The sequence below is a fragment of the Tursiops truncatus genome, chromosome 4 (genome assembly GCF_011762595.2).
Source record: "Tursiops truncatus isolate mTurTru1 chromosome 4, mTurTru1.mat.Y, whole genome shotgun sequence".
Lineage (NCBI taxonomy): Eukaryota > Metazoa > Chordata > Mammalia > Artiodactyla > Delphinidae > Tursiops > Tursiops truncatus.
The window spans coordinates 123,048,071-123,336,428 of record NC_047037.1 but is presented as its reverse complement, the minus strand read 5'-3'; positions in this window follow the sequence as shown (position 1 = coordinate 123,336,428).

Here is a 288,358-nt window from a genome sequence, read left to right as displayed (position 1 = left end):
TTGTGGGATCTTCCCAGACTCGGGCACGAACCCATGTCCCCTGCATCGGCAGGAGGACTCTAAACCACTGCGCCATCAGAGAAGCCCTGGATTTTCTATTTTGTTCCAGCTGTCTCTTTATATTTTCTTTTGCCAATACCAACCACACTGTCTTGATTACTACAACTTTATCTTAATACTGGAAGTAGAGTAATGCCAGTCAGACTTTGTTCTTCTTCAATATTGTGTTGGCTATTTTGGGTCTTTGTCTCTTCATATAAATTTTATAATAGGTTTGTTGTTATTTGAAAAATAACTTTTCTTGCAAAACTAAACATACTTTTATCATAAGATCCAGCAATCCCACTCATTGGTATTTACCAAAGGAATTGAAAATTTATGTCTACACAAAACCTGTACATAGATGTTTAGGGCAGCTATATTCAAAACTGTCAAACCTTGGAAGCCACTAAGATGTGCTTCAATAGGTGAATGAATGGATATGTAAACTGTGGTACATCCCAATAATAGAATATTGTTCAGTGCTAAATAAAAATGAGCTATCAAACAATGAAAAGATATGGAGGAAACTTAAATCCATATTACTAAGTGAAAGAAGACAATCTGTAAAGGTTGTATATTCTATGGTTCCAAGCATGTGACATCCAGAGAAAGGTAAAACTGTGGAGACAGTAAAAAGATCAGTGGCTGTCATGTGTTGCTGGGGGTGGAATAAATAGAACACAGGATTTTCAGGATAGTGTAAATAACTTCATATGGTACCATAATGATGGGTACATATCATTATACATTTGTCTAAACAGGTAACATGTACAAAACCAGGAAAAAATCCTAAGATAAAATAGGGATTTCGAGTGATTATAACACATCAATGTACGTTTATCGATTTTAACAATTGTACCACTCTGGCGGCAGAATGTTGACAATGGGGAGGCTATGAATTTGTGGGAACAGGTGATATATGGGAAATATCTGTACCCTTCCTTGAATTTTGCTGTGACACAAAACTGCTCTAAAACTAAAATTATAATAAAAAAATAATAACTTGCTGTGATTTTGATTGGAATTGTGTTGAATCTATATTTTTGTGGTAATGTCTTGGGAGAGGGGGGACGTTCTATAGTTCAATGAATAGGTCTCAGTCTTTTATTGAGCCTCTGCTTTTGGGCTGTTAACTTCATAAATGCTTTTTGGCCTTTTCTTTTTTTATTTCTTTCACCCCCTTAGGTGGTATAGGCTGACTAGAATGATCTAGAGTTGGCTATTTTCCTCCTCCCAGGTCAGTTGGGCTCTGATAAAATTCGAATAAGTTAGGTTCTGGAAAGATAGTTTATCCAAGGGTAGGCCTCATAAGTAGAATAGAACACTGGCATATTTCAAAGTGTTGGTTTCCCCACCCCCTGTCAGAAACACAGAGATGTTTCTCTGATATTCACCATTATGAGGACCTGATAGAGCTGTTGCAGGTACAAATTCCCGATTACTGAGTCCCTCTGAAATTGTTCTTTCTCAGGCTTGTCCACATTGAGCCCCCATCAATTTGTCAATTACTGTTCAAGGTTTTCTACCACATTACCTGTGCCTAAGAGGTTACTGTTTATAAATTTTTGCTCTGGTAAATTGTGATTCTCTGTATAGGTTCATCTGTCTCCAATTTTTGGAGCAGTAGTTTGCCCTAGGTTTCATTTCTCTGATGGTCTAAAAAGATATGTTGATTTTTTAGTTTATTCAGCTTTTTATTTGTTGTTAGGATTAAGTGTCAACTTCTAAGCTACTTACTTCTGGACTGGAAAACAGAAGTCAAAATTATTATTATTTAATACTGAAATACTGATGAATCTCTTCCTCCTGGTGCTACATAAACCTCCCCAAGAACATGTTGAATGTACATGTAATATTTTATTGATTCAGGTTATTTTTGGAGAAAAGGATGAGGTCTAGATTAAGTTATCTGATAGTGTGAATAAAATTTGATCTAATGATTGTACTATCAATTTCTCATTAATTAAAAGCCTTTCATCATTAGTTATATAACTATGTCAAGTGCTGACACATAATATCATTACATAGCATGATGAAATTGCCCCATTATTATGATTCCTGATGATACAAACAATATACCAAGACAAAAATCATCACTTTTTCCCTTCCATGATGTAGAATGGCAACAAGTTGAACTAAAAAGCATGGCTTGTTTCAGTGGAACTGAAAATTAAATGAGTAGCAATGGGACCCAAACTTCATGGGATAAGGTAAGAAAATAAAGTCAAATTATAGACTTGGTCTTAAGTTGTATAATGTACAGCCTATGAACCTATACATGCCAGCCTTGGAAATCATTATCCCTAAGAAATGTTTTCTGGTTTCTTCCCAACATGGATTATACATCCTGATATATTTGGTGCTTTCTCCCTCTTCCTCTTTTTGATAAAATCCTTTTAAACCCTGGTTCATTTAAATTTTTTCATTATTCTTGAGATATGATTGATTAGTCATCCTCATTTATATGCACTTTTATCTGGCCTTGCCCCATGAATATTCCAACAAAAATTATTAATGAAAAACATTGGTTTTAGAAAACCGTGCTTGGAAATGTTACTAAACATACAAATGGAATGCAAACCCGTGAATTAAAAATATGTGCCAACTAAAATATGTGCCAACTATTAATTTTCTTGTTATAATGAACACTTAAATAAAATAATTTATGTCCACATAATATTCAAGTCAATTCTAATGTTGTGGGACCTATTTCTTTCATGAGGATTACATTTCTTTTAATTTGAAAATGTACCCTGAGTTGTAGAGGGAGGATTTTCTTCCCCTGTGCCAGGGATGTTGATATCTATTATGGAAAGTGAAATAGTATGGGAAAAGGAGGACCTTCTGTATCATGAGTCCCTTAGGTGTTTTTGTACTACTAGAAAATTTTAAATTAGTTCATAATGTATGTTTCTATGAACAAAGAATGTTTTGAAACAATTTATGGTTGTATAATGCCAATTTAGAAATAAAGAAGTAGAGGGACTTCCCTGGTGGTGCAGTGGTTAAGAATCTGCCTGCCAATTCAGGGAACACGGGTTCAAGCCCTGGTCCAGGAAGATCCCACATGCTGTGGAGCAACTAAGCCGGTGCACCGCAACTACTGAGCCTGTGCTCTAGAGCCCACAAGCTACAACTACTGAGCCCATGCACCACAACTACTGAAGCCCGCACTCCTAGAGCCCATGCTCCTAAACTAGAGAAGCCACCGCAATGAGAAGCCCATGCACTGCAACGAAGAGTAGCCCCCCGCTAGCCACAACTAGAGAAAGCCCGCATGCAGCAATGAAGACCCAACACAGCCAAAAATAAATAAATAAAATAAATTAATTAAAAAAAAAGAAGTAGATACCTGAGAAAAGTTATCATTTATTCTTGACCAAACAAAATTATAAATAATCTTTATTTTCTTCCTTAAATATTTTAGTTTTTCCAAAATTTCCAGATGGAATGTTTACCACTAGAATTAGGAACAAAAACCATTATGTTTAAATATGCTAGGTAGATCTTCTCTGCCATTTGTTCTTGTAGTTTTATAATTGGCAGGCAGCTAAATGATCATCAGAGTGTGTCTCTATATTTCCTTTTCTTACCAGCTCACTCTACAAGTACACAGATCTCACCATAGTATGCTTCACCTAAAGCATTTAGGATATTATTTGTTTTATATTATATTACATGAAAATAAATTTACAGATGGAGAAATGTATAAAATAATGCTGCAAGAGTGGATACACCTAATCAAGTGCATACTTGATGTATCTTTGAAACATGAGTTTAGCAGCTATTATTTGTTTCTTGGTGTGCTTTAAAATCATGGGTTGCTACATAAGCATTTCCAATAATTTTAATTTGCATAAAAAATTACCATTATAATTGTCAGAGGCAAAATTATGAAATGGATAAAGTAATATCTGGCACCATTTGTGCATTTTATGTTGAATTATGATTCACTAAGTTCCAATTTCTTGTTATTTCTACATATTTTCTGCTCCAACTAAGGTTCTCTGTAAGAGTTTTTTCTCTGGAATTGGTTTTAAATCATTGACACACACATATGCACAAGCACAAAAGCCTATCTCTGAAACAAAATCTTGCTTATATATCAATTTATAAATCACATAAAAGCAGAACTACTGTGGTTGAAGTATTGAAAAGGACCCTGAGCCATATTACCTCAAATTATGTGTTAAGAGGTACCTTGTGGCTGAAAATTACTATATTAAAAAAAAAAAAAAATGCTCCGCTGTACAGCAAAGTAAATCAGCTATGCATATACTGGCATCCCCCTTTTTTTTGGAGTTCCTTCCCATTTAGGTCACCACAGAGCACTGAGTAAAGTTCCCTCTGTTATACAGTAGGTTCTCATTAGTTATCTATTTTATACATAGTAGTGTATATAAGTCAATCCCAATCTTCCAATCCATCCCACCCTGCCCTTCCACTCTTGGTATCCATATGTTTGTTCTCTGTGTCTGTGTCTCCATTTCTGCTTTACAAATAAGTTCATCTGTATCATTTTTCTAGATTAAACATATAAGCAATATTATACGATATTTGTTTTTCCCTTTCTGACTTACTTCACTCTGTATGGCAGTCTCTAGGTCCATCCACATCTCTGCACATGGCACATTTAATTCCTTTTTATGGCTGAGTAATACTCCATTGTAAAGCAACTATACTCCAATAAAAATTAATAACAAAAAATAAGAACTGATGGACACTTCCCAACATGATAAAATAATTCAGGCCCAAAACTAGCATTTTAGTTAATTGGGCAACACAAGAGCCTTTGCTATTAAAGGCAGGAAACAATATAATAATGCTCAGTATTTCTACTGCTATTTAACATTAGGTTGGAGACAGTTGTCAAAGCAATTAACATGACAAAGGCATAAGAACTGAAAGAAGTAGGGGGGTTTCCCTGGTGGCGCAGTGGTTAAGAATCCACCTGCCAATGCAGGACTCATTAGTTTGAGCCCTCATCTGGGAAAATCCCACATGCCATAGAGCAACTAAGCCCGTGCACCACAACTACTGAGCCCACGTGCCACTGTTACAGAAGCCCATGTGCCTAGAGCCCAGGCCCCACAACAGAGAAGCCACCGCAATGAGAAGCTTGCACACTGCAATGAAGAGTAACCCCCGCTCACCGCAACTAGCCAACACAGCCAAAAAAAAATAAATTAAAAAAAAAAAGGAAGAAGTAGGGAAAACTATATTATGATTCAGTTATAATTATATATCTGAAAAATAAAGAAAAAATAAATCTCAACTCAATAACTGTCACTGCCATCCTAAGACACTAAAAGAAGAAGAGCAAACTGAATCTATTTCGAAGGAAAAATAATAAAATTAGCACTGAAATTATGAAACTGATAATATTAAAATTAAAATAGATATTCAACAAAAATACAAATGTTTCTTTGTAAAGATCAACAACATTAGCATATTTGAGCTAGACTGTTCAAGACAAAAAAGGAAAATATTCAAATTACTAAAATAAAAAATTAAAGAGTTAACATGACTACCAACCTTACAGAAATAAAAAGAATTTTAAGGGAATGTTATGAACAATTGTATGCCCACAAATTAGATAATTAGATGAAATGAAATAGACAAGTTCCTAGAAAATCACAAGCAACACAAACAACCAAACCTGACTCAGTAAGAAATAAAAGCCTGAATAGACCTATACCAAGTAAGGAGATTGAGTTGGTAATCAAAAGACTATTCACAAAGAAAAGCCCAGGACCAACTTTGTGTTGCACTGGCATAAGGACAGATAATATAGATCAAGAGAACACAATCAAGAATACAGAAGTAAACCACTATACTTGAAGTTGTTTACAAGGATGCCCAGCTTAAGTTATTTTCAACAAGTATGATACTGAGACAACTGCATACCCACATGTAAAAGAATGATCTCCCTACCTCACACCTTACACAGAAATTAACTGAAAATGCATCATAAACCTAAATTTAAGATCTAAAGCTACAAAACATTAGGAGAATACATAGACAATGATTTCTTAGCTATCACAACAAAGGTACAAGTGACCAAAAAAGAGATAACTTTGGCATCATCACAATTGAAAACTTTTATGTTGCATATAATAACATCAATAAAGTGAAAAGACAACCACTGAATGGATGAAATATTTGCAAATCAAAAATATGATAAGGTACTTGTACCCAGAATATATAATGAATTATTAAAACTCAGTAAAAAAAAGACAAATAAAAACACATAAATGAAACAATGGATAAAGATTATGAATAGACATTTGTCTAAAGGAGATATAAAAATCTCCAATAAACACATAACAAGAGTCTCAACGTTCTTATCCAACCAGGGGAATGAAAATGAAAACCACAAAAACTATGTCCCACCCCCTAAGATGACATAAAAAAAAACAGATTAATAACAGTGAATAAATTGTAATCCTTATACACTGCTGGTGGAAGTATAAAATGATGTAGTTTTTTTTTTTTTTTTGCCTTTATTTGTTTTGGAAAAATAGTGTGTTATTTCCACAGTAGGTTAAAGATTTACCATGTGACCCATCAATTCCACTCCTAGGTATACATACAATGAAATATTATTCAGCAATAAAATTAATCAAGTATTTAACTACGTTACAGCGTGAATGATTTTGAAATGCTATGTTGAATGAAAGAAACCAATCATGAAAAACCACCTATTGCATGATTTCATCAGAATGAAATGTCCAGAATTGCTAAATCTGTAGAAACAGAATGTACATTAATTTTTGCCCAGTTCTTTGGGCCTGGGACATGGAGACTATTATTAATGAGTACAAGGTTTCTTTTTATAATTATGAAAATGTTCTAACATATTCTTCCACTTAGACTGTGGTAATGGTTGCATGATCCAGGGAGGATACTAAAAATAAAATTACATCATACACTTCAATGGATGAATTTTATGATGCTTGAGTTATATCTCAATAAAACTTTAAGAGATCCATGTGAGAAAACATATTTTAAAAATAAAAACAAATTAGTCTCCAGTAATTAAACAAAGTAATATTTTCCTAAACAACAGAGAAATAAAGAAGAAATAGCAAAATTACAATGAGAAATGTAAATATATTAATATAAAACCTTATATGTTATTTTCTCTGATAAAGATCATTAGTTTCATACATTTTCTTGTGTTCATAACAGTTTTAACTATAAATATTTTGCTGCTTATTTTTGAGCATTCTCTACATATCATGCTAACCTGTTGGGTGTTACCTTTTTTAAAAATAATTATTGTCCAGATGTTAATATTTTAATATTAATGCAATTATTAATAAATATTACCTAAATAAGAGAATTAGTGTAAAAGAAAATGCAATCTGAACCTAAATAAATTTTGATGATCTGACCCAGATATTGCTCAATCTTTTAATTAATTACACTGATAATCATCCAACCACCCAGGACGTTCTCTGCCTTTGCTTTCTCTGAAGCTCTATTGGGAAGAATGGGTAATCATGTCAAGTTTCTGTTGCTCTGTTGTTCATGGCAGTTTGTTTTGTCCTTTTTACTTTTTTTTTTTTTTACATTGTGTGACATATCTAGATTCTGACATAGAGATATTTTTCTTATTTCTAATTTACTAATTTATCTCAGCTAGTAAGTATCCTAGATATTAGCATTTGCCATTATTATAAACTCACAGGTGATTTTATTGTTCAGTATTGGAAATCACTATTTTACAGGTTGAGGAATTATAGAGGTGTTTGTAACTCCAAAACGAACTTATTGAGAAAAATTACAGATTGTCAAAATCATAAAGAATCATGATTTTTTCTAATCATGTTATCATATAAATCTCATAAAAGTTACTACGTAAATGGAATTTGTTTTGTTTAATTGTTAGAATGTAGAAATAAAAGGCATCCAATTTGGAAGAGAAGAAGTAAAACTGTCACTATTTGCAGATGACATGATACTATATAGGGAAAACACTAAAGTCTATACTAGAAAACTATTAGAATTAATAAATGAATTTAGTAAATTGGAGGATACGGGGTTAATATTCAGAAACATGTTGCTTTTCTATACACTAATAACAAACTATCAGAAAAAGAAAGCAAGAAAACAATCCAGTTTAAAAATCACATTAAAAAAAGACCTGTGCTCTAAAAACTATAAAACATTGATGAAGGAAATTAAAAATGATATATAGAAATGGAACATACTCCGTGTTCATGGATTTTAAAAATTAATATTGTTAAAATGTTCATGCTACTCAAAGCAATCTACAGATTTAATGCAATTATTTCAATAGAAATTAATATATGACAAAGGAGGCAAGAATATACAATGAAGAAAAGTCTCTTTTAAAAGTGGTGCTGGGAAAATGGACAGTTATGAGTAAAAGAATGAAATTAGAACATTTTTTTCACACCATATACAAAAATAAACTCAAAATGAATTAAAAACCTGAATGTAAGACCTGAAACCATAAAACTCCTAGAACAGAACATAGGTACAAGACTCTTTGATGTAATTTGTAGCAATATTTTTCAGATCTGTCTCTTCAGGCAAAGGAAAAAAATAGGACCTAATTAAACTTAAAAGCTTTTGCACAACAAAGGAAACCATGGACAAAAGGAAAAGACAGCCTACTAAATGCAAGAATTTTTTTTCAAATGATATGTCTCATAAGGGGTTAATATACAAAATATATAAACAGCTCATACAATTCAATATCAAAAAAAATGATTTCAAAATGTGCAGAAGATCTGAATAGACATTTTTCCACAAAAAGACATACAGATGGCCAACTGGTGTATGAAAAGATGCTCAACATCACTAATCATCAGAGAAATACAAAACAATACCACAATGAGATATCACCTCACACGTCATAAAGGCTATCGTAAAAATGACTGCAATTATCAAATGTTGACCAGGATGTGGAGAAAAGGGAAGCCTAGTACACTGGTGATGGAACTATAAATTGGTGCAGCCACTGTGAAAAACAGTATGGAGTTCCTCAAAAAACTAAAAACAGAACTACCATATGAGCCAGCAATTCCACCCTGTGGTATATATCTGAGGAAAACAAAAACACTAATTCAAAAATATATATCCACCCCAATGTTCATAGCAGCATTATTTACAATAGCCAAGATATGGAACAAACTAAGTGCCCATCAACATATAAATTGACGAAGAAGATTTGTACACCACAATGGAATATTACTCTGCTGTTTAAAAAAAGTAGAATTTTGCCATTTGCAACAACATGGATAGACCTGGAATATGTTATGCTTAGTGAAATAAGTCAGACAGAGAAATACAAATAGTATAAATTTTCATAGTTAAAAACAATTAAATAAAAGTTTCTTTAGTTAAAGTTTAAGGTAAACTTAAATCCGTTTTGCTTTCTTTGTACCACTTCTTGCACCATGGAGAAATTTTAGTCACGTGAACCTGGGATCAGCTGAGTAGTTACCTTATTTTACAGGTGTTCCAGGCTTCTGTTCTCTAAACTCCATTACCAGAAATGAAGTCCTACTTTCACTTTCAACTATCACCTAGAGCAGAATTTGGAAGTAATGTCTAGCAAAAAGTGTCTGAACCAAAAATACCAGGAATTACTTTTTCTGGGCCTTCACAATCTATAGCGTACTGACTGAATTGCTCTGTCAACAGGATCTACAACTAGACCTCAACAAATCCTGCTGCAGCCTCTGCTTCCTCCTCAGAGAAGAGTACCATGCACTGGATACTCTGCTGACTGATGAGTAGAAATGGACCTATAATTTGAACAACTCCATAATTTTCTCTAAATGTTGCCCTGATCTTGCTCCTCTATTCCTGGTTTCCCAGATCCTCTTAGTAACACAAATTCTATTATAAGCAGTTAAGGTGTTGTCTTGAAACTGTTTTGAAGTCTTCTTTTAAAATGAGTTTCTCTCTGTTTCTGTCTCCCCATCCTTTTTTCCTTTCTTCTTGTCCTTCTCTATCTCTAGCTCTATTTATTTCTCTATCTTTATCATTCTAATTTTCAATGTCCATTACATATTAATTTATTTAATCCTTACAAGATAACCTTGTGGTTGAATAAGAAACCAAGGATAAAATAGTTAATTAATTTTTGCAAGGTCTCAATAATTGCTTCTAATTTAATTTTAATACTTAGGGGGCTATTATCTTTTAACATAGCCATATATTTGCCTGAATTTCTGTTTTGCCTTTCTTTATATCTTCCAAAAACTGTTATTAGGCTTTCTAAATGTATAAAATTGTCTATAGTGATATCAACAATGAAGCAAGATCCCTTCACTAATCTTTCTTTGTCATTACCTGAGTCAAAAATAAAGGTTTAATCACAAGTGGGAAGACTGCTTATTTGGTGACCCCTAACACTACCTATTTTTCTAAAATATATAAGATGCGGAAATGAGAGGACACAGGCAAAACAGAGCTTACTCTCAGACATACATACATATTTAAGTGACAAATCATGGGTACATTTTATCCAAGATAATCTCCTGATGCTAAATTAGAAACTATAATAGATAAAGCTGATATTTCTATCACAAGAAATTCTTCCACTTCCTATTATATGTTATGATTAAAAATAAATCATTACATAGAAGATGTTAAAACCACTGGATCATCTGCCACTTAGTATTGGTATGTGCCCATCCTATTTTAAATCCTGTATTTTTAAAAATTTTAATTTGGTCACTCTCTCATTAACATAGTGTTCATTTTTATATCTACCAATTATAAATGTCATGTGCATTTTTCAACGTCCTTTTTGAGTGTCTAAAACAAACTTTAAAGCTCAATTAATTTTTCAATTTATAAAATATAAAATTATTAGTATCTTACAAGATCAATTAAAGTCGGATTTCTTTCAATTTATTGATTATCAGAAATGAAGATAATAGAATATCTTGGCAGAGCCTCAAATGTGTTTCTTAGATGATTTTACACTTGCTATTTTTTCCCATCTTGGTGAGGAGCTCCTATTCCTAAAGGGAATTTGTAAATTGGGGAATGGAGGGCAAGTAGAGATAGATGTGAATTCCACCAACAACTTCAGACCAGTAGGAGTCTTTTCCTTTAATTTTCAGTTTTCTGTTTCTGACAGATATTCTATGGAGTTTGTATTCTTGTATACTTGTGTTTATCTCCTTCCATTAACTTAATTCTTGAATTTAATCTTTTGTTTGTTGCTATGTAAATATATTTTTTCTTTTCTAAATGAATGCATAGTAATCAATAGCAAAAGTCCACCACGTAAGAATATTTAGTTCCATGAAGGGCTGCTGCCATAATGTGTTATCATGTCACTGGAGTTAATAGTTGGGAATATTTAATGTCAGAGTGCACTATGGAACAGTGTCTGCCCATCTTTTTTTGAATTCTTCCTTTATTAAAAGAATTACTGCTTTGTTTATAGACAGTATGGGAAAGTTATTAAGAGCAATGACATGTTAATAAACCTTTCACTAATAGTAAAACACTACACCAGTTTTTTTTATAAACTGGGAGTAAATATATGGAGTAAATTCCAAAGAAACAGTGTATGACAAGTTAACATACTTAATAAAATACTTTTAGTTATTTTGCTTTGGGATATATACCTAATACCATATATGGCAGAAAACTGCACTATAGATCCTTTTGATTCACTGTTTTATTCAAGACAAAATGTAACTCAGTATATTTATAAAGTATGTGTGTATATAAATACTTATTATAAAAAATAATTGTAAGCCTGTTATTCCTCTATTGAAATGTAACTTGATAGAAGCCATGCCTTACATTATTAAATTATCAGGTGATTTGCACCACATAGCACTAATACTTTTCCATCAAAGAAATTACTCATTTCTCATTTTGTGAAAGTATCAATTAATAAACCACCTGACAGTTTTAAACAGTAAGAATTAGAAATTCAATATAAACAAATCTTGCCTAATGTAATTATTTTAAATTTGTTGTATCCTTTTCTAGAATAAGGGTTTTATGCACATTTTAAAGGTTAAGGACACTACAAGCTTTAACCATAGTACTAAATCATTAAAGCTCAATTAGGAATTTAAAAGAAAATACTGAAAAATTTTGAAAGATCAGAGAAATGTTTTCTCATGGTTTTCTTTATGCTTGCATTTTAGCTATATAGAAATCAACTATTTTGCTGATTTTTCTAGTAAAGTGAATTGAAAGAATCAGATTGCAGGACTAGTTTACACTGGAACTAACATAAATCAACAGAAAGGGTAATGAATCAACAAACTCAGAAGGTCATCAACTGGTTCAGGTAGAAAAGAAAATCAAACTGGTTGCTGGATTTTAATGGTTGTTTAAATTGGCCAATCAATTTGATCAAACTTTTCAGTAAATTGTTTCTTATATTGAATTCATATTTGTTACATTCTTTTGACATAATGCATGCCCTAAGGTAATTATCACACAATATTTTTTAAGCTCAATGTGTTTAACTGAAATCTCCACTTTTCAAAGGCTTCATAAAAAGATGTTTAAAAGAAAAAGAAATTGGACATTTTTTTACAATTTAAGAATTAAGGATAGAGAGCAGTATGATACCATAATCATAAAAATATGACAAATAAAAAGTATGGCATATGTATAAAGTGTATTTAGAAAAGATTGCAGTCTTAAATGTATTTATTATAAAAGAAGAAAAGCTTATAATTAATTTTTTGATTTCCCATTTCAAGACACCAGGAAAAGAGTAGCAAATTAATCCTAAAGAATAAAGATAGAACATAGTAAAGATAGACACAGAAATCAATATAAAAAATTTTAAATGAACAGCAAAGAAAATTTTAAAATCTTCTTATTTGAGGAAAAGACAAATAAAAAGGATACAAAATTAGACTTCTTAAAAAAACATAGAAACTGCACAATTTTCAAATATCAGGAATGAATAAGATGGTATACTAAAGATCCTATTGATAAGATAAATGTAATAGGATACTATTAATAGCTTTACATACATACATTTATAAATTTAGACAAAATACATAAATTTCCAAAGTAAAACACTGCTTATAAAAACTGATAAAAAATAGAGATTCTTACCTGTATCTATTAAATTTATTGAACATACAAGTAAAATTCCTTCTAGAAAGAGCAAACTGCTTTGTTCACTATATTTAATTAGTGAAATTTTGTAAGTGTATAAGGCAGAAATGACATTATTCATACATCAATTACTGTAAGAAAGGAAATACAATGTTAGCAAATAATTTTCAGAAATTAATGAAAATAAAAGGACGTAATTTTTTTTAATTCAAGGATGGTGTAATATTTAACAACGAATTAAAAGAAATTAACCATCTACTGAATAATGTAGAAAATTATATAATTTCACTCAAAAAGTATTTGAGAAAACAAGAAATCTTTCAATAAGTATTATGTGAACTGGAAGTTTTCTGTAGATTAAATTTGACATAATCTAAAATGTTTTTTTATATCTAGCTTGCTAAGATTTTTAAAAATCATAAATGGGCTGTTGTAGTTTCTCAAATACTCACTAAAATATGAGAAAGTACCCTTGAATCATTTCTATTAAACATTATACACATAAGTAAAGCCATAGTTTATATTATTAATTTATCAGGTAATTTGTACCACAAAGAATCATGAAGAAGCAGCAATATGGAGGACTTTTGTTACCACCTATCAAGGTTTATTGTAAAGTTATAGTAATTAACCCACAGTGTGTTATCAGAACCAGGAGACACAAGTAGACCACTGGAGCATTGCAGAGAGTTAATAAACTGACCCAAACCTATTTCATCACTAGACATTTTACACAAAGGTGATATTTAATATACTGGAAGAGAGGTGTTCTTTTCAATCAATTGAATTAATTCAATTGTTTAAATTATGAAAGAAAACATCTTATCTCATTCTATACACAAAAATTAATTTCACATAGATTATTAAATATATACCTAAACTTGACGCAGTTAAAAAGTACAAATCAAAAATTAAAAGATTTATAAATTGGACTCAAAATTAAGAAGTTATTATAAAAAGATGCCAAGACACCATTAGAGGAATGAAAATAAAACCCACAAAACAGAATAAAATACTTGCAACACATATATCTGAGAAAAGATTAGGATACAGAATATATAAGGTTACTAAATGACATCAATAAGAAGAAGACAGACAATGTAATAAAAACAGGCAAAATGCTTAAGGAGGTTTTTCCAAAAAATCATATACTAATAGCCAATAAATATTTATGAAATAGTGACTTTTATCAAAAAAAAAGGAAAACAGAAAAAGCACATTGGTATACTACTACACATATACTAGGACAACTAAGATTTTAAAAGAACAGCAATATGAAGCTTAATAAGGATGTGGAATATCGTCAACACACATGTATTGCTGAATGAGTGTGTAAATTGGTACAATCACATAGCAAAAATTTCTAGACAAAGTTTATTCTATTTTTATTTGAAATGTTTTATTAACTTCCCTGGTGGCGCAGTGGTTGAGAGTCTGCCTGACGATGCAGGGGACACGGGTTCGTGCCCTGGTCCGGGAAGATCCCACATGCCGCAGAGAGGAGAGCCCCGTGAGCCATGGCCGCTGAGCCTGCGCGTCTGGAGCCTGTGCTCCACAATGGGAGAGGCCACAACAGTGAGAGGCCCGCGTACCGCAAAACAACAACAAAAAAAAAAAAAAAAAAAACAAAAAAAGTTTATAGAATTTATTAATTCAATAACTTTTTAGCTAGTCATTAAAATTACCTATCCACATGGTGCCTTATGTTATATGATTCATTTTGGTATATCATTTTTAATTCCTAACATAAATTCTGTTTTACTAAGATGTAGAGGTATACTTCATTTTACCATGTTTCACTTTATTGCACTTTGAAGATATTGCAATTTTTAAATTAATTTTTACTAGGGTATAGTTGCTTTACAATACTGTGTTAGTTTCTACTGTACAGCGAAGTGAATCAGCTATACATATATATATCTCCCCTCTTTTTTGGATTTCCTTCCCATTTAGGTCACCCCAGAGCACTAAATAGGATTTCCTGTACTATACAGTAAGTTCTCATTAGTTATCTATTTTATACATAGTAGTGTGTATATGTCAGTCGCAATCTCCCAGTTCATCCCACCCCGCTTCCCCCCTTAGTATCCATACATTTGTTCTCTATGTCTGTGTCTCTTTGCTTTGCAAATAAGTTCATCTGTATCATTTTTCTAGATTACACATATAAGCGATATTATACGATATTTGTTTTTCTCTTTCTGACTTACTTCACTCTGTATGACTGTCTCTAGGTCCATCCACGTCTCTGCAAATGGCACAATTTTGTCCCTTTTTATGGCTGAGTAATATTCCATTGTATATATGTACCACAAAAGATAATTGCATTTTTTTGGGCTTCCCTGGTGGTGCAGTAGTTGAGAGTCTGCCTGCTAATGCAGGGGACACGGGTTCGATCCCTGGTCTGGGAGGATCCCACATGCCACGGAGCGACTAGACCTGTGAGCCACAACTGCTGAACCTGCGCGTCTGGAGCCTGTGCTCCGCAACGAGAGAGGCCGTGATAGTGAGTGGCCCGTGCACCGCAAAGAAGAGTGGCCCCTGCTTGCCACAACTGGAGGAAGCCCTCACACAGAAATGACGACCCAACACAGCAAAAATGGATAAATAAATTAATAAACTCCTACCCCCAACATCTAAAAAAAAAAAAAGATAATTGCATTTTTTTTAAATTGAAGTTTGTAGCAACTCTGTGTTGCGCAAGTTTATCAGCGCCATATTTCCAACAGTATTTGCACACTTCCTGTGTCTGCGTCATATTTTGGTAATTCTTTCAATATCTTAAGCTTTATCACTAGTATAATATTTGGTACAGTGATCTGTGATTACTGACCTTTGATGCTACTATTGTAACTGTTTTGAGGTACCACTAACAGGGACCGTATAAGTTGGCAAACTTAATCAATAAAAGGTGCGTGTTCTCTAACTGCTGCAATGACAAGCCCTTCTCAGTCCCTCCCCATCTCCTCAGACCTCCGTATTCCCTAAGACACAACAATATTGAAATGAGGCCAATTAATAACCCTACAATGGTCTCTAAGTGTTCAAGCGACAGGGAGATTCACAGATCTCTCACTTGAAACCAAAAGCTAAAAATGATTTGCTTAGTGAAGAAGGCATGTTGAAAGCTGAGATATGCCAAAAGTTAGGCCTCTTGCACCAAACAGTTACTTCAAGTTGTGAATGGAAATGAAAAGTTCTTGAAGAAAATTAAAAGTGCTACTCCAGAGAACACACAAATGATAAGAATGGGAAACAGCCTTATGGCTGATATGGAGAATGTTTTAATGGTCTGGATAGAAGATCAAACCAACCACACATTCCCATAAGCCAAAGCCTAATCCAGAGCAAGGCTCTAACTCTCTTCAATTCTGTGAAGGTTTTACAGAGGTGAGGAAGCTGCAAAAGAAACATTTGAAGATAGCAGAGGTTGGTTCATGAGGTTTAAGGAAAGAATTTGTCTCCATAACATCAAAATGCAAAGTGAAGCAGCAAGGGCTGATGTAGAAACTACAGCAAGTTATTCAGAAAATCTAAGTAAGACAATTAATGAAGGTTAATTAATGAACCTTAAACAAGAGATTCTCAATGTGGATAAAACAGCCTTATACTGGAAGATGCCATCTAGGACTTTCATAGCTAGAAATGAGAAAGCAATGCCTGGCTTTAAATCTTCAATGGACAGGCTGAGTCTCTTGTTAAGGGCTTACGCATCTGGTGACTTTAAGTTACAACCAGTGCTCATTTCCAATTTTGGAAATCCTAGGGCCCTTAAAAATGATGCTAAATCTATTCTGCCTGTGCTCTATGGAACAACAAAACCTGCTGACCACACCTCTGTTTACACAATGGCTTACTGAATATTTTAAGCCCAGTGTTGAGACCTACTGCTCAGAAAAAAAGATTCCTTTCAAAATAATATTGCCCATTGATTATGCACCTGGTCACCCAAGAGCTCTGATGGAGATGGATACCCATATTAATGTTTTGTCTATGCCTGCTAATAACACAGTATCCATACTATAGTCGACGGATCAAAGAATAACTTTTACTGTCACGTCTTATTTTATATATATATATATATAGTAAGGCTGTAGCTGCCATAGAGAGTGATTCCTCTTACGGATCTGAAGACCTTCTGAAAAGGATTCACCATTCTAGATGCTATTAGAACAATCACGATTCAGAGGAAGAGGTCAAAATACCAAAAGAACATTAACAGGAGTTTGGAAGAAGTTGATTCCAACCCTCATGGATGACTTTGAGGAATATAAGACTTCAATGGATGAAGTAACTGCAAATGTGGTGGAAATAGCAAGAGGACTAAAATAGAAAGTGAAGCCTGATGATATGACTAAACTGCTGCAGTCTCATACAATTTTAACAAACGAGGCGTTACTTCTTATGGATGAGCAAAGAAAGTGGCTTCTGGAGATGGAATCTATTGCTGGTGAAGATGCTTTGTAGATGGTTAAAATCACAACAAAGGATTTAAATATTACATATAGTTAGTTGTTACTCTATGTTAGAGTTTAAGAGAATTGACTCAAATAGTTTGAAATAATTTGTGAAAGGAAGAGTCAGTCAATGCAGCAAATTTCACAGTTGTCTTATTTTAAGAAATCGCCACTGCCACCCCACCCTCCAGCAACCTCCACCCTGATCAGTCAGCAGAATCAACTTTGAGGCAAGACCCTCCACCAGCAGAAAAAAAAAAAAATATATATATATGATTTGCTGAAGGGTCTGATGATGCTCAGTACTTTTAGCAATAAAGTATTTTTAATTGAAGTATGTACACTGATTTTTTAGGCATAATGCTATTGCACACTTAGTACACTACAAAATAATGTAAATATAACTTTTATTTGCACTGGGACACCAAAAAAAATGTGTGACTCACTTCATCGCAACATTCCCTTTATTGTGGCGGTCTGTAACCAAATCTGTATTATCTCCAAGGCATGCCTGTATTATTCTCCCTGTACATTACTTATTTGCATTTATCAATACTATTATTTTATTAAGAATCTTCATGATTGTTGGCATAAGTAAGATTGGTCTACAATTTTGTTGTTGTTTGCTGTCATTCACTTACTTTTTTCCAGCATTCGGAATTGATTTTATGTTTGCCACATAAAATGAATAAGAAATTGTTACTTTTTCTAAATCATTCAGGAATAATAAAAGTTTTCATGTTTCTATGATGATGGCATTATAAAATGTAAGCACTAAAAAGTACCTATAGAGATAATATAGTAGGATCCTGTTAAGAAATAAGCATCATAAAAAACACATCTTTTACTGTCTTGGCTACTTCTTTTCCCCAGATTAACACATGCCTTATTTTCATTTCTGGACTCTAAGTTACTCAAATCAGGTTTGTGTCTTCTTCATCTATGTGCTTTCTGGAGGCTAGTCTACCACTTTTAGAACAGTCACTTTTAGAACAGTGACTTTACATGTATTAAATGGAATTAAAAGGAATTTAAGTGAAAAGCATATTGCTTTCACCTCCATACATACACATATAAAATTTTCCCTAGAGTTACACCACTTCTATAATTTTTAAAAAATATTTATTAAATAAGATAATTTGGGAATATATATTTGTATTTATACCTTCCATATATCTAATCAAAGGCCACTCAATCTCTGCTATACACCATCTTAGGTTTATCACTTTATCCAGTGATATTAATTTGGACTCTTTGGCTATCCATCATGGGAAGATAATAGCAAGCCATCCACTTCACCTACTGATCACTGAGTAGAAACAATCTAAGGAAGCTCTGTGCATAGCCTCATTCAAAATACTGTATAGAAAAGTATTTCTTTGACAGGTGTACTTCATGATTAAAATAAAAAGTGATATATCTAACCATTCAGCTGAAATCAAATATTTGAAAATTAATGATGCCCAATGACCTTGTCATTGTTCTGTAGCCAGCTCTATTTGATGTTAATCATTTTAAGTATATCACATTTTACTATAAATTGACAAATGTCAATCATTTTTAAAGGATTCATAAAATTCATTAAAACTCACTAGAAGTTCCTGGAAATATGAGATTAAAATACTAAATATAGTGATGAAAAAGTATGCTTCTTATAATATTTAAGAAATTTATATACTTCTATAAATTAGTACTGTGTTCATATGTTTTGTTTCAAAGTCCTTCTATCAAAATATTAATTTGTCTTAAACACAAATTTTTATAATAATAATATGAAAAAATACTGTATTCTTATGCTGAATTGGCACTGATATTTTCAGGTTGTATGAAGAATAGAATAATTGTTTTTGCAGTAAAATACTCTACCACTGAGCTATACCCCCAGAATAACAGCTTTTGGTTACTTTAAACTATTGATGAATTTGTTTTTAATTCCATTTTAATAAAACAAAATCAACCTAGTATAAATAAAACAATAGCTTTAAAAATAGCTAAAATATATATCTCTGTACTATAGGGAAAATGACTTAATATAGAGGAATAAATATCTCTATGTAATTTGTGCATTTATATATAATATGTATATATATAATATATATAATGTTCTGAGGTTCTACATGTTACAATGATTTAAAGACATTTAAAAAATGAAGATTAATTTGTGCCATTTAATTTTATTTTCAAAATGATTAGTTTAAATTTTAAAGGATAATCTTTCAAATGTAGTCAATTTGGGGGGTAAATGGTAAAGATATTTCAGTGGAGATCATAGTTTCAAATTAAAGTAATTCTATAATGAGAGGATATAGTGTCAATGAATATATGTAATTGTTAATACTGTACAACTACCAAATAAACAACCAACATTGCAGAACTGATATTTGAAAGCTTTTGAAAGCAGATAACTGATAACTTTATTGTTCAAGACCAACAGTGTTCTTACAAATTACCTGAAGTAATTTGCTTTAAAGCGGTAAAACAGAGCTTCACAATAAATATGTATATGATGCATGCAGTTCTTTCTATAAAAGTAAATTAAAGACAATTTCATCTTTTTTTTCTGACATTTACTTGTAACCATGAAATTATTACCTCTACTTATAAGGAAATGAGTAAAATATACATTTTAATTCAAGGTGGCATTGTCAAAATTTTAAGTAGCCAAAGCAATTCGGATTTAAACTTTAAAAATTTAATTAGAAAAGTGACATCTGCTAAATATTTTTTTGTGTGTTTTAGTGGTTATTAATGATTATTCATAACATTGGTTACTATGTATAACCTAGACCATTGTGCATATTTAAATTTACCCACTACTTTATTGAAATATCATGGAAACACATGTCAGATGGCAATTTCTGTTTTATTTGTAGCTTTTACATCCTTTTACACAAATGTTCTAATATTTATTTCTAATTGGAAGGACATATAACATATTAGGTACCATATGCAAAAGCATAATAAGCATTGTGAAATCACTTAAACTTTTTCTGAAAATATTTTATTTTGTATATATTGTTGCTTAATTTCTGCTAAATCTTATGTGAGAGTTACATCAATGTTTATGCTGCTAAGAAATCCTTTAATCCAGCACAGGATGGACTTTTATACTAATATTTTCTTTGTTTTATGTAAATTTAAGCTACAATATTCTACTTTTTTCAGTTTTGATAATTATCATAAATGAGTATTATTAATCTGTACCTAAATATTTAGTTTTTTAATCATAAAATGTTAAATATCTCCTAATTTTAAGAAAACAGTAATTTCCGGATATTGCCAAACATATTTTTCTTATGCTTTACATAATCTGTCATAAGGATGTTTTACTCTTTGATTTAATGCATATTTTAGTGTTTCAGTTTCTAAATTCAAAGGACAAGAGTTTGTTTTCAAGTTCTAAAATCAAACAAATTATTTATCTCTAATTCAAACTTTGCTTCAAACCTTCATCTTCAATAGTAACTTCAACTGTGATAATTTTGAGTTAGAAGAAAATAGTCAAAGCAAGTCAAAAATTTTCAAAACAAATGAGTGATCTACAGAATTTATAACTGTAGAAAAATAAAGGTATAATAAGAGAAATGTACATATTCATTATATTTCCTGAATATTCATACTGTACAAACATAATTAAAATGAAAACTCACTCTAAATATGGCTTGATGCCCATTACATAGGTTTGATAAGGTTTAACATTGACAAATGAAATCTAATTCTTATGGAAATGGCAAGAAATATAACCATGAAGACGAATGATTACATTTTTTCTTCACTTTTCTTCAAATTTAACCATATTTTGTTTTTTAAGATAAACTTTTCTTATCAAAATATAGGAAAAACACAAACATACATTTTGACAGTTCTTTATGATAGACTGCAAAGGCACTTCTTTACCATGAATTTTAGTTCTCTAAATATTCTATATTAAAAACTAGTTCTAATAATATTTTAGTCTGAGTGTAATATATTAAAAGAAGTTTTGTTTCACAACCATATTCATGTAAACCAAAACATTAGTTGGGATTATTTTTTTATTGTCTACTTTGAGATTGAATTGTTAATACCTATAGACACATAAGCAGTATTCTATGAGGTAGCTAAAAGAAAAGGTACCATTCAACATTATACTGATATTAGCAGATGATACAACCAAAAATTAATCAAAAGTACAAGGCTTCACTTTTATTTATTTATTTGTTTATATGTTTAGTTTATTTTTTACTTGTTTGAAAATGAGTGTAAGAGCAATATGTAAGACGGACAAATTGAGAAGCTTTTAATTTCTTTAATTCCAAAATAAAGAATTATTAATAAGAAATAAAAAGGTTTGGAAACAAATGTTAAGAGTTCTAGAGTGTAACATAATGAAAAAAATAGTAAAATTTCTGTCTTCCTTCTTAAAATCAACTGTGTAGAAACAAAGAGAAAGGGACAGATAACCAACACTTAAAACGAATGATGACAAAATCCAAACAGATTGAAATCCATTTTAAATTGTAGAATGGCTGCAGAAGCCTGAATCTGTGGTAGCAGGTGCAGTGGTGAGAAAAATAGGTGGAAGTGGGGGAACTTCATTGCTTTGTCCTCCTTCATGCCGTGCATTAAGAGAATCAATGCCACATCATTAATCTCAATAGCATGTTGAAATAGGTTTTAACACCACCAGCCTTACAGGAAAATACCTGAACAGCCCCAAAGTCGTATAAAAGTAAAGAGTTGGGACAAAGTGAGAGAGTGGCATGGACACACACTACCAAATGTAAAACAGATAGCTAGTGAGAAACAGCCACATAGCACAGGGAGATCAGCTTGGTGCTTTGTGTCCACCTAGAGGGGTGGGATAGGGAGGGTGGGCGGAAGAAGCAAGAGGGAGGAGATATGGGGATATATGTATAGCTGATTCACTTTGTTATAAAGAAGAAAATAACACATCATTGTAAAGCAGTCATACTCCAATGACGATGTTAAAAAAGGAAAGAAAAGCGAGAAGTTAATGACAACTGACAACCTGTCTACTGATGGATTCTTTCCAGGGCTGTCTCTATCCAGACTGACAATACCAGACTTTAAGGAATACTATAAATCTATAGATACCAAAACAGTGTGGTATTGGTAAAATAATGGACAAAGAAATAAACTGAATGGAAATGAGAGCTCACAAATGGACTCACATAAATATAGTCAACTGACCTTTGACAAAGGAGCAAAGGCAATACAATGGAGCAAAGATATTCTCTTCAACAATTGGTGCTGAAATAACTGGACATCCACATGCAAAACAATGAATGTAACAAAAACCTTACATACTTCACAAATGTAACTAAAAATAGATCATAGATCTAAATATAAAATGCAAAACTATAAAAGTCCTAGAAGATAACATAGGAGAAAATCTAGATGATCTTGAGTATGACAATGTCCTTTTAGATACAGCGCCAAAGGCATGATTTATTAAAGACATAATGGATAACTAGGACTTCATTAAAATTAAAATCTTCTGCTATGCAAAGGACTGGGAGAAAATATTTGCAAAAGGCCCATATGATAAAGGACTATTATCCAAAATATACAAAGAGCTCTTAAAACCCAAAAGTAAGAAAAAACAACAACAACAACAACAAAAAATCTATTTAAAAAATAGGTCAAAGACCTTAACAGTCACTACAACAAAGAAGATATACTGATGGCAAATAAGCACATAAAAAAGATGCTCCACATCCTATGTCATCAGGGAAATACAAATTAAAACAACAGTGAGATGCCACTACACATCTATTAGAAGGTCCAAAATCTGGAACACTGATAACACCAAGTACTGGTGAGGATATGGAACAGAAGCTGTCATTCACTGCTGATCGTAATGCAAAATAGTGCAGCCATTTTGATGCTTTCTTCCAAAACTAAATATACTTCTAACAAAGCAACTGGCACTCACATTCTCTGTTACTTACCAAAGGAGTTGAAAACTTATTCCCATGCAAAAACCTACATGCAGATATTTACAGCAGCTTTATTCATAATTACCCAAACTTAGAAGATGTCCTTTAGTATTGAATGGGTCAATAAACTGTGGTAGACACAGACAATGGAATATTAATCAGTGTTGAAAAGAAATGGGCTAGGGCTTCCCTGGTGGCGCAGTGGTTGGGAGTCCGCCTGCCGATGCAGGGGATGAGGGTTTGTTTTCCGGTCCGGGAAGATCCCACGTGCCGCGGAGCGGCTGGGCCCGTGAGCCATGGCCACTGAGCCTGCGCATCCGGAGCCTGTTCTCTGCAACAGGAGAGGCCACAGTGGTGAGAGACCCACGTACAGCAAAAAAAAAAAAAAAAAAAAAAAAAAAAATAAGAAAAAAAATAAATGGGCTATAAATCCATAAAAAGAAATGGAGGAACCTTAAATACATGTTACTAAGTGAAAAAAGCCTATCCTAGAAAGCTACATACTGTATAATCCAACTAACATTCTATAAAGGCAGAACTGCTGCAACAGTAAAAAGATCAGTGTTTACAGGACAGGGAATGAATAGGTGGGTAACAGAAGATTCTTGGCGCAGTGAAAATACTCAGTATTATCATAATATTGGATACACGTCTCTATACATTTGTTCAAACTCATAGAATGTATAACAACAAGAGGGAATCCTAAGGTAAATTATGCATTTGGGTGATTATGATGTCTCAGTGTAGGTTCATCCTTGATAACAGATGGGCTTTTTTGGCAGGGGAATGTAGATAATGAGGGAGGCTATACAAAAGTCGGGGTAGCTGATACACTGAAAATCTGCACTTCCTCTCAATTTTGTTGTGAACCTAAAACTACTCCAAAAATAATCTTTAAAACACCCACAAATATATATTATGTTACTTTCATAATTAAAACTATGTAAAATTCCCTAAATTTATGAGGTAAGGCACACATTTTCTTACAATAATGTAATTTAATCATACAAGAAAAAATATTTACATTTCTATGAATGTAATAGCTTTGATGGCCATTATTCAGTCTACCACAACAACTTTGGAAGACAGTTGGGCAATTTCTTACAAAGATAAAAATAGTTTTACTGTACTCAGTCATCTCCTAGATATTTAGAAAACTAATTGGAAAAAATGATATCCACACAAAAGTAGACACACAAATATTTACAGCAGCTTTACTCATAATCATCAAAATCTGGAAGCAACAAAAATGCCTTTCAATAGGTAAATGGATAAACAAACTATGTGCATCCATAAGATTGAATAGTATTTAATTATTAATAGAAATAAGTTATCAAGCCACAAAAGACATGGTTGAGTCTTAAATGTATGTTGCTAAGTGAAAGATAGCAGTCTGAAAGAGTTACATATTGTACAATTCCAATTTTATGATATTCTGAAAAAGCCAAAATATACAGATGTTAAACACATCATTGGTTTCCAAGGGTTCAGTGGAATACGGTAAAGATTAGTAGATGAAGCACAGAGGAATTTTTTACTATGGTGAAACTTTTCTGTATGATACTGTAACTGCGGATACATGGCATTATGCCTTTGTCAAAATTCGTTAAACTTTATGGCACAAAGAACGAACTTTAATGCATGAAAATTTTAAATGCATCATTTATGACAGCTAAGGAATTCCAGAATAAAATGCAAAATGTGACAAAACATCCTAACTGTATTACAAATGTATGAAAAATCTCACTGAAGGGTGTCAGGGAAGTCATGTTGACCTGAGAGGGAGGGAGGGAGGGAGGGAGGGAGGGAGGAAGGAAGGAAGGAAAGAAGGAAGGAGTGGGGAAGGAAAAAAGAGAGAAACTCTTATTGATGGGCATATGTTAAAAAGACAGGTCCAGGGCTTCCCTGGTGATGCAAGTGGTTGAGAGTCCTCCTGCCGATGCAGGGGACACGGGTTCGTGCCCCGGTCCGGGAAGATCCCACATGCCACGGAGCAGCTGGGCCCGTGAGCCATGGCCGCTGAGCCTGCATGTCCGGAGCCTGTGCTCCAAAATGGGAGAGGCCACAACAGTGAGAGGCCCGCGTACTGCAAAAGAAACAAAAACAAAAACAAAAACAAACAAAAGACAGGTCCATAGGAGCCAACTTAAAGAGCTCCCAAAAGCTAAAGGTGAAACAATTTGAGCAAGAAGATAAATAAAGTACACTAGATTATAAACTAAAATAAAATATAATTATTTGTATCTCAATGCTGACATAAATAAATGAAAGGGAAAAGACAAATCTCCTATACAAAATTCCAAATAATGTATGTAACTACTATGCCTTAGAGGAAGTGTAGTATGAATTCCCACTTATGTGTGGGCTGTGTGTAGTTACTTCTTTTCAAAGAATATAATCGGAAAATGGGGTAATAAAGAGTAACTTTGCAGTGGAAATACCTCACAAACTCTACCTCAGCCAGGTGATCAATATTAACATCAACAGTGATAAATTACATTGATAATAGTCACCCTTGATATGATGTGATGCAAGATACTGTATCTCTGTGATCTTAGTCTCAAAAACCAATATTACGTTCTAATAATAAGAAAGATATTAGATAAATACCAAAAAAGAGATATTTTACAAAATATCTGACCCATACTTATCAAGCTTCTCAAAGTCATCATTAACAAGGAAAATCTGAGAAATCAACGTAACCCCAAAAAGCCTAAGGAGATATGGCTACTAAATGCAATATGGTATCCTGGATGGGAACCTGGAGCAGGAAAATGACATTAGGTTAAAAACTGAGGATATCTGAATAAGGAATAGGCTTTGGCTAATAATAACATATCAATATGGTTCATTAATTATAACAAATGTACCATAATAATGTATTTATAACAAGGGAAACTGTGAGTATAGGGACATTTTCCATAATATCTTTGCAATTATTCTTGAAATCTAAAAAAATTACTTTAAAAAGTCAAAAAGGTACTAGTTAAATAAGTAAATTAAAATGTGGGCATGAAATATTAGAAATCTGCTACATAGGATTATGAGTAATCTAATTTTGTACACTTGATACTATATGTATATATATACTGATATAGTATATAGCTGTATTGGGCAAATATAAGCACAGAATTATGGCTGAGGTAACACTGCTATAACTCAAAAATTAACATTCACTTCAAAGAAAAACAATCATATGGAACAAAACATGAGTGAATTCAGCTTTCATAATTTTATGCCATAGTAACAAACAACTCAATGTTATCACAATTTAGAAAAACAAAGTTTATGTCTCAAAAAAAATTATATCAGCTGTGTTTGGGCAACAGTGTAGCTTTATGTATTTATATTCTTTTACCTAGACTTTAAGTAGTCATGCCTTTCGAGACAAATAAAATAAATGAAATAAATCACTGGCCACTGATTAGTAATATTGAGCATCTTTTCATATGTCCAGAGAAATCTTTATTCATATTCATAAGGAGGAAGTGTAAAATTATTAATCATAGATTGTGACAACAAAGCATCAGATACAATTTATGCTTCCAACAATGTGAAATTAAATGTGTACAATATGATGAATGCACATTATGGAGTAAGCAGAGCATTGAGTAGCAGTGTGCACACAGTAAAATAGTTTTTTTTTAATCATTGAGTAAAAGGACTAAAGTGCAAAATTACATCTATGGCATAATGCTATTCTTGAAAGTTAAAAATAAATGTATATTTGAATAAAAATAAATAAATGAATGAAGGAATTAAACACGTTAGATTAGTTACCTGTTAAAGGGGAAGGAAATCGGATTGGTGAATTAAATCAAATAAAAGCAATGATGAAAAAGAAAGGAAGGAAGGAAGGAATAAGTGAAAAATAGGTCAAAGCTCTGGATAAAAACATGTTAAAACCTTCATATTCAAAAATCACAAATAATATATTACTATTAAATTGAATTTAATAGTGGGATGAATTGGGATTGACATACATTATTGATACTATGTATAAAATAGATAACTAATGAGAAGCTACTGTATAGCACAGGGAACTCTACTCAATGCTCTGCAATGACCTAAATGGGAAGGAAATCCAAAAAAGAGGAGATATATGTATACGTATAGCTGATTCACTCTGCTGTAGAGTAGAAACTAACACAACATTGTAAAGCAACTATACTCCAATAAAAATTAACAAAAAATAAATCCAAGTTAAAAAGAAAAGGAGCAAAGATGCTGACAACCCAAAAGTCCTTTAATGGAAGAATAAACAAATTTTGGTGTATTGATGCAGTGAATTCTACTCATCAATAAAAATAATTGAAAGTACATGCAACAATACAGATGAAACTCAGATGCAACATAAGTGAAAAAATTTAGATTAAGAGTACATACTATATGATGCCATTTATATAAATAACAAAGACAGCCAAAATGAATTTATGGTAAGAGCTTATTTCAAATTGAGAATTGACTGGAAAGGGACATAAGGTAAATTTTTAGTGTTAAATAACTGCTCTAAGTCTTTTTTTGGGTGATGATAACAGGTTTCTGTAATTGTCAAAACTCATCAAACTGAGGATTTAAGGTCTGTATCTTAAAAATAATTTATTTCATGAGATATACATGTATTTACTCAGTTTAATGTAAAGGACTAGACATTATTTAGACTTTAAAAATTTGTGGGTCACTGATGTTTAATTATAATTAATAACTGTAATTATTTTCACAAACATATTATTTTACCTAACAGTGATAGTAAGAGGTTAGATCTATCTGCAGATAGTGTGTATTTTATACTGGTGCTTCTGTTTTCATACTGAAAATTGTTATGTCTATTGTTAACATTGCAAGATAAATATTTTCACTACTGTGGCTGTTGGCTTAGCCAGGCAGAACCAGTACATTTGCGTGTCTAATTCAAATGACATTTTGAAATATTTCTGGCTCCTGTTTTTCATATAAAATTGACATTTTACTGTAATTATGCAAATACAGTTTTCTAGTGAGAGTTCCTTTTTTGTTTATACTTTAGGGAATTTTATTTTAAAAAAATAACTCATGGTAATCTCTTTAATTGAGAAAGAAACTGGATGTATTATATTAGCTCCTAGAATGTTAAAATATGAATAAAATTAACTTCTGTATTGCAATTTGTTTAGTTTAACCTCTGAGTTTATTTTTTTCCAAAATGTGCTTAATTAAACACTATGTGAATTTTTTATTCTAGTTCTAAATCACATAGACACAAATTTAAATTATCTATTTACTGAAGGGAAAAATATGTTCAGTCATATTATTGTACTTTGCCAGTTCATATAATTGTGAATAATAAAATCTGTTATTACTAGTTTCAACATAGAAAATTCTACCATGCCAAGGTACAATAGGGAATTTATAAAAATACTTTTGAGAATTGCCTGGTATTGCTGTTTTCAGCAACATAAGGCATTTGCTATTCTGGAAAAAAAAATCTCATTTAAAAAAACTGAGATATTCTGGAAACAAGAAAACAAACATAACCTCAAGCATGGGCTGCTCTAGAATGCCTTCTAAAATCCAGTAATAAAATTCTTGTGTTTTAAGCAAACACAATGTTAGGTTTAGGGATAATCAGAACTGAGATTAGCCAACATATGCACAAAAGTTATTTCAAAAACATGGGAAGATTGGTGAAAAGATAAAAACAGCAGAAATAACTGCAGAAAACTTGGACATTCTAATTTTAAATGAAAACCATTTTAAAAGCAAGTAATGATTTTATCAGAGAAAGAAATAAAATGATATCAAAATACTATAATTTAATATTAATATTAAATTTACACTAACACCAAGGTAAGCTGATGCCAAGTTATATGAAGCAAAATAGACATTAAGACAAAATATATCATTATATTTATAGAGGATATACACAATGAATCACAATTTATTCACCACCCCAAAATATAAAGTTATTAAACTTACAGGTACTAATAACATAGCTCCAATTTTCACAAAGCAAATAACTAATAGAAATGAAATATAAGTTGACAGTTCCAAAATGACTCCAGTAGTTTTAAAAAACATCTCTTCTAGCACAATCAGACAAACATATGAGGATATTTAGTGATGCTTTGAATGGCAAAATTAAGCATTTTTATCTAATATATATATATATATATATATATATATATATATATATATATACACACATATATGGTCCTGGTACTGTCAATTCCAGTCTCCTAAAATAAACATAGATCTTTTACTAACACTGATCCAATTTTAGGACAGAAATAAAAGACATGTAGAAGACCTATAGGGAGAAAAACTAAAGGAAAATATACATTTTAAAAAATTAAATAAATAAATATACAAAGATCTACTGACTTTATACAAAGAAAGACCAAGTATAACAGTTCTTCCAGAAGAAAACAAAAATTCAACATAATATCAAGCGCATTTATAATAAGGGTTCTATTGGGTCTGACATAATTGATTATCTTTTTATTTTATTCTGAAAAAAACAATTTCCACAAATAGCAAACTTTTGAAATTAGAGAACAAGAGAGAAAGAGGAGAAGGAAGGGATAGGAAAGAAGAAGAAAATGAAGAAAAGGAGGAGAAAGAGTGGGACAAAGGAGGAGGAAGAGGAGGAGGAGGGTAGAAGGAGAAGCAGGGGAAAGGAGTAAAAGAAAAGGAAAAATGAGAAGAAAATACATGAAAAGATAGTTAACAAAATAGGAAACATTTATAAACATATGAAATGTTGTGAAAATACCACATTTTCAGGAAAATTCAAAATAGAAATACAATTAGATATAATTTCACAAACTTCAAGTGAACTTTTTTTTTTAATCTGGTAATATCAAATAGCAGAAAGGTTGAAAATAAATATCTTTTTTACTTCTGGTATTAATATGCACTGGTATTATTTAACATTACTCACTCAATATGAAGAAGTACCTAAAATAAGATGCAGAAATTCTACTACCAGACATACACCCTAGTGAAACTTACATATATGTGCTGATGTAGACCTGCCCAAGAATATTAATAGATGCAATGCTTATAATAGCCAAGAATTAGAAGTAACTTAAATGTCCAATAGCAAGAGATTAAACGTATACATTTTAGAAGCAATGATGCAGTGTACATAAGGGGTATTATTGAAAACAGCATAAGATTTATATAAGGTATTAAAATATCAAGAGCAATACTATATACTCTTTATAGATATGTAAATACACAGAGTTTAAATTAATAAATGATAATGATGAGCAACAATTCTAGGATAGTGATTTCCTCTGGATGGGATTCCATCAGGAAAGAAAGCACAGTTTTTTTTAAATGCTTAATTTTTTAAGTTTTGTGAAGTTTCATACATTACTTGTTATAACTTTATTAGAAATAATTTAGTATATATTAAATGGCTAAACGCTGGCTTCTGTTTCTATTTGTAGCTTCTTTGATATTTTTATTCAAAATTATTTACATATTATTTCACTTTATATTTTGATAAAAGTAATTTAGTAAGTCAAACCAAATCAGAACACTTGTTGAGTGCTTAACCTCGGTTATTTACATGCATTTTGAGAGAAATTACAAACATATATGTAATTTTATACATATATGAAATTACATATATATATGTAATCAAGAAAAATTCATAGCCCAATTTGATGGATAACACAAAAGCATTTATAAAGTCAAACAGAAATATTCACTAGACTGAAAGCAGCAATTTTTTAAAAAAATTCTAAAGTAGAATATTAACCACCAATTTATTTTTCTTAAATGCTGTAAAGAGCATAATTAAAAAGTTTGCTTCAAAGATAAAATATTTTATATACTTCAGGAAATTGCAAAGCTTTAATAAGCTACACTTCATTGCTAATCTTCAGAGAGAGATACAATGCATTCCACCTGCCAAATTTATCTTAAAATGGAATATTTTCAGGAGTGGGCTAATTGTGTGGTTATCTCAAACAAACACTTGGAAATAAGGATTGGCCAAAACGTTCATTTGGGTTTTTCCATAAGATGTCCCATAAGATGCTATTTGGAAACCCAAATAGCACTGTTGATTTCCAGAAGAGGAAATGGTTTTAAGGAGGCTTCATGAAAGCATTTTATGTTTTTTTGGTTGGCAAAGTGGAGAAAGAAAGCTAAACATAACAGTGATTTATAACCATGCATAGACTAATAAAAAAAATACATAAGTGATGAAGGAATAAAAATAATCAGATTATTAAATATTTCCACCAATTTTCCCAGAGTTAGTTAAGTTGAAAATACATGACTGTTTGTAATTATAATTTTTTAATGCTTTAATATTTTAACATCCTATCAGGTGTCAGGCCATACCATGGCTGAAAAGAAGCACTCTCTGTAATTTTGACTAATGTGTTAATGTTTGATTAGAATATTGTGTTAAATAGGGATAAAATAGAAACAGAAAAGTTTACTTTGTTTTCTAGTAAATACCCATTTTGATTCATGGGTATGTCTGTTTTCTCTTCTTTCTGCTCAACTGATCATCTGTTTTCCTAACCCTCTTTCTTCTCTAACAAGGATTGGGAACTTGGAAAACAATCTTGAAATCAAGTGCCAACTGTTTGTAAGACACTCAAGCCTGTTTTGGATGCCCTCTGGGACACGACGGCATGTGAGGCTGTTTCCAGGCACAAACAGCAGAAAAGTTGACACGCTGGCGTTGTTCCTGAGATTTTTTTCTCTAATGGATTGGCAGCGAGAAAAGAGAAATAAAATGGAACCATATTTGATGTCTTATATAAACTGCCCAGAATGTATGATACAAAATTATGAAGAACTAGCTGTTTTTGTTTTAATATAAAATATATCAAAACTGCTTTATACATTATTTTAAAATATTATTTTACAATAATGTATTCAATGAATATTTATTATTCACTGCATTTACTGAGATTTATGGGCATATCAAAAGAAAGAAAACATATAAATCACTCTTCTATTTACTACTCTGTTTTAAGATTCATTTCACCTGCTTTGTAGATAATTAATTTTTTAGTATATTAATATTTAAATTTAATTTAAATATTTAAATATGTAAAACCTTAAAGATCGTAAATAAAGAACATTGTTTGAAACTAAGGTTGTTAATAAGGCATAATCCATTTTTCTAATATACAGTGAATATTTGATAAAGGTTAGATTAAATTAAAAGAATAAATTCTGCACTGCTGCTGCCACAAAGAAGCCTGTGTGCCAGCACAGGTCACTATCCATAACCCTGCACCCCCAGGAACCTGTGCAGCCGCCATTGCCAGGGTCCTGTGATCCAGGGAAAACTTCCCCAGGATAACACATGGCGTTCCTCAGCCTGTTGCAATGTCACGCTGGCCTCCGCCTCCTCAGGCATACCCCACATTCCGTATCACTCCCTTCCATCTCCCCAACAAGCCTGAGTGAGCCAGAGCACCCTAATCAGCTGCTACTTTAACCTTGTCCTGTCTGAGCAAAGAACAGATACGCTCAGGCGACCTGCATGCAGAGGCGGAGCCAAATCCAAAGCCAAACCCCAGGAGCTGTGCGAAAAAAGAAGAGAAGGGGAAATCTCTCCCAGCAGCCTCAGGAGCAGCGGATTAAATCTCCACAATCAACTTGATGTACCCTGCATCTGTGGAATACTTGAAGAGACAACAAATCATACCAAAACTGAGACAGTGGACTTTGGGAGCAAATGTAAACTAGGGGTTTGCTTTCTGCATCTAATTTGTCTCTGGTTTTATGTGTATCTTAGTTTAGTATTTAGAGTTTATTATCACTGACAGATTTGTTTATGGATTTGGTTGCTCTCTTCCTTTTATTTATTTATTTTTTTAATGTATATATATACTTTTATCCATTTCTTCTTTTTGTGAGTGTGTATATGTATGATTCTTTGTGTGATTTTCTCTGTATAGCTTTGCTGTTACCAATTGTCCTTGGGGTCTCTCTGTCTTTTTTTTTTTAGTATACTTTTTAGTACTTGTTATCATTGGTGGATTATTCTTTTGGTTTGGTTGCTCTCTTCTATCTTTCTTTTTTTAAAAATACTTTTTTATTTTTAATAATTTTTTTATTTTAATAGCTTTTATTTTATTATTATTTCCTTCTCTCTTTCTTTTTTCTCCCATTTCTTCTGAGCCGTGTGGCTGACAGTGTCTTGGTCCTCAGGCTGGGTGGCAGGCTTGACCTTCTTAGGTGGGAGGACTGAGTTAAGGACATTGGTCCACCAGAGACCTCCCAGCCCCATGTAATATCAAACAGCAAAAGTTGTCCCAGAGATCTCTATCTCAACGCTAAGACCCAGCTCTACTCAACGACCAGCAAGCTACAGTGTTAGATACCCTATGGCAAACAATTAGCAAGACAGGAACGCAACCCCACACATTAGCAGAGAAGCTGCATAAAATCATAATAAGTTCACAGACACCCCAAAACACATCACTGAATGCTGTCCTGCCCAGCATAAAGACAAGATCCAGCCTCATCCACCAGAACACAGGCAGCAGTCCCCTCCACCAGGAAGCCTACACAACCCACTGAAAAAATTTTACCCACTGGGAGCAGACACCAAAAGCAATTTGAACTATGAACCTGCAGCCTGCGAAAAGGAGACTGCAAACACAGTAAGTTAAGCAAAATGAGAAGACAGAGAAACACAGCAAATGAAGGAGCAAGATAAAAACACTGAAGACCAAACAAATGAAGAAGAAATAGGCAGTCTACCTAAAAAAGAATTCAGAGTAATGATAGTAAAGATGACCCAAAATCTGGGAAATAGATTGGAGAAAATACAAGAAACGTTTAACAAGGACCTAGAAGAACTAAAGAGCAAACAAACAATGATGAACAGTACAATAAAGGAAATTTGAAATTCTCTAGAAGGAATCAATAGTAGAATAAGTGAGGCAGAAGAACAGATAAGTGACATGGAGAAAAAATAGAGGAAATAACTACTGCAGGGCAGAATAAAGAAAAAAAAGATTGAAAAGAATTGAGGACACTCTCAGAAACCTCTGGGACAACATTAAAAACACAAACATTGGAATTATAGGGGTCACAGAAGGAGAAGAGAAAAAAAAAGATACTGAGAAAACATTTGAAGAGATTATAGTTGAAAACTTCCCTAATATGGGAAAGGAAATAGTCAATCAAGTCCAGGAAGGGCAGAGTCCCACAAAGGATAAATCCAAGGAGAAAAGTGACAAGACACATATTAATAAAACTAACAAAAATTAAATTCAAAGAAAAAAATATTAAAAGCAGCAAGGGAAGAGCAACAAATAACATACAAGGGAACCCCCATTAGGTAAACAATGAACATTTCAGCAGAAACTCTGCAAGCTAGAAGGGTGTGGCAGGACTTCTTTAAAGTGATGAAAGGGGAAAACCTACAACCAAGATTACTCTATCCAGCAAGGATCTCATTCAGATTTGATGGAGAAATTAAAAAACTTTACAGACAAGCAAAAGCTAAGAGAATTCAGTAGCACCAAACCAGCTTTACAACAAATGCTAAAGAAACTTCTCTAGGCAAGAAACACAAGAGAAGGAAAAGACCTACAATTACAAACCCAAAACAACGAAGAAAATGGTAATAGGAACACACATATCAACAACTACATTAACTATGTCCAAAGACACAGACTGGCTGAATGGATGCAAAAACAAGACCCGTGTATATGCTGTCTATAAGAGACCCAATTCAGATGCAGGGACACATACAGACTGAAAGAGAGGGTATAGAAAAAGATAATCCATGCAAATAAAAAACAAAATAATGGTGCTGTAGCAATTCCCATATCAGACAAAATGGACTTTAAAATAAAGATAATTACCAGAGACAAAAAAGGACACTACATAATGATCAAGGGATCAATCTAAGAAGAAGATATAACAATTGTAAATATTTATGCACCCAACATAGGAGCACCACAATGCATAAGGCAAATGCTAACAGCCATAAAAGGGGAAATTGACAGTAACACAATAATAGTAGGGGTCTTTAACACCTCACTTTCCCCAATGGACAAATCATAAAAAATGAAAATAAATAAGGAAACACAGGCTTTAATTATACATTAAACAAGATGGATTTAATTGATATTTATAGGATATTCCATCCAAAAACAACAGAATACACTTTCTTTTCAAGTGCTCATGGGACATTCTCCAGGATAAATCATATCTTGGGTCACAAATCAAACAATGGTAAATTTAAGAAAACTGAAATTATATCACTATCTTTTCTGACCACAATGCTATGAGACTACCTATCACTTACAGGGAAAAAAATCTGTAAAAAATACAAACACATGGTGGCTAAACAATACATTACTAAATAACCAAGATATCACTAAAGAAATCGAAGAGGAAATAAAAAAAAAAATACCTAGAAACAAATGACAATGAAAACATGATGACCCGAAACCTATAGGATGCAGCAAAAGCAGTTCTAAGAGGAAGTTTATAGCAATGCAATCCTACCTCAAGAAACAAGAAAAACTTCAAATAAATAACCTAATCTTACACCTAAAGCAATTAGAGAAAGAAGAATTAAAAAAAAAATCCGAGTTAGCCAAAGGAAAGAAATCATAAAGGTCAGATCAGAAATAAATGACAAAGAAATGAAAAATGATAGCAAATATCAATAAGACTAAAAGCTGGTTCTTTGGGAAGATAAACAAAACTGAAAAACCACTAGCCAGAAATATCAAGAAAAAAAGGGAGAAGAATCAAATCAACAGAATTAGAAATGAAAAAGAAGTAACAACTGACACTGCAGAAATACAAAGGATCATGAGACATTACTACAAGCAACTATATGCCAATAAAATGGACAACCTGAAAGAAATGGACACATTCTTAGAAAAGCACAACCCTCCAAGAATGACCCAGGAAGAAATAGAAAATATAAACAGACCAATCACAAGCACTGAAATTGAGACTGTGATTAAAAATCTTCCAACAGGGCTTCCCTGGAGGTGCAGTGGTTGAGAGTCCACCTGCCAATGCAGGGAACACGGGTTTGTGCCCCAGTCCAGGAAGGTCCCACATGCCGCAGAGTGGCTGGGCCCGTGAGCCATGATCCCTGAGCCTGCATGTCCAGAGCCTGTGCTCCTTGGCGGGAGAGGCCACAACAGTGAGAGGCCGGCGTACTGCAAAAAAAAAAAAAAAAAAAAAAAAAAATCTTCCAACAAACAAAATCCAAGGACCAGATGGCTTCACAGGCGAATTCTCCCAAACATTTAGAGAAGAGATAACACCTATCCTTCTCAAACTCTTCCAAAATATAGCAGAGGGAGGAACAGTCCCAAATTCATTCTACAAGGCCACCATCATCCTGATAACAAAACCAGACAAACATGTCACAAAGAAAGAAAACTACAGGCCAATATCACTGATGAACATAGATGCAAAAATCCTCAACAAAATACTAGCAAACAAAATCCAACAGCACATTAAATGGATCATACACCATGATCAAGTGGGGTTTATCCCAGGAATGGAAGGATTCTTCAATATACACAAATCAATCAGTGTGATAAACCATATTAACAAATTGAAAGAGAAAAAACAAATGATCATCTTAATAGATGCAGAAAAGCTTTCAACAAAATTCAACACCCCTTTATGGAAAAAAAAAAAAAAAAACCCAGAAAGTAGGCATAGAGGGAACTTACCTCAACTTAATAAAGACCATATTTGACAAATCCACAGCCAACATTGTTCTCAGTGATAAAAACTGAAATAATTTCCTCTAAGATCAGGAACAAGACAAGGGTGCCCAATCTCAGCACTGTTATTTAACATAGTTTTTGAAGTCTTAACCAAAACAATCGGAGAAGAAAAAGAAATAAAAGGAATCCAATTTGGAAAAGAAGATGTAAAACTGTCACTGTTTGCAGATGACATGATACTATACATAGAGACTCCTAAACATGCTACCAGGAAACTTTTAGAGGTAATCAATGAATTTGGTAAAGTAGCAGGATACAAAATTAATGCACAGAATTCTCTTGCATTCCTCTACACTACTGTTGAAAAATCTGAAAGAGAAATTAAAAAATCACTCCCATTTACCACTGCAACAAAAATAACAAAATACCTAGGAATAAACTAACCTAAGGAGACAAAACACCTGTATGCAGAAAGCTATAAGACACTGATGAAAGAGATTAAAGATGATACAAACACATGGTTCTTGGATTGGAAGAATCAAAATTGTGAAAATGACTATACTACCCAAAGCAATCTACAGATTCAGTGCAATACCTGTCAAACTATCGATGGCATTTTTCACAGAACTAGAACAAAAATTTTCACAATTTGTATGGAAACACAAAAAACCCCGAATAACCAAAGCAATCTTGAGAAAGAAAAGTGGAGCTGGATGAATCAGGCTCCCTAGCTTCAAACTATACTACAAAGCTACAGTAATCAAGACAGTATGGTACTGGCACAAAAAAACAGAAATATAGATCAATGGAACAGGATGGAAAGCCCAGAGACAAACCTAAGCACATATGGCCACCTTATCTTTGATAAATGAGGCAAGAATATACAATGGAGAAAAGACAGCTTCTTCAATAAGTGGTATTAAGAAAACTGGACAGCTACATGTAAAAGTATGAAATTAGAACTCTCCCTAACACCATACACAAAAATAAACTCAAAATGGATTAAAGACCTAAATTTAAGGTCAGACACCATAAAATTCTTAGAGGCAAACATAGGCAGAACACTCTATGATATAAATCACAGCAAGATCATTTTTGACCCACCTCCTAGAGAAACGGAAATAACAATAAACAAATGGGACCTAATGAAACTTAAAAGCTTTTGCACAGCAAAAGAAACCATAAACAAGACAAAAAGACAACTCTGAGAGTGGAAGAAAATATTTACCAATGAAGCAACTGACAAACGGTTAATCTCCAAAATATACAAGCAGATCATGCAGGTCAATATGAAAGAAAACAAACCACCCAATCCAAAAGTGGGCAGATGATCTAAATAGACTTGTCTCCAAAGAAGATATAGAGATTACCAACAAACACATGAAACAATGCTCAACATCACTAATCATGAGAGAAATACAAATCAAAACTACAATGAGGTATCACCTCTCACCAGTCAGAATGGCCATCATTGAAAAGTCTACAAACAATATATGCTGGAGATGGTGTGGAAAAAAGGGAACCCTCTTGCACTGTTGGTGGGAATGTTAACTGATACAGCCACTATGGAGAACAGTATGAAATTTCCTTATAAAACTAAAAACAGAACTACCATATGACCCAGAAATCCCACTACTGGGCATATACCCTGAGAAAACCATAATTCAAAAATAGTCATCTATCACAATGTTCATTGCAGCTCTATTTACAATAGCCAGGACATGGAAGCAACCTAAGTGTCCACTGTCAGATGAACGAGTAAAGAAGATGTGGCACATATGAATATTACTCAGCCATAAAAGGAAATGAAATTGAGTTATTTGTTGTGACGTGAATGGACATAGAGACTGTCATACAGAGTGAAATAAGTCAGAAAGAGAAAAACAAATACCATATGCTAACACCTATTTATGGAATCTAAAAAAATGGTTCTGAAGAACCTAGGGGTAGGACAGGAAAAAGAGGCTGATGTAGAGAATGGACTTGAGGACAAGTGGAAGGGGAAGGGTAAGCTGGGACAAAGTGAGAGAGTGGCATGGACATATATACACTACCAAATGTAAAACAGATAGCTAGTGAGAAGCAGACGCATAGCACAGGGAGAGCAGCTTTGTCCTTTGTTTCAACCTAGAGGGGCAGGATAGGGAGGGTGGGAGGTAGACGCAAGTGGGAGGAGATATGGGGATATATGTATATGTATAGGTGTTTCACTTTGTCAGACAGCAGAAAGAAACACAGCAATTATACTCCAATAAAGACAATTATACTCCAATAAAGTTATACTCCAATAAACAATTATACCCCAATAAAGTTGTTAAAAAAAGTAAAATAAGATAAAATTGTAAGTCAAAAGTCCACTAATTAGTGCTATGTGACATATAGCAACATCTTCTGTAGGAACTGGTTTTAAAGAAAAAATATTTGTAGAGTTAAGCAGAAAGCAGAAATTTATTTTTTTAGAACTCTGCCTGAGTGATATTTTTCATTATTTCAAAGCTTAAATCTTTTTCTTTTGTTTAGGACATGCAATGCACAATATTATATCTCTGTAACATTTTATAACTTAAAAGTTCTTTCAAAATTTCTTGAAATCTTGTTTAAATTACATAACACCCCTGAGAGTTGATATGATACCTGTAAATATATACTCCTTTCTAGTGGTGAGAAAACATAGGTCTAGCAATGTGAGGTGATGATTTAAGGTTGAATGCATGGTTACTATAATTTTTTTTAAAAAAAAAACTGAGAAACTTATCTTCTAATCCTGTACTATCTTTGTGAGATTATGATTTAATATCTTCCCATATACCTAATACTCTGACAGAGCCACTGCCTCTTTTTAGAAACTAAATTTTAGAAACACATCAAAAATGAGAACTAATGGTTAAAACAGATGACTGAGAACATTCCATTAAAAGCTACAAATTTTCTATCAGTTAATTCAACAAAGAAACAACATTATCACTGAAAAAGTTTTTTTGCTACAACGTGGGCTATAATAAACAAGTAACTACCCTTGTTTTTTGATTCTTTTTTCATTTTGTTTTGTTATTATAATAATTATATTTATAATAATCACCACAGCCATTTCCAAATTTTGAAGGCTTAAGCTAAATTAATTAGAAAACAGGAATATGATTCTTGCATTGGCAGTGTTATCCTTATCATTGATTAGAAATGATCATTACTTTTTCTTTAAATGAGAAGTATTTTTTCTTCCTTATATTTTATTGACTATAGATTTAAGTCTCAAGTCTTTTTTAACAATAACAGAACACTATATACATTTAACTTTTAAAATGATGGCTTTTGTGTAATTCGTAAGATAAAACAATAATTTGGAAATTTTCCAATTTACCTAATTTGTGACTCTTAAATTCAGCATTCTTTAAGCACCAAGAAACCAATATTTCCATTCAAATACTACTTATATCACTAATTTATAATTTATTAATTTAATGCATTAATATTCATATACTTATTCATTAATTCATTTATTCAGATGGAAATATTTTAACAAATTAAAAATTCTAATATATCAGCTTCTAAGAAATTTAAACACGTTAAAAAGCAGATAAAGCAGAAACTATCACAATTATAGAACTTATTACCTCACATTAAACCAGATTAAAAGCCCTGGTACCTAAGACTGACATTTAAGTATCTATGTTCATCATCCTTCTTTTGAACATAGAGACAACAAATCATTTTATGTTTTCTATCTTGCCAGCTTTATACACAAAAGCTGGCAGAAATTTTATCTGATGCTATCTTTATAGTTTTGCATGGTTGTAGTGCTCTTTCATGTTCAAAAGGAAAACCATACAAAACATCATTTCAAGCCAGCCAAGCAAAGGCTGACCAAATGATGTTTAATTAGAAGATAAGACCCTTGACTGTGAAATAAATACTACTAATTATGAAAATTAATGCATCTGGTATACTATTCCTGAATCACTTATTTATATGCTCTCCTAATTATCTTATACAGATCTGAGTTGAGAATTTTAAAAATAATTATCACCACAAAAATCCACTTGCTACAGAAGTGAGAAAAAGAAGAATGAATTGTGGAATATACCTGCAAGAAATTTGTAACCAACCAAGAAGATGAGATTCTTCACAAGAAATAGTACAAATGACTAGCATTTCAGTTTTTAAAATTACCAAAATTAATTAAGTTTATATCTGTATATACAGGCAGAAAATTTTATTGACTATTAGACTGTGTGTATATACATGAAAGAAGGATTCAGAGTTCAGAATGGGCTTCTTTATTTTGATTTAATTATCTTCCGCAATGTTTTTCTATCTCTGTTTGTCTTTGTAGACTTTCTAAGAAAATTAGCTTGCCTGAAATGAATGTTGAGAGTGGCTCCGTAACCTTGTTGATAACTGTGAGTCTAAACATAATCTCAGGACCTTTGCTGGAATGAATATTTTATTCCAAATCTAATATAGTTTGTGCAACAATCTCTGTGGCCCTTCACTGGACTCCACTGCCAGATCAGTCTGGCCAAGGTCCTTCTGGATCTATGATTTTGCAACACCGTCCACCAGCAATTCACAGGAGGATACAGTGACTTTACTCCAGTGTGAGTTACAGCAGACTTATGTTTCTTGATAGAGGAAAAGCACAGAGAGTAGTTCAGTGGTATCCATATTAACATCAATTAGTCTTACAAAAGCAGTTAGTATCAATTGCTGAGAATGCTGGTAAAGACTAAGTCCTTAAAGATTCATTGGGAGAGTAAAATTTATTTCTTACTAAGTATGTAGTGACTACATCCTTGAAATTAGTTTATTTAGTGTTATCTTAAAACTGTTACAGAGTGGATGTTCACATGTATACAAGGGTTTGGAATTTTTTTCATCATTTTTTTTTTAGTCATCTAGAATATGATTTAAATTTCTAAGTTCGCCTCAGATAGCTTTAAATCCTAGATACAGTTCTTACATGTAATTTGCTGATTACTGATGAAAGCATAAATATAATTTAAAAATTCTGAGAGTGTGTTGGATTTTTCTGCAGAAGCACTGAAAGATTATGGATCAATAAAAAGATAAAGATTATTGCAAAGGGCTATTATTGGAACAGAATTAGTCACGTTGTGCTAAGGGTTGGGAGCTCTGTAAATAGCAAGATTCTCTTCTTCATTTTATCCTAACCAGAGCCTACTATCTTCCTAAACCCTAATAGTCCTTTTTTCTCCTTTTGTTCTCACCAAAACTTTTCTAGGTTCCTTTGTTTCCTACTTAGATCCCAGTAAGAAGCGTAGACTGTCAAGTATCCTACTTTTCCCCTTACCTAATAAAGGAAGCTTTAGCGAACATTGGTGATTGAAGGTATATATTGATTTTTCCTTAACTCCTATACAAACTTTTATGTGGTTTAACATGGCTGGGACCATTGTGAAAGGAAAATAGTCAAATATTTTCTGGATAATTGGAGGTCAGTAATGGTAGAAGTACCTATATTTTAACAGTTTAATCAGGCTTTGTGTGAATTAGGAAATATATAGAATTAAAAAAAAGAGAGACAAACACATAAATTAGCTTTCTTATGTACCCTTGTAATGATTTTGCATATTTTGTAATATGAACAAAGTTACCAATATAAGATCTGATTTGGAAGTCTTTGGCAAATATGGGAATTTACGTGGATAGGGAAGACATGATTAATTATGGGAAAAGTTTATTATGTCTTCTTGGTTTCAGATTTCAGATGTGGGTAATCACATAAACCACAAACTATAGGACAGAATCAACATCTAAGTAGAGGTCACATAATTCATTATGGAGTCACGGCGTGATTAATCCTGATTGGCATGTGAATTTCTTCACAAAGATTGATATTTTCAGGTTTATCTCTACACTGAAGGAACACTCTAACTCAAGATTAAATTATAAAACTAATTTCCTGGTTAGGGAATCCATTCATTAAACTAATTATTATTAAAAGGTGGAGGAGAATGGAATAAATATCAATAATAATAAAAATTATAATAATCTACATAGGTAATCATGTCTATAGAGAGCTTCTACTAAATCCTATAAATTACTCTCTGAACATTCATATAGCATATCTTCTAATTCTCATAAATATCTTATAGGGTAGTTATTGTCAACTTTTTTACAAATGAGGAGACTAAGTCTACCAGAGACTAATTAAATTGTTGAAAATGTAAGCATATGTATGAATGAGAAAGCTACAATTTAAATCTAGGACTTTTTTTTTTTATTGGAGTATAGTTGCTTTACAATGTTGCATTAGTTTCTGATATACAACAAAGTGAATCTAAATCTCTCGATGGTTCTACTGTAGAGATTGAATGATTAAATGTGCCAGAGTCATTTCTGTGTCCTGAGAAATGTAGGGTTAAATAGAAACAAGATAATTGAGGTGAATATAATGGTAAATAAGGAACAATATACATCTCAAGCAAATCAAGAACATCATAAGAGATAAGATGCAGATTTTTAAAAGGTTGTAAAATAGAAGTGGTGTTGGCAGGAGCTGAATTTGGAAGTTGTAGCAAAAATGATTGATCAGAAATGAAAGTGTAACCACAGAGAGTCTATCACAAAAGTCAAAAGAAAAAAAATGTTCAAGGAGAAGATGGTGGTAAATAGTCTCAAATACTACAAAGGACTGAGGTGAATGAGAACACAGAAGACGGTATTATATTGTAGTGAAGAGAAGATGGAAGACTACTTTTGAAGTGATATCTTAGAGTGAAGTATTAGGAGTTAATGAGTGACTATATGATAAGGAGAGGGGACAATAAAGATTGAATCACCAAAATAGAAGCAAATTTTAAACAATCATTTTTCTAAACTTTCAAATAAAATGCTGTATGACCTTTATACCATTTCACACAAAAGAGTTACCAAGAGATGGAAATTTTTAAATAATATTCTTTTTTTTAACTTTTTATTTTATATTGGAATATAGTTGATTAACAATGTTCTGTTAGTTTCAGGTGTACAGCAAAGAGATTGTCATACTGAGTGAAGTCAAAGAAAGAGAAATATCATATGATATCACTTATATGCAGAATCTTTAAAAAAATGATACAAATGAACTTATTTACAAAACAGAAACAGACTCACAGACTTAGAGAACAAACTTAAGTGATATTCTTAATGTATGAGTTTTGAAAGTCACCTTACATTATTTGAGCTTTAGAATTACTTTATCACATTCTTTACCCACTAGTTCTACAAGATTGATGGTTTTCTTTTAACCCTAACAAGTTACATTTATAACATTGTTTAACTAAAATATCATTGTGTTAGCAATATTTTCTCTTTCCAGATCTAATTATCCCTGAGTAGGTAAAAATATTGGAAGCACTAGATGCTAAAAAATGGAAGAGTAAGAGAAAGAAAACTGGGACTCAGGACTCAGCTGTTTTTGACTGGACGGAAGGGTAAAAGATGAACTCAACCACTGAGCTCTCACGAATTCAGATTTGAAAGGAAAATTAGAGCTCATTTATCCAATTTGTTAATTTATTGTCATATACTACTACCAAATTATTCTCTGACTTATGTTTTTACATCGTATTACACATAGACTCGGGATCTAAGTGGGTAAATTTGAGTTATTATATTTGTTAACCATCAACCATTTAATATCAACTAGAAATTTGATATTAAATGAAAGAAAGGTACTGTGCTAGGAGCAGAGTGATTTTTTATTTTTTTACAGTTTTGATGTTACATTATAGATATTTAACAACAGACACAATGGAGACTCAAGCTCTCAAGCTTTAACTGGTTCCTAAGTATAAGAAGCCAATCCTGATAGGAACAGTTACTCTATTTCCTTGGACTTTTTTTTTATTCTCAAGGTGTAATCACATGGAAAGGAATACAGCCCCCAGCTGATGAAGAAAGGCAGCAAACATAATTTTTGTATGACAAAGACTTGGCAAACAAGAAGGTTGAAAGGGAAGTAGTAAAGGAATTTCTTCAGGCAATGAATTTTAATCCATATATTTCTAAACACAAAAGTGGGTTAATGAGAGCTTCCCTGGTGGCGCAGTGGTTGAGAGTCCGCCTGCCGATGCAGGGGGGGCACGGGTTCGTGCCCCGGTCCGGGAGGATACCACATGCCGCGGAGCGGGTAGGCCCGTGAGCCATGGCCGCTGAGCCTGCACCTCCGGAGCCTGTGCTCCGCAATGGGAAAGGCCACGGCAGTGAGAGACCCGTGTGCCGAAAAAAAAAAAAAAAAAAAAAAAAAAAAAGGTGAGTTAATGTTTATTTTCCGAGTTTTGTCTAAATAGTTTCATGCCCTATTTTCTTTCACCTACAAAGCAGCTCAGCCATGGAATCCAAGGATAGTTCCCCAGCCTAGCTCCAGCCTGTTACTCTACCTGTGAGTGTGAAGACAGGGCCAATGCTCACCAGTGAGCAAGAATTCTAGGTCCTAAAATGCCTCAATCCATCTTTGGGGACCTCTTTTAGCGAAGTTTATATTTTACCCAAATCTATGCCTCTGCATCTTCCAATAATTGGAACCAGACTACATATTGCAGCAAATACCTAAGGCTAATCTATGTTCCAAAACAGAGGACTTTTATGCTGGATGAGAGCATTCAGGACACCTTAAATCATTTCTCTTGAGATCAAAAATAGGACTAGTTTCTTCCTTCTTTCTCATATCAAATGATTTCAAGTTCTTTTCTTGTTCTCAAGTCCCTCCTTTAAATGTGTGTGGCCTGGAGATGGGCAGTGTCAGAGGGTCGCTGTGTGTTTTTAAAGTATTTTTTAAAGTTTGACACCAAGAGAGGCATAGTGGATGAGCCATATCCTGTGCATCTTAATGACAACTCACACGCCGGTAGAATTATTTTCATGGGATCTACAAGTGGAAATTGTTAACCTAAAATAGCCAGTTTTTATTTGTTTGTTTTCTTACCAGTATAACAGGCAACAGGTTTATTTGGGAGCAGCGAAGAATTGCAGTTCAGAACATGCAGCTATGGTGAGCCACATGCAAGTTCCATAAAACAAAGGAGAGAAAACTCATAGATAAAAAGTTGGGAGGGGCTGTTATACACAAAAAGTCCATTGGAGAAAACTAGGAGTTCAAGGTACAGTGGCTTTTCACTGGTTGAGCTTGACAGTCTCTCATTGGCTGAGCTGGAGAATATCTTTCTTCCCACTGCTGGTGGTAGTAAAGTAGTGTCATTTCCTGCCAGAGATGAACTGTAAGTCTCTTCCTCTTGGGATCTGTATTGACCTCAAGTGGTACCTACATGAGAGCTCCTTCTTCTGGCCTCCCAACTACATTTTATTGAGATTTCCCTAAAATTAATAATTTACCTAAAGTAATCATCATTTTACACTCTTGCTGTCTCCGAGAAGAGTAGGATATTTCTCTTGTAAAAGAAGCAGAACCAAATAAGCTTGATGCATGCTTCAGACAATAATTGCAGTCATACACATCAGACTTTTAAAACATCCCTTCATTTACTATACTTCTGTGGGGTTAGCATCTCATAATATTTTTTCTTTGTCTGGGCAATGCTACTAGTATAAAGGGCAGATATACTGAGTACTAGTATGTCTCATTGTTTTATTTACCAGGTGTAATAGTTCAGAGCTCTTCAGAAATACTGTGAGGTTCACATGTGGAATGTCTGACCTGAGCTCTTCCCATTCCAACATCTGTACCCTCCTTTTGATGGCTTGATGTTATATTCTATCTATGGAAACAATATACCAATAATATATGTAAATACCTTATTTCTCTCCACAATATAGTCATGGACCAAATAATATTCAGCAATTTTGTGTTGCAGAATTGAGTATATATTTTAACTACAAAGTAATTTATTTATTTATTTTAAAATATCCTTGTCATAAACTGTCCCTTAAAACTGAACAAACATGATGTTGAGTATTGGGGAAAATATATTTTTGATTTTTTATAAGATTAAAGAAACAGAACAAAATTTTCTCACCCTGGACATTTTTTAATGACTTTATTTTTTAGAACAGTTTTAGGTTCACAGAAAAGTTGAGAGGAAGAAGAAAGATTTCCCATACACCCCATCCTCACACATGTAGAGCCTCCCCCTTTATGAACATCTTGATCAAGGTAGTACATTGGATAAAATTGATGAACCTACACTGATACACGTCATAATCACCCAAAGTCCATAGTTTACATTACAGTTCATTTGTGGTATCATAAATTCTATGGGTTTGGGCAAAAGTATATTGACATGTATTCATCATTATATTATCATATGGAGTACTTTCACTGCCCTAAAATCCTTTCTGCTTTGCCTAGTCACTCCTCCGCTCCCCTTCCAATCCCTGGCAAACACAATTTTTTTTAATGTCTCTGTAGTTTTGCCTTTTTCTGAATGTTATACAGTTGGAATTTTACAGTATGCCGCCTTTTTGGATTGGCCTCTTTCACTCAGTAATATACATTTAAGGTTTTTTCCATATCTTTTCATGACTTGAAAGCTCATTTTATTCTAGTGCTGAATAATATTTCATTGCCTAGATGTACCACAATTTATTTATCCATTCACCTACTGAAGGACATCTTGGTTGCTTCCAAGTTTGAGCAATTATGAATAAAGATGCTATAAACATCCACATGCAGGTTGTTGTGTGATATAAGTTTTCAACTTCTTTGGGTAAAAACTAAGGAGGAAGATTACTTGATCATATGGTAAAGTACACATGTTTTTCAAAGAAACCCCCAGTCTCCCAAAAGGGCTGCACAATTTTGCATTGCTGTCAGCGACAAACAAAAGTTCTCGTTGCTCCACATCTTCACCAGCATTTGATGTCATCAGCATTCCAGAGTTTGGCCATTCTCATAGGTATGTAGTGTTAGCTTTTCATTGTTTCATTTGCATTTCCTGATGACATGTGATGTGGAGCATCTATTCATGTGCTTATTTGCCATTCTCATGTCTTCTTTGGAGAGGTGCCTATTAAGGTATTTGGCCCATTTTTAAATCAATTTTTTTTCTTATTGTTGAGTTTAAAAATTCTTTGTATATTTTAGATAACAGTCCTTTATCAGATGTGTGTTTTGCACATATTTTCTCCTAGTGTGAGGCTTGTCTTTCATTCCTTGACATTATCTTTCACAGAGCAGAGGTTTGTGATTTTAATGAAGTACAGGTTATCCATTATTACTTTCATGGATTGTGCATTTGGTGTTGTATCTAAAAATTCATTGCTACACTAAAGTCATCTACATACTCTTATGTGTTATATTCTAGTTTTATAACTTTGCATTTTACATTTATGTCTATGATCTATTTTAAGTGAATTTTTGTAAGGGATGTGAGGTCTGTGCCTACATTTACTTTTTTGCAGGTGGATGTCCAGTTGTTCCAGCACCATTTGTTGAAGAGACTATCTTTGTTCCATTGTATTGCCTTTGCTCCTGTCAAAGATCAGCTGACTACACTTTTGTGGGTCTATTTTTGTGCTTTCTATTTTGTTCCTTTGATCTGTTTTACTATTCTTTCACCAATACCACACTATCTTATTGTTTGTGGTGTTAGAGTAAGTCTTGATGTCTGGCAGCATTCTTCAATATTGAAATGGTTATTCTGGGTCTTTTCCCTCTATAAATAAACTTTAGAATCAGTTTGTAAATATCCAAAAATAGCGTGCTGGGATTTGGGGAACACCTTGACAATAGATCAAGCTGGACAAAACTGACATCTTGACAGTAGTGAGTCCTCCTATCCATGAACATGGAATATTTCTCCATTTTCTTAGTTCTTCTTTGATTTTTTTTTCATCAGAGTTTTGTAGTTTTCTTCATATACATCTTGTGCATATTTTGTTATGTTCAAACATAAGTATTTCTTTTTGGAGGGTGCTAATGTAAATGCATTCATGCTTTTTTAAAATTTTAAACTCCACTTGTCATTGCTGGTATATAAGAATGGGGTTGATTTTTATATATTACCTGTATATTTTACAACCTTGCTATAGTCACTTATTAGTTCCAGGAGTTTTTAAAATCAATTCTTTAGGATTTTCTACATGCATGATTATGTCATCTATGAACAAAATCATCTCTGTTTTGACAAATAGAATAAAAACAGTTTTATTTATTTTGTTTCCCAATCTGTATAACTTTTGTTTTCTTGTCTTCTTGCATTAGGAGGATTTCCAGTATGATGTTGAAAATGAGTGGTGAGTGGGGACTTCCTTGCCTTGTATCTGATCTTAGTGGGAAAGATTTGAGTTTCTCACTATTAAATATGATGATACATGTGGAGTACTTTTTTTTTGTAGATATTCTTTTTAAGCTGAGGAAGATCTTCTCTATCCTAGTTTACTGAGAGTTTTCATAATGAGGGTATTAGATTTTGTCAAATGCTTTTTCTACATCTAGTGATATGATAAAGTGAATTTTCTCTTTTAGCTTCTTGATATGATTGATTACATTAATTGATTTTCAAATGTTGAATGAGCCTTGTATAACTAGAAAAAAATCGCACTTGGTAATGTTATATAATTCTTTTAATTTACTTTTGCTTTCCACCTGTTAACATTTTGTTGAGGATGTGTTTATGAGAGATATCAGTCTATAGTTTTCTCTTATTGTAATGTCTGACTGGTTTTGGTATTTGGGTAGTGCTGACCTCATAAAATGAGTTTGGAAGTATTCAATCTGTTTCTGGCTTCTGTGATAGACTATAGAGAAATGATATATTTTCTTCCTTAAATGTTTGGTAGATTTCACCAATGAACCCATCAGGGCCTGTGGTTTCTGTTTTGGAAAGTTATTAATTATTGGTTCAATTCCTTTAATAGATACAGGCTTATTTAGTTTTTCTATTTCTTCTTGTGTGAATTTTAACAGAATGTATATTTCAAGGAATTGGTCTATTTTACCTAGGGTTAACTAATTGGTGGGCATAGAATTGTTTATAGAATCATTTATTATCCTTCTAATGTCCAAGAGATTTGTAGTGTAGTCCCTTCTTTCATTTTTGTTATTAGTGATTTATGCCCTGTCTCTTTTTTTAACAGTTATCTAAGCTAGAGGCTTATCAGTTTTATTGATATTTTCAAAGAACCATATTTTAATATCATTAATTTTCTCTACTGATTTTCTGTTTTCAATTTCATTGATTTCTGCTCTAATTCTTATTATTTTTCTTTTACCTTCTTTGGATTTAATTAGCTCTTCTTTTCTTATGTCCTAAGACAGAAAGTAGATTATTGATTTTAGATCTTTTTTTAATATATGCATTTAATGGTATAAATTTCCCTCTAAGCACTGCTTTTGCTACATCCCACAGATTTTGATAAGTTGTGTTTTCATTTTCATTTAGTCCAAAATATCTTTAATTTTCTCTGGAGACTTTTTTTCTTTAACTCATTTGTTACTTTGAAGTGTTGTTTAATCTTACATATAGTGAGATTTTCCAGTTATATTTCTGTTACTGATTTGTAGTTTAATCCCATTACAGGTGACAGCAGACATAGTATGATTTCCATTCTTTTAAATTTGTTGCCGTGTGCTTTAAGGCCCAGAATATGCTCTATCTTGGTGAACGTTCCATATGAACTTGAGAAGAAGCTGTGTATTCTGCTGCTATAGGATGAAGTAGTCTATAGATGTTATTATATCCAGTTGATTGATGATATTATTGAATTCAACTCTGTCCTAACTGATTTTCTGACTGCTGGACCTTTCAATTTCTGAGAGAGTGCCATTGAAGTCTCTAACTATGATAGTGGATTCATTTATTTCTCTTTTTGATTGTATTAGATTTTTCTTCACATATTTTTAACATTTTTTTATCTTCTTGAATATTTGACCCTTTATCATTATATAATCCCCTTCTTTATCCCTGATCACTTTCCTTACCTTGAAATGGACTGGGTCTGAAATTGATATAGTTACTCTAGCTTTCTTTCAATTTGTGTAAACATGGTATATTTTCCTCCAACCATTTATTTTTAGTTTACATGTATCTTTACGTTTAAAGTTGATTTTTTTGAAGATAATGTATAGCTGGCTATTGATTTTTGATCCATGGTGATGATCCCTGTCTTTTAATTGATACATTTAGACCATTTAATTTCAAAGCAATTATTGGTATAGTTGGATGAATATCTACCATATTCAGTACTGTTTTGTATTGATTGCCCTTGTTCTTTTTTCCTATATTTGCCTTCCACTCTTTTTCTGCTTTTTGTGTTTTTTTCTTTTTTAATTAATGTATTTATTTTTGGCTGCATTGGGTATTCGTTCCTGTGCACGTGCTTTCTCTAGTTGTGGCAAGTGGGGGCTACTCTTCATTGTGGTAACTTCTCTTGCTGCGGAGCATGGGCTCTAGGTACACAGGCTTCAGTAATTGTGGCATGCAGGCTCAGTAGTTGTGGCACATGGGCTTAGTTGCTTCACGGCATGTGGGATCTTCCCAGACTAGATCTCAAACCCATGTCCCCTGCATTGGCAAGCAAATTCTTAACCACTGTGCCACCAGGGAAGTCCCGCTTTTTGTGGTTTTAATTTAACATTTTGTATGATTCCATTTTCTTTCCTTCTTTGACATAATATACTGTATGTTTTAAACTGTTTTTTAGTGGTTGGCCTAGAGTTTTCAATATACATTCATAACACTATACCACTTCACAGTAGAATGACTATCTTATAACAACAAAAAAAAATACTAATTCCTCTTTACTGTGTCTTTTATCATTGATGTCATGCATTTCACTTATATAGGACCATGCACCAGTATATATATAATTGAACCCATGTTGACATTATTATTTTGAACATAGTTGTTATCTGTTACATACCCTAAGAATAAGAAAAAATAAAGTTTTTATTTTACCTTTACTTATTCTTTCTTTGATTTCTTTGATGCTCTTTCTTTCTTTATGCTTCTCTGAGTTTGTTACCTATATTATTTCCCTCTCTTTAAAGAAATTATTTTACCATTTCTTGCAAGATGGATCTTCCTAACAGATTTCTTTAATTTTTTTTTTTTTTTTTTTTGGTCTGAGAAAGTCTCTAATTCTCCTTTACCCTTAAATGATAATTTCAGAAGGTACAGAATTCTAGGTTGGATTTTTTTTTTTTCTCTCAACACTTTAAAGATTTTACTGCATGCTCTTCTTGCATGTTTTCTAAAGATAAGTCAGATGTAGTTCTTTTATATTCCTCTATATGAATGGTGCTATTTTTCTCTGATTCTTTCAGGATTTATTCTTTATCTTTGAATTCCTGTGGTTTGAAAATAATATACCAAGGTGTAGTTTTTATGGCAACCATACTGCTTGGTATTCTCTCAGTTTCCTTGATCTGTGGTTTGATATCTTACATTAATTGGGGAAATTTTCAGTTATTATTGTTTCAAATATTGCTTGTTTCTTTCTTGCTTCTCCTCTGGCATTCACATTACACATATGTAATAACTTTTTTAGTTATACCACAGTCTTTGTATATTTGTTCCTTTATTTTTAGTCTTTGGGTTTTTTTGCTTTTTAATTTTAGAAGTTTCTATGAATATACCCTCTAGCTCAGAGATTATTTCCTCTGTTGTGTACAGTCTACTAATACAAGCCAATGAAAGGCATCCTTCATTTCTGTTACAGTTTTTTAAATCTCTAACATTATTTTCTATTATTGTTTTTGTTAGAATTTCTAGCTGTCTTCTTATATTGCCCATCTTGCATGCTGTCTGCTTTATCCATTGGAGCCTTTAGCATGTTAATTATGATTGTTTTAAATTTTTGGTCTGATAACCAACATCCCTGCCATGTGTGGTTCTGATGGTTGCTCTATCTCTTTAAATTGTGTTTTTTGCCTTTTGACATGCCTTATAATTTTTTCTTATTAGTTAAACATGATGTAGTAGATTAAAAATTAAACTTCTATAAGCAGACCTTTAGTACTGTGGTGGTAAGGTATGTGGGGAGAGAAAGTGTTCTGTGGTCCTATGTTTAGATCTCTGTCTTTTAGTGAGCTTATGCTCCTGGATTGTGAACTTCACAGGGGTTTCTCAATTTCTTTTTTCTCTCCTGTTAGGTTGAACATGGTGGCTAGAGTGGGCAGGAAGTGGGTATTTCCCTTCCCCAGGTCAATTAGTCTTTGATATTTCTCCAGTATATTAGGCACTGATTAACTAGTTTCCCTGTAGGGCAGGCTTTGTCAAGAAGAACAAAGAGCTGTGGTATATTTACAAAAGGTTCTTTTTCCCCTACCACTGCCTCAAGTACAAGGGGATTTTCCCTCAAATATTTACTGTGAGAACCTTGTAATGCCTGTGGAGATCCATCTCACAAAATTGAGGAGACTGCCTAATGAGTGTGTCTCCCTGGAATTTTTAACTCTCAGAGGATTTCCTACCGTAGTAATGGATCCTGTGCCTGGTAAGCCATGACTCCTTGTATTCAGCTATCTGTCTCTGCTATTATGGGGACAGGTGTTTGATTTGTGTCTTCCCCTTTCTTATAGAAAAGAAGAGTGTCTATTTCTGAGGCTATTCACCTTTTTACTTGTTGTTAGAGTGGTAGGCATCTTCTAAGTTCTTTCCACACAGAACCCTTGACTTACATTCCAGATGTCAGAATATTTATTTTGGTTTTAACACATATATTTTAAAATGTGACTGTATATTAAGTTTGTATTTATTATAGTATGGCTCCTCTGGTGTTCTTGATACTTCATAACATGACAAAACATTTTAAATATTTCCTGTCCAGCATTTTTGATTTTCTTTCTCAAAACTATGGGTGTCTGCTTACCACACACTTATTTAAGTAGCACCCTCAATAATTATTTATACACCTTGATTTAGTAGATTCAAATTGCATTAAAATATAAGCCAGGTAAGTACAGATTTCTTTCTTGTGATCCTTGTGTTGCCAATACTTAATACAAGATCTGTCACATAGCAGATATACACTGAATATTTGTTGACTAGTCAATTATTAGAGAGATATTTAATACTTATTATTCTGATGAAAAAAATCCATTGTGACAGAATTAAAATGTATGTCAATCCTGTGTTTAATATTTAACTTTACATGTAGAATATTCTGACGTGTTGTTTATTCTCATTCAAAATATTTCTCCTCTTAGCAAAGGAAAATGTTATAAAACATGTATCGAACAAAGCTGAAAACCCAACTTTTTCTGCTCTCCTCTTACATTTTTCATCACCATTCAACTTATTCATAGCTGATCTTATAGTTTTGGATGTTTGCCAAATGTCTTGTTATTTGTGGGATTCTTAAAGTACTCAAGGTCCCTACATGTGTTACAGAGTGTTTGGGTTGAAGTACTAGAGTTTGTAGTTCACAAACAGCAGGCATCTTGACTAGTTAGTTATAAACCTGGTCCTTATTAATCTTAGACCTAAACTTGGGTGAACGAGTTAGGCAATTTCCATTTATACAAAGAAAGGTAGAGAAAAACTGAAAATATGTTTCACTAAGGGGAAATTCCTATAGCCACAGATGGAGGCATAGAAGAGTGTAGGTTAGCAAAAGGACAGATGGATGCTTGGGTGGGAATGGAACATGGGAATAGGGTAGGAAAATGATATTGTGCCAGAACAATTCTTAAGACAAACATTTCACAATTAAAGATTAATCTACAGTTGTGTGTCTTTGGAATGTAAATCTCTCAAAGTTCCCAGCCAGTATCGGAAACTATCAGAATGGGGCAGAAGAAAAAAGACTTATGGTTACACCATAATGATGTGGAAAAATCATAAACTATTTGGAGAGTGAGATGGCAGAAATATCACATGGACTCCATCTGTCTTTCTCTCTTGCTCAATCCATGCAGACATATCTTCTATTCAATACAGTAGGTTCAGGCAACAAACTGGCAATGTACTTGAGTGTCTTACAAGTGGTTTTCCCATTTATTTAACACCTATAAAGTTATGACTAACATGTGCCCATCATAGTAAACCTAGGAGGACAGTAATAATAAAATTTATCAAATATCTCTGCCAAGGTTTTTTTTTTTGCATTGAAGTATTGTTGATTTACAATATTATATTAGTTTCAAGTATATAGCATTGTGTTTAAATATATTTATAGATTATACTCCATTTAAAGTTATTAAAAATTAATGGTTATATTTTCCTGTGCTATACAATATATTCTTACTGCTTAACCATTTTATACATAATAGTTTGTATCTTCTAATCTCACACATCTACCTTGTCCCTCCCCTTTCCCTCTCCCCACTGGTAACCACTAGTTTGTTTTCTGTGTCTGTGGGTCTGTTTCTATTTTGTTATATACATTTGTTTGCTTTATGTATTAGATTCCACATATAAGTGATAACACATACAGTATTTGTCTTTGTCTCACTTATTTCACTAAGCATAATACTAACTAGATCTTTCCACATTGTTGCAAATGGTAGAATTTTATTCTTTATTTATGAGTACCATTCATTTGTATATATATACCACATCTTCTTTATAAATTTTCCTGTTGATGGACACTTGGGTTGCTTCAATATTTTGGCTATTATAAATAATATGGCTGTGAGCATTGGGGTGCATGTATCTTTTCAAATTAGTTTTTTCAGATATACCCAGGAGTGGAATTGATGGATCACATGGTAGATCTAATTTTAGTTTTTGAGGACTGTCTATACTGTTTTCCATAATGGTTACACCAATTTACATTCCCACCAACAGTGTACAAGGGCACTCTTTTCTCCACATTCTTGCCAACATTTGAGCATCTTTTCATGTGCATGTTAGCCATTTCTATGTCTTCTTTGGAAAAATGTGTATTCAGATCTTCTTCCCATTTTCAACTGGGTTGTTTGTTTTCTTGATATTAAGTTTATGAGCTGTTTACATATTTTGGATATTAACCCTTAATCAGTCACATCATTTGCAAATATATTCTCCCATTCAGTAGGTTGCCTTTCCTTTTGTGAATGGTTTCCTTTGCTGTGCAAAATATTTTAAGTTGAATTAGTTCCATTTGTTTACTTTTGCTTTTATTTCTTTTGCCTTAGGAGACAAATCTAAAAATATATTGCTATGGTTTATGTCAAAGAGTGTTTTGCTGTTCTCTTCTAGGAGTTTTATGGTTTTGGGTCTTACTTTTAGGTCTTCAATCTATTTTGAGTTTATTTTTGTATATGGTGTTAGAAAATGTTCTAATCTCATTGTACTATATGTAGCTGTCCAGTTTTCCCAGCACCAGTTTTTGTAGTCTTTTTTCCATTGTATATTTTTGGCTCCTTTGTCATAGGTTGACTGTAGGTGAGTGGGTATATTTCTGGGCTTTCTATTCGGTGCCATTGATCTATGTGTCTGTATTTGTGTCAGTATCATGCTATTTTGATTACTTTGACTTTGTAGTATAGTCTGAAGTCAGGGAGCATGATACCTCAAGTTTTTTGTTTATTTTGTTTTCTCAAGATTGATTTGGTGATTTGGAGTATTTTGTGGGTCTGTATAAATTTTAGGATTATTTGTTCTAGTTCTGTGAAAAATATCATGGGTTTTTTGATAGGGATTCCATTATACCTTTAGATTGATTTGCCTAGTATGAAAATATTAACAATATTAATTCTTCCACTCCAAGAATATGGGATATCTTTGAAAGCAGCAAGCTTTCAGATTCAGCAATTTATTTTTATAGCAGAGGCAGTGTGGATTGAGTCCAACAACTCTGCTTGCAGCTTTCAAATTCTGCTACTTCACTATCAGAGCAGACAAACTGGTTCTGTTGGTGATATGGTGTGGCTGCATACTTCCATTTTCCTGGAATTGCTTGGGATCTCCAACTGATTTCATACATCTTAGTAAATTAATTTATATCTTAAATGACTAGAGTGGATTATGATATCCACAATTAAAACTCCTTTCCAGGGCTTCCCTGGTGGCGCAGTGGTTGAGAGTCCGCCTGCTGATGCAGGGGACACGGGTTCGTGTCCCGGTCTGGGAGGATCCCACATGCCGCGGAGCGGCTGGGCCCGTGAGCCATGGCCGCTGAGCCTGCACGTCCGGAGCCTGTGCTCCACAACGGGAGAGGCCACAACAGTGAGAGGCCCGTGTACCGCAAAAAACAAAAAACAAAACAAACAAACAAAAACAACTCCTTTCCAATTCATAACCTTAAAGAATTCTTTAATTATTTCCCTGTTTTAGGCATAAAGAATTATAAATTTCTCTTCCACTAAGTTGTCTAATTTAATTTTTAGATTTTTCATAATCTTCCTGATCTAAAGACTATAATTCCTACTTATATTCAAATGAGGCCCAATTGGATTTTTTTTCAATTGAAGTATAGTTGACTTACAATATATATTAGTTTCAGGTGTACAACAGAGCAATTTGACATTTTTAAAGATTATGCACCATACAAAGTTATTGTAAAATATTGTCAATGTTTCCTGTGTTGTTCATTACATACTTGTAACTAATTTATTTTATAACTGGTAGTTTGTACCTCTAACCTCATTCACTTATCTTGCCCCCCTACTCCACCCCTGTCCCCTTCGGTAACCGCTAGTATGTTCTCTGTATTTGGGAGTCTGTTTCTGTTTCATTATATTTATTTGTTTTGTTTTGTAGATTTCACATATAACAGAAAACATACAATATTTGTCTTTCTCTGCCTAACTTATTTCACTAAGCATTATACCTTCCAGGTCCATCCATGTTGTGCCAATGGCCAGATTTCATTCTTTTTTATGGCTGAGTAAAATTCTATTAGATAGATAGATAGATAGATAGATAGATAGATAAATAGATAGATAGACAGATAGATAATCTCACATCTTCTTTATACATTCATCTGTCCATGGGTCCTTATGTTACTTCTATATCTTGGCTATTGAAAATAATGCTGCTACAAACACTGGGGTGCATATATCTTTTCCAAATAGTGTCTTTATTTTCTTTGGGTAAACACCCAGGAGTGGAACTTCTGGATTGTGTGGCAGTGTTTTTTGAAGGATCCCCATACTTTTTTCCACATTTGCTGTACCAATTTACGTTCCCATTAATAATGCACAAGGGTTTCTTTTTCTCCACATCCTCGCCAACCCTTGTTATTGCTTGTCTTTTTGATGACAATCATTTTGACAAGTGTGAGTTGATGAGGTCTAAATGATTTTTGCAAATGTTTTATACCTTTCATCTGATCTGTAGCTACATATCTGAAGTTATGATAATGTTAGTAGGAGGTATAATGGCAAGGATGCTTTGCTCATACTGCAAAGAATCTGTCAATGAAGTCCAATTTATAAAAGTAAAACATAGCCCCTTTCAATTTCTTAAAAGTATACTTGATTCATACTGTTCTTTCTTTCAAAATATTATTTGCACAGACATTTTACTGAACTTTGTAACACTGTTGAAAAGTATTATGACATTAACTTAAATTTCATTACAAATATGTTTTCACTTCTTTAACCCTAGATTTTTAAAAATTTTGTCTGACATTTAGATTGACTTTCAGAGTATCTTCTCAAAGTGTCTTAATAATATCTCTCATTATTATAAATATATAAGTAATGGGACCAAGAAATAATTCTCTGTGCTCAGAGTTAAATGTCTCTTTATCTCTGAGACATTTCATTACTACCTGATATGTTTGGAAGCTATAACTGCATTCAGCATACCATCATGACACTTTTCTGCTGCATATTTTAAATGTATGAAAAGTAAAAGTTTAAAAACATAAATATGGTGAAAGCCTTCAAAATTAAGTTTTTCATTAAGACATTCTTTAAATAAAGAACTTTTAGAACCTACTATATGCTTTGCATTAATTAGGTGGTCCAGATAAAAGAAAATTTATATTGCCTGCTCCAAAATAGATTTCATTTTATTTTTGCTATCTATAGGGAGTCATAAAAATAAATACAATTTCACTATAACAAATGACTCTGTGAAACATGATATATCTATAATAAAAACATGCTCAAAGTCAGACTCCAGACAAGAGACACCTGTCCTGTTTTGTGACTAAGATGTTGGCTACAGAGCAGTGAGACTAAAACTGTGGTGCCTGGAACTGCAATGATAGCATCACCTGCAAATTCTCAGGCCCAACTTCAGATATACTCAGTTTAACTTTCTGGGAATTTGGGCTCAATAATCTGCATTTGAACAAACTTTAAGTAATTCTAATGCAGACTCAAGTTTGAAAACGAGTGCATAGAATATTATCTTGATAGAGATAGTGTCCTTGCTAAGATATTAAAACAAGTCTGGAATCAGTCTATAAATCACAATTGGTTAAGGAATTATGATTAGTACAGGATTAGTACAGGATTCAGGACAGTACAAGGAGGCACAGTTACAAGAAACGAAGTTGAGCATTTGGTCACAGGCTTCACCATGAAGGGTCTTTATGTTGTGGTAAGAAGCTTTAATATTTGGTACAAGTCCATGGCTTTAATACTTTTGAATGGGAAGCACACTGAAAAATATTTTTTACATGTTTAAACAGATGAATGTGGAGTGTGTATTCACAAAATTATTCTTACTCTATTTTTGTCTTCTGTTAAATTTTATTATTTTATAGCTCATTAAAATGTTGGTTGAGAAACATAAAACCAATTTTATAATCCACTTTTGGACTAAAATCAGCAATTTAGATAATACTAGTACATATGATTGAGAACAAAATAAGTGTTTAAAGCAAGGTGAAAACATGAAGACCAACAGAGCAATAACTTGGAATAGATACAGAAATAGAGCAAAACCATGTAGATGTCTAATCAAAAAATAAGAAGAAGAACAGTAAGAGATGATAAAGGATGAAATTAAATGAGTACCAGCAGGTGTACATGAAATAGAGAAATATTAAAGATAAGAAAATGATAAGATGTGGTAGCCAATTAAATCTAGGGGATGAGAGAGAAGAAGAAGGCAAGTTTGACCCTCATTTCCTGATTTATGGGACTGAGTGTAGGGTAAGGATACTACCTCCTCAAATTAAAAGGAGAGGAACTAGTTATTTATGAGGTGGCAAGAGGGATGGAAAACAATGACTTCAGGACTGAAAAATCATGTTTTCACTGAACCACTAAGAACATTCTGGTTACAGATATGCACATAATAACATCAAACTCACCTAAATGAAGAGAACTTGACAGTGGGTCATATTACATACATATATTGTTTTAGTTAGTGGTTATTTTTTCATGAATATGAATGCAGATGTTTTTTTATTCCATGTCATGTTCCAAAAATATTTAAGGCAGTGGCAACTGAATAGGAGGCAATTATAGCTCTCAGAGTAACAGTGTGGAAGTGGTGAAGGTTAATCCAGTTATTTTTATAGCTATTTAGAGTTGTTCTTTTAGAAAGGTTTTTGTAGCCATGCTATTAGGTTTCCGACATTAGGAAATATGTTGTGAGGCCTGTTTTGGAGGAAGGGGCTAATGAAAGAGTATTGCAAAGATGGTTAAGCTTTCCAGTTTCAGTGAAAACTTTCCTTTCCTTTCCTTCTTACCCTACTTTTTCAAAGGGCAAATTTTCTAATAAGTTAAATTATATTTTAGGGTCTTAGCTGCTAAATTTAATATCAAGATGTGTGAGAATCTCTCACTTAGAATGCAATATTGGGAGCTAGGGAAACTAAATGCTAGGATTCAATTAATAATTACTTCTATTAACACATTTCTCAAGCTTTAAGAACTTTAGTCAGTTTAAAACATCTGTCTAATAGGTTCACTCTGTTGCTTTCATTAAGGAGAACCTGTGGATCTGCTTTCAAATTATATTGAAATATACTAAAATTAGGAAGTAATTAACTGATATTAGTATCATTTAGATAATTTCTCCATATTATAATTTCTCATTTTTGATATTTTGCTGTAAGATAGATACACTTTTAGGATTTTAGTAAGTTATCACTTATGATCTGAAAATAATAACATTTATATGTTTCCTCAGATAATAGTGTGAATATTACTTTTAAATTATTTTCTTTTTAGTCATATTCTATTTAACTTTCTTAAATATTGTTAGTAGAGCTGCTATTCATGTCATGGTGTCCAGTTATAATTATGAACTATACAACTGTCATGGTAGGAAAAATAGCCCCCCAAAATGCCCTAATACTTAAAACCTGTGAATGTTACCTAATATGCAAAAATTGTCTTTGCAGATAAGATTAAGGACATTAAGATGGGAGAGCTTATCCAGATTGGTCCAACGAATCACAATGGTATTTATAAGAGCAATGCACATGGAATCTGAGTCAAGGGAAAGGGGGATGAATGACTGAAGCAGAGATTGGAACGATGCCCTTTGAAGATGGAGGAAGAGACCACCAACTGAAGAATACAGGCAACCACTAGAAACCAAAAATGCTTGTAGAGACTCCCTCCCAAGTTTACAGAAGGAAACAGTCCTGCTGACACCTTGACTTTAGCTCAGTGATTTTGGACTTCTGACCTCCAGAACTATAAGAGAATAAACTTTTGTTGTAAGTCACTAGATTTCTGAGAGTGTGTTATAGCAGCAAAAGGTAATCAATACATATAGGCACATTCTACTTGTATTATTGGTAAGCAGTAAATCTGGAAGAAATATTTTTCAAAAACGATTGAATGTTAATTTTAAGTCATTTTATATTTACTTCTCAATTTACATATCTTATATAATAAAGTTATTTATTCAAATAACCAAGAAGTTCCACATTCATAAATGAACTCTCTTAAGGCTGAATAGGTCACTTTTCATGTTTGCTTTTGCACACGTGTATGTTCCTAATTTATCCCATATGTAGGAATGCAACTCAGAATGACATGCGGCTAGAGTCTATTAGCAAGATGGTAGACCTGGGAAATTATCCTAAGGCTTATTCATTCTGGGAGAAGATACACAAGGGATGCCTTCTGCTTGGACTAATACACATGGAGGCACAGTCTATGAACAGTTGGGAAGTGCTAGGAGGATATACATATCTCCTGAGAATGGTAAGTGGAGTTTCTGGAAGGACTTCCATGATCTTTACACTGAAAATACTGTTGTTTACAGCACTGGTGTCTTTTTGGGGGCTATAAGGTAAGGGAGGCTGGCCCCTCCCCCTTGGACTCTACCTTTATTGCAGAAAGTTGAATTACGTCTTTGTGTTAATAAAATTTATATCCTTCACTAGTGCCTGTTTATTATCCCATTTATACCACAAACTATCATGAAATTCTCCCAAAAAGATTATTTATATGATGATATTTTTAAAATAAGTTAATGCATGTAAGATTGTGTTTCCTCTAAACATTAGGTCTTATTTTAGATCACTTTTTTTTTTCTGTTCCTCATAAGCATTGAGTGTTACCAAGAATGAGCCTTCCTTTATCTAATGTTAGAAATAATTTTTATTTTTAGAAACTTAATGAAATATATATATATATGTGTGTATGTGTGTCTGTGTCTGTGTATGTATATAAATGTACACATAACATATATAAATACTTTCATTACTTCTGAGAATGAATACAAAAGCTTATGTGCATGTAGTCTTTTGTGTGCAAAGTTGAATAATATTATTGAAATCTAAGCTATGACATTTTAAAAGAAAAAGCTTTGCTTCTTTTAAACAAATATAATCATGTCTTTACATCTTCAGAGTATGAGAACAGTGGTATAGTAAATCAATTTTATGGTACTTCACATCTTTAATGAAACACATTTTATGATGACTCTATGACATTCAATTATTTATTATTTTATTTATTCATTGATCTCTAGATACTTGTAAAATCAAGTGATCCTTAGTATCTATAACACATCTCATCATCTTATTTAATGTTTTTTAAAGTTTCAAGATCAGGCAATCAGATACTGTAGGTTACCTAAGCTAAAATAAGGACTAAAATATGACAGGAGAGATGAGAGCTTTATCAACTATAAAAGTCAGTTGATTGAATCCAGCTGGAAGCCAAATGAAGAATATTAATGAGTCCAAGGGTTGCCTCATTTTTAACATCACAGTCCAAGAAACCTTTAAGGGCTGAGGTGATTCAGCATCAGATACCAACTTGCAGGCAGAAAACAAGATTCAGGGATGCACATGGAGCAGCCCATACTTAGGTATCCAGGCAGGATGCCCTTGAGATCCGTTAGTCCTATGTACGAACAGTAGAAACCCAGGTTCAGGCTAACATTGAAGACCAATATTACAGCAATCAGGAAATAAGTAAAGCACAATATCCAAAGCTAGGAGGGGATTAGGTATTTGGCAGAGTCAAGGAAGCAGCAGGCACTTTAAGCTCTGTTTCTTAAATTAAGGTTCACAGAAGTTCTTGAACCCAGACACTCAGTGCAGGAAACCCATAATTACAGCAAAATGGTAGCAGTTCAATCAGATGAAGCCCAGTGGTCACAATTAGACCACAATACTATGCATCTGGTCTGGATGCTTTCTTTGTCTTTTCACCTTTATTGAGATGTAATTACATGTAACACTGTATAAGTTTAAGGTGGTTATTTGATATACATATATATATTGCAAAATGATCACCACATAGAGTTAGTTAACACATCCATCACCTCATATTTATTTTATTTTTTGTGATAAGAACTTCTAAAATGTATTCTCTTAGCAACTTTCAAGTATACTACACAATATTGCTAACTAAAGTCATCATGTTGTGCATTACATTCCCAGAATTTAGTCATCCTATAACTGGAAGTTGGTATTGTTTGACTACCTTCACTCATCTTCCCACTCTCCCACTGCCCCAATCCCCACTGCTGAACGTGATTTAGAAGCTCAGCTATTAGGGTTCAGGCATCACTTCCTCCATCATTTTCAGAGGAAGGTTAACACTAACCTTGCATTGTTTTGGTGATGGTGGAAAGAAGAAAGGGAGAATAAGAAAGCTGGATCAAAGGACAAGGTTTAAGAGTAGATGCAAAGTAAAAGTATTGGTTAAACTTGCTAAAATCTTTTCACTAAGCTACATCATTTTTCTCCTGTTGCCTGTGAGAAATACAGGCAAATTCTAAGTTGTCAATCAACAGAGATTATTTTAATTGTTTTTTAAAATGTTTATGTCTTTTCCTTTCTTATGTGGACCATTAAACTCATCAATTTTTACATTTCTGCCTTGGCTTTCAGAAAGCTAGGAGCTCTTTTGACTATACAATCACATGATTATATAGTTAATTACATACAGTATTTATGTTTATACAATAAAAGTAAAGGTTTTTTTGTTTTCTTAGGCTGTAATCATTTCCTGAATTGGGATGTAGGTGGATTAAAATAATGGATATTAAATTTTATATGAATATCTAAAGCAAATTTGTTTTTTTTTATTAGAAAATTGATACAAATGGTTCAATAGTTTCTGCTAGATATTTTGAATAACTTCTAATTTTGACCTCTTTCTATTCTCCATCCATGGTCTTCTGAATATCTATAGCTATGTCAATACTTGAATTATCTTTTTTTTAGCTATTTAGAAATATTTCTTTTGATCAGTACTAACTCCTCTCAATAAGAAATAAATAACTTTAGAGATAAGGAGGAGATAACAATGTGAAAAATTCAAAGAGGCCCCTTCTATAAATGTAAGATGCTATCTTGTCCTGCTTCACCAATTGTTGAATAATACTTTGCTCACCCCCTTACTGGCTGAGATTTTTGTTAATCTTCATCTTCAGGATTGTAGGTTCAGTTTAATAGTCTGTATTAGACATTTCAGGGATTAACATAATTTTATTTTTAAAGATACTAGAGCTTTCATCTTTTGAGCTCTTCTTTTCACAACTGGGTGTTATTTTTAGCTCTGTGATTAAAAGTCACAGATGGCAGGGAGGTATTTCTTATGATTGGATACTCATTTCTCATTAGCTCACAATTTCTAGTTAATGCCTCTTTCTACAGCTCTAATATGCCTTTCTTCTCTTTAAGATGAAGGGGAAAATGTGATATGATATAGCTACTCTGTTGCTGCTCCTTTCTTCCTGTTATCCTCTAAATGCTAAAAATTTTCTTTACAGGATGTGGTGGCTAAGGTACTAACTGTTGCTTCATTTTATGCCTAAGAGTCTTCTTTTCTTTGATTCTGATGTTACAGCACTTCTTTTCCCTATGCTGTATTTACAATTCTTACCTGCTTAGGTGTTTTTTTTTTTAACCATATATCTTTGGAAACAATTAATGGAAATAATTTTTTAAAACAGTTTAAATGAATTTTTGACAAATATAAAAAAAATACAGTTTGGGAGTATTTCTAAAAGATCCTATACAAGGAGTATGTTTAAACCCACTCCGTGCTTCAGAATGGGCCATCAAACTGACTCTTCTCTTCCCCTGTCTCAACTAAGACTAGTCTATCTATGGCTCTTTTTGATGCTTCTTTGTCAAGGTATTCATGAATATCACTATCGTGGCATATTCTTGTTGCCCACTGTTAATTAGTAACATACTTGGCTTTATGCAGATGCTTAATAAAAAATTATTGGTGAGGAGTTGAATTTTCCACATAGTATAACTCTATTTTTTCAAGAACATAAGTGTAACTGTATTAACTTTTTTGTAATATTTAAAATGATTTTCCAGGAATGATAATTTACAATATTAATTTTGAATTACACACATGAAGATTTAAGGCCTTGAATTTATTTTGTGCTTTCAAGTTGTGTGAGTGTTCAGCAACTATTTTAAGTGCTTCTCTTTTTCTGAAGTCCTTGTTTTGTAATGTGAACTTGAAATGATGTCAATTTTAAAAAGACAGAACACCTATTATCTGTAATGATACAATTAAAAAGAAATCACTCATCCTTTGAGTAAACTCAAATTTTCTCCCAACAGTGTTTTCCCTAGATTAAGAATTAGTCATTACTGAGAAGTTTAATGTACAGTAACTGCTTTTCTATCACCTATTTTATGAAAGAAAAATTGATAATGCTTATTTTGGTTCCCCAGGCAAAGAACATTTAAACTTAAATAAGGATATTTGCACAGAACTTAAATGCAGATAAAGAGACTGAGATCAACCAATTTAGAAAATTATGAGGCCAAAGGACAATTGATTAAACTGCTTATGTAGTTTACAAATTGAATTCACATATTTCTTTATGTATAGAATCAGATGAAGCATAAAAAGGCCTCCTTTTGTTATACATTACTTGTAATTATAATTTTTTCCTATTCTAAATGTTTCTGTCCCAAAGCGTTATGAAATAGGTTGGTGCTTTCCATGTCACTGAATACTATGTATCACAGTATAAACTCAAAGAGACTAGAGAATACTTGGTTTGTAAAAATAATCCAGAGGCAAAAGGAAAGTCACTGTGCAAACAATAGATTCTAATATATCTTTATATATCAAAACACACTCACACACACTCAGACTCAATCACACACCAGAAAAAAACATTGTTTGAAACTGTATCATGAAAAAATAAATAAAACTTGAATTCCTTGACCAGCCTAGTTTGTATTTAATTCACCAGTAAATGATAATTTAGTATATATTTTTAATCCTTATTATAGATTTTGTAAGTCTGATATATTTTTATTCTATAGAAAACATTGCATTTGAGAGGTATTTAAAATAATTACTATCATCATTTATTGTAAGCCAACAATAAACTATGTTTTTCTCAATGAGTTATTTGTTTAAATAATCAAGCTTAAAGATTTTAATGAATTTAAAAGCGTAGCTACAATTGATTCAATGAAATAGCACAGTTGAAGTCCAAGTAGATGCAACATTATCAGAGTTATCAATGAAGATTATAAATTTTATGATTTGTGATAATGATAAATATTTAATATATCCATTTCTCTGGCTATTGTAAAGTTTAGAACTAAATTTGATCTTCTATATCTGTATTGCATACTCTTAGGATTAGCATATTTCCCTCCTATTCCCTGCAATGGAACTGTTTCCTAATCTCCATTTTTTGTGTTTATGTCACTTTAAATTTACTTTTGAAAATAAAATACATACCTAATAAATTATATAAAGTAAATACTGTAAACAGTAGTTGACAAAATATATTTTGGTTATCGATTTCTATTGAAAATTCCTAATGGCATAGTGAAAACTTCTTTGCAACTATTTCTACATATATAGATTCTTATATAGACAACACATCTGAATTACTATATAAATTTTGACTGATATTTACCGGATGTCATAGACCAATGTTTCTAACATTTTACTTTAAGAAAGAATTACCCAGATAATTAGCTAAAAATGCACATTTTGGGGCCAAATCTCCTTATGCTCTATGTATTTAGCTGTCACCAAAATATGAATATGTAACAGATTCTCATTCTTTTTGAGGGATCACAGGATCTAAGTTTTGAATATCTTAAAATGAAAATTATAAAGGTGTTTACACTATTAAAAAGACATTTGTATGTATATGTCTGGCATTCAGGATCTATTTAATACAATCCAATAGGTCTCAACGAATAGGGTGACCACATAATTTATTTCTCTATTCAACTCATGTTTGAAATTGAAAGGGAGCACTATTACTGGTAAATTCCAGGATGACAGACAAACTTGAGCAATTCAGGAGAAGTAAGCAAGTTGGATGTTTTCCCTATTAGAAATTTGGTAATTCTTTCATGAAACTTGTCTTAGACATCCATTTGACTGGGTGCTGCACTGCAACATTCCCCATCTTAGTTAAAGGAAAACTTTATATCTCGCTTCATTATATATCCAATTCAGCGGAAAATTCTGTTAGAAGCACCTTCTAAAGGACTCAAAATATGATCCTTTTCTACTTGTCATTATGTCAGTTATTCCGCTTATATATCTGGGAAGACTCCCCATTTCTCTTAAACTAAGTGTCAAGTTCTTTCAATGGCCTTTTCTGACTTTCTCTCCCACTATTGTCCCATTGCTTTCTTGGCTCCAAGCAGACTAATCTCCAAGACGTTCTTTGTATACATCAAACATACTCCATCTCTAGGCACTGCCTCAATCAATCACTAAGTCTAGTTAATTCATAATCCTTTATCATTTTTTCTGTAGTCATTATTTTTATTCTTTTCTCACTGCCTTAATTGTCTAAATAAAGAAAATCACAGTTGCTATTTTCACTTGTGCATTATTTTTCTATATTTATATTTTATTAGTTATATTTTATCATGGTAAGAACATGTACATGAGATCTAACCTCATAAACAAACTTTTAAGTGTACAATACAGTATTATCAACCACACTAAGAAAAAAGACAGGGCTCAAAATCAGGAATGAAAAAGGAGACATTACAACTAATATTACAGAAGTAAAAAGGATCATAAGAAAGTACTATGCCGACAAATTGGAAAACCTTGAACAAATTGATAAATTCCTTAAACGATTAACCTACTAAAGACAAATTATGAATAAATAGAAAGTCGAAATATATATATACCTGGTACGGAGATTGAACCTGTAATTAAAACCTCTTAACAAAGAAAATTCCAGAACCAAATGGCTTTACCTGTGCATTCTTAATCTCTACCAAAATATTTGGCATGAAGTGAACAGGAAATTAAGACTTTTAGTATGAAAGAAGGGATTATTGAATAAATAATTGGTCCAACTTAATATCCTGCTCTCCCGCTTTTTTACCAAAGCTCAACCTCCCAGGTTAAAATTTCTGCCCAAAAGTATCAAACTTCTTTGTATCTCTGCTTTCACTATGTTCTTAATCTCAAATGCCATTCCTCTTCTTGTTACAAATCCTACATAGCTTTCAAGTTCCCAATAACGTACACTTGTCTTTTATGAAAATTTTATTTATGAAAGAGCAAAACTTATTGCTTTATCCACTTTAATCCAAAAGTATTTTCTTATATCTCTGATAAATATTTTTCCTTATGATGAAAGTCTAATTTTATTCTAGGCATGAATTATAAAATTTAGAAATCAGAGTATAATATGATAAATTAGAAAATATATTTACTAAAATTGTTTTAATAAAATATCAAATAGTTTTAAAAAATGTATTAGACTTGTGAAAACAATTGCTACATGTGCAAAGATATCCATATTTTGACTGTGTACACAAGTTTTGTTTTGTTTTGTTGGCTTGTTTTACATTTTAAAGTGGATCAGACAATACAATATATTTCTATGGCTTACTTTTATTTTCTTACACCATACAATAAGAATACTGAGTAAATGTGTAAATAAGTTTGATCCAGGCCAACAGTACAAACTGCCCTTTATGAGGCTGATATCTACTTTAAATAAGATTATTTTAAGCGTTGACAAGCTTGGAGTCTTTAAGAAATTGCATTTAAAAAAAAATTCACATTATACTATTTTCCCTTTATTTATTTTTCAATATTCTAAATCATATGATTGCCCGGTTGTTTAATTTTTAAATTGAATTACAATTGACATACAACATTATGACGTTAATTTAGGTGTACAGTATAATGATTTTATATTTGTAAAAATTGCAAAATGATCACCACAATAAGTCTAGTAAACATCCATCGCCATACTCAGTCACAAAGCTTATTTTCTTGTGATGAAAAACTTTAAGATCTACTCTCTCAGCAACTTTCAAATATGCAATGCAGTATTATTAACTATAGTCACCATGTTGTACATTACATCCTCATACATGTCAAGTTAATTTAATTATAAATCTTGAAAAACAGTATCATTTTACTCCTTATATTTACTGGGAGACATGACAATTGACAGAGTTCCTGATGCCAAGAGCTTACAATTATTTTTGAAGGAAGCAGCTTGGTAGATAGGATATAGAAAGAATTTTGGAGCCCCAGATTCCTACAGTTTCATTCTGGCTCATTCTAGTTGTGTAAATTATGACATCAAGTAACCACACGAGATTAAATTATCATATTGCAAGACAATATATCACTTAAAAAATGTCATTATGATTAAATGATATAATGTAGGTAAAAGCCATAGCAATTATTTGCCACTTAGTATGGATCCAACACTTATCATTGCGCTGATAATGTTATCATCATCAGTATGTATTCATAAGTTAACTAAAAATAAACATATTCAACACAGACTTAAGTAGAAAATTGAATAGTACAAAAGATACACATTCCAAAAACAATAGGAAAAAATGTTTCTATATCAGTGAAAAGGATTCTTAAAGATGAAGAGGAGAAATGCTGACTTTAAAAATTGTACTGGGATTTCAAGACAGTAACACAAAAAAAGAAAATGTGGAAGAGGATATAACAAAAGGATTAAATTTGTGAATGACTATGCCAAGATCATGGATCATGATAATACCTTGGCATGTATGCCAAGATCATACCTGCTTGCATATGGTGATTTATATTGTCGATAATGAGGTTAAATTTGGGTAAATATTATCTGAATATGGAAGATCCTGTATTAGATGATTAGAAAGATGAAACTGCTAACTACACATTGAAGCTTGGTGAAGGTGATGATCAAAAGAGTGTTTTAAGATTATTAATTTAGCGGCAGATAAGTAGAATATATTGAAATCAACAGTGACAAAGGTTATTTAGTCTGACAACTTGGAGGTACTACTTTAGCATTTTCAAGACTTTAATATCATTAAATAGGTTTTATAAATTAATTATATTGAAACTTAGCATTTCCTTTAATTTTCTTCCTGAATCTAAGTATGAACTATGAAGTGTCTGATGAAAACTACAAAAGTAAATATTTGGGCAGAGTGATGATTACTCCCCAAATGCCTGGTAATCAAATCCTATTATTATTCTAGTTAATAAAAAGATGTTTTCCTATGATAACAAACTCTAAGCTCACCAAGAAATATAAATGTTATGTCTTCTGAATTAATATGATAAGATTACTTCAAAAAAGTTTGTGATAAAAGGTGCACTGATCCAACAAGTCATGAATACATCTCAAATTTAGTTGTTTTAAAAATCATCTGGAAGTTTCTTTCAAAATTCAGGTTTCTAGACCTCAAATCCTCTAAGTTTCCAATTCATTAGATCTGGGGCAGGACACAAATTAATAACTTAAGTGTTCAAGAATTCTAATGCTGTTGAGTTTCTGGATACATTTTGGGCAATTATATCCTAGAGTTCAGGGCCAAGCCATCTCCCTAGTGAGATATTAGTCCACGAGAAGGCGTTTGAGATTTTATTTAATTCTCCAATGCTGTCACAACACTTACTACTTTATAATAAAATATGAGTTCAACAACAACATGATATATTAAGCCAGAAATGTGAGATGTTTTACTGCATATCACAGATTCACATTTTAGTTTTGCTGAAATAGGAACAATGCCATCTTTAATTTGGTTAAACTTGGTATTTACTGTCTTAAATAAAAGAGTTTGCATAGAAATTTAATAATTAACTGTTTTTATAATATTTATATTGCCTTCATCTCTACACATTCAATTCAAGCTTACTTCTTGAGTTTATATAGTTTGTTAAGGACACTTCACTTCTACAAATTAATGTTTCACTCACCAAAGTGTTTGAAGCCAATTTTAACCAATTTTCACAGTTTTGAGACAAAGTCCAATTGTATTTATGTTTTTTCTTATTTAGTCTGAGGATATGTTGCTTAAAAACAAATGTAGGAAATCAAGGAAGATGAAGTAAAAAGAACTTTTCGACGAGTTCGGAGTTAAAGTCTGGAAAAGGCAATTCCGTGGAGGATGGATTTTTAGTTCTTGTCCTATCAGTGCCCATGACCTCTCCATGTATATCTTGAGTACTCTAACTTATTAAACTAAAGAAGAAATGATATGCAAATACCTCTGTCAATAACAACCCTTTGGAGTTCAGTAATTTTTCTAATTATATAAATTTTGGATAAATACAATGTAGTTTATTCTGTAATGTGAGATTTTAATGAAGTAATGCTTATGAAAGTGCTTTAAAATCTGTTGAATCTTTCAGCAATATTTCACATAATTAAAGCCAAGTCTCAGGTTCAAAAGGAAAGTAGTTTTTTTTTTAAATTATAATGGCATTATACTATTATTAAAGTGTTAGGCATTATATGAGTAAAATAGCAAAACTATTGGCAAAAATTCATTACCCAGAGGTAACCATGTTTACTACTGGGAAACATCCTTCCAGAAACTCTCATTGAGCTCTGGAAGGAAGTACTAGAATATATCATTTTAAGCAATATTTTTAAAAAATTAAGCATCACAATTCAGTTGACACTGCTATCCTCACTTATGTGTATGTTAGGTGATAAAGGAAAACTGAGATCACCACAGTCAGGAGAGCTTGAGATCCTCACCCTCAGATGCTTACTATTTTCAGATACTGCAATTCATTGCAGTTTTTGTGCTACAGATTGACATAGATGTTGTCATATTAGTTTTTAAAAATACATTTAAATAGTAGACTATTTAAAATATAATGTAAAATCATGGAGAAGGAGATTAAAATTAATATGTACCACACAGAAATTTACTAGCTGTACCATGGAAAATAAATTGTAAAACTTGGAAACATTCTCAGGTCTCAATGTTTAAATATGGAAAATAGTAATTTCTAATCCGATAAATGGAATTTATTAAATAAGAGTTTGGGTAAGAATTCTTCCCCCAAATGTCTAACTGATATTGGGAAAGATGGAAATTTACTAGCTTATATTTAAAAACTAAATCTACTAGCTTATATTTTAAAACTTTTTGTAAAGCAGTTGATTGGAACTGAAAGATGAATGAGACCATTTTTAGCAAGCATAGCCAAAGAGGCTTTTGTTCCATTTACATATAGTTTTACTTGGGAGGTATTTTTTTATTGTAATTTTTTTAGAAAACAAATTTTGAAATAATCTTAAATGAAAACCACCACTTGAAATCAATATTTCATTGTCTTAAACTAAGAATTTTAAAGATGAATGTGAATATGTAACCACAACTCATTAAATTTTATTTATGAATATTACAATATTTAAATAATTTATTTTATCTATCATTATTTTTAAACTTTGATCATCATATCTTTTTTATTGTTAAAATAGTAATAACAATAATAAATACATATTTATTACTAATAATAGTAGTAAATTATAATAATAGTAGTGGTAAATAACAATAATAAATAACATAATAATAGTAATAACAATAGTAATAACAATAAGTACACATTTATTACTAATAATAGTAGTAAATTACTAAAAATAGTAGTAGTAAATAATAGTAGTAAACTTGTACAACTCAATATTTTTTCATTGATAATGATGTTTGATCTGAATCATTTGGTGACCAAAATAATGTATTCTGTCAATCCTTTCTTCAAATATTAATTAATTCCTCATACCCTTTTGAATATCTGCAAAGAGTCACAATGAAATGCATCATAGGCTTGGAATAGAGCGGAGTGTTTTTTCAGGGGATAGCTGGGAAAGAATTGTATATATATACCTATATGTATTCTGCTAAGAAATTTAGATTGTATTTTTAATACAAAATTTGAAAACATACAGTTCTTTCTATTTTTCTAGAAAAGAATAATGTATACAGGTTTTATTGTGTATTTGGTGTACATTAAATTAAGACTAAAAAATACTTCAAGGTAAAATCAATATGGACAATAATATTATGCTATAATTATGTAATGTGATAAATCTTGCTACAATGGCAGTCATATTATAATAAATAAATGTACAAAGTAACATTATGTACCCCGTAAACTTAGGCAATGTTACACGTCAAATTTATTCAATAAAAATTAATTCAATAAAAAATACTTTAAAGTCCATCTAAATTTAGAATTCTATGTCCAAGTTTTTTTATCACCATAAAATGTGGCAAATAATTATTTATTAATTCTGAGATAATATTTCTTCAAAGACAAGATTGCGACTGCAGCATAACAAAGACTTATTTGGATGGTGATTGTTGTTATTTCGGTAAGATTTTCCAGTGTGTTATGAGTACGCTAAAGGTCCCAAGAAGAAATCACATATAAATGATGCATCAAAAGCCCTTCTAAATTGCTAGGGATTTTGACTCCAGCTAGGCTATTATATAAGTAATTATTTTGCTATTGATATTTTATTTGTCTTTAGGATTTAACATTTGTATTTGATTTCTTCCAGAATGGACTATTTATGAGTTTCTTCAAGTGGTTCTAAAAGCTTTCTTTAAATGTTAATTTCTTTGTTGAGATACCAATGAATTATGAAGTAATGAAATGGCTTGTTATCGATTAATCCATGAAATTTCTAGGTGGACTACAAGGAATTTTTTATTACAAAAGGCTGCATACAAATATTAACTGACTCTAAATTCTCCTATTTCCCCACAAAATATCAGTTTCTGCTTTCTTTATGCATTCTATAAAGACCCAGAGTCACCATTCTTATTCCCATGAAATCACAAATATATGAAAAATAATTCTGGCAAACAAATATGCTCACTAGCAAGTGGTGTCTGAATTTAGTCAACTGTGCTAACCAGTTGAGTTTCTAGTACCTGTATTAAAATGAAGGTTTCACTACTATAAAGTGGGCTCAGCCTCACTAAATTTATTAAAGAATTATTCTATTTTTATATTTTCTTATAGTAAATCTTCTTTCCACTCCTAGAATAAATTCCACTTGTCAGGTAGATTATTCTTTAAATATATGTTTACCTCAGTGTAGCATGCTTACACATATTTTACTTATGTTTACCTTAACATGCTTTGCACATATTTTACTTAAAAAGGCCATTCTCTACATTTTATTATATTATTTTTTTAAATTTTAGGTACTGGTGTTAGATTACAAATGCAAATTTTTGTGAGTTGTGTCTTCCATGATTAATATCTCTCTAGATAACATAAATATTTTTCATTCATATATACTTGGAAGAACCTGGCTATAAAAGTGTAATTGTAGAAACAGGAATTGTGAGTTGAAGGGTGGATTTTTGTTTCTTTACATTTCATTTTACTAGACTAGGATTTCTGTCCTATTTTCTCCTATTTTGTTTAAAATTAGTGTTTTTTCCTACTTTTTCAATTGATGCTTGAAACTGTATTTTCTAAAAAACAAAAAACGTCTGTCCTTCACTTTGTCAAAATTACCTATATAGAGGTAGAAATATTTTTCTTATAAAATTAAATTACATTTTGTAAGAAAATGAATGCTTTACCTAATACATTTGAGGTACTTTTCCATTTTAATTTTGAATTATGAAAACAATTTAATTATGAAAACAATATATATTGGTGTGCTTTTTAAGACTTTTCTTAAGAGCAGTTTTAGGTTTATAACAATTTAAGAGGAAGGTACAGAGATTTCCAATATACCCTCTATCCGCAATCATGCATATCTTCCCCATTATCAACATCTCCCATCAAAATATTTCCTTTGTTAACCAGGATGAACCTCACTAACACATCTTAATCACCTAAGTTCATACTTTACATTAGAGTTCCTTCTTGCACGTTCTATGAGTTTGGATAAATGTATAATGGCATGTCCTCATCATTTTGGTGTAATAGTATTAACACTGCCCTAGAAATCCTGTTCTCTATTCATCCGACCCCTGCTGCCAACCCTAGCAAACACTGACTGTTTTATTTTCTCCATAGTTTTGACTTTCACATAATGGCATATAGTTGGAATTATACAGCATGTAACATTATCAAATCGGCCTTTTTCACTTGGTAATATGCATTTACGATTACTCTATGTCTTTTTATAGCTTGATACCTCCATTTTCTTTAACACTGAATAATATTCTATTGTCTGGATGTACCACAGTTCATTTATTCATTCATCTACTGAAGGACATCTTGGTTACTTCCAGGCTTTGGCAATTATGAATAAAGTTTCTATAAACATCCACTTGAAGGTCTTTATGTGGACATAAGTTTTCAACTCCTTTAGACAGATAGATACCAAGAAGTGCAGCTGTCAAATCATATGGTAAGAGTATATTTAGTTTTGTAAAAAGTGGCCAAACTGTCTTCCAAAGTGGTTGAATGATTTTGAACTCCCACTACAATGTATGAGAATTCCTGTTGCCTCACATCCTGGTCAGTATATGGTATGCCTCGTTTTGTTCATTCTAATGTGTATAATGGTATCTCATCGTTGTTTTCATTTGTATTTTCCTGATGACATATGTTATAGAGCATCTTTTCATATTCTTATTTGCCATCTCTATATCTTCTTGTTGAGATATCTGTTGAGTTCTTTGGCTCATTTTTAATCAGGTTGTTTGGTTTCTTACTACTGAGTTTTAAGAGTTCTTGCATATTTTGGATAACAGTTTATCAGATGTGCCTTTGGCAAATATTTTCTTCCAGTCTGTAGCTTATTTTCTTATTGTACTGACACTGTCTTTCACAGAGCAGAAAGTTTTAAGTTTAATGAAGTTCACATTATCAATTATTTCTCTTATAGTTTGTGTCTTTAGGTTGTATCTAAAAGGGCATCACCATACTCAAGGTCATCTAGGTTTTCTGTGTTATGCTTTCTGAGTTTTATACTTTTGCATTTTACATTTAGAACTGTGCTCCAATTTGTGTTAATCTTTGTGATATAGCCACAAAATATCTTGCTGGATTTTTGACTGAGATTGCCTTCACTGGATAGATCAAGTTGGAAGAAACTGACATCTTGACAATGTTGATTATTCCTATATAAACATAAAATGTATCCTTATTTAGTTAGTTCTTTGATAGCATTTCAGATCAGGGTATTAAGCTTCCTCAGTTTATTAACTCTTCCCTTTTGTTAATGATTTTTATAATCTTTATTTTATCAGTACAAATAATTATTCAAGAAACATCCACCTTGTGCCTATTTCATTCATTTGCTAACAAATATGAGGAAAGTAGAATTGTTGGGTTACAGGATACGTGCTTCTGACATTTATGTGAACCTTTCAAAATGCTCTTCAAAGTTGTTGCAGATTAATGTTGCATAAATGATTTAAAAATCCTAGTCCACATTTGATTCTATCATTCTATTTAATGTTTTTTAATTGTAATGAGTCAGAACTGAGTTATTATTAATATGAGTTATATTTCCTAGTTACTAGTTAGATTAGATACCCTTCAAATGAATAACAGCTTTATATTTCTGGGAAAATAGTATACATCAATTCATCTATTTTATTTTGGGTTGCTCTATTCTCACTTTATAAAGATCGATTATAACTTTTGGGTAGTAAATACTATTTACATACAATACAAACATTTTCTGCAGTCTCTTTTATTTGTCTTAACCTTGGTCAATGGCGTTTATTAACAGAAATAATTTAAAATTTCAATATATCCAAAATTTGTCAATCTTATTTGTGAATTTTGCTTTTTGAGTATTTTTTAAGACTTCTGTACATCAAGGATGAATCATATTCAGTTTCATTCTTTCTGAATATTAGTATGGTCTTAAAAACATTTTAAAATTTTGTTTTATATTTTTGCCCTTAATAATTTGCAACTCATTTTTATGAATATGTAAAATAAGGCATGACCTTTTTTTCAAAATGGAAAATCAAACTAACATTATTCATTAATTAGTTAATGCTTTCCATAATTAATTAACTCATCTTCATTAATATATTTTCATATATAAATAGAGCTCTTTCTAGGTTTCAGACTTTCTATCTACTTGTTTTTATCTACCTTTTATTCCTGTCTGACATACTATCACCATAATTACCATACTTTTATAATATATTTGAATATTTTAGGAAATATATCTGCACATTTTTCTTTTTCCAACATTTGTTAGTAATTTTTTCATACTTATTTTTGGTATGAATTTTTAGGAAAATTTTTAAGTTTTAGAATAAAAATTCTAATCAGATTGTCTGGGACTGTATTGAAATCTTAAATTGATTTGGTAAGAACTGGCATCATTACACGACTGAATCTTCCAAAATAAAATCAAGTTCTATTTTTCTGTTATTTCAGTATTAATTTTATGTCTCCCATGTTGCAAGGCAACATAGCATATTTTGTTACAAACATGGACACAAAGTCATCCTTTTATTACAAATTCTGACTTTTCAGTAACTAAGTCTTTTTCTAAATGTGTAAGGTTTTAGTAGGGGTTAAATGTGCTATGTAAAAGCATACAACAGTGCATCATGCAAAATGAATGCACAATAATTGTTAGTTATGATGACGCCCTATAAAACAATTTCTTAAATATCTTGCTAGATGTATTTAATAATATTGTAAAAATATTTCTAAATATTTTATGATTTCCCTAATAGAGTAATGCTGATATATAGAAAAGCTCTGGGATTACTAAATAAATAATATATAGATCTTTCTAAATACTTTATTAGTACTTACAATTCACCAGTTTGTTCTTTAGAATTTCCAGCTGGAAAATAATATTGTCTAAAAATAATGAGGATTTATCACTTCGTATCCAACTTGTGCACCTGATTTATCCATTTTTTTACTTCATTGGTTCAGAGCTTTAGAATAATGAACAGTATATTTCATAATGGATGTTTTGCTTATTTATGACTTTAATGGAAATGCCTATCACATTTTGCCCATAATTTGATGTTTAATGTAGGATTTTGCTAATATAATTTTTTTCAAGCTTGGAAAAGAAAGGATCATCTCCAATATTCGTTGTTCATATTTTTTTAAAAAAATTGCCTGTGCATTAAATTTTAGTCAATATATATTTTTAATCTACTGAGATTACCATGTTGCTTTTTGAAGTCTTTTGATCTATTAATATAGAGAATTATTAGATATTTTAATGTAGTATCAAGAGCCCCTAAATGATACTCCCATTCTCTTCCTCTAGACTCATTACCAGTCATCAGGCAGGGGGAAGGGTTAACACATGTTTTCAAAGAGAGAAACAAACATCAGAAATGTAGATTGGTGGTTTCTGGATTTTCTATGGCTTGTTCAAAACTCTAAATCCACCATTCATTAATGTTATGTTATTGTATCAAATGAAATTATGTGTATGTATATGTACATACGTATGTGTATATGAAAGTTTTGTATGTTTATGCATATAGAGATAAATATAGCTATATATGATTGTATGTATATAATGTATGTGTGTATGTATATATATATATAGAAAATTGTACAGATATATAGGTATATATACACATACTCATAAACTATTTGATCACAATGTCAGACATGGTATTGTTATTTTATAAATATTGGTTATTATTCTTTTGGAACAATTAATAATCAAAACTTAAAACTTTAATTATATAATCTCACAAATAATTCATTTTATCATTTTTAAATGAGTTTATAAAATAAAAAGTGATCAGAAAGACAGTTGCTGAATGATAAGAGATTTTGTAACATAATAGGGTCATGGCATCATCTATGAAGTTATGAGAGAACTACTTGTAAAGGTGGGTCTTAAAAGATGAGTGGAGTTTAACTAAAGTGATGGAATTGAAAAGATGTTACGAACAGGCAGAGTAACAACATGTGCAAAGACTTTGAGGTGAGAGGAAGATTTGCATTGCAGTTCTATCTGATATTAAAATTTTGACAGCTGTGGTTATCTTACTACTAGTTCATATTGTATATAAACTAAACAAGTGCTACTCAGAGTGCTATCCTCACTGAGATTAGGAGAATGTGCCAGAATGTAAATCAACTGTCTTTTAAAGGCACTGTTTATTTCAAATTATATTATTATTTTTTCATGGTAAGACTTCTCCAAAGAAAGAAGCAGCAATTGATTTATGTTTTGCTGCAAGTTAATTACACATCTTATACCCATCTTATGAGTAACACTTAACATCTGCAGTGAGGGTAGGAATCTCATTTGTTTTGTGCACTATTATAAACCCAAAATATACTGTAGTTTCTGGAATAAATTAGGGGCATAATTAATATTAAGCATTGCATTTGGGCATGAATATATAACACAAAAAAACTGGAAAACTATTTCAGGAACTGGTGAAGTTCAATAAAATTTTTAGCTGTTTAGAAATATGAAGCATTTCAAGGTAACTCTTTTAAGATAGAGAACTTGTTATTGCATCTGGCCTCTCCTAACAAGAAACACTATAAGTAGGCCTCTTTGAATTTGGGAAACAATGTATAATTAATCTGAGATGCTGGTTATTGACTAACTTAAAAGGCTACCAGTTTTGAACTACCGGATGCTAGTTATTGACTAACCTAAAAGACTACTAATCTGAAAGGTCTTACTTGTCTAGAGCAAGTAAAACCCCATTAAAGTCTGGCCTGCCATGAAACTTACTTTGCCAATGAGATTCTATGAAAAGATACAATGATGGTTGAATGTCTGTAGCAGATACTAATGCTACATGGAGTCTTTGTCAGACCCTTTTGGTAAAATACAATGTAAATGTCAAGGTTTTGGGGACAAGTCAATTCCATCATCTGCAGGTAAGTACTTTATTTTTAGAAAAAGCATCTAGCTTACTACTGACCTTAGTAGAGACTGGAGGCCCACCAAGTTAACATGTGACCTGATTTCTCCATCATGAAGTAGGATTTTCCTGATCCATCACTCTATAAAGTTGAGGTACACAGTGACAGAAGTACTCCATCACTACATGATAGTGGTATAAATAAGATCAAGCTCAAGTAACTCCTGAAGCAATAAGCAAGTTCCATAAGCAAGATGCTTAGACTCTCATGGATCTTATTCCTGCTATACCATCTCCTGTCCCTCAACCCACATTTATGGCTTCTTGGGATTTCTCTATGATCAGATGATAGAGAAAACAAAACTTTAGCCTTGATTTACAGATAGTTGTGCATACTATACGTAATATGCTTGTACTACCAGAAAGTGGACAATTGCTGCACTATAGCCCCACTCAGGCATTGCCCAGAAGGAAGGCTCTGGTGAAGGAAAATCCTTTCAATAGGCAGTTGCAGTATACCTGACCATTAATTTTGCCTAGAAAGAGTCAGAGATAAGGTTCTACAGTGAATATTAGTTTTTGGCTTATGGATTAGGTGGGTGGTTAGGACCTTGGAAAGAACATGATTAGGAAATTGGTGCCAAGTGTTTGGGGATGAGGAGGTATTCAAATAGACATTTAGAATGAGAATAGAATGGAAAGATATGTATGGACACTGCACAAAAAGTCAAAGAAGAGTCACCTTAGCAGAGACGATCTGAATTACCAGGTAGACAACGTTTACTGTTCTGTGGATGTCAGTCAGGCTTTTGCTCTATGCCCATGTGCAATGGGATCATGAACAGTGTCTCTGGTGGAAGTGAGTTGCACAGTGGGAATTGGGATGGCAGAACTACATGTCTGAACTTCAGCTCAATTACACATTAGCAATGTAATTATGGAGAAATCACTTAATATTTCATATTCTTAGATTCCTCCTCAGTAAAATGGGGATACTATTCATGTCATAAGATTGTTAAAAGATTTAGTAAGATAACACACAAAAATTCAGTAAAATAATATACATAATATATAAGAATAACATGCAGGCAAATATAAGCTTGTCTTCCTTAGTTAATTCTATTTCTTACCCACTCAAGTATCAAGGATATTTTCTAAAATTATATGAAACTTTTGTGAATTTCTTATTAAAAATAGAAAAAAATAAATGAAAATTTGATTAGAAAGCTAAACATGTAACAATCTGTATCCAAGTAATATTGCTAACATTATTCTATTCCACTATGCATTCATATTTGCTATCAGCCAGGCCTCTTCTAGCCAGGAGATGAAAGAGTTAACAAAGCTGATAAAAAATCCTACTCTATAGCACCTTACAGTCTATTGGAAATTAGAGGAAATATATAAAATAAATAAGTAAATTATATATTTTTTCAGATAATCTATGGTTCTTTGTAGTAGTCAATTTCCAAAGGAAAATGCATTCAAATAGCAAAAGTGGTATGAAAATATAGGAAGACATTGATACAGGAAATAACTTTTTAAATATTATTTTAAAAAAAGAGATATGAAATTTTTTCTTTTAAGAAAAATGAGTATACCCTTCCTCATTGTGGACAAATACATCAGAAAACCATCCCGGAACCAGTTTTTATATGTGTGGAAACAAGAATGAAAATGACATTCAGCTTATTTTTATATTAGCGTAATTTGCAAGTATAATAATCAGTATAACTTTGATATATCAAAGTTTACTAAAAGATCATATAATATAGTGTCATCTATATGTATTTGTAATTATACCCATATAACAAAAGATGTACCATTATTGCTCTTATTATATAGCTACATATAATAGAAAAGCATGTTTACACACTTCACTCAGTGAGCATTTACCCCCTCTTGCCCTGGGCTTCATGGGAGCAAGGACTGCTCTAGTGTGAGAAAATTAGAACAAACATATCTGTACAAGGTGAGTAAATATTCCTCCAGTTTGTATGCAGAAGGGTGCTCTGCATCTTTAGAAGGGTTTCTAAAGATTTCTTAAGAAAAGTGATATGAGGATTTTAGTTTAGAATAGGTGTCATAGCCTAAAACCTGCCCATCACCTCTTTGTAAATAAAATTTTACTGAAACACAGCATGATCATTCATTTACATATTGTCTATGGTTGTTTTCCCACTTCAATAGCCAACTTTAGTAGTTATGAGAGAGGACATTGCTCAAAAGTCTAAAATATTTACTATCTAGCTCTATACAGAAAATATTTGCTGACCCTTTAGTTTAGGGCAGTAATTTCTGGAAAGTGAGCAGGGAACTAAAGGGGCCAAGAAAAATGAACCATCTAGATTCGAAGTAAAAAGAAAGTTTTGACTACCAAAATGATACAATAACCTTCTCAATCAGAGCAACAAGTTATATGCTAATACTTGCAGTCTATGGCTCTCAAATGAACCTGCTTACTGACCTTGAATTTCCGTTTCACATACTCTCTGATATACAAGGATCCAGAGCAATATCACTGGGAAAGTCTGACTAGCTTCATTAGGTAATCCAAAAATAATTATATCATACATTTCTCGTCAAGTCCTACAGTGAGTGTTGGCATTTGAAAAAGTATTTTTAACTGCTGAATTACATGATGTTTGACAATTCAGGCTTTTAAATGTGTCTACTCAGTCTGTATGACTTTGCATTTGATATAAAGAGAATTATAGACATGAATTATAATGAGTACATAGCAAAATTATAGTTTCTTATCACTAGTAACTTTATGTTGCATTATATGTGAAAATATAGATATTTCCATTTAAATAATTAAACCATTTTTATATTTAATCCGTATTAATGAATGTTAGGTGTTATTAATTTTAAAGGCAAATAGCACATCAAGTGAGGGTACGTATCCTTTAAATAAAACAAATTTTAAATAAAAGTAGACCACTATGAAGTATAAATTTTGACTATAGATATAGAGGACAAATTAATGGTTCAATCCAGTGTTTTAAGAAATGTCATAAACTACTGCAAGGGTGAATTCACCATTCAAAAAATAGTTATTGAACATTTACTATGCTGTTCTTTGTGGTTATAAGTGCACATTTTTAGGAGTAAATAAGGAAGAGGATATCCTTTCTCAAATACTAAGGATACTATTTTATAATGAGGTTTAGTAATGTGTATCAATTTCTAAAATCCGGTCCCTTACAGTTTCAAGGTAATATACTGAGAAAATGCTTCAAACTGATACTCTGCTCAGAGAGAATGATTAGAGCCCACTTGTTCATTCTTAAAATCCACTGCAGAATTTTCTTAAATAGCTGTTGCTGAATAAAAATTGGCTCATTATTACTGTCTCTCACATGTAAGTTAGTAGAGCTGCCACAAATCAATTGAACTTTATCTACTTTTAAATGTCATTAGATTATTTTTCTCTCTTGGTTAGGCATTTTTAATAAATGTATTTGAAAGAGAAAAATGTTCCCTCAAATTACAAAAATTACTCATGTATATTGGTAGAGAAAAGTAATTCAGAATGAAGAATATTTTGAAAATGAAGTGTCCAGTGAATTAAATGAAAGATAACACATTTCATTTTGTAAAGAAGAAGGAAATGACACTTTTTTATTATCTATCAAACAGGCCCTCAGGGCAAAGATTGCTCTTAATATGGCTGAGCTGGGGCCATTGTGTTAAAGAAAACTGTTTGAAAATATATTGTATTTGGTGTACTCTAATATGCATGTATATATTCTGAAGATATGTGTTGGTTAACTTCTATGGTAACATATGCTGTAAAAATGCACAGTTTGTAATGTGAAATCAAGAAATTGTTTTAAATTCTGGCTAGATATGATTAAATAATAAAAGCAGGCATCTCTTATTTCTCTTTTCTACCACATTATCCTTTAGTGCTCTGTCATTGGTTGTAGCTTCAGTTAGGTACTTACATATTTTGGCAAAACCTCAACGTTAATAATCTTGCTAAAGCTTTTTCACATACACACACACACAACTGTATGGAAGAAATGGGCTGAATGAACTGCTTTCTCTTTATTAACGTTGTAAATTTTACCATTACAATTGCTGCTCAGTCTGCCTTTTTTTCTTTTGTGCAGACAGTGGTTGGGGATGATTCTCAAGCTTTAGAGAACGCCAGAATCACGTTGAACACTTTAAACAGATTGCTGGGCCCTACACCAGGTGTTTCTGATGTACTAGGTTTGGAGTGGAGCTTGAATATTGTCATTTCCAACAAGTTCTCAAGTGACCTTAATGTTTTTGGTTCAGAAATACATTTGACCCATAAATACCGAGGGGGTTAGGGTGCCAAACCACATATAACTTTTGACCCCCCCAAACTTAACTACTAATAGCCTACTCTCAACCAGAAGCCTTACAGACAACATAAACAGTCAATTAACACATACTTTATATATGTATTATACACTGTATTCTGACAATAAAGAAAATAAAATGTTACTAAGAAAATCTTAAGGAAAAGGAAATACAGTTACAGTACTGTACTATATTTATCAATACCATAAGTTTATGTTGTCTGTTTACAAGATGAAATGTCTGTCAGTACCTACATCAATATTGTCTTATTCGATACAAAACACTATAGATGTTATACAAATTATTAGCTACTAGCATTAGGTATCAAAAATGGAAAGATGATGTGAAAAATAAATTCATATTTACTTACCAGTATAATAATTAATGTATTGATAATGAAGAAGCAGAAATATGATTGCTTTATGGTAGCTTAGTGCAATCAATATGATTGTTTCATGGTAGCCTAGCATATACATTAATAAATAAATCATTAGAAAATAATTGTGACATACAGTACTACAGTCATATTCATAATATAATATTGAAAACATTGCTACCCATGATGATAGGCTGAGGGAGAGGCATGCTTAAGGTAAACTAACACAGTATTAATTTTAGATTAAGTAGCACTTATGCCTATGTAAGTATCTACATATATTTTATGCATTTAAGACATATTTTTTCTTAATTTTCTCTATGTATCTATGTTATGTGGTGCATACATGAGTTTTTTCAAATTGTCACAAATCTCCAAAAATTTTTCCAGTGTATTATATTGAAAAAATTCAATGTGTAAGTGGACCTGCACAGTTCAAAGCTGTTTTTTTCAAGGGTCAACAGTACTTTCAGAAACATTGCCTTAGACCAGAAGATAACTTTTCAAATTCACTGCCTGTATCTTGATGATCATTTTTCTCAAAATAAAATAGATTGTATAATCCAAAGGAAAATGACTAACTCCAGAAATGTTATATTTATATATGATACTGGAAATTAACATTTACAAAAAGCAAGGGTCTACTTAATATTCTCCTTTTAACTTAGTGCCTGGTTTGTAATTCTTTTTCAGCTTTTGTTTGTTTGTTTTTGCTTTTTCAGTAATATAAGCTATCTTCTGTTTCTATAATAATTGATTTATAGTTATTTTTTTGACTCAGCTGAAAGAATACCCATCAATGAGCACCATTTTATAACATGGAAATTTTAATTTTTATCTTACACAAACATCAAGTATAAATACAGATAATTCTCTTAAGGTTAATAAATTCAATCTATTATTTTCATGAAAAAGACAAAATTTTAGCTATTTTTAAAATATTGAGTATTTGGGGTTCATGTAGGGAAAAAATAGCATTTTCAAGATTTTGTTAACTGGCCTTTGATTTTACAATTTTTGATGTAATGTATTCCTGATTATTCTTTTGGAGAATAAATTTAAATGGGATATTCTTATTTTCATGAACACTTTGGGAACGCTTGGGAACAGGCATATGGTCACAGTATATTTCTAAAGTTATGCAAAAATATATGGAAAAAGCCTATTTTTGTTTTAAATATTAGTTTTAAAATTAGAAGTACTATGAGGAATACAATACTGGGATAAGCAAAATAATGTTCCTTTTTACAGCACTCCACCACACACACACAAAATAGTAATGTCCAAATACTGATTTGGGGAACTTGTGAATACATTCTGTTACAAGATAAAAGAGAATTAAGTTTATAGATGGAATTAAGGTTGTGACTTGCATCAATGGGCAAAGTTATAGACAGTGTGGCCACTTGCTTATGTTTTTTTTGTAAAACACAAGGCATCCTTTAAGAAATTTAACACATGTCCTTGTCTATTTTGGGTAGAAAGCCAGATGGTAACTTAGTCTGAACAATGCTAAAAACACTTCAGATTCTTATAAAGTATTAGAAGGACATCGGTGCAATGATTAAACTATATACCTTTTATCAAGACATTTGTATTTGGAAAATACCAAATCACAAGTTTCCATTTTAAAATTATGTCCCATTATTAGTTTATTATTTATTTATTTATTGCAGTACGCCAGCCTCTCACTGCTGTGGCCTCTCCTGTTGCAGAGCACAGGCTCCGGACGCACAGGCTCAGCGGCCATGATTCATGGGCCTAGCCTCTCCGCGGCATGTGGGATCTTTCCAGACCAGGGCACGAACCCGTGTACCCTGCATTGGCTGGCAGACTCTCAACCACTGCACTGCCAGGGAAGCCCTATTATTAGTTTATTCTTTTCACAAATATTTTTAGAGTTTTTCTGCTATTCCAACACTGTATTATATATTGAGAATGCAAAGATGAGTAACTATGACCCCAGCCTTTAAGGTTCTTCCAGACTAATGGGAGACAAACTAAAATAAACAATTAGAGTTCAGGGTGATGTGCCTTATCAGTTTTACTACTTGCTCTTTTATTATCCTTGAATTTAAATCTGTTGTTTAAAATTACTGAAAAAATAAAGTGAGGAAAGGTTATGTATATTACTTCCCCAAAGGAATTAATTAGCATTGCAAAGCTAAAGTCGATCATAAATTAGTAAAAAATAAATAAATATATTATTATCAAGAAATTTAATGAGACTTTTCTGCTACTTTATTAATTTAAATCATTTGAAAATATATGTTTAGTTGAATTTACTTTAATAGACTTTATTTTTATTTCTCTGTGTCTGCCTGCACATATAACCTTTCTTTAAAATTTAAGCTAAATATAGCAGTTTATTATAATTATAGAGACAACCAATTGTTCAAGCAGAAAAATATAACTAATAATAGGAACTATCTATAAAAATGATAATAACCAATTTAATTTATTCTCTAAAAGAATAATCAAGACAACTTTTAGATCCAGAGCATTTTTCATTGTGTTTTGCACTTATTTGATATTGAAATAAAAGCAAAATTAGTTTTAAGATTTACCTTCTCTGTATTGTGATTATTTTCAATGTTATGTTTGTTGTAGTTTTACTGTATCATAGATAATTAATATGTACTGTATTCTACAAGAGAACATGGTATTACGATCATAAGTGTCCATTTACTAAGTGGCACTATTCTAATCCATCATGAGGATTTTTGTCCCATTCTCAATAATAGAAAAAACAATGGTCAGTATATTGCTAACTAACATTCACTAACTCTTTTAGTCACTTTTATATACTATTTAACAATGTACAAATTGATAGTGTTGTAATCTGCAGATAGCGTTTTGTCTGTAATTTCCATCTGTATGTATGTGCTTGTCTATAAGTGTGTTTTACTAAAACAGCATTATATTTGTAAGTACATAAATCATTAATTAATTGTGTGAATTGTTTTAACTTACCTTGCCTACAAAATTGCCAATATAGCAATTTCAACTGGAAAAGTGTAGACTGCAGAGATTTTAACTAATCTAATTATTCACAATTGTGAATTTATATAAACTATTTTAGGTATAAGCATCTTCATTTGGTATTTTGATGTAAATCATTATATATATATAATCATTATATATATGTATATACATATATATACACATATGTATACATACGTGCATATATATATGTATATACATATATATGCACGTATGTATACATATATATACTTATTCACAGCAGATTTTTCCCCTTCTTTTTCATATACCAAAAATGTAAGCCCATCATGTAAAACATGCAAGATCTTTATGATTGTCTCTGTTTTATTGAATACTGGTGGATTACACACACACACACATACACACACACATACACTCACACTTTAAAACTTAGAAACTAGAAAAAACTTAGAATTAGAAAAAATATTACTTTTTCCCTATTCCCTCAAGTCCCCACCATTACTTGCTCAACATTATTCCATATTTGTTGTCATCAATGTGGAGACAGACAATTTTCAAAGTACAGTCTATCTTCCATGTCTGGTTTAGTTTGCATTGCCTTGTACAATGTTAGCTGAATATCTTCAGTTATCTTTGATTCCCATTGAGGTCTGTCATTCCCCTCACCTAAGGCAACCCATCTCCTCAAAGCTTCCCTGTATACAGTAAGGAACTCCCAGTCAGCAAATTACTCTTTATCTTTAGTACTTTTTCAGTTTTTTTCCATTGCTTGCCAGGATTGGAAACTACCTGTTCGTCAAGCAGGCTGATTTCCTATATTCCTCTTATCATTATTCATTCCTGTGATTCAAATTTCCCGTGTTGAAGTCACTCACTGTTTTCCTTTTTCCCTAAAGTCACTTCTAGATTGTCAGTCACCTATCTTTTAAAACTAAGTACAATCATAATACTAATAACAATAATATTAACAATCCCACTGCATCCCCATGCACCACCATCCATTCTCATTACTGTCATTTTCTTCCCCCTGGTGGAAACCTCCAGATTCACTGAAGACTTCAGCAAAATATCTCACTGCATTGTATACCCCATTAACTTCTGAGCTATAAGATGACTTGCTCAAGCTTTCAGAAAATGCTGAGACATTCTGAATAAAACATGATGAAAAGGAAATCCTGATATTATAAAACTTCAGAGGGAGGGTGATTTGGAGTATTGTGGTTATGGAGGAATGCAGCTTGTGATGCTTGGTGGATAAGTATTTGCTTGTGTTTATATATATCAGCATACAAAAAATCTTTTAAAAATTGAATAATAGGTATTGAGATATTACCTAAATTGAGCAAAAATTAAGATGACAAAATAAAAAGTTGATATTTTAAGGACTAATACAGAGCATTAGAAAAATAGAAGATTAAGGAAAGCTATTATACATTTAACTTTGTGGCTTGATTGCCTAAGATCGTCAATCTCTTATACTTGAATATATATATTTAAAACTTATATAATGAGGAAAAGGAAATTAACTCAAAAATTATTGGGCAATTACAAGACTATGATGAAATAAAGATAACTTTAAAAACTAAATCTGCTAGTATTTTAATACTATTTAGTTTTCTAGATGATTTAAAAAGGATTCTGGTAGAAGTTGGAGAAAGGGAGCCCACACATTTTAAGTCATGTTCAAAATCTACATATTAGATAAAACTGCTCATGTGTGGCATTGTTCGGTAATACATTCAGCTAGATAGCTCTCAAACTTGCTCTTGTATGAGAATCAACTGGGCGAGTTTATCAAAACTGCAGATGCCTATGAATTACCGTTAGAGATTTTGATACAGAGGTCTGAGTTGAGGTTAGTCATTTTCACTTTTAATAACCAACTCCAGTTATTTTAATGCACTTAAAAACTTGAGAACCTGTGCTTATATAAGGAGGGTTTGTGTGTGTGCATGTGTGTGTTTTGTTTGTTTGTTTTGCGGTACGTGGGTCTCTCACTGCTGTGGCCTCTCCCGTTGCGGAGCACAGGCTCCTGACGCGCAGGCTCAGCAGCCATGGCTCACGCGCCCAGCCGCTCCGCGTCATGTGGGATCTTCCCGGACGGGGGCACGAACCCATGTCCCCTGCATCGGCAGGGGGACTCTCAACCACTGCGCCACCAGGGAAGCCCCCGTTTGTTTGTTTTTAATAATGGTGGCGTGAGGAGCTTGGAGAAACCTCTCTCCTAAAGAGACACTTTTAAGCTGGGCAAAATTTGAACAGACAAGTATCCAAGTTTCTGGAATTTGATCAATGATTTACAACAAATTAAGAAGCATTTATTCAACAAAATTATAAAAACTCAGTTAGAAAATTGACAGGCTGTAGCATTTGAGCTAAGGATCGCATCCACGCCCCTACCACTCAATCTTGTTGAAAAGTTGTCCCAGTAGACTCAGCAGCTGAGTAGCAGCTTGCATTTTTCCAAGATCCCTAAGAGAAGAGCTACTTCATGTGATTTCAGCAGCTTATGAACATTGGCAAAACACATTTTTCACAGCTTTGTGCTGTGTAAGGTTTTTATTGAGTGGCTAAAGTCAACTAGGTGGCACGCATTTCCCACCCCACCCCCAAATCCTACTATACAGGAAGGATGCAAGTGGGTGGTTTTGTGAAGAGAGCTGTCTTCTCTTTCCCTACAAATATGTGTTGAGGGAGAGCTTCTCTGGTGGGTGTGGGCGATGAATGGTGGATCATATCAACCCCAGCCCCCTAGAGAAGAAGACTTATTCTAGATAGATTGGTCGGGCAGTGAACCTTGACAGATGATTCCATCATCTTTGGCTCTGGGCTACAGAATATCCATATAGGACAGTGGTAGCAACTGGATGATAAAAACAGTTCTCACCCCATTCTCTCTACACACGGATGTACAGAGCCCTGCATCTTCCAGATTCTGGGGCTTTCCTTCAGAAGGACTGGAACCATAGGTGAACTGAAGCCGAACCTGACAAGTATCAGAATATCCCTGCTCATTAATGTGCTAGACACTCATTTAACTCTGACATAAGTTTAATCAATATTCACTTATCGTTGATAAAAATGAGATTTAGAAACTTTCCAAGGTCATCCCAATATATTTAAAATTGCTTTTTATATTTTACCTCAAAAGTTTTTTCCCTGTATATTATCCATTTAAAACTACTTATTGTCTGTTACAGATAATAAAATTGTTGCAAAGGTATCTGAGGTTCAGAATAAAATTTAAATGACTTTATACCTTCTGGAAAGCATAAATATAAGGGCAAAGGAAGTCTATTTGTAAAGAGTCCTACTCTCATCTCCCTTTATTTTTATAAATGTTTCAGCAATTGAGCCATACTGAAACACAGTAACTGTCTTTCTTAACTAATTTTGTCATTTCTTTTTTCAAACCAGAATAGAATAGACTGGAAATATCCAGTCATATCAATAGTGCAAATATTATGTTGCAGCCTAATTTTTATTTTATGGATTGTCTCCATATGGCACAATTATCTTCACTATAAAAAGTTGGGGCATAAATTAGTAAGGGGAAAGCTCTTGCTTTACATTCATCTAAGTGAAGACAAAATGAAGATACTGTGATTCTAAAGGAATATTTTATCAGGAATAATTTGATGCGATAATTACATGTAGAGGGACTTAAGTCTTTTCAGAAAAATTGCATATTTATTATATGATAGACATTTGTAATAACACAAAGAACAACAACAAAAAAATACAGTTTACAAAGAAAAAGATGAAACACATATATTAATAGATTAAGTGACCTGCCAAAGGACACATAAATTTAGTAAGTGAGAGGGTCAGCAATTAAAATTGTTTTTGCCAGCTCCTGCAAAAGACTTTCTCCCATCTCACTAAAACACCTCTACTTACATACATATACATGGATTAAAAATAGCATAGAGTGAAATCAAAACACATATTTTAAGATATATAAAATATCATATATAATTAAACAAATCAAATTAGCTTAAATTGTACATTTTCAAGTGTTATAAATCTGATGTAATTAATGGCACATAGTCAATTTTAAATGACTATAACATTAATTTAAAGAAGAAAAGTACTAAATATAACAGATCATCTAAGCATAAAATTACCTAAAGAATATGTGGGCAGAAATAATTGTCTATTTTTACTTTGAATAACTGTGAGGATATTAAGATAATCTGAAAGACATTAGAAAGGCAATATTTAACATTAGTGAGCATCTAATTCCTTAGTTGAGCACTAACTCAACATATGAATAAGGTCAAGTAGATGTTTTTCCCCACTTTTGGATTTTGCTATGTAATCTGGAAAGAAATGTAACTCAATAGAGTCACTGCTTTCACTGTTAAGATAATTATCTACTAACCATACTGTATTCTCTCAACCTCACAAGTTTACAAATGGTAACTTTTGGTCCCTGGCTCAAGTGGCTACACCAGCTAGATTGGTCAAAATCTTATAAAGCTTGATTTCCATACTAAAATTGGCAAGAATGAAGTTGGGTTAAATTTTAATATATTATTTTTGAATTATTTTTGTTGTTACTAAGTATTATTCATTATTTTTATTCGAAAGAGTAGTTTGCTTTTGTCTGATTTACTATTTGAATTATTGGTATTTTGAGTTCTAATTTTGGCTGAAGAAATTTAAAGTCACCAGGAGCAAAGGTATTAGCATTCCCAGTCTTTAAGCTAGTTTTGTTAAATCTTTAAAAAATATGTAATTGTGTTACAGAAAGCCACTTAAAGCAGAAAATGAAACTAGTACGATTCTGATGTCAGCTCCTAACAAATTCAGAGGAACAAAAACTTAGATCATTATTATGTATGTATGAAACTGTAGGTAAATAAATAAATATGTTAAAAAGCTCACCTCTGACACTTTGTTATTAACAATTAAATCTTATTTGGGTTTATAGCTGAATTTACAGCTACAAAATTGATAAACCAAACTTTACCAAATTAAACAAAACAGAAACTCAGCCAAAGAATATATTTCAAAGTAGTCCAGTGTTGAGAGCACCGCCAAGCACAGAGATAAGCAAATTTAAATCCTCTGGCTGAATATGCCTTCAAACCACAGGTCAAGGTTTATGAGCTCTTAGTAAAAAAAATAAACAAAACCTACAACATGCACCACGGGCATGCACATGTGCACACAGATGGCATTATGAGTTAGAATCAGTAGAAACAGAAGCCAAGTCAATCAGACCCCAAAATATGCACCTTATTAAGATTATTTTTAAAATAATAAATAAATGTTTCACCTATTTAAATAAATTAAAAGTGAGACTTCAAATATTAAGTTAAAATTCATATTATAAAGATAGTAATATTGCTATTTTTGAAATCAAAAATAGTAAAAAGATTTCAAAAAATAGTATTTTAAACCTGGAAATGAATTGAAATTTATAAAACCCTGCATAAACAGTTTAAATAATAGAATAGGTACAGCAGAAGAGAGAATTAGTAAACAAAAAGAAAGGTAAAAAGACATTCAGAACATACCAAAACAAAACAAAAAAGACAAAGGGACTATTAAAGAGAGGTTGAGAGACATGGAAGAAAAAATTGAGAATTGGAATAGAATTCCATAGGAAATTTTTTTCAATATTTATTTATTTGGCTGCACGGGGTCTTAGTTGCAGCACGCAGGATCTTTATTACAGTGTGTGGGATCTTCATTGTATCGTGCAGGATCTCTTTTATCTGCCGCATGCAAACTCTTAGTTGTGGCATGTGGGATCTAATTCCCTGACCAGAGATCGAACCTGGGCCCCCTGCATTGGGAGCACAAAGTCTTAGCCACTGGACCACCAGAGAAGTCCTCATAGGAAAATTTAAAAAAAAAAAAAGAATTGATTGAGAAGTTTCTAGACTGAACTAACAATATAAATAATCATTTGTATGAGTCCAAAATTCACAATTAGGGTAAATGAGAATAAATCCATACCAAAAGTGCAGAACCATATTGTGGTAAGCAGTCTAATGGCCTTCCCAAAGCTGTCTATGTCTTAATCCCTGGAACCTGTGAATACATCCCCTTATGTGACAAAGGTACTTTGCAAATATGATTAATGTTAAGAACCTTGATGTGGAGACATTATTTTTGATTATCCAGGAGTTCCAATCTAATCAAATAAATCCTGAAAATCTGCACACATTTCCAGGTTGTAATCAGAGAGATGTGTGACATTTCTGTCTCTGAAGATGAAGGAAGAGGTCCAGGATCAAAAAAATGCAAACGGCCTCTAGAAGGTAGAAGGCACAGAAATAGACCCTTCCCATAGAGCCTTCAGAAAGAAAACAGCCCTTCTGACCTTGATTTTGGTTGAGTGAGACCTGTGTTGGACCTGTGTAGACCAGTCTACAGAACTGTAAGACAATAAATGTGTGTTGTTTTTAGCCATTAAGTTTGTGGTAATATGGTACAGCAGCAAAAGAAAGCTAACACACATACAAAGGGATATGTCTTAAAACATTCAGAGGAAAAAAGACAGCTTTCAAAAAGAAAACATGATTGGACTGACATTTGACATAGAAGCATTAATGGAATTCAGATGTATATGAAATAATGCACTCAAAGATCTGAAAGAAACAGCTGTCAACCCAGAATTGTGAATCCACTGAATGTGTCATTCAAGAATGAGATCAAAGCAGCAATATATTCAGGTAAAGCAAACCCAAATGAGTTTACCACAAAAAAAAGAAAAGAAAAAATCAACAAAATCTAAGCAGTGGTACTCAAAGTGTTGTCCTTGGACCAGCAACATGAACATTATATTTGTGAGATATGGAGAAGCAAAAAATAAAATAAAGAGATAATAAATAATAAAATGATTATCAAATTGATAAACTGATGCAGGAAAAATTTGATAAAATTGAACTATCCATTCACGATAACAGCTCTCAGCAAATTAGGAATAGAAAGGGATTCTCTAGCTTGTTAAAAGAAGTTGACAGGAAACCTACAGCAAATGCTGTACATAATAGTAAAACTTTTATTCCCCTTTAAGCTGAGGAACGAGATAAGTATACCTACCATTATCTTCCATATAAAGTGTTGAACTAGAAGACTGAACCAGCACAACACAGAAACATAATAGACCTATAAATATAAGAACTAAAATTGAAAACAAAAATAGTGTATGTTGATAGATGATGTGATTATATTCATAATCATCCATAAAGTAAACTGCTTCTTAGTTCAGTGCATTTACCAAATTAATTTCTAATTTGTAACAAGTGCTTATACTATATCTCAAGAATAGCTTGCAAAAAGTAACCCCTGTACTCTTCAGTGAAATAAACAGACATCTAGAAAAATCTCCCCTATCTACACTAAATAACCCCTTGATAATACAACTATTTGACACATATATTCCAGTTGCCTCATTGCTTATAATAGACCCTTTTCCTTATAATTAACTGACAAGGCATGAAAAATCTAGGAGAAAAAAATCTAGAAGAGCAAAATTGTTATTTTCAAATTTGGTTATGCAACAACATTGTGAATGAAAATGGGTGTCTGATAGTCAACCTCCATTGAATAAGCATAGCATGAAGCATAGCAAGACCTGGATATTGTGAGTGGTAAGTGTAAATTCTCAGTTGAATTGTTTCCAGGAAAAGTGATACCATATGGAGTGATAAAGAATGGTTTTAGTTATTTAAAAGTGTGTGTGTGTGTGTGTGTGTGTGTGTGTGTGTGTGTATGTGTGAAGAAGTGAAAGTTATATTATTATCCAAATAAAGGAAACACAAATATTTCATCATGAAATTTTCTCTTCCAGATTGAAAAATAGTCTGTTTTGCTTGTGAAAATTCTATTTATAATTTAGTGAAAAATACTAATGTATAATTGTGTTTTAAAACGTGTAATAAATATTTTATATGGGGTAGGTATCACATGGAACTGTAGATGCACTTGAGTATATAAAATAATATTTGCAAATATACATTGCCTGTATTAGACCTGTAAACATACAAGGACATCATCTGTTATAGTGAAAGCTACATGATTTGTAGTATCAGTGAAATCTCAAGAAAAGCAAAGGCTCAAGTCTCAAATGCCTTTGTGCAAATACAAATTACAGAAATCATTTTCTATGTGCAATTCACTAATCTAGAATGTAAAAACAAAATAAAATATTTATTTTCCTCACTGTGGGAAATTTGAAATTGATATAAACCCTTCCATAAGTTTATGAACACATTGAATTTAGATCAATTATATAGATGGCTGATTATTTACAATGGAATTGGATTTGCTTTGTGGCCTGATTAATTTAAGACATATCAAGTTAATCTCTCAGTAATACAACATGCATGTTGTAATAGGAATCCGTGGATCTATCTCAGTAATCTCAGCAATAAATGCTAAGAATCAAATTCCCAGTTACTATAATTATTTAAAACACTTTTAAGGAAAAGAAAAACAAACAAACAAAAAAAACAAACATTAGCTCTATAAGGATAGCAAGCAAAATTCACTCTTAGCAAATATGCCTAATGTCATTTATTCAGTATTCTTCCTTAAGGTAAAATTATATATATGTATACGTATGCTATTTCTAAGTAACAGCTACTTAAATTAGGTATCTTCTATTAAAAATGTTTTTTTTAAATTCCAATAACATAGAATTTTTATTGAAGCTTAAATTACTGATAAAATGATGCATTTTATCTGATGAGATGTTAATTTGGAAATAGAACACTTTCATTAGAAGTATTTATTTTATAATAAATGTTTCTCCCTGTTACCTCAAGGTTAAAATATAATAAAGCTGCCTTCTGAGAAACATTTCTGAATTCATCTGCTGAATGAACCAATTACCCACCTGTAGACATCTCAACTAATTAAATCCAACAGAGGAATTTTCAAACATATCACTTTTGGAAGAGAAATTGCTTCCTGGGTTTATTGAACTTCATTTCAGAAATGAAGAAAGTTAGAATCAAATAACACTGTGAGAATGGTTCTGAAAGATGAATGAAGTAGTTGAATACAGATTGCATTCAGTTGTTTATATTCTAACCAGAGTAGATGTTGAATAATATATTTGTATGGAAATCTTTTAAGACAAAGAAGCACAAGTTACAAAACCTCTAAATTGTACAGATAGAAATGTTCATTCTAAAATGGTTGTTAACACTTAAATGTCATCATCAGTGTATTTTTATCTTATGAAAATGCAGAAAATTCAGTATCAAAGCAACTGATGCATGGTGCTATCACTAGAGGGTTGACTGTCATCCTGTAAGATATTTTTTCATAGCAACATCCCTTAGTAGTTTGCTAATAGCTTCAGACAGCAAGTCACTAAACTTTTTTTTTTTTTCGTCACGTGGGCTTCTCACTGTTGTGGCCTCTCCCGTTGCGGAGCACAGGCTCCGGACGCGCAGGCCCAGCGGCCATGGCTCGCAGGCCCAGCCGCTCCACGGCATGTGGGATCTTCCTGGGCCGGGGCACGAACCCGTGTCCCCTGCATCGGCAGGCAGACTCTCAACCACTGCGCCACCAGGGAAGCCCACTAATCATTTTTATAGTGAGAATTATCCAGGGAAACAGAACACCAAAATATACAGAAGGCCAAAAAAAAAAGAAAATCGATATATTCCAAACTAGGTAAACATTAATGGATTTATATAGGTCTTTTCCCTCCTTTTATTTAGCAGGTGAAATCAAGACATTAAGTAGCTGTATTTGGAGAAAGAATTTTCTGGGAGGAATAAAACTGTGCTTAGGGATTGTTGGTGTCCTTTGTGAAAGGTCCCCAGGGGAAAAAAAAAACTGTCATTGTTGGACAATTCCTGTTCCCATTGGTGGGTACCCAGCAAAGCAAGAAGATCCTTGCATTAGAAGCATTGGTAGATTAAAACAATTGAACTGGATATAATGAATACAATATTTCAACAGACAACCATTTTTATACTCAATCAAAATAGTGGAAACATGTTTTATACTTGCTTTACAGATTGCGACTTGCAAGGCCATTACAGATTCTTAGATCATAACAATCAGTTGCTAAAATTTGCAGCACTAAAATTTGCAGCTCGGTGGCTGTCACTTTATAATTAACTACTTGTTTTTCACTAGCAGTTAACAAAGCATTTTACTAGTCAAGAACTGATAAAGATACATAGAACCCCCCCACATTATTCTTTTTTTTTAAATTTGTTTGCGGTATGCAGGCCTCTCACTGTTGTGGCCTCTCCCGCTCTGGAGCACAGGCTCCGGACGCGCAGGCCCAGCGGCCACGGCCCACGGACCCAGCCGCTCTGCGGCACGCAGGATCCTCCCGGACCGGGGCACGAACCAGCATCCCCTGCATCAGCAGGCGGATTCTCAACCACTGCGCCACCAGGGAAGCCCCCCCCCCAACATTATTCTTATGAAGAACTGCTAGTATATATTAAATGCCAGGATAATATTGGCATTTCTTCTCTGTTTTCCATATTTTTGCTATTATATTTTAGCACCATGAGTTAAGTGAAAACAGATGTGATACTAGAAGTCAGTTTGAAATTAGAACCTGGCCCTTATGCCAATTCACTACTGACATTCTTAAGATATGTAGGCTATATTTGTATATAAAAAAGTAGCTAGCTCCATGATTCAACATATGCAAATCAATAAATGCAATTCACCTCTTCAATAAAAGGAAAGGTAAAAATCACATGATTATTTTAATAGATGCAGAAAAAGCATTTGAAAAAATACAACATCCTTTCATGATCAAAAACTCTTAATAAATTGGGATTAGAAGGAATATACTTCAATTTAATAACATATACAACAAATTCACAGCCAACATTATACTTGGCGAAGAAAAAAGAAAAGGGTTTCCTCTGAAATCAGAAATAAAACACAGTTGTCCACTCTCACCATTCCTATTAATATAGTATTGGAAGCCCTAGGTAAAGCAATTAGGTAAGACAAAGAAATAAAGGCCTCCAAATTAGGAAGTAAGAAGTAAAAGTGTCACTATTTGCTGATGATATGATCTTATACACAGAAAATCCCAAAGAGGCAATCAAAACACTGTTGGAATTAATAAATAATTTCAGTAAAGTGGCAGGTTAAAAAATCAACTTACAGAAATCTGTGGCATTCCTTTACCCTAATGATGAAGCATCAAAAAGAGAAATAAATAAAACCGTCACAACCACAATAGCATCAAAAATAATAAAATACCTGGGAATTAAATTTAACCAGGGAAATGAAAGATCTATACAATAAAAACTATAAGACTTTGATGAAGGAAATCAAAGAAGACACAAACAAATGGAAAGATATCTGTGTCTTTAAGTATTTTTAAGATGGTCATACTACCCAAAACCATCTACAGATTCAACACAGTCCCCAACAAAACATCAATGTCATTCTCCACAGAAAAAGAAGAAATCATTCTAAAATATGTGTGGAATCACAGAAAACCTTAAATTGCCAAAGCAATCCTGAGAAAAAAAGAACAAATCCAGAGGTACCACATTTCCTGACTTCAAACTACATTACAAAGCTATAGTAATGAAAATAGTGTGATACTGGAACAAAAATAGACACTAGACGATTGAAAAAAAATACAGAGCCCAGAATTAAATTTAACATGTCAGGTCAACAAATATTTAACAAGGAGCCAGGAATACTCAATGCGGGAAGGAGAGTCTCTTTAACAAATGGTTTTGGGAAAACTGGAGAAAAACATGCAGAACAATGAAATTATACCCTTGATTCATATCATTCTCAAAAATTAACTCCAAATGGATCAGACTAAATGTAAGACCTGATACCATAAAACCTCTAAAAGAGGGATTCCCTGGTGGCACAGTGGTTGGGAGTCTGCCTGCCAATGCAGGGGACACGGGTTCGAGCCCTGGTCTGGGAAGATCCCACGTGCCATGGAGCAACTGGGCCCGTGAGCCACAACTGCTGAGCCTGCGCGTCTGGAGCTTGTGCTCCACAGCGGGAGAGGCTGCGACAGTGAGAGGCCCGCGCACCGCAATGAAGAGTGGCCCCCGCCCGCCACAGCTGGAGAAAGCCCACACACAGAAACTTAGACCAAACACAGCCAAAAATAAATAAATAAATTTATTAAAAAAAAAAAAAACCTCTAAAAGAAAACATAGGGAAGAAGCACATCCATATTGGTCTTGGCAATAATATTTTTTAAAATAATGCCAAAAGCACAAAAAACAAAACCAAAAATAAGCCATGGAGATCTAATGCACAGTATAATGAATATAGACAAAAATACTGTACTATAATAATGTAATCTGATAAATATTGCTTCAATGGCAATCATATTACAATATTAAATATATGAAAGTAATATCCTGCACACCTTAAATTTACAAAATGTAACACATCAAATTTATCAAATATGAAAGAGAGGGTAGTTTAATTTTCATTTGTTGGAAATGTGAATAGGGAGTTAATAGAGTGTTGAGCAGGTAAATTTTAAATAGGATGGTCATGGAGTTTTTGAGCAAATGCATGAAAGGCATTTGACTATCTTGGGAAAGAAATTTCAGTCAGAGGGTACAACAAGGGTAACAGTCTTGAGAAAGACGTGTTTGCTGGCTTTATGTGATAACATGGAGACAAGGACAATTTCAGTGGACTAAGAGGAAAAAAAGAATATTAGAGTCAAAGAAGTTCCATAGTTAGGTCAGGTTGCACCTTGCAGTACCTTGCAGTTCATTATAACAAATTTACTCTGAGTGAAATGGGAAATTACTAGAGTGATCTGAATGATGAAATTGACCTTAAGTGTTAACTGGATCATTCTTGCTGCTGGGAGAGAAAAACAGGAAGGAAGGAAAAGTCAGAATAATGAGATAAGTTGGAAGGTTTTTGAAATAACTCTAGTGAGAGTTGATAGAGACTTGGGCCAACGTGGAAGAGGTGAAAGGTGTGAGAAGTTGGTGCAGCTGGATATGTGTTTTGTTTTGTTTTAATGAAAAAGCAAACAGGATTTGCAAACAGATACGATATGAAGTAAGAAAAAGAAAATACAAGGATGACACCATGTTGTTTTTCCTTGAGCAACAGTAATGATAATAAAATTTTTAAAAACTGGGACAGATACAATGGCTGGGGGGAGATGACCAGAAGATATTTAGACTAGGAATATAAATTTGGGAGATGAAATTATTAAAAAAAAGAATAATAGAGATGATAGAGAATCATAAATAATATGAAGAAAAATAAAGTCTTAAAACTATGAGAAGACCAAAGGGAGTATGTCTAGATAAAGATGTCCAATAGCTGAAACCAATGATAGCACAATATTAGGAATTAGAGGATATGAGGGAATCAGTAAAGGAAATCCAAGTGAAGAAAATGTTCCACAGACGAAAGTATTTCCAGCTTTGTTCCTGCTGCTTGTGTTAGCTCGAGCCAGTGGAATTGGGCTCTAGTAGTTTGATTGGTTGACTGACTAAAATTTAATTCAACTTGGCCTGCACTCAGGGAGGATAAGATGTTATAAATCCCTTGGTATCATGTAAAGGAAGGTATTCAAAATGTAAGAATATTAGATTGAATTAATCAGATGAGAACTTCACATTTATTCCTCCCTGCCCCTGCATATTTCAAGAGGTCCCAAAGTGCATGTCCTTTACAAAAACATTGACACATACATTAGTTAAATACCGGATGGGGGGTTCTGCCTGAGCTCCCAGTTATTAGTGTAGGTGATGGGATCCTGGAGTGGCAGAGGCCATTGAATCACTAGAGACAAGTTGGGCACAATGACCATAATAGGCAGAAGAAAAAAGTGGAACCAAAATATTTGACATATTGGATTCGATGACACTGGATATTTTTTCCAGGGCTGCTATTCTGAGAATGATAGCAACAGGAAACCTTCTAAAGCACTGGTAGGCTTAGTAGGATTTCTGGACAGTTCCTTCTATTCCATTGTCTACTTCTCTTTTGCAAATTGTATACCATCTTAATTAATATATCTTTATAGTAAGTCAAAATATTTAGTAGAATATACCCTCCTACTTTGTTCTTATATTCTTTCATGTTTTCTTGACTATCAGTGAGCCAATGTATCAACACCTCTTAACCCCAAACAAAAAGGCTTCGGCAATTTTGGAAATTACTGCATTGAATCTATGTATGCATTTTGGGAAAAATGAAATCTTTATTACGCTAATTGTTCCAATCCTCAAATATGTTCTAACCTTCTATATTACTGTGACTTTTTAAAAATTTCTCTCAATATTTTGTTTGTATTTTTATTTGAGTAGGCCCTACATCTATTTTGTAAAGTAGATATAAATGATAGGGACAGAGTAAAGGGACAAAATAGGTAATTAAATAGTTAGTCCCACTAGGGGATTGTAAGTAAAGAAAAAAAGTATGGGAGACCCCTGTAAGTTAATCATCACAAAAAACCAAAAGGTGGTTTGGTTAACCACAAAACTAAGGTTTGCTTAGCAACAAAACCGTGCAACACGCAAATGAGACATGCCCCAAAACAATAAAACAATGGTGGCATGAGACCCACATCCTGCTCAGTGAGCTCAGTAAGTTAATGACCCCTAGGACATGCTCTCTGCACACATAAAAAACAATAATTTATGGAAAGGTGACACTTCAAAGTGAAAGACCCTCATTGTACTGAGACCTGAAATAATTTTTCCATAGTGCCATGACAGTCCCAGCTTGACCATGTAGGGACAAGAAAAACTCCCCTGCCCAACCTGGAGGAGGAGCTGATGATGGAAACATGACATCTACTCAAGAATGAGGAAGAAGTTTCCTTCTCCTCGCTTTTCCTTGATTATAAAACTGTAGCCCACTAAGTTCTCGGGGTGTGGCACCCTCTCATTCACCTGCCCAGTTGTAAGCCTCACAAGTGTCCTATACTAAAAAATCACTTCTTATCTATCATTTTCCCTCTCACTGAATTCTTTCTGAGGCTTAAAGAACTGGAGCTCCTTGGAGCCCCCCAAAACACCACCTAGTGGTTTCATAAATATACCTAAACTTATCTGAATTTAATTTTAAGGTCTCTATAACTTGAGCTCCACTCAGGGTTTTGTGCGTACAGTTAAAGTTTCAGTGAAATAAAATTGCTTCTTTCTTCAAGATGATACTTTAGTGAAAAACCAACTATATACACCTATATGCTCACTCTTTACTTTGATTTTCTATAGGCAATAGGGTATGACATTCCTACTGACAACTGGACTCCTCTCACATAGCAATGGCAAAGAGTAACAGACATGTTTAAAGCATAATGTATTCTGACACTGTGTTTGGAACTGTACTGTTTGTTAGCTATGGTTTCTTAAAGATTTTTTTTTTTATTGCCTACTTATAATTTTTGGTATCCAAACAGTTGTACTTGATGGCCCTTCTTTGTATTCATTATAATTTTCCTTTATGCAGCACTTGGAGTAGAAGCAAACTCCTCTCCAAAGCTACTATAAAATTCAAAGAGCATTAATAAATACAAAAGCCAGTATGATGTCTAGAGTAGAGCTGTAGCCCTCATAAATTCCTGAATCATTTGGAAATGCATTTGAAGGGCAAAAAATTCAGAAAACCCAACTGATAATAGCTTCAGTGAATAGATTTTCTTTTTCCTCACATACCAAGAAATCAAGAGGTAGCAGCTAAGACTTGTGCAATGGTTCAGCAATACCCTTCTTTCTTTCTTCTTCACTGTACATATTTAGTAGACTGGCCTATCATATGCATGGTTAAAGAATTTCTACTGAAGTTCTGGACTTCACTTTCTGTTTCAAAGCAGGAAAAAGTGAAAAGAAACAGAAGTTTTTTTCTAAGAAATTTGTCCCCCACCCCAGGAAATTTCTGTGTAAATTTCATTGTTTGCATCTGCTGCTACATTATGGAAACTAAAAAAAAAAGAAAGAAAAAAGAAAGAAAAAAGGCACTTAAGCTCTTTCAGATAGACAGACAACACAGAATTTTGGAATAGGTATATGATTAACCAAACTGTACTATCAACTTAAAGCCTTATGATCGTACATAATTTTTCCAGTAGTCAGCTCTTTTTTGCAATACTTTCTTTGTGCAGTAGTGCCTGATATTGCATTCTTACAAATTATCTCCTTTTTTTTTTCTTTTTTGCTATGTCTTTAGTCCTGAAGAGGTTAAAGATCAATAAACTGACACTTGGTAAGGGATAGTTTTAGAATTTTTACACATTTCTCCCAGCATGTTTGAGAACCCCGCTCTAACCACCTTTTCCTCCCAACAGAATTTATGCTTGGTTGGGAGCTTGGTAACAAATATAAATTTTAAAAAATATTTTTTTAATCTTCTAAAGAGTATCTTATAGCAGTAAACAATTACATAGTTCTGACAATGTGCCAACTGTTATCTGCAACCTTTACAACTATTCACTCATTTAATCCCTGCATAAACCATTTGACCTTCTTTTTCAGATAATAAGACTACAACCCTATAGAGTTTAAGGGACCTCCCCAAGATCATTCAGGAAGTTCTTGGCAGAACCAGAGTTTACACCCAGGCAACCTGGTTGCAGAGGCCATAGTCTTAACTAGTCTATATTGGCAGTGGTTATGTACTTCTTCAAATTCTGCAGAGAATTCTACAACATCCCACATTTCCTCATCCAATCAGGCAAGTAAAACTATTAAGAGGAACTTATGCTATATGTGAATTATGAGAACTAATAAAGGAAAATTTGAAAGCTATTGTGTGAAAACCAAATCTTAAACATCTCTTCCCTTATATTTTTATTGGAATTAATGTGATACAAACACCCAACTGTCCTTTTACAACACGTTAATTAAACAAGTGTTTTCAAACTCCATCAAGGGCAGTTTTGAGAATGAAAAGGTGTAGTATTAATAATTAAACCAAGACAATAGGAGTAAAACAGAATTGCCCCCTATAAACTGGGACTTTTCACCTTCCTAATTTTAAGTACTCAACAAATTCAGTTGCAATAAATAGAAAATTCTAATTTAAATGATTCTTCCAGGTTTTCCTGAAGTAGGAAGCTCATTTTTAGAAATACATCTTTTTATTTGTAGGTAAATAACTGTCACTCTGTTCAACTAATATCCCTAATTGTGAGCTTGTTTCTGATTGTCTTGTCAGATTCCCTATTGGTATAATTATATTCATTAGTCAATCTTTGGGTCCAGAATACAAGTAAATCCATGGAACAGCACACTATGAGACGAGATAATGATCTTGAGCTTTGAAATTCATGGTTTCAAGATCTCCTTAATGTTTGTTTTCTGAAAATGTCTCAGTTTTGTCCCAATGTGTATATTACAGTGGGGGGCTATTAACATAGCACTGTGACTGTGAGTTAATATTTATTGGAGAAGTGAATACCTGAATAGTAATTGGGCAAAATACTGTGGATTACTTAAATAGACGTGTTTATGTTTTTCTTAGCAGTATCATTCCCAAACCCAGCCAGCCTGTCTTTTGCACTGACTTTTCCATTCCTGGAGAAAAAAGTTGTTGTAAGACATAAAGCTCAGCTCTGATCACAGTACTCCCCGCTCAAAGATACTCAGTCAATTGTCTATAAATAAAATCTAGCTTTTTAACCACACTTTCACCATCCAGTCCCATTTAACCTTCTTTCATCAACTGTAACACACACATTTTCCCCCACATATTAACATTTATGAACCTGGGAAGAATTCCACAATAATCATTCCTTCATCGTGAGTCTTTCCTTAGAGTTTAGATAGTTTCCGTTGTCATGTTTCCAAGTTCACTGATTTTTCTTCTGCTTTGTCTAATCTACTGTTAAAGTTTTCCAATGTTATTGCTATTTTTATCTGAGAATTACAATATTGTTTTTCAACTCAAGAGGTCCTACCTGCTTCTTTTTCATATCTAACTTTTCTGTCCTCATTATATTCATACTTTCTTTTAAATTATTGATCAAATTTATAATGGTGATATTAGAGTTCTTGCTTTCTAATTACACTATCTCTTGTCATTTCTGGGTTTGTTTCTGTTGAATGATATTCCTCCTCACTATGGGGCACATTTTTCTGATTCCTTGCACTTATGGTAATTTTTGTTTGATTCTGGGCATTTTGATTGTTATATTTTTGAACGTCTAGACTTTGTGGTTTTCTAAAATAAAGTTATTATAACTATAATAATAATTATTATTATTATCATTTGGTATGCACTTGAGTTACTTGTAGATCATATTGATTCTTTTGGGTCCTCCTTTTTAAGCTTTATTTGGCAGATCTACATTGTCCCTTGGTATTAAAACAGGATACTTATGGAGTCCTTGCTGAATGCCTGAAGTATTCAGTGAAGTCTTTCCACTCACATCAGTTGGAACTAGGATGTTTCGCCACTCTGTGTGAGCACTGGGATTTATTCACCTTATGGTGCCTTAGTAGTGGTTATTTCATTGCCTCATGAGATTCCCACTTGCATGTGCAATTTAGCATTCTGTAAAAACTCAAGGAGCCCTGTACAGATTCGTATGTGTCTCCGTCTGTAGATTTCTCTTCTCTTCGGTACCATGCCCCACAGCTTCTAGCCATCTCAGCCTGACTCCCATCTTTCCCCACAAATCAGTGAGACTTCTATGACTTTTTGGGGTTCCACTTCTTGTTCTTCATCTTGGAAAGTGCTTTGAGGCTGAAAGCCAGGGTGATCATAGTGCTCAACTCATTTGTTTACTTTCTCTTGTTGATCACTCTCCAACACTGTCTGAAAACAATTGATTCATGTTTTTCCCCAGGTTTCTAGTGTAAGGTGTGAGGGCAAGTTCAGCATCTGTTATTCTGTCATGAGCAAAAGCAACAGTCCTCAATATGATTTTAATGTATAAGAGTTTCTAGCTTCAAATAATTCCCCATCAGTATTTTGCTATTATTATTTCCTTGTCTTCTTGCATCCAGTGTTGTTGATGTCATTCTGAATTTTGTTTCTTTATAAATAATCTTTTTTGTTGTTTACACAGTATTTTATAATTGTTTATTATTATTTTCAATCTTCTGGCATTACTCTCTAATACCAGGGTTTATTATTATTATTACTTCTGTTGTAATTACTTGCCTTTTTGCTTTCTGATATATTTCATTCCCTCTCCTACCCTTTTCTTTCTTTCTTAAGCCTTCTGTCCATCAGACTTTTGACGCAATTTGATCCATGGGAGGTCGGATTGGGAGACTGAATGGCAGAGACAAGGAATCAGTCAACGAGTTCACTCCTACTCACTGTTTCAGGTATTTTCACAGACAGTAATGATTCCAGTTCTTGTAAAAGAGCTCCTACTTCTGTGTTCTTTGCTCCTGTTCATCACTATATTTTCCTCTCTCCCTCTCTCTCTTATCTTGAAACCAGCTGTGGTATTAATGTTTTTCAACCATGCCAATCAAAGATACATTTAAGTTTGTCTTGTCAGATTTTCTGATTTGACATAGAGCATTTAATTAGAGTATCAGACTAATTTTACATTAATATGACAAAATAATTGATGACTTTTTAAAGTAATTTTTTTAAAAATTCTTATCTATATTTCGAACTGGATAAAGTCAGATACTATTTATAAAACAAACTGAATAACTTTTCACAGCTGTTAAGAGAGCCGATTCCCTACAGTATTAAAAATAAGTTATTCTGTAATCTATCAATCCATTATTTTTTGAGGTAATTCATCCCTTTCAGACTATGAGTAATTCCTTTCAATTTTGCTAAAATATCATCAATGACACATTTTAAATGAAAATTCAATAGATTTTGAATGTTTATTCCACTAGTTAAGATAATTTTGAGAAATGTGAAAAGTTGTTCCTAGTAATTATGAGACTTTTAGAAAACTGAACCAAATTAATACTTGGACCCTATTACAATCTACCTGTATAGTTCTTCCAGTAACCCTCTTAACGTTTATGGACATTATAGACTAATATTCAAAGATAAATATAATACATAGTACAGAGAAACAAGAGATCACTTAACTTTCTACCATATGGAGTAGATAATTGTTAATGTCATATCTGCATGCAGCTTTCCATAATAAATACAATATTATGCAATATAATTTGTATATATATATATAATTATACAATATTATAAGTTTGGACTCCTGTGATCTCTATTCAAACTGTCATTCCTCTTGCTGAGTCCCTAGAATTAACCACTGTCATGAAGATGGTGGCACTTCTTATAGGGCACTTTCCATACTTTGGTAAACACATGTACTACACATGAATGCTATAAAAAGGTTTTCATGTTTAATTTTTAATAAATCATTTCAAGGTACACATATAATTCAGCAATTTGTTTTTCATTTAGTTTTTGTTTTGTTTTGTTTTTTTGTGATAGGTGGGCCTCTCACTGTTGTGGCCTCTCCCGTTGTGGAGCACAGGCTCTGGACGCAGAGGCTCAGCGGTCATGGCTCACGGGTCCAGCCGTTCCGCAGCATGTGGGATCTTCCTGGACCGGGGCATGAACCCGTGTCCCCTGCATCGGCAGGCAGACTCTCAACCACTGCGCCAGCAGGGAAGCCCTTTTCATTTAGTTTTATGCTTTGATAATATAACTATATTTATACAAATAGATCTAATTCAATTCTTTAGTTTATAGTATATTTTATGAATCAATTATTTATGTTCATATAGATGAGCGGGTGTGTTGGAGCTAGCCCTTAAAAGATCTTATAAGCCCATTATGTATATTTCTTCTCAAATCATATTCAGTGATTGGATCAAAATTGGTCGTAGGGTCTGGTATTTAAGTCATGAAGACTGGCAACTGCTACAAACCAAGACTTTTTTCCACCAAAATATCTAGTTCTTAAACCCTTACACCACACCACTTGGCGTACATGTTGTTTCCAATATAATATTATTATTGTAAATAACCCTGAAATATGTGTACCCTTGTCCACATACACAATTCTTATTAGGCAATATACTTGAAAATGAGTAGTGGGTTGATATATTGCTATGTTAAACACTAATTGATGTCTTAAAGGCTGTTTGCAAGAAATATGGTTAAATTGCTCTCAAAAGAATTACAGTAATTTGCACACCCACCAGTAAAGTGGAAAAGCTCTTGGTCTTTCTACCTCCAGGCCATCATTAGAGATTGTCAGATTAATATTACATTATTATTTTGGCTTATTTTTGATTTACTTGACAATTTTATGATTATAAATTCTGCTGGAAAAAAATTTGCACTCACTAATTTCTTCCATAGATCTTTAAGTCTAGCTCTATCATATGCCAAGTTCTTATTCCATCCACTGAGATGTTTATCTTTCCCTGCACCTATATAAGCAGCTTTGTCAATGTTTACTCTTAATAAGTCTGATATCCAGGAACGCAAGAACCTTTCATTCTCTACTTATTTTTCATTTTAAAATTACAGTGGTATCCATGGTCCTTTACCATATAAATTTTAGAATAATTTTGTCAAGTTACATGAAAAAATTCTGGGTACAATTTAATTAAAATTTATTAATATTAAATTGAAGTTATCAATTAATACTGCGAGAATTTTCTACTATGGCAGCTTAAATCTTTTAATCTATGGATATAGTGATTTATCTCTATTCAGATCTCCTGTCAGGGCTATCCATAACTTTTAAATTTATATTCATATTCTATAATTTATATTCTAGCATATTTTTTAACATCTTTAGTGGAGTATAATTGCTTTACAATGTTGTGTTACTTTCTGCTTTATAACAAAGTGAATCAGCTATATGTATACATATATCCCCATATCTCCTCCCTTTTACTTCTCCCTCCCACCCTCCCTATCCCACTCCTCTAGGTGGTCACAAAGCTCCCAGCTGATCTCCCTGTGCTATGCAGCTGCTTCCCACTAGCTATCTATTTTACATTTGGTAGTGTATATATGTCAATGCTACTCTCTCACTTCACTCCAGCTACCCTTCCCCCTTCACGTGTCCTCAAGTCCTTTCTCTATGTCTGTGTCTTTATTACTGTCCTGCCCCTAGGTTCTTCAGAACCACTTTCTTTTTTTTTTTTTTTAGATTCCATATATATGTGCTAGCATACGGTATTTGTTTTTGTCTTTCTGACTCACTTCATTCTGTATGACAGACTCTAGGTCCATCCACCTCAGTACAAATAACTCAATTCCGTTTCGTATTATGGCTGAGTAATATTCCATTGTATATATGTGCCACATCTTCTTTATCCATTCATCTGTCGATGGACCTTTAGGTTGCTTCCATGTCTTGGTTATTGTAAAGAGTGCTGCAATGAACATTGTGTTACATGTCTCTTTTTGAATTATGGTTTTCTAAGGGCATATGCCCAGGAGTGGGATTGCTGGGTCATATGGTAGTTCTTTTTATTAGTTTTTTAAGGAACCTTGCTGTAAAATTTAGTTGCTGTAAAATTTACATAGTTGCTGTAAAATTTACATAGTTGCTGTAAAATTTACATTCCCACCAACAGTGTAAGAGGGTTCCCTTTTCTTCACACCCTCTCCAGCATTTATTGTTTCTAGATTTTTTGATGATGGTCGTTCTGACTGGTGTGAGGTGATACCCTATTATAGTTTTGATTTGCATTTCTCTAATGATTGCTGATGTTGAGCATCCTTTCATGTGCTTGTTGGTAATCTGGATATCTTCTTTGGAGAAATGTCTATTTAGGTCTTCTGCCCATTTTTGGATTTGGTTGTTTGTTTTTTTAATATTGAGCTGCATGAGCTGCTTGTATATTTTAGAGATTAATCCTTTGTCAATTGCTTCGACTGCAAATATTTTCTCCCATTCTGAGGGTTGTCTTTTGGTCTTGTTTATGGTTTCATTTGCTGTGCAAAAGCTTTTAAGTTTCATTAGGTCCCATTTGTTTATTTTTGTTTTTATTTCCATTTCTCTAGGAGGTGGGTCAAAAAGGATCTTGCTGTGATTTATGTCATAGAGTGTTCTGCCTATGTTATCCTCTAAGAGTTTTATGGTGTCTGGCCTTACATTTAGGTCTTTAATCCATTTTGAGTTTATTTTTGTGTATGGTGTTAGGTAGTGTGCTAATTTCATTCTTTTATGTGTAGCTGTCCAGTTTTCCCAGCACCACTTATTGAAGAGGTTGTCCTTTCTCCATTGTATATTCTTGCTTCCTTTATCAAAGATAAGGTGATCATATGTCCGTGGGTTTATCTCTGGGCTTTATATCCTGTTCCATTGATCGATAGTTTAGTTTTTGTGCCAGTATCATGCTATCTTCATTATTGTAGCATTGTAGTATAGTCTGAAGTCAGGGAGCCTGATCCCTCCAGCTCCATTTTTCTTTCTCAGAATTGCTTTGGCTATTTGGGGTATTTTATGTTTCCACACAAACTGTAAAACTTTTGTTCTAGTTCTGTGAAAAATGCCATTGGTAGTTTGATAGGGATTGCATTGAATCTGTAGATTGCTTTGGGTAGAGTAGTCATTTTCACAATGTTGATTCTTCCAATCCGAGAACATGGTGTATCTCTCCATCTGTTCGTATCATCTTTAATTTCTTTCATCAGTGTCTTATAGCTTTCTGCGTAAAGGTCTTTTTTCTCCTGAGGTAGATTTATTCCTAGGTATTTTATTCTTTTTGTTTGCAATGGTAAATGGGAGTGTTTCCTTAATTTCTCTTTCAGATTTTTCATGATTAGTGTATAGGAATGCAAGAGATTTCTGTACATTAATTTTGTACCCTGCTACTCTACCAAATTCATTGATTAGCTCTAGTGGTTTTCTGGTAACATCTTTAGGATTCTCTATGTATAGTAACATGTCATCTGCAACAGTGACAGTTTTACTTCATTTCTGATTTGGATTCATTTTATTTCTTTTTCTGCTCTGATTGCTGTGGCTAAAACTTCCAAAACTATTTTGAATAAGAGTGGTGAGAGTGGGCACCCTTGTCTTGTTCCTGATCTTAGAGGAAATGCTTTCAGTTTTTCAACATTGAGAACAATGTTGGCTGTGGGTTTGTCATATATGGCTTGTATTATGTTGAGGTAGGTTCCCTTTATGCCTACTTCCTGGAGAGTTTTTATCATAAATGGGTGTTGAAATTTGTTGAAAGATTTTCTGCATCTATTGAGATGATCATATGTTTTTATCTTTCAATTTATTAATATGGTGTATCATATTGATTGATTTGCATATATTGAAGAATTCTTGCATTTCTAGGATAACCTCACTTGATCGTGGTGTATGATCCTTTTATCTTCTGTTGGATTCTGTTTTCCTAGTATTTTGTTGAGGATTTTTGCATCTATGTTAATCAGTGATATTGACCTGTCGTTTTCTTTTTTTGTGACATCTTTGTCTGGTTTTGATATCAGTGTGATGGTGGCCTCATACAATGAGTTTGGGAGTGGTCCTCCCTCTGCTATATTTTGGAAGAGTTTGAGAAGGATATATGTTAACCCGTCTCTGAATGTTTGATAGAATTCACCTGTGAAGCCATCTGGTCCTGGGATTTTGTTTGTTGGAAGATTTTTAATCACAGTTTCAATTTCAGTGCTTGTGATTGGTGTGTTTATATTTTCTATTTCTTCCTGGTTCTGGTTCAGAAGGTCTAGCACATTTTTTTTTTTTTTTTTTTTTTTTGTGGTACATGAGCCTCTCACTGTTGTGGCCTCTCCCGTTGCAGAGCACAGGCTCTGGACGCACAGGCTCAGTGGCCATGGCTCACGGGCCTAGCAGCTCCGCAGCATGTGGGATCTTCTCAGCCCAGGGCACAAACCCATGTCCCCTGCATCGGCAGGCGGACTCTCAGCCACTGCACCACCAGGGAAGCCCATCTAGCACATTTTTTATTTATTACTAAGTACATTATGTTTTGTTGATATAAGATTGATTTTGTTGTTCTATTGCTTATTGGTAGTATATAGGAACAATACTGATTTTTTTTCATATTTGTAGTTTGACAAGAATCTGACTGAATTCTCTTATCTTTCACTTTAGATTATTATTGCAGATTCTCTTCGATTTTTGTATAAATAACAAACGAATCGATAAAATGTCAGGATTATCTCTTCAACCTAATTCCTTTCAGTAAGAGCTTTGTTTTGTATTGTTTTTGATCTATTGCTTGTTTAGGGTCACCAGTACAATTTTCAATGTAAAGTTCCATAAAATACATCAAGTTTTTTTATCGAATATGGCAATGATTGAATGATTCCTCATTAAGTTTGATGTTTGATAAAGTTTACTTGATAAACATCCTTTGAAGTTTAAAAAACATAATAATTTTAGTTCTGTATGTTAAAATTAAACATTCAAAATATTTATGCATTGATTATGATAGTAATATAATTTTTATCATTTAATCCATTATACACATCAGTGTGTTTGTGTATCTTTTTACATCTGTGATAAAGCCTAGAAATATGCTACACAATAGACTGCCTGCCTGCTATAGTCAACTTCTGTGTAATGATGACTATTAAGAAATGTGATGTCAACCAAAAATGCCTATTAAAAATTTTATGATTTATGACCTAATGTGCCCTGACCCGAGTTCACAGAAGAAGTAAAGTGCTGTGTTTTTCCCAAGATGTTCCTAAACCTAAAAGTTTGGTTTCTCATATATATACATAATTTAAAATTATCTTTTTTTATTTTTTTTAAATTTTGCTACTCACTCAGATATTCTTTTTTTTTTTACATCTTTATTGGAATATAATTGCTCTACAATGGTGTCTTAGTTTCTGCTTTATAACAAAATGAATCAGTTATACATATACATATGTTCCCATATCTCCTCCCTCTTGCATCTCCCTCCCTACCACCCTCCCCATCCCACCCATCCATGTGGTCACAAAGCACCGAACTGATCTCCCTGTGCTATGCGGCTGCTTCCCACTAGCAAGATATTCTTAATTGCTGCCCTTGGGGTAATCTTACAGTACAATATACCAGCCATTTTAAGTGGGAGATTTGAGTTTCTTTATTATGTCTTCTTTTTTCTCTTTTTAACATCACTGATGATAATTGATATAACACAGAACAGTTTGCTTTTCACTAGCTTTGTATTATTTTACTTTAACAGCAGTTTGTTTTATGTTGCATTTTAAATGAAGAAAACACTATAAACCTACTTGTTTATTTATTTCCCCCTTCCACAGTATTTGATGATGGCTCATTACTTTAATATTTTACCAGATGATTTCATATTTAATTTCAGTTAGTTTAGATTGCTTTCTTGTTTCATTTACAAAATTATACTATCCTCATAAAAAACAGGTTATCTTGATTTGTTTTTCTACTCTCTATTTTCAGAAAGAGTATTTAGAAAATATGCTCGTAGATAATTTAGCAAAAGTTCCCTGTTATATTGATAATTTTTTATCTTGAGTGGAATGATTTTTATTACCAAATAACTTTCCCTAATGGATATTATATTTTTAGATATTGTATTCCATTGAGTTTTTTTATTAACTTATTTTACCCAGATAATTTCCATTAACCTTAAAATATATTGGAATAAATTATTGATAATTTTAAAATTTACAATTTTAATAATTATCAATTATTGAAAATTGATAATTTTCTTTCTGGAGACAGACTAGTAGTAGTAGTAGAGAGGATTTCCTGTCAACAATGTCATTTGGGGGACTGTATACAGGTAGAAAATAAGGCCACACTTAGAGCAACTACCTGGCTGGAAGCTTTATATAAATTATGTGATTGGAAAAGCATGAGGCCCCTCTGTTGCAGTGATAGAGTTGTACTCCAAGCCTCTCCTCAGGATTGCAGCAATGTGATATAATAGAAACTTAGTTTCCAGCTCACTTCTACCTAATTAGTATTCATAGCTGGGATAGAATCTGCCATATCCATGTTCACATGGCTCAATGAATTCCAGCCTTGGTATGTCACCTGCTTAAACACTAGTTTATAGTTGATTTCCATAGAGCTCAGTAGAAGCAAATTCCATTTCTGGGATGAGTTATCTCTTAAATATCATTTCATAATTCCAGAGTGACTGCTCTTTAACTTATCAGTTAATACCAAGAGAGTTATTTCACTTCCAAATGTTGGTAAGTGTATTGTTTTTATACGCTATAGAAAAATAAAGCAGGATAAGTGGGATTGGAAACATCACGGGTTTTCTTTTTTTCTTTATATCCTCTGTTACTAAAAAGTTAGACATCCTAGTTCTACCTTTTCTTGAATTATCTTTAAAATATTGACGTATATAGATATAATATAGACAGATTTTCACAGTTGTATTATGGCTGAGTTATCACGGTTTTAGATTAACTCCACTCTTTCACTATCACTTTAAAGAGGGGCTAATTTCTTGTGCCTGAGACATTATTACAGAGCCATATTAAGTCAGTTCACTTCCATATGGTTAATGAAATACATAGGAAGTAAGGAAAATGGGTAATCCCTCTCAAGGAGGAGACATCTCATGAGAAAAAATGCAAGTGAAACTCGAGACAATTTTGTTTTCAGAGAGACAGTCTTCATAAATGCCAGGTTTATTTTTCAGAATAGGAGGAATTGTTTCTCATTTTAAAATTAAAAGGATTTACTTATCTCTGGTGATATGATAAGTGCTAAAAGCTGCTAGTTGATTGAATTAACAAGTTTCAATTGATCTAATCAATTATATTTTCAATAAATTAAAACGTTTAAATTTGAAGTATGTCTATCAAAATGAGAAGATTTGTGGTTAATTATTCTGATCAATAATTATGATCTGTCAAAGTTCTGTACCATGTATAAAGAAATATTCTTGATATAAATATATGATTTTATTGCAGCAAACCATAGGATATATTTCACAGTAAATAAAAGATAATTAAATTATGTTCAATATTTGTAACAATAGTGTATGACCTTAAACTTTTCCCCTGGTATGTATGTAAATTATAGATAACTACTACAGTAAATGATTTTATACTTTGTGATTAAGGGGTAGATAATAAAGATGTCAGACACTTCCTCGTGGTATTAAAATATTTTATTTTTGTTAGCAATCGTTCCCCATATCTACTATAAACAAGCCAAAATTTTACATACAGTGAGAATTCATTGTTTTTAAATCTTGGTGACATAAATGCCCCATTAGAGCAAACTCTGAACCATTAATATTTTATTAACTCACAGGCTTGTATCTGGATATTAGAAACCATAAAATATTCCAGGAAGATCAGGTTATTCATACAATAATATTCATAAATATTCAAATACCTTAGTATAGAATAGTTTCTTGAGGTATTCTAGTATACAGAATATATTAAAATTCTTTTGGTATGAGGTTACATTTTTTGTGGGGAGACAGACCATAAGCATTTGAAATGATACATTAATACCTTATATCTTGTGTTAGGAGGCTCATATTAAATGTCCCATAGGAAAGTAGTATCAGGTAAGTAGGATTGGGAATACAAAGATTTAGAGGAGTGGTAGGTTGCAGTTTTAAATAATGTGGTCAGGAAATCTCCGCTATGATGTGACTCAAGCATAGATACAAAGGATAGAAAATAATTTGCTATGAGGAAGCCATTATTAGCAGAGGGGATAGCCAGTATAAATACTCTGTGGCAGAAACATATGTAGAACAGTGTGAAAGAGATTGCGTCTAAGAAGAGTGAGCATGGGAAAGAGTGGTTATTGAAGTCAGGAAGGTGACTAAAGTCTCTTGCCATGTAGAGTATATAAGCCTTTGCTTTTACTCTGATAGAAATACTGAGCCATGTTATAGTTTTGAGCAAAGGAATAACATACATCAACTTAAGTTCAAGTGGATAACTCTGGCTGCTAAGTGGAGAATTTATCCACTTAGGGGAAATATTGTAGTATAAGTATTGAGATCAGATAGAACATTATATTAGAGAGAGATAATGTCATCTTGAATCAAGATGGTAGCAGTAAATGTACGTGAGAAGTGTTCATATTTTAGATATGTTTTGAAGGTAAAATGAATCTGATATACTGATGGATTGAGTGCATTGATAGAATGTGAGAGGCAAATTGTAGCCAACAATGACCTCAGGTTGGTCAGCTAACATTGCCTTATATTATAAGATTTTGTTTGTGAATAAAAACATAATGTACCTCTAAAGTTCCCTGATGGTGCAGTGGTTAAGAAACTGCCTGCCAATGCAGGGGACACAGGTTCGATCCCTGGTCTGGGAAGATCCCACATGCTGCGGAGAAACTAAGCCCGTGCACCACAACTACTGAGCCTCTGCTCTAAAGGCGGTGAGCCACAAATACTGAGCCCAAGTGCCACAACTACTGAAGCCCACGCACCTAGAGCCCGTGCTCTGCAACAAGAGAAACCACCGCAATAAGAATTTCACACACCACAACGAAGAGTAGCCCCCACTCACCACAACTAGAGAAAGCTTGCACACAGCAATGAAGACACAACGCAGCCAAAAATTAAAAATAAATAAATAGGGCTTCCCTGGTGGCGCAGTGGTTGAGAGTCCGCCTGCCGATGCAGGGGACAAGGGTTCGTGCCCCGGTCCAGGAAGATCCCACATGCCACGGAGTGGCTGGGCCCGTGAGCCATGGCCGCTGAGCCTGCGCGTCTGGAGCCTGTGCTCCGCAGCGGGAGAGGCCACAACGGTGAGAGGCCCGCGTACCGCAAAAAAATAAATAAATAAATAAATAAATAAATAAATAAATAAATAAATCTATGATACAAAACAAAACAATAAAACAAAACAAGACAAAACAGAAAAACATAATGTATCTCTTCTGGAAATGTATTCAAACTATAAGTATACAAACAATGAAAAAAATATTATTCTATGCTGCTTATCTTCTGGAAAAACGTTAAAGATTAATATGGATTATTAAATTACTGACTATAATTACTCAACTTATAACAACACTGATATTATTATAGTGCCCTCCACCTTCCAGATTTGCAACTCTATTCCTTATCATTGAGAAACTTGGTTCTTATTCTCATTAATACATTTCCTTATTTGATCAATACTCCTGTATGTAACCAATCTCTCACTGCTTCCTACTCTTTCTTCCCCACACAGATAACCTTTAACCATACAAATTCCACAATGTGAGCTAGGCCACTTCCCATATGTGTGCACTCACCCTTTGATTAGCCTCTGAAAACCCATAGTTGGCAGTACCTTTTCATGGATGCCCTCTTCTTCCTTCTCAAGTTCTAACATCCTATGTCAATTGCTGCTCCAAAGGGAAGACTTCCTTGCCTACCTTGGGCTCTTAGATACTGTGCCAGGCCAATGCTCAACCAATGTCCACACCCTTCTCCTGCAACTCATGACCTAACTCTCACATAAGACAGACCTCCTCACGTTCCAAAAGGTAAGGTAAGAAAGGGAAAGGGAGGGAAATGGAAACCAAAAAAACATAAACATATATATCGTTTGCCACTGTTTGTAAAGACTCAACATTGTTAGGATGACAGTTCTTTCCAAACTGATCTATTACAATGATTGGCAAAATTTTTCTGTACAGGTCCAGATAATAAAAGTTTTAGATTTTGCAGATACATACTTTGTTTTTTATTCCTCTTCTTTTATCTTTTTTTTCCCACCTCTTCCTCTTCCCCTACCGTTCTCCTTGTACTCCCCATCCTATCTCTTCTATTCCTCCTCCTTCTACTCTTATTTCTGCTTCTGTTTCTCCTTCTTCTTTGTGAAAATATAAAAACTATTTTTTATACCATGTACCATACAAAATAATCTGTTGGCTGGTCACCTTATCTATGGATTTAAAACCATCCCAAACAAAATCAAAGTAATTTTTAAAGGATAGACATGAAAAGGGTGAGTCTAAATATCATGTGGAAATAGAAAAGACTTAGAATAGTCAAACCAGCTTAAAAAAAAAAGTTGGAGGGACTTCCCTGGTGGTGCAGTGGTTAAGAATCTGCCTGCCAATGCAGGGGACACGGGTTCGAGCCCTGGCCAGGGAAGATCCCACGTGCCACAGAGCAACTAAGCCCATGAGCCACAACTACTGAGCCCGCATGCCTAGAGCCCATGCTCTGCAACAAGAGAAGCCACCGCAATGAGAAGCCCACGCACCACATGGAAGAGTAGTCCCCGCTGGCTACAACTAGAGAAAGCCATGCACAGCAACGAAGAACCAAAGCAGCCAAAAATAAATAAATAAAATAAATAAATTTATTTTAAAAAAAGTTGGAAGGCTCATTACTTTCTGATTCTAAGGCATTAATCAAAACAATGTAGAATTAATATCAAGAAGACAAATAAATACATGGAACAGACTAGAGCATCCTGAAATATTCTCACATATATGTGGATAAATAAGTTTTGATGTCAAAAAATGATGCAAAGGCACTTCAGTCATGGAAGGATAATCTTTTCAACAAATGGTAATGGAACAATTAGATCTATGGGCATAAAAATGAATTTTGATCCATATTCAGCACCATATGCAAAAATTGACCCAAAATGATTCACAGACTTAAATGTGATACCTATACCCAAAAACTTTCTAGAAAAAGACATAAAAAAATCACTGTTACATTGTGTAAAGCAATAATTTCTTCAATATGATATTAAAAGAATGACTTATAAAAGAAAGAAATGGCTTGATTATAATTTAAAACATTATGTCTTCAAAAGACACTATTACATAATGAAAAGACAAGCCACAGACTGGGAGAGAAATTTACAAAGCAAATATTTAATAAAGGATGCATCTCTAGAATAAAAAAAAAGGAAAATAAAAATACAAAATTCAGTAACAATAAAATAATCCTATTTAAAAATAAGCAATGCTTGAAGGACAGATGCTAATAAAAACCCCAAGTTAGCATTAGACAACTATTAGAATGACTATAATTCAAATGACTGAACATATAAAGTATGAGTGATAATATGAAGAAATTGAAATTCTTACACACTGCTGGTGAGGATGTAAAAAAATACCACAACCACCATGCAAAATACATGGGCCATTTACTTAGTATTTGAACATACACCTACCATATAACCTAGCCATTCTACTTCTAGGCATTTAATTAAGGGAAATTAAATCATATTTTAAGGCCAATACTTATACCTGAATGTTCATAGTATCTTAGGCATGTTAGGCAAAATTTGGAAACATTCATCAATATAATTTGATAAATTGTGGTATACTCATACAATGAATACTAATCAGCAATAAAAAGAAACAAACTACTTATACAGGCATGAATCTCAAAGATATCATGATCCATGACAGAAGTCAGAAACCAAAGGCTACGCTTTGTATGATTCAATTTATAAGACATTCTTGAAAAGGCAAAACTCTAGGGAAAAGGCAAAAACATAGATCAGTTATTGCCAGAGCCATGTGGGAACTTAATGGGATGATGCATTAATTCTGTATCCTGATGTAGAGTCAATTATAGAACTTTATCCATTTGTCAAAACACATTTTGAATATTATTATATGTGAACAATTTCTCAATTTAAAATAAATATGCCCAAGTTTTGGGAATAACATTCTTTTTTATCAAACTACTCTTTGCCGCATTGTGCCATCATACTTCCTTCTTCCTTTTTTTATGTTAGAATTAAATCTATATTTCCTTATAAGCCCTCTAACTTCAGAGAATGAGTTATTTTAATCAAAAAGTCTTAAATTTCATTATCTTTTTCTTATATACCAATTTATCTGCAGACTGTAGCCTCTGTTACTATATATCAGACACTACACTCAGTACAATGAAATATTTCTCATTGTTTTAATTCTCTGTAAGACATATTTTATGATACTTTGTATAAACTTTCAATATAAAAATGAATTGAGTTTGCTATAGCTCTATCAAAAAAGGATCAATTTGAGAAGAATTCGGGAAGATAATGAGCAGGTACTTATGTTTGCATCACCATTTTCAAGATGGCACATAGAGATTTTTCTTTGAAAATCATGAATATAAAATATATTACATTGCTGTTCCAAGTGGGAAGTATGGCATTTTAGATCTCACGTTATAATTTTTTCTCTATCAAATTATCTTCTGCCTCAAGATTAATAAAGATTAGAGATTTAATTTCTAAATTTTGCATAAACAGTCCTCCAGTCCTTTTTCCATGTGAAAGGGGAACTTGGAATGGACATTTTTTTTTTAATATAGCAGCCAAACATGACTTCCATCCCATTATACTTGTGTAGTCCATGTATTCTGTCCAGAGATTGTACTTCTTTCTCTTGTGATAGGTAGTGTTTCCTTCACACCATGATTTCCATAAGAAAATAAATCTGTTACAACTCTGAAACAAATTATTTATAATTTATTTTTCAAGGGATTTATTTGTATATAAAAGTTAACGTAGCATGATTTGACTTGGTGATTATGCATTACATATTTGGAGTGGAAACATTTGTAGAAGTAGTTTTTGGTAAGTATGTACACTATGCTTAGGAGACGTGAAGTTATTATTATTTTATTTTGAGAAAATTGTGTGTTCACATTGTTATAATAATAGAGAAAGATACTATCTATCCTTCATCCAGTTTAGGGAACTTGATATTTCAAAATCAAGGTTGGTTTATGTTATTTTTGTTTGTGTCTCTTTATTCATTTGATCATTCATTGATTGCAAAACTATTTCCTGGTGTTTTGGGAGGTCCTTTGATGGCTCAAACATAGTTATACAATTAAATACTCCTACAGAGTACCTCTTGCATTTTTCAGGAATACTGAAATTAAAGAATCTCAGTTCCAGGTGATTAAAAAATCAACTAAATCTGACTTAAACAAACAAGTTTGGATTCATTGGCACACATAAAAGTAAGAATATAACTACCTTATGATTCAACTGATTTTGCCAATACGTCTGTCTTTTCCCATCACTCAGTCAGTTTTCTCTGTATTGATGTAATTATTAGGCAGACTCAGACATCCACACTCATTCCTTATTTAACTAGTGAAACATTAACAAATCCCCTTCCTTTGAAAGGTCTAAATTCCAAAGCAGAAACTCATATGAGTTTCTTGTTTGAGTAGTTAGGTGATAAAAAGGCCACTTCACCATAAACAAGTTAGATGGCACATGAAAATTACATTTAATGATAATTAACATTTATTTATAATTAGCAATTATCCAGTATAGCTTTAAGCAATTTCATGTCCCTTAATAATTATAAAAACTCTACCATTCCCACATAAGAGATCAGGATTATGGAGTTTGTAAGTAGTAAATCCATTATTGTTTACATGCAGTATGTGATTTAGTTTATTATCTGCTAAAACTTTTCATGTGCCTTTCTGGGAATTGAGAATTGTCTATTTAAAAAATCCATGATACCAAGATAATCCAAAATAAGGTAATATTTAATGTTACATTTCAATAATGTAATTAGTTTCTTGTTTTACACAATGTTATCTGTGCTTTGTAGAGAAAAATTTCTCAAGTTCTCCCTTCCCTCACTAAATAAATGTTACAGAGATCTTTGTTTTTTAAAGATCATTAATTTAAAGAAACACCAAGTCCGTGGTCTGTTGTGGGTGCCTAATTTCTCAGACCAGGCATATGACTGCTTAGAGACAGGCAGCTCCTAATTGCATTACTGACTTTGCCAGAGTTCTCAATATCTCTTGTCCTTGCTTTCGGCTGAAAACCATTATTTTTAAGGAAAGGAATTTCTCTTATGGCATAACCTTTCTATTTTCTTTTATTCTTTCCTATTCAATCTATGCTTATCATTTTCATTTTTATCTCTGCCATGGTCCTTCACAGTTGAGACATATTTTATTTTTCTTCTCAGAGCTCCTTGTTCCTATGTATTATCTGTTCCCTCATTTTGTTAATACTTGAAAATACAAATTGTTTTCATCATAAATGCTGCCAGAGATACAAAATAAAATTTTATCTTGCTATGTCTCTGATCATGTCAATACTGTGATTTCATAAGTTCGAACGCCAACTTTTAATCTTAAATGTAGTATTCATAAATAAACAATAAAATTTAAAAGTTAAATAAAAAGCAGCCAACCACACTTCAAAGCAAGATGAAAATTACCATGGGTAAGATCAAAGACATGGCTGAAACTGTTCCAGAAGTAGTTATCCTGTTAGACTCCAGGGTAAACATAAAAAGACCCAACAAATAATTAAAACATTTTTGTCTGAAGGTATCTTTGCTGGTCTCTTGTTTGGTTCTGCTCTTTAGCATAAATCCTTGATTTTGGAGAATTTAAGTTCAAGAGCCAAGACCACTGTTAGGACTGAGGCATCCACTGTGCTTCCAACTGTGATACTAGGGTCATCTGGAGGGCCAGGCTACCTGCCAGTTTGAGGATACATATGTAAAATTCTCAGGGAGACCCATGTTCAGGGAATTAAGACCTAGTTCTGAAATGAAGAGACTAGGGATTCAGATGGAGGTTGTCATATACAGGATGATTGTGAGAGAAGAAAATCTAAACTCCCATCCACGCCCATGGCCCCCTCCACATACATCAACACTTGTGAAACACATATAGGTAACACTGTTCATTTACAGTATTATGATATTTTATGTCTTAAAATACTTTTTAAAATTTAGACATTAGCTTACCATTATACACAGTAAAATATTATAATAAAAAGCTGAAATTTGCTGTTATTTGGGAATATCATGAAGAGATAAATTATGATTTTAGAGAAATTAAATAGATTCATGCAAAATATTTTTATTTGAACATGATTTTAAGACTTACTTTTCTTTTATTTTTTGATGTACTATTTGATTATATGTTAATAGAAGCTCTGTGGATCTTATTCTTGACTTGCTGAACTAGTATTAGCTAGGGATTTTAATTAAATTTCTTATTACTGCTATATAAATTATTTATTATATCACACTTAAACATATTTTAGTCCTATAGATATAAAATACCAATGTTTAGAGAAATAATTATTTAATAAATATTTCCTCATATCAAACATACTCTCACATATTATTTTCAGTTATGAATAGTATACTATACTTTTGAAATATCAGATAAAACTCAAAAATAAAGATTTATTGATGATGTAAGAATAGATATATATTTGTTCAGATTTTTACTGACTTCATTTTTAATGTAGTTTAATAACCATTGTATTTGCTCTAATCTATAGCAATAATTTTAAAAATACTATCATTGATGTCTCCTTTGGAGTAAACTAATTTAGCACAAATATCTAGAAATGTATCTTTCTCTGTGATTTTCCTATAAATTTTAAAAATATTAATTTAAGTTGGGTAATTTTGAAATGTATTACAGTTAAGATAAAATAATTTTATAGGGGATATTGGCTTTCTCAGTCCAGATAAAATAATAAACAAAATATTCTCCTTTAGTTTTAAACTTGGTACCTGTTATTCTATTTTAAAATTCATGCTGCTCTTTGTGAGATGAATTATCATTGGCATGTTTTCTTCAAATAGTAGTTAATATTTAATAGAAACTGTACCTTTAGAATTATATACACATAGATACACATCTAACACAGAGATGATTACTGATACCAATAACATTCCACTTACAGCTGTGACTTGTTAGGCTCCCAGGAAAATACAGTAGATAATGCAGGGAAATTTAAAATGAGACCTGAGAGTCATCGGCCTATAAAATATTTAGAACAGCTATGAACATCAGTCACAAAAAATATTCTGCTGACTTAGGCCACATTTGTTTATTGTTACTTCAGCCCAAACACATCCTTGATAAGCTGAAGACATTTCAGAGGCTGTTTTACATGTGCTGCATCAAATAGTCATCAGTCTTCTTGGCTTGCATATAGCAACTATGAAATTTCTTATCTACTCTTCCTTTTTTTTCCCTCTATGCTGGAGTAATATCTAAGATGTTAACGACTGCCAAAGGCATTGCCTGTACTATGATGCTACTGGAACTTTTATTTATGCCAGTATCACTGATGACTAAATTACTAGTAAGACATCTGTGCTGACAGCATTTCTCCTAAAGCCTGAAAAACGTGGCACATGTCTGATTCTACCAAAGTCTGGTCCACCACAATGGTGCTTGACAATTGTGCCCTAAAGTTCATTGTAATTTTTGTTGAACCAATCTTTTATGTTTTTTCTTACTCATTAATTGCAATCCTATCATCCTAGGATGCAGGAATCAATCTACATAGGGCAAAACTAAAGGCAAAAAGAATAATAGACACCATTTAAAAATAAGCCTCTTCTGCCATGCAGTTATATTATCCTTGATGAAAATATTATCACCCATCTTGTTTTGTCTTGAAATGAATTGTTTACAAGATGATCCTTTTCGTTCATGAACCAGATGAAGGGTCCAGATGAACAAACACAATTTATACTCTAGATTTGTCTACACATGCTTGGACCTCAGAGTATCAAAGTTTAGGTCAAATTTGCATTTGTGTATATACAGCTATATGTAATTATAATGAATTTAATTTTGTCAGACCTCTATAAAAATACTTTCTTCTTACTGATTTCTGAATGTGTAAATATATATTTGTTTGTTTGTTTTTCGGTGGGAGAGAGGATTCTTATTTCCTTTACTGGTAGGTTATCAAGCAGCTGCACACATTTTTTCTCAGCTGCAGGTGGGAAGGATTTCTGAAATGAATAACATCACAAGTGAGTATTTAGTACAGAAAAGAAATGCAAAAAACACAAATCTTCAAAGCTCCAACTAATTCAGTAGGAATCTAAGTCTAAAGATGAGACAATTCCTTTCAATTATTCAAAGAAATCACCTCTGTAGAAATTCAATTTGGCTGAAACAAGCCAAAAAAAAAAAAAAACACTCTTTTACAGACAAATAAAACAAATTTGCATTATATCAAAAGTACATTTTGGGATCAAGTCCACTCATATGGGAATAATCTGACATTGGTAGTGTTTAAAAGACATCTATAAAATCCAGTGTTGCTATGGACAACATGACTGGACATGAAAGTTTGTGAACTCACAGATAAAGTATTCTGGAGTATCTGCATTCAAGTGGGGACTATATTTCTTTAGAAATTTTTAAAGGAAATCTATAAAAGTCAATGCCACTCTGAACAGATGATTATACATCACTTTTCAAACATGGGTGTGATCAATCCCAGTTCTGGGACGTTGACTGTCTTCTATGTCACTATGGTTATTGAATTATTAGATAAATATTAATCTTTGATATCTATACAGAGTGGGGCAAATGGCAGGGTCAACACATACATGTATATTTATGTTTATGACGTATATACATGTTTACATACACGAAAAGAAATATGAGCATCGATTCTGCTGGAACTGTTACATGGAATATGTTGCCTTACAAAATATTTGTTTTAGAACCTCAGAAATTAAAACAAATCAGCAGACAACAATAAAAGCAAAAGCAACAATAAGAAAAATAAACACAAGATGAGGCATTTCCTTTCCTTTTCAGGAAGCGGGTTACTGGAAACTTTGTCTCTGTCTTAAAATTTAGGTCTGCTCATTTCCTATCAGGTTGGTACTTATGTCCTATGATACTCAACATTTTATTATATATATATATATATATATATATATATATATATATATGTTATAATATATATATATGTTATATATATAAAGATCAATTTTTGTGAATTCTAAAAATTAATTTACCAGGGTTACTTGATGATAAACATATCCAACATATTAGACATATATTTTACCACTCTACTACTCACTAAATAATTAATAACATGGATTTTTTAAACAACATCTATATCTTCCATATGAAATTTAATTTCATTAGATAAGTATCTAATATTGTACAAGCAAAGCTTCCATAAAGGTTCCTGGCTGCAGTTCAGCCAATACACTTGGTTAAGACTTTCTGCAACTTGGCCTACAGTACTGCTCCTGTTTCTAAAGTCTTCACACTTGAAAAGCTATGGCAAGGTTATTTCCTAATGGGGAGCAGAGAGCCAACGTAACTGGTCTTCAAACTGCTAATTCCTACTAATAAATTGATACAATTCAAGGGATACTTAGAAACATGATGACTAGTCAAAGTGTACATCTTAATTCTGCCTCAAGCTACTAATGTGATTTTGACCCTGTCTCTGTTTTTTAAATTTTTGTCATGGCTAAAAATGTAGATATTACACTAAATAAATGTGATAATGTTATTTTTACTATCCAATGTATTAGACTTCTGTGCTCTTTCTACTGAGCTCCTAAAGTTAAAATGTCTTTTTATAACTCAGAATAAAATAAATATTCACTTAAATGTGCATATAGGCTTAACAGATTATATCCTAAAATTTATATGTATTTAATTTATATAGAATTAATCTTGCTTTTTATGTGAAGATTGAAATGGTTATATCTTTCTTTCATGGACAAAATATGATTCCCTGCAACAGTATGATTCCAGCACCACCGCACACAGGAGTTCAAACTCCCACTGCCATTCTACCAAAGGAAAAAATAAAAAGTATGTAACCCTAACATCTTAATTGTTTCTGTTAATGTGATTCTATCATTTGACTTCAGGTTCATGGTAGAGATCTGTCATGTCACCTTTCTTTTTTGTCAGAGGAAATAGGGGGAGAAGTGGCATGTATCATTTGGTCTCTTACAGTACTTGATGTTTGCTTACCTGATATGGCATGAAATAGACATAAATTTGAGTCATGAACTCCAGTTTCAGACTAGAAAATCTGGATTTCTCCTGTATCTAATAAGGTTCTTGAGACTGCCTAGGTAAACTGAAAGAGGGGTTTTCATATTTCAAAACTAGAAGGAAATTTTAACTTCAGGTTTAAAGCATAACCTAGATAGAGCCTGACACAGGTTATTTAAATTTGGAAGTCTTTATTATTTGGTGTTCTCCCACCATCACTCCCTGAATCAGAATATAGGGTAAAGAAATCTGCATTATTAAAACAGAGATGATTAACCTTTAACCTTCCTCAAAATGAAGCATCTTCATTCAATTACCCACTAAGTTAACTACACATTTTCTATCTTTTTCATTATCAAATGGAATATGAGATTTGATAGCTAATTTAGTCAATACTTAAAAAAGTTAAAAAATTGAGGATGGAGTAAATGACTCACAGTGAAAAACCTATCTATGGAAAGACATTTCAAAATTATGAATAACTTTAAATTAAGCTATACATATGATGCTTACATAAACATATTTATAGAAGTGTCAATATAGCATCAGGAACATTAGAAAATCAGGGAGAAAATTTTATTGAAACTTTAATAGATATTATTCAATCTCAGGATAAAGAGGATAAAAAATGATAAAAAAATAAACAGTTTCAATGACCAGAGGAAAGTATCAAGTGGTCTAATACACATGTACTTGGAATATGAATAGATGAGAAGAGAGGGGGATATGGAAGAAAATTATTGTAATAGACATTTTTTTTTTCCTGTGAAGTTACAATTCAAGAATTGCTGACTACAAACTTTCTGCAGTAATGAGGCAGGCACTAGATCCAAGCTAAGTCAGTGGGGAAAACCGTGTCCATCTTCCTCATGATGTAATAACAAAGTGTTGCTTTTCCCAATTTCAACCCAGAACTGAAGAGACTATGGCATGGCACTCTGTCAACTGATTAACTCACAAGGACAGAGAGCTGCAGAGGCTTTAGAATCTAAATTGACATTTTAACAGCATCTTGAATAGACTGGCTCCTGATAAAGTGAAAGTTTGAAATAGGAACCAGAATCTTAAAGCATAATATTCAAAATATCCAGGATACAGTCCAAAATTTTTTTTCATACCAGAAATAGGATAATTTCAATTAGAAAGATAAAATAAATCAAAGACACCAACACTGATATGAACCAAATATAGGAATTATTGAACAAGAATTTTAAAACAACCATCATAACAATGTTCTAAGAAATACAAACACTCTTGAAAAAAATGAAAAAAAATCTCAGCAGCAATATCAAAGATACAAAGAATTAAATGATAAATTGAGAGTTAATAATTCCAATAAACAAACAAAAATATGTGCTAAATGGTCTCAATGGCAAAATGGAAAGGACAGAAGAAAGAGTCACTGAATTTGAAGATAGATCAATTAAAATCATCCAAACTAAATGACAGAGAAAAAATAAACAGACAAAACTAAAAATGAGTGTGTGAGACCTGTGGGACAATTATAAAAGAACTAACATCTCTGTCAATAGAGTTTCAGAAGAAGAGAATGAATAGGTGAAAAAATGTTTGAAAATATAAAGCTGAACTTTTCTCCTGTTTGGCAAAAGACATAAACTTGTGTATGCAAGAACCTGAGTACATTCCAAAAAAAGAAACACAAAGAAAATTATGCACATACACTTCATGGTCAAACTTCTGAAAACTAAAGAAAAACATGTCTTGAAAGCAGCTACAGAGAAATGAAATATTACTTAGGAAATAACAATTTGAATGATATTAGATTTCTCATTAGAAACCGTGGAATTAAGAAGAAACTGGTACATCATTTTTCAGGGCTGAAAAATAATATTTGTCAACATTGAATTCTACATCCAGGAACAATATATTTCAGGAATTAAAGGGAAATAAAGACATTCCACTCTACGCAAAACTTAAGAGAATTTGTCAAAGCAGGTATGCTGCAACATGACTAAATGAAGTACTTCAGACAGAAAGGAAATAATAGGGGAAGAAAGTTTGAATCATAAGAATGAAAAGAGAGCAAAAAAAATGGTAAATGTATGCGTAAATACAGTGCACGACTACTCTCATTTTCTGTTTCTAAAATTGTGTTTTACTGTCAAAAGCAAAAAATAATAACATTATCTGATATACTTGCCAATAATAATGGGACATTACTTTTTAGAGTTAATTTTTGATAAGATTTTAATATTGAATGTTTTTATATTTTCTCAAATGCAGTTATGAAGTTTCTGGAGCAGAGCTCGGAGGGATTATTACTTACAGCAATAACCACAACAGTTCAACATGCCCAATTCTTACCTCTAATGAGGCAATGTGATGAGAGCTACTAGATGGTCAGAATTCATGTACAAAGTGGATATCTTATGCCATAGAAGAAGAACTATGAAATTATAAAACTAGGAGTTTATACAGGAGTGATACAGGTGATACCCTCTCAGGACAGAAACCATTGATTCCTAGTCCTTTACAATATTTGTGATATATCCCACTGACTTTATGTCTCTAGGTTTTATCCCATGTTGAAATATAAGCAAATTATCTGGAGTGGATATAGAAGAAAGCCCCTTCCCTGGAGAGCAAGTATTTGACTCCAGTATAAATAAGTTTATTACTTTTTGAATGAGAGATCATGGTTAAAATTCTAACAGCCTTGGAATATGAGGATCAAATGAGTCTGTAGAAAAGGAGACATTATCTAGTATACCAGTTTCCTTTGGTCAAGAAGCCAAATTGCTCAGAACTGTGAAAGTAATACTGGGACATTATTTTTCTGACAGTACTTAAGACTATTATCTCACAATTGGAGTTGAGGAGTAAAAGAACCTAACTGGTATTAAGACATACGTATTGCACTTAAAGAGATTAAATATTGATAATAGTAGACTTCTTTATATGTATATTGTATGCCCTGATGCAACTAATTAAAAAAATATATAGAGACACATCTCAAAAACACTATAGATTAAAATAAAGGAATACTAAAAATGTTTATATAATACACAAGAAGATAAAAAAAAGGGGAGGCAATACACAGAGGAACAAACTGATAAAAAAATACAATGACATCAATTTTTAAACATAAATAATTTCATGAAATGGTCCAAACTCATGAAATAAAAGACATACATTAGCAGACTAGATGGAAAAACATGATTCAACTGTACAATGTCTACCATAAACTCAAGTCAAAAATAATTATATAAGTTGGTTAAGGATAAAAGAGTAAAAGAAAACATAAAAATTAATATAGAAGCAGAATGGCTATATTAATATCAAAGTAGACTAAAGAGCAGAAAAATAATTATCAGGGCAAAGAGAGAGATTACAAATGAGAAAGGCGTCAGCTCATCAAGAAGATAAAACAGAATTAAATGTGTATGCACAAACCAACAGCTGCAAAACACATGTAGAAAAACTGATAGATCAAAGGAGAAATAGACAAATCCAAAATTATCATTGGAAACTTTGAAAGTTCTCAGTAATTGATAAAACACTAGCCAAAATTAGCAAGATTATAGGCAAACTGAACAAAATCTCATTGATATTTACAGATCACTCAGCAAGAACAAATACTTTCACAGGTGCATGAGATTTCATCAATATAGACACTATCTTAGGCCGTAAAGCAAAACTTAACAAATGAAAAATATTAGAAATTATTCAAAAGTATGCTCTCTGACCACAATCAAATTACACTAGAAATTAATAATTAGAACATATCAGGAAAATCTCCAAGCACGTAGGAATAGTTAATACTTGTCTAAATACATAATGAATATATCTGAGAAAATGTCTCAAGTGATAAAAACAAATTACTGAACTCTTAGAAATAAAAATATAATTATCAAAAATGTGTTGGATTCAGTAAAAGCAATGCTTAGGGTATAGTTATAACATTAAATCATTACTAGAAAAAAACCCACTAAATTTTAAAAGGAGAAAAAAGAACAATTTAAGCCTAAAACAACTTAAACCTATATAGAAAGAAAAGTAAAAAAAAAAAAAGTTAGTAAAGAAATCAATCATATTGAAAACAAGATAATGATATAGAAAATAAATTAAACCAAAAGTTATTCCTTTAAAAAGATCTGTGAAATTGATAGAACTCTAGCAAACCTAAACAAGAAAAGAAAGAAGATGCAAATTACCAACAATTACCAAAATTGGAAAAGGGGCCATTACTATTGATCCCATCGACATTAAAAGTTAACACTTGAATGTCACTAATAATTTTATGCTTCAAGTTTGATAAATTAGATGAAATGGACAAAGAAAGACAAAAAAAAAAAGAAAAACAAAGAAAGCAAGGAGAAATACATAACCTGAATAGTTCCCTACTATTAAAGATATTGAATAAATAATTAATAATACTACAAGAAGGAAAAGCTCCATTCTCAGGTTATTTAACTGATAAAGTCTACCAAACATTTATGAAAGAAATAATACCAATTCTCTATTTTCTTTTCCAGAAAAAGGAAGGATAGGAAGCACTTTCTAACTCATTCTATGAGACAAGCATTACCCCAATATCAAACTTCTAGATATTACAAGCAAATAAAACTCCAGACCATATTTCTCTCATGTACACATCTATCATGAACTATATTTCATGAACATAAACACAAAAATCCTCAATAAGTGACATCAGTAAGACGGAAGGCTAGAAAGCTACTGCTGTTCCAGATTCTCCCATGGAAACATTAAAAAAAAAAATGAAAACCAAAAAAAAACACTAGACACTGAGTAACATAACTGTATAGGAACTCTGGAAAATATTCAGAGGTCTACAGCAACCAAGCAAGTGACCAACAAAGCAAAAGCCACACTCAAAGTCATGGGAAATTTTGTGGTGTTTTTGTTTACTCTTGCCCCATACCTTCCCCTAACTTGTGTGGTCTTGATCTGGAGAAGATGGCAGTCCAATTTCCAGTTTCCTGCCTTGAACTGGAGTGAGCAGAGCAGACCCCCATACAATGTTTTAACCTGTCAGGCTGCCTGAAGGACTGGTCTCTGTTTCATGAAACTTGAAGCTCAGGTAGGGAGAAACAGGGTAACTAGGATCTCAGGCTACAGAGAGCAGTCAAAGCAGCAGTCAACTGTTTCTAAATGCAGAGCTAAATGGGAAGTGATTTGGAGAAATAATAATCTTTCAGACACCACATAACAGTAGTCTTTTTTTATGTGTGTGTGGTATGCGGGCCTCTCACTGTTGTGGCCTCTCCCGTTGCAGAGCACAGGCTCCGGACGCGCAGGCTCAGAGGCCATGACTCACGGGCCCAGCCAGTCCGCGGCTTGTGGGATCTTCCCAGACCAGGGCACGAACCCATGTCCTCTGCATCGGCAGGCAGACTCTCAACCACTGCGCCATCAGGGAAGCCCAACAGTAGTCATTTTAATGGGAGTAAACTATTCTATTAAAAGACAAAATCTGACGCAAAATATCTATATAGATATACTGTATACTATAAAAGCAACAGCACTACAAGAAAAAAAAAAAACTATGTTTATAGTACATTTTACTGAAATTAAATAGCCAATAACTATACCATAAATATGATTAATTCTATCTTAACATACTTTTCCTGACATCTTAAAGACTCATCTTTAGTGTTATCCTTAAAGTTTACCATTTTTTAAAGATGATTTTCTTATTTTCTATTGCAGGTATAAACATAAGAAACTGACTTTCATTTTAATAGTATATGGGTAAAATCCTAGGAAACTTTATTTTACATTCAAACATCCAATTTGTTCACTGTAGAATAGTTAAAATGCTTGTATTGTTTATACATGCAAAGTGTGCTCTACCTAATCAAGAATAACAGCTTCTGACAATCAGGAATAAAACACTGCAAATTATTCTTGAACAAGGACCTGAATGGAAAGCAAATAACACATAAAAATATTTCATCTCAGGTTTTTTTCTGGTTTTTGGGGGGATTTGTTTCTTTGTTTGATTTTGTTTGTTTTACAGATTTCCAGGCATATGGTGTTAGCATCAAAAATATTTAGGCCATAATTCTCCAACTCAATAATTAGCACAGGGAGATCAGCTCAGTGCTTTGTGACCGCCTGGAGGGGTGGGTTAGGGAGGGGGGGAGGGAGGGAGACGCAAGCGGGAAGAGATATGGGAACATATGTATATATATAACTGATTCATTTTGTTGTGAAGCTGAAACTAACATACCATTGTAAAGCAATTATACTCCAATAAAGATGTTTAAAAAAAAATAATAATTAGCATATAGTTTTTATCAGTTCTTGAAGATCAATAAAAGGATAGCTTAGTTATCTTAAATTCCTTGAGATATTAACTACTCATAGAGAAAAATTCACAGCATCAACAGTAAACATATTATTCAGGCACTGGTCCTTAATATAACCAAAATATAGCCAAACTATACTTTTTCTACTTGGGGACATGTATGTTGTAATAATTATCAAACTGCAGAGTAAATTGATACAACTTAAATCATCACAAAATACAATTCATAAATTGTTAAAAGTTAATTAGTATATTTCTAAGAACATTATTCAAGGCACTGAAAAAATATTTCTCTTTTATAACTAGATAAGCCAATATTAGGAATTCATATTTAGATATCCTTTAATGCAAGTTGCTATGATGTTAGAAGTTCTATAAATATGTATTACAGATAAACTGGAAACGATAATTGTTTTATTTATTGTAATTTTGAATTAATTTATCCCTCACATTTCAAGCAAAAAGGGCTACAATTCCCGTTCTTAACAATTTCTTACCAGAGGTAATAAACGTGGAGTTCTTCATAAACTTTTTTGAATCCCAAGCCAGTCTGTGTGAATTACTATCATTTGCTTAGTGGAATTTAGCCAACTTCCACAATATATCTTATAGTTTAACCAGTAATGTGAGGAATAGGAAACATAGTCAAGTTGAAATGCCCCCCCACCTCCACAAAAGCAAACTGTTGTCCCCTCTTACCTGTGGGGTAAGACCCCCAAGGGATGCCTGAAACCATGGATAGTACCAAACCCTATATTTACAATGTGCCTTCCTGTACATATATAACTATGACAAAGTTTAATTTATAAATTAGGCACAGTAAGAGAGTAACTACAATAACTAAAAAATATAGAACAATTATAACAACTTCCTGTAATAAAAATTATATGAACGTGGTCTCTGTCTCCCTTAGAATATCTTATTGTACAAATTTAATGCCCTTTCTGCCCTAACTAAGCACTTATCACACACTGTAGCTGTTAACTGTTGCAGTTTGAGATGTGGCAGCTAAATTAACACAAATTTAGTTTTTCTTCTTCACAATTTCACAGATAGAAATTTGTCCTTACCGTAGATAAGTCTACCCCTCATGTAAATTGATACCCCAGTGGGCTTCGCACTAAGGGTAAGGTTAAACCAGAAGTTACGTGACATTCAAGTGCAAACTTTTAGCACTTTCTTGGCTTAGATCTGTGAAAACTCTACAGTGATCACCAAGGTGTTATCAGGGAACATTCAAATGAAATAAGTAGTTCACCACAGAACCAGTGTAACACTCAGTTCTCAGTTTTGAAATATCTTTCTCCAATAAATGAAACCAGCACTCCTTAAAAATGTAGTTCATTCCAGGGCTAAGGAAAGGATAATACAAGATGAACATTAAGCATCCTATGATGTCAGAAAACAAGAAAGTACTCAAAATATGGGGGAATATCAAAGGAAACAAAGAGCCAACCTGAAAGAGTTTGCAGTTACCAAAACTGGGAACATTTGGACAACAAATTGAATAGAAATAGCGTTTTGTTTTACCCATAAAATGAAATAAATATTTATGAGGCCTAACTTACAGAAGTGTATATGGGAATTGTATATTTCCCCTGAAAAAGCAACAGGGATTCCCTCCCAAGAATATAGTTTGGATGTGCAGTTGATGACACTCAACAACACAATTTGAGAGAAAGTTTATTACTCATACAAGGGACTCTTAGAAACAGCTAGGTGGGTGAAAGGAAGTCCAGGTTGTCTTGGTTAAAAGAAGAGGGAATGGGTTTTGGCCTTTGTAATGGCTAAGGATTTAGATGGGGGGAAAATTCATGCACACAAGATTTAAATTTCCCACCAGTGCAAACTCCTGGGCCTTTTACCTGCCTGTCCAGCTCTGCAGCCAAAGGGGAAGAGAGGGTGCAGCCTAAAAAGAAGTCAGCAGTCAAACATCAAAATAGAGGACAGACACTTTGTTCAGGAATAAATGAATAAATAAAAATATATAGGGGAGAATAAGAAGTTCTTCCTTACAGGGTGCCAACTAATTAATGAAGAAGGAATGAGGGAAAAATAGAATCACCATTAGACCAGGTCACTCTTCAAAAGAACCAGCATGAAATTATATATACAAAAAAGGTTAATGAACAGTGCAGAGAGTAATTCTCAGAAGGGCTCAGAAGAAGCCTCTGTAGATCCAGTACTTAGGGAAGGTTTCTCAGTCTCTGTCTCTCTTGCACACACACACACACTTGCACACATGATTGACCTGGTCTTTGGAGAATGCTGGACAGGACCTATGACTTTGGAGAAAAAATCAAAAATGAAGGATATCTTATCATTCTCTAATAGTTTGGGAAATGTAGAAATTTCCTTTGATAATGAAAATGGGAGAACACTTGGTATCTTAACCCACTAGGGAAGAAAAGTCAATAACATAAATGAGAGTGATACCTAAGCACTGGCATATTTGATTAGAATAAAATAGAGCTTAAAGGAATTCTCTCTCTAAAGTAATTTAGTCACATCATATTCCTAATCTCCTTTTTAACATGGAGGTATAAATGATGCTTAGGTCTGTTCCCTAAAATGTTAGGAATTTTGGGGTTCTGTTTTAAGTAAATTTGTGAATCAGAGATAGTTAACTAGCTCTTCATACCTATTAGTGGATTTTTGTAAGATAATATATTTGCTTCTTAAAGGCAGAAATATTAAACACAACAATTAAGAGCTTAGAATATCTATACTCATCCAGGAAAAATGAAACTTTGCCACTTTATTGGAGTTCCACTATGACCATGGCTAAATTTCTTCCACCCTTCAACATGTGCTGTGCATGGAGACATATGGGAAAGATAAATAAATGGATGGCTTGATGAAACATAATTTTATTTGCAAAAACTTGTTGGATATGCCATGGGATAATAAATTTGCTATAGAAAAATTAGGTGAAGAAAATATGTGAGGAATTAGGTGAGGAAAATATGTGAAATGGGTTAATTTTGTTTGGAATGCATATGCTTTTTGTGCTAATGAATATATGTATTGGTATTTAATTAATAGCCCCTAGTGTTGTTTATTTTCTTACAACAGAAATACAAACTAAATTTTGATTCATAGAAAGGAAAAATTGTGTGTGGTATTTGGCAATTGTGAATAAATATTTCACTTAATCTTTATTGAAAATGAAGCAAAACAGACTTACTTTAATTTTTTTCCATACAGTTTAGTCCACAAGTAGAAAGAGCCACAGAGAAACTGCCTTTGTTTACCTACAATTTTAAAAGTTTTGAACTATATTTTTGGGGACTGGGTGTTTTGCAACTAACCCTCCATTTGTGTGTATTACCTTTCATGGATTCTAAGCCATTGACCGCTAACTTCTGACTTTGCATTTTTGTGAATACTTATATTAACCCTACCATAAACTCTGATTGTATAACTTTAAATATATTTCTGACCTAGTATTGGTCTAAATTTCCTGCCAGATTAATTCTGGGATGAGGAGACAAAAGGCATATGATTTTTGAGGATTAGCCTCTAGCAAAGGTTTAAAGTTTCTGCTTAACCATAATCACCATCATGTACATGAGATGACAATTTAGGAATGTAGACATATGGGATTGTTAATAAAGTTGACCCTTCCTCTTGGCAAGGGCAATGATAATCTCTGTACAAACAGTTAGGCTTGGCAACGTGATTAGAAAGCAAGCTTAGTAAAAATATCCCTGGATAATTTTGCTGGAGTACAGAATATCCGCAGGGATTTGCTAATTGAATTGTTACAGGCATGGTTGAGCAAGTTAACTACTGTGGTTCCACGTGTTCAGGGATTCTCTGTGTCTCATTAAGTCAGCCAAGACGGATTGCCAGAGAGAGGTGTGTGTGTCAGAGATTAAAGCAGTTTGTCTCCCTGGAGGTGGGTTCAATGTTGTTGTAGTGATAATTGGAATTTACAAGCAAGGCAACTATGTTCTTGTCTTAATGGATACATCTTATGATAGGGAAGAAGAATGCTGCTATTGATTTCTCTTACTATTTTATTAATTTTCCAAGCTGACACAATTAATGTATCATAAATAATAATACATAATATTTTTGGTCTATGTTTGTAAAGCAAACCCAAAACCTCAGGACATTATATTATTGAATAGTGTTCCTGATGAAATATAGGTTATCTTTAGTTAAATGTGAACATATAGGAGAAATTAGAGAGTTACTAGTGAAGTGTTACTTGGATATTTGGATAGAGACTAGCTCCTATACAACCACAGCAAACTTTCTAGAAAAGACAATAGAAATTATCCAAGATATCATTTTGCAGACAATAAAACTGTTTTCATGATACCCTGCCTTTCCAACTCATTTAGGATTGAGTTCTTATCTACAAGGTTCAGTCTTCTTATAATTGTCATCTATTTTTACCCAGTTTTATGTTATAATTATTTTTCTATGATTTTAACAGTGTTTTAGGGTGAATGTATGTGTACATGTGGGTATATATATAATAATGGAGTATTTATTTGCTGTTTAGTTAGGATTCTTTCTTGTTTCACTATTTCACTATACTTTAAAGTCATTTATCCTCTTGTTACTTATCAAATAGCAATGTATTTGATTCCCCTACAAAATATAGTTTGTGTGAAAAGAGTGATTAAGTAACATTTCAATTAAACTTTGCTTCTTATATTTTATATGATGGAATAATGGAGTAGAAACTCTATTATGTGGAAAGTTTCTCCATTTGTTATCAAAATCAGAGTATCTTTTCCCATTACATCATCAGCTACATTCCTAAATGGAGATTAGAACATGTAGGATAATTTGAGGGAAGAGGAAGAAGAGTGACATTATCTGTAGCAAATTCTGTTGAGGTCCTGCCTGTATTTGTCACTCACTGTTTCAGTGCAAAGTGAAAATGTGAATAAAAACATTATCTAACCCACATGTTGGAAAGATTAAATAAAGCCCTATATGTAAAGTACCCACTTTCTCTAAAAAATGTTGCTTATCCCATGATATCATCATTGTATTGTTCTTAGAGTTGACATGTAGTCAGTAGAGTTACTTCTCTTTGCTAAATTATAAATAAGAATGATGAGGCCCTTCCTTCCACACACCCTGCAACACACACTGGAAAGAACTTTCATGAACAGTGAGTGATTTGTCATCTAATTTAAACAGTAAGTTGTAGTTTACTGAGAAGTTTTTAGGAACCTTTGCATATTCTGGGAATGTAAAAAATAATTGTAGAGCTGTTCTTAAGGCTGTTTACAAAAAAAAATACCTTAGTTTATGGTAGACAAAATCTTCAGCCTATTCTATTTTTGCTTTACAACACTGAAAACCACTAAAGAAAGCAATAAAGTAGGTTAAAATGCATAATAAGTAACAGTGATTAATGGAAAAGATGAACGGAGAATTTTGCAGACTGACTTTTTATATGCTTCCCATAGTAAGCTTGGTCATTGCTGAGAGAATCACAGTAAATTTTGTTTCTGTGAAATCATCTTCGAGGATTATCACTCTGCATTCTAGAAGTAGGTTTTTCCATTCTCTATTCACAGTCCCTTTACATGTATGTAAGAAGAAGCATGTGTGCAAGGTAATAACATCTTCCAACATATTTCAGCAGAGAAATCACAGGTATATGACAAATTCTAATAAAATTCTTAATAAGGAAGTTTTCTGGCATTTCTTAAATTTCTGATGGTTAAAAATTTCATAATTTATTTTACTTAGAGAACAAACTTACTGTCCAAATTCTCCTTTGGAGCACACAGGTTTACTGTAGATTCTAAAGGAAAACAAAAATGAAATTTGAGAGCTCTCAATTATTCTTAGGTACTTTGTGATTGTCATAGTGATCATCTTTACCTGCCTAGTTTTTTCAAAGCTCCTAACTCAGAAAAAAATAAGCACTATAATATTTGAAGATTGTTCAGGACAAAGATATTTTTTGGTGCTTTGTTCTTAGTCTAATAGCTTATAGGAAGTTAGGAATAGATTTATGGAGTTGATAGGTTAGTCAAGACCTTGAATTCCATAACTAAAATCATTCTTATCATTTGAATGAGCAAGCAGAGTCAGGAATTCCTTTAATTATCTCTGTGTCTTTCTTTTGCTCTCTGTTACCTGTACACCCTGTTTCTGTCCCTCTCTCTCTTTATCTTTCTCAATTATTTTAATTAAATTTCTTTCAATTTAAATCAGAAATATAAAAATACACATTTCAGTAAAACAAAGCACAGAAGACACAAATGTATATTTATACCAAAGTATTTTATATGGAGGGTGACAGGATAGCCAGTAATTACTAGTTTCTTGGTTTTAAGGTTTCATTTTTTCATATTAGTAAAAATGGCACAGTTAATCTTTCCTTATAGGATGAAATCATGACTTTTTCTAGAACTTATCCTGTGACGACATTTTTTAAACAGAAATTACTTACTATAAAAAACAAAGTTTACAATATTTTTTTTCAAATGAAAAGTTTACCTTAGACCCTGGTTCAGTAAACTATATATATATATATAGTATCACATTTATAAACATTAAAATGCAAAGAAACCTGATATCTGTTCATAAATATACATCTTGAGTCATTTCTTTGCATAGCATTAGCTGTATAATCAAACTACAGCACAGAAAACCAACATTAGACTCAATACAAGAAAATACAATGTAATCATCATTGTTTACTGTTTTTATTTTCAAAAACTTCCTCATTTTACTTTCTACCCTTTGTCAAATAGATCTGTGGTTAAAGCAGCATTGTTCAGTTATTATATGACAAGGGAAAACATACTGTTTGAAAAACTATTTGTTGACACAAAATATTATCATATTTGTGCATGTTATTTGGAAACATGTCCATTCTACTTTGAAGAAAGAATGTTTATATTTCTTCATTAGAACCACAACTGAATTTTTTTCCACCATTGGCTTTATATATGAATCCTCCACTCAGTGAATAACATTGTGATACATCCTACCAATTATTTAGACACACACACACAAATACACACACACACACACACACACACACACAGAGGAGAAAAGCCAAAAAAACAAGCAAACAAAGAAAAAACACTCTCAACTTGTTAGTTTTCTGCCTTAATTTTGATCAGCTGAAAGATTTTTATTAGTCCTTTTTGAGCTTGGTTCATGTTAGAAAATTGGAGAATTTAACACTCTTCCTCTTTTCTTTCTTCCTTCCTTTACTTCTTTTTTCTTTCTATCTTTCTCTATTTATCTATTCATTTATATCAGCTATTAATTCCACGACAGAAAAATAGAATCAAAATGATCTTCCCGGGAGGGAGTCCGGGAAAATGTCTGGACCTGTCTAAGAGGCAAGAGACCATCGTTTCAGGGTGTGTGAAGAGAGGGGACTCAGACCACCACCTAAATGAGCTCCAGAGATGGGCACAAGCCGCAGCTATTGGCGCGGACAAAGGGATGGGCTTGAGACACTAAGGCTGCTGCTGCAAACACCAAGAAGCCTGTGTGCAAGCACAGGTCACTATCCACACCTTCCCTCCTGAGAGCCTGTGCAGAATACCACTGCCAGGACCCTGTGATCCAGGGACAACTTCCCTGAGAGAACACACAGTGCACCTCAGGCTGTTGCAACGTCATGCCGGCCTCTGCTGCTGCAGTCTCACCCTGCACTCTGTGCCCCTCCCTCCCCCGGCCTGAGTGAGCCAGAGCCCCTAATTCAGCCACTTCTTTAACCCCCTCCTGTCTGGGAGAAGAACAGATGACCTCAGGCGACCTACATGCAGAGGCGGGGCCAAAACCAAAGCTGAACACCAGGAGCTGTGTGAACAAAGAAGAGAAAGGGAAATCTCTCCCAGAAGCCTTAGGAGCAGAGGATTAAATCTCCACAGTCAACTTGATGTACCCTGAAACTGTGGAATACCTGAATAGAAAAAAAAAATCCCAAAATTGAGGCGGTGGAGTTTGGGAACAACTGTAGACTTGGGGTTTGATTTCAGCATCTGTTTCTGGATTTATGTTTATTTAGTTTAGTATTATCATTGGTAGATTTGTTTATTATCATTGGTAGGTTGGTTTATTGATTTGGTTTCTCCCTTCCTTTATATATATATTTTTCCCCCTTTTTCTCTTTCTGTGAGTGTGTATGTGTATGCTTCCTTGTGTGATTTTGTCTTTTGTCTGTATAATTTTGCTTGTACAATTTGTCCTAGAATTCTCTCACTGTTTTTTTTTGTTGTTGTTGTTTTGTTTTGTTTTCACTTTTTAGAGCTTTTCATCATTGGTGGATTTTTTTTTTTGGTTTGATTGCTCTCTTCTTTCTTTCTTTTCTTTTTTTCATTACTCTTTCTATGTTTTTATATTTAATGGTATATATTTTTTATTTTAATAACTTTATTTTATTTTTTTCTTCCTACTTTATTTTCTTTCTTACCTTTCTTCTGATCCATGAGGCTCACAAGGTCTTGGGGCTCTAGCCAGGTGTCAGGCCTGACCCTCTGTGGTGGGAGAGCCAAGTTCAGGACATCGGTCCACCAGAGACTTCCCAGTCCCATATAATATCAAACAGCAAAAGCTGTCCAAGAGATCACCATCTCAAAGCTAAGACCCACCTCCACTCAATAACCAGCAACTAAAGTGCTGGATGCCTTATGCCAAACAACTAGCAAGAGAGGAATAAAACCCCACCCATTAGAAGAGAGTCTGCTTTAAATCATAATAAGTTCACAGACACCCCCAAACACAAAACCAGACATGGTCCTCCCCTTCAGAAAGACAAGACCCAGCCTCATCCACCAGAACAAAAGCACCACTCTCCTCCACCAGGAAGCCTACACAACCCACTGAACCAAGACATCAAAAACAATGGGAACTACGAACATGCAGCCTGTGAAAAGGAGACCCAAAACACAGTAAGTTAAACAAAATGAGAAGACAAAGAAATACACAACAGAAGAAGGAGCAAGGTAAAAACCCACCAGAATGGCTTCCCTGGTGGCACAGTGGTTGAGAGTCCACCTGCCGATTCAGGGGACACGGGTTCATGCCCCGGTCCGGGAAGATCCCACATGCTGAGGAGTGGCTGGGCCCATGAGCCATGGCTGTTGATCCTGCACATCCAGAGCCTGTGCTTTGCAACGGGAGAGGCCACAACAGTGAGAGGCCCACGTGCCACAAAAAAAAAAAAAAAAAAAGAAGAAGAAATAAATGAAGAGGAAATAGGCAGTCTACCTGAAAAAGAATTCAGAGTAATGATAGTAAAGATGATCCAAAATCTTGGAAGTAGAATGCAGAAAATACAAGAAACATTTAACAAGGACACACAAGAACTAAAGAGCAAACAAGCAATGATGAACAATATAATAAATGAAATTAAAAATTCTCTAGAAGGAATCAATAGCACAATAACTCAGGCAGAAGAATAGATAAGTTACATGGAAGATAAAATAGTGGAAATAACTACTGCAGAGCAGAATAAAGAAAAAAGTTGAAAATAATTGAGGAAACTCTCAGAGACTTCTGGGACAATATTAAATGCACCAATATTTGAATTATTTTGGTCCCAGAAGAAGAAGATAAAAAGAACAGGTCTCAGAAAATATTTTAAGAGATGATACTTGAAAATTTCCCTAATATGGGAAATGAAATAGTAAAGTCCAGGAAGCTCAGAGAGTGCCATAAAGGATAAATCCAAGGAGAAACATGCCAAGACACAAATTAATCAATCTATCAAATATTAAATACAAAGAAAAAAATTAAAAGCAGCAGGGAAAAGCAACAAATGACATACAAGGGAATCCCCATAAGGTTAACAGCTGATCTTTCAGCAGAAACTCTGCAAGCCAGAATGGAGTAGTAGGATATATTTAAAGTGATGAAAGGGAAAAAAACTACAACTAATATTAGTCTACCAGCAAGGGTCTCATTCAGATTTGGCAAACAAATTGAAAACTTTACAGACAAGCAAAGGCTAAGAGAATTAAGCACCACCAAACCAGCTTTCCTGTAAATTCTAAAGGAACCTCTCTAGGCAGGAAATACAAGAAAAGGAAAAAGACCTACAATAACAAACCCAAAACAATTAATAAAATGGTAATAGGAACATACATATTGATAACTACCTTAAATGTAAATGGATTAAATGCACCAACAAAAGACATAGACTGACTGAATGGATACAAGCACAAGACACATATATATGCTGTATACAAGAGACCAACTTCAGACCTAGTGACACATACAGACTGAAAGAGAGGGGTTGGAAAAAGATATTCCATGCAAATGGAAACCAAAAGAAAGCTGGAGTAACAATTCTCATATCACACAAAATAGACATTAAAATAAAAAAAAAAAAACTATGACAAGAGACAACGAAGGACACTACATAATAATCAAGAGATCAATTCAAGAAGAAGATATAAAAATTGTAAATATGTATGCACCCAACATGGGAGCACCTCAGTACTTAGCACAAATGTTAACAGCCAAAAAAGGGGAAATCAACAGTAACACAATAATAGTAGGGTACTTTAACACTGCACTTTCACCAATGGACAGATCATCCAAAATTAAAATAAATAAGGAAACACAAGCTTCAAATAATACATTAAACAAGATGGACATAATTGATATTTATAAGATATTTCATCCAAAAACAACAGAATACACTTTCTTCTCAAGTGCTCATGGAACATTCTCCAGGATAGATCATATCTTGGGTCACAAATCAACTCTTGGTAAATTTAAGAGAAGTGAAATCATATCAAGTATATTTTCCAACCACAAAGTTATGAGACTAGATATCAATTACAGGAAAAAATCTGTAAAAAATACAAAAACATGGGGACTATATAATACACTACTAAGTATCCAAGAGATCACTGAAGAAATCAAACAAGAAATCAAAAATTACTTAGAAACAGATGACAATGAAAACATGATGACCCAGATCTATGGAATGCAGTAAAAGCAGTTCTAAGAAGAAAGTTTATAGCAATATAATCCTACCTGAAGAAACAAGAAACATCTCAAGTAAACAACCTAACCTTACACATAAAGCAATTAGAGAAAGAAGAACAAAAAAAAAAAAAACACCTCCAAAGTTAGTAGAAAGAAAGAAATATAAATATCAGATCAGAAATAAATGAAAAATAAATGAAGGAAATGATAGCAAAGACCAATAAAACTAAAAGCTAGTTCTCTGTGAAGATAAACAAAACTGATAAATCTTTAGCCAGACTTATCAAGAAAAAAAAGGGAGAAGACTCAAATCAATAGAAATGAAAAAGGAGAAGTAACAAGAAATGGACAAATACATAGAAAAGCACAACCTTCCAAGACTGAACTAGGAAGAAATGAAAAATAAGAACAGAAAAATTACATGCACAGAAATTGAAACTGTTATTAAAATTCTTCCAACAAACAAAAGCCCAGGACCAGATGGCTTCACAGGCGAATTTTATCAAACATTTAGAGAAGAGCTAGCACCTACACTTCTCAAACTCTTCCAAAATATAGCAGAGGGAGGAACACTACCAAACTTATACTACAAGACCACCATCATCCTGAAACAAAGATGTCACAAATAAAAGAAAACTACAGGCCAATATCACTGATGAACATAGATGCAAAATTCCTCAACAAAATACTAGAAAACAGAATCCAACAGCACATTAAAAGGATCATACACCATGATCACGTGGGGTAAAACCTAGGAATACAAGGATTCTTCAATAAACACAAATCAATCAATGTGATACACCATATTAACAAATTGAAGGATAAAAATATGATCATCTCAATAGATGCAGAAAAAAAGCTTTTGACAAAATTCAACACCGATTTATGATAAAAATGCTCCAGAAAATAGGCATAGAGGGAACTTATCTCAACAGAATAAAGACCGTATATGACAAACCCAGAGCCAACATCATTCTCAATGGTAAAATACTGAAAGCATTTTCACTAAGATCAGGAGCAAGACAAGGTTGTCCACTCTCACCACTATTATTCAACACAGTTTTGGAAGTTTTAGCCACAGCAATCAGAGAAGAAAAATAAATAAATGGAATCCAAATCAGAAAAGAAGAAGTAAAGTTGTCACTGTTTGCAGATGACATGATACTATACATAGAGAATCCTAAGGATGCTACCAGAAAACTACTAGAGCTAATCTTTTTCTTCCTTTCTCTAATTGCTTTATGTGTAAGGTTAGGTTGTTTACTTGAGATATTTCTTGTTTCTTCAGGTAGGATTATATTGCTATAAACTTTCTTCTTAGAACTGCTTTTACTGCATCCCATAGATCTGGGTCATCATGTTTTCATTGTCATCTGTTTCTAAGTAATTTTTGTAAAGTTGCACATACAAAATTAATGCACAGAAATCTCTTGCATTCCTATACGCTAATGACAAAAAATCTGAAAGAGAATTTAAGGGATCACTCCCATTTACCATTGCAGCAAAAACAATAAAATACCCAGAATAAACCTATCTAAGGAGACAAAAGACCTGTATGTAGAAAACTATAAGACACTGATGAAAGAAATTAATGATGATACAAACAGATGGAGAGAAATACCATGTTCTTGGATTGGAAGAACCAACATTGAGAAAGTGACTCTACTACCCAAAGCAATCTACAGATTCAGTGCAATCCCTATCAAACTACCAATGGCATTTTTCACAGAACTAGAACAAAAAAGTTCACAATTTGTATAGAAACACAAAAGACCCCAAATAGCCAAAGCAATCTTGAGAAAGAAAAATGGAGCTGGAGGAATCAGTCTCCCTGACTTCAGACTATACTAAAAAGCTACAGTAATCTAGACAGGATGGTACTGGCCAAAACACAGAAATATAGATCAATTGAACAGGATATATAGGCCAAAGATAAACCCATGCACATATGGCTACCTTATATTTGATAAAGGAAGCAAGAATATACAATGGAGAAAAAATTTCATCTTCAACAAGTGGTGCTGGGAAAACTGGACAACTACATGTAGAAGAATGAAATTAGAACACTCCCTAAAACCATAAACAAAAATAAACTGAAAATGGACTAAAGATGTAAATGTAAGGCCAGACACTATAAAACTCTTAGAGGAAAACATAGGCAGAACACTCTATGACATAAATCACAGAAATAACCCTTTTGACCCACCTCCTAGAGAAATGGAGATAAAAACAAAAAATAAACAAATGGGACCTAATGAAAATTAAAAGTTTTACACAGCAAAGGAAACCATGAACAAGATGAAAAGACAACCCTCAGAATGGGAGAAAATATTTGCAAATGAAGCAACTAACAGAAGATTAATCTCCAAAATATACAAGCAGCTCATGCAGCTCAAAATCAAAAAACAAACAACACAATCCAAAAATGGGCAGAAGACTTAAATAGACATTTCTACAAAGGTACACAGATTGCCAAGAAACACATTAAAGGATGCTCAACATCCCTAATCATTAGAGAAATGCAAATCAAAACTACAATGACATATCACTTCAAACCGGTCAGAAGGTCATAATCAAAAAATCTACAAACAATAAATGCTGGAGAGGGTTTGGAGAAAGGGAACCCTCTTGGACTGTTGGTGGAAATGTCAACTGATACAGCCACTATGGATAACAGTATGGAGGTTCTTTAAAAACCTAAAGATAGAACTACCACTTCACCCAGCAATCGCACTACTGGGCATATACATTGAGAAAAACATAATTCAAAAATAGTTATATACCACAATGTTCATTGCAGCTCTATTTACAGTAGCTAGGATATGGAAGCAGCCTAAGTGTCCATTGACAGATGAACGGATAAAGACCATGTGGCACATATATACAATGGAGTATTACTCAGCCATAAAAAGAAAGGAATTTGAGTTATTTGTAGTGAGGTGGATGGAACTAGAGACTGTCATACAGAGTAAAGTAATCAGAAAGAGACAAACAAATACCATATGCTAACACATATATATGTAATCTAAAAAAAAAAAAAAAGGTTCTGAAGAACCTAGGGACAGGACAGGAATAAAGACACAGATGTAGAAAAAGGACTTGAGGACACGAGGAGGTGGAGAGGTAAGCCAAGAGAAGTAAGAGAGTGGCATGGACATATATATACTACCAAAAGTAAAATAGATGGCTAGTGGGAAGCAGCAGCATAGCACATGGAGGTCAGCTCGGTGCTTTGTGGCCACCTAGAGGGGTGAGATATGGAGGGGGGAGAGAGAAGTAAGAGGGAGGAGATATGGGGATATATGTATACATATAGCTGATTCACTTTGTGATACACCAGCAACTAACACAAAAATGTAAAGCAATTATAATCCAATAAAGATGTTAAAAATAAATAAATAGCCAAAAAATGTAAATGTACTAAATTCTGCAATCAAAATACATATTGTGGCAGTTGTATAAACGTAAACAAACAAAAATCAAAAAAGACATGTCTATATGTTGCTCAAAAGAGACTCGCCCCAGATGTAAGGACACACAGAGAATGGAAATCAAGCAATGAAAAAAGATATTCCATGCATACAGAAACCATTAGAAAGCTGGTGTTGCTATGATTATATGAGACAAATAGACTTTAAAACAGATTGCAGTAAGAGACAAAGAAGGACATTGTATAATGATAAAAATCTCAACCCACAAAGAGCGTGTAATATTTGCAAATTTATGCACCCAAAAACGAGCACCCAAAAGCCAATATTATCAGACCTCAAGGGAGAAATTTACACTCACTCAATAATAGTAGGAGACTTTAACACCCCACTTACATCAGTGGATAGATCATACAGACAGAAAATCAACAAGAAAACAATAGTATTAAATGACATGTTAGACCACATTGACTTAGATATATACAGAGCATTTCTTCAAAAAATGACAGATTACACATTCTTCTCAAGAGTACAAGGAACATTCTCTAGGATAGATTATAAATTAGGCCACAAAACAAGTCCTAACAACTTTAAAAAGATTGAAACCATCAAGCATATTTTCTGACCACAGTGGTATGAAACTAGAAATCAATTACAAGAACAAGACTGAAAAATTCACAATTATGTGGAGATTAAACAACATGCTACTGAATAACCAGTGGGTCAATAAAGAACTCAATAGAAAAAAATTTTTAAATTTACTTGAGACAAATGAAAATGGAAATACAATGTACTGAAACTTATTGGATACAGCAAAAGCAGTTCTAAAAGGGAAGTTCATAGCAATAAATGCCTACCTCAAGGATTGAGAAAAGTCTCTAAGAAACAAACACACTTTACACCTCAAGGAACTAGAAAAAGAAAACAAAGTACAAAGATAGTAGAAAGAAGAAGTAACAAATATCAGAGCAGAAATAAATAAAATAGAGACTAAAAGACAATAGAAAAAATTAATGAAACCAAGAGCCAGGTTGTTGAAAAGATAAACAAAATTGACAAACCTTAGGTAGACTCCCTAAGAAAAAAATAGAGAGGACTCAAATAAATAAAACCAGAAATGTAAGAGGAAACATTACAACTAATACCACAGAAATACAGAGAATCATGAGACTACTATGAAAAATTATACATCTATAAATTGAACAACTTAGAAAAAATTGATAAATTTCTAGAAACATATATTCTTCCAAGATGAAATAGAAAATTTGAAAAGACCATTTAGTGGAAAGGAGATTGAATCAGTAATCAAAAAACTCCCCAAAACAAAAGTCCAGGTCTAGACAGCTTCACTGGTGAATTATACCAAACATTCAAAGAATTATTAGCAAATCTTCTCAATTTTTTCTGAAACATAGGAGGGGGAAAATACTTATATAGTCATTTTAAGAGGCCAACATTCCCCTGATACCAAAACCAGGCAAAGAGATTACAAGAAAAGATAATTAAAGCCCAATATACCTGATGAACATAGATGTAAAAATCCTCAACATAATATTATCAAACTAAATTCAACAATACATTAGAAAGATCATACACCATGTTCAACTGGGATTTATTTCAGGAATGCAAGGATGAGTCAACTTCTGCAAATCAATTGATGTAACACACCACGTTATCAAAATTAAGGATAAAAAATCATATAGTCATCTTTATAGATGCAGAAAAAGCCTTTGACAAATTCAACATCCATTTACAATAAAATCTCTCAACAAGTGGGTACAGAGGGAATGTGCTCTATATTTATGACAAACCCACAGCTAAGATAATTCTCAATGGTTAAAAAGCTGAAAGCTTTTTCTCTAATATCAGGAAAAAGACAAGGATGCCCATTATTTCCACTTTAATTCAACATAGTATTGGACGTCATTGCCAGAGCAATTAGGCAAGAAAAAAAAGGCATCCAAATAGAAAAGAAAGATTGTCACTATTTGCATATGGCATGGTATTATATACAGAAAAATCTAAAGACTCCACCAAAAACTTGTTCATACATATATGAACATATATGTATGTATATATATCCCACTATATACATATACATAGTGAGATATTACTCAGCCATAAAAAGAAGGAAATCTTGCCATTTGTGACAACTTTGATGGACCTAGAGTTTATTATGCTCAGTGAAATAATTCAGACAAGGAAAGAGAAATACTGAACATTTTCATGTATATGTGGAATCTAAAAAACAAAACTTGTGAACAAATATAACAAAACAGATACAGACTCATGGATACAGAGAACAAATGAGTGATCACCAGTGGGGAAGAGGTTGGGGCAGATGGGTGAAAGAGGTGAAGGTAATTAAGAGCTACAAACTATCAGTTATAATATAAAGAAGTCAATGGAATCTAATGTATAGCAAAGGGAAAATAGTCAATAATATTGTAATAACTTTGTCTCATGCATAAGGTTTAAAAAATTGAGTCACTATTTTGTTAACCTGAAACTAATATAATATTGTAGTTCAACTATATTTAAAAAAATTAAATGAATTAGAAAAAAGTTTAAAAGAAGAAAATGTGGTTTGTGTATATAGAAAGTGGAATATTATTCAGAAATACAAAAAGAACAAAATTTTGCCATTTGTGACAACATGGATGGACCCTGGGGGCATTATGCTAAGGGAACTAAGTCAAGCAGAGAAAGGCAAACACCATATGATCTCATTTATATGTGGAATCTTAAAAAAGAAAAAAAAAGAAAAAAAGAAAATAAAAGAAAAAAGACAGCTCGTAGATAAGAGAACAGATTACAGATCGGTGATTGCCAGAGAAAGGGGTTGTGAGAATGTGCAAAATGGGTAAAGGGATTCAAAAGGTACAAACCCCTTGTTTTAAAATAAATAAGTCATGAGGATGTAAGGTACATCATGGTGTCTATAGCCAATAATACTGTCTGCATCGTTGAAGGTTTCTAAGAGAGTAGATCTTAAAAGTTCTCATAATAAGAAAAAAAAAACATGTAACTATATATAGTGACAACTGTTAATTAGACTTATTACGGTGATCATTTCATAATATATACAAATATCAAATCATTATGCTATATACCTGAAACTAATACAGTGCTGTATATCAAGTAAACCTCAATTAAAATATTCGTAAAAAAAGAATGCCTCAACAAAGTGAGGTGTATATAAGAAACAGGTATTCATCCCATAACAAAACTTTCTTAAGGGCCATTGGGAAGAGGTGAGGTTTTTACCAATTCCATTCTTCTTTAAGTTCTGTTTTTATATTTGGAGTTCAAAAGACAGAACTTCACTATGTGGAAGACCAATGGCAGGGTTAATCAAATTTCCTTGTGGCAGAAAATAAAAAGAAACAGGACCTCAGAGCAAAAGGATCCTGTGTAACCAGTCTTTGAAAACATCTCACATAAAGGTGTGTGCATGCTTGTGTGAATGTGTTTGTGTATGTGCATGTGTGCATCTGCACCTATATGTGTGTGCTCTGTGGATACATTTAATTTAATTGGAATCATATTTTTATAATTGACAGAGGTGAGTACAGAAATATCAACAACAAAATTCTTAATAATGGAGCTTGCAACTGGTGTCCAATAGCCCTGTAATGAAATCTCTGCTTTTGCTTTCCAAATAGATGGGAAATAAGCTGCTATTGAATAAAAGAAAATGCTAAGGAAGACCTAAGAAAAACCCCAGTAGACAACTTCTTTGTGAGATACAGCTATGCCATTGTGTGTTATTCCAGTGCCAGGCCAGCATCTTTTTAGCCAATCCAAAAATCTTGAAGTGAAATAATTGGTCACAGTTCCTAATAGTTTCCTAGTTTTCAGCAAGTATATATAGTTTACGGCTTTATTCTGTTAAAAAAATAAAAACTGATAGAATCAGATTAATGATGATGTTTCAAATAAAAATATTGTTAAATATTTGTTGCTAGCAATAGGGGTAATAAAATATATTGTCCTATAATTTGATTTAGATTTTTAAAAATCAGTATCACAACAAGATTTACCTAATATCAATAGATATCATAATAATATAATAACCCAACTAAGGTCTCCATAAGTTGAGGCAATACCAAGTCTCGTTAATTTTTTTCATCAAGGAGTATGCATTGAACAGTCATCCTGTAATTATCATGACTTTGGGTCCTGACAACAAGTCTAATGGAGAATACAGTTAGCTTTGGGAAGCACGTATTTGTGGAGCTATAAGGAACAATTTTTTTAGTACAAAAATGGGCAAACCATAACTTATGTTTGACTAGAACTCTGGAAGAGTATAAGTTGATTGCAAATAAAGTTAGAGGGATTGGAAAATAGGTTAGATTTTTTTTTAAATATAAGAACTGAGTATTTTACACTTAATCTAGTAACACTTTCTCTATGCACAGCTCAGGAATACCATACTATGAAAAATTTATATACTTCCATTGTAGAAATAAGACTAATTATACAATATAAATATAGTCTTTTTTTTTAATGTACAGATCGCACTCCATTAGAGGAATTTACATTTCTATGGGACACTTTTTTTTTTCCCCATTGCGGAGCACAGGCTCTGGACTCACAGGCTCAGCAGCCATGGCTCACGGGCCCAGCCACTCCGCGGCATGTGGGATCTTCCTGGACCGGGGCACAAACCCGTGTCCCTTGCATCAGCAGGCAGACTCTCAACCACTGCACCACCAGGGAAGCCTTGGGACACTTATTTTAATCAATAATAAAAAAGAGGATTTACTTGATAGTTCATGACAAAGCACTATAAGAAAGGTAATTCTGATGCTAATATTTTTTTCTTACAAAACAAATTGATATAAGATGAAATTACCCCTTTTGAGGCAATGTTCATTAGAATTTTAATTTTACCAGTTATTCACAAATAAAACCTTCTGACTTCATGAGTTCTAGATAATTCTCAGTTCAACTTCAACTACATTCAACAAAACCTGGCTTTAGGGATGTGTTTGTGTGTGTGTGTCTGTGTTTGTGTGTGTGTGTGTGAGAGAAAGAGATAAAGTTATTAACTGATGCATTTTATTTACTCCGTGGTCTTCCTGTATTCTGTCATTGAAAAGGGATTTGTATCAGAAGGAGAATGTTAAAGTGACACCAGAGAAGAGAGCTAGAGAGCTTTTATTTATTTATTTATTTTTAAAATTGTTATTGGAGTATAGATGATTTAAAATGCTGTGTTAGTTTTAGGTGTACAGCAAAGTGACTCAGTTATATGTATACATATATCCACTTTTTTTAAGACTCTTTTCCCATATAGGCCATTACAGAGTATTGTGTAGTGTTCCCTGTGCTATACAGTAAGTCTTTATTAGTTATCTATTTTATATATAGTAGTGTGTATATATCAACACCAATCTCCCCCACCTAACCCCCTGGTAACCATAAGTTTGTTTTCTACATCTGTAACTCTATTTCTGTTTTGTAAGTAAGTTCATTTGTACCCTTTTTTAGATTCCACATATAAGCAATATCCTATATTTGTCTTTCTCTGTCTGACTTAGTTCACGCAATATGACAATCTCCGAAGTCTATCCATGTTGCTGCAAATGACATTATTTCATTTTTGTTTTCAAAAATGGCTACTTCAGGCTATACTACAAAACTACAGTCATCAAAACAGTATGGTACTGGTACAAAAACAAATACAGATCAATGGAACAGGATAGAAAGTCCAGAGATAAACTCAAGCACTTATGGCCACCTAATCTATGACAAAGGAGACAAGAATATGCAATGAAGAAAAGACAGTCTCTTTAATAATTGGTGCTGGGATAACTGGACAGCTGCATGTAAACAAATGAAATTGGAATACTCCTTAACACCATATACAAAAATAAACTCAAAATGGATTAAAGACCTAAATGTAAGGCTGGGTACTATAAAACTCTTAGAGGAAAACATGGGCAGAACACTCTTTGACATAAATAGCAGAAGATCTTTTTCAATCCTAGAAAAAGGATTACATTTTTTCATTACCTCCTAGAGTAATGAAAATAGAGAGCTTCTAAGTTCGACTATATATATTCAAGCTGGAATAACCAGCTTGTGTGCTTGTTTTTATCTATTCCTACTCCCATCTCCAAATTAAAAGGATGCTATCTAACCTGGAAAAAAGGAAGAGAGGTGAAGAGTGTATGCTGCCCTAGGCCCTCCCTTTACCCTGTTGGCAGAGTCTTGGGGTGATACCTAACTTAACTGATATCACAATAGGAGATGTTCAGGTGAATACTCTGTGTCATGCTTTCAGCATCTAGCAGAGAATACAGCCATTCCTTGACAAAATACATCAAACACACCTCAAGAAGACATGTCAAAGTAGAAATGACACCATGCTGGGCATGGGCATGAAAGAATAAGACAAAATATTATTATTAAAAGAGGACAGGGCTTCCCTGGTGGTGCAGTGGTTGAGAGTCTGCCTGCCGATGCAGGGGATGCAGGTTCGTGTCCTGGTCCGGAAAGATCTCACATGCCACGGAGCAGCTGGACCTGTGAGCCATGGCCGCTGAGGCTGTGAGTCCAGAGCCTGTGCTCCACAACGAGAGAGGCCACAACAGTGAGAGGCCCGCATACCACAAAAAAAAAAAAAAGAGGACATTTTACTTTAATCTTTCTTAATCTCCTGTCCTTATGTAGGCGTGCTCCTACATCTCACCACCACCATCGATACTTCCTTCCTACCTGGGAATAGTAGCAAAAAGCAGATGAAATTTTCCCTGCTTCTGAGAGATGACTGCAGATGTATTGAAGGATGGCTATGGACCAATGGGAGATTGTAGATTTGAACAGGAAGAAATGTCAGGTGATATGAACCAGATACACAAAGGCCTCGTGTAACAGCATCAGGAGCAGAAGGGACAGGAGCTCTCAGCAAACATGTGGGACAAGTTCTACCTAAAGTAGATTTCAGAATATAGCCAAGATAAGGGACATTTACCAAAAACCCGCAGAGAACACCACATTAATTGTGAAAACTTGCAATCATTCCCCCTAAGTTTAGGAGCAAGAAGATGATGTTCACTCTTGCCACTTCTATTCAATATTTTACTGAAGATTTTTGTCAGGGAAATTAAGTAAGAAACTGAAATAAAGGACATCAAGTTTGGAAAGGAATAGAAGGGAAATTTTATTCACAAATGATATGAACTTGTATATAGAAAATTATTGAGAATTCACATAGGCAGGCTGAAAAAAGAGTGAAGTACATTAGTTCAGCAAGAATACAGGATACAATATCAATAAGCAAAATCAATTATATTCCTATATAGCAGCAATAAAATATCCAAAGATAAAATTTAAAACAATCCCCATTTACAGTAGGATTAAAAAGAATAAATACTGGGCTTCCCTGGTGGCGCAGTGGTTGGGAGTCCGCCTGCCGATGCAGGGGACGCGGGTTCGTGCCCCAGTCTGGGAGGATCCCACGTGCCGCAGAGCGGCTGGGCCCGTGAGCCATGGCCGCTGAGCCTGTGCGTCCGGAGCCTGTGCTCTGCAACGGGAGAGGCCGCGACAGTGAGAGGCCCGCATATCACAAAAAAAAAAAAAAAAAAAAAAAAAAAAAGAATAAATACTTAGAAATAACATTGTACACTAAAAAATGCAAAAGTCTTTGAAAGAAATTAAAGAAGACCTGAATAAATGAAAAGACATCCAATGTTTATGAATAGGAAAACTTAATGTTGCCAAGATGACAACACTTACAAATTGATCTACTGATTCAACACAATTCTTATCAAAATCTCAGCTGGCTTCTTAGAAGAACTTGATGAGTTGCTACTGACATTTATATAAGTATACAAAGGACCTTGAGCAGGCAAACCAATCTTGAAAAGAACAAAGTTGGAGGACTCACATATTGTTATTTTAATATTTACTATAAAGCTACAGTAATCAACACAGGTTGATATCTGAATAATGATATATAGGTCAATGAAATGTAATACAGAATCCAGAAACCAACCTTGCATTTATGGGCAATTGATTTTGACAAGTGTCAAGGCAATTTTAAAAGGAAATAAAAAATGAGTGGTAGGGGCTTCCCTGGTGGTGCAGTGGTTGAGAGTCCACCTGTCAATGCAGGGGACACGGGTTTGCGCCCTCGTCCAGGAAGATCCCACATGCTACAGAGTAGCTGGGCCCCTGAGCCCTCATGTCTGGAGCCTGTGCTCCACAACGGGAGAGGCCACAACAGTGAGAGGCCCACATACACCAAAACAAAACAAAACAAAACAAAACAAAACAACAAAAAAAAACAGCAACTAAATACTCACATCCAAAGGAATGAAGTTGGACCCCTATTATACCCCACATAAAAAAAAATAACTAAACAAGAATCAAACACCCAAATATAAGGGTTAAAACATTTATATTAAAAAAAAAAGAATAGCTATATTTACAAATGAAATTTGAACAGAAATTGAGAGAATAAAATAAAGAGGAAAAATACCCTAAGTAATATATCAGGTACAACGTACTTTTCCTGCATTTCATTTCAAATTTTCTAGGGAAAAAATGAGCAATATAAAATGTTACAAAGTATAGTAAGTCCCCTACACACGAACGAGTTCTGTTCGGAGAACACATTTGTAAGTCCAATTTGTTCATAAGTCCAACAAAGTTAGCCTAGGAACCTAACTGACATAATTGGCTGTATAGTACTGTACTGTAATAGGTTTATAATATTTTCACACAAATAATACATAAAAAACAAACACAAAAAATAAAGAAAACAGGAGAGATTTGTTCAAGATGGCAGGTTAGAAGGACGTGAGCTCACTCCCTCTTGCAAGAACACCAGAATCACAACTAAATGCTGAACAATCATTGACAGGAAGACACTGGAACTCACCAAAAAAGATACCCCACATCCAAAGACAAAGGGGAAGCCACAGTGAGATGGTAGGAGAGGTGTAATCACAATAAAATCAAATCCCATAACTACTGGGTGGGTGACTCACAAACTAGAGAACATTTATACCACAGAAATCCACCCACTGGTGTGAAGGTTCTGAGCCCCATGTCAGGCTTCTGACCCTGGGGATCTGGCAATGGGAGGAGGAATTCCTAGAGAAACAGACTTTGAAGACTAGTGGGATTTGATTGCAGGACTTTGACAGGACTGGGGGAAACAGAGACTCCACTCTTGGAAGGCACATACAAAGTAGTGTGAGCATTGGGACCCAGAGGAAAGAGCAGTAACCACACAGGAGACTGAACTAGACCTACCTGCTAGTGTTGGAGGGTCTCCTGCAGAGGTGGGGGCTGGCTGTGTCTTATTGTGAGGACAAGGGCACTGACAGAAGAAGTTCTGGGAGGTATTCCTTGGCATCAGCCCTCCCAGAGTACTCCATTAACCCCACCAAAGAGCCCAGGTAGGCTCCAGTGTTGGGTGGCCTCAGGTCAAACAACCAACCGGGAAGAAACCCAGTCCCACCCATCAGCAGACAAGTGGATTAAAGTATTACTGAGCTCTTCCAACCAAACCAGGAGCCAGCTCTACCTATCACCAGTCCCTCCCATCAGAATACTTGCTGAAACCTCTTAGATAGCTTCATCCACCAGAGGGAAGATAGCAGAAGGAAGAAAAACAACAATCCTGCAGCCTGTGGAACAAAAACCACATTCACAGAAAGATAGACAAGATGAAAAAGCAGAGGGCTATGTACCAGATGAAGGAACAAGATAAAACCCCAGAAAAACAACTAAATGAAGTGGAGATAGGAAACCTTCAAGAAAAATAATTCAGAATAATGATAGTGAAGATGATCCAGGACCTCAGAAAAAGAATGGAGGCAAAGATCGAGAAGATGCAAGAAATATATAACAAAGACCTAGAATTAAAGAACAAATGAACAGAGGTGAACAATACAATATCTGAAATGAAAAATGCACTAGAAGCCATACATAACAGAATAACTGAGGCAGAAGAATGAATAAGTGACCTGGAAGACAGAATGGTGGAATTAACAGCTGTGGAACAGAATAAAGTAAAAAGAATGAAAAGAAATGAAGACAGCCTAAGAGACCTCTGGGACAACATTAAACTCAACAACATTCACATTATAGGGGTCCCAGAAGAAGAAGAGAGAGAGAAAGGACCAGAGAAAATATTTGAAGAGATTACTGTTGAAAACTTCCCTGAAATGGGAAAGGAAATAGCCACCCAAGTACAGAAAGTGCAGAGAGTCCCATACAGGATAAACCCAAGGTGAAACATTCTGAGACACACAGTAATCAAATTGGCAAAAATTAAACACAAAGAAAAATTATTGAAAGCAACATGAGAAAAAATGACAAATAATATACAAGGGAACTCCCATAAGTTTAACAGCTGATTTCTCAATAGAAACTCTACAAGCCAAAAGGGAGTGGCAAGATACACTTAAAGTGATGAAAGTGGGAAAAAACTACAAACAAAATTACTCTACCTGGCAAAGATCTCATTCAGATTCAATGGAGAAATCAAAAGTTTTATAGACAAGCAAAAGCTAAGAGAATTCAGCACAACCAAACCAGCTCTACAACAAACGCTAAAGGAACTTCTCTAAATGGGAAACACAAGACAAGAAACGGACCTACAAAAACAAACTCAAAACAATTGAGAAAACGGTCATAGGAACATACATATCGATAATCACCTTAAACGTGAATGGATTAAATGCTCCAACCAAAAGACACAGGCTTGCTGAATGCATACAAAAACAACACCCATATATACGCTGTCTACACAACACCCACTTCAGAACTAGGGACACATTCAGACTGAAAGTGAGGGGATGGAAAATGATATTCCATGCAAAAGGAAATCAAAAGAAAGCTGGAGCAGCAATACTCATATCAGATAAAACAGATATTAAAATAAAGAATGTTACAAGAGACAAAGAAGGACACTACATAATGATCAAGGGATCAATCCAAGAAGAAGATGTAATGATTGTAAATATATAAGCACCCAACATAGGAGCACCTCAATACATAAGGCAACTGCTAACAGCTATAAAAGAGGAAATCAACAGAAACACAAAAATATTGGGGAACTTTAACACCTTACTTACACCAATGGACAAATCATCCAGACAGAAAGCTAATAAGGAAACACAAGCTTTAAATGAAACAAGAGTGCAGATAGATTTAATTGATACTTATAGGGCATTCCATCCCCAAACAGCAGATTACACTTTCTTCTCAAGTGCGCATGGAACATTCTTCAGGATAGATCACATCTTGGGTCAAAAATCAAGAGTCAGTAAATTTAAGAAAATTGAAATCATATCAAGCATCTTTTCTGACCACAACGCTATGAGATTAGAAATCAATTACAGCAAAAAAAAAAAATGTAAAAAACACAAACACATGGATGCTAAACAATACATTACTAAATAACTAAGAGATCACTGAAGAAATCAAAGAGGAAATCAAAAAATACCTAGAGACAAATGAGAATGAACACACGACGATCCAAAACCTATGGGATGCAGCAAAAGCAGTTCTAAGAGGGAAGTTTATAGTTATACCAGCTTACTCCAAGAAACAAGAAAAATCTCAAATAAACTGTCTAACCTTACACCTAAAGGAACTAGAGAAAGAAGAACAAACAAAACCCAAAGTTAGCAGAAGGAAAGAAATCATAAAGATCTGAGAGGAAATAAATGAAATAGAAACAAAGAAACCAATAGCAAGATCAATAAAACTAGAAGCTGGTACTTTGAGAAAATAAACAAAATTGATAAACCATTAGCCAGACTCTTCAAGAAAAAGGGAGAGGACTCAAATCAATAAAATTAGAAATGAAAAAGGAGAAGTTACAACAGACACCACAGAAATACAAAGCATCCTAAGAGACTATTACAAGCAACTCTATGCCAATAAAATGGACAACCTGGAAGAAATGGACAAATTCATAGAAAGGTATAACCTTCTAAGACTGAACTAGGAAGAAATAGAAAATATGAACAGACAAATCACAAGTAATGAAATTGAAACTGTGATTAAAAGTCTTCCAACAAATGAAAGCCCAGGACCAGATGGCTTCACAGGTGAATTCTATCAAATATTTAGAGAAGAGCAAACACTTATCCTTCTCAAACTCTTCCAGAAAATTGCAGAAGGAACATTCCCAAACTCATTCTATGAGGTCACCATCACCCTGATACCAAAACCAGAAAAATATATCACAAATAAAGATAATTACAGACCAATATCACTGATGAACATAGATGTAAAAATCCTCAACAAAATGCTAGCAAACAGAATCCAACAGCACATTAAAAGGATCATACACCATGATCAAGTGAGATTTATCCCAGGGATGCAAAGATTCTTCAATATACACAAATCAATCAATGTGATACGCTATGTTAACAAATTGAAGAATAAAACTCATATGATCATCTCAATAGATGCAGAAAAAGCTTTTGACAAAATTCAACACCATTTATGATAAAAACTCTCCAGAAAGAGGGCAGAGAGGGAACCTACCTCAACATAAGAAAGGCCATATATGACAAACCCACAGCAAACATCATTCTCAATGGTGAAAAACTGAAAGCATTTCCTCTAAGATCAGGAACAAGACAAGGATATCCACTCTCACCACTATTATTAAACATAATTTTGGAAGTCCTAGCCATGACAATCAGAGAAGAAAAAGAAATAAAAGGAATACAAATTGGAAAAGAAGAAGTAAAGCTCTCACTGTTTGCAGATGACATGATACTATACATAGAGAATCCTAAAGATTCTACCAGAAAACTACTAGATCTAAACAATGAATTTGGTAAAGTTGCAGTATACAAAATTCATGCACAGAAATCTCTTGCATTCCTACACATTAATGATGAAAAATCTGAAAGAGAAATTAAGTAAACACTCTCATTTACCATTGCAACAAAAAGAATAAAATACCTAGGAATAAACCTACCTAGGGAGACAAAAGACTTGTATGCAGAAAACTATAAGACACTGTTGAAAGAAATTACAGATGATATGAACAGATGGAGAGATATACCATGTTCTTGGGTTGGAAGAATCAATATTGTGAAAATGACTCTACTACCCAAAGCAATCTACAGATGCAATGCAATCCCTATCAAATTACCAATGGCAATTTTTACAGAACCAGAACAAAAAAATCTTAAAATTTGTATGGAGACACAAAAGACCTTGAATAGCCAAAGCAGTCTTGAGGGAAAAAAACGGAGCTGGAGGAATCAGACTCCATGACTTCAGACTATACTATAAGGTTACAGTAATGAAGACAATATGGTACTGGCACAAAAACAGAAATATAGATCAATGGAACAGGGTAGAAAACCCAGAGATAAACCCATGCACCTATGGCCAACCAATCTATGACAAAGGAGGTAAGGATATACAACGGAGAACAGACAGTCTCTTCAATAAGTTGTGTTCAGAAAACTGGACAGGTACATGTAAAGGATTAAATTAGAATACTCTCTAACACCATGCACAAAAATAAACTCAAAATGGATTAGAGACCTAAATGTAAGACCGGACACTATAAAACTCTTTGAAGAAAACATAGGAAGAACACTCTTTGACATAAATCACGGCAAGATCTTTTTTGATCCACCACCTAGAGTAATGGAAATCAAAACAAAAATAAACAAATGGGACCTAATGAAACTTAAAAACTTTTACAAAGCAAAGTAAACTACAGACAGGACGAAAAGACACCCTCAGAATGGGAAAAAATGTTTGCAAATGAATCAAGGGACAAAGGATTAATCTCCAATATATATAAAGAGCTTATGGAACTCAATATTTTAAAAGCAAACAACCCAATCAAAAACTTGGCAGAAGACTTAAATAGACATTTCTCCAAAGAGGACATACAGATGGCCAAGAATGACATGAAAAGCTGCTGAACATCACAAATTAATAGAGAAATGCAAATCAAAACTACCTCACACCAGTTAGACTGGGCATGATCAGAAAATCTACAAACAACAAATACTTGAGAGGGTGTGGAGAAAAGGGAACCCTCTTGCACTGTTGGTGGGAATGTAAATTGATATAGCCACTATGGAGAACAGTATGAAGTTTCCTCATAAAACTACAAATAGAATTACCACATGACCCAGCAATCCCACTACCGGGCATATACCCAGAGAAAACTGTAATTCAAAAACACATGCACCCCAATGTTCATTGCAGCACTATTTACAATAGTCAGGTCATGGAAACAACCTAAATGCCCATCGACAGATGAATGGATAAAGAAGATGTGGTACATATATACAATGGAATATTACTCAGCCATAAAAAGGAATGAAATTGGGTCATTTGTAGAGATGTGGATGAATCTAGAGACTATCATACAGAGTGAAGTAAGTCAGAAAGAGAAAAACAAATATTGCATATTAACGCATATATGTGGAACCTAGATAAATGGTACAGATTAACTGGTTTGCAGGGCAGAAATTGGGACACAGATGCAGAGAAGAAACATATGGACACCAAGGCGGGAAAGCAGTGTCGGGTGGTGGTGGTTGTGTGATGAATTGGGAGATTGGGACTGACATGTATACAATGATGTGTATAAAATGGATGACTAATAAGAACCTGCTGTAACAAAAAATAAATAAAAATTTTTTAAAAAGCTCAGAAATGAAAAAAATAAATAAAGGAAACATTTTTAATCTTACAGCACAGTACCTTGAAAATTACAGTAGTATAATACAACAACTGGCATACAGGGGCTTGTCTGTGTATCAAGTGAACAGGCAAGAAGAGTTACTGACTGGAGGAGGGAGAGGAAATTGGAGATGGTAGAGCTGAAGCCTCTTAAACAATGGGAGATGGAGGGCAAGCTGCAATTTCATTCACACCTGACATTGATGGAACACACGTTCACATCTTTGTAAATTCATAATTTGAAGGTTCACATGTAGAGGACATACTGCATATCAAAATTAAATTTTTGCATTTGAACTCAGGAATAAATATGCTACTGCCATTCTTTTTAAAATTTATTTTATTGAAGTTTAGTTGATTTACAGTGTTGTGTTAATTTCTATTGTACAGTAAAATGATTCAGTTATTCATATATCTAATAGTTTGCATCTGCTAATCCAAACACCTAATCCCTCCCTCCCCCTACCACCCCCTTGGCAAACACAATTCTGTTCTCTATGTCTATGAGTCTGTTTCTGTTTTGTAAATAAGTCCATTTGAATCATATTTTAGATTCCACATAAAAGTGATATCATATGGTATTTGTCTTTCTCTTTCTGACTTACTTCACTTAGTATTATAATGTCTAGGTAAAGTAGCATTATAACTGACTAAATAAAGCAGAAACTGTAGGTCAGTGTAATTCCCAAATACATATGAGTAAAACAAATTAAACACACATTATCTTTTATCTTGTCCTAATTTTATGTAGAAATTCCAGTTCACAGCAAAATACTCCCACTCCAGGGTTTGTAGAACCCTTAAAGGGTGTTTTACATTTCCACTGCTGTGTCTGATTTCTCAGCCATGGTATTTACTCTGCCATTTCTCTTTGACTGATGAGTTATAGCCTTGTTCTGAGTTGTTCCAGTGCCAAGCAGAGCATATTCTCCTGGAAATAGCTGCTGGTTCCACTGCTTTGACAAAGAGTGTAAGGGTTTTCATTGCTCAGATGTGGGGTTAGAAACAGGAGGCTCTGGTTGGTTGTGATGGCTGTGATGGTAGATTATAATAAATTAATTATGCATATTGTGAAAAAATATGCTTAAACGTGAGTGACAAAAATAAAATAATTTGGTAAAATAGAAGTTTTACACGATTTACTTATAAAAATCAGACACTGATGGAATGTTGCTGAAACACAAAAAAATATGTCCCATCCATGTCATTGTTCCTTGGTGCCTTATTTCTGTTCCCAAGGCTAACTCACCATTCAAAATGGCTCCTCTACTTTCAGCAATCAAGTGATATTCCAGCCAACACAAAGGAGGTAACAGAAGAAGAGATTATCCCCTTTTTGAAGGAGATAGGAAAATCAGAAAGAATAGGTATTTTAGGAGAGATGATGATAAGTTTCACTTAAAGTGTATTGAATTCAGGAGGCAGACTCATGAGTAAATGAGCATTTAAGAGCCAGTTTTATTTTGAAAAAATTGATTTTAGAGTTATCTATATTTAATACTAAAGTAGAGAAAATTACCAGTTTCTACTTGTTTCAAAGCTTTTAGTTGAAGGACACCACACTTTATATAACTGTATGTTACTCAGAACACAGTGTCTTCTGTTTGGTAAATTCCAAAGATACACACAAAAAAACACATGCACATATGATAAATGGTTAAAAATATATTTTTAAACAAAAAATTGATTAAACCAAGTAACACAATGCATGACATACTCATTACATGTTAAGTAAACTATAGAGCATATAAAATATTCCAATGTCTGGATCAGTCACCAGTAACCCAAAAACATTGGGGCTGCGACACCAATCTAATTAGAAAATCTCTCTCATGCCCCCCAATAAAAGATAAAATGTAAACATTGGTGAATATTTTAAATAATACTTTTTTAAAAATAAATTTATTTATTTTATTTTTGGCTGTGTTGGGTCTTTGTTGCTGCGTGCGGGCTTTCTCTAGTTGTGGCAAGTGGGGGTTATTCTTCATTGCAGTGCACAAGCTTCTCATTGCGGTTGCTTCTCTTGTTGTGGAGCACGGGCTCTAGGCATGTGGGCTTCAGTAGTTGTGGCTCACCAGCTCTAGAGTGCAGGCTCAATAGTTGTGGTGCAAGGGCTTAGTTGCTCCGCGGCATGTGAGATCTTCCTGGACCAGTGCTTGAACCCATGTACCCTGCATTGGCAGGCAGATTCTTAACCACTGTGCCACCAGGAAAGTGCCATTTTTGGAACTGAGGAGCACTGAGAGTCATACTGTTTATTTGACATGAGACCAAAATTTACTTGATTAGTAAAATGGCTGAATTGCTATTATTTATTAAATATGATTTTATTATTCTTTTATTGTGGCTCAGCTACACAAGAAAAAAAAGATTCTTCATAAAATATATTAAAATGTTGATATCATTGGGAAAAGGGAAGGGGGAGGGACAAAATAGGGGTATTTATACCAACTATTATGTATAAAATAAATAAGCAACAAGGATATATTATACAGCACAGAGAAGTATAGCCATTATTTTGTAGTAACTTTAAATGGAGCATAATCTATAAAGCTTTTGAATTGCTATATTATATACCTGAAACTAATATATTGTAAATCAACTATACTTCAATAAATAAAGAGATTAATTAATTTAAAAAAATGTTGAGTTATTGTCTGAGATTGGCTTTCCCTTAGGAAAAGCAAAACTTGGTATTGTAACAAGATTTTCTAAAATTTAAATTTAATAATAACCACCCAATGGCATGCATCATAGCATAAGTTAACTAAATTTGTAGTTAGCTTTCAAATTAAAATCAAATAAATTACTTAAAAAATTTCTCAGTAGGGTTTCCCTGGTGGTGCAGTACTTGAGAGTCCGCCTACCGATGCAGGGGACATGGGTTCGTGCGAGGCCCGCGTACCGAAAAAAAAAAAAAATTGGTTCCACGTTAAAGAAACATTCTTAATGTTTACTATCAAACTACTGTTTCTACATCTATTTTAGATGTAGGCATTTTCTGACCTTTCTGAAACTTAAGCATTCTCATTTTTATGTTCTCTATTTGGAATACTCTGAGTATACAGTCTTATATAAGGTTAAGATAATAAATATATTATAACTAACTTATTCAGTGTAAATGGAAATTGAAATTCATCTTATTTGGCTAAAATTAATTTGACCAAAACCAACTTGGTAAGCATAAAATATATTAGTCAACAATAAGTAGCCTGAAATATTGATACTTTGATTATTCTTAATTTTGATGCAACAATGTGTACTTACATAAAACTCTTTAGTCATTTTACATATACTTGTAGTTTTCTTTTTTTTTTTTTAACATCTTTATTGGGGTATAATTGCTTTACAATGGTGTGTTAGCTTCTGCTTTATAACAAAGCGAATCAGTCATACATAAACATATGTTCCCATATGTCTTCCCTGTTGCGTCTCCCTCCCTCCCACCCTCCCCATCCCACCCCTCCAGGCTGTCACAAAGCACCGAGCCAATATCCCTGTGCCATGCGGCTGCTTCCCACTAGCTATCTACCTTACTACGTTTGTTAGTGTGTATATGCCCATGACTCTCTCTCGCCCTGTCACAGCTCACCCTTCCCCCTCCCCATAACCTCAAGTCCGTTCTCTAGGAGGTCTGCGTCTTTATTCCTGCTTTACCCCTAGGTTCTTCATGACATTTTTTTTCTTAAATTCCATATATATGTGTTAGCATACGGTATTTGTCTTTTTCTTTCTGACTTACTTCACTCTGTATGACAGACTCTAGGTCTATCCACCTCATTACAAATAGCTCAATTTTGTTTCTTTTTATGGCTGAGTAATATTCCATTGTATATATGTGTCACATCTTCTTTATCCATTCATCCGATGACGGGCACTTAGGTTGTTTCCATCTCTGGGCTACTGTAAATAGAGCTGCAATGAACATTTTGGTACATGACTCTTTTTGAATTTTGGTTTTCTCAGGGTATATGCCCAGTAGTGGGATTGCTGGGTCATATGGTAGTTCTATTTGTAGTTTTTTAAGGAACCCCCATACTGTTCTCCATAGTGGCTGAACCAATTCACATTCCCACCAGCAGTGCAAGAGTGTTCCCTTTTCTCCACACCCTCTCCAGCATTTATTGTTTCTAGATTTTTTGATGATGGCCATTCTGACTGGTGTGAGATGATATCTCATTGTAGTTTTGATTTGCATTTCTCTAATGATTAATGATGTTGAGCATTCTTTCATGTGTTTGTTGGCAGTCTGTATATCTTCTTTGGAGAAATGTCTATTTAGGTCTTCTGCCCATTTTTGGATTGGGTTGATTGTTTTCTTGTTATTGAGCTGCATGAGCTGCTTGTAAATTTTGGAGATTAATCCTTTGTCGGTTGCTTCATTTGCAAATATTTTCTCCCATTCTGAGGGTTGTCTTTTGGTCTTGTTTATGGTTTCCTTTGCTGTGCAAAAGCTTTGAAGTTGCATTAGGTCCCATTTGTTTATTTTTGTTTTTATTTCCATTACTCTAGGAGGTGGGTCAGAAAGGATCTTGCTGTGATTTATGTCATAGAGTGTTCTGCCTATGTTTTCCTCTAAGAGTTTGATAGTTTCTGGCCTTACATTTAGGTCTTTAATCCATTTTGAGCTTATTTTTGTGTATGGTGTTAGGGAGTGATCTAATCTCATACTTTTACATGTACCTGTCCAGTTTTCCCGGCACCACTTATTGAAGAGGCTGTCCTTTCTCCATGTACATTACTGCCACCTTTATCAAAGATAAGGTGTCCATACGTGCATGGGTTTTTCTCTGGGCTTTCTATCCTGCTCCATTGATCTATCTTTCTGTTTTTGTGCCAGTACCATACCGTCTTGATAACTGTAGCTTTGTAGTATAGTCTGAAGTCAGGGAGCCTGATTCCTCCAGTTCCTTCTTTCGTTCTCAAGATTGCTTTGGCTATTCGGGGTCTTTTGTGTTTCCATACAAATTGTGAAATTTTTTGTTCTAGTTCTGTGAAAAATGCCAGTGGTAGTTTGATAGGGATTGCATTGAATCTATAGATTGCTTTGGGTAGTAGAGTCATTTTCACAATGTTGATTCTTCCAATCCAAGAACATGGTATATCTCTCCATCTATTTGTATCATCTTTAATTTCTTTCATCAGTGTCTTATAATTTTCTGCATACAGGTCTTTTGTCTCCTTAGGTAGGTTTATTCCTAGATATTTTATTCTTTTTCTTGCAATGGTAAATGGGAGTGTTTTCTTGGTTTCACTTTCAGATTTTTCATCATTAGTATATAGGAATGTCAGAGATTTCTGTGCATTAATTTTGTATCCTGCCACTTTACCAAATTCATTGATTAGCTCTAGTAGTTTTCTGGTAGCATCTTTAGGATTCTCTATGTATAGGATCATGTCATCTGCAAACAGTGACAGCTTTACTTCTTCTTTTCCGATTTGGATTCCTTTTATTTCCTTTTCTTCTCTGATTGCTGTGGCTAAAACTTCCAAAACAATGTTGAATAATAGTGGTGAGAGTGGGCAACCTTGTCTTGTTCCTGATCTTAGTGGAAATGCTTTCAGTTTTTCACCATTGAGGATGATGTTTGCTGTGGGCTTGTCATATATGGCCTTTATTATGTTGAGGAAATTTCCCTCTATGCCTACTTTCTGCAGGGTTTTTATCATAAATGGGTGTTGAATTTTGTCAAAAGCTTTCTCTCCATCTATTGAGATGATCATATGGTTTTTCTCCTTCAATTTGTTAATATGGTTTATCACATTGATAGATTTGTGTATATTGAAGAATCCTTGCATTCCTGGAATAAACCCCACTTGATCATGGTGTATGATCCTTTTAATGTGCTGTTGGATTCTGTTTGCTAGTATTTTGTTTAGGATTTTTGCATCTATGTTCATCAGTGATATTGGCCTGTAGTTTTCTTTCTTTGTGACATCCTTGTCTGGTTTTGGTATCAAGGTGATGGTGGCCTCGTAGAAGGAGTTTGGGAGTGGTCCTCCCTCTGCTATATTTTGGAAGAGTTTGAGCAGGATAGGTGTTAGCTCTTCTCTAAATGTTTGGTAGAATTCGCCTGTGAAGCCATCTGGTCCTGGGCTTTTGTTTGTTGGAAGATTTTTAATCACAGTTTCAATTTCAGTGCTTGTGATTGGTCTGTTCATATTTTCTATTTCTTCCTGATTCAGTCTTGGCAGGTTGTGCATTTCTAAGAATTTGTCCATTTCTTCCAGATTGTCCATTTTATTGGCATAGAGTTGCTTGTAGTAATCTCTCATGATCTCTTTTATCTCTGCAGTGTCAGTTGTTATCTCTCCTTTTTCATTTCTAATTCTATTGATTTGAGTCTTCTCCCTTTTTTTCTTGATGAGTCTGGCTAGTGGTTTATCTATTTTGTTTATCTTCTCAAAGAACCAGTCTTCTAGTTTTATTGATCTTTGCTATTGTTTCCTTCATTTCTTTTTCATTTATTTCTGATCTGATTTTTATGATTTCTTTCCTTCTGCTAGCTTTGGGGTTCTTTTGTTCTTCTTTCTCTAATTGCTTGAGGTGGAAGGTTAGGTTGTTTATTCGAGATGTTTCCTGCTTCTTAGGGTGGGCTTGTATTGCTATAAACTTCCCCCTTAGAACTGCTTTTGCTGCATCCCACAGGTTTTGGGTCGTTGTGTCTCCATTGTCATTTGTTTCTAGGTATTTTTTGATTTCCTCTTTGATTTCTTCAGTGATCTCTTCATTATTAAGTAGTGTATTGTTTAGCCTCCATGTGTTTGTATTTTTTACAGATCTTTTCCTGTAATTGATATCTAGTCTCATGGCGTTGTGGTCAGAAAAGATACTTGATACAATTTCAATTTTCTTAAATTTACCAAGGCTTGATTTGTGACCTAAGATATGATCTATCCTGGAGAATGTTCCATGAGCACTTGAGAAAAATGTGTATTCTGTTGTTTTTGGATGGAGTGTCCTATAAATATCAATTAAGTCCATCTTGTTTAATGTATCATTTAAAGCTTGTGTTTCCTTATTTATTTTCATTTTGGATGATCTGTCCCTGGGTGAAAGTGGGGTGTTTAAGTCCCCTACTATGAATGTGTTACTGTCGATTTCCCCTTTTATGGCTGTTAGTATTTGCCTTATGTATTGAGGTGCTCCTATGTTGGGTGCATAAATATTTACAATTGTTATATCTTCTTCTTGGATCAATCCCTTGATCATTATGTAGTGTCCTTCTTTGTCTCTTTTAATAGTCCTTATTTAAAAGTCTATTTTGTCTGATATGAGAATTGCTACTCCAGCTTTCTTTTGGTTTCCATTTGCATGGAATATCTTTTTCCATCCCCTTACTTTCAGTCTGTATGTGTCTCTAGGTCTGAAGTGGGTCTCTTGTAGACAGCATATATAAGGGTCTTGTTTTTGTATCCATTCAGCTAATCTGTGTCTTTTGGTGGGAGCATTTAGTCCATTTACATTTAAGGTAATTATCGATATGTATGTTCCTATTCCCATTTTCTAAATTGTTTTGGGTTCGTTATTATAGGTCTTTTCCTTCTCTTGTGTTTCTTGCCTAGAGAAGATCCTTTAGCATTTGTTGTAAAGCTGGTTTGGTGGTGCTGAACTCTCTCAGCTTTTGCTTGTCTGTAAAGGTTTTAATTTCTCCATCAAATCTGAATGAGATCCTTGCTGGGTAGAGTAGTCTTGGCTGCATGTTTTTCTCCTTCATCACTTTCAGTATGTCCTGCCACTCCCTTCTGGCCTGTAGGGTTTCTGCTGAGAGATCAGCTGTTAACCTTATGGGGATTCCCTTATGTGTTATTTGTTGTTTTTCCCTTGCTGCTTTTAATATGCTTTCTTTGTATTTAATTTTTGACAGTTTGATTAATATGTGTCTTGGCGTATTTCTCCTTGTATTTATCTTGTATGGGACTCTCTGTGCTTCCTGGACTTGATTAACTATTTCCTTTCCCATATTAGGGAAGTTTTCAACTATAATCTCTTCAAATATTTTCTCAGTCCCTTTCTTTTTCTCTTCTTCTTCTGGAACCCCTATAATTCGAATGTTGGTGCATTTAATGTTGTCCCAGAGGTCTCTGAGACTGTCCTCAGTTCTTTTCATTCTTTTTTCTTTATTCTGCTCTGCAGTAGTTATTTCCACTCTTTTATCTTCCAGGTCACTTATCCGTTCTTCTGCCTCAGTTATTCTGCTATTGATCCCATCTAGAGTACTTTTAATTTCATTTATTGTGTTGTTCATCGTTGCTTGTTTCATCTTTAGTTCTTCTAGGTCTTTGTTAACTGATTCTTGCATTTTGTCCAATCTATTGTCCATTCTATCTCCAAGATTTCGGATCAACCTTACTATCATTATTCTGAATTCTCTTTCAGGTAGACTGCCTATTTCCTCTTCATTTGTTAGGTCTGGTGCATTTTTATCTTGCTCCTTCATCTGCTGTGTGTTTTTCTGTCTTTTCATTTTGCTTATCTTACTGTGTTTGGGGTCTCCTTTTTGCAGGCTGCAGGTTCGTAGTTCCTCCTGTTTTTGATGTCTGTCTCCAGTGGCTAAGGTTGGTTCAGTGGGTTGTGTAGGCTTCCTGGTGGAGGGGACTAGTGCCTGTGTTGTGGTGATGAGGCTGAATCTTGTCTCTCTAGTGGGCAGGTTCACGTCTGGTGGTGTGTTTGGGGGTGTCTGTGGCCTTATTATGATTTTAGGCAGCCTCTCTGCTAATGGGTGGGGTTGTGTTCCTGTTTTGCTAGTTGTTTGGCATAGGTTTTCCAGCACTGTGGCTTGCTGGTCGTTGAGTGAAGCTGGGTGCTGGTGTTAAGATGGAGGTCTCTGGGAGATTTTCACCGTTTGATATTATGTGGAGCTGGGAGGTCTCTTGTTGATCAGTGTCCTGAAGTTGGCTCTCCTACCTCAGAGGCAGAGCCCTGCCTCCTGGCTGGAGCACCAAAAGCTTTTCATCCACACGGCTCAGGATAAAAGGGAGAAAAAGTAGAGGGAATTAGTAGAAGTATGAGGAAAGAAAGAAGGAAAGGAGGGTAGGAAGGAAGGAAGAAAGAAAGAAAGAAGCAAAGAAGGAAAGAAGGCAAGAAGGAAAGAAAGGAGGGAGGGAGGGAGGGAGGAAGGAAGGAAGGAGGGAAAGAAGGAAAAAAGACAGAAAGAAAGAAGATACAGTAAAAATAAAATAAAGTATAATAAAGTTATTGAATTAAAAAATTCTTATTTAGAAAAAAAAAAAAAGGGATGGAAAGAACCTTAGGACAAATGTTGGAAGCAAAGCTATACAGACAAAATCTTACACAGAAGCATACACATACACCCTCACTAAAAGAGGTAAATGGGGAAAAATCCTAAATCTTGCTGTCAGAGACCACCTCCTCAATTTGGGATGATTCGTTGTCTAAAGGAGGGAAGGAAGGACGGAAAGAAAGAAAGAAAGAAAGAAAGAAAGAAAGAAAGAACGAAGGTAAAGTATAATAACGTTATTAAAATTAATTATTAAGAAAAATAATTTTAAAAAAACATGGACGGATAGAACCCTAGGACAAATGGTGGAAGCAAGACTATACAGACAAGATCTCACACAGAAGCATACACATACACATTCACAAAAAGAGGAAAGGGGAAAAAATCGTAGATCTTGCTCCTAAAGTACACTTCCTTAATTTGGGATGATTGGTTGTCTATTCAGGTATTCCACAGATGCAGGGTATATCAAGTTGATTGTGGAGCTTTAATCCGTTGCTTCTGAGGCTGCTGGGAGAGATTTCCCTTTCTCTTCTTTGTTCTCACAGCTCCCAGGGCTAAGCTTTGGATTTGGCCCTGCCACTGCGTGTAGATTGCTGGAGGGCGTCTGTTTTTTGCTTAGACAGGATGGGGTTAAAAGAGCCGCTGATTGGGGGCTCTGGCGCACTCAGGCCGGCGGGGACTGAGGGGCACAGAGTGCGGGGCGGGCCTGCGGTGGCAAAGGCCGGCGTGACTTTGCACCAGCCTGAGGCGCGCTGTGCGCTCTCCCGGGGAAGTTGTCCCTGGATCCCGGAAACCTGGCAGTGGCGGGCTGCACAGGCTCCGCGGAAGAGGGGTGTGGAGAGTGACCTGTGCTCGCACACAGGCCCCTCGGTGGCGGCAGCAGCAGCCTTAACGTCTCCCGCCCGCCTCTGGGGTCCGCGCTTTTAGCCGCGGCTTGCGCCCGTCTCTGGATTCCGCGCTTTCAGCCGCGGCTCGCGCCCGTCTCTGGATTCCGCGCTTTCAGCCGCGGCTCGCGCCCGTCTCTGGAGTTCCTTTAAGCAGCGTTCTTAAACCCCTCTCCTCACGCCCCAGGAAACAAAGAGGGAAGGAAAAGTCTCCTGCCTCTTCGGCAGGTGCAGGCTTTTCCCCGGACTCCCTCCCGGCTAGCTGTGGTGCACTAACCCCTTCAGGCTATGTTCAAGCCGCCAACCCCAGTCCTCTCCCTGCGCTCCGGCCTCAGCTTGCAGCCCCGCCCGCCCCGGCGGGTGAGCAGACAAGCCTCTCGGGCTGGTGAGTGCCGGTCGGCACCGATCCTCTGTGCGGGAATCTCCCTGCTTTGCCCTCCGCACCCGTTGCTGTGCACTCCTCCGCAGCTTCGAAGCTCCCCCCTCCGCCTCCCGCAGTCTCCGCCCGCGAAGGGGCTTCCTAGTGTGTGGAAACTTTTCCTCCTTCACAGCTCCCTCCCACTGGTGCAGGTGCCGTCCCTATTCTTTTGTCTCTGTTTTTTCTTTTGCCCTACCCAGGTACGTGGGGAGTTTCTTGCCTTTTGGGAAGTCTGAGGTCTTCTGCCAGCCTTCAGTAGGTGTTCTGTAGGAGTTGTTCCACGTGTAGATGTATTTCTGGTGTATCTGTGGGGAGGAAGGTGATCTCCGCGTCTTACTCTTCCGCCATCTTCCGCCTTCCTGTAGTTTTCTTATATTCAGAATTTTACCACATTTTAAGAACATTTTTGTTTCTATTTTAATTTTTAAATAATAATTTCTCATATTTGTTATTACAAATATTTAAAATCACTAAATGCCTACTAATCACCAATGTCTACTAAAATCACTAAATATCTACTTTGTACATGTGAAACTTGTAAGGTGCTGCTGCCAGTTATCATCAACTTGGGACTTGATTGGTATGTGTTGAAAATTTTGAGGATTAATTACTAGAAATATCTATTTTTTGGTAAGGTTATATTTTATCTATCTATCAACGATTATTTTGTCTAATTATATATAACCTGAATATGGAGAGAGAGAAAAAGGTATTTGAAAGTCTATTTATCAATTTCTGGAGGGCAGAGTTAGAATATTACTTAAATGTTCATTTTGTCCACTATATTTTGTTTGCTTTACTTTTGTTAAAATACTAAAAATGATACAAACTTCTGAAGTAATATTCTTCTATGATACAATATTTATTTGGCCTAGTCTATTTCCTATTGTTATACATTTATCTTATGGAAACTAATTGTGTGTTAACTAGACATATCCGAAAAACTAATTAATGTCAAATATTTTTTGTTTACTTACAGATGCTTAGATATCTACATGCAGTTTGTGATATATACATATTACTTGGTTCGCTGACATGAACCAATTCAAAAATTGGCAGAAATAGCATGTAAAGAATGTGGATTTTTAACTGGATAAGTGATTAACTACATTAAAAGATATATTAATAACAAACAAATGAGGTCAATTTAGTTGAAGGGCATTGTAGTGGTAAAGTAAGAATAGGAAGTAAGCAAATTTTATCTGTGCTGTCAGGAATTCTAGATGACCATAAGCTGCTAACTGGACACAGGTGGCTGTTTTCTCAGGAGAGCACTTCATAATAGGTTTTAAATGAGAAAATGAGAATCATCAGTTTTAGATACTTTTGAAATCTCACAAGTGTGAAAGCCTTCATACATCATAACTGAAATAATGGGAAGTGATTAATAAATGTCATTGACATAAATGAGTTGCCAGATGCATCTAATCCTCAAGTGAGCAGGAAAAAAAATGCAAAAGAACTTCATAAAATGTGTCATAATAGATTGTGGCAATTTATGTTAAGCCAAAAAATGATTTCAATTTCCAAAATAAAATACTTTTAGAAAGGTAAGTTATTTATTTTAAGAATATAACCAAGTTCCATATTTTAGCATTTGAAGATTATATTTTGTCTTCTATCTCAAAGCATAATTATAAACAAACCAAAGCAATAAATGGACAAAAAATAATAAATGTCTCAATTAAAAAAGACAATAATGGAATGTATAAATGTAGCCCAGTTAAAATAATAGGATATATATTTTTAAAAAAACCTCTTAATAGGAGCATCTGTTTACTGAGAATTTTTTTTTTTTTTTTTTTTTTTTTTGCAGTACACGGGCCTCTCACTGTTGTGGCCTCTTCCCCGCTGCGGAGCATAGGCTCTGGACACGCAGACTCAGCGGCCATGGCTCACGGGCCTAGCCGCTCCACGGCATGTGGGATCTTCCCGGATCGGGGCACGAACCCATGTCCCCTGAATCGGCAGGCGAACTCTCAACCACTGCGCCACCAGGGAAGCCCTGGAACCAAATTTTAATCTGGTAAAACGATTTGAATATCTTTCTCTCGCTTGCTCATGACAATAAGGTTTTACTAGCTTGAACCTCAAAAGAGGCTAAAATTATACAGGGCAATGGGAAAAATAAAATAAAATAAAAACATGCAAAGAACATAATCATACAATAAACTTTACCAAGCCTCTCTGAGAGTGAGGAAATTCAAGTCCTTTCTTAAAACCTTGATAACCTCTCCTCTTTTAGATTCCTTAGAAGTAGGAAGTGTCAGATGCCAGAAAAGGAATCTGTATTTTATGTGTTTGTGTTGTGCGTGGTGGCTAAAGGGGAGAAGTGAGGAGTGAAGGCTAAAACACATGTATGGAATAACAGGCTGCCAATTTATATCTTTTACTGTAAGCAAAAAAAGAAATTTCCTTTATTTTATAAGTCTGATGAGATATTCTCTATGGTTCAATTCTTCTACCACTGAAAGCAGCCCTATTTGCTTATAGTTTTTCTAGAAAATGGAGACAAAGTTAACTCTGATGTTATTGTTGGGATTTCTTGTGCTAAATTTTATCTCTATCTGCTAATATTTTTCAACATATATATATATCCTTTTTAAAAAATTTTTATTTTATTTATGTATTTATTTTTGGCTGTGTTGGGTCTTAGTTTTTGTGCAAGGGCTTTCTCTAGTTGTGGCAAGCGAGGGCCACTCTTCATCGCGGTGCACGAACCTCTCACAATTGCGGCCTCTCTTGTTGCAGAGCACAGGCTCCAGAAGCGCAGGCTCAGTAGCTGTGGCTCACAGGTCTCGTTGCTCCGCGGCATGTGGGATCTTCCCAGATCAGGGCTCGAACCCGTGTCCCCTGCATTGGCAGGCAGATTCTCAACCACTGCACCACCAGAGAAGTCCTCAACATATATTTTTTTAGCTCTATCCGCATTTATAAATGCGATCTTTGTTATAGGAATTCAGGTGAAAAATAGGCTCAACTATTTTATTTATTTTGCTTATATGCTTAACTGACTGCATGCAAAATTTTATATCTGTGTTTCTCAGAAAACATGCAAAATGCTTGCATGTTCCTGTTCTCACAGCGAATAAATTAAATTGGGTAAAAGTGAATAGCACCTCCAAATACAAAACTATGTTGAATAAAAGTGGCAAAAATGGACATCCTTGCCTTGTTCCTGATCTTAGAGGAAATGCTTCAGCTTTTCACTGTTGAGAATGATATCAACTGTGGGTTTATCATATATGGTCTTTATCATATTGAGTTATGTTTCCTCTATGCCCACTTTCTGAAGAGTTTTTATCATAATTGGATGTTGAATTTATCAAAAGCTTTTTCTGCATGTAATGAGATGATCATATGGTTTTAATTCTTCAATTTGTTAATGTTTTGTATCACACTGGATTGATTTGTGGATATTAAAAAATCCTTGCATTCCTGGGGTAAATCCCACTTGAACATGGCATATGATCCTTTTAACGTATTGTTGGATTCAGTCTGCTAGTACTTTGTTAAGGATTTTTGTGTCTATGTTTATCAGTGATATCAGCCTGTAGTTTTCTCTTTTTCTGTGATATCTGTGTCTGGTTTTGGTATCAGGGTGATGCTGGCCTCACAGAATGAACTCAAAAGTACTCCTTCCTCTGCAATTTTTTCTGAATATTTTGAGAAGAATAGGTGTTAAATCCTCTCTAAATGTTTAGTAGAATATTCCTGTGAAGGCATTTGGTCCTGGACTTTTGTTTGTTGGGAGTTTTTAAATTACTGATTCAATTTCATTGCTGGTAATTGGTCTGTTCATATTTTCTGTTTCTTCCTGGTTCGGTCTTGGGAGACTGTACCTTTATAAGAATTTGTCAATTTCTTCTACGTTTTCCATTTTATTGGCATACAGTTGTTCATATAGTCTCTTATGATCCTTTGTTTTTCTGTGGTGTCATTTGTAACTTCTTTTTCATTTCTGATTTTATTGATTTGGGTCCTCTCCCTTTTTTCTTGATGAGTCTGGCTAAAGGTTTATCAATTTTGTTTATCTTTTCAAAGAACCGTCTTTTAGTTTTAATAATTTTAAGATTTGTATCAAAACACAAATGATCCCAAATAGCCAAAACAGTATTGAGAAAGAAGAACAGCACAGGAGGAATCACTCTCCTTGACTTCAGACTATACTACAAAGCTAAATTAATCAAAACAATGTTGTAGTGGCACAGAAACAGACACAAAGATTAATGGAACAGGATAAAGAGCCCAGAAATAAACCCACACACTTATGGTTAATTAACCTATGACAAAGGAGGCAAGAATATACAATGGAGAAAAGACAGTATCTTCAATAAGTGGTGCTGAGAAAACTGGACAGCTATGTGCAAAACAATGAAATTAGAACGTTCTGTAACAGTATATACAAAAATAAACTCAAAATGGTTTAAAGGTCTATCTGTAAGACCAGATACTATAAAATCCCTAGAGGAAAATATAGGCAAGACACTCTCTGACCTAAATAGCAGCAATGTTTTTTTCAGATATGTCTCCTAAAGCAATTTAAATAAAAGCAAAAATAAACAACTGGGACCTAATTAAACTTAAAAGCTTTTGCACAGTGAAGAAAACCATCAACAAAATGAAAAGACAACCTACTGAATGGGAGAAAATATTTGCAAATGATGTGACAAGTAAGGGGTTAATATCCAACATATACAATCTTATAACTCAGCATCAAAAAAAACAAACAACCCAATTAAAAAGTGGGCAGAAGAACTGAATAGACATTTTTCCAAATAGGAAATGCAGCTGCCAAAAGGCACATGAAAAGATGCTGAACATCACTAATCATCAGGGAAATGCAAATCAAAACCACAATGAGGTATCACTTCATGCCTGTCAAAATGGCTATCATCAAAAAGAACACAAATAACAAATTTTGGAGAGGGTGTGGAGAAAAGAGAACACTCATACACTGTTGGTGGGTATTTAAATTGGTGCAGCCACTGTGGAAAACAGTATAGAGCTTCCTCAAAATACTAAAAATAGAACTACCCTACCATATGATCCAGAAGTTCCACTCCTGGGTATGTATCCAAAAAAAATAATAATAATAATTCAAAAATATACATGCACCTTAATGTTTTTAGCAACATTATTTACTGTAGCCAAGGTATGGAAGCAACCTAAATGTCCATCAACAGATGAATGGATAAAGAAGATGTGAGATATATATATATATATATATATATATATATATATATATATATATACACACACACACACATACATACATACAGTGGAATACTACGCAGCCATAAAAAGAACAAAATGTTGCCATTTGAAGCAACATGGATGGATTTGGAGAGAATTACGCTAAGTGAAATAAGTCAGACAGAGAAAGAAAAATACTGTATAATATCACTATATGTGGAATCTAAAAAATATACAAACTAGTGAATAGAACAAAAAAGAAGCAGACTCACAGATATGGAGAACAAACTAGTGGTTACCAGTAGGGAGAGGGGAGGGGGAGGAGGCAATACAGGGGTAAGAGATTAAGAGGTACAAACTATTAGGTATAAAATAGCTACAAGGGCATACTGTACAACATGGGGAATATATCCAATATTTTATAATAACTATAAATGGATTATAACCTTTAAAAGCTGTAAATCACTATATTGTACACCTATAACTTATATAATAGTATATAACAAATATACATTCATAAAAATAAAATTAAAAAATAGATGCCAGAGTTGAAGTAAAAATACGACATTCAAACAATGTTAATCATGGGACTTAAGAACCAGCATTCAAGTGAAACATGGTTTAAGAATTTAAAATGCAAAGGATTCTATAGCCTAATTACATATTATTTGAAAAGAAATTGTTTACCACAGCTTGAAAAATGCTTGAAAAATTAATGTGTTTGCTATGAGATCAAGTAGGGGAGGGCCTGTCTGGTCAATGGATCAATTCCAATGACTTTGTCATTTAGGATACTCTTCTGAGGGCAGACTGTCACCCTTGCTGCTAGTTAGCTGTGTGATCTTGATTTGGGGCAAGATATGAATTTCAGTAAGCCTTAGTTTACACAACTATAAAATTGAGATAATCATTGTATTTCCCTTACACGTACTAACTAGTGTGTAATATACTGAAACACTTAGAATACAAAGTAAGCATTAAATAAATGTCAGCTTTTATTATTAAATGTGCAAAAGTTTGTCACACACATCGTTTATTCAACTTAGTTTTTTAATGCAGGTTTAAGGTACATTTCATAACTGATAATGGGTCTTCCCATAGTCTTCTTCAGGTAAGCTTTAATATGTCTTGACTATTCTAATTCTTCATCTTTCGTGAAATTTAGAATTATTAAATAAGTTCCAGGACTTCCCTGGTGGCACAGTAGTTAAGAATCTGCCTACCAGTGAAGGGGACATGGGTTTGAGCCCTGGTCCAGGAAGATCCCACATGCCATGGAGCAACTAAGCCTGTGCACCACAACTACTGAGCCTGTGCTCTGGAGCCCGTGAGCCACACCTACTGAACCTGAGTGCCACAACTACTGAAGCCCGTGCTCCTAGAGCCCATGCTCCACAACAAGAGAAGCCACCGCAATGAGAAGCCTGCACACCACAGTGAAGACTAGCCCTCGCTTGCCGCAACTAAAGAAAGCCCATGCACAGCAATGAAGACCCAATGCAGCCAAAAATAAATAAATAAATAAATTTAAAAAATAATAACTTCTCAAAAAATTCATTTGACATTTTGATTGATACTATATTAATTTGATGAGATTTGTTCTCCTTATGACATTCCTTCTTCTTAGTTAGGGACAGGTTGTCTTTCTATTTATTCAAGTCAAATAATATATATATATCTGTGTTTAAATTGATTTTTTAAAATAACATTTAATATGACATTCTAAGTACTATTTGTTAGGTTTTGAGGGGGATGGGAAGTAGAACTAAATCATGCCTCTCTATTTAAATTTAAACACATTTATATGTTTTTAAAATTTCAAGTATTGAAATTTCAAGTATTCAAAGATGTAAGAAATGAAAAGTAATTTTTTATTCTTTTTTTAGATTCTTTAGCCCCTCTTGTTTTTAACATAAAATTATTCAATCTTCATGCTTTTTGTATAACCCTTCAAAATATTGATATGTTTTATCAATTCTTCCATTTAGTTGTTTTGTTGACAAAATTAACAATTGAATCATATTGAATATAACTTTATTTCATTACAAATATTTTTATATTTTAGACAAGCCCTATTTTTTCCTTAATTTAAACTATTACTATTTTTACTATTTGTTATTTATATTATTACTGTAAATGGGTCCATTTCACAGGAAGCAGAATATTATAAAAGAAAGGCACGGTTGTATCATCTGCCTCATTAAATGTACTCAGAGAGAGATCAGATTGTTTTCACCCCAAATATACCTCATCAATGCTGGTAAAAGGGATCAAATTTATTTGACCGTATAGATTCTGATATAAAGATTAATTTTAGTTTTTAAATATTTTGGTGGGAATGCAAATTGTCTCAATACATTAGCATTCTAAACATACAATATAAAATGTAATCAAGTTAAGACTGTGATGTAAGAATAATATTTCTAAATTGCTCTTTAGCCACAGAAGTATGTAGTTGCTTATCATGTTGTACTACTATAAGTCCTGATAGAAATAATTGAATAGTATTATTATTCTCTGATCAGAGTAATAGAAAGTATATATATCTTTTCTCTTAAAAATAACCATCTTATCATTTCTGTTTGTGTACTCTTTGCATTTTTCCTCTTGGAATATATCTATTTTTATACTTGGATAAATACTTTTCTGTCTTATGAATATTTACAGGAAAAATATTAGTGATTATAAATTCATTACATGGCTGCATTACACTGCATTTGTAAGATGGACATAAATTTCAAGAATATATAAATGCTTTAAAAGTATCTCATCATTATTATTTCCTTATTTGCTTTAGATTTGTCTATTTTTATAGATTTACATATAAGTTAAAAATTCTTTTGTTTTTTTTCTCTTAACTCTATTGAGTCTCAGGAATATTTTTATAAAATGTACATAAAATTCAAACTGTGATTCTAATGTTATCATCTGTTCCTTTGTTTTAACTCATATTAATAAAATGTTTTTGTGTTATTTTTTTGAGACAAATTTCCCCAATCCTTTTTCTAGTGTCTGTAATTGGCACTTTCTGTCAAAGCAGCCTACTGAGCAAAGTGCTTAAATTTGAAGAGTTTCTTTAAAACATTCCCAAGAAGTTCAGTCATTATAAGCAATCTACAGAATTCAGCAGGAGTATGTGAGAAAATATAAAACAGACAACATCAACTTGCTGCTAAGTAGAATGTGTGTGAAGAGAACACCTGTAGGTGACTGTATTTTTTTCTCTCTCCTTTTTACTGCCTAATAATTAGTTATTTGTTTCTTTTATAATTTTCCCCTGGCATGTACATGACACTTAGAAAACAAGAGTGAAAACAAATCACAGATAAGAGCATAGCAAAATAATAAATTGTCCTCATTTTGTATTTCATTTGTCTCTGTTGTCTTTAGTCAGGTCTATTTTGCACTGACTATTTCACTTGTCTATGTTGTCTTTAATCGGGTCTATTTTGCACTGACAGTGCACACCTGTGGCTGTGAACATAAACAGCAAATTAACTATTTCCTAATCTTTCTGATATGCTCAACTAACAGCATTATGACAGAAAATAGATCTACTGCAATAAACAGGAAGGAAAGAAGGGAGGGAGGGGAAAGAAAGAAAGAAGGAAAGAAAGAGAGAAGGAGAGAAGGAGAGAAAGAGAGAAAAATAAAGAAAAGAAAGAAAAAGAAAGGAAGGAAGGAAGGAAGAGAGAGAGAGAAAGAAAGAGAAAGAAAGAAAGAAAAAGAAAGAAAGAAAGAAAGAAAGAAAGAAAGAAAGAAAAAAGAAAGAAAGAAAGAAAGAAAGAAAGAAAGGAAGGAAGGAAGGAAGAAAGGAAGGAAAGAAGGAAGAAAGAAAGACAAGAAGAAAAATAAATTTCAAAAGTAATATATGTATACATATAGCTGATTTACTTTGTTATACAGCAGCAACTAACACAACACTGTAAAGTAATTATACTCCAATAAAGATGTTAAAAAAAAAGACAAAGTAATCAGACATGTTTATAAAGTGCTTCCTGACAATTTTACTACCAGCCATCAAAATATTTTGGGAGCAGAAAAAAATGGGTGCTGGGATACTTGCCTTGTGGTGTCACTATGAAAATGAACACTAGCAAGACCAAACTCAAAGGGTTTCCTTCATCCTACTCTTTCTCACCTGCCAGAGTTAAAAGAAAATGAGAATCCAATGTAACTTATCAGTTACATTGCTAATATTGAAAGAAAATTCAATTCCTTTGTTCATTATAATGTCCCTTTTGAAACATTATCTAGGCCTAAATAAGTAAAAATAATTTGGAAAGAATTATAGCATAAAACTGTAAATATAAATTAATTTAAAAATCCCCCATGTATTAAAATGATACAATGTACCTCAATGTTCATAGCAGCACTATTTACAATAGCCAAGATATGAAAACAACCTAAGTGTTCATCAACAGATAACTGGCTTAAGAAGACCTGATATATATATATATATATATATATATATACAGTGAAATATTAGCCAGCCATAAAAAGGAATGAAATATTGACATTTGCAACAACATGGATAGACCTAGAGAATATTGCACTTAGTGAAGTAAGTCAGAGAAAGACAAATACTATATGGTATCCCTTATATGTGGAATCTAAAAAAATAATACAAATGAATCTATACCCAAAACAGAAACAGACTCACAGTCATAGAAAATTAACTTACGATTACCAAAGGGGAGGGGAGGAGGGAGGGACAAATTAAGAGTATGGGATTAACAGATACAAACTAGTATATATAAAATAGATAAGTAACAAGGATTTACTGTATAGCACAGGGAATTATATTCAATATCTTGTAATAACCTATGATAATATAATCAGAAAAAAAAATGAATCACTATGCTACACACCTGAAACTAACACAATATTATAAATCAACTATACTTCAATTTAAAAAAATCCATATGCTTATCAACTCTTCCCCCAACAATATCATGGTAATTATACTTTTATATGTTAATTGGAAATAACAGAATAATTACTATTATCAGAACAGCAGTTATTGTATTCTTTAAATTATCATAAATGTCAGATACTTCATTGATAATTGATAATTAGTTTTATTAACATGAATACTAAAAATTAGGTAGATACCTTTTTAATGCAGTAATTAACATCTCTTTTCATTTCCTAAATGCTATATTGGACAATATTTTTAAATGTTTTGATAACACATATAATAAAGCAAAACAATTGTGTCAAACTTCTAAAAAGTTTACTCTAGCCAACATGGTTTAATCATTTATATGGAAAAAAAGTTGTTTTTCTCATACTTAAATACCACTGCATTCAATATTCACAATATTGCATATGCAATACTTAAAGCTATATGTGCAAACCTGATTCAGGTGGGATAGAAGTCTGTGGACTTTTCCACCTTCTTGCCTTAATTTAGCTTTTGCAAAACTTTTGCTACCTTATGCAGATAATTCCACTGACCTATGCAGAATATAAGTCCCAGCAGAATTGCTGTTTCATGTTCTCAATCTCAGTTGTTTCCTCACATTTTAACTCATCCCCACTATAATGTTGGGGGTATAAAGCTGTTGTGATATAAGTTTTTTTGTTTCTTTTATAGTCTGTAATCTTAATGTAAGGATATGAAGAATTAATGGTAACATCGACAAAAGCCCCAACTTATGGGGCTTTAATGCATCTTGAAGTCATAATCTATATAATAATAAATACTCAAGTGCTTCATATAAAAATCATGCAGTAATTTGTTTCTTTGGTACTGCCTGTCAAGTACTTACTTTGATGGTCAGCATACCCATGGTTGATTATATTCCACATTTTATAGAAAAAGCTTCCTTTTGAAACTCAAGAGGTTCAAAAATAATCCCTTCTATGTTTCCCATAGAATATGTTTTGTTTTTTGTTTGTTTTGTTTTGTTTTCTAAGTTTTTTTCATCTGGCTTTAAATTGGGGGGAAATAACAATGAAAATCATGTACGAAATCTGATGATTATTGGTAATCAGTGCTAGATCAACTGCAATCTAGTTGTAAAGGTAAAACTATAGGGCTGTCAAATGAAGAACAAATAAAAGTATTAAATTATAGATAAGAAGTGTAGATAACTTTTTAGAAGTTTGGATGAAAAGATGAGGGGAAGAGTTTGGTAGATAAGATCAGATGAGAGTTTCAAGATCTTTTTTATGCATTCTGGAACTTGTTACCTTCCTTCTATTACTTAATCTTTTCTCCAACCAGAGACCTTTCAGGGAAAATAAACACTTTTACAGTTCCTCTCTGAGCTCTATTATGTGTTATCCTGTAAAATACGAGTTTACTTCCTCCACCCCCTCAGAAATTGTATTGATAGTAGAACATCATTAAGGCTTCCTTTAGCATGGTTTCTTATTGCTGCTATAAAAAAACAAACAAAAAAAATACCACAGATTTAGTAGCTTAAAACTATACAGTCATTACCTGTAGTTCTGGAGATCAAAAGTTCAACCGGAGCCTCGCAGTGTCAAAATCAAGGTGTATGCTGGAAACCAGAGGCTCAGGGGAGAATCTGCTTCTTTGTCTTTTCCGCCTTGGAGAGGCTCCCCATATTCCCTGGCGCTAGGCCTAGTCCCCTTTAAGCCAGGTCCCATCACTCTGACCTCTGCTCCTTCCTCATCTCCTTTTCTGAATTTCACATTTCCCTTTGTCTCTTATAAAGACATTTATGATTACGTTGGGCCCATCCAATATCCAGAATATTCTCCCCTTCTCAAGAGCCTTAACTTAATCACCTCTGCAAACACTGTTTTACTGAGATTAGGTCATAAACATCTTTGGAGGGAGGGGCACTATGCTGATTCTCACATGATCTATATGCTTAACTTCATTCACTCCTTTAAAGTGAGCCTTCAATGGTTTTCAGTTGCTCTACTCAACAGATCCCACTTGACTCCACCCCACGTCCCCACCCCAGGTTACAAGTTTGCATTTCATGAACTTTAGACCTACCACTGAATTCCTGTTTCTAAACTGAGAGGTTGGGCAGAGTTAGGTCTCAGTTTACCTATTTTAAAGCATTTTTAGAAATTAATATTAATTGATTTTTTAATCAAGATTTTTTTACCTCAGGAAACTAGCAACGCTCAGCCTTTGAGATTACTTTAGAGTGATCCCCGAGTTCTCTTTCGTTCTGCTCTCTCTCTCCTTAGAAAACTGACTTTTACCAAATCGAGTAGATACAGAAACAATACATATAATTAGAATCAGTGCCATTACAAATCTTTATGATTATGTAAGTCACATAAGCTTTGTATTGTGAATAAAATAAACACATTGATATTTAATTAAATTAAAGAAAATCCAAGATTCAAAATGATATTATGTACTCCTAATTGTATGAGAATGGAAATTCTCATCAGACTATCTCTCGCAATTCCTTCCACTTATCAGTGTTTCTCTCCCCTCTTAGTCCATTTCCAGCATTTGGTAACAAATACAGGGAGACTTATAAGTAATTTTGAATCCAACACAGTAAATCTTCTCATTTCGGGCATGTGACATTTATGTCATTTCAATTTTTTTCATGGTAATTCTCTAAAACTAAAAGGGCCACCTCAATGTTCCACATCTTGTGAAGATCAGTTCAGCTCCTACTTTCTTGATGAACCCTTCCACAAACCTTCTAACCTGCATCAACCATCTCTTGTTTTTCTTTCAAAAACACGAATTATTTTTCCTACTTAACTATATTATATTGTTTTAGGTATGACTCTTCCTCTAAGTTCTCTGAGGCCAGAGGCCTTAATTCTTGCTCTTTATTGGCCATATCATCAATCAGAATGTTAGGTGTATAGAAAACAATGTTAGGTGTATAGAAAACCAAAATATCTCATTGTACAAAGTAATGAAATATAACTCATTAATTTATGATAACACAGATATTTAATGTTATTTCCTCTCCAAATATTTTTCTATGGCCTTGAGTAAAACAATATCAAAATATCTTTTGTAGAAATAATGCCATTACTTCTAGCTAATATTTATTATAATAAATATATTCCTCCATTATGAACATAAAATATTTTAATACAATCATAACAATATCAAGATTTTTAAAAGGACAAAAATCCTTTAGATTCTGCTAATATTGCCATTTCCAAAGTTAACATGAATGTTTTGATAAATATTATTCCATTTAAATGTATGATTAGCATCTCTTTTGATGAATGTAGTGAGAAACATTAGCTATCCCTTAACATTCAAAAATGTTAACTACCATTTCTAAAGAAATTTAAAGTAAAAGCAATTATTTAAACTGTGGGGTTGAGAGACTCTCTCACAACTTAAGTGAGATCCTCCTACATATTTCTTTTATTGTTTTATTCACATAGTGAATGTTAGATATATGTAGACCTATTGTTAATATATTAAATTATTATTCATTTAAAAAATTCTAAGTTTTGTAGATTTTATTTTTAGCAAAGTCTTTACTCAATGAATTAACATTTACTACAGACAGTCATTTATTAAACAGCACTCAGAAAGTTCAGCTAATACTTCATTGTTAAAGGCTCCTCAATATTGTTAATAAACCTTTCAAAAGATGATCACAAGGAAAGAAACATGCCAGCATCATCATTAAAAGAATTTTGCTATGTAGCCAAATAAGGATTAATCAGGCCAGATTTTTTCCAATAATGTAGTCAGGACACCGTCTTCACCTGGTAAGAGGGAGGGCCCAGGAACATCCTTCTAACCTCCTTTCTCTTGAACCAATTTCTAAGATAGGAAAACATTTTCCTATCCCCTTGTAGCCCCTTGTTGTAGCCAGGATTTTTTCAGGTGTAAATCCAATAAAATGTATTAAGCTTTATGATGCTTATATTTTTGTGAGTGTTGATCATTTTATTTTATTTGGCAATATTAACTTATAACAAAAGAAATCAAAATATTTTAAGGTGAAAAGATTATTTGTATAGTACATGACACTTTTTATAACAATATATTGTACTTACACTTTTCAGAGTTAAATAGAAATTGCTTTCTGGTTTTATTCCCAAAAGCTCATATAACTGTAATCAGTGCTTATACAACTTCTCACTTACTTACACAGCTACTGCCCTCACCTAAGTCACCAAAACATTTCACTTAGATTGTTGCAATAGCTCCTAAAACTTCTCCCCACTGACACTTTTGCCTCTCCGTCATCTATTCTCAACAAAGCAACCAGGGTTATTCATATAAAACATAATGCATCATGTCACCTCAGTACTCACAAATTCCAGTGGTTTTGTACCTTATCAGGACAGAAAACAAGAGTTTTTAAAATACCATAAAGGGCCATATGCTGCATTCCCCAAATGCTATTCCCTCAACACAATCTTTATACTGGCTTCAAATTCTACTTTACTACTCTCTCCCTTTCTCCTACTCTGAGTACATTAGCTGTCTTGCTGTTCAACCATGATATGCTTGTTTCAATCTCATGGTTTCTACACATGTGGTTTCCTTAGCCTGATGTTCTCTTCACTCAGACAACTCTATCGCACTTTTGCTCAGTTTCTCTACTACACGTCACCTATTTGTCACATATTAGTGAGGTCTACATGGACCACCATATAAAATGCTCCACCCAACCAGACCTTGCCACTCACTATCTCCCCACTCACCTGTTTCCATTTTCTTTGTAACATTTATTGCCACCTGGCTTGATATAAATGTACTTATTTATCCATTTATTGCTTGTCTACCATTAATAGAATATGTAAGGGATATACAATAAATGTTTGCTGGACAAACCAATAAATGAATGCAAGAAAAGGAGGAGCTTTTCTTTTGTACCAGAGTTAAGCAATCTGAAGCCCTCAGGCTAAGACCAGCCAGCCACCTGATCTATAAATAAAGTTTTATTAGAACAGAGCCATGCACATTTGTTCACATACTGTTTATGACAACTTTTGCACAACAATGGCAGAGTTGTGTAGTTGTGACAGAGAATGAGAAACTAACAAAGACAAAAATATCACTATTTATCTCCTTACATAAAAAGTTTGCTAACCACTATTCTCATAATTGATTTCCATTCTCCACTTTTTTTTTTAGATAAGTAGAAGTAGCTATTATTACAGTATTCAGTACTGCCATTAAGAGACTGAAGTCAGATTTCAGTAACTTCATGGGAACCAAGATTTATACTGGTTTTGCAGTCAAAAATTTCACATGACAAGTATTGAGTAGGTAGAAGGAAGTTTAACATTCCTGTGAACATTCCCTAGGAAAGTGCCCTAAGAAAATCTGATAAGATTGAAACAAAACACCACAAGCTAGTCACTTAATCAAAGGAGTTAGAGACCATTACAAAATAAAAGGAAAGCAGTTTGGATGCAGGAGATGACATTTCACTCAGATATGTTGTTTTATCTTTCATCTTTCAGAGCTTATTTGGAAAAGAACATGTGATGTTTAGTTCTATTGAGCAATTAAATATTTAATGAGAAAGAGCACTAATTGGTGAAAAATGTTCTTATTGATTGTTTCTTAACCAGTTAGTAATTGCATATAAAAGTCATATATTAGAGACTTAATGAGCAATACAAATTACTCTGCCAAAAATGGCATATCATTATCACAGAATTTATGTTGTAGCCATCCTTATTTTCCCCTTTGGTTTTGAAACCTTAGCAGAGAAAAGAACACTAAATTTAAGTTCATGATTTGTATTCTTCTTCCAAATCTATTCAATTGTTTGATTGTCAAAGTCGTGTATTCTCTAAGATCTCTGTTCCTATATGTAGAATATGATTAGTTTTTTATTACCCCAGTTTCCTGAAAAGGAAATAACATGATAAATAAAGTAGAGCGAGGGTCCTAGATGGAAACTGGATTAGTCAATAACATTACATTTATTCTTAGGAAATCCATGCCATGATTAAACAAGTTTGCTTACCAAAGTAAGAACACAATAAAACCACTTTTATTTCAAACTTGATTGTTTTAAATTTTGTGATAATTCAGTCAAATGAATTTTCTTTATTTGCTTACTGAATTATTTAAAGTTAAACATACTTGTATCCACTGTGTAGGTTAACAAATATAATTTTCCCAGCCATTCCTGCAGACTCTCCTGGTGCTCTAAACCAGTCACAGCTCCATTGGTATGCCCAATAGTTAATCATTATCCTGATATTTATAGCAGTCAGGTCCTTGAATTTCTTTGTAGTTTATAAAGCAAGTGTGTAGCATTAGATACCAGAATTTAGTTTTCCCATTTTTCAGCTTCTGTGTCTTTTACTCTCTATCCCTTTCTTTTCTTTATAGTTTCTCTGTTTTAGAATCTGTGAAGTTTGACTTAGGTTTCCCTGAATCCAAATTAGGTTGATTGCAACTCATGGTGCAGCTTAACATGTGTCAGACAAAGATTTGATAAGATCTTTAAATAATAATAGATTCATTTAACAGGAGGCACAGAATATTTGCCTCCTGGCTTTCACTTTTTGTTGTTCCTATTCCAGCCATTTATACCCAATTTCTCATTTCATCTTCCACTGGAGGTTAAAAAATGGTGATAATCTAATTCTATCGTTTTACTTTAACTTTTCAGCTGAAACAATTTTGCAAAGTAATGTTACCTTTCATCTACTATTTGGTTACCCAGCGGTACATTTCATAAAGGAAAAGTGGGACAATCACCTGATTCTTTTCCTGTCATATACTCAGTTAAAAAAATGAATTATTATTTTTCACATTAATTAGGAGCTCACTTATTTATGATGAGTTTCAATCCAATACTTAGCCATATTAAATCTCAAGTTGTCCCTTCTTAAATTGACAAGTGGAAGCCTCAGCAGGTTGGATCTTGAATCCTCAGGGCATGATCCTAGTGGTCCTTAATAGCTATCTTGCTATCTGATAATTCAGGAGGGTCCATGCTTATCTTGTACATTTTCTTCCCTATACATGTAATCACATATTTTTCCAAGAAACCCATTTTTCTTTTAATTGGACAGTACTGCAATAAGAATCAATCATTTTTCTAAGCCTTCTCATAGGATTTAGGACCAATAGGTATAGATAAATTTATACAGATAAAATGCTTGTGAGACATATTAATATTTCCATTTCCATTCCAATAAAAAATTATGGAAATTTTATATGACTTCATCTTTATTACCTTTGTGTCACATTTCATATACATTGATAATTCTGGTTTTCAATGACATGGGAGATGATATAGGGAGAATATCCCATGTTTATTTTTATGTTTCATTTCACATGGTAACACAGCTGCCTCAGAATAACAATGCTAATACTCCCATCTCCAACTACGATTACTAACAAGAGATTTATTGTTGATGATGGTGGTTTTTCATTTTCTCTATTCACCAATTTTTTATCATTTCTATCTTCTCTCCTTGTTCCTGATGAGTTTGACTAGACTCACTGTATTGATCTTCTCAATGAACCAGTTTTTGTTTTTATTGATATTTATTGTATTTTATTTATTTATTTATTTATTTATTTATTTATTTATTTATTTATTTATTTATTTATAGGGTTAAGTGGTCTAGGTATGTCCATTAGATCAGTGTGGCTTCTTTCAGGTTCTTCTGTCAGCCTTGGTGACTTCCTTTTTCTGTTTTGCTTGGCTTTCTTATTTTTATCCTTCAGGTGTCAAATTAAACATAATTTTCTCACCAAAGTCTTCCCGCTATTTGCAGAAAAAACTGGAACTGCATTCCATGCCATATGAGTGTTTACATAAACTTGGGAAGGAGAAAGAAAGATCACACAGGAACACAATTAATGTAGAAAATAAATGTGGGTCATTCTGTCTCAATGGCAGGAACTTCTCCCATGATACAGATCTCATGTCACTTTCATTGCTGTCACTTTCAAAAGTACTAGTGTGCTATATAGTTTTATTTCATATAATCCACAATTTTAATATTTTATATTAATAATACCCCTTTATAATTAAATCTATTTAATTTTACATTGTTTTTATCTTGATCATTTTCATGTGCTAGATTCTAAAGGGTGATGTTTATATGTAAATATTATAGAATGGTATAGAATTTTTTAAAATTTATTTTCATGAAAGGATTAATGTAATCCCCACAATTAATGAGAATTTATATGGCTATTTAATGGGTTTGGAAATTATTATATTATGTTTTGGCAAACATATGAGAACTTAGGTCAGAAGAAAAGATAAATAAAGTAGTTTATGAGTACACAGGCTGTTACATATCTCTATCCATTTTGTACCTATATCTATTAGGTATATCAGGGGTTAGCAAATATACTCTGTAGGCCAAATCTAGCCTGGTACTTATTTTTGTAAATAAAGTGTTGTTAAAAATCAGTGATGCTTTTTTGTTTACACATTGTTTATGATTGCTTACATATTACAGTATTACAGGGTCACAGTTGGGCAGTTGTAATAGAGACCTGTATGGCCCACAAGACCAAAATATTTATATTATGTATGGCCTTTTACAGAAAAAAGTTTGCCTACCTCTGGTTTATATCATCAATATTATTATCTGTACCTAATCACATATATAATCTGTTTACATGTACATATAAATATAGTCATATATAGATGTAAATGTGTCACTGTATATATATGTCCAATATAGTACAAGTATGTGTATATGTGTGTGTGTGTGTGTGTGTGTGTGTGTGTGTATATATATATATATTCCTCCAAATAAATATTCTCAATATACACAGTCTTTCAGAAAAGGTTTTTGATGACCCACAAGTAAAAAAACGTCCAAGTGAGAAAGATAGAATACTATAAAATAAGAGTAGAACAACAACAAAAATAACAACAATAACAATAAAAATAACAAAAAGCAATATTTTGAATCTGGTAAATCCTTCAATTTGGGTACAAGTTTGTTTTGAGGCCTGTAGCAGATTTGAAAATAATGATCAAATTTGGACTACATTTTTCTTCTTACTAGAATACATGATAAATTAAAACAAATTTATGAGAACAAAGGAATATTTCTTATTTTCTTATATAGATTTAAAGAAAGCAGCCTAGCTGAACTTGGGACTATAATCTCTTTTTTTGAGGACTTGATTTTAAATACAGAATGCCCCATAAAGCAAGTTTTCTGAGAGTTTTAGCAATAAAAATTGTACAATAAATTGTTCACTTTATATATTAGGAATGAATCTATGGTAATACAAGGAGACATATAATTGAATTATAAAAATTAACATTGACTTGTAAAAAAGTAAACATTTATAATAGCCTATTTAAATGAAATTAGTGTATATATTTTTTGAGGGTCTTTTTCATTTTTATTCTTATATGCCTAAATGTTGATATCAGTACAAATTTCCCTAAATTCTAATATGAAGTATTTACATGAATCATTTTAGTAATTTTTTTCTCAAAGATTTCAAAATATCTTCATTTCACTTAGTGTCTGTGTCCTTATGTATGTAGGGACAGGTAATATTGGCTTATTTAGCCCAAGGAAATGTTGAGACTTAAAGAAATTGGGGGAGTGAAAATAATGTAAGAACTAAGGGCTCTTGATTGATAGTGCCATTCTTTTTTTTTGAATGAAGAACAAACAGTGTACTTATAATAATTTTGTATTCACTTGCAATATCCTATAACAATATATTAATACAATTTTGACCATGTTGATGCCTCATTAATTACAGTTGATTCTGTGATGTAAGTATCATAAATATTTGATATTTATTTTCTCAATATTGTACTGGATAATGCATTTATGTAATAAGTAGGATACCAAGTAGAAAAATATGTTTTGCATTATTTCACGTAATTCATGGCTACTAGAGAGGAAGCATGGACTGATTCTGTCCTCTTAGGAATATATCTAATTCTATTCAGCAGACATTTACAGTAAGATATATAACAAGTAAGATATACAACAGCTAATGGCTACAGAATGTTTACCACATGTCAAACGCTGTCTTATCTGCGTTAGCTCATTATATTCATTTATATTATAATAGATAATCAAAAGTTGTATTTGTTACATCACAATTTTATTTAAATCAAACACTAAAGATACATGATTATTATATATTCAAAATATAGTTTGAAACACCTCTTCTAACTCATTTTCTCCCATTAAATATATCTTCAAGCATTTAGAAGTGATCATTCAGTAAAATCTTATTCTGACAGTAAAGTAACTAGACCAGTTTCCCTATGACTATTTTGATCTTACTTTGTTGATTGCAAGCATAGGACTACATTGTTTCAGTATATGAAAATAGCAACAGTTGCAATTTTGTCATTGTTTTATCAAGCAGATGTAATCTTTCATAAATGATTAAGAACAACACATTCTGATATATGTTTCAGCTATGAGAAAACATTTTTTTTTTTGAGAAAACATTTTTGAAGTATTCAAAAGGGAAGGATTTTTATTATGAATGTTTGCATATTTTAAACTTGGACTCAATGCTGGCAAAATATAATTTATAGCTAATATGTCACATATAATATTGTCTATACTTTTTCCTGCAAAAATTCAGGTCATTCATAATAGCAAATTATGCATTTTATGGGACATTAATCAGGCAATCAGCTGTTGCAGAATATTAAAAAGGGCCTTGCTAAAGGAAGACTGATTGGAAAATTTCTTAGGAAAACTCAATTATAGACACAACAGTTCATTTATTTCAGCTGGTGGATATCATTAACCCTATGGGCAATAGCATGTAGGAATGACAGAACTCAAAATGGATCAAGACTAGGTCCCTGACACAATCAAGCTACCAGATCAGCCATATTGTTAGGTGAGAGACAAATATCATAAGTTTAAAGCACTATGTCTTAAGTAAGGTCTCTTTCATAGCAACTTAACCTGTACCCAATTATTCATTACATCACATTAACGAATGCTAACCTATCAGTCAATAAATCTGAAATCTTGCATAATATCAGGTACATTTTATAAACTATAGTTTTTTCTTTTATTTATTTATTTATTTATTTATTTATTTATTTATTTATTTATTTATTTATTTTTGCGGTACGCAGGCCTCTCCCGTTGCGGAGCACAGGCTCCGGACACGCAGGCTCAGTGGTCATGGCTCACGGGCCCAGCCGCTCTGTGGCATGTGGGATCTTCCTGGACCGGGGCATGAACCTGCGTCCCCTGCATCGGCAGGTGGACTCTCAACCACTGCGCCAGCAGGGAAGCCCCTTTTCTTTTATTTTTATTAATCATTTGTATATGCCAGTTCATCTCTCTCTTTATCCATCCATCATAACTAAATATACCTAAGTATACTGATAGTGTTCACTCAACCATTCAATTTGTGCTTTTTGTGTGTGCAAATTAACATTTTTGAAAAAATTTGTAAACCTGTAAATAATTGTACATAGAAAGAAATGTACAATTGTACATTTTATGATCTCTGTATAAATCCTGTTTTTCATACTGTGCCAAACCTAACTATTTGAGAAAATTAGGATTTCATTAAGAAATGGCTTTCTACAGAACAATTCCAAAGCAAACTACACAAAAGAAGACAATTTCTCTGCTCTTAAAATTCAAAGTTGTGATATGGAACACATAGTCCTCTGTGTATTAAATAATGAAATCCATGTGGTCCAGTGCAGCTTTAGCTTCCACTAAAGTTGGAGCTAGATCTTGGTTTTCTTCTCCATTTCAATAGCTTGGTAGTGATGAGGAATGAAGTCAGAAAGGAAACAAAGAGCTTGATTTTATTCTGAGTGCGGTTATTTCAAAAGATCTACTCCTGGCTGCTGTGTTCTGCCAGATTCAGGAGAGAACATTGAGACCATTTAGGAGGTTCCTGCAATAAAAAAGACTCAATGTGATAAAGCTGACTCCAGAGCCATAGATGTGGAGCTGGTGATATGTGTCATACTCTGGGTGTGATGAAGTGCAAATGTAAGTGACTTGCTGTGCTGTACTTGTTCCTAGACTTGCAGGACTGTACTCTCTCTAAGGCCCTCTCCTAAACCTCTTTCTCATGATATAATTTTCTGAAAAGTTTAGACACTCAAAGAAATAAATAATACATTTTTTTCAAATATATATTTCTTTGGATCTTGCAAACTAAAGCTCCCTGATTCAGGGAATATAAATGTCTTGCCTTTTGGCTTTTAGGCAGATGGAGTGGTCAACCATAGAAAGACCAAAACACAAATTAATATCTCCGAAAATATCTCAGAAAATTTTGCTGTCCTATTCTTCCCCTAATATGTATATACAGACATCTTTTTTTCTGGAAACACATTTATTTCTATCCCTGTATTAGGGAGTGCAAGATGAGAATAAGTATAGGCTGGGCTTAGCTTTAGATGGAAGTAGCCTGCTGAGTGGATTGTATACATACCAAGGAGGTTTTCTACAGAATACTGCATCAGAGTACAAATGGAACATGAGATAATTTTTATTAATATGCATATCTGTAAGCAATATATGCAAATACACATGTATATTAACATAAATTTACATATATATTGAAAATAAAGTTAAATTAAGCTTTATCATATTTAAAATATAGAATATTTATTGTATCTTTCACATATATTTTATAGGTATTAGGTGTCAGATTTTTAAGCCAGGTAACCTGGAGATGATTTCGCTCTATGATTAAGGACAAGGCCAAGATAATTACTCTCATGATTTTTATTCCATATCATATGAAGGTTCTAGTCAGTGTGCTAAGAAAAATAAAATAAATAAAAATAACATAAGTAGGGCTTCCCTAGTGGCACAGTGGTAAAGAACCCGCCTGCCAATGCAGGAGACATGGGTTCAAGCCCTGGTCTGGGAAGATGCTGCAGAGCAACTAAGCCTGTGTGCCACAACTACTGAACCCACATGCCACAACTACTGAAGCCCACGCACCTAGAGCCCAGGCTCCACAACAAGAGAAGCCACCACAATGAGAAGCCTGTGCACCGCAATGAAGAGTAGCCCCCGGCTTGCCAAAATTACAGAAAGCTCACTTGCAGCAGCAAAGACCCAGCGCAGCATAAATAAATTAATTAATTTAGAAATTAACATAAGGGCTTCCCTGGTGGTGCAGTGGTTGAGAGTCCACCTGCTGATGCAGGGAACATGGGTTCGTGCCCCAGTCCGGGAAGATCCCACGTGCCGTGGAGCGGCTGGGCCCGTGAGCCATGGCCACTGAGCCTGCATGTCCGGAGCCTGTGCTCCATAACAGAAGAGGCCACAACAGTGAGAGGCCCGTGTACCACAAAAAATAAATAAATAAATAATAAAAAAATAAAAAAAATAAAAAAAATAACATAAGTACAATTTGAATGAAATAAAGTTATCTGTCTCACAGAGGATATGAATATCTACCTAGAAAATCACAAAAATCTATAAACATGCACACACACACGCATAAACACACTTCAATTTGCAAGGTCACAGGTTACAAGGCTAATATTAAAAAAAAAAGTTAATATAATAGTACTGAGCAGTTGTTGATCAAAACTTAAAACAGAGTACCACTTATAATTTCACTCTAAAATACATGAAACACTTTTAGGTATAAATCTTCCAAATATGTGTAATGTCTATGTGCTATAAACTACAAAACACTGATGAAATAAATTAAAGAAGATGTAAGTAAATGATGGAGATACTGTGTTCATTGATTAGAAGATGCTATATTCTCACATATTGATATATGCTATACTCTTCCCAATGTGATTTAAAAAATCTAAAAAATCATTGTAATTTCAGTAAAACCTAGCAGAACTTTTTTAACATTGAACAGTCTGATTTTCAAATTCATGTAAAATCACAAATGAATTAGAATAGCTAAAACGTTTTGGAAAAAAAAAAGAATAAATTTTGATGACTCACATAACCTGAATTCAAAACTTAATATAAAGCTATGGTAATTTTACTAAAAGTAAAACCTAAAATTTTAAACTTAAAAATTTTTAGAATAAAGCATACAAGAAAACCTTTGTGACTTGGAATAATCAATGATTTCTCAGCCATGGCACTAAAAGCACATTTCCTTACAAAATAATTCATAAATTGTACTTCACCAAAATTAAGAACTTCTTTTAATAGAAATACAGTTAGGAGAAGGAAGAAAAGTCACAGTCTGGCTTTTATCATATATTTGATAAAGGATCTGTAACCAGAATAAAGAGAATTCCAAACACACCATTAAAAGATAAAGAGCCCAATAAAAAAATGGATATAAGAGCTGAACAGACACTTCACCAAATAAGATATACAAATGTCAAGCACATAAAGAGATGTTCAACATCATTGTCATTTGGGTATTGCAGACTAAAAGCCACACTGAAGTATCACAGTATATCTATTCCAATATCTAAACAGACAAACAATACCAAGTGCTGACGAGAACACAGAGTAAAGGAACTCTCATGCATTGCTGGCAGATATGCAAAATATTACAAATATTGCAAAAATAGTTTGGCAGTGTTTTTTTTACAACATTAGACATATACTTACTATGACAAATTATTGATGCACTCCGTAGCACAGATGAATTTCAAATGAACTATACTAAGTGAAAGAAGCCAAACTCAATGCTACCTACCTTGTAATTTTATTTATACGATATTCTAGACCAGGCAAAACTATCAAAATCTGAAAACAGATTACTGCTGGATGTATGAAGAAGCTAACTATAGCTACAAAGGACATTTAAGGGAAATTTCTCAGGTGATGGAACTGTGGTGTGTGCTGATTATTGTGATGATTATATGGCTGCACTGATTTGACAAAACTCCTGGAACTGTACTTTAAAGTTGGTGAGTTTTATTGCATGTAAATTATACCTTAGTAATGACAATGTAAAAAATCCCACATGATATACTTAGTTATAACTGCAACTTAAAACAGTTATTATCTGTCAAAGTTTCCCTTTCTGATCATTTTCTTCTTTCCTGCAGTAATATAGTTCAATCAGAGATCATTTTCCATCTTTACTATTTCTTGTAGAGCGCGTTTGCTAGCATCAAATCATCTAAGCTTAAGTAACTTTCTTTTTTGAAGAACATTTTTGCTGGTATAGGGGTCTAAATTAACATTTTTATTGTTGTGTGTTTGTTTTGTCTTTAACAAATTCAGGACATCATTCCATTATTTCTGGCAACCATGGTTTTATTAGGAATGGGTCTAAGCAGATAACCAGATCTCTGTAAACAAGATTAGCTTTAACTATAGTCAGTTACTTCAATTAGAACAAAACATGAGGCAAAATGAAACCCAGGGCGATACTGCAAGTTGGAGAACTGCTGCAAGAATATCTTGACAGTGGATCTGGGGATATTTTCTTTTTCTCATTCCTTTCTTCAAGCAACTTTTGCATAAAATTGAGCACAGTTTTAATATAGCTGACAAACTCTTAGTATACTTTTATTATATGTATATATATTCAGATTGATTTTTATGCTAAACACTTTATATACAGCATCAATAATCTGTACTCAGTATTAATACTTTGTACATCTAGCACTGTCCTACACTCACACTTTGTGTAGAAGATATACAACTCCTTAGAAAGAGTATAAATTTTAATAAACTGACACTATCTCCTAAAAGATTAAAAATATAATAAATTTAATATGTAATAAATATGTGCTATATATAACATAATAAATTTTGAAATGTAATTATTAATTTTATGACATTTGCAAGTATATAAAATGACAAAATAAATGCATAGTATAATTTCTTCATTATTTTATCACACAAAGATTGTAATATGTATAATAGACATGTATCTGAAGCAATAGATGGCGCTATTGGTCCACTATTATGGATGTTATAATAGGTTTTATCTTGTTTACCCCTCATCCATCTGACCCTCATTATTTTCCTACAGTTTTATAGGTCAGTGTAAGAAGATATTTGAAAAGTTAATCTGAAAACAGCTTTTTTTTCTTTTTTTAACTAGGCAACTTTGATTTGCGTTTCCTCTCTGTATAGAGGGTATTAACTGAAGATTGACAGGAGAAGGAAACAAAACACTTCAGTTCTTTTATGTATGTTTCAGGATAGATTACTCACAGTCACTTGGGAATTGTCACAGTGTGCTGTTCTAGGACCATCCATCCTCTACATCTGTAGTTTAGTAGCAGGATTTGTTCCTAATAAGTTTTCAATAATGCTTTTTATAATACCTATTTAACCTTTGAAACCACTTGGATTATAATATATTTTTTAATCCTAAAGGTAAATCAAACACAATGAGAAAAATCTGTTTTCTCGAAACATTGTTTTCTGTTGTCCTGTTAAAAACGTTAAATTTAAATGAACAATTGGATCTGATGTGGACAAGAAAGAAAACTATTAATTTTAAACAGCAGTAGGGATATAGCTAAGGAAAAGCAAATGATGACAATCATAATTATAACGAGGTGAGCCCTACATTGTGGAAGAAAGAAACAAAAAGGAGAATATTTCACAGGTCACCTAGTTTATGCTCTTCAAAAAATTCTAATATTATAGGGGCGATTGTACTGACCTATGACGCTTATTCTGGTCACCTCTACCTTGAGATGATCATTGGTACTTTTTGATAAGTAAGGAGTGCAACTCATCTGTTGAACCCATTTAGGTCTGTTGGCTTTTCTTTCAATGAGTATTTAGATTTCAGAATAAAGTAAGTTTTAAAAGTTGTACTGTATTTCCATTTTTTCCATAGAGGTATAAACTATCAATTGAAGTTAATAGCTGGAATGAGAAGGTACCAATTTAACATCATCAAATTTTCATGAAGGCTTTCAGCTATAAGAATGCAATATTATGGAGACACAATAAATTGTGTGTTAGCAGTGTTTTTTCCTCCACTTGTAAAATAACATAGCACACTTTTGCGCGGCACCATAAATAGCAACTGACATGGAAGCAGGCTGAGCTTCTTTGTACATTTATGGGATAATCAAGACACCATGGAACTTCTTCCTTCTGAATTACTCGAGTTTGAAAAGATAACAAAATTATCAGGATCAAAATTTTCTTTGTGTTTGAACCCAGTTTTTACCTTGTGCGGTTTCAATATCCAAGCCATGCAGATGACAATAAAAACTTCAGTTTACTCAAGGCGTGCAAATTATAAAGCTCTCTGTAACTGTTCTTTTCTAATTCTGAAGACTCTCCTTAAGATAACTAGGTCAGATATTGTAATATCCAATTTGGGAAAAATGATACTCGGTGTGAAGAAGTAAATTGCCCGAGGTCAAATAGTAAGTAACTGACAAGCCTTCAAATGAAGAATTCTGATCTTTTGCTCCTGAATCTTTCTGCTACCTTGTGCAGCTTCCAATTTGAAAATCAGATTTAATTCTCAAATCATTCCTTTAAGGACCTGATGTTTTTGAAAAGATGTTATATTTTACAACCACAGTGTGATGTTATGAAGAGATTACTTTATTTGCCACAATGTTATTGTACTGTGCAGTAGCCATAATATCTAATGAGCATGAAAACTTATTTAATAATTTATTTGTATCCATAAAATATTCTACATGCTATGTTTAAAAATGGAACACACCATCTTTACAATATATAAAAATAGCTAAATTTTAACTATAAAATTTTAGAAACTAATATACAATTATACCTTAAAATACATTGAACTTTTAAAATAAAAAAGAGAATTTCTTAGAAGAGCTCTTTCGAAATTATAGCTCAGATGCCAAAAGCACAAGCAACAAATAAACGAAAGATAAATTGAACTTCATTAAATTTAAAAGCCTTTGTGCATCTAAGGACCCTATCAGAAAGTAAAAAGACAACCTACAAAATAAGAGGAAATACTTGCAAATTCTATATCAGATAAGGTTTTATATCCAGCATATATAAAGAACTTTTACAACTCAACAAGAAAAGAATCAGCTCAATTTTCTTTTTTTGATAGGCAAAGAATTTGAATAGGTATTTATCTAAAAAAGTTATGCAAATGGCCAAGAAGCACATAAAAAATGTTCAACAGTTTTAGTCATTATAAAAAGTATAAATCAGAATAAAGAGGTACCATTTCACACCAGTTAGGGTAGGTATTAAAAAAAAAATCAAACAAACCAGAAAATAGTGAGTGTTGGGAGAATGTGGAGAAATTGGAACCCCTCTGTAATGCCCACCTTCCTACAGTTCCTTAGCCCTAGACAATCACTAGTCTGTTTTCCATTGTTATAATTTTTTTCACTTCAACGTTGTTATATAGATTACTTCATACAGTCTGACCTTTGAGATTGTCTTTTGTCATTAAGCATAGTGCCTTTGAGTTCCACTGAAATTTTTACTTGCACCAAGCAGTCTATTTATGCTAATGGCTAAGTCATATTCCTTTGTATGAATGCATTGTAGTTGGTTTAACCATTCACCTATTAAAGAATGTTTTGGTTGTTTCCAGTTTGGGGCTATTATAAACAAACACACTATAAATATTTTTGTAGAGAATTTTGCATTTTTAGTTTTCTGGGTTAAATGCCCAGAAGCACAATAGATGGATCATGTGATATCATGTTTAATTTATTAAGAAGCTTCCAAACAACTATAAAAGTGGCTGTTCCATTTTACAATCCCACCAGTGGTGTATGAAAAATTCAGTTTCTCTGTATCCTCACTAACATTTGGTATTGTTTCTGTGATTTTTCTTTTTTTAAATTTAACTGTTCTAATAGATGTGTAGTAATGTCTCTTTGTAGTCTTAATTTGCATTTCCCTAATGTCTAGTGATGTTGAACATCCTTTTATGTTCTTAACTGCCATGTGATATCCTTATCAATGAAATGTCTCCATATATCTTTTGTTATTTTATAATTGGATTTTTACTGTTGCATTTTGAGACTTCTTTACATATTCTAAGTAAGTCCTTTGTCAGATATGTGGTTTGCAAATATTTTCTCTCAGCCTGTAACTTGTCTTTTCCTTCTCTTTACAGGATTTTTCATAGAAAAATATAACTTTATTTTGAAGAAGTCAGTTTATCTTTTTGATTTTAAATACATCGTGCTTCTGGTGTCATGTCTAAGAAAGCTGTAGATCATGAGATTTTAGTCTCTATCATCTAAAATTTTATAGTTATATTTTATACTTCTTTAAATCTATGATTGATTTTCAATTAACATTTATTTTATGTGCAGTGTGAAATTTAGGTGATATTGTAATGATATTTTATAGCTTTTTTTCCCATCCCAGTAAAGAAATGAAGCAATAGATGATCTGATTAGTCAATAAAACTCCTCAGATTATTAGTTGTGAGACTGAGCATAGTTGATATTCCCCATTTATCTGGAAATGATAACCATAATGGTAGTGACTTTACAGGCTTAGAGTATTCCATGATGATTGCAGGTGCTAATTCAAAGAGGAAATGTGTTTTTTCCAGTGTGAACTTTGGCAAACTCTCCATCCTGTATCTTCCATCACACTACATGAAGAAAACTCGATTCTTGAAGGGACAATTCCCTTCTTGGATCTTCCATCACACTTGCGTATCTTCCATCCTGTATCTTCCATCACACTTGATTCTTGAAGGGACAATTCCGTATTTTGGATTGTTAACTGTTAATTTCTAGGGTATAGAAATATAATTGATTTATATATATAGATCTTGTAGGCTACATCCTTGTTGAACTCATTTATTAGTTTAATAAATATGAAAAGATGTTGAGGTTTTGTCAAAATTTTTTCCTTTTACTGCTGAGAAAATATTGTTTTTTTGTTCTTTATTAACATGGTGTAATATATTGATAAATTTTCAAATGTTAAACCAACTCTGCATTGTTAAGATGAATCCTGCTTAGTCATGATATATAATTCTGTTAATTTGTTGCCGAATTTAATTTACTAGTATTTTCTTAAAGATTTTTGAGTGTACATTTAGAGAAGATATTGGGTATTTTTCTATTCTTGTGAGTCCTTAGTCTTGTTTTAGTAGCAGGGTAATTTGGGCCTCAAGAAACTAGTTGAACATCTTTCCATTCTCTTTTACTTTTTGGAAAAGTTTGTGAAGCATTAATCTTTATTCTTCTTTAAAAGTTTGGAAGAATTCATTACTGTAGCCATAGGGCCTGGGCTTCTATTGGCTGGAATTTGATTACTAAATTCAATCTCTTTACTTATTCTAGATCTATTGGGATTATGTATGTCTTCTTCATGTCTTTTTAGAAATATGTCTACTTTAGTTTAACAAATCTGTTAGAATATAGTTTTTTCATAGTAGTTTCCTATAATCCTCTTTTTCTTGATTTTAGTGTTTTGTGCCTCCCTCTACCTCTCTTGCTCTCTTTCTTCCTCTCTCTGGTAGGTCTAGATAAACTTTTGTCAATTTGGTTAATCTTTTAGAGAGTAAACTTTTGGTTCTGCTTATTTTTTTCTATTATTCTTATATAACCTATTTATTTTTTTCCACTCTAATCTTTATTATGCTCTCCTTCTGCTTACTTTGGGTTCAATTTTTCTTTTTTCCTACTTTACTAAGGTGGAAGTACAGTTATTGTATTGATATGTTTTCTTTTTGTTTTTAACATAGGTATTTATAGCTATACATTTCCTTACAGGCACTGCTATAACTGCATTTCATAACCTTTGGTATATTATAATTTTGTTTCCATTGATCTGATAATTTCCCTTGTAATTTTTTATCTGATCAGTTAGTTTTTTAGAAGTGTATTGCTTAATTTACACACATTTTTGAATCTCCCAAATTTATTTTTATTATTAATTTTTAATTTAATTCCATTGTAGGTAGAGAATATAGATTGTATGACCTAAACCATTCAATATTTTGAAACATATTTTATAATATGTCTCACTGTTCTATTATTGAAAGTAGGGTATTGAAGTCTTTAACTACTGTAGTTGAAATTGTGGATACCTCCCATTAATTCTATAGCTTTGGTTTCATGTAATTTAGAACTTTGATGTTATAACAAGTATATAACTATGCCTTTCTGATAGGTTTACTCTTTTATCATCATAAAGTGTCCAACTTTGTCTGCAGGAACAATTCTTACCTTAAAGACTATTTTTTTCTCATTTTACCATAATTACTCAAACTCTCTTCTGATTAGTGTTTTTATGACTGTTTTATCTTTTCCCATAATTATACCTTCTATTGTGTCTTTGAGTCTAAAGTGTTTCTCCTGTAAAGAGCATACAGTGTTTAGTTGGTTTAAATTTACTGTAAGCACTACAATAATAATGTAGATTTACATCTGAAATTTGCTATGTTTCCTATATATCTTTTATGTACCTCTATATCTCTATTACTGCCCTCTTTAAATTTAATAGTTATTTTCTAATATGTTATTTTAATTCCATTATGGTATCTTTTACTTGTTTTTTTTTTTTTTTTCTTTTTCTTTTTTGAGTAATTTTCTTGGAAGTCACCCTTGGGATTAAATTAACATAAACGGATCTAGTTTGGATGAATACCAAACTAATTGCAATAGTATAAAAGTCTCTCCTTTAAGTCTCTCCTGCAAATCTTATAACCCCATCAAGATGTTTTACCGTTATAAGTGTTCATTGTTTTTTATGTTCAAGTTACTTTCTAGTGTCCATTTTGCACTTAAATATTTCTTTTAGTATTCCTTGTAAGTTAGGTCTGCTAGTGATGGAGTGTTCTCAGTTTTTGTTTATCTGCAACTGTGTTACTGTTTCCTTCATTCTGGAGGGAAAGCATTGCTGCATATTGAAATCTTGAATGACAGTTTTATTTTCTCAGTGTTTTGAATAAAATAATATTGTTACCTCTGGCCTCCTTGGTTTCTTTCGAGAAGCCAGGTATAAATATTTTTTAAAAAGCTCTTGCATAGGATAAGTCACAATTTTCTTGCTGCTTTCAACATTATCTTTCTTTGGCTTTCAATAATTTATTCATAGGTGTGGATATTTTTGAGTTCATCTTATTTAATTTGCTTAAGTGTCATCCATTTATCAATATAATGTTTTCATCAAATTTGGAAAGTTCTCAGCTATTATTTTTTTCAAATATCCTTTGGCCTCTTTCGCTCTGTAGTCATTTGAACAATAAATGCCCTCAAATATGAGGTCATTAACCTGTGGCCTGTAAGTGTTACCTTATATAAAAAAGAGTATTTTCAGATGTAATTAAGTTAAGGATCTTGATACTGGAATATTATCCTGGATTACCCAGATGCATCTTAAATCCAATTATGAGTGTCCTTACAAGAGATAGGCAGAAGAATGTTTGATACACTGAAAAGATGAGGAGGTACTATGACCATGGAGGCAGAGATGAGAGTAACACAGTCAGAAATTAAAAAATGTTGGAGGCCCAGATGTTGGACAAGAGGAAGAACAGATTCGCCCCTGCAGCCTCCCGAGGGTGTGTGGTCCTCCTGAAGTGTTAATTTCAGCTCAGTTCAGGAAACTTACTTCAGACTTCTGGCATCCAGAAGTGTGAGAGAATATATTTATGGTGTTTTAAGCCACTACATCTATAATACAGCAACCACAGGAAGCTTATATATTCTCTGTCACTTTTCTCTACCTGGGGACTCCCTTTATGCATATGTTGGCTTGCTTAATGATGTCCCATAGGTCTTTGAATCTCTGTTCATTTTTTTAAATTATTTTTCTTCCTGTTCCTCAAAAGTATAATCTCAGTTGACCTCTCTTATTCATGTTTAGATTCTTTCTTCTCACAGTTCTACTATTGTGTTTTTCCTCCAGAGTTATTTTTTCCACTTTATTGTATTTTTCCACTCCCAAATTTCTATTTGGCTTGCTTTTATAATTTCTATCCTTTAATTGGTATTCACTATTTCAGTGATATATTGTTCTCGTATTTTCCTTTTAATTCTTTGGGTATAGTTTTCTTTCAATTTTGGACCTAGTTATAGTAGCTGACTTCTTTTAAGATCAGTATTGGGGCTTCCTTGGGAAAATTCTTATTGATTTTTTTTTTTTGGTACCCAGTACATCTTTCATTATTTCCTGTTTCTTTACATGTCTTATAAATGTAAGACATTTAATTTTTGTTGAAAACTGAACATTTGAAAAATAGTTTGTGACTTTTATGAAGGTCAGATCCTTCTCTTTCCCCATAGTTTGTTGTTGCTGCTGTTTGTTTTTTTTAGACCATTTAGCTATTTTCCTGAACTGTAAAATCTGTATTCTTTTGTGTTTGTGGCCACTGAAATCTGTTCTAGATATGCTTAGTTATTAGCTAATGATTAAACAAGATTTCTTCAAATGCCTTGATCCAATAAATCTCTCAGACTTTGCTTAGGGGTCCTGTGTATGTGTTGAGGCACATCTTCCACACTATGTAAGCTAAATATTTTCCTTAGCCTTCACTTCTTGTTTGTGCAGAAGTTAAAGATCAGCCAGAGTAAGATATTGTCCTACTTAGATCTTTCCTTGGTATGTGCATAACCCTACACATGTGTATGGATTTCTAGATCCCCAGGAATATATCAGACATTTTCAAAGCTCTCTTTTGTCTTCTTCTTTCCTAGGTATTATTTTTAAATATTTTAGTCAGCCTTTTGCTTACCTCAGCTTGTATTTCTACCTGAGGCTGCAAAGTTAAACTGTTACTAATTGTTTTTGACAAAAAACCTGGGTTTATAGCTGCTTATGCTGACAGAATTCAAAGTCAAAACAATAAAGAGATTTTTCTGTGGATGGGCTTTTAGGGAATTCCAAATTTATTCTGCCTCCTATAGTGACTGCTAGAGTGCTGGTTTTTACAGCTATCTTGTTTGTGAAGTAATTGGTTTTCAAGACTACCACAGAGCTAAGGAGAGGGGGATGGAAACAGTGCAAGGTAAACACCAGCTCATTGTTCTTATTGAGATTCACTCATTTTAGTTAAATAAATAGTCTCAAATTATTGTAAACTTTTGGTTACTTTATTTTCAGAGCCCTAAATTTTTTTATTTTGCTATTTTTTGCTAGTGTTCTCATTTCATTCTTTTTTATAAAGATGCAGATTTGGAGCACTTATTCTACTATTCCTGAAATGCTTTCTCTCTCCTTGATTTTAATTCACTTTTTAAAGAAATATCCATTGAGTACCTAATATTTTAAGCATTTTTATAGATGTGGGATATAAGGTGAACAAAAAGACTTTTTCCCTAGGCTCATGGAATTCAAAATCTAGTGGAAGATACAGACATTATCATATATATGAATTTATTACTATAAAATATTATTAGGGAAGAAACAACTATGAGGTTTTTGGAAACCTGAGGACACAAAGAAAATTTCTCTGAACAATTCACATTTATATTTTAATATATAACATATACAGATTATATTTGAGATATGCTGACCAACTAATGGAGAGCAAAATAAATGTAGATGTTCTGTGAGTTAGTTTGTACAAAGGCACTGAGATTAATGGAAATGACTTAAATAGACTAAATGGATGTTTTAGAGAGGGAGAGGGAATACCTGGTGAAAGACAGGAAGATCAACCAGTTTTTTGTTTGTTTGTTTGTTTGTTTTTTGAGAAAAGTAAAAAATATATTTCATGCAAGAGAGATACATGATCCCATATTTGTTTGAAAATATATCCTGACTGGAATGTAGAATACTGAAATGTACACACAAATCTCATTTAGGAGACTTTGAAGTAGCCCAATTGAGAGATGGTGACAACAATGACTAGTTCATTAAACATTCAAAACTTGAGGTTTAAAGATATATGTATTTAATAATAATATATTATATATGTAATAACTTAACTTTATTGCAGCAATATAAAGGAGATAAGAATATGTGAATATATGTCCATACACTACCATATGTAAAGTAGATAGCTAGTGGGAAGCAGCCACATAGCACAGGGAGATCAGCTTCGTGCTATGTGTCCATCTAGAGGGGTGGGATAGGGAGGGTAGGAGGGATATGCAAGAGGGAGGAGATATGGGGATATATGTATATGGTATAGATTATTTATGTTGTTATACAGCAGAAACTAACACACCATTGTAAAGCAATTATACTCCAATAAAGGTGTTAAAAAATAAAATTAAAAACAAAGAATATGTGAATAAAATTCATAATCTAATGAAGCTGAGCAGTTCACTAGAGGTAATTAATGTGAATTATACCAGGATACTAGTTTTGTTGTTGTTGTTGTTGTTTTTCCTTTAATAGACACGTTTAGGGCTTCCCTGGTGGCGCAGTGGTTGAGAGTCCACCTGCCGATGCAGGGGACACGCTTCGTGCCCTGGTCCGGGAAGATCCCACATGCCACGGAGTGACTGGACCATTGAGCCTGCACGTACGGAGCCTGTGCTCTGCAACGGGGGAGGCCACAACAGTGAGAGGCCTGTGTACTGCAAAAAAAAATAAAAATAAAAAAAATACACATTTAGTGGCAACATCTTGGTTTTCCCATCATTTCTATACTAAACAAGCAAAATATAGGATGGAAATAAGAGAAGTTCAACACTAAAACTTTATGGGGCTTATTTTTCTATAGAAGTAATTAAACACATTCTCTGAATCTAAAATTAAAGAGATATATATATATATATATATAATATATATTACATATAATGTATATATACATAATATATAATATAAAATTTTTAAAATAGTTATTGAGAAAATAAGTATTCAAGATTTAGCAATTATTCATAAATGATTTTTAAAATTTTGCTTTTATTTTAAGAAGCTATCCTAGATAGAGTACTTAATCCTTAATGAAGGACTGATATTAAATATTGTCTGAAGTATTAAATGTTTAGTAAGATTTCTTTCTAATATATTACATGAAAGCTGAAAGAATTCACCCATCTACTTAAATGCCTATTATTTTTAAAACAACAGAGAATTTATGTCAAGGTATTTCTTTAGGTTTAGTTCCCAGAGCAGAACAAACCATTTTCTGCAGATTACAAATTAAACTATTTTTCTTCTTGTATCCAAACTGTATTTTACAGCTCATGAGGTTCAAATGGGAGGCAGTTTTCAATAATAAATGTGCTAGGATTTCCTCATAGTTAAAAAAAATAATAGATACATAGTGGGTTATGGGTGCTTTAAGAGAGGGTCTATAAAATAATCTATCATTTAAGTAGCTAAAAATTTTGAATATTATAGCAGGAAAATATTATATTGAAGAGAGTTAAAACGCTGGTGCCACATCTTGAAATAGACAGTAGAAAGAATATTATCCTACTAAATACCACAGTTATTCACAATATAGTAAAAATCAATTTTGGATCAATAGTCTTAACCAGACATTTTTATGCAAATTTATTTTTAACCATATCCCACTTCCTGAATATGAAAATGTATGTTTAAAAACAAATAAACATATGAATTCAAGTTATGTATAGACATTTTTATATAATGAACTGTGTTCCCTCAAAATTTATGTGCTGAAGCATTAATCCTCAGTGTGACTGTATTTGGAGATAAGGCCTTTAGAAAGTCAATAAAAGTTAAGGTAGGTCATGGGTGGGGTCCTAATCCAATATGACTGGTATCACAGAGAAAAAGCCATGTGAGGACACAACTAGAAAGCAGCCATCTACAAGCTAAGGACAGAGGCCTCAGGATAAATCAAACCTGCTGACACCTTGATCTTGGACTTCCAGCCTCCATAACTGTGAGATGATAGATTTGCTGTTTAAACCACCCAATATGTGATATTTTTTCATGGCAGCCCTGGCAGACTAATATACACATTAAAAGAAAATTGAGTATGTGAAAGAGAAACTTAGGGAAAGTTACTACATTCTTTTGCTAGGGCTACCACATCAAAACACTACACTGGGTGGCCTCAACAACAAAAATTTATTTTCTCACCATTCTGGAGGTAGAAGGCCAAGCTCCAAGTGTCAGCAGGATTAGTTTCTCCTCAGGCCTTTTTGCTTGGCTTGCAGATGCCCACCTTCTCACTATGTCCTCATGTGATAATCTCTCTGCACATATACATGCCTGGTGTGTCTATTTGTGTCCTAATCTCCTCTTCCTATAAGAACATCAGTTATATTGGATTAGTGTCTACCTTAATAATCTTAGTTTAATCTATTAACCTTTCTAAAGGTCTTATCCAAATACACTCACATTCTGAAGTGTGCAGGTTAAAACTTCAACACATGAATTTTAGGAGGACAAAATTTTGCCCAAACAGTTACTTTCATATAACTTATTTCTAAAAGGGTTTTTAAAAAACAAAATAAAAGGATATTTTAATTTTGAATATATACTCTAAGAGGAAAATACATTTAAAATGGCAAATTGCCAAAAGGAAATCATACTTATATACTTGCCCACATTGCTTTGTTTGATCTCTTCTAAGAAGGAGTTTACTACTAATAAAGTGACAAAATAAAGGTGTACAATTTCATTGTCTGTTTGATACTAACATTTTTGAGTATTAGGAAACTAGGTGAGAATCAATGTTTTTATACTAGATGGTTAAGCTCCCTACACATTATTTTGCTTTGTTCTGTTTTTGTTTTATGAAAAAAATAATTATAAAGTATATGTAAAATAAATCATATGTGAATTTCTTCATTACCTTAGCAATTAACAACTAATTAACAATTAATTGAAATTAGTTAATAACTAATTATTAATCATTAGCTAATAACTAAGTTAATAGTTATTAACTAATAACTAGTTAATCATTAGCTAATAACTAAGCTAATAACTAAGCATATCTAGAACAGATTTCAGTTAATTGCCTTAGCAATTAACAACTAATTAACAATTAACAACTAATAATTGCAATTTTATCTGACCTATACAACTTCAACTACCCATCCATCATCTTGAATCAAATTCCAGATATATCATTTCATCTATGAATATTTCTTTAAAATAAAGACTTATATGAACGTACTTTTTTTTTTTTAACACATGATTACAGTCATTATTCCATTAAGCACACCTAGGGTGAAAATTTTATTTAAATAGATGGGATGTTAGGAGTAATTACATGATTTATTTGAACTCAAATTATGAAAATATGTTAAAATTGTCTTACCAATAATTTTGAGAAATTGTTCAATGTATCTCCCATCTTTGGAATGAAAATTAGAAGAAATATGTAACATCCTAGTAAAAATTCAGGTAATTTTTAACTCTAGATGAGCATTTATCAAACCAAGATTCTGTGAGGCATCATTAAGGGGTCTACAAGGTAAGATGATTGAAAATAAAACAATTATTGATTTCTCTATTAATGCAGGACAGTGACAGAGAAATCTCATTAGAGATTTCATTAGAGGTTTTCCAGGTCTGCAGCTCAGTGTCAGTGGAACATATTCACTTGACTGAGTCAGTTCTAGATGTGACAGTGGTAACCATTGATAATCGGTAATTGTGGTATTACAAGGAGACGATATTATTACTTTCCTTCTGGAAGAACTTACTTCAACCTCCCCTTGGAGGCTACTGTCTAATATAGTGGTCTAAACACACCAAATTGGTATAACAAAAAATCAAAGGGAATTTTTACTCTAAAGGAAGCATTTTATGTATCCCAGTTCAACAGCACCCTAATGGTTGCCATTGTTGCCATAAATATTGGAAAATATGGATTATCTAGTTTAGAAGTAAAGTATATTGTAAAGTTTTTGTGTTTTTATTAGATTTTGCTATTGATTTATTATGTATGTTTGTTTCATTGTTTAATGAAATTTTATTCAATCATGTCTACAATTTTTGTAAGGAAATAGTGACATAATAAACAACAATTTGAAGCCTAAGACTATAAACAACTCTCATAAGATTGATGACAAAGAATAATTACATTATGACACATTCTAATACACTAGTGGAACAAAGGACAAATAAAAGGAATGCTACTTATTCGTACATTTTCCATGAGCTGATAATCTAAGTTGGCCTCTGCCTTTTTGTATTATGTGTGAAACAATGTACAAATACAATAGAAAGAGGTAATAATATGATAAAGTGACATTTATAATCTGATACAAAATACTGATTTTTTTGGTAATAACTGACAAGCAACAGTTTTTCTATCTAGGTTGACATGTTAAATATTACCTAACATTTGTAAGATTTGTAAATTGCAGTGTAATTCAAGAAAACACTCCTGATCCAAAGAACTTCCCAAGATATCAAAGGTCAAGGTATATCTGAAGATTTTTATTTATATACAAAAACAAAACATCCTGGAGGAACTCTTTGAGTTCAGGGTTCCACAGAGAAATAGAACCAATAAAATTGTAAAAATTAATAAAGAGAAACCTTAATTAAAATAGAGTGGAGACCAAGGAAGAGACACCTTACAATGATAGCAAAGCCCAACAGGAAAAAGAAAGACTCTTTCTTGCTGCCTGGCAAAGCTCAGCCAATGAAAAGCTTGAGAATGAGGTAAGATATCAAGAGGTCTCAAGGGTTATTGAAAAGCAGTAATAATAACTCTAGAATAAAATGAGACTGCATTTTACATCTTTTTTAACACAAATTGAAACTGCTTTGAGAGAAGATTAAAAATGTTTTGAATTGCTGTCTGATAGCACATTCAATATAAGGATTACTGTTCTGCTACTTGATAAATTCTGCATTTCTATAAAAAAAGAATAGCCTATACTGATAAAAGACTATTTCTTGAAACTAACACAAGACCTGTACATGAAACTGAATGTGTCACATAGCAAGAACACATTTTTCCACAGTTTTGTACATATGTGTCTTAAAATATATTTTTATTTAATTTGTTTTGATTATGATTTTATTAGGTCTATTGTTCCACATTGTCAGAGACACATTCTTTATAAAACAGTAACTAACATCAATTAAATCAAATCTTCAAAGCCTACATTTCATATATTACATATAATTGTAGCTTACATCAGTTATTTTTCAGAAATATATTATCTTTTTCCTTGTAAGTTTTCAAAATATATGAATAGGAAAGAAACATTCATTTCAATTAAAAAAGCAGAGCTGAGCTCTTTTTTTTCAATAAATGTTGGCTCAAATATTTGTTTATGGTGAAAAAAATGATTCTCCTACTGTACAAACACTCTATGCATCTTAGAATCTTGTATAGTAGTAATTTGTGATGATATTTTAGCCTACATGGAATAACTGAAAAAATAATTATCAAGTAGGTATTTTAATTAAAAAAAGAAAATTAAAATTACATTTATGCACACTAATGATCTGCTTTCGAGTTTTCTTTGTGGAAATAAAAAAAAAATCAAGATAATAAGTTTCTCAAAAATCAGATCTGTAGAGAAAACAGCATTCCCTTTCAAACAAAACTTGAAAATTACTATTCTATTATCATATCTTCAAATCACTAATTTTGCTAAAGTACCATGAGATGTCTACATAATAGTATGTATGTATGTATATATTTATATCAGAGGTTCTCCCTTATATGTTTCACAAGGCAAAAAGATTGAGAATGACTTCTTTAAAATAAAACGTTCTGTTTAAAGCACGGAATAAACATACGGACACGTAAAATAGCATACCAAGTGGAATTTTCATTTATCACAGGTACAGTGATTATTTAAATATTTTTGTCCTTTGACATATTTGAGATGTTTAAACAAATATTATGACATGAGTTAATTTTAAAAGTATTTGAGAAATTACAAGGGTTATAATAAGCTACTAAGTTTATACAAATTTAAAAAAATCAATCCTGAAATATTGATCAAGCTGCAAATGTAAACCTATATTTTAATGAGTTCAATTAAAGATACCTTGGGGATGTGCCAATATATATTGAGCAAACAGGTAGTAGATGAAAGCTATAAAAGCTTGATTAAAGGAAGAAAAATGTATCTGAACAAATAAAATTTCTGGGCTAAGTTTAATAGTTAAATTCTCTTGAAATATACTAGTCAAAATTATTTTGTTTTCTTATATCTGATCCAAACTAAAGATTTCTGAAATTCTTCCTATATCGACAATTTTCATTTATATTAGTAATAAATATGTTAATAAGAAGAGTCTTTAATCATTTCAGGTCATTATATTTTACTTTGTAAATCATTTGTTTCTATTGTAATTCAGTAAATATTTATTGAGCATTTGTTAGGCACCAGGGACTCTTGAAGACAATGGTGATAGTTGCAATCTCTGTTTTCATAAACTCCCAGTCTAGGAAAGAAAATAAATTTTAAACAACTAATTACATGCACAATGAATTCATCAAAGGAGAAGAAATAAACATTACAGGAACACATACAAAGGAGATTTAACCCAATACTAGGGGATCAAGCAAGATAATGTACAAGAAATTATATATTAATGGAGAGTCAAAGGAATGAGTTAAAAATGTACCATGACTATTTTATTTCTATTAAATTCTCATATATATATATATATATATATATATTTTTTTGTGGCCTCTCCCACCGCAGAGCACAGCCTCCGGACACGTAGGCCCAGCGGCCATGACTCACGGGCCCAGCCACTCCGCGGCACGTGGGACCCTCCCGGACCAGAGCACAAACTGCCGTACCCTGCATCGGCAGGCGGACTCCCAACCACTGCGCCATAAGGGAAGCCCTACAATTTATTTTTTATTTCTACCTTACCTGAAGTATGTATTTTTCTTTTGTACATCATGGTCTCTTCTTTCTTTTCTTATCTTTCTTTTCTTTTTTGGAGTTTTATAATTTACTATAGGGATTGCTTTCTCTTATTAATTTGTTAGCATTGCTATACTTTTAATTTAATCAAGTATCTTCCCTGTTCTGGCATTCATACTCAAATACATATTTTCTACTAATACATGGCAGAAAGATGTCAAGTTTCCAGAAAATTAAATAACCATTGACATGGCAGAGAGCCAAATTTGTGGAGGCAATTAAGTGAAGACAGCTTGGGGGTATCTCCGTTAAGTCCAGACTGTTATTCTCATCTGCTTCGTTATACTCTGCCTGGTGTTACATTGGTCTTTCCAATATTTGACCTTCTATTACAGCTGACTTTAAGTCATAAAAAGATAATGAGCCAGTTCTCATGAGAAACTGCTGATTCATACTGGAAAACTGGAAGCCATTGATGTTAGTAAGAGGGTGCTTTAGGGAGGGCTTGTGAGGAGCCCCTGATTCAGATTTGTTTTATCTGTGTAAATATAAGTTATTTAAGTATAGGGGATACAAGTAAATATGTTTAATACTATGGGAAATTTGAACCATGATATTCCTATTAATTGGAAACTTGAGAAACACTCTCCAGGTGGAGTGCTATGTCAATGGCATCAACAAGAATGGCAGTAGTCAGAGGTATGTAACAGTATCTCATGACTTTTTAGTTGTTTCCTATGGAAGTACAATTTTTCCTCTCTTGGCCCAAAGCAGTGAAAGTGTTTCTGAATAGAGTAGTACCATTTGTGTAATATGCCCTTCTCACTTTTAGATTATGGCAACTTTGTATCAATTAAAAAAAAAATGTTTTCCTCTTGTGAACCAGGGAAAGAGAAAGCCTTTAACATTCTAAGGCTTTCTGTTCAGTAGTTCTTATGCTTGAACCCACTTCCCTAAAAATACTGTGGATCAAAAGTGAAAGAAAAAACATCCCCACCTTTCTTATGTAAGTTCTTGTCTCATGACTCCAAATGTGGGGTTTTCATGATATTCTTTAAATTCTTTTTCTTCATTATTTCAAAATGAGGATTTTTTTTTTTCAAAAGGAGAAGTTGTGATTTGGTATTGTGAGTTTTCTCTATTAATTTTTTCATTGCACTATATCTAAATGAAATTTCCCTCAAATTTGTGATACAGAGTGTTCACATTCCATGTTTTAGTGCTAATCAAAATATCTTCTGATTTTTATTTCCTTTTAATCACTTCAAAAAACCATGCTGTTAAAAAAATCTATTTTAGTAAACTGACTTGGGATTCTAAAGAGATTTTATGAAATGCTTTGTTTTAAGGTAATCTTTATGCAGATTATTCAGATACAGTTTAAGTGAAGAAAAAACAAATAGTTTTAGTGGTAAATTAAAATTCATAGAAAATTAAAGGCTAATTATAAATTATGGTATTGAATTATTTTGACTTTTCAGGTACCTGGACAAAGCTTATATTTTCTTAGTCATGTTCTATTTTATTTTTGCTTATTTATTTTAAAGTTTCCATTTGTGACTATAGAAAAATTAACATTTACTACTAATTTATATAGTTTTTTTTCTCCTTTATTTCTCCTTCTGGTTTAGACTCTAAAGATTTTTATTGTTTAATGCTGGACACACTGAATACTTCCTTCCATATTATGTAAATCTGTAAGCATTTGAAATAAAGCCTTAACTTTCTGAAAACTGTGATCAATATCAGGAACTTTTGTGAGATTTAATTGAGAGATATGAGAGACATTTCTCTTTCTTCCTTTTTAAAATGACTATAGTGAACTTTACAATTATATAGTATTTTCATCTCAGAAATGATCCTTATTATTTTTCACATTTAATTTTTACATGGCCTGGACCAACATAATCATACTGACTCAGGTCAGGTCATGCAATGGGCAAATGCCTATTTTCCTGGTGTTTATGATCCAAAAGAGTATGAAGGAAACAAAGAATATAAATACAGATGTATATATTATACTACAGAATGAAAGTAATGAAGACTATTCTGCTTTTCTCAAACTATATGCTAATTCATTTTAAAAAAATCGACTTACTTTTGGAATTACTCTGTTTTTCGGGTGTGTTAAAGTAATTCTAAATAATTTTAACACTTACTTGTGACAGTAGCACCAATAATGACTGAGTACCTATATTTTGGTCACTAAAACTATGATTGGAATCCATAAATATTAACTGGGAGAGAGCTATCTTTCACACTGTAATGGAGAAAAAATGGGGTCCAATTAGAATATCTATTTGGGTTTGGAAGAAAAGAGAAGAAAGGATCAAATTAAGGACATAAGCCAGGAGATTAGTGTTCCCTGAATCAAGAGGGTTTATTTGAAGCCTGTTTTGGTCCCAGGTAGGTGTTCAGATTAGATATAAAATTTAGTAGCTTATATTCTCCACTGAGAGAACATGAATGCTGAGCTGATATTCTTAGCTACATTGCACTTATACTATTTTTCTAACTGAACTACAATCTTCCATTTGCCATAGAAATGATAGGATAGAGGGACTGCTTTTATTTGTTATATATATATATATATATATATATATATATATATATATATATATATATATATATATATATACACACACGTAAGTTAGGTTATATGTGTGTGTGTGTGTGTGTGTGTGTGTGTGTGTGTGTATACATATCTGACTCTTCTTATGTAAATTAACTCTGTTCAGGGGATATACATATATACATATGTATCTTTAGGTTCATTTTGATAGAAAGAAACTGGTTCCTCTGAAGAAACTTAGTTGAGAAGATAATGGTTGAAAAACAGTTTGTGATTCATCTGAATTATAGATATATTTAATTATCTTATTCTTGGAGTTCAAAACTAGATATTATTGATTCAAAGGTAATGGTCTCAAATATAAAATGCTACCACTAAGAATCTCAGAATAAGAAGAAGATAATAGAATTGGTTGACTGTTGTGACTAAGCTGCAATTCTTTTTCTGTTTTCTACTTTTCTCAGGAAAAGAGTTTGAATTGACTAATTAAAGTCATGCCATTTTTGAAAGACTGAAGCAAAAACAGTTTGAGCATTCCTAGGATATGAAACAACATTTTTCAATGATAACATTGGTAAAAATATTGGACAACAATGTACAAATTCTTATTAACTAAGAATCTGTATTGGGGTAAGAACCTTGCTTGCCTTTTCAGATTTCCTCAGTTTCATGTTCTTCATCTCTCATTGGTGCACTTTCTTTTCCTGCATGCTTCCTCATGTTCAGACTTCAATAAAACAGCATACAAGGTGATCTAGGATGACCACATAGGGATGACTGCTGTGACTCAGACCTGTTTCTCCTGTCTTCTCTTCCAGTAGGCTGGTTGATAAATACTTTTATAACAATGGTAGAAGAACAAATGGAGATATGCAAACACTAATGTGCTTTGTTGACAAAGACATGATCTCTGCATTCATCACACCTCCTTACTACTTGTCAAAGCAAGTCACATGGCCAAACTAATAATCAAGTATAGAAAGATAGACTAATTTCTAACAAGATGAACTTCCAAGTCAAATGACAAAGGGTTGAAACAGTGAGGGATGAAAACTATAGGCCTATAATGTAATCTACTAAATTTACCTTAACTCTGTAGACATAAGGGAGTAATGGATTAGCACTGGTGGTAGTCCTTGGGTGTCTGACCATATATTGTTGGTTCTCTTAACAATGACGTATTTAGAGTAAATAATCCCTTGGATATATAAATCTATTTGACTATAACAGCTCTTTTTCCCAAGAGCACACACCGATAGATGATAATATATCACTTTTCTGCATAACCTGTTGGCCTAGGTTCTTAGTCGTATTTAACTATCTATCCACTCTTTACCAGAGCTACACATGATAAATAACCCCAGGGTGCCTTCAGTCTAGCTTTCTCTTTAGGTTTAAGTTCTTTATTATTAAGTTCATGCCTGCATATAAATATAAGATACTGCTCAGTTTAAAATGTTGGTGATATTTTAGCTCAAGAATTCTGTCCAGTAATGCAGGTGTTAACTCACTCTCTTCATATTACCCACTGAGAATTGGGTCTTAGGAAACTAGTGCATAAATGCGGATACTCTGGCTATGGTAATTGCTGATATTAATGAACTGTCTTTTGTCTCTGACCCAGGGGTCTTTTGTCTTCTATTACCTTTCATGAAATTTCAGAAAGATAATTAATTAGCTTTCAGGTAGGGTAAAATCTCTGATCTTTCACGGTCCTTGAAAAATAACTATATATATGTATATACACACACACGTATTTTTATATATATATATAATCAATTACACAATAAATCATTTATCTTGGATGCAAACCATGATTTAAGCAAAATAGAGTATATAGCCATTCTTTAGAACATGTTTTCAATGAATTTAAAAATAATGTGATATATAACAAAATGTAGATATATATCATAAAGGTTTTTTTTTTTTAATTGGCACTCTGCATGATTATATTACAAGTTCCAAGTCACACCCTATTCAGTTTTTCCTTCTGCAAAATGGCACTAATATCAATAAATATTTCACAGGGTGTTAATTGGTCTCATTTCCAAAAGTATAATACTTGGAATAGTGTTTGTTACATAAGATATTAAATTAGGGTTTTAAATGAGTATGCATTTCATACTGTTAAGAGGATGGATGCAGGAGCCAGACTGCCTAGTAGTCCATCCTCTCAAACAATGTAGTATGCTGCTTCATAAGAAAATTATAACATTTATTTACATATAATATATATATATATAAAACTCCTTGACATTTTTGTTTTTCTATATAGAACTATTCACATGTTACATTTATTTTTATTTAGTTATAATAAAGGTAAGTAATAACAAGATTAAGACAGCTTTATTCTGAAACATCTAACTTGTTGTGTACAGACAGCCAAAGTGTGATATTAAAGGCTACAGGAGAATATAGAATTTCTGAATTGCATTGAAGCTTTCATAAGTCAGTGGTTATAATGACCAACAGACTCCACAAAACCTTTTACTCACAAGATGAAAAATAGCACTGATTGGAGTAGAAGTGGAAAGACTAATGCACTTTTGTCCTTAAGGATTAGAAGAAAAATGGTTGTCTCAGCTCTGCAAGGAAACACAACAAGCAATCCAAAAACGTTATTTGTGTGAGGCAGTTTGTAGAATCTGCTTCATTTGTCACTGGAAGCAGTGGTTGAGGCTCGGAAAATTTGAGTTATGGTTCAGTCCCAGGGTCAGTGTCCATATATTCAGAGCAATACCTTAGGTTTAAAGGTGATTCACATCCTCAGAAACACTCAGCAGTACCATCAACCCTAAACTATCAATCCTTAATATGCAGTACCTTTGTAAAGGAAGGTACAAATAAGACCAGATAAAATGGAAAAATATATATATATATATAATATGTGCATGTGTGTATGTGTATATAATAGATACATATTTTTTCCATGTTGTAGCTATTAAACATTTTTAGTGAATGGTTAAATCATATGTATCTCTGAGAATGTTTCCATTTATGTATATTTATTTCTTAACCTTGAACTTGAGAGTTTACTGCATGCAAAAGCTGTTTCACTTTCAAGTGAATTGGTATCTCAGGAGCTATTTCCCTTAAAAAGGAAAAAAAAAATGCTTACCCAAACCATAGACTATCTGAGATCTTTGAAGTGCAACAGCAGCTAGAAAAGGAGAATTTATACAGTATAGAAAACAGGCATTGGCAATCTGTATGTGGTATCTCCCATTCCCTATGGTTACAAGGTGACAGGGTACAGAAACCAAGTATGTTTCAAGTCACCAACCATAAAATTTGATAATGGTTAAAAAAAAAAACTAGGTGATTCTTTGGTCATTTTTGTAAAATCAGCATCTAAAATCTAATATAAAACAAGGGCAACATTGATCTGATTGTGGATAATGCCTACCTGTATTATGTATCAATAAAATGACTTCAATATTTTAACTATTTTCAAATAAAATTGATTTGTTTATATAAACAATAAGCTAAATGAAGAAAATTCATTTTCAGGAAGCAACTTTACACTGGACCATTTATATGTGTCAAGCATTGTTTTAGACATTAGGCAAATAGCATCCCTGCTGTTGGAAGAATTGTAAGATGCTCCCTGATTCCTACCCCTGCTGTACATGTCCTGTAAAATTGACTGCCCTTGACCTACAGGTGGGACCAGTCATTATGACAGAATACTCACTCCCTTAATTAGGCTATATTATATGGCAAAGGTAATGAGATAGTGCTTATTTTTCCATACAACAACCAATTCTCCAATCCTCTGACATCAACTGGGTGTATTAAAATTAAATTCAATTCTGAGAGTAACTACTTGGAATTGAGTGCAGACCCCAGAAGTTAAGAGCTCAGTTCCATAACATTGCCCCATCTGAGATGCCAGCTGCAAGTGTGGTTCCCAGGTGACCCACACTTCTTCCCAGACAATTACAAATATGGGGGTTCCCACACAGATGACTCAGGTTCAATTATTTGCTAGATTGACTCACAAAACTTAGAAAATCACTATATTTATGATTGCAGTTTTATGATGAAAGATACAAATGAACAGCCAAATGAAGAGGTACATAGAGCAAGGTCTGCAAGGGTCTCCAGCACAGGAGCTTCTGTCCCAGAGGAGTCAGATTGCCCTACTGTCTCAGCAAGTAGATATGTTCACCAACACAGAAGCTTCCCCAAATCTTGTCATTCTGAGGGTTTTTATTTATTATTATGATTAATTTTTTATTATGTAGGCATAATTGATTTAATCACTGGCTGTAGGTGATTGAATGCAATCTCCAACCACTCTCCCTTCCCCAAAGGTTGAGGAGTGAAGCTGAAAGTCCTAGCACTCTAATCATCTGGTTAGTTTTTCTAGCAGCCAGTCCCCCTCTGAAGCTATCCAGCTCCCTCTACCCCCATATACACACCTGAATCATCTCATTAACATACAACAGACCCTCCTATCACTCAGGAAACTCCAAGGGTTTTAGAAGCTCTGTGCCAGGAACCAGGGACAAACCAAATATACTTTTGATTATACTACAGATAGTCACTTTAATGGTTCTGTAACCTTATATAGCATTTTGTCTTAGCAGACTGAAGGAAGAGATTCTCCAGCTGCCCTTGGAATGGTATGAAGGTTCTAAGAACTGAGAATAACCCCATTTGACAGCAAGTAAGAAAGCAGGGACCTCAGTCTTATACTGCAGGGAAGTAAAATAACACCTAGTAAACTTAGAAGAGGATGCTGAGCTTCTCTGATAAAATCATTGCTCTGGTCAACACCTTGATTTTATCCTGGTTGATACCTTGCCCAGAGAATGTAGGAAAACACTGCCCAGAATCCTGATCCAAGGAAACTGTGAGATAATACATTTGTGTTCTTTTAAACTACTATGTGTAATAATTTCTTACACAGCAATAGAAAACAAATTCACTTGTCCTCATGGAATTTATGCTATATTGAGAGAGACAGATAATAAATACCTAAGCAAAAGTTAAATAATGCAATTTCAGAAGAGAAGTGGTTTGAGGTACATTAATATAGCATGGGTGTAAGAGGAGGTAGGTGTATAATGTCTAAATGATGAGGAGTGAGGATGCCAGGAGATCACTGAAGGTCCAGAAATGGGAGGGGACTTAACACATTGCAGAAAGAGCCAAAGGGGTGCATAGCAGAGTGGAATGAAGCAGAAGGAACAGAAAGGAATAAGGTAGAGGAGGAGTCTGAATAGGAAGTAAGAGATCTGATAATGAAAACTCACAAGAGTCATTTATTTCTACCTTTTGGAACACTTTCAACAGCTTAAGTGAAATCTATTCTGTAGACTTAAAAATGCTGGTCAGGACTTCCCTGGTGGCACAGTGGTTGAGAATCTGCCTGCTAATGCAGGGGACACGGGTTCGAGCCCTGGTCTGGGAAGATTCCACATGCCGCGGAGCAACCAGGCCCGTGAGCCACAACTACTGAGCCTGCGCGTCTGCAGCCTGTGCTCCACAACAAGAGAGGCCTCAATAGTGAAGAGGTCCGCGCACCGCGATGAAGAGTGGCCCCCGTTGCCGCAACTAGAGAAAGCCCTTGCACAGAAACAAAGACGCAACACAGCCAAAAATAAATATAAAAATAAATAAATAAAAGATTACTATTAAAAAAAAATGCTGGTCATTTGTGAAAGAATTTTGATAGTTTAGTCAATGTCTTACAACTCTGCTGGTATGTTTATTCTCCCTTAGCCAATGTTGCTGATGTATTTTTTATATAAATTAATTAATTTTATTTATTTATTATTTTTTGGCTGTGTTGCATATTCATTGCTACTCTACGTTGCTCTGCACGAGCTTCTCACTGCAGTGCCCTCCCTTGTTGCGGAGCATGGGCTCTAGGCATACGGACTTCAGTAGTTGTGGCACGCTGGCTCAGTAGCTGTGGAGAACACGCTTAGTTGCTCCACGGCATGTGGGATCTTCCAGGACCAGGGCTCAAACCCGTGTCCCTTGCATTGGCAGGCGGATTCTCAACCATTGCGCCACCAGGGAAGCCCTTGCTGATGTATTTTATTTTCACCCAGTTGTCTATTTAATTGCTATACACAACTTTATATAGATTGTAAAGAGAGCTCCAATCTTCTATATATACATTGGGAGTCAATAACAGTTGGTGACATTTTGTCTAAGTGAGCTTTGGAATTAGTTAACAACGGTATAGTGTTTTTGATTTATTATGCATTCTTTATTATGCATTCTTTATTATGCATTCTTTATGCATTTTTGATTTATTATGCATTCTTTATGATTGAATCATTAGGGAGTTATTCTTATATGTTTTGACTGCTTTGTATTTATTTAACAACTTTTATGCACATAATATCTACAACTTCATTAACTATTATTTGATCATGATAAAATAATCATTAGTGACAGTGGTGTGCTGGAGCTGGCTTGCAATGGCTCATGAGAGTCCATTGTGAGTATCTCTTCCCAACCCCATGCTCAGTGATATCATGTTGGTATCTTGAAATTGACCATGGTGGGAGTAGCTACACCACAAAGTCTGCAAACAATACAAATATATTATTTCTTTCCTCAGAGAACCAGTTGTTAAACTTTGCCAGCATAGCAGTGATCAGATATGTCATTAATGTATGTTAATTAATATAAATTTCAACAAAATGTTTTTGTGTCATTGGTTTACTTTGATTTTACATTACTCATAAAAGCAATTTTTGAAAAAATATACTTTGTTCCAGTTGCAATTTTTGCATCTGAAGTTATATGTATATCTTTGGTAGTCACATTTAATGTAATAAAATTTAATTTGCATGTGTAAGAAGTTAATTAAATAACAGTTTATTCTGCATGCTGAAATTAATATAGATTTATCACATTCAATTATATTTACTAATTAGAAAATCTCCTCTCCATACCAACATCTTCTTATTGCCCAATTCAATTATCATCCACGAACATAGTGTAGATTTCTGCTTATAGGTAATTGTTGGTAGCAAAATAAAAAGTCTACAATGCCATAAAATTTTCCCATCATATTAACTGCAAAGGAAAATGTGCCTAGTTCCACATCTATGCACAAAGGAAACATAGAGAACAATTATTTCCTTCCCTACAACATTTAATTTTTCAGAGGAGAAAGCCAAAAAGCAAAAAAAAGGAAAAGTACATTTTAAATAACTTGCTAACAGAAAATGAAATATTGCATTTGTATCTCAGTGGAAAACAAGTAATAAAAAGGAGTAATATGATAGTTCTGTATTTTAAATACACTTTATGAATGGAGTGTCAGAATAAAGAATCAAAATTTATAAAACTGTGATATAATGTAGATTTATCTAAACACTATCTTGTTAATAGTAGCTTATTTTCCTCTCCAAATAACTGTGGGTTACACCCATTTACATGTTTTCACTCCAAAAATATTTTGTCCAGTTCTTTCTGGAAATTTAGATTTGGGATTTCAGTTGCTTGTACCAATTTCTGCCTAGGAAAACAATGAAAAGAATCATATTTTAACTTTTATTATGTAGCAGGCTCTATCATTGGGGCCCCATTTTCTTCCCTGTCTATGACAACTTCTATTATTTCTGATAAAAAGAAAAAAAAAAGAAAACTATCCAATGCCTTTGGAATGAGCAGTGCAAAGCAGTTTCCTGACATTTAATATACAAGACCAATTCATAAGCCATTTTACACACTCTACTCCTTTTCTCAGGCTCTTAAAATACACTTGGTTATTTACTGTACAGAAAATAAAATATTTTGTCAGCTTCTTTGATTGTTAGCTTCTTTCATGATCCTCTTCAAATAAAATTTGTATTACAATAAACTGCTAATCAAAATCTCAGGAATTTCAGTTTTAGAACTTGATGATCCTTTTGAAAATTAATATGGAGGAATAAGCAAACAAAAACCATGTAAAAAACGACATTTTCAGTTCAACATGCCAACTTTTCTATAACTTTAGATAATTAAGTTTTGTCATGTCACTTCCCTACATTTCTTATTATGTATTAATATTTAATGTTTTTGTCTAATATATTTCCTAACACATTAAATGCCGCATCTCTTTTTTACCTATTTTTTATTTGACCTGTTATATAGTAATCTCTTCCATCAGTTCTAATGAGTGTTTCAGTTGATTCTCTTGGGTTTTCTGGATAAAAATTACCTACAAATAATTGTAATTTACTTTTCTAATTCTCCAATATTCATATATAATTTTTTCCTTATTTTTGGAATATTTACATTACTCAATCTCTTAATCCCCAAACTACATTGAATAATAATTTTGATAGGTAGTAATTCTTCCTTTTTTCTGACTTCGAGGGAAAACTTTTAATTGCTCACCTGTGTAGTGTCTTTATTATTAGTTTCAGATACAATCTTATTCAAGTTTAGGAATTTGTTCCAGTTAGATAAAATGTTTTTGTTTTTCTTTAAAATGGATGTAGAATTTTATCAAACATATATCAATACAACCAGGATTTTCTCCTTTCCTTCACTGATTTAATTTAATACATTAATATATTTCCTAATTTTAAAATAGTTATTTCTGCAATAAAAACTCCACTGTTTTATTATATCTTCCTTTTTTAAATAATGAGTTGTATCTGCCTGCTAATATTTTATTTAAAATGTTGGTTTCTGCTGCCAAATAAGATTGATCTACAGTTTTTGTGTTTTGTAAGATCTATATCTCATTGGTATTAGAGTTAGGACATTTTTTTTTCCCAAACATTTTTAAGGCCTATTGACTTTCATGTTATTTAAAAGTTTAAGTAACACAATGATACATATTTTATAAGTTTAATAAAATATGTCTATAAAACATCTGGGAATGACATCATTTCAGGGGGGGAATAAACATCTTTCTACCTTTTAAAGCAATGCTATGCCTATTGGTTAAGTCAGAATTATTACTATTCCCTCCTTAAACCTTTCTTTTGCAGAAATTTGTCCATTTTTTCTTCCTTTGCAGATCTATAGGATTAAAAAAGCTGAAAAAAATATCTTTCTATTTTCTAAGAATTAGTTTCCATCCTTGTTTTTGAATTTCTCAAAAACAAAACAAGAGAATGCAAGTGATGTATTAAGAAACTATTCCCAAGAGTAATCCTCAAGGAAGAAAAGTAGGGCAAAGAAGAAGGAAGAAGCCAAGCTATGATGTTTCTTATAATGTTCCATCTGAATCTGATTTCATGGAGAACTCTGGAGCATAAATTTTATACCTTTGAGATTATCCCAGCTATAGGCAACAAAACTAGCTTTCATTTCCCTACACTATTCTAACCTTGGTTAAAGGTTACCTGAGAAAGCAGGTAGAGGGGGACCATTTGGAGGCGAAGGTATCATAAGCCCCCAAACCCTCTAACTGTTTGCAAAGAATTCTGGAAAATGTCATGGGTGAAGTCTTTGGAAGCTGGGGAACAGACACACAGCATAGGCAAATGGATCTGAGGGTATCTGGGGAGCACAGAGTGTCTGTTATAACTATATTCTTTGATCATGGCTTTGATCATGTAATGTACTGAGTGATCCACTTTAGAATCTGGTTAGATTTTGTATCTAATTAGCCATATGGATTTGAGTCATATACCTGTCTCCCTTTTGCCATTAACCTGTGATTAAGAACAGCCAAATATAAATAGATGCTTAGAATTAGGGATATGGTTTTTGAACATAGGCCTGTGTACTTAAATAGAATAACATTACTCTTCTTATACTATTTTTTAATTGAGATGAAATATATATACCTTATAGCAAAATGCACAATAAAAAATATATATATGTATTATTTGATTTCAAACATGAACATAAGTGTGTGTGTGCTTGTATATAAATATTTTTTCACTTTATAATTTAGATTATGTCCAAATAGTTAAAGAGTTAATGAACTTAATTACCAGAATATGTTTGTTATTACATATATGTGTGACAGTTTTCACATTTCTTTTTTAAATTTTTGAGGCAAAATTCATGTAATAAAAAATTATCTATTAACCATTTTAAGGTATACTTTTTCCTTGCATTTAGTACATTCACAATGTTGTGCAAACATCACCTCTTCGAGTTCCAAGACATCTTCATCTCCCAAAAGGAAACCCTGTATATACTAAGCAGTAATTACTCATTTCCCCTTCACCCATCTCATGGAAACTCTTTGTCTGCCTTATGTTTCTGTGGATGTACTCCTTCTGGAAGTTTCATAGAAATGGAATCCTACAATATGTGACATGTTGTGGCTTCTATTATTTAGATTTTTTTTTATAGCTTGTCCACATTGTAGCATAGCAGGACTTTATTTCTTTTCTTGACAGAATAATATTTTATTGTATATGTATACCACTATCGTTGACCCATTCATCACTTGATGGACACTTGACCTGATATTACATTTTGGCTATGGTGATTACTGCTTCCATGAAAATTTGTATAAAATTATTGTTTGAATACCTGTTTTTAATTATTTTGTGTATATATCTAGTAGTGGAAATAGTGTGTCATATAGCAATTCTATTCTAACTTTTAGAGGAAATGCCAAACTGTTTTCCATAGTGATTTCACAATTTTACATTCCAACCAAGCAAAATACAGGGTTCCAATTTTTCACATCCATGCTTACACTAGTTATTTTCTGATGATGATGAAGATGATAATGATTACCACTTCATTGTGAAGTGATATCTCATTGTGATTTTGACTTGCATTTTTCTAATGACTAATGATGTTGAACATCTTTTCATGTGCTTGTTGGCCATTTGTATATCTTCTTTAGAAAATTTTCTGTTCTAGTCATTGTTGCAGTTTTTAATAATTGTGTTGTTTACCTTTTTGCTTTTGAGTTGTAGTAGTTCTTTATATATTTTAGATACTAGACCCTTACAAGATTTGTGATTTACAAATATTTTCTCCTATCTGTACATTGTCTTTTTATTTCTCAACAATGTCTTTTAATATAAAAAAAGTTTAAATTTTGATGAAGTCCAATTCATCTATTTTTCTTCCTTTTGTTGTCTATGCATTTTGTGCTATTTCTAATATAGAATTACATCTTTATACGAACTCTCATATCCTCCACTCCTATGGCCACCACTGATGTTGTGTTTACACAATATGATTGATGACTAGTCCAAGTATGTACACCTTAGTCATTTCAAGAGTGTCTTCTGGACTGCCCTGGTGGTCTAGTCGTTAAGACTCTGCACTTCCAATGCAGGGGGTGGTGAGGGTTCGACCCCTGGTCGGGGAACTAGGATCCCACATGCCACTTGGTGTGGTCACAAAAAGAAAAAAAAAAGTGTCTTCCTTTTGGACCCTTGAATTGAGTTTGAGTACGTCAGGCATCCTTAGTGGTGGTGCTAGGAAGTGTAGAATATAAAATTATCATATTCTTGTAGCCACACTTCCTGCTCCATGGAGAAAGCCTTCAATTAGAGAAAATCGTACTAAGAAGAGAAGAGAAAAGAATCAGAGACAGGGGCCTGAGATACAGTTTAGATTATTCAAGCCACTGGTTAAAGTGATCTCTGAGGTCCACCTCCAATCCTCAGATTATGTTCAGTAAAATTGTTTAATACTGGGCTTCCCTGGTAGCACAGTGGTTGAGAGTCTGCTGCCGATGCAGGGGACACGGGTTCGTGCCCCGGTCCAGTAAGATCACACATGCCACGGAGTGGCTGGGCCCATGAGCCATGGCCACTGAACCTGCGCGTCCGGAGCCTGCACTCCGCAACGGGGGAGGCCACAGCAGTGAGAGGCCCATGTCCCGCAAAAAAAAAAAAAAAAAAAAAAAAAAAAATTCATACTAAGTAAAATTCTTATAGAAATTCTTATCCCTCTGATTTTTAAGCTGAGTCAATTTGAGTTTTCTTTCTAAGCATGCAAACGATCTAATACATGGCTAATTTGAGCTACATAAAACATTAAAATGGAAAGTGATGCTTAATCAACTAAATTACCACTGTATTGATTTTATTTATCCTGTAAGTTAAATAATTAGAATCACTTCCTTGTCTCCTCAACAAGCACCACTACCTCATCATTCTGAATTTTATTCGTTATATACCATCATCTTTTTTTCTTCTTAAATCTGACTTCTGTTTCTGAACTAGCTCCAGTTATATCTTAAAGTTGTCCACTGAAAGAAAAGTTGTGACTTAAGTTGATTCAGGGATTCTACTGAGGACTATAGCCCTGGAAATAACCTCTCAGATAGCTCTGAGGAACAGCTCTGAATAGGCAAGGGAGGAGCCAGAATATATATGAACTTTTTTCACTGGAAAACAAGTAGTCAAGCATAAAGACTTACTGCTAATCACAAAGAGCAGATCTCAAGTTAATAATTTTAATGATTTTCTATGTATGGGAAGATGCAAGAATCTGGGGTCATTGAATTTTTTTTTCTTTAGATATGTATCTTAATTATCTAGGGGCTGGTATAAGCCAAGTACGAATGTTTCCTGTTTTTCTCCATCCTGAATTCCCCTCAGGTGCACTATCTGTGGGTGACTGCAGTGGCTAATGGCTTGATTCCTGTAGAACTGTAATGGCAGGCAACATTTTTTTCTTTATAATCCTCAAAAATAACCCATCCCAAATATGCATAACTTCTCTCTTATTTTCCTTACTTAATCACTTAAAATTGCCTGTATTTTCAATTGCATAAATGGGCACATTGTGTTATCAAAGTTAATTTATTTTCAATAAATGATAAAGCAGGAATTTATATACCAAAAAACACAAAATGTTATTGATACTTAAGGCCAAGAAATGCAGTCCAATAATATAAAGGAATTGTTAATCAAAAACAGAAGTTACCCTAGCTTTTCATACAAAGCTATCATTCTTCCCCATTTTTCTGGGCGTCTATGCATCTTCACTGTCATTTGTTCCTCTTCATAATGGTGAATGTTTCTTCCTTGAAGATTCTCTGACAGTCAAAATATGTCTTTGTTACCTACAGTTATCAAAATTTAGAGGCTTAAAACCACATACTTTTATTATTTCACCACTTCTGTTGATCATGAATCCAGGCATGGCTTAACTGGATCTTCTGTTTCAGGTTTCTCACCAGACTGCAATCAAGGTGTAAATTGGGGCTGGGACTGCTAAAAGTTCAACTGGGGAGTAAGCAACTCTTAAACTCACTTATGTATCTGCTGCCAGTATTTATTTACTCAAAATATATTAGACTGAGAGTATCAGTTTCTTCTTGGCTGTCAGACAGAGACAACCTGCAGTTTCTTTTCACATGAGCATCTTGTTTCAACATGGCAGCTTGCTTCATCAAAATCAGCAAAGGACAGAGTCTGTTAACAGTATCTTCTTTTTTTTTTCTAAACATGGAAGTAACACCCCATCATCTTTGCCACATTCTTTTGGTTAGAAGTAAGTCACTAGGTCCAACTCACATTCAAGAGGAGTGGTAATAATACATGGGCATGACTACCAGGAGGCAGGAATCACTAGAACTCTCTTAGAAGACTATGCCTACAGAATTATTACTATTATTTATACATTTTAAGTTAACATTTGTTTACTCATATATTCATTAAATCAGCTGATATCTGCTGAGTCTCTACTATATACCAAAGAATATGTTAGGGTTTAGGAAATGAAGAGTGAAATGTATATAGTGCTTGCCTTCATGATGTTTACATTCTTGTCTAGAAATAAGAATTCCAAAGATAATTAGGTCCCATTTGTTTATTTGTTTTTTATTTCCATTACTCTAGGAGACGGATCAAAAAAAAAATATTGCTGTGATTTATGTCAAATAGTGTTCTTTCTATGTTTCTCCCTAAGAGTTTTATAGTATCCGACCTTACATTTAGGTCTTTAATCCATTTTGAGTTTATTTTTGTGTATGGTGTTATAGAATGTTCTTATTTCATTCTTTTACATGTACCCGTCCAGTTTTTCCAGCACCTTTTATTGAAGAGACTGTCTTTTCTCCATTGTATAGTCTTGCCTCCTTTGTGATAGACTAATTGACCATAGATGTGTGATTTTATGTGTGGGCTTTCTATCCTGTTCCATAGATCTACATTTTTTTGTTTCTGTACCAGTGCCATACTGTTTTGATTACTGTAGCTTTGTAGTATAGTCTGAAGTCAGGGAGCCTGAACCATCCATCTCTGTTTAACTTTCTCAAGATTGCTTCAGCTATTTGGGATCTTTTGTGTCTCCACACAAATTTAAAATATTTTTTGGTTCTAGTTCTGTGAAAAATGCCAGTGGTAATTTCATGATTGTATTGAAGTTGTAGATTACCTTGGGTAGTATAGTCATTTCCACAATATTATTTCTTCCAGTCCAAGAACATGGTATATCTTTCCATCTGTTTGTGGCATCTTTGATTTCTTTCATCAGCATCTTATAGTTTTCAGAGTACAGGTAGGTTTATCCCTAGGTATTGTATTCTTTTTGATGCAATAGTAAAGGGATTGTTTCTTGAATTCCCCTTTCTGATCTTTCATTGTTAGTGTATAGAAATGCAACAGATGTCTGTGTATTAATTTTGTATCCTGCAACTTTACTGAATTCATTGATGAGCTCTAATAGTTTTGTGGTAACATCTTTAAGATTTTCTATATATAGTATCGTGTCATCTACACTTAAACTCAAAAGATTTTGTACACCAAAGGAAACCATAAACAAAATGAAAAAGGAACCCACAGAATGGGAGAAAATATTTGCAAACGATGCGACTGGCAAAGGATTAATCTCCAAAATTTACAAACATCTCATGCAGCTCAATATCAAGAAAAAAAACAACACAACTAAAAAAAAAAAAAAAAAAAAAGGGCAGAAGACCTAAATAGACATTTCTCCAAAGAAGACATACAGATGGCCAAAAGACACATGAAAAGATGTTCAACATCACTAATTATTAGAGAAATGCAAATCAAAGCTGCAATGAGATACCACCTCACACCAGTCAGAATGGCCATGATTAAAAAGTCTACAAACAATAAATGTGGGGAGAAAAGGGAACCTTCCTACAATGTTGGTGAAAATGTAAATTGGTACAGCCACTATGGAGAACAGTAAGGTGGTTCCTTAAAAAACTAAAAATAGAGCTACCATAAGATCCAGCATTCTCACTCCTGGGTGTATATCTGGAGAAAACCATGGTTTGAAAGAATACATGCACTCCGATATTCATTGCAGTGCTGTTTACAATAGCCAAGATGTGGAGGCAACCTAAATGTCCATTGACAGATGAATGGATAAAGAATATGTGGTACATATATGCAATGGAATATTACTCAGCCATTAAAAAGAACAAAATAATGTCATTTACAGCAACATGGATGGACCTGGAGATTATCATACTAAATGAAATAAGTCAGACAGAGAAAAACAAATATCATATGATATTGCTTATATGTGGAATCTAAAAAAATGATACAAATGAACTTATTTACAAAACAGAAACAGACTCACAGACTTAGAAAACAAACTTATGGTTACCAAAGGGGAAAAGTGAAGGGAGGAATAAATTGGGAGTTTGGGATTGACATATACACAGTACTATAGTTAAAATAGATAAACAACAAAGACCTACTGTATAGCATAGAAAATCTGCTCAGTATTCTGTAATAAGCTAAATGGGAAAAGAATTTGAAAAAAAAAGAATTATGTATAACTGAATCACTTTTCTGTACACCTGAAGTTAACACAACATTATATATCAATTGTAGTCCAATATAAAAATAAAAATAATTCCAAAGATAGAAAGGATTAAAAATTCAAATATGATCTATACAGAAATACTAAACTAACTGACAGATTATCTGGGAGCGGTGGAAGTTTCTTCAGGAAAATAGAATATAATTAGAGATGTGAGATCCTTTGAAGAATCAGGAGAGAAAACACCAAAGGATGGAGAAGAGAAAGTGGTTTTTGCAAGTTGAACAGTAGGTACAAAACCCTGGAAGCAAGACATAGAATGACACATTACGGACATGAAAGATCTATGTTACAGAATCACAGTAAGTAAAATGGAAAATGAAGGTGGAGAGATTGACCTATTGAGCTTAAATAGGCCCTGAGTGCTATAGCAACAACTATAGATTATATTCTAGGTAAATTTGCATGATATTAAACAGGGTAGTCACAAGTACAATTTTGTTGTTGTTGTTTTAAGAAGATGAATCCTTTATAGTATAACATGATTTATGTCATACTTTCTCAAAACTATAGATCATTTCCCTAGAACTTGATCTGTACACTGCTTAGCCCACTATCATGTGCAGAGTTCTTTTAAAGCTATTTTCAAACACTTGCACTCCTTCAACCACTTCCAGTAACTGCATTGAATTCTAATATGTAAAAATTGTATTTACAGGGGCAATTTGAAGTATGAAAAATATCAAAAACATTAATGTACTGACATGAGCATATGTTCATCTATTTTACATGAAATTTAATTTCTGAAGCAAATGTGTGGTTTAGCTTATAGATTTTTCTGTTTCATTACTGACTCACTTCAAAAAGCTATTCTTTTGAAATATGACTTGCTATCATTTTATGGACTAAATGGAATGAGTTGATCTCAATATCCATGTTTTAAGTGTTCTCATCACAATCTAACAATGAGATGGAGGTAATTGGCTCCCTAGAGATGAATACCTTACAGTGAGTTATTGAGTCTGCTGTCATGCTCCCACAAAACTTGGATAATGTCTTATTAACAGAGAAAAGTGCAAAACATATCTCTCTACAATACAACTGTTGGATCTAATCTTAAATTGTAGGGGCTAGTCCGTCTTCAGTTTGAAGTAAAGGATGTTTTATGGTTGCTGATTTCTAAATTGTGAACCTTGAAATGCTTTGATCATTTAGATTTACTGTTAGGACCATAAAAGTATCTCAGAAAAATAAAATATATCCTTGATTAGGTTTTTATATTATTTTCTGACAAGTAGCTGTGATTAGCCATTAGAATATATGATTTATGTAAACACTATTAATATTTTGTAAGCATCACTCTGAGTTCATTTTGACTACCAATATTCTAAAATTAGTCCTTAAAAGATACATGGATCTCCTCATTCTTATTTTTAATATACTTATTCTTAACAATTGACAGTTTTTTTTCCCTCCTGTTACTGGGACTCATCCTGCTGAAAATATGCATGATTTTTAAAGTAGACAGTGGTCATGGGGCTTAAGTTTAAGAAGCTCTGGGCTAAGTTCCAGTTTTCATGTCTATTAATTATTGTGATAAGAAGTCCAATATTACATTACTTAATCTTAAAAAACCTTTAGCAGACATCACAATTCAACTAATTTGTAATTGAAATTAGTCATATTACTTGAACTACCTATAATTAAGATTGACTCTAAGACCTTGGGGGAGGAAAATAAAAACACCTTGTACCAGTTACTATTTACAAGTCTCTCTCTCTTTTCTATCTGCTCATGAAGCTGCAAATGCTTTTTCACACCATGTATGTGAAGTTAGTATTTAGGGAAGATGACAAAGGAGGATGAGCTGGTAATATCAATAGTAATGGGTGAGCCTGTAATATTAATAGTAATAATACAAGTAGACAATAAAAATTCAGAGATTTTAAGTGCTATATAAAGTACACTCTAATCCTGGCATTATATACAACATATCAATAGGCTATTTCCTTTTAAAATGCATCAAAATTATCACTCAGTTTTCATTAAGATAGATAGTAACAAGAATAAATTGAAAAATCTACCATTTTATTATATATCTTTCTTTAAGTAAATCTCATTCGTTAGGGTTTGTTTTTCACAATTCAATTTAGAGTATCACTATAATGAAAGAAAAAGAAGTATGTTAAAGCTCTGGGCCTATGTAATTTAAGCAGAAGTTCCCTTTAAACAAAACAGATTTATTTTACCTTCTCACAAACACACATAAACAGAGCATTCATGTTGTAGCACATGATAATTGTGCATTGCTGGAAATAAAGCACAAAAACATTTATGGCTCATGGCTTAGTGGAGAGGATAAACAAACCAAAAACTGAACTCAGCCCTGACACGTCAAAATTTAAGGAAGAAAAATACCTGTAACTGAGCCTCAATATATATGTACATTTAAAGGAAAAAGAGTGATCTTTCAGGTGTCTTTCAGATCCATTTCTATGAATCTATAAACGTAACAGCCCCTTAATTTCGGTCTTTGCCAAAAAAGATTCTACCCATATGTTGCTGTAAAATAGTTTTAGAATTATAAGTATGTAAATGAAAACAAACTGGTAATTTTTTTAGATTGTCAAGGAGGTCAAACTCATTAATTATGTTAATTTTCTGTTATAGATATTTCCTGCATGTTTATCCTTTCATCATTTCCATTCCTTGTATATTTGATTTTTTGTACATTTGAAAATTTAATTTGACTTGAAAGCTAATTGTATTTATTTCGTTTATCATTTTTTATTATTATATAACATATTTTAGATAAAAAAAGGATGAGAAATAAAGACTTGCATGTGACATTGCAATTACATTCTCTTTCTCTAATTACCCTCAAAGAGTGCTTACAATCATGTCCTGAGATTATATCATTCCTATGCATATCTTTGTTATTTTCTACTTAAAAATTATTGTCAAATATTATATAATACTATTTTGTACATTTTAAACTATAAATAAATTTATATGACATTGTATATATCATTCTGAAATTGACTTTCTCATTTATATTCTTATACTACTCCAATACTAATCTGTTTATCCTAATCTATTCTCCTGAGTTAACATGTATTTAGGTCGTTTTCCATTTTCAATATTGTGTAAAATTCTGAAATTATTGTTAGTGATGTTACCTTGTGCATATATGCAAATGTTTTTCAACGTACATATCTAGGATTATCCTTACTTTGTTACAAAGTCAGCTATACGTTCAAAATTATACCAGTATAATTTTATTTGGAATTCCAAATGTGCTTTCACTGGAGTGATGGTTGGGATAACTAAGAGGCCAGATACCAAAGTCTATTCCCCTTAAATTTTAATGAAGACATAGATTTGTCTCTAAACATAGATTTGTTTATTTCAATAGTTTCATAAGAAGGTTAAGTAATATTTTCAATTTTGATCTTTTTTAATCATTGGTAATTATTTTACACAATTTATTATTTTATTATTGTTTTATTTTATTTTATGCCATTGTTACAACTTTCTGTTTCTGTTTCTCAAAAGATAGATATTACTACACTCAGATAAAAGATTTCTTAAAAATTTCTTGGTGCTTTTAGCAGATACTTTAGAGTTGTTTTTCCTAGTCTTCTAGAAGAACTCCATTGTTCTAGTGTAATTTTCTACATTACCTATTTAAAACAAATAAATTTGAAGTTATTAAAACAGTGTTATATTTGTATACCCCTCTATTTGCTCTGCTACTTTTCTTCTAAGTAGTTGGTCAGTTGTCCTTATTCCCCACTATTTTTTCCTTTAACCTGCTACGTTAATCATATAAGATTTCAATAGTTTTAAAAGCAAGCTAAGCTGCATAGGAAATTTTGAAAGAATAACATATTTAAAAATAGATGACTCTCCTATAATAGTATTCCAGAGCACTGTATAAGTTACTCTTTCAATATTTCAAATATAGAACTACTAAATAAATAAGCATTTTCATCATAGAGAATAAATATATTTCCAATGGGTAAAAGATGTAAGTTTTTATGTAAGGAGGGTGACAATGGGGAAAGGATGCACTAGGTTCCTTCCTCTCCCATATACTTCTGTTTAAAAAATGAAGGATGTTCATGCCAACAACATTTTTCAATAGTATTATAATTTTAGTGATATTTTAGAAAATGATAGATTTTTAATAATTCTTTCAACACATATCTTTTTTTTAAACATATTTATTGGAGTATAATTGCTTTACAATTGTGTGTTACTTTTTGCTGTATAACAAAGCAAATCAGCTATATGTATACATATATCCTTATATTCCCTCCCTCTTGCATATCCCTCCCACCCTCCCTATCCCACTCCTCTAGGTGGTCACTAAGCACCGAACTGATCTCCCTATGCTATGCAGTTACTTCCCACTAGCTATCTATTTTACATTTGGTAGTGTATATATGTCAATGCTAATCTATCATTTTGTCCCACCTTACTCTTCCCCTTTGTGTGTCCTCAAGTCCTTTCTCTATGTCTACGTCTTTATTCCTGTCCTGCCACTAGGTTCATCAGAACCTTTTTTTTTTTCTTTTTCTTTTTTTGATTCCATATATATATGTGTTAGCACACGGTATTTCTTTTTGTCTTTCTGACTTACTTCACTCTGTATGACAGACTCTAGGTCCATCCAGGTTACTATGAACAGCTCAATTTTGTTTCTTTTTATGGCTAATATTCCATTGCATATATATGCCATATCTTCTTTATCCATTCAGTAGCCAGGACATGGAAGCACACTTAGTCTTCTTCCATGTCCTGGCTACTGTAAATAGTGCTTTCAATGAACACTGTGGTACATGTCTGGTTTTGATTTATGGTTTTTGCAGGGTATACGCCCAGAAGTGGGATTTCTGGGTGATATGGTGGTTCTAGTTTTAGTATTTTTAAGGAACATCCATACTGTTGTCCATAGTGGTTGTATCAGTTTACATTCCCACCAAGAGTGCAAGAGAGTGCTGTTCTCTCCACACCCTCTCCAGCATTTATTCTTTGTAGATTTTTTGATGATTGCCATTCTGACTGGTGTGAGGGGATACCTCACTGCAGTTTTAATTGGCATTTTTCTAATGATTAGTGATGTTGAGCATCCTTTCATGTGTTTGTTGGCAATCTGCATATCTTCTTTGCAGAAACGTCTATTTAGGTCTTCTACCCATTTTTTGATTGGGTGGTTTGGCTTTTTTAAAATATTTGGGTGGTTTGGGTTTTTTTATATATTGAGCTGCATGAGCTGCTTATATATTTTAGAGATGAATCCTTTGTCAGTTGGTTCATTTGCAGATATTTTCTCCCATTCTGAGGGTTATATTTTCATCTTGTTTAGTCACTTTCACAATGTTGATTCTTCCAATCCAAGAACATGGTATATCTCTCCATCTGTTCGTATCATCTATAATTTCTTTCATCAGTGTCTTATAGTTTGCTGCACACAGGTCTTTTGTCTCCTTAGGTAGGTTTATTCCTAAGTATTTTATTATTTTTGTAATGGTAAATGGGAGTGTTTCCTTAATTTCTCTTTCAGATTTTTCATCGTTAGTGTACAGAAATGCAAGAGATTTCTGTGCATTAATTTTGCATCCTGCTACTTTACCAAATTCATTGATTACTCTAGTAGTTTTCTGGTAGCATCTTTAGGATTCTCTATATATAGTATCATGTCACCTGCAAGCAGTGAGAGTTTTACCTCTGCTCTTCCGATTTGGATTATCATTTTATTTCTATTTCTTCTCTGATTGCCAAGGCTAAAACATCTAAAACTATGTTGAATAATAGTGGTGAGTTTGGGCAACCTTGTCTTGCTCCTGATCTTAGAGGAAATAGTTTCCATTTTTCACCACTGAGAATGACATTGGCTGTGGGTTTGTCATATATGACCTTTCTTATGTTGAAGTAGGTTTCCTCTATGGCTACTTTCTGGAGAGTTTTTATCATAAATTGTTGATGAATTATTTTGAAAACTTTTTCTGCATCTATTGAGATGATCATATGTTTTTTATCCCTCAATTTGTTAATATGGTTTATCACATCGATTGATTAGTTTATATTGAAGAATCCTTGCACTCCTGGGATAAACCCCACTTGATCATGATGTATGATCCTTTTAATGTGTTGTTGGATTCTGTTTGCTAGTGTTTTGTTGAGGATTTTTGTATCTATACTCATCAGTGATATTGGCCTGTAGTTTTCTTTTTTTGTGACATCTTTGTCTGGTTTTGGTATCAGGGTGATGGTGGCCTCGTAGAATGAATTTGGGAGTGTTCCTCCCACTGCTATATTTTGGAAGCATTTGAGAAGGATAAGTGTTAGCTCTTTTCTAAATGTTTAATAGAATTCACCTGTGAAACCAACTGGTCCTGGGCTTTTGTTTGTTGTATGATATTTAATGACAGTTTCAATTTCAGTCCTTGGGATTTGTCTATTTATATTTTCTATTTCTTCCTGCTTCAGTGTTGGAAGGTTGTGCTTTTCTAAGTATTTGTCCATTTCTTCCAGGTTGTCCATTTTATTGGCATATAGTCACTTGTAGTAATCTCTCATGATCCTTTGTATTTCTGTGGTGTCAGTTTTTACTTCTCCTTTTTCATTTCCAATTCTCTTGATTTGAGTCTTCTCCCTTTTTTTCTTGATGAGTCCAGCTAATGGTTTATCAAATTTGTTTATCTTCTCAAAGAATCAGCTTTTAGTTTTATTGATCTTTGCTATTACTTCATACCTTTTTTATTATTTATTTCTGATCTGATTTTATGATTTCTTTCCTTCTGCTACCTTTGGCTTTTGTTGTTGTTGTTGTTGTTCTTTCTGTAATTGCTTTAGGTGTAAAGTTAGGTTGTTTATTTGTTATTTTTCTTGTTTCTTGAGGTAGGATTGTATTGCTAAACTTCCCTCTTTGATGTGCTTCTGCTCCATCCCATAGGTTTTGTGTTGTCTTGTTTTCATTGTCATTTGTTTCTAGGTAACTTTTGATTTCCTCTTTGATTTCTTCATTTATCTCTTGGTTATTTAGTAGTATAGTGTTTAGCCTGCATGTGTTTGTAGTTTTTACAGATTTTTCCTGTAATTGATATCTTGTCTCATAGCATTGTGGTTGCAAAAGATACTTGATATGATTTCAATTTTCTTAAATTTACCAAGGCTTGATATATGAGGCAAGATATGATCTATCCAGGAGAATGTTCCATGAGCACTTGAGAAGAAGGTGTATTCTGTTGCTTTTGGATGGAATGTCCTATAAAGATCAATTAAGTCCATCCTGTTTTGTGTGTTATATAAAGCTTGTGTTTCCTTATTTATTATCATTTTGGATGATCTGTCCATTGGTGAAAGTGGGGTGTTAAAGTTCCATACTCTTATTGTGTTACCATCGATTTCCCTTTTTATGGCTGTTAGCATTTGCCTTATGTGTTGAGGTGCTCCTATGTTGGGTGCATAAATATTTACAATTGTTATATCTTCTTCTTCAATTGTTCCCTTAATCAATATGTAGTGTCTTTCATTACCTCTTGTAATATTCTTTATTTAAATCTATTTTGTCTGATATGAGAATTGTTACTCCAGGTATCTTTTGATTTCCATTTGCATGGAATAGCTTTTTCCATCCCCTCACTTTCAGTCTGTATGTGTCCCTAGGTCTGAAGTGGGTCTCTTGTAGGCAGCATATATACAGGTCTTGTTTTTATATCCATTCAGCCAATCTACGTCTTTTTATTGGAACGTTTAATCCATTTACATTTAAGGTAATTACCAATATGCATGTCCCTATTACCATTTTCTTAATTGTTTTGGGTTTGTTACTGTAGGTCTTTTCCTTCTCTTGTGTTTCCTGCCTAGAGAAGTTCCTTTAACATTTATTATAAAGCTGGTTTTGTTGTCCTGAATTCTCTTAGATTCTGCTTGTCTGTAATTTTTTTAATTTCTCCATGAAATCTGAATAAGATCCTTGCTGGGTAGAGTAATCTTGGTTGTAGATTTTTCCCTTTCATCACTTTAATTATGTCCTTCCACTCCCTTCTGGCTTGCAGAGTTTCTGCTGAAAGATCAGTTCTTAACCTTAAGGGATTTGCTTGTATGTTATTTGTTATTTTTCCCTTGTTGCCTTTAATATATTTTCTTTGTACTTAATTTTTGATAGTTTGATTAATATGTGCCTTGGCATGTTTCTCCTTGGATTCATCCTGTATGGTACTCTCTATGCTTCTTGGACTTGATCAACTATTTCCTTTCCCATGTTAGGTAAATTTTTGACTATAATCTTTTCAACTATTTTCTCAGTCCCTTTCTTTTTCTCTTCTTCTTCTGGGACCCCTTTTAATTTGAATATTTCTGCATTTAATATTGTCCCAGATGTCCCTGAGACTTTCCTCAATTCTTTTCATTCTTTTGTCTTTATTCTGCTCTGCAGTAGTTATTTACACTATTTTATCTTCCAGGTCACTTATCCGTTCTTCTGCCTCAGCTATTCTGCTCTTAATTCCTTCTAGAAAATTTTTCATTTCATTTATTGTGTCGTTCATCATTGTTTGTTTGCTCTTTAGTTCTAGGTCCTTGTTAAATGTTTCTTCTATTTTCTCCATTCTATTTCAGAGATTTTGGATCATCTTTACTATCATTACTCTGAATTCTTTTTCAGATAGACTGCCTGTTTCCTCTTCATTTTTTTAGTCTGCTGGGTTTTTACCTTGCTCCTTCATCTGCTGAATATTTCTCTGTCTTCTCATTTTGTTTAACTTACTGCATTCGGGAGCTCCTTTTCACAGCCTGCAGGTTTGTAGTTCCCATTGTTTTTGGTGTCTGCCCCCAGTGGGTGAGGTTGGTTCAGTGGCTTGTGTAGGCTTCCTGGTGGAGGGGAGTGGTGCCTGTGTTCTGTTGGGTGGGGCTGTATATTGTCTTTCTCATGGGCAGATCCATGTCCAGCAGTGTGTTTTGGTGTGTTTGTGAACTTAATATAATTTTAGGCATCCTCTCTGCTAATATTTGGGGTTGTGTTCCTGTTTTGCTGGTTGTTTGGCATGAGGCATCCAATGCTGGAGCTTACAGGACATTAGGTGGAGCTGTGTTTTAGCATTGAGACAGATATCTGTGGGAGAGCTCTCATTGATATACGTTACCTGGGGCCGGGAGGTCGCTGGTGGTCCAATATCCTGAACTCAGCTCTCCCACCTCAGAGGCTCAGGTTTGACACCAGACCAGAGCACCAAGACCCTGTCAGCCCATGGCTCAGAAGAAAAAGGAGAAAAAAGGAAAGAAAAAGGAATTTAAAAAATAAATAAATAAAACAGAAAACTTATTAAAATAAAAAATGTAATAATAAAAAAATAAAAGAGCAACCAAACCAATAAACAAATCCACCAATGATAACAAGCAGTAAAAACTAAACTAAGATAAACATAAAAATCAGAAACTAATCATTCACAGACAGCAAACCCCAAGTCTGCAGTTGCTCCCAAAGTCCACTGCCTCAAGTTTGGGATAATTCGCTCTCTATTCAGGTATTCCACAGATGCAGGGTATATCAAGTTGATTGTGGAGATTTAATCCACTGCTTCTGAGGCTGCTGGGAGAAATTTCCCTTTCTCTTCTTTGTTCACACAGCTCCTGGGGTTCAGCTTTGGTTTTGGCCCCACCTCTGTGTGTAGGTCGCCTGAGGGCATCTGTTCCCTGCCTAGACAGGAGGAGGTTAAAGCCATGGCTGATTAGGGCACTCTTGCTCTGTCAAGGTGAGGGAGGAATATGGTAGCCATAATTGGAATGCAGGGAGAGCCTGCTGTGGCAGAGGCCAGTGTGACATTGCAACAGCCTGAGGCATGCAGTATGTTCTCCCAGGGAAGTTATCCTGGATCATGGGACCCTGGCAGTTGGGGGCTGCACAGGATCCCAGGAAGGGAGGTGTGGATAGTGACCTGTGCTTGCACACAGGCTTCTTCGTGGCTGCAGCAGCAAACTTAGATCTCATGCACATTTCTGGTGTCGGCTTTGATAGCTGCGGCTCGTGCCTGTCTCTGGAGCTCATTTAGGCAGTACTCTGAATCCCCTCTCCTCGCACACCCTGAAACAATGGTCTCTTCAGCCTGCCTCTTCAGCAGGTCCAGACATTTTCCTGGACTCTGTCCCAGCGAGCTGTGGTGCACTAGCCCCCTCATGCTGTGTTCACACAGCCAACCCCAGTCTTCTCCCTGGGATCTGAATTCCAAAGCCCAAGCCTCAGCTCCAAGCCCCTGCCCTCCCCGGCGAGTGAGCAGACAAGCCTCTCAGGCTGGTGAGTGCTGGTCAGCACCGATCCTCTGTGCAGGAGTCTCTCAGCTTTGCCCTCTGCTCCCCTGTTGCTGCACTTTCCTCCGTGGATCCGAATATTCCCCCCCACCTACTCCCCATCTCTGCCAGTGAAGGGGCTTCCTAGTGTGTGGAAACTTTTCCTCCTTCACAACTCCCTCCCAGAGGTACAGGTTCCATCCTTATCTTTTGTCTCTGTTTTTTTCTTTTTTCTTTTGCCCTACCCAGGTACATGGGGATTTTCTTGCCTTTTGGGAAGTCTGAGGTCTTCTGCCAGCGTTCAGTAGCTGTTCTGTAGGAGTTGCTCCACAGGTAGATGTATTTTTGATGTATTTGTGGGGAGGAAGGTGATCTCTACATCTTACTCCTCTGCCATCTTGAAGGTCTCCCTCTAGCACATTTCTTGACAGTGTTAGTTTTGTTTTTGTTGAGAATTTCACCAACTTCTGCATCATTATGGGCACTTGATTATAAACTTGGTGGAGACTATTTGAGTCTATGGGTTAAATGTCATTTTAGAATCATCTACTACCATAAAAATACATTCACTATCACATGAGATAATGTATATGCGTATGTATTAGACCAAAAAAAAAAACTATAAATAAATGAAAATCACTGTTTTCAGAAAGAGAGGGATAGATCTAAATTTGAAGTTTCATTTAGATATAAAAAAGAAGAATGAAAAACAAAGATCATTGCTCGCTATCCAGTTCTACAAGGATTACTTCATTAGTTTCTACAGTCATTGACTGATAATGCACCCCGAGAGGACATCAGAATGAGAAACTGGATGAGACACTCTGTGCTTGGGTAAACAGGTCCCTTACGTAATTAGATGTATATCTCAGGAAGAATGTTATTGAACCCAGATTCTTGCATCTTCCCCTGCAAAGAAAATGACTAAAATAATTAACTTGAGATACCTGTTCTTTGTGAATAGCAGTAATCTTTTACCACAAATGTAAGCCTCACTGCGTATATTCACTAGCCAAAAATCATCCTACCACTTTGGAGCAATTTCCTCAGAGCTAACTGAATGGCTGTCTCCCAGGCTATATTCCTCAGTAAGATCCTGAATTAAACTTCAATTCACAGCTCTTGTGTTGTTCATTTTTCTTTAAATTGACATAAATGTCTGTAGGATGCAAAAATTATTATTATAACAAAATATAGGTAGGAGTTGAATTAAGAGTTTTGACTGTGAAAAATTGCAGAGAAAAAATAACCTTAGCTGGAAATCTGCACAGAAGTAATGTCATCAGGGGAGATGCTACATTTTAAATTGTGCTACCCAGAAACAATCTGCTTGGTAATTCCTGAGAAGATTCTGCAATGACTATTATATGGGACTCACCGACATAATAAATTATCCAAACTCTCTGGTTTCAATTCAGTCATAGAAGAATATGCATATTATGAAGGAAAATAATTGTATCCTATGTGTATACTTATTTTCCTCTTCTTTCCTTCTGCCTCCCTCATGTCCTTTTTTCTTCCTGACTAGGTTTTGGATTCTAGAAGCACTTAATTTATGGGAATAAACTTTAGATAACCATGGACATAACTTAAATGTGACTTCATACCCTGTGAATAATTTTACTTTTGGCTGAAGAATCATTATACATAACAGTCTACTGTGGAGGTTTTTCCAGAAGAATCTGAAAAGTTTTCAGGTGAAAAATATTTATTTTCAATCCTCTTCCCAATGTAGAATTAGAAAGATCCAACTCTCAGAGTATAAAATACCCTAAACTGTTCTCTGAGATTAATTTATTTATCCATCACAATTTCCTGGCTTGCAGAAAAAATACAATGCTTTTGCTTCCTTCTTGAAGGTGAAGGACAATAAATTATATACCAAATTTTGTAAAAGGATATTGTCACCTCCCCACACTTAATTATATTAATAAAATACAAATTCCAGAATTTACATAAATAAAAAACTTTTGTGTTCTTTAACTAAAATAAGTTAACGTCCATAGGAGCAATAATGGATTTAAACTATAATTAGCTTCATAGGGAATATTTATATGTATTAGAGCTTCTTAACATATTGTGTAAATCTCTACCTCAAGGAAACAGGAAATAGAAATGTTTACTAGCTTCTTTGGGGATTTATTGAACCATATTTTAAAATACAAGTTGGCTATGTTAACTTCATTGATTAGAGTTATTTTAAAATAAAATTCAAGCAAATTTTACTGACCCATTGAGCATTCATTCCAATTAGAATTAAGTGGTTAAAAGAATCATAAGTTGTCTACTGGGAAATGTAATTTTGCATCCTGACAGGGGGGTGGGGATACAGCATGTGTGGAAAGATCTAGGAAAGTGGTTCTGAGATCACTGTAGGAAGTTGGCTAAGGAATGGAGAGGTTTCCATTTTCAAGTGGATGTGACTCCTAAGAGAATAATAGCAATAGCATTCTCTAAAGGGATAGGATGATTCTATTTATTTAGAATAAAATTGCTTCTCTAGTTTTAAGACATTTTCAAATTACATCTCAGTGGGAGTTTGGCATTGGGATTCTCCAAAACTGATGTCTGATGATGGGACAGCATTCTGCTGACTGGATAAAAATAAGTCTAAGATTTTATTTTCTTTTTCTGTAAGTTTCAATCTTGATGCCTTAATACAACAAGGTCTGTTTTGCTTTGTTTTGTTTTTACTCATACAAAGTCTAAAGTGGGTGTGATAGACCCTCTAGGCAACTGACTTCTACAGGGAAATTTAGTTTTGTTTTTTTTTTTTCGGTACGCGGGCCTCTCACTGTTGTGGCCTCTTCCATTGAGGAGCACAGGCTCCGGACGCGCAGGCTCAGCGGCCATGGCTCACGGCCCCAGCCACTCCGCGGCATGTGGGATCTTCCCGGACCAGGGCACGAACCCGTATCCCCTGCATCGGCAGGTGGACTCTCAACCACTGCGCCACCAGGGAAACACTACAGAGAAATTTAGAAGTCAAACTTAGAAAGGTTGCATCATACTGTAGGCACATCAGGACATGCAAGCTTTCCTGGAGAGCACACACACAAGAGAGACAGACAGGCGCGCACACACACACACACACAAACATATGCTGGAGAATCTCACATAATCTATTTGATTCTTCAAACTGAAAGTGATACATGTTACTTGCAGTTGGAATTGCTTGTCTAAAACCAGCTACATGATCCTTGCATGCACAGCGAGGTCAGCGTGTAAAACTTTATTGTGCACAGAAGAAGAGACCTGGATCTGGATGAGATTTTGAGAGTGTCTGCTACATTGGATATCCTGTGTGATCAGGCACATGGTCAAAAACTAAAGCTTAATATCCAGTTGTGGTTATGATGCTCAACTAAGACTGTAAGTTTAAGATTCTAAAAGACTATAGCCTTTAATTTTTGCATCATGGTAAAACAGTAAGAAGTTCAAGCAGTAAAATACTGATGAATTGACGTTATTCCTTTTCCATGAATAAGAAATATTAGCTTCAGAGTAACTATGTAAATTCACCACATTCATACACTAATAACTTCTCGGGATTTGTACCCACTTCAGTTTGGCTCCAAAGTCAATGGTTTTCCCACTACGCTATACTATTTCCCAAGAAGAACAAGAACTGAAAACAATGTCTTTCACGTCACTAATGAAGAAGTTGAAGACAAAAGTCACTGAATGACCTGCCCTGGGGCTCACTATTAGGAAGTACAAAAGTCGGAAGTAGAATTCTGTTTTTCTGAAACACTGTCCTGGGGATAAAAAGGAAGAGGGTAAACAAGTTACTTATGGACACAGATCTTTTGAGGAAATCACTATTCAGATCCTAAGATGTGATGCTTAGGAGTCATGAAAGGTCCTTAAAGCCACAACTGTACATATTTGCAAGGGCTAAAAGGAAAATAACAGACTGATCTATAACTTGATGAGAAAGTGTATGCAAGGAGAGGTAGGGTGTCATGTTTTCAGATAGATGAATCCTGAGTGTGCAATCTCTAAAGTAAAGGAATAGTTGAGAAAAGTATGTGAGTGGGAAATTAGAAAGAGTGGGGTCCCAGAAAATGCAAGTGAGGATGAGAATAAGAACATTCATGCAGGTTTGTAGCCTAACTATTTTTGTAACATATTAGAGAGAGAAAATAGCAATATCATGTACTCTTCTAAAGTATTTAGTAATGATTTAGGTTGTATTTAGAGGTAATAGGTTGTCCATAATTTTAACATTTGGTTCCAATGATATTGACAGCAAAGAAGCAAGGAATTTAAAACTAAATATAATGATAATAGTTGATGTTTATATATATATATAAATGCAGTGCATCATTCTCCATACATAATCCTTTCAGTAAATATTTTTTAAACTTTACCCCAAATAACTTTAATAGCTTTTTTCAAATCTAAGACCAATGTCTTTACCATATTTATCTAGATGACATAAGTATATTTTTGCCATGTTTTATTTTGATTATTTGGGCTTGTTGATTTGCTTTCAAGATGAATATGAGTTAAGAGTGTCAGAATTTAAAAGGTGGGGGACATAATATGAAACATCTTAGACCTCAAGCTCAACAAAAATTATAGTCTTTATAAAAAATAAAAAAATGTCAGGGCTTCCCTGGTGGCGCAGTGGTTGAGAGTCTGCCTGCCGATGCAGGGGACACAGGTTCATGCCCCGGTCCGGGAAGATCCCACATGCCGTGGAGCGGCTGGGCCCGTGAGCCATGGCCGCTGAGCCTGCGCATCCGGAACCTGTGCTCTGCAACGGGAGAGGCCGCAACAGTGAGAGGCTCGTTTACCGAAAAAAAAAAAAAGTCAGTTTATTCTTGTGTTTAATATTTATAAACCAACTGAATTAATTTTTTAAATTATAATTTTCCACATGAATTTAATTACACATGAGCTGGATTACTAACATCTAGCCCAGTTTTCTCAATTTCAGCTTATCAAGCATATATCTAGAAATCTGTGACTAGAAAAATTCGTGCTGATATTGAACCAAAAATATGGAGTACCCACATCCTAGAGATTACTTAATGTTGTGATATTAAATAAAGCTAGTATTTTATAATTAAAAGTTTGCAGGTAAATTCATCTTATTTGTATTATTCGACAATAAAAATAAACTTAATAACACCTAGTGATACTTCTAACTTTTAAATGCAGAATTATAGTTATTTTTAATCTTATTTGATTATCATAAAATTATATGTTCCTAATAAAGCCATGGTTGATTTCTCAATTTTAGATATATGTACTTTATTTTCCAACAGAAGAGCAAAAGCTATAATAAAAATGGATTGATATCCAGTTTTGGGCATGATCCAGCACATTGTATCAAATTTTACTTTACTATGTAGGTGCCAGAAAAATCATCTCATTCTCTAAATGGATAATTTCTAAGTGAGAATTACCAAAGATACTAATACTAATAAAAAACTAATACTAATTACAAAAGATACCAATAGTAATAGAATAAGATACAGCTGTTAATAATAATAAAACATAATGATATCAATGTTCCTTATATACTCAGCATATTATTATTTGCAAGATATTTTCCCATACTTCTTTCATTGATATGATATGTAAACATATAAATTATTTGTAATCTCCATCTCTCTGTTACCTTGGGATTGGTGATACTGTATTTCTCTAAGTCCTGAACTTCTTATGGATTCTCATCTTTCTCACAAATTTATTTCCCTTTACCCTCACTGTATTGTATTTGTACCTTCTTTTCAGAATTTAAGCATATGTTTTACTTTTCTTATCCCATCTTTAAAATTAAGCTTCCTTAGGATCCTTGTCCTCTCCATTGCAGTCAAACTTCTGGAATGTAGCTCCTCTACTGCAACCCTCAATCCCTCACCTCACTTTCCTTTCTCAACCCTGATAATCTGGTATTTCCCCACTGCTTCTCTTAACCTGTTATTATCCTCTTTACTGGACTGAAGTTAAACCCCCCTTGATCAGTCTAGAGTGTACTTATTGTTCCTGGTTGCTATGTGCAGAGTTGTGTCCCTCTAAAATTCATTTGTTGAAGTTCCAACCTGTAGTATCTCAGAATGTGACCTTATTTGTAATAGGGTCATTGTTTATGTCTAGTTAAGATGAGGTCAACTAGTAGGACCCAATATGACTGATATCTGTATCAAAAGGAGAGATTTAGACACAGATACACACATAGGGAATACTACGTGAAAGGACAAGGGAGAAGACGGCATACATATGCCAAGGAGAAATGCTTGGACCAGATCCTTCTTTCACGGCCTTCAGAAGGAACCAAACCCTTCAGACAGGACACCTTGAGCTTGGACTGCTAGCCTCCAAAACAATGAAATAATAAATTGCTTTTAAGTCATTCAGTTTGTGGTACTTTTATATAGCAGTCCTGATTTTACCTGACTTTTGTCATGTTTATATCAAATCTGACCACTAGTTCCTTCTTGAAATTCTCTATTTATTTGTCTTCTATGACACTTTTCCTACCACTTCTTCCTTTGACAAATGCTAAACCATTAGTGTTTTTCAGAGAATTACACCATTCCTATGATTCTAAAAGTATATTTCAGATGGTGAAATACAAATGCCAAACTATATATTTCCATCAATAGCTGTCACCTGAGTTATAAATCCATGTAGATAAGTGCCCATTGAATATTCTCATGTAATGGTTCTGTGGACACTTCACATTCCAAAACAACCCAATGCCTTCTCTTCCTGGGTTCCTCATTCTCCCTACTGTACGGATTGACATTACTTCCAAACAGCTGAGTACACATCAAACACCTGAGAACCTTCTTTTACTCCCTTCCCCCTTTGCTATGCATAGTAAATCAACAAATTTTTGATTTTGCTTCTTTCTTTCCATTACTTCTAATGCAAATGGAAGGACACCATCATCGCTCTCCTAGATAATTACTAGGTATGGATAATCACTATACCTTCTTAGTTGATCTGTCTATAACCATATAGAATCTCTTCTAATTCATTCTCCTCATGCACCCAGAGTGCTATATACCCTCTTCTCAAATTCTTAACATTTTTCCAGATTTGTTTTATCATTTTCTCTCCTTTCTAGCTCTCTCCCTACCCCTTTTTCTCCATATATTCATTTCTCCATACATTCATTATTTGTTGTGACATATTTTAGAGTAGACTGCATGCATCATGCACCATTATCCCTTAGTGCTTCACTGTGTATTTTCTATATTGTCTATAGTATAATTATAAAATTCAGAAAATTTATATTTGATTTAATATTAGCATATGCAGGTGATTACCTGCAGTCTTATTTTTAATATGTTACTTGCCCCATTAATGTTCTTTAAAATAATTGTTTTTCCCTTTACCGCATTTAGCTGTCATTCATTTTAATCTCTTTTAATCTGGAAAATTTCTTCAACCTTCCTTTGTCATTCATAAAGTTGACATTTTTGAAAACTACAAACTAGCATTTCACTACTCTTTCTTAATTTTGGATTTTCTGAGATTTCTCATGATAAAGTTCAGGTTATTAATTTTTGCTGAAATATTATTGAAATGAAACTCTGTTCTTTTCAGGGTAATACGTCCAGAGCATATGATTCCATCAGTCTTATTTTGTCACGTTAGTTTTGATCACATAAAGAGTTGTCCAGTTACTCAGATCTGTAGTTACTACATTTTAAAAAATTTTTATAGTTAATTAATAATTTTAGGGGAGATATTTGGGACACCATTAATATTCTATTACTCAATAAACTTTGATTCTTATATTGAACATTTACTGATGATTCTTGCCTGAATAATATTTTACTCATATATCACTCTTATCATAAAGGCCAACATCTTAAATGGCATCTAAGACCTTGAATGATTTACCTCCTGTTTATTTCCCCATTTCATTATCTTGCTATCCCTCCTTCTGTGTATGTATCCTGATTTTTTTGGAGACATGGGCTCATTTTGCTTACTAATTTAAGCTATTTATTATTTTGCTTACATATGTGCTTCTGTGTATGTATGTGAACTGGATTCTACTGCAGCTGATGCTCCTTTATTCTAATAGCCCCTCATCAAAAGCACAAGGGGCATTTGTAAGACTCACAAAATGTTCTCTCAGTTCATGTGAAGTCTCTCAATGAACTAATTGGGAGAAATTCACTATTAAAATAACTCAATTTATTTATATTTGTTTATGTGCTGGTTATCTGTTTTCAGGTTTAAAATCTTAATGGCAGAGTATCTTCCACCTTACATTAAATAGTCTTTCACAGATAGCTTTTCTTCAAGGTCTGTCTCTATGGCTGAAACAGCAGCCTATGTAATTGGTGAGAGAGTGTGAGAATTAACTTCTTGTAAAGGCCAAAACTAGAGAATGTCTTCAAAGAGCGTCAGTAAAAATAATTTGGCCACATATGAAGGTAAGCATTCTTGTTTAGTTAGGTAATGTTTTCATAATTAGAGGCCTAAAAATTGAAAAATAAGCATGGGGATCTAAATTATGTTCTTCTTATTATATGTATTGATATTAATTATGAAATGTTATTTTTCACTCAGTACTGTTGTCCTTAGAAATCTTATCCAGAAAAATGTTTACAAAAAAGCTTGTCTTCATTAGATCTTTCATTTATTCTTGGTGTTAGACATTTGTTAAGGAAAAAAAAATAGCCCCTTCTTGGGTGGGATCAGGGGAGGATTTGAAGTGAGATGATGTTTACTGAGGCAAACAACTGAAAACTAAATCTGTACTTTATGAAAATGAATACTAATATCTTTTTCTCTCTCATTTTTTTGTATTACTCTATTTAGCTAATGATCAAAGTTAAAATGACAAATTTATGATACAGAAATAAAATGAAATATTTTGACACTCAAAAAAAGTGTGTATTCATGGAATGCACACTTAGTTTAATAACATAGTATTAAAATGTAATTAAAGCTATAAACATGCAGGAGCAAAATAGAATAATATATTACCAGGCCAATAAAATGAACCATTGGATGGCATGCTATATTATCTGGGCCACTACCTTGTCCCATTAACAAAGATAATGGAGATTTGACTGCAAATTTGAACTTCAACAATATTCAGCATTACCTGTTATTTCTTTTTTCTCCCCAATATATGTGGCTGCAATCATTGCTTGTTTATATTTTGAACTGCAATTGAATCTAATTTTTAGTTAAATTTTTAATCCTTAATAAACATTAGAGAACTATTTTTAAATGTATGTGTTACTTTAATATATAAGTACATTATATATAAAGAAAATAGAGCATTTATTTATTTAGTTGAGGTTTCTGATTTTGATTATAGAGAGAAAAAGAGAAACAATTTGTTTCTGGGCATAAAATATTGGCAGCTGTTTTCTCTGATGAAACATTGTGCACAAAAATCAGGAGAGAACAGCTCAGTGTTTCCATTTCCTATCAGATGTTCAGAGAGTTTGCGGTACTGAAGGCACATAGAGAAAAAGCCAATATAGAGTTTAACAAGCAATTTGATCTTGTTCTGAAGCCATAGCTTGCAATCTGAAGTGTTTCATTTGATAACAATTTTATATTCTGCCTCGCTTATATCTTTCTCTGTCAATATTGCTGAAATTTTTGAAGTTTTTAGAAAACACATTCCCTATACTTAACAGGAAGTATTTTACAGTCAGCATTTAGTCAGAATTTACTACTCAAATCAGGAATCTCCCACTTAAAGGATGTAAAGCTAGATGAGAAGATGACTACTTCTCACTGAGGTCACCAAAATTATGATATGCATTTTGTTGCTACTCTGGAACACTACTAAATATTCTCACATCTAAAATATGAAGAATGGGTTATGTGCTTATAAAATTATGACTTATACATTTACAAAAGAGAAAAAAAGCAGAAAGAATATATCTTGATGAAACAATCAATATTTATTGATTTTATTATGTATGTTGAACATTGGAGAATTATAAAAGCATTTTCTATGATGTTTTTCAGAAAACATTTAGTCATACCTTCTTGATTGTAATGCTAACTTGAGAAAGCATTCCTGGTATTCATTAAAGATTGTTTGTAGTTGAATACTACATATGAGAAATATTTTCATTCTGTGGGAATTTTTTTTTTTTTTTTTTTTTTTTTTTTTTTTTGTGGTACGCGGGCCTCTCACTGTTGTGGCCTCTCGGTTTTGGAGCACAGGCTCCGGACGCGCAGGCTCAGCGGCCATGGCTCACGGGCCCAGCCACTCCGCGGCATGTGGGATCGTCCCGAACCGGGGCACTAACCCGCATCCCCTGCATCGGCAGGCGGACTCTCAACCACTGCGCCACCAGGGAAGCCCCATTCTGTGGGAATTTGCTAAGATTTTTTTTTTTTAAAGAAATGCAATTAGTTAATGACCACTTTCTTCCTCTCTCTTCCCCATAGTGTGAATGTGTGTGTGTGTGTGTGTGTGTGTGTGTGTGTTCTATTGTGGTAAAAACAGGAGCGAGCACGTTTTCCACCCTTCTCTTAAGCATATTCAGAAACTAGTCTACAGGTCCTGGCTCTGACAGGCAATGTTGTAGAAGAAACATAGTGATCAAAGATCAAAGCTCCTAGGAAGTCTCATCTGCTTCTGCTTCTAGGCCAGGAGTTACAGACATCTGCTATAAACCTCCTCCCCTCAAACAGCCACAAGCCCATGAGACACGTCACAAGTAGGGAGCACAACTCCAACCAGGACATATGACTTTTGCTCTAGGGAGAGTGACCATAACCATCTTCCCATTGTTGCTAATGGACAACATAGAACTTCTTATCTCTGTCGGTATGGACCTGAGCCTGCCTAAGCTTTGCTATTTGAGATTTTTGGAATATATTGTCCACACTGAGATTTTTTCCTACTGCTCTGTTTTCTCTATGTATGAATCTCTATTCCAGCATTACCAGGCTCCCAGTTATAATTCCTAAACTGCAGTTTTTTAGGTCTTTATCCATAATGTTTACTTTGATTTCTCTTAATTGCTCATATTTGACTGTCATCAACATCCTCTCATGTTATGTTTATTTGACTCCTTGAGACTGGGTATTGTGTCCTCTGACTTGATACTTTATTATTTGATGTTTTATTTCTATGTTAATTAATCAATTATTCACCTATCTTAAGCCTATGCTATCAGAACCACAATATATACAATTTGGGCTGCTTCGAGAATTTCTAATCAAACTGTGATTAGAGTTGAGTACGATAAATGTATAGATAATATTGGAGCATCACTTCAAATCGGATAAAAAACTGCAATATGTATAAATTATTTCATATTTATTAAGATTTACCTTATGAATCTAGTGAGTAAGCACAATCCTTAGAGGGAAATACAAATACCAAATATGACAACTCTCAGGTCAAGGACTGACATTACTTTATTTCATGTCACATGACATAGTATAAGTCTATTGTTTTTCTTTGGCAAAGTAATACTAACTTGACAGTATTTGATCTCTAAAATGGCTGAAAATCATATTTTCAAGTTTAAAATAATTCTATATTATTTGTATTTTGTAAGTTACTCAAGTAACATATGTACATTCTTGTTGAAAGAGATCCAAGCACATAAAAATTGTTTTGAATAAAACCACATATGCCAAAGAGTTAATCACTATGCTAACTATAAAAATATAATTTGATGGGTTCTTTTATTTTTCTATATAATTTTGCAATACTTACTTTAATTGTGGATTCTTGACTTGTATCTTTTATTTTGAATTACATTTTATTTACTCCTTAATGACTCATTTTATTTCATTTAATATTATGTCTTGAAGGATTTTTTTTCATCTGTCTACACATAGCTGCACATCATTCCATTGATTATCAATTTAAAATTTTTAATAAATTCCCTACTAATGGCCATATGTATTAGGTACCTTGTTCCCACTTTTCAATTTCAGAAACAGCTGTGATTAATATAGTACATATACTTTATGTGTGAAAGTATGTATTTCTGCATTAGAGGATTTTTGCTCATATGTACAGTGAAAAGTACATCTCATGACTTAATTTGAATTTCTATATTTATTGTCTTAATCCATTCAAGCTCCTATAGCAAAATACCATAGACCAAGCAGAATATAAACAACGTTTATTTCTTACAGTTCTGGAGGTTGGGAAGTCTGATATCATGGAGCTGGCAGATTAGGTGTCTGGTGAAACCCTTTTGCTAGGTTGTAAAGTACTGAATTCTGTGTCTTCACATGGTGAAAAGAACAAGCTACCTATATGGGTCCTCTTTTATAAAGGTATTAATCCCTCATAACATAGGCTCCGTCAGAATATCCCACTTCCTAAGATCATCACCTTGAGGATTAAGTTTTCAATGTATGAAATTTAGGGGTACACATTCAGATCATAGCATTTATAATTCTTATTTGAAATTTCTATTTACATTTTTGCTTTTTTTCCCAATAGATTATGTCTTTCTTATAAATTACTTCTTGTAATTTCTTAATTTTTTTTTAATTTTTAAAATTTTTTAAAATTTAATTTTATTCATTTTTTTATAGAGCAGGTTCTTATTAGTCATAAATTTTATACACATCAGTGCATACATGTCAATCCCTATCACCCAATTCACCACACCACAACCCCCACCCCCTGTGGCTTTCCCCCCTTGGTGTCCATATGTTTGTTCTCTACATCTGTGTCTTAATTTCTGCCCTGCAAACCGGTTCATCAGTACCATTTTTCTAGGTTCCACATAGATGCATTAATATACGATATTTGTTTTTCTCTTTCTGACTTACTTCACTCTGTATGACAGCCTCTAGATCCACCCATGTCTCAACAAATGACCCAATTTCATTCTTTTTATGGCTGAGTAATATTCCATTGCATATTTGTACCACATATTCTTTTTTTTTTTTTTTAATTTCATTTATTTATTTATTTTTGGCTGTGCTGGGTCTTTTCTGTACGTGGGCTTTCTCTAGTTGTGGAGAGCGGGGACCACTCTTCATCGCGGTGCGCGGGCCTCTCACTGTCGCAGCTTCTCTTGTTGCGGAGCACAAGCTCCAGACGCGCAGGCTCAGTAGTTGTGGCTCACAGGCCTAGTCGCTCCGCGGCATGTGGGATCTTCCCACACCAGGGCTCGAACCCGTGTCCCCTGCATTGGCAGGCAGACTCTCAACCACTGCGCCACCAGGGAAGCCCCCACATATTCTTTATCCATTCATCTGTCAATGGGCATTTAGGTTGCTTCCATGACCTGGCTATAGTAAATAGTGCTGCAATAAACATTAGGATACACGTGTCTTTTTGAATTATGGTTTTCTGTGGGTATATGCCCAGTAGTGGGATTGCTGGATCATATGTGTAATTCTATTTTTTGTTTCTTAAGGAACCTCCATATTGTTCTCCATAGTGGCTGTATCAATTTACATTCCCACCAACAGTGCAAGACAGTTCCCTTTTCTCCACACCCTCTCCAACATTTGCTGTTTGCAGATTTTCTGATGATGCCCATTCTAACAGGTGTGAGGTGATACCTCACTGTAGTTTTGATTTGCATTTCTCTAATAATTAGTGATGTTCAGCAACTTTTCATACCATTCTTGGCCATCTGTATGTCTTCTTTGGAGAAATGTCTATTTAGGTCTTCTACCCATTTTTGGATTGGGTTGTTTGTTTTCTTAGTATTGAGCTGCATGAGCTGTTTATAGATTCTGGAGATTAATCCTTTGTCCATTGATTCATTTGCAAATATTTTCTCCCATTCTGAGGGTTGTCTTTTCATCTTGTTTATGGTTTCTTTGCTGTGCAAAAGCTTTTAAGTTTCATTAGGTCTCATTTGTTTATTTTTGTTTCTATTTCCATTACTGTAGGAGGTGTATCAAAAAAGATCTTGCTCTGATTTATGTCAAAAAGTGTTCTTCCTATGTTTTCCTCTAAGAGTTTTATAGTGTCTGATCTTACATTTAGATCTCTAAGCCATTTTGAATTTATTTTTGTGTATGGTGTTAGAGAGTGTTCTAATTTCATTTTTTTACATGTCGCTGTCCAGTTTTCACAGCACCACTTATTGAAGAAACTGTCTTTTCTCCATTTTATGTCCTTGCCTCCTTTGTCATAGATTAGTTGACCATAGGTGCATGGGTTTATCTCTGGGCTTTCTATCCTGTTCAATTGATCTATGTTTCTGTTTTTGTGCCAGTACCATATTTTCTTGATTACTGTAGCTTTGTAGTATGGTCTGAAGTCAGGGAGTCTGATTCCTCCAGCTCTGTTTTTCTCCCTCAAAACTGCTTTGGCTATTCGGGGTCTTTTGTGTCTCCATACAAATTTTAAGATTTTTTGTTCTAGTTCTGTAAAAAATGTCATTGGTAATTTGGTAGGGATTGCACTGAATCTGTAAATTGCTTTGGGTAGTATAGTCATTTTCACAATATTGATTCTTCCAATCCAAGAACATGGTATATCTCTCCATTTGTTGGCATTATCTTTAATTTCTTTCATCAGTGCCTTATAGTTTTCTGCATACACATCTTTTGTCTCCCTATGTAGGTTTATTCCTAAGTATTTTATTCTTTTTGCTGTAATGGTAAATGGTAGTGTTCCTTAATTTGTATTTCAGATTTTTCATCATTAGTGTATAGGAATGCAAGAGATTTCTGTGCATTAATTTTGTATCCTGCAACTTTATGAAATTCATTGATTAGTTCTAGTGGTTTTCTCATGGCATCTTTCAGATTCTTTATGTATATTATCATGTCATCTGCAAACAGTGACAGTTTTAATTCTTCTTTTCCAATTTGTCTGCCTTTTATTTCTTTTTCTCCTCTGATTGCTGTGGCTAGGAATTCCAAAACTATGTTGAATAATAGTGGTGAGAGTGGACATCCTTGTCTTGTTCCTGATCTTAGAGGAAATGCTTTCAGGTTTTCACCATTGAGAATGATGTTTGCTGTGGGTTTGTCCTATATGACCTTTATTATGTTGAGGTAGGTTCCCCCTGTGCCCACTTTCTGGAGAGTTTTTATCATAAATTGTTGTTGAATTTTGTCAAAAGCTTTTTCTGCATCTATTGAGATGATCATATGGTTTTTATTCTTCAATTTGTTAATATCGTGTATCACATTGATTGATTTGCATGTATTGAAAAATCCTTGCATCCTGGCATAAATCACACTTGATCATGGTGTACATTCCTTTAAATGTGTTGTTGGATTCTGTTTGCTAGTATTTTGTTGAGGATTTTTTCATCTTTATTCATGAGTGATATTGGTCTGTAATTTTCTTTTTTTGTAGTATCTTTGTCTGGTTTTGGGATCAGGGTGATTGTGGCCTCATAGAATGAGTTTGGGAGTGTTCCTTCCTCTGCAATTTTTTGGAAGAGTTTGAGAAGAATGGGTGTTAGCTCTTCTCTAAATGTTTGATAGAATTCAACTGTGAAGCCATCTGGTCCTGGAATTTTGTTTGTTGGAAGATTTTGAAATACAGTTTCAATTTTGTTACTTGTGATTCGTCTGTTCATACTTCCTATTTCTTCCTGGTTCAGTCTTGGAAGGTTATACCTTTCTAAGAATTTGTCCATTTCTTCCAGGATGTCCATTTTATTGGCATAGAGTTGCTTGTAATAGTCTCTTAGGATGTTTTGTATTTCTGTGGTGTCTGTTATAACTTCTCCTTTTTCATTTCTAATTTTATTGATTTGAGTTCTCTCCCTCTTTTTCTTGATGAGTCTGGTGAATGGTTTATCAATTTTGTTTATCTTCTCAAAGAACCAGCTTTTAGTTTTATTGATCTTTGCTATTGCTTTCTTTGCCTCTATTTCATTTATATCTGCTCTGATCTTTATGATTATTTTCCTTCTGCTAACTTTTTTTTTATTATTATTCTTTCTCTAATTCTTTTAGGTGTAAGGTTAGATTGTTTATTTGAGATTTTTCTTGTTTCTTGAGGTAGACTTGTATAGCTATAAACTTCCCTCTTAGAACTGCTTTTGCTGCATCCCATAGGTTTTGGATCGTCATGTCTTCATTGTTATTTGTCTCTTGGTATTTCTTGACTTCCTGTTTGATTTCTTCATTGATCTCTGTGTTATTTAGTAAGGTATTGTTTAGCCTCCATGTGTTTGTGTTTTTTTTACTTTTTTTTCCCTGTAATTCATTTCTAATCTCATAGTGTTGTGGTCAGAGAAGATGCTTGATATGATTTCAATTTTCTTAAATTTACTGAGGCTTGATTTGTGACCCAAGATGTGATCTATCATGGAGAATATTCATTATGCACTTGAGAAGAAAGTGTAATCTGCTGTTTCTGGATGAATGATCTATAAATATCAATTAAATCTATCTGGTCTATTGTGTCATTTAAAGTTTCTCCTTCCTTATTTATTTTCATTTTGGGTGACCTGTCCATTGGTGTAAGTGAGGTGTTAAAGTCTCCCACTATTATTGTGTTACTGTTGATTTCCTCTTTTATTGCTGTTAGCAGTTGCCTTATGTATTGAGGTGCTCCTATGTTGGGTGCATATATATTTATGATTTTTATATCTTCTTGGATTGATCCCTTCATCATTATGTAGTGTCCTTCCTTGTCTCCTGTAACATTCTTTATTTTAAAGTCTATTTTGTCTGATATGAGTATTGTTACCCCAGCTTTCTTTTGATTTCCATTTGAATGGAATACCTTTTTCCATCGCCTCAGTTTCAGTCTGTATGTGTCCCTAGGTCTGAAGTGGGTGTCTTATAGACAGCATATATATGTGTCCTGTTTTTGTATGCATTCAGCAATCCTGTGTCTTTTCGTTGGAGCATTTAATCCATTCACGTTTATGGTAATTATCAATATATATGTTCTTATGACAATTTTCTCAATTGTTTTGGGTTTGTTTTTGTAGGTCCCTTTCTTCTCTTGTGTTTCCCACTTAGAAAAATTTCTTTAGTATTTGTTGTAGAGCTGGTTTGGTAGTTGCTTGTCTGTAGTGTTTGATTACTCCATCAAATCTGAATGAGATCTTTGCCGAGTAGAGTAATCTTGGTTGTAGGTTCTTCCCTTTCATCACTTTGAGTATATCATGCCACTCCCTTCTAGTTTGTAGAGCTTTGCTGAGAAATCAGCTGTTAATCTTATGGGAGTTCCTTTGTATGTTATTTGTCATTTTTCCCTTGCTGCTTTCAATATTTTTTCTTTGTCTTTATTTTTTGCCAGTTTGATTACTATGTGTCTCCTCATGTTTCTCCTTGGGTTTTTCCTGTATGGGACTCGTTGCACTTCCTGGACTTGGGTGGCTATTTCCTTTCCCATGTTAGGGAAGTTTTCTATTATAATCTCTTCAAATATTTTCTCTCATGCTTTCTCTCTCTCTTCTCCTTCTGGGACCCCTATAATGCGAATGTTGTTTCATTTAATGTTGTCCCAGAGGTCTCTTAGGCTGTCTTCATTTCTTTTCATTCTTTTTACTTTATTCTGTTCTGCAGCAGTGAATTCCACCATTCTGTATTCCAGATCACTTATCCGTTCTTCTGCCTCAGTTATTCTGTTATTGATTCCTTCTAGTGTAAGTTTAATTTCAGTTATTTTATTGTTCATCTATGTTTATTTGTTCTTTAATTCTTCTAGGTCTTTGTTAAACATTTCTTGCATCTTCTCGATCTTTGCCTCCATTCTTTTTCCGAGGTCCTGGATCATCTTCACTATCATTATTCTAAATTATTTTTGTGGAAGGTTGCCCATCTCCACTTCATTTAGTTGTTTTTCTGGGGTTTTATCTTGTTCCTTCATCTGTTCCATAGCTCTCTGCTTTTTCATCTTGTCTATCTTTCTGTTAGTGTGGTTTTTGTTCCACAGGCTGCAGGATTTTAGTTCTTGCTTCTGCTGTCTGCCCTCTGGTGGATGAAGCTATCTAAGAGGCTTGTGCAAATTCCCTGATGGGAGGTTCTGGTGGTGGGTAGAGCTGACAGTTGCTCTGGTGGGCAGAACTCAGTAAAACTTTAATCTGCTTGACTGCTGATGGGTGTGGCTGGGTTCCCTCCCTGTTGGTTGTTTCGCCTGAGGCGATCCAACACTGGAGCCTACCTGGGCACTTTGGTGGGGCTAAAGGCAGACTCTGGGAGGGCTCATGCCAAGGCGTACTTCCTAGAACTTCTGCTGCCAGTGTCCTTGTCCCAACAGTGAGCCACAGCCACACACTGCCTCTGCAGGAGACCCTCCAACACTAGCAGACAGGTCTGGTTCAGTCTCCCCTGTGATCACTGCTCCTTCATCTGGGTCCTGATGTGCACACTACTTTGTGTGTGCCCTCCAAGAGTGGAGTCTCTGTTTCCCCTAGTCCTGTTGTAGTCCTGCAGTCAAATCCCACTAGCCTTCAAAGTCTGATTATCTAGGAATTCCTTCTGTTTCCAGACCCCCATGTTGGGAAGCCTGATGTGGGGCTCAGAACCTTCACTCCAGTGGGTGGACTTCTGTGGTCTAAGTGTTCTCCAGTCTGTGAGTTACCCACCCAGCATTTATGGGATTTGATTTTACTGTGTTTGCAACCCTCCTACCGTCTCATCATGATTTCTCCTTTGTCTTTGGATATGGGGTATCTTATTTGGTGAGTTTCAGTATCTTCCTGTTGATGATTGTCCAGCAGCTAGTTGTAATTCTGGTGTTCTCACAAGAGGTAGTTAGAGCACATCATTCTACTCTGCCATCCTGTTGTAATTTTTTTACATCAAGGAATAAATTATTTTTAAGCTATCTATGTCAAAAGTTTTTTTTTTTTTTCCTAGTGTGACTTGGGTTTTTGCATGTGTTTCTGAAAAAGACCAGATCTATTTGCAAAATTGAATTTTGAGACATATAATTCTTACAGATGTCTTATTTACTGAAAAAATAGCTCAAAGAATGCATATCATGTAGAGCATGTTAGAACAGCTTAAACTGGGTAATATTCCATTGGTGTAGCTTTTCACAAATTTCCTTTTTCCTCATAGGAGCTTTGCTTGCATGGTCATTAAATTGTATCCTGTTTGTCCATGGTGTAGATCTTCTTTGATATAAGAAATAAGCAGCCAGGATACTTGAGTCACCATGCAGAGACATTTGCCCAAGAGAGCTGTCTGACTCACAACAGAATTTGCATGAATTAGAAGTCTACTTTTGTTATATTTAGGTACTGAAATTTGGAGTTAGATTATTATCAGACTATTTCCTAGACTTTCCTTATTACTAAACTCCTGTTCCTCTCCTATTGAAATTTTTTCTCATAAATGGTTGTTAATTTAGATGAAAAGATACTGCTGACATCTATAACTGTGAAGCATTTAATTGTCTAACATAGTAAACTTCATTATTTGATTGCCTTAGATGTCTTAGGTGTATTAGGTCTTAATAAACTGCTGCCTTGTAATTTTTCTTTTCCTTTCTTTTAATGCTTTCCTTTTATAGACTTATTGCTAGGGCTCTGTAACATTAATATTAAAATTTGGACAGCTTTTTGCCTTTAATTTCTGTTACTTGTTTTCTATTGCTGTATAACAAATTACTATAAATTTAGTGGCTTAAAACAATACAAGTTTATCAGCTCTGTGGACCAGGAATCTGTACACAGCTTGGCTGAGCCCTCTGCTCAGCATCTCATCAGGCTGAAATCAAGGTGTCAGCCAGGTCTGCACTGTCATCTGAGGCTCTGTGTCCTCTTTCAAGCTAACTTACTATTTGCAGAAATAAATTATTTGCAGGTATAAACTGAGGTACCTAGCTGCTAGAAGCCATGTGCAGATACCTACCACATGGCTCCCTCCAAAATATGGCATTTTGCTTTGCCAGCAAAAGAAAGTCTGCTGTTGCTTCTGATCTCTTCAACTTCTGTCATTTAAGTACTCACCTGATTAAGTCTGCCTCACACAGAATAATCTCTCTTTGATTAACTAAAAGTCAATTGCTTAAAGAACTTGATTACATTTACAAAATTCCTTCATCTTTGCCATATAACACAGTAATATCCTGTTAAAACAGTCCCACCCACACAAGGTGAGGAATTATATAAAATAATGTTAAACCAGAGGGTACGATCTTGGAGCCATCTTAAAATTCTGCGTACCTCCATCTAGAACATTATATAGAGTTTTAAAATTGGCTTTCTCTGGGGGTGGGGTGGGGTGGGGTAGGGAGGTTTTTGGTTATGGCAAATTTCTGACTATCTTTCCATTTTTTTCCCTCTGAGAATTTGTTCAGATTTATCCTAAGTACTGTTTCCCAACTTTTGATACCCTTTAACTACATTGCCTCAATAATTCTAATGCATTGTTATTCTGTAAATATTTCTCTAATTGCTTAACATTTATTTATATAATTAATTCTTGTTCCATTTTCTTTATTTGTACACTTGCCTTCTATTCTTTGTACTTATCAGATTATCCCTGACTGTCTAGGATAGAACAGCTATTCACTGATTCAAACCCTCTCAACCACTTTGTCTGGTGGGTGTGCTGGAGCTTCTGTGGGTAACTATGCAGTTGACATCCTTTTTAGTGAGACATTTGGATTCAGAAGATCTCAACTTGAAGAAAATTGCAGCATGCCAATGACCCTTGAGAGTCTCACACTTTGCAGCTGTAGTTCAGACTTCAACCAAGAACCCTTAAGGTATTCTGATGGAGAATCCATGGAGAATCTGGATTCTTCCTCTTCTTATGCATCTTGCCCTACCAATCCCATCAGCTTCAACAGCCTTCTGAGCTCAGTGAGGTGGGTGTCCCATTTGGGGTTCATCTCTCTGCTTCTAGCTCCAAAGGGCTTCCAGGAAGAACACAAGGTTTATTGAGGAGTGACCTTGGAGTTCATCTCATGTCATTACTTATGCCAAAGGATACAGTCCAGCAAACCTGTTCAATCACTAAAAATAGTTGCTTCATACGTTTTATCCAGATTTGCAGTTGACTTTTTGTAACTAATAAATCTGGTGTTGATTTCTCTGTCATAGCTAGAAGAGGAATTCCCTATGGTAATATGTAGTCAGAAGAAAAGGGATTTCAAATGAAATACTTGGTGAACTCTCTGAAGTTACATAAATCAATATCATAATTGAAATAAAAAAATATTGATGACTGATTTGCCATGATCCTAGGGAGTCCTGAATCTTGTTTAGGGATTGGGAAAATTAATGATATTACAGAATCCTCCAAACAGGTGGACATCAATTTGAATGATAGTTTCCTAAAGGAGTTAAGACCTTGTGCTTCCTATGGTTTAAAAATAACAAGTGGTTACATTGTGTGAGTATCAAGTCATAGGGAAAAGATTATACTTTCTACAGAGTTTGTAATGCTCCACTGGCCACTAACTGAGGACAAAAGACAAGATAGACACCTGGTGGGCTAGTGCTCAAGATAAGAATCTGATACAGAGATTTGAAGAATGAATTGTACATGGACTTGGAAGCCAAACCACCTAGAATGAGAAGACATAAATTTTTATGTCCCACAATTCTTTATGCTCAAGTTTTGTCTAGAGCACACACGAAACTTCTCTTCAACACATCCTTAAAATATATCCACAAGTTCTTTCTTTCATTTGTTCCACACTTTTCTTATTTATTTTTTAACAATGTCTGGAGTCTGATTACAAGATATTCTCTCCGCCTTTGTATTGGGCATTCAATTGAAATGATTTTAGTTCACACTCATCTAGGCTTTAGCAACTTCTGGAGACTATTTTACAATTTGCTTTCTTGTGAAATAATCTCAAAAGGATATAATCTGCTGATATGTTCTATTGATTGAAGACAGAGCTTTAGGTTCAAATGGTCAGATGACTTCCCTGACAAACAACAGGGGACACTTTTGTCAGTATTTTTAGGGACATATTTAGTTTCACGTACATGCCCATGTATGGGGTGGTGACGTTTCTTGTCCTGAAAGAAAGAGTGTGCATCCAGTAAGATTAATTATACTTGAGTTGATTTCTAGTATGAAGGTTTACAAAGATTTTAGCGGGAGGAAGCATTTTAGCAAAATTTACCATAAAAGCAGACATGAAATGGAGGAAAGCACAATACCCAGTTGAACTGGGGCCAGAGTGCTCAGAAATGCCACAGCCCTGATCCTAATAATTTCTGTTACCAGTGGTCACAGAAAAGTTTGAAAAGTACTAGCAGAGTAGATAAGATAGTGGCCCAAATTTAGAAAGCATGTTTTCTAATCCTGATACAGCCCTCCTCAACTGTGTGGTCTTGGCAAATCGATTGACTCTGTGGCACTCAGCTTCTTCATTAGTCAAATAATTTGGTGAGAAAAAGGATGTAGATAATTTCTACATTAATCTCCAGCTACACCATTGTACCAGGGATGATCTATGTTTAATTAGTTACAAAAAATAGAAATATTTATGACTTTGGTTATTAATGAATTTTTCTAGTCTGAAATGATAAAATACCTAGAAGAAATATAGCCACAGTTCATTGTCAAGACACTTTTGAAACAATAAGGAAGACTATTCTCTCTATAGTGCAGAACAATTTAAATGTACACATAGAACCCTATGACATTCTGTAATCATAAAAATAAATGATTGGATTCATACAGGTAAATAGCCAGTATCTATAATAACTGAATTATTTCCTGAAAAAATTCCCAGTCTAAATTCATAATGACCTATTACAGGAAAAAGCATTTCAATCTTCATATGATCCGGAATTTGGCATTTGGTCTTCTCTTTTTCTCAGGTTCATTATGCAGGGTGAAAATAATGTCAAAATAACCTGGAACTTATATTGCTAGCACATTGATGGACCATCACTGTTTTATAAGAAACTATGGATATGACTTTAGTTTAATTATATGATATGGGAATAACTAGAGGACCCTCTTCTAATAAAAATGTTCATAAACAGCCTCCTAGAAGACTGGAGATAGCTATAGCTTTCTTTTTGGTTTTGGACGTTTGAAGACTTCTACATATTTGAAACTATCTATATATCCATACATATATCTATCATCTCCCTATGTATCTATGTAACTATTATCTATCTATCTATATATCTATCAATCTATCCTTCTAAATTACACACACCAGGGAGAACTAACTATATTTTATTCAGTGTCATTTATATCAGCATAGTAATCATGAGTTTCTCTAGTTAGAAATTTATCTCATCCTTAAGTGAATGGAATACACACTAAGTTTTAAGAGGAACATAAAATCTTGAACTTTTAGACACTGTCAAAAAAAATGGCAGTTGGATTGGGATGAGATGAAATAAAGTAGGGAAACATGGGATGGGGAAATTTTTAACTCTCTATCTCTGTCAGGGAAAAAGAAATGGGAGATTTAAGGGCACCTCAAACAAATCTTAGGTATCTTATCTAATGTCTCCTCAGACTCAACTTGATATTTGTATTAACTTTCAAAATGATGAGGCTTTTTACATTGTTACAAATTGTTTCTATTTTTGACTTCCATAAAACTCTCATATTCCCAGCTTTATTCATTCATTCAAACATACAAATATGTAGTGAGCACCATATAAGCCACACACTATTTTAGGTGGGGCTGACAGAGCAATGAGCAAAACCTATAAAGTTCCCTATGTGTCAGTGCTTAAGTATGGCTGCTGAATGGGACACTTAGGTTGAGGAAATCATATGCATCTCCTTTATCTTCTGTGCTTCATGCCTATTGTACTCCATTCAATTTTGATAGACTCAGTTCCTGCATGCCATATGAAAACTCTGCCTGTTTTGGGTTATATTTATTTTCAGTGCTTGAGACATGCAAACTGCTTCCATCGACATTGAAAATCTATCTGCATCATACTTCAGACTTGTAACTTGTAATAGCTCTTGCTGTACAACTTGTGGGCCACGTTTCTAAGCTAAAATTGTGTTGCCTTGTTGTTGTTATTTATTTTTCTAACATCCTGAAAGAGGCTTCTCCTTCTATTATATGTTTTGAATACGAAGAAATACAACTGAACTGTGTTATGCAATATTTAAACAGAAATATATGACTTTTCATAACATATGCCAAGAGGTTTCTGATAAACATGGAGCTTCCTAGAATACTTGAAGTTACATCACTTAATAGGCCTCCAAAAATCTCTTCTTTTTCCTTCCAAACATCTTTTTAGTAAAATTTTTGGTGCTTAAATCCTAAGTTAATGGATTAAATTAAAAAAAAGTCTTCTTCTATCAAGTTCCTATCTGATTCCCTGAAATACTCAGAGATGTGGAGATTCTCTCCAGTATTTAAGCTACAGACCATGCTGCAACTGCAGGGTGTATAAATATCCTGAAGTCACTTAGCTTTGTAGTGAGCAGGAAACTTTTGGCAGCAAAGAAATATCTGTTTGTCAGCAGTGAGTTCCTCTGAGTGTGGGACCACCTCCTGATTTCCTGTCATATAGCCAGTTTCCAGTTGCTGCGTAATCTTCAAGCACAATGCAAGATGAAAACAAAAATGTCCTTAGGTTGATATTTTTCCATTTTTGCACCCAGCAGGTAAACAAACATTCATCGATTTTCTCCCAGTGGGCTCACTCCCAATTTTGAAGAACTGATTATAGAGACTTCTTTGAACCCACTAGACAGGAAACATGTAGGTCTAGGTATACAGTGGTTAATACTTTGTTGAAACCCTTCTGAGATTTCTCCCAGAAAGAAAACTGCAGATGAACCCCACTGTGCCAGTCTGTCAATGGTGGTGTGAATACACTATAATTCTATGGCATTCCAGCAGTATCTTTGCCCCGAGCTTGATCTTAGGACTTCAATTTAAACATTACCCATGTGTTCAAACTGATTGCTCAAAGCTTTTATTCATTCTTCTAAAAAAATCACTCTGATATAAAGCATATGAGTAATAGGAATGAAATTACTGCAGCATGTACACACATTTATGAACAGGTACAATATTTTACCCTTTTTTTCATGTACACTGTATATAAGTAGTTACAATACATAAAATATTTTATTTATAAGTCACACAAGACGTTAAATATTCTTATCACTATATTTAGGTTATGAAAATTGTTAGTATATATTTGCTTCCTTTGATAAATCTATCAGGGTTTCAAAGGCAGAAAATGCATCTTGGACATTTTTGAACCAAAAAATCAACAGCAATATACAGCTTATAATAAATATTTATTAATTTCTTTAACAATTAGGAAGAGTTGATTACCAGATATACTTTGTATACAGGATGATCTATATACATTCTTATTTATTCATGTGTTTATAATAATCTTTGCATATTACTATTAATGCATTATTTCCAACATCTATTTACTTTACCATGTAAAGTAAATTTTAAAACTCATAGTGGCTTCTATTTTTTTCTTGCTAATGTTGTTAAGTCACAAAACAGTTCTCAGAAAAATACATTAGATATATCTAAAATTTTACATTCTTAGGGTGATCTGGGCCTTGGTTCACTCAGGGTATTCTCCTTATACATTGACCATGGCTGTGGTGTAAAAGTCTTGAACACGATAACCTGTGAGAAGCATCTAAAAGCAAAATGTTCATTTGTGTTTAGGAAGATCTGTTCTAATAGCTACTGAGTGACCCAGTCATTTTGAAGTGTACATTAGTATTTCATATCTACTACTCTATTCACTGGAAAGAGAGAAATGGCCATTTTTTAAAAATCTGCAAATAACAGCTGAATATATAATCCTTGAAAAAAATATTTAAAACATTTGAATTTCCTTTGATTAGCACACTCTTCCTACAATTCCTAGCAATACCCATGTAGCCCAAGGAACAGCCCTTACTCCTTGTGTTGTTTTTATCCACTCACTGGTTTGAAATCTCGTCCAGCATTTGGTTTTAAATAACATCAATATGTGAATATATCCAAATGTGTGTTTTCAACTGTGAACACCTACCCAAACTACAAACTTCTAAAAACAACTGCATGTTCATTATCACTAATTAGATGTCTAAAAGGTAACTTATTCTTAAATTATCTAAAAACAAACTACTGTTCCTCTCTCAAAGCATACTTCCTCTACATTCTTCCTCATTTTCTCAATGGCAACTTCATTCTGAATTATTCGGTCTTCTATATTATCATTTTTCTTGAATACTCACTTTCTTCACAGCATGATATCCATTACTCATTTTGTATTAGGACTAAAGAATGCAATACATAATTATAGACACAGCTTGATATGTACATCAAATGGAGACCCTATTTTGTAGTGTAAGAGTAATTATATGACTGAATAAGGCAGATTGAAATCGAGTAGACCTTTTCATCATAAGTTTTTCTTAAATTTTTCCCAAATGAATGAATAAATGAATATATACATAAAAATAATTATTCCTAAATGTTACCTTTGTTAAATAGAAGTAAATATATTTTAATCTGAAAGATTCTGGTAGTACAGTTTAATTTTTTACTGATAAAAATTCCTAATTAGGGAGTTCCCTGGTGGTCCAGTGGTTGGGATATGGCGCACTGCTGTGATCCAGGTTCAATCCCTGGTTTGGGAACTGAAATCCCACAAGCCATGCAGTGACATGACCAAAATATATATATATATATTCCTAACTAAAAACAGATTTTTTTTCCAGAAACTCCAATTTTTTTTCACATGATTACTGTTTTGTTAAGTATTATAAGTAAGTAAGTAATATTTACTAATTATAACACTCATAGATTTAGGATTTAAATACATAATGTTCCTAAAAAAAATGTATGTAGTTTATAGGGAATCTTAGTGTGTAAAGATAGTTTTATGGTCCCTTAGAACATAAACAAATTACATTAAATTTCATATATGTATTCTAAATGTATTTTACATTCTATTACATTTTTCAGCCTTTATTAGGTAATCAATACGATCATAGTTTTTTCCCCTGAAATAAAATTATGGGATGGAACTTGGGGCAACTCTAAGGAGTTTATTTAGAATAACAGCAGTTCTGGTAAGATCTAAGATCTACTGTTTCCCTTTGTTTGCTTTAGGCCAAAGACCTCCACTACAGAGATCCAGACATATCTTGGTGTTAGTTGAAATTCTAGACTCTCCTCTACAAATAATATAATAAACATATTCGATTAATCTCAGTCCACATTTGGAAAATATACTATGTGGTGAACCTCAAATAGCTTAAGGAGTCAGGTTGCTTGAACTGAAGTCCTGGTTAAATTTTTACCTGATATACAGCCATTGGCAAATTATTTAACCTCTGTAACCTTTGATTTCTTCATCTATAAAATTGAGATAATAAAAATAATATCTATCTAGGGACTTCTGGTGGTCCAGTGGCTAAGGCTCCGTGCTCCCAATGCAGGGGGCCCGAGTTTGATCCCTGGTCAGGGAATTAGATCCCACATGCCACAAAGAGTTCGCATACAGAAAGAGAAAAACAAATACCGTATGCTAACACATACATATGGAATCTAAAAAATAAAAATAAAAAATGGTTCTGAATAACCTAGGGGCAGAACAGGAATAAAGACGCAGACATAGAGAATGGACTTGAGGACATGGGGAGGGGAAAGGGTAAGCTGGGACCAAGTGAGACACTGGCATGGACTTATATATACCACCAAATGTAAAAGAGATAGCTAGTGGGCAGCAGCCACATAACACAGGGAGATCAGCTCAGTGCTTTGTGTCCACCTAGAAGGATGGGATAGGGAGGGTGGGAGGGAGATGCAAGAGGGAGGAGATATGGGGATATATGTATACATATAGCTGATTCACTTTGTTATAGAGCAGAAACTAACACACCATTGTAAAGCAATTATACTACAATAAAGATTAAAAAAAAAAAAAGACCCTGAACGCGGCAAGGAAGGTCCCACGTGCTGCAACTAAGACCAGGTGCAGCCAAATAAATAAATAAATACATATTAAAAAAAAAAATATATATATATATCTAATAGAGTTATTGTGAGATTTAAGTGAGGTAATATGTGAAAAACAATGTAGAATAATCTGGCATTTTATTAATGAAAAGGGAATGTTCGCAGTTATAGTTGTAACATAAAATATATTCTCTGGACTTGGATACATTTAAACTTCCAATTTCATCACCTATTTCCTCTTTCTTAATATCCAGTCTTCTCTCCCACTTTTTTCTTCTTGATCCTCTCTACCTCACTGTAAGCTAGAATGGATCCTGTATTTCCTTCCCATTCAACAAAATGCTACTGGGTTATTAGCAGACAAATAAAATGACAGCTGGTAAGGACATAAGAAATGGTTTCTCCTAGTAATGATTTCACTTGAAGAGGAGAAGAAACAGACTATTCTAGAAGGATTTGTTTGGATCAATTATCTATCAGTTATATAATCCAGAATTTCATTCCCTGTCAAGTGCTCTCACAGAATTCACAAGTGACATGGCAGGGAACTGCTTTGTTACCTATGTGAAGTTGCTTTACCCAGGCTTTCATGCAGTTCCTATGGATTAACTGTATCTGTTATCTATTTCCAAACACATTCCTTTGTAGAACAGAGATAATTTATTTTGCTTTCTATTTATTCTTCTATGCCCAATATATCTTTTGTTTACCTTATTTATATCTGACAACAATATTTTATTTTTTTCACATCTCTGATTTGACTATTATCTCCTAGGAGACAATATCATAACAATCACCTGTTTTCCCTAGCACAGTGATGGGTCAATAATAAGCACTCTATAAATATTTAAATAATAAGATTTAATTCAGAATATCTTATCCTCATAGAAAATTTTCTGATATATTCTACATTTACATAGAAACACTATTCTTCCTTTTATTTTTACTTTTTTGTATAGAGAAAAGCAGTATTTACTAAGGCTGACAAGATACATAGAAGATTATTACCTTTTCTAATAGAATAAAAGCTTATCATAGATTAACAGCTAATTAGCTATCTACTATGACACATTTCAAAGCATATCGGAGTTTATATGATCTTTAGTATGTTCATCAACTGCTTCAGTAAACTGGTTAGTATAATTTCTTCTCACTGTTCATGTCCTCACATAACAAGGCATGAAAGCATCACATGCCTAAGATGGTAATTTACAGTATAATGTCTTGATATTATCTACTTTTCAAATATATTCCCACTAGCATGTGCTGAAATGGCATTGATACAAACAGGACCATGACAGTGGTGGAAACTCCTAAAAGTGACCCTCAGTGTGCCAAACGCTTGTATAATCCCCTCCCCTTGAGGATTAAACCTGGGACTCAGTACACTCTCATGCACAGTATTGGTGCATGAGAGTGAGATGCTGCTGTGACAGATATTTTAAATGAGGAGCAGCTTTGTAAGCAGAAGGTGAGCTAAGGCTGCAACAATTTTGAGGAGCATGATAGAGAAAGTGTAATCACATGGACAGGCTGTTAGTAGAAATTCAGATATGAAAGTGCTGCCAGTAGGAGATTAGAAGGAGGTGAGGAGTATGTTATTAGAAACTGGATGAAGATATCTTTGTTACATAGTGGCGGAACATTTAATAAAATCCTTGCCTGTATTTATAGGGAAAGCAGAACTTGTAAGTGATGAATTGGGTCCAAAAGAACACTGAAAGTGTGGCTTTATTTCTTCTTGCTGCTTATAGTAAAATGTGAGAAGCGAGAAATAAGTGGAGGGAAGAATTGTTAAATAAAAGGTAACCAGGACTAGATGATTTTGATAATTTTCAGCCTCTCCAGGACAGCAAAATACTAGAATTAAGATCCACTGTCAGGAAAGCATGCTCTAGAGACAAGACCGAGGGTAAGACTGTATGGCTATACCACCTTTCGCTAAAACCTCAGAAAGATTAAAAAGACAGTATTCAGGCACACAAGTGGCCTTTAAAGAGATTAAGGGTGGGATTTACAGATCTCAATCAAACCAGAGAGTTTCGAGGAAGCTTAAGTGCATTGTTCCTCAGCCATCTGACTAAGAGGCCAAGATACAGAAAGTATTTTCTCAGAACAATATGTAATCATAGCTTCTTGTCTAATGGAGTGAATGCAAGTAATATCTAGGGAAGGCCTAAAAACTCCCTTAGAAAAATCATTTCAGCAGAAACATTGCTAGCTTGGGTCAAAAGGGACAGAGAACATAGACAATTAAAAGAAATGGTCAGGCCTCCAAAATTCTGATGATAGAAAAATGGCTGATAAAACTAATCACGTTAACTTTCATATGAGAAGAAGGATTACTCAACAAATGGAACTAAAACTGCAGAGAGCCATGGATAATTGTTTCCCATGTATTGAAACTCAATCAAAGAATTCCAACTAGAGTTAGCCCAGTCAAATTTCAAAACTTCCAGCACCAGGGACTCTTTCTTTACTGTATTTATTTTCCCTTCCTTTTTGAACTAGAAGGTCCATAGCTGGCATCCTATTGCTGTTCCACCATTGTATTTTGGGTGTGTTTGTGGCAGATAATTTGTCTGTTTGGTTTTACAGATCCACAGATCAAGTGGAACTGTGCTCCAGGAGGTGTGCCCAACAGATTTCAACCATGAGCCTCATTTGCACCTGGACCAGATATAGATGGAATTTTGAGCTTTGTACTGATGCTAAAATAGAATGAGACATTTGGAGACTTTGGGATTAGGTGAATGCATTTTGCATTTGATTATGAAACACTGGTGGCCAGAGGGCAAAACTTGACTTTAGGTGAACTAAAGTGACCACTAATGAATCATCTCCTTGTTTCTCATCCTGTGACTCAGTGGCAGTCACGTTAGTAGAACCCTTCTCCTTGAGTGCAGCAGAACCTGTGGCTTACTTCTAGGCAACAGAAAACTAGTACAGTGACTTTCTTCGCATCTTCACAATTCACTAAAAGTATTCAACTGTACAGAAATCACTATATGGTTCTACAGATCTATTGTGAAAGAAGGTGGAATATTCCAAGCAGACAAATGACAGACACTTTATCAAGTTACAGAAAAAATGTATATTCTATTTAAGTCTGGCTTAAACTAAGTCTGGGTGGACCACAGATTTTGTGGAATGAAGGGAGGAGTGGATATGAGGTGAGTGAATAACCAAAGGCCATAATTGATACTGATCATCACTCATGTTGAAGAGTTTGACTTCACACTGATGATAGCACGTAAATAATCATATTTTTGCTCTTGGACTGTGCCATCCAATATATTAGTCAGTATCTACATGTGGCTATTTACTTTTAAATGGATTAAAATTAAATAGAATTTAAATAGTTTCATGTTATAGATAGGAATTTTTTTTCCAGCACTACAAATTAAGCAGTAATAGGTCATAGAGCAGAGGGCTATCCTGACCTAAGCTAAAATGCCATAAACAGAGTAAGTGGAAATCCCAATTAAAGCACAAAAGAAGACATTTATTTTTATGTCACCTTCTTCTTATTACAAAAACAAAGTCAGAGCTGAGGACTTACAAAGGCACCATGAGCTTACTTCTGGAATAATATCACTTGGGATTGTATTTATATTCAGAATAGACACTAAGAATAACACTGGCTTACTGATTGATGTCCATTCACATTGATTTTCTTATTTAATAAATTGTAATTGATCATCACATTGAAGGATGATCCATGAACCAGGATTTGTGTTAAATTTTAATATAAAACTGGCAAAGTTATTATGTGTTTATTTATGTCATTAAAAAAAAATTAAAATGACATAGAATATAATATCTTTCTAACAAAGCAGTCTACACAATTTTAATTGTGATGAGTGGGGTTAATCAAATTAGTATATAACATGTCATCCAATCTCATTTTCTAACATAAACATATTTTGTAGATTAAATAAAAATTATAATGGTTTACTCATTTTTATTAAAAGTTCCATTCCAAGTATATTTAAAAGGGACTCTGTTTCTTATTGAATAAAAGAATCAGGAATAACACGAACCATACTAAGTGTTTCTTATTCCTCCTTCATAAGATAAATGATTTAAATAACAGTTTCCTCCAACTGTTTGTCTCTTTGTTCTAGGTGTTTGCAGTTACCAACATGTAAATGTTCTTCAGTGCCCTCTCTTGCTTACTAAGGAGGATAGTTATCATCCTAGGACTTTGAAAATTCAAAGTTCTTGGTATAGAATACTCTATTTTCCTAAGGCATGTTAAATATTAAGGTGCTTTTTCTGTCATTTCAAACAAGAATCCAATAAATGTTTTGGATTTAAAATTCCCTGTTCCATATCTACTCTGGATCAAATACTGTGATAGATGTTGCAGAGAGAGGATTCAAATATGGCTCCTATAAATGGTGTAGTGAAAGGCCAATACTGAATTCTAAATACTATAATTGAAATATTGAAATTTCCATTTTTTCATTGAGTTGTGTGTTTTCTTACTGTTGTATTTTGAGTTATTTGTATATTTTAGATACCAGTATTTGCAAATATTTTCTCCCAGTCTGTAGTTTATATAGTCCATGTACCTATACTGAAATCATTAGCTCTGTCAGCTTACGTTTGCTAGTTTGTCACTGCTCTTCCATGCAGTACCAAAGGGACACTGTGCTCTGTCATCACTGTGCCTCAGATAATCTATCTACTGCATACCCACCATCTTCATGAGAGTACAAATTGAATGTCATAATTTAAAAGCTGGAAATAAATCTTGGGATCAACCTCCTCTCTCCACTTACTCAACAATCACCCTGTTCTTATGGCATGACTTGCCAGCATATTTAATATACAGAATATCCATGATAAACCTGACTCTGGGTGTTATGAAAAAAACTGCACCTTTGAGTGCCTAACATATGCTCTGTCAGGGCAAAGGGCTGACTTGTATACTCTATCAACTGTAACTTCAGTTACCCTAATTGACCACAGTTGCTCAATAAGGAGCTCCAGAGAAAGACAAATATCGTATTACATATTGCTTATATGTGGAATCTAAAAAAATGGTACAAATGACCTATTTACAAAACAGAAATAGAGTCACAGATGTAGAAAACAAACTTTTGGTTACCAAGAGGGAAGGGGGGGTGCAGGAGGGATAAATTGGGAGGTTGGGATTGATAACTGAAACTAACACCACATTGAAAATTAACTATACTCCATTTTTTTAAAAAAATGCCAATTTTAAAAAAAAAGAAGAAGGAGCTCCAGTACATATACAAAGTACCCCTCCAACTGCCGGCACCTATTTTTAGGAGCATTACACATGCACATGGGAATATGTACTTTCCCATTCTGCTGTAGCAAATAAAGATACAACGAGTTTGTTTGCGGGATGAAATGGGAGATTGGGATTGACATACGTACACTACTGTGTATAAAATCGATAACTAATGAGAACCTACTGCATAGCACAGGGAACTCTACTCAGTGCTCTATGGTGACCTACATGGGAAGGAAATCTAAAAAAGAGTGGATATGTGTATATGTATAACTGACTCACTTTGCTGTATAGCAGAAACTAACAACATTTTAAAGCAACTATACTCCAATAAAAATTTAAAAAAAGAAAAAAAGATACACAGAGTGGCTATTGCAGCTCTGTTGGACATGGTTCTCCTCTCTCTACTTTACAGCAATGGCTACACATTGCTTAATATCCCTAGCAGTAGGCACCACCAATTATTATTATCTTTCTAGGTTCACCTGAACATAATTGTCTAGTTCTTTTATGGCCAGGCTACGGAGAACCAAAGAGATAAAGTGAAAAGGACTTTCCTTGCCATTACTAGATTTAAAGATGAAAAAATGTGGTCAGAAACCACAAAATGCTGGTAGTTTCTAGAAGCTGGAAACACAAGAACATGAATTATCCCCTAGAGCAGCCAGAAAAGAATGTAACTCTACCAATGCTTCAATTAGCCCAGTGAGACCTGGGTCACATTTCCAACCAACAGTACTGTAAGATACTATTTTTTCTTATTGTTATAAGTCACTGAGCTTGTGACAATTTCCTTTGGCAGCAATAGAAAATTAGTACAATACCTGATGTAACACACAGCTTAAAATGTGATGACCATAAATAAAATATAATATAAAAGCAAGATATATGGCTTTCTAAAATTAAAATAATTACTTTAAAGCATTTTAAAAATTTCATTTCCAATTAGGATACATTTTATTTCATATTCTTGTCTGATCTCTGGGGCTAGGATTTCCAATGCTATGTTAATTATAAGTGATGAGAGTAGACATTCTTGTTTTATTCATGGTTTCAGAGGAAAAGCTTTCAACTTTTCACCATCATATATAATGTCAGATGTGGGTTTATCATGAATGACCTTAATTATGTTGAGATATGTTCTCTCTCTACTAACTTTCATGAGAGTTGTTATCATGAAAGGATATTGAGCTTTGCCTAATGCTTTTTCTGCTTCTGTTGAGATAATCGTGTGGTTTTTATCCATCCTTTTGTTAATGTGATGTATCACACTGATTAATTTACAGATATTATACCATCCTTGTATCCCTGGAATAAATCCCACTTGTTCATTTGTGTATGATCCTTTTTATATATCCTTCAATTAGGTTTTCTAATATTTTGCTGAGGATTTTTGCATGTTTTTGTGTGGATCTGTTTCGGGTCATCCTGTTTGGGACCCTCTGTGTTTACAATACATAGATATTTATTTCCTTCTTCATGTTCAGGAAGTTTTCAGCCATAATTTTGTCAAATACATTGTCGACTCTTTCCTATCTCTCTTCTCCTTCTAGAATCCCTATAATGGGATTTTGGTATGCTTGACATTGCCCTAGAGGTCCCTTAAACCATTCTCATTTTTTAATTTGTTTTTCTTTTTTCCGTTCTGACCATTGATTTACATTATTCTATCTTCCAGGTTACTTATGGGTTCTTCAGTATCACCTAGACTGCTGTTACTTCATTCTAGCGTGTTTTTCATTTCAGTTATTGTATTTTTCTTTTCTGTATGCTTCTTCTTTTTTTTTTTTTTTACATTTTCTAGTTCTTTGTTAAAATTCTCCCTGTGTTAATCTATTCTTTTCCCTAATTCAGTTAACATTCTTATTACTAATGCTTTGAACTCTTTATCTGCTAAATTGTTTATTTCTGTTTCATTTCTATTTTTTTTTCAGGTTTGCTTTTTCTTTTTCTTTAAATTGAAACAAATTCCTCTCTCTTCTCATTTTGCTTAACTTTTTCTGTCCCTATGAAATTAGGTAAAACAGCTACCTATTCTAGTCTTAAAGTGGTGTCCTTGTGTGGGAGCTTCTCTATAGAGTCTGCATGTCCCAGTGACTTTGGTGAGAGAGCTGGATCTGAGGTGAGTGCAGGTCACGTCTTTCCCAGGTGGTGCTGGCAGCTATCAGCTTGGTAGGACCTGGGGCTGGAAATAGAGGGCCTAGAGGCAGAAAGGTATGAGCAAGAGCTTCTCTGCTCAGTGGCTAACACCACCCTGTTGAGTGTGGGGTCAGGTTCCAAGTTGCTGGAGCAGAAACCTTGAGGGTCATGCCCGAGTTGGCTGCATTCCTTCTAAGTGCTGTTCTTTCTCCTCCCAGCACTGGCACCTTCTCCCCAGAAGGGAGCATAGCTGGACTAAGAGGGGTTGGAGCAGCTTCTCAGCGTGGATCTGGGTGTGGGCTGTGGCAGCCCCAGTCCCATTCAGAGTCCCGGAACACTTCTGATGCAATGCCTCCATAATCACCAGTAATGGCTACCCCCACCCCATTCAGGTGCCCTTCTGGATCTGGGCTGGCACAGTATCTCACAACTGAGCACTTTACTTGACCATGGCAGTCCTCACTCTAGTGTGAAGCTGCATCACAAAGCAACTGGGACATAGGAGGTGCTCAGCTCAGGCTGGGCGGTGCCAGAGCAGTTGTGGGAAAGAGGCCAGGGTCCCATGCAGTTTCATTTTATTTTATTTGCCTTGCTTCAGGAATAAGCAAATGTCTGCACATCCTTCACAAACAGAGTCTGGGTTTGCTACAGTCTTCTTGTTAGTCCCACTCGTATTCTAACCAGCTAAGAGGACTGTCTCTCTGGTGTTGGACCCCAGGGCTGTGGTGCCCAATATGTGGCTCAGAAAGCTCACTCCCCAAGGAGGATCTCCGCTCTTCTAATCGCACCCTTTTCTGTGTCCCTTCCCAGGGAAACAGATTTCAGTCCGATTGCTTCTCTACCCTTCCTTACCTAGTTCTGTGTGGATCTTTCTTATAGCCTTGGTTGTACACTAGTCTTTCTGCCAGTCTCCAGTTAGTTTTCAGTGAGAATGACTCCACATGTCGATGTATTTTTTTTTTTTTTTTTTTTTTTTTTAGCTGTACGCAGGCCTCTCACTGCTGTGGCCTCTCCCGTCGCGGAGCACAGGCTCCGGACGCGCAGGCTCAGCGGCCATGGCTCACGGGCCCAGCCGCTCCGCGGCATGTGAGATCCTCCCGGACCGGGGCACGAACCCGCATCCCCTGCATTGGCAGGCGGACTCTCAACCACTGCGCCACCAGGGAAGCCCTGTCGATGTATTTTTGATGTGTTTGTCAGGGGAGGTGAGTTCTGTGTCCTCCTAATACACCATCTTGATATCTTCTTACAAACTTAATATTTTTGATACATTTAAGAATAACATCATTTCATCTCATGATTCAGCTACTGTCTAATGCATGATTGTTACCAAAACTAAAATTATCTTAGGCAAACATCAAAATAATTTTTAACATGTCTATCTTTTTCTTGTTTTCTTTCTATGTATGTGATTGTATACAAGCACATATAAGGACAGCTTTTATTCAGGTGTGAGTAAAATATCAAGTGTGCATCTGTTATCATTAAATATAAAAAGAAGAAGAATTATGAGCTTTGTTCCTTGGTGGAAGTTCTATGTAATGATATTCATCTGCCTCATTGCCTTTGATATATACAAATACATAGTTTAATTAGTATAAACTCAAAATAAGTGTCCAGCACTTTATCAGTAGGAAAAAACTTTTGTATGGCTTTAGCCATACAATGATGATGAAATTAATAAAAGGCCAACTGTGTTCAAAAGATACTTCAAGTGGGGCTTCCCTGGTGGCGCAGTGGTTGAGGGTCCACCTGCTGATGCGGGGGACGTGGGTTCATGCCTCGGTCCGGGAGGATCCCACATGCTGTGGAGCGGCTGGGCCCATGAGCCATGGCCGCTGAGCCTGCGCGTCCAGAGCCTGTGCTCCTCAACAGGAGAGGCCACAACAGTGAGAGGCCAGCGTACCGCAAAAAAAAAAAAAAAAAAAAAAAAAAAAAAAAAAAAAAAAGATTGTTCAAGTGTTTTATTGAGCTAGAAAACCTGATTACAAAGAATAAAATATTTTGAGTTGAAAAAATGATTTATAAATTATTTTTTAACACTTTAAAGACCAACATAATTGTTATAAATAGCTAGACAGGACATAAAACATTATACCCTTAAATTTATATTTAGAATTCTGTGGCAAACAGAATGCCTTAGACTACTTTCCAATTAAAATAACAAAACCTGAGAATAAAATGTAAAAAAATATTTTAAGAAATTCTAAAATGGAACTAATCTTTTAGGGTCTGAACTTTAAATGGTAAAATAAATCTTATGGGATTAGCCTTAGGAGATCTGACTTTCACCTTTAGATGTTCTGGTAAACTCTGGAAAAGCTGATCCTAAAGAATATACTGTACATAAGAGACTGAAAAATAGTCCAGTACCCATAAGATAGATAATCCAACAGAATAACAAAAAAAAAAAATATTTCTGGGATCTACAATAGTTGCAATTTTGGTGTAAATATATTTGACATATAGTATGTATGCAAAAAGAAACAAAAGAAAAAATTCAAGTTTGAAGGAAACATTATTTTGAAGGAAAAGCAAACCCATGCCCCAAGAAAACTTTTATACAAATGGATCTCAAAAAAGTTTTTTCCCCCCAAATTAACAATACACAGTGATTAAAAACAGCCAACTGAGCAAACAAACAAAAATATGCTCAAAGCAAAGAATTTAATTTAAAGCAATCTTGTTTTGGTTGTCCTCTAATGTGATTTGGGAAAGCAACAGCAAATTCTTTCTGAAGAATAAAACTGCAAGTAAGTTCTCAAAGAACTCACATAGGGTATGTTTTTCAAAAAGAAATAAACAACTTTTATGCAAAAATAACAGTGCTTATAGGGAAATGAGTCACCACAAATGCAAGCAGATAAAGGAAACAATATATTCAAAATGGAAACATTTCAGATATTGGAATTATCAAATAATATGAAATAAATATTTAATCTGCTTAGAGAAAGAATAGAGAATCTTGAATATAAGAGCCAGGTACTAGAGTCTAAAATGAATGACCCATTAAATGTTTCAAGAACCAAATAGAGCTTTTAAAAATGAAAAAAACAAAAATTCAATAGCTGAATAAAACAGCATATAAAAAAATCAGAAAACTGGAAGATATAGGTGAGGAAATTATGTAGAACAAAATATAGAGAAAGAAAGGGAAATTATGAAGGGTTAGGAGATATTGAGACTAGAGCAAGAAAGTCTAATATACATATATTCAGAATTCCCAGAAGAATATAATATAGAGTGGAGACAGGGCAACATTCAGAGAAATAATGGTTGTTTGTCTACTCCAATATTATGTATAGACAACAAAATCCCAGATGCTGAAGCCCTATAACAATCTTAAGTAATAAAATAAAATAAATACAAATCTAGATAATTCATAGTAAAATTGTAGTCAAAGGACAATAGAATATTAAAAGCATACAAAGAATAAAGATGTCACCTAAAAAGGAAAAACAAATGCAATGACAGATGAATTCACAATAAACACAATACACATCAAAAGACAATGATAAAATGCCATCAAAATACTTAAAGAAATTAAATGTCCCCACAAAATTCTATACTTAATCAAATTATGTATCAAAACCAGAAATAAAACAACAAAATATATTAGAAAGTAAGACATGGCAAATATGTATACTGCCTAATAAATAAATATTAAGAGAAAAATAAAAATGGTAATAATAAATTTGTACAGGGAAAATAACAGACCTAATGTACTGGAAGATGAGATTGGATAAAGGTAATGAAATAAATGGTCTTGAAGATACTTGTATTGTTAAGGGAAGGGTAAGGATATTATTTTACTTTAGAATCTGTTAAATTTTCATGTTAAAATGATTAGTCTAACTATTAAAGAAATAAGCATAGAGAGTAAAAATTCTAAACAAGTAAATGTTAAAATATAAATAGTCAAAAAGAAAGCTTTATTTAAATGAAGGTAAGAAAGGAAGAAAATAAAGAAAATACACAAAACTCAGTATAAAAAAAAGACAACATGGTAATTTAGAATTCCATTCACATATATTTTAATCTTAATTGACAAAATATGATATATTGAATTTTAACAAATTTACTCTACAGAATAATTCAAAACATTTGGAGACAAACTAAAGCATTGAGAAATGAATACTGAACAAATATCAGCAATAAAAAAATAGCATAGCTATATTAATTTTAGAGATTTAAGACAAAGATATTTGTAGGCATAAAAAGATATCTTATCATGATAGCAGAATTAAATTCACAAACTGTAATTATTATACGTGCCTAAATTATATAGTCGTAATAAACAAGTCTCAAAGTGTGTGGAGAAATGTTGAACAAACTACAAAAAAATTGTTTAATTATTATCTTAATTAGAGATTATACACACTAAAATAGAATATAACCAAAATAAGGATCATGACAGAGAGTTGTGAACATCACAGTAAATTAAACTGATCTAATTATCAGAGATCACTGAATCTAATAATAACCAGAAATAAATTCAAAATTTGATATTAAGAAATACTTCTAAGTGAGCTATAAATTAAACAAAAATATGTGAATATATAATTTATTAAATCTTAAAAATACAGGTACATTTCTACCTGTAAGAGGATACATAGATCTTCAGAAAAGTAGAATAAACGGTATATAAACTATTGAGATACACACACACACACACACACACACACACAGATTTACTATAAGAAATTAACTCATACAAATACAGAGGCTGGGAAGCCCCAAGATCAGTAGTCGGAAAGCTGGAGACCCAAGAGAAATGATGATGTAGTGCAGCCAGATAGCCTGTAGGCTCAAGACCCAGGAAGAGCTGAAGCTGCAGTTTGAATATGAAGGCAGAAAAAAACTTAATGTCCCAATTTGATGGCAGTCATGAATCAGATATTCTCTCTTGCTCTATCCTTGTGTGCTATTCAGATCTTGAACTGACTGAATGAGGCATCCTTAGGGAGGGCAATCTGCTTTACTCAATCTACTAATTCAAATGTTAATCTCAGCTAGAAACCCTCTTACAGATATACTGAAAATAATGTTTAAAGAAATATCTGGACACCTCATGGCCCAGTCAACCTAACATATAAATTATCCATTACACACTCCATAATAGTCTAAAGAAAAGCAACTTTACCAGATAATCTTAGGGTGAAAAATACTGTAGAATGACTGGGTGGCTTAAATGACAGGCATTTATTCTCACAATTCTGGATGCTGGGAAGTACAAGATCAATGTACTGGCAGATCTGGTATCCATAGAGAGCCACCTTCTTTTTGTATCCTCATATGTCTCATGGGTATGGCAGAGAGAGAAAGAGAGAATGAGAGAGAGAGAGAGAGAGAAATAAAGGGAGAGAGAGAGAGAGAGAGAGAGACAGAGAGAGAGAGAGAGAGAGAGATCTAGTCTCTTTCTCTTTTTATAAGGTCACCAATTCCATTCTTGTGGTCTTCTACCTCATGTCCTTATTACCTCCCAAAGGCCTCATTGCCAAATACCAGCACTTTGGGAATTAAGCTTCAACATATGAATTTGGGGGAGAAACAAACATTCAGTCCATAGCACAGATCAAAAATATACTAAAAATGTATAGTAATACTCTATGAGATTGATGGCAAAATGGACAGACCACTTGAAATGAAGTGTAGATTAACAACAACAAATAAAACCCCAACAAATATATATGTATTTATAATTATATATATAGCTTATATATAATAATATATAATTAAGCATTTGATAGAGATAACATTTAAAATATATTAAAAGATATATATTTTCCAGTAATTGGCATTGTAGCAGTTGAATAACCATTTGGAATACAATTTAACTATATAGTTCTTCATACATTATTATAAAATGTATGGATGGATTAAATACTTGCATATAAGAAATAAATCTACAGCAGTATTAGAATAAAAGGCTATATTAGGGTGAAGAAATACTGCCTAAATATGATACTAGTGTCTGAAATCATCAAAGCATTTGTCAATAGATCATTAAAGAAATTTTAATATGCTATTACAAGCAATAATTATAAACAAATGTTTAAAAAGGAATATTTTTGAGGTGAAAGGAACATTTTAACATGAAAACGTATGTCCATACAAAACCTTAACATGGATGTTGTCAGCAGCTTTATTCAAAATAGCCAAAATTTGGAAGCAATCAAGATGTCCTTTGGTAAGAGAATGGATAAATACACTGTGTTACTTCCAGAAAATGATATATAATTTTTCGAGCTATCAAGCTATGAAAAGACATGGAGGAACCAGAAATGCATATTACTAAGTGAAAGTAGCCAATCTGAAAAGGATGTAAGCTGTTTGATTACAACTATATACCAGTCTGTGAAAAGGAAAACTATGGAGACAATAAAAAGATCAGTGTTTGCCAGAAGTTGCGAAAGAAGGAGGGATGAATAAGCAGAGCACAGAGGATTTTTAAGGTATTGAAAATTCTCTGTTTGAATCCATAATGATGGATACATGCCATTATACATTTGTCCAAATCCATAGAATGCACAATACCAGCAGTTCACTAAAGTGAACTGTGTATTTGGGTGATTATGATGTATCAGTGTGGATTCACCAATTCCAGCAAAAGAATCGGTGTGGTAGGAAATGCTGATAATGGGGAGATTATGTATATATGGGAGCAGGGGAGTATATGTTCCCTGTATGTTCCTTTCAAATTTATTATAAACCTAAAACTACACTAAAAATATGAACTCCTTACGAGAAATTGAAACAAATAAAAAATAACCCATATAAAAGTGGAATGGAATCAATTCACAAGAGAAAAAAAAATTCATGGCCCCGACACACTTTAAAAATCAAATTGTAAAAGTGGTTTTAGGAACAAGGTTACTTCCATAATTTTAATGGGAATGTAAATTGAAATACTTTTCTAAAGAGAACTGTAACTATATGTGTCAATGTGTGATTAGATATGAAAATCCACCTTCTAAAGTATATATACTTTATATACAAATTATATATATATATATAATTGTATATACAATTATATATATATATAATTGTATATACAATTATACAAGTAATTGTAGAGCTGCATATGCAATGCAGCTCAGACCATTTATATCAATGGTCTTATAAACTACCTCTGCAAACTGGGGACATAATTAATAAGAAATTAGGGTATTATTTCTGCAGAATATCATTCATACTGTCTCAACTTTCAACAAATTGAACAAGATTATAAAAGATTAGGTCGTTTTAATAATTGAAAATTAAAGACCTTAAAATGATGCAGTAATGTGCTTTAGTTAAGTAAATTATGACTCATTTATCTATAATGTACAGTCATCTTGTGTCTCTCATAATGGTGGCACTATGCATGGCCTCCATGGATCTATGTGTTATGGATTCTGCAATTCTCTCAGCTTCACATTATATAATCCTCCATCTCATTCCCAAACCTGTCATTCTTGCCTGCCCTAAATTACTCTTAATTCTTAATCTTTTTCCAGATTCTGGGACATGGTATTGCTGTTTCTCTTGGCTAGAAAATTATTTACTTGCTTTCTCCTCTGGCTAAATCTTCTTGATCTTCTAAAAATGTTCAAATGTTCAACCATAATGAATGGTTACAGTAGCTTCTCCTAATGGGGAGATATATTTAATTAGTTATTAAAATCTCTGGTACTTGAAATACTCATTGTATATTCAAATATAATTGTATAATGAAAGGCATTTGTTTCACATTTATATTTATAGCAGTTAGAATTCAACACCTAATGTCAAGGACCACAGAAACTACATACGCATAACTTGAAACATAATTTAATATAGAATAAACTGATAATATGATGGCTTGCAAAATAGTCTGGTCAGCCTCTCCTGGAAAACTAAAGATATTATTGTATTATTTGGAGCCATCCCGTACTGCATTTGAGTCTAATATTTCCCAAATATCTACATGAATTTAGAAATTTACTTAATGTCACTAAGTTATTTTCCTCACTTATAGTAGGAGAATATCAGGCCCTTATATTGAGACATCTTTAACTAATACAGAAAATCTCCTTTTGTGTGTATGGTGGATGGGGGTAGTGGAGGTTAGGCTACCTAACTTACTTTTAGCCATAATTAAATATATTTATATATTTTCTCTGATTTATTATTTTCATTATACAAGCTTCTTTGAATCCCATTAACTTAAAAATTCTTAACTGTATTTCATTAATACTTCCTATATTTATTTTTATTCTTTAAGAAATGTATTTTAGACTCCAATATTTTATCACAAACTATAAAACCTGTTTTTAGAGGTTGATGCAGACTAATTAATGACTTATCTTTGAATCCTGGATTGAAGGGGTCCAGGAGGTTTGGATTTGAAGTTTGCCTGGGATCTAGGTTCAGAGATTACAACTTTCAGGTGGTTTACCTATTGTATTAATTTCCAGAGACTTCCTTAGCAAAGTACCACAAACTGTGTGAATTATACAACCCAGTTCAGGAGTCTAGAAGACTGACATCAAGATGTTGCTAGGGTTGGTTCCTTCTGAGGCCTGTGAGGGAGAATCTGTTCCATGCCTCTATCCTAATCTCCGGTAGCTTCAGGCTTTCCTTGCTTTGTAGATAGCATTCTCCCTGTGTCTTTATATCCATATCTGTCTCTTTTTCTACATTTTCTCTTCTTATAAGGACACCAGTCATATTAGATTAGGGCCAGTATCTTGATTTGATCATATTTCCCAGTAAGGTCACATTCATAGGTACTGAGGGGTAAAACTTCAACATCTTTTGGGAGGACACAATTCTAATCATGATAGATATCTATTGCAAAGATTTTACTTGATAATTATTTCCTGGTTTTGAATAAAATAATTTTTAAAAAATTATAGTAACCCATGATTTGCTGTTTAAATGAATCCCCAATTACATAGTTATATACTCTAAAGTGATAGGCTATGCTAAAATGCTGATTAAAGGAATGAAGTCTAATTTCCCTTGTTTAAAATGTGGTTAGGATCCAAAATTTAGTTGTTTGAAAACGAGTATGGCATAATCATAGGATACAGTCTGTTTTTCAAACTTATAATTTCAAAAAAAAACTATGTTGGCCATTAAAATGTCTCCAAATATTTCATTGTAATGAAAGTGGTATTCTACAACTGGTTACTATTGAGGAACATGAATCAGAAAAGCACATCCATAAAAGTGAAGAAGGGCCAAAAACATCTGGTACTCACTATCAGAGAACACAAGTAACTGAAACTTGAAGCAACAACATTGTGGAGAGAAAAGAGACAAATTGCAGGGGGCCAGAATTATACTACTTTTATGTTGGTGATTTTTTTTTTCCCTAAATCTCATGATAAGACATAAAGCCCTAGC